The following is a 247,598-nucleotide window of genomic DNA, read 5'->3' on the forward strand; positions in this document are numbered from 1 at the left end:
TGTTTATATTTTTATATTTTTATATTTTTATATTTTTATATTTTTATATTTTTATATTTTTATATTTTTATATTTTTATATTTTTATATTTTTATATTTTTATATTTTTATATTTTTATATTTTAATATTTTTATATTTTTATATTTCTATATTTTTATATTTTTATTTTTTTTTATTTTCATATTTTTATATTTTTATATTTTCATATTTTTATATTTTTATATTCTTATATTTTCATATTTTTATATTTTAAATATTTTATATTTTCTAATTTTTATGTCTTCATAATTTTTTATCTTCTTAGGTTTTTAAGTTTTCACATTGCTAAATCTCAAATATTTTTAATAAATAAAAATATAAGATTTTTAAAGTTTGGAGCTTTTAAAATCTCAATTTTTGAACTATTTGGTTGGGGAAGGTTACGGAAAATTTAATGAAAAGATTTTTTTTTCATCTGTTGATACGATAGTAATGGTTTGTCTGGAATATTCGCGCTGTATGAACTTTGACAGATGACTTACCAGTTTTTCTAATAAATTACACGGGATTTAGTATAGACATTTTGTAGTACTCGAATAACGACCACATTAAATATTTTTTGAATTTTAACCTTTGGTTTCATTTGACCTTTAGTAACACTCGACCTTTTACCAAAAAACATTTCGTAGTACCTTTTAAAATTCAACCTATTGCTAGATTTACATCGCTTGAGGCTTTTTGTCTAATTTTGATCAGTAGACTTAAAATAATAAACTAGGATTGCCGCTGCCCGGACATTTGGTATATAACCACCGACGAACCAAGGTGCCATATGGAACAAAAAAATCATCAGATGTTGTTCTAATTCATAAAATTAAAATACGTTGTTACACTAGCGACATCTGTATAATGGTTCGGGTGGCAGTCCGTCGATAAAACAACAGTACGCAAAATCCAAAGGGTATCGACGTTGTACCAGGTATGCTAGAACAAACAAACTTTCTTTTATTCATGTTAAAGATCGTTTTTCCGGCATTTTATTGCCTTATGTATGCATCATTTCACAAAACTGCCCGTTAGAAACAAAATAAAGGAACCGAATATATCCATTTTCAATGAATTCTGAATACCATTTTGATGCATATTACCACTACATATACGCAGCTGATGGAATTGCACACCTTCTGTAATATCAATATACTTATCGAGAAGCCTGTCCTGATCCAAACATCTTTCGTAATTTGATAGTAGCGATCGCTTCATTTCAAAACAATCGGTATTTTGTATGGGACACTTTTTGAATGCCTCTGTCACGTCGGTTTGTCGGTGATATAACTACCAAACTGTATCACTAGCGGGAGCAAAGCGCTACCAACCAATTTGAAGTGCTTTCCCTGCATTTATTCAGTTCAGTTTATTGGTCCGGTGGACTCTTTCAATTGTTTTATAAAAATCTTTTATAAGTATCTCTGAAAAGTTGTCTTGATTTTATTTTCTTTCAGACATTTTATTCTGATTATTTCATTAAGTTCCAGGTCGTGTCGTTGATGCTACTGCCCCCTTGTAAGAAAATCGGGCAGCCAGCAGAAATCGGTTGCTACTGAACTAGCTCTTTATCTTCGTTAATCATTCTGCTAGGATCAATAATCGGCGCATCCATCGGCACAATAGGCCCTATCCATCTCAATTCCTTCCATCGCACCATAATCCTCATCTTCTACAGGAACCCTTCAGGATTCACTTCATCCGCAGCTTCTTCCCCAGTCAATCCAACACTGTTTTGTTGTTCGTATTGTTCGCCGTCAATATTGGAACCCAGATCTTTTTTGTTCGTTTGTAAGTCTCGATCTCTAATCATCATATTTTGGAATAGCTCTTCGGCTGCCGAGTCCGGTCGGTATTTGTCCTCTTTATCGTCTTCACTTGCCTTCTTATTGAACACTAATGGATCAGATGTATTGATCGGTGGTTCTATTGATTGCAGTTGTTCCATTCGTTCCGCTCCGTCCATCGTCTACCTTCGAGTGGATCCACCACACTCGAGCTTGACACTGACTTGCACATTGCAAATCTGTGGATTCTCCTTCAGAACTGAATTAATTTATACATTTATAATTCGCAACTATTGTTTATGTTAATTTTGCTCTATTATTGTTAAAAATTCAACAAGAACGCAATAATTAAAACCAAAATAGGTCCACTTATTGGATTCTAATTGTTAGAATCCGATGTTCACTTATCTTGGCTTCATTCTTTGTATCGCTTTTTGTTTACCTTTTCAATACTCAAGTCGGAACAATAATTGCGGTACAGTTTGTATAAACCGTACAAAGTTGGTGTTTTCGCTGCCCAAAATGCTTCAAAGCTAGGTTAACTCAGGTTTAATCTAATTTATTTAATTTTCGGTCACAGATTTAACCTTCCGGTCACACAGAGCTGAACTATATGGCTGAAAACTTGTTGGGCGAACCCTGCAAGAGAAAATAATATATTCAATAAGAATATTGACGCGACCGCTTCAATTCCATTCGATTTCAAATGCATCAATATTTGAACGATGCGATTCTATTTATTGTCAATATTTTTGCACCCACACATAAACACGAAGAACCGGTAAGGCGAAATTGGTATTTCAGAGATGCCAGATACTTTTTTCAAATGTCTGCAAATAATAATTTTTAACCCATTCATGCCCATGTTGTTTGTGGACAACAACGTTTTTAAACAGCTATAACTTTTGATTAAGGCAAAATTTGCTCACAAAAACAAGTAAGGCTAATAAATGTGACTATTGCCTTTCATTTGAGTATTAATAGTTTCAAGGACCAGCTCTAGAACTGAAGTTATGGCAATTAGTCTGATTAGATTCCGATGGAGCAGTGCTGCCAGGAACAGTTTACGTTGACGCCGGAAAATTAATTTTTCATGCATCTTCGTTATGTGGCATTATTACTGAAAATTGATAAAACTTATCAATTTAGACTATCTTTGGCTATATTTTCCACGCAATAAGACTATTCTAAATATTCTAGCAGAATTGTATTGAGCATTGGAAGGTAAAAATTAAGCAGCTTCTAGCACTGCGAGGGTAGCACCTATCTTTATGAAAAAAGGCTTTTCGTGTTTCTTGACCCCACCGTTTTCAAGGAAAAATAGGTTTGAAACCCTACATCCACGAGAAAAAAAGTTGGGCATGAGAGGGTTAAAGTATGGGAAGTACCAAAAATGCCTAAACCCGGTCAAACCATTCGGATTTTGATTCGGAATCCTGAATGGAGTCAGTATGGATTCCAAATCAAATGCAACAACCGATTGAGTCGGAATCGGTTGTTGAATTTGATTTGGAATCCATACTGACTCCATTCAGAAATCCGAACCGGTAACTGTAACCAAAAGCCTTTATTTTCAAAAATCTGTAAATATCTGCAACCAAACTAAAAAAACTGTAAATATCTGCAACCAAATTAAAAAAATCTGCAAATATCTGCGTCATCAAAAAATCTGCAGCTGAAATTAAAAGTCTGAGAGTTTGCAGACATGTCGGCAAATCTGACATCTCTGTAAACAATTATTTTATCTGCAACAGATCCCAGTCATCAAATTTTCTGGCAGAGACCGTGCTGCTAGATTTCTGTCAGTCAGCCCTGTCGAATTTCTGCACGCATCTTGTTGGGTTAGCTGAACTAGGGCGAACTCGGTTTCGCTCACGTTTTCTGGCAAATTCTTATAGGAACTGAGCAAAACCCTGACACAACTCGGAAATCAACCGTGCAAAGATCCTGGTAGTTCCTACCTGGTAAGATTTTAGCACGAATCGAGCAAAACAAGCGTACAGCAATGCTGGCCGTACATTCCTGGCTGTATTCTGGCTAAAAGTGAGCAGCATCGGTTAGTTTAACCGCTTGTGTCAGAAAAGGTTGTTGCATTTGAGCGATTTTTTTGCCAGAGTTCTCGCACAAATCGCGCAACATGCTGGCAGAAACTCTGTCAGAATGAATTGGTCACTGCACAGTGACGTCATGCATTAAATGTGACAGGTGGTGGTCCTGTTGATTACATTTTGAACTTAGAAATTATTCGTATTGACTACCCAAGCCATCCAAACTTCGTATAAAGGAGCTGCATAAGCTTCTCGTTTTAAGTAATTTTTCAGTACGTTTTATGTTCTAATAGCGGTTTAAGCAACTTTCAAGTTCCACTAAAGCTTAAGCAGCTTGATAGTCCACTAAGAACTTTATGTGAACTTTAAAGTAAGCTTTTTAAGTATTATCCGAACTTCTGGTTGGTTGGGTAATCCATGTGCAGTTGTGTTAGTGCGAGATTGAGGTTAAATCGGGTGGAATTTTTGCCAAAGGAGGTTAAATCAGATGGCGAATTGAAAACATAGCGTTAAATGTATGTTGTCTATACACATTACAACTGTGTTGGTGTCCTAGACGTCAAATAAGTCAATTCTCAAAATAATATATTGGGAAGCATTTGAAATATACTGAAAATCATGTTTTTGGAAGTATAAATGTTCTCTAGAACACCTTACAATTAAATTGTGCTATTCCCTACTGCGGGAACATATGTATAAAAGATCTAATAAGTGAACTAATTATTTGTTTATCAATTACTTCTAATGGTCTCTGATTCGGTAAATAGTTTTGCGGTAAAATTTATTGGGAATTAATTTTTAGCACTAAGCTTATTTTAATGGAATTCAAGTTTATCAAGTCCAAACTGCAAACAAAAGGACCAGCACTTGTCAAATTTGTGAGGTTAAGGCATTTCATACAATGGTCAATTTCGCTTTGATCAACTTTCTGCTTGCCACTGTGACTGTGATATGGTGCGCACAAAAATCTGGCAGGGCTATCTGTAGATATCCCGTATGGATTACACCAGTGCTGAACATTTCCTCTTTTTCTGAGCCAATCTTAAAAGATTTTTCATAGTCAGTTTTTTCATTATAAATGCATGTCACACATATTTCAAAATTTACTACAACAATGCCACACATTTTGCCGACAAAATGGCATAAAAATCATTGATTCCATTCAATACTACAGAAGGTATAAACGTTCGAATGAATACGATCGAATGTACACCTTTTCTTCTGAAATTGCAGCGTGGGTTCTGCGATGGACTGTTATGCGTCTACCCGGATAGAATTTTACAATAGCATTTACCCTACAAACAATCATAAAACAATAAATATTATAGTTATTACTGTTTCAACATTTTACGATGCCAAGTTCTCACAGTAGAATTACAATAAAATTTAATGTAACAATAAATTTCACTGTTCGGCAAAAAACTGATACAGTGCGTTCACATTAAATATTACTGTTCTCGAGAAAAAAAATGTATGGAGAAAAATTTATTTTTTTAATGTTAAGATACATAACCACCCCCCTTCTTCACTGTTAAAGTCTATTTTGCATTGAAATTTACTGTAAAAACATTAAAGTTTGTTTTTGTATTGTAGCATAACACTAAAACTTACTATAAATTATTGTAAAATTACTGTACTGTCACAGTGAAAATCATGGTTTTGTTACTGTACATTTCTATTCGGGTAGTTATCAGTAGAATTCTCTGAATAAAAGTTTTAATGAACAATTTTCGTGAAAAACTGCATAAATTGAATTTACAATTGAAAGAATTTTGAGCATTATTTGTCAAACAATTTCTCTCCCGAATGCATTAATTCGATTCAATTTCATTGCTTTTTGCTCATTTGTCTGTTTTGAATACTTCCCGATAAAACCACGTCTAAAATCCTCCGATTACCATCCAAGTAACTTCGTTGAATACCGCCACCTAGCGAAGCGTAGCCCAACATTACACTTATTTTATCGTTTTCGCTTCTCTTTCCAACGCAAACGGCATATTGATCGTTTTGCACTCACAAAGTCACAACGTCGCTTCCGTTAAACGTGCCCGCTGCTCTACTGACACGACTGCGTTGTTTGTTTGTGTTGCGTTTCTCGTTGCCAGCCATATTTATTGTGATGGCGCTTGCGCATTATTTTGGGCTTGTTGGAGTTGCCGTTTCCGTTTATTTTGAACATACACCATCGCAAATCGAGCAAGAGTGCCGCCGCGGGCGAATAACGAAAAACTATTTTCGTCTGTGAATCTCCGTTTAAATGTGACGTGTGGAATTTAGCTTTGGGGATAGTCTTTTTAACGGAATGTTGCATATTTAAATTCATTTAAGTAAAATGTATGATGAACCATTTTTTTGAGAAAGTATAGGAACAAAATATCTCGCGAAATCTTCTCTTCGTCAATGACTTAGGAACTGTTATAATTTGAAGTCGGCTTGTGGTTCTTACACTATACTCTTCATGGTCCGGGCATCCAATTATTATTATTTAATTAAGGATAATATAACTTTCTCTCTAGATTTTAAATCGTCATGCTAAGTGGCAATCCTAAAATAACTTTTTGTATGATGGTAAATTTTCGTCTAGTTTTTCATAATGGCAACCCTGTCGAACTGGCACAAAGCAACGGAAACGGCGTTTTTCGCGGCGAAGCAAACGAACGCGTGTTCGTTATAACAGCGCACACACATCTACAGCGCGTTAAAGGTGTTTGTCCGTGATCGACGACAAAGAAACGGCGATGGACAGGACAGCCGTTACCAGCTGGACCAGCCCGTCAGTCAGTTGCTCGCTCGCAGTCGTTGGGTTCGCAGTGAGAAAACAAAAGTTAGTTCGTGGTTTCGCACTGTTAGCGATATTGCTCCAAACAGAATCAGAACAAAGTGTTATAGCAAAAAGTTGTTCTTGAAGTTTTGTTGGTAATCACTCGCACACAACGGGAAACCTTGTCCTTTCTTTCGCGGTAGAAAAAAGGATCAAGAACTAATACCTCGCGATTCGGAGGAAACAAAGAGCAATAAGAACGTGTACACACAAAAGGATAACGCGTAATACTCGCCCGAAAGAGTACTTCCGGGAGTGTTGAGGCTTATTACCGAAGAACTTGACCCGAATATCGACTCATATTTCGGCGAATTGTCGGAACAAAGCTTTCATTCTGTCGCTAAAATTGTTTTCGATCCCCGATCGAAAAGCATTGTCGAAGTTCAAAGTGCAAACAAAGGATACGGTGGAGTGGGAAAATTGAAGCGCAAGAATCGATTCTACCTTCACTTTTGCGAAACCATCTGTTTGATCCCTTTTTCCTTCTTTCGGGTGTTCTGTGTCGATGTGTTGGAAGCGCATAATAACGTCCAGGTTCACGGGAATAATAGCCTGCTCTGCGGCGGGAATTTGTACATAATCCGAAATTTGGTGAATTTTGTGTTGTTTCTGGCTTCTGCCACGCCTGCACACGACGGTGTCAGTGGCCCTGCGATCGATCCCACGGAGTGGTTCCATACCGCCGAGCTCGGAAGATGTCGTAGAACGGAAAATTGTGTTTCAAAGTGTGTGAACCTCAGTGCTACAGCGAGAAGAAGATTATAGGTGGCAAAAGTGGTAAAAATCGAGATACAACAAAATCAAAAAGGTTGATTAGAGAAGAAGCTAAGCAAGAACGGGGTAGGAAAGAAAAAAGCTAAAAAGTTCGATTAGTGCCCGAAGCACTGTGAAAGGAAATAAGAAGTACGTACACGTACGTTGTGCGAAAGAGAAAGATCCAGAATTACTTTGCTGCTGCCTTCGGGAGTGTGTAGATGCTAGCAACAGCGATGGATAACAAAGAGAACGTTTTCAACGCGTCTCAGGACGGTAATCTGGTTGTCCTAAAGGTAGGGTCCCGGAACCGGGAATAATATTACTTAATTGGGACCATGATTAGAAGTGGCATATTATCGTCCAAATCAAGATATGCCTGTGGGTTTATTTTTGGGTGAGCGCACACATTTCGCCTGTTATGTAAGGTCCGTCAGTCGGTCTCTTTTCGGTTCGCACACCAGCCAGGAAGAGCATGACGTACGAAGCATAAATTTGAGACGTAAAAAAATAAGATTAGATTTGCGGGGTGCAAAAATATACACGGTTAAATAAAACAACCTGCAGAATAAGTTCTTTTAACTTACTTTTGAGTTGTGCGTCGCTTTCGCACTTATTAGTGTTGTCAAAAACAAAAAGAGAGATTCGACTCAGTCGAGGTCTTCCGTGGAGGAAGGTATTTTTGAGTTGTTTGGGTTGAACTCAAAATTAGGTAAATTCAACTTAAATTTGAGTATAAAAAACCTATCAATGAGTTGTAATTTTTGCCGTGGTTAAATGGAAACTACCTTCAACACGGTTTACCTAATTTCAAGTTCCCCCACGATACCACGAGATTGAGTCAAAGGAACTCAATTTTAGGTAGTTTTTCGTTTCCGTGTAGAATACCAGAATAGAAATGTACAATAACAAAACCATGATCTTCATTGTGACGGTACAGTAATTTTACAATAATTTGCAACAGTAAGATCTAGTGTTATGCTACAATACCAAAACAAAAAACTTTAACGTTTCTACAGTAAATTTCAATGTAAAATCGACTTTTACAGTAAAAAAGGGAGGTGGTTATGTACCTTAACATTGAAAAAATCGCTTTTTCTCCATATATTTTTTTCTCGAAAGCAGTAAAATTTAATGTGGACTTACTGCATCAGTTTTTTGCTGAACAGTAGAATTGATTGATACATGAAATTTTATTGTAAATGTACTGTGAGAACTCCAAACAATGTCGAAACAGTAATAATTATAATATTTATTGTTTGTAGTTGTAAAATTTTATTCGGGTAAGCTGAGGAAGCTCCGGAATAGAAAATGTTATAATTAAAAATTTTGCTACAAATGTTTAAATTGTCAAACTGGAAAATTGTGTTGACTAGACTAAATTTGTGCATATAGAAGTTTGATTTTTTAGTTTTTCTGATTTTCCTTGTCAGTACCTAACGCCAACTTAGTGCTAGTAAGATAAGTCCAAACCTGCATCAAATGCATAGTGTCAGGTGTTTGGTTCTCATACCAAAAGATGATTTTGGTTCAAGTACCTCATCAGAAAACTATGTCGTGTGCGCTTACTACCGGGACATCACTCCATACCAACCAGCAGTTTGTTTATACGTTCACGCAAGACTGTGACGAATGAAGAACTTTTAAATTTACGTAAATAAAAATAAAATTCATGTAAAACCTGTAAATTGTTGAATTTTAATGTTGAATTGTTGAATATTCACTACGGAAAAATTGGGTGAAATCGCTTTTGCGCGTGAAGGGCGCAAATTACAATTTTGAATTTCGCGTTGATTTTGAAGATTTCTTCAAATAGATAAATTGATCAGAACTCCGACAATTTTTGTTTATTTAACTTACATAATTTTTTGTCTGAAAGAAGACGCTTACATTTACAAATACAGCTATTGTTGATCAAAATCTTTTGAGAAATTTTGAAATGACAGAATTTTAAATTTCGCAGGATGTCAAATTTTCGTAAAATGTGGCTTTCTTTTGTTCCCACGTGGTTTTTTCAAATTTGACAGTGTTGAATATGCCGTTCCAGATTTTTAAATACTTGTCAGATGTTTGTAGCAACTTTTATAATAGGCTTGATATAGTTTTTAAATCCCAAAAAAACGCATTAACGAAAAAAATATCAAAAACACACCTTATTTACCCTAAAAATCACTATCACTTTTTCTTTATTTTATGCTTGGTTTGGCTTAACTTTATAAATGGTTTTTTTTTATATTGTAACGACATATAATTAGCAAGGGACTGGAAGAGGAAGTATTTTTCAAATATTAAGAGCCATAGTACTCAAGGGAGAGCAAGGATTTGAAGTAAGAAAGTTTAGAAAAGCGTATTGGTATTTGTAAAATTAAGCCAATCCATCCACTAGTTGTCATCAGCTTAACAGAGCTCATTTTCTTGCGCGACGTTACGCTCGACTAAAAATTTCTTCAGGAACACAAAATGTTTCTCCGTATTTTGGAGTCGGTGTCAAACTGGTGCTGGCTCTTTGTGTCAGATTCTGATGAGACGAAGTCGAAAAGTTAACTAATTCAAATAAATCCATCAAACTTCAATGAATAAATCTATGTTACGAGTGTGTTTTGTCGTGGCTCACGACTTATCATTTAAAAAAGAGAGCCGTTTTGAAAATTCTGGAAAGTCGTGCAAGCTTTGGAACGTTTATATCAGTTGTTGTACTCATGGAATTGACCAATTCCAAAAAACATACTGCCACCGAAGAATTCCGGCTGACATGAAACACAGCAGCTGCTACGACGTCAGGACGCAAGCTGCCGAATATTTCTTACGTTTCATTTTTTATACGTGTATCGCAGTTAATTGGATGGCAAACGGGCAGTCCTAGCAGGGCACGCTCGCTCAGTCCAATATTGCGGACCAATCAAGGCGCAGATAATCTATCCTTTAAAAAAATCCATTATTTCAGGTCAATATAGTAGTCTTACATTTTATAAAATTGAATACAACGTAGATGCACATATTTCCGATCCGATAGCGCAAACACTAGTTATTCCACTCAGTACAACGAAAGTTATATGCATTTAAAGACTGGTAAATTACCCCAGCAGAAATGCTTAAACGGAGCCCCTGTATTGAATCGTTAGAAGTATTCTACTTCAAAATAAAACATGAGACAGTAGTTAAAAGCAAACGTATTTGGCATTTAACATTAGTTTATTGTACCTTTTCGGAAGTGAGTTTTTTCAAGTGCCTTTAAGCGATGAATATGCGGTACATAATTAGGGTTTATTATTTATTTTTGGGAAATTTTAGTAGCAGGACAAGCAACCTTGATATATATTTAGGAAAACTTTGAAAAAACTGTATGGTTTGGATGCGTTTTCGAAAATTATACGTGAAATTGACTCTAATGAGAAAAAGTGAAAATACTCATAAAGTAACATGGGACAGTTATGCGTAAAACGACAGCAAAGAGTTGTAAATTCGTCTACATTTTTTTGCTAAGGTCGCTTATTTTCTACCTCGCATGGTCTTTAAAAATTCCATTTCGTGATAGCTCCCAAATAACATTTTTTTTCACCTACGGAAGGATTTTCCGTATCAAATATCTCGTCACATTATTGATAGAGCAGTGAACATACGGTATAGTTCTTCCTGGCGTTGCCAAAACGATAAGCTACACTACAAACTATATATTTGTTATGATTACTTTGATAAATTAGAAACTAATACCTGGGTAGTTCAGCATGCAGCAAAACTGGTTCAGTCTCAGCAGGATGAATGCTGAGGTTCCTTATTAACAAACGAACTCTGGTTAAATGAAGCTTTCAAAGACCTAGGTATGTGGCCTTCGACTGGCATGGTCTATGCTCGTTGGTACGGATGTCTTCGTGACTGGTTGGTAGATGTATGTTCCTACTTACAAGTGAATGGATCAGTTTACTTGGATGACATAAGAGACGAAAAAAGAGCAGGAACAAAACCAAAGCGAATTCAATTCAGGAGATCTGGCTTTAAAGGAGTCGATAAACTAGGGGACATGACGTCACACACTTTGAAACCGGTGATTAGAAATAGTCGTTACTTCGTCCGATTTCGCAAAATTTGTCTTGGCTAATGGCAGACAACCCCCCCCCCCCTCCCAAAGAAAAAGCTTTAGTAACATGTTTCTAGCAATTTGATATGAACTACAGAGTCCGGCATTCGAAGTATAACCAACTACAGTTCGTTCGCGCAGCTCTCGCACTGGCATCAGCTACCTATAAATTGACTGGATGACAAGTATTGTATTGCATTTTGAGAAAAATAAGCTCAAAAAATTATCAGCGATGGAATTAAAACGTGATTGTGATTGCTTCATACTTAGCTGGAAAATCACAACTAGCGATTGTTCGTGAGCTCAAACACCTTAATGTAACTAAAGCTTTTGTCTATCGTACTGATACTCGGTATAATAATATTGGTAGCATTGCAAAACGCCATAGTGGTGGTCATTAGAAGACTGCAACGTCTTGTGAGATTAGTCGAAAAGTGAAGAAGTGATTTTAGCGAAATCCTCAGCAAAGTACCAATCAAATTACTAAAGAACTGAAAATATCCAACCACTGCATCCGACGCATATTGAAAAATGAGCTCAAAGTCAAGCCTTACAAGTTCTAAAAGGCTCATGATTTCACACCGAAGCAGTAACAAGTGAGACGAGAAAGCGAAGAAGTTGCCGAATTTGCCAAAATTAGTCAAATTCCGAACATCGTGCATTCTGAAGAATTTTTTGCTTAAAATTGAGCAACTCTCAAAAGGATAGGAAAGCGTGTGGTGTCCGGCGGACTCATTTTTTTGCACTATTTCAGTCAATAATAAAACCACTGGGAACCTGCTCCCATGTCGTAAGAGGCGACTAACAACATGCTAGGAGTTCCTAGGTCAAGGTATTGATCCGTACCGAAGACTTAACTTGGACGGACCTTAAGTTTTTGCATCATAGCCTTTATCCATTCTATATTGAGCAAATCACTAACATATAGTCATTTTTTTCTGATTCGCTATTCCCGATTATGTACCAACGTTTTAAGTTTCTTCTGGCGGCTGTACAATAGACGTAAAGATGAAGTCTAATTCTACACTAAGCAACTGCATGTATTAATATACCGGCTCTTCCATGTCAAGGTATAACTTCCGAAGCTTTTGCTAAAAAACCGTATTTAAATAAATCAAATATTCAAGCAGGAAATTTTTTGAATTGGCCTAACATGAATTGAATTACACAAAAAGTTTTTGTGTGGCAAGCGATCTGTAGATGTGTCAAAATAAGCCAGTTTTTTTTTATTTAATCTGGAACCGTCTACATTGACGAATACCTCCAAAAGACTTATTCAGGTCTCATAAAGACCTGACACTTGCTTTGTACTATTACTTTTGCTTTCCTAGACAGTGGTAAACATTTGAACACTCAAGAATTTCACAATTTCAGAAAATGTAGGGCCATCGGAAGCTAAAACTTCGTAAAATCGAACTGCGGGCCCTTTCTTCAAAATTATCCAGTGCAGTACTCTGGGTCACTCTTTCGAGTTTGAACCGATCATATGGTAGTCGGTCTTTGCCAGTATTGCTCATATCTCAACCATTCTTCTTCTTGACAGCCGGTGGATCAAAAGCCCTTGGCGTAGAGGTGTGCGCCGCGCCGCCGATTACAGATAAAGGTCGGCGGCGCGCCGGCGTCACGCCGATGTGCTTACTATTTGTACATGCAATCGCCGGCGCGGCGGCGGCGGCGTGGCGCACACCTCTACCTTGGCGTTGTGTTTATTATATTATTTACGCATGTCGTTTGCAATTTGGCATTTAACCCAATTATGAAAACGTGTCTGATAGGGAGAGTGAAGATGGCAACTTGTCAATAACATTTCGCAGTGAATTTTCATATTCATTTGAGATATATTTTATACTTTTTGTACGCTTGCTTTGTACTGCAAACTTTGGAAATAATCAGTGTTAATAAGAAGCAATACTTCCAATGGCCCGCTTATTCGGCGCTCAAATTGCTCGTTTTGAATTATTGGAAATTGATCGCGAGCATCTTTCGTACATAAGATCATATCATTACCTTTATTTTATTCCACGCGGCTTTATCCTGTAACGTAACGCCCCGCGGATTAATAATTCCTAAAATTCTTATTCAACATTCATATTTCTACTGGAGGTTGCGCTCCTAAAAACTTTCATCTAAAATGAAAAGACGAAGCGCATGAGTACTTAGCTAAATCACAATATCTACCAAGATATATCCTGAATCTTTTCCCTACCTACTAACACCAATCCTCTCCTGCGACACTTGTGGATGATGCAGAGAATTCCTCGGTCATCATAGTCACAAGTGTAGAACTAACATTCCTTCCCATCCCAGAATTGACCTGCATGAACGTGGCCTTCTACGTTATTGATCCTAGTATAATCTTAGTATCTTTAGGTTGCACGCTGAGTATGATGTACTACTCCCAATTATCATACAGTTCGTTCAATTTCAACAGGCTTTGATCAATCACGGGAAACTTACGGGCGCACTATGGGATGGCTAGAACAAAAAGTTGGACAAAATAGGGAAAAAACTTTAATCAAACTATATTTTTTAAAAATTCTTCAATATTTTCTACATCGTCTACCATTGAAATGATAACTAAAAACTTTGGTTTAAATTTGTGACACACGGTCAAACATTATTAAAATAAACACGTTTTTTTCTACTAAATCAGGCAATAGGAAACAGTTTCTACTGAAATTGAACAATACAATCTATGTAGTATTATTATTCTACTAGAAAACGTTGCTAATGTCCTATTCTAACTACTCTAATGCTGGATATATCGAAATAAAAATGTCAAACTATTTCGTTTCGACAAAAAAGGTAATTGTTTATTTTGTAATTTTGGCACTATTTCGCAATTGAAAAAATTATCAAATTAAGTGAAATTAAGATAAAAGGTTAAAAGCATTCGAAACTATCGGTTATTGTCAGTCCATCGCAGGTGGATACTCATCCGACCGCGTCCGACCGTTGGTTTGAGAGCAATTTGAAAATTGCAGTTTTTACATAATTTTGGTGCTTTTTATCAAACATTATAAGCAACTATAAGTCTTATTTAACTGAATCGCCTGCTAAGATTTCTTATCAGTTTCGTAAATTGTTTACCGTTCACAATGGTCATAAATTTTCGATGACAAACCCTCACCTCCCTCCCTCCTCATCTTTTGAAACCAGCGGTAGAATTTGTAGATGCGGAACAAAGAGCCATCGAGGAGTGTTAACGTTACGCACTTTTCTTCAGTATACAATAGCACTTCCGAAAAAAGTTTTTTATTGCTTTTGTTCATAGTTGATAAACTGAAAGTGTTTTTTTTTTCTTGAATTTACTATTTACCAAGAGAATAAGATTCTCCTAATAATTTTTCATCTATGTCGACACAAATATTTTCTTTGGGCGGTCATTTACATCCACACCTCAATCTTTGAACAAAACATACATACACAATAACGAATAGCATTATTATGACTGTAATATTGAATGCATGCATAGAAAGCAGCAGTTTCTGTAATAATCAGTTGAATATCGTCTCCTTTAAAAATATTACTTTTTGCTTCGAGAAAAATAACATAACAAGTTTTGGAATGATCACCAATAAAACAAGGTAATTTATGTATTGTCTCCAATGAACAAATATAATCTAGAAAATTATATTTGTTAGAAAATCGTCCTTCGAATGTTACTATAGCCACCATTCACAATGGTTTTATTTAGATTGCGTTTTTGAAGAAATATTAGAAGAAAACAAATTTCACACTGTTAGGTGGATTTTTTCTGAAAAATGTGCTCAAGATCAAATATTTAAGCTTCTCTTGAAATATAATTGCAAAATAATATATAGAACAGCTGAAAATAATTTTGTCCAGGTTTTCGGCCTAGTTACCCCATAGTGGGGCGGTCAACTAAGCTAAACTTGAGCAACTCTCAAAAAGATAAGGGTTTACTTAACCGACCGTTCATACGAGAATTTGAGCCTTCTGTTGGCTACCAGGAGGCAGCACTTGCCACAAATAATGGTTTGAGCCGCTGTAACCGCAGATGGGCAATCTTAAATCGTTTTAATAGAGTTTGGCATCAAAGCTAGTGCGATATATTATCAGGAAAGTGTACTGTAGGTTGCTTTGTAGCTGTGGGTAGACATACATTTCAGTCGCATACCGTGGACGTTTCAACAAAACTCGGCACCGTTTCACAAAGCGCGAGAATACCAAAAATGGCTAAAAACTAACGTTCCGAACTTGAAAACGACCACACAATGGCTCTCGAATTCGCGAAACGCAAACTCATTGGATTATTCTTCTTGGACCATTTCGGAGAACAAGGCCCATAGTAAAAAAATACACCAACCTCGAGACGCTGAAGAAAACCAAAAAGTGCAAAAGTGAATTGATTCTGAATTTTTGATTATTTTCACACATTCTGTACTTTGAAGTAAATAAAAATAACTTGCCGAACCGAATTTATGTCCTTTTTAGTTTTGGTTACACTTCGAGTGCCGGACCATGTACAACATAATAAAACACATATTATCACCAAGTGGGAGTAAAGTCATTCGAATTGTCAATGCAAGAAAACTCATACTTTGATCCATATAAAATTTCAAAACCGCTCTTTTTTTAAGTCTTTGCTTATTTTCGAGGAATAATTTTTCTTAATTGTGATTGTGAATTATTCCTCGAAAATGTTTTCCATCGATAATATGTCAAAGTGTATTATAGCAATTTTGTTTTTACCAGACTTAGTGCAAAGAAAGAAATAGACTGATTACTCCCAAATTTGTTTGAATGTAGTACCTTTTACACCGGTGTAGTGTACTGTCAGAAACGAAAATGCGATTAATTAATGAAAACATACAGATCTATTTTTTTTTAAATTCAGGTAAAAATTAGATTAGATTAAATAGGATTAAAATAGCATAAGATACCCTACATTGAATTAAATACTACTTGAAGATTGTAGGTCTGAATTTTTAGAATAAAAATTTCAATTTACGGGAGGTTGATGAAATCGGGTAAAGAAATCGATCGTGAACCGACAAATGGGCCTAAATAACAAATATGAACAAACGGAGATTTGAATAATATCATAAAGAAGAGTAAAAATACCGGTTCACGATCGAAATTATAAAATCATAAAATTTATTAAGGCAAACTGCATTGCCTTACTGCCCCGATCTCATCAAGGCAAATCCATACCATTCCCATCTAGCGGTTCTCCGATCCTGCCTTCGGTAACGAGACCCGATCTGCCAGCACCCGCATTGTCAACGGCGGAGACGGGTGGTGACACAAGGGTACACACGACCGGCAGTGAGAACGAGACCAACCGAGCCGACATCCATCGTCAGTTGCCGTGCCATGTCGTAACTGATTCCGTACAATTTCCATTCCATGCATATCATTCGGCTCCGTTTGTTGGTTTTGTCCTGCTCTCTCTCTCTGTATCACCGCAGCATTGCATTTCCTCGCCTGCGGACGACTGTGTTCCGTGTGTTGTGCAGTGAACCCGCTGAACCCGTATTATCGTACATACCAACACAACCGAAGTGGACGGAGTGTCGTTTGTTGTTTTGTTTGTTACTTGTTTTTGTTTTTGTAGTTGTTGTTGCCGCTGCACGGTGCGAAGATAGATGCAACCATTTTTCTATTTCGCGATTGCATTGCTTGCTTGTTTGTCGTAGCGAAGGTGGTGGTGGTAGTAGTAGTGAGTAGCCTCTCTATCCACTCCAGCCGGCTTGTCTGCTACCGCCTAGGAGGAGTACTGGGACCGGAGTTCTAGGAACGGTGGTTAGCTCGGTTGAACATCGAAGAGTGTTGAGGATTGTTGAGCTAAAGTCAACAGCAATTTGCTGAATCATTAGAGTCTATTTCCGTGCTGGTATTATGTGTTTCTGCATCTTTTTATCTTCATTGTATTTTTTACAAGATTTAATTGAGTGTCGTGTATTGGTTTTGCTTTAAACAGAGCTGAACCAATCATTGCGAATAATAAATTACACATTGGCTAAGACAGAATTTTTATCCGGAACGTGTATTGTTCGAACAGATTCGTGTAATGTTCGACTCTTACTATTGATATTTTTACATTTTTTTTCTCAGAGAATCCTATATGAAATTGAGAGCCTCTCTTGGTTTACTTTCTATTATTACTGCTCCATTATGAATATTTTCAAAAATATTATCCAACTCCTGGAAAGACCATGATTTTATTTAGCAAATTTGAATTAACGAGCAAACGTAAAAGTGACTGCCGGCAGAGAATGTAAAACAAGAGAGGCTCTCATTAGCACGGGTTCTATTGTTTACTCTAGCAAAAATTCAAAATTTGACTATTTAATAGTCTAATGGAACATTGAGAACCTCTATTTGTTTACTTTCTTTTCTCCTCCGTTAATATATCAGCCGCTTAGCGTGTACTCTTAATTTCCTAGGCTGGCAGCATCAGAGACGCTAGTCTTATAAGCCTCTAAATTCAGACAATCTTGATCGCTTTGACGTGTCTTCTACATATTTAATAAGACAATAAAATCCATCGTATGTCGATCTGTTCTAAAAATTTATTAGAAAGAATTATAATTTCGCCATAATCAAAAGAGAAAGTAAACAAAGCTAGACTCTTGTTACTTACATTCTGTTGAAAAGATTTACCTCCACTTTTTTAATTTTATATTCCCACTAAGCACGATCGTTTCCACGTCCTCCTGAATGACGAATCGATATTCGTTTCCATCACCTCCTCAGTATTTGCGCCGGTCGAGTATTTAGTTTTTCAACCGTTTAACTCGAAAAGCGAGTGCAAAGAATAACAAACTTACGACTTCTCTGTTTGCGCTCTTTGTCTTCTAATTATATCGGCGTGTGAGTGAAGGTTGCCATCGTACTGCAAGACTCTACCAACTCAACCTAACTCCAGCTATAGTTTCACTGCACGGCACCTATCTGTAAAGTTATAGCGACGTGAGTGATTCTGGTTCTGGTTCGATCTGTCGTTGACTGATGGAGCCTGTTAGGATTCATGGGTGGGGAGGGGGGAGGTGGTATGAATGTACTGAGAGCTGCGCCTTGTTCTTTCTTTCCACGCCATTGCGAATGGTAGATTTGTAGAGGTACCACTACCTCTACTACCACCGCTAGGAAGCCGAGTATTCTTTGTTGTTTATGCGTACTTGAATCTTGAACTTGCTCTCAACTGAACACGGCTGCAATGGCGCGCGGCGCCTTAGTTGAACGACTGGAAAAGTAAATAGGATGCACGAGTAGATTTCACGGTTCGGATATCGCTTCTGGGTGGCGAGTTTGTGATGGCGTAAACTTGTTTTTGATCATTAAATTCTTTTGCGATAATAATAATAGCTGGGAAGTGTCTCGGAAATTATTGGATTCTTGACCATAATATTTCAATCATAGAGAAGCCTAAATAGTAAAACTTGCATGGACTATTCGCTCGAAATAATTATAAGAAACAAAAATTCAATATTTTTTCTACAAAAGGGTTGAAGAGATTTTTAAACTTTAGCTTGAACACTGGTTGCTACTCCGTTATTGATCGATGAGGTTGCAAAAAGCGTCAATGGATGATAATATTTCGGAGTAACAAATCATCTTTCAATGTACAATTTCTGGTAGTCCCAACTTGTTTATTGATCATTGCCCGAACGTAGATCGCAGCAGAAAGGGAGAGGAATGTTAGTCCGCTATTGATAGTGCTAGAGGCCATATAGTAGTATATAGATAGCTCGTGGGGATAGATATTAGATACAAAATTGTGGTGGGATTCGCGGCTAATTTAAAATTTTATGAGTCTGGGAGCCTGGCCACCAGTAAAGTTAATAAGAGCCTAAAAATATATTCTAGTATTATTAAAAAAACATCGATTGTTCTCGAGACGAAAGTATGAAATAATTTTGAGCGGCCCAAAATAAGTTTCAAACCTGCAAACCTTACTATGTATGAAGGAGTATTAGAAACAGACGTAAGCTGATTTATCACGAATAGATAAGAAGAATTTACCAGTTTAGTACAAACATTTAGAAAGTGTAATAGATACAGGAAATGGAAAAGAGATTGTTGTAAAAACCTATTTTCTCACGTAATACGCAGTCCGTACCGACAGCATGAAGTAACAAGTTACTTTACGCCTGTTCGGACATGCCGTAGACTCAGGTGATTCGCATTTCTAATGCCAAAAGACCCTGACCCCTACGGTAGCAGACAAAAGGTTAAGTCGCCGGTGAGCTCTAAGCTTGCATATATGATCCTTCCACGCTTTTCTAAACTTTCTCCTTTCAACACCTTGCTCTCCCTTGAGTACTATGGCTCTAAATATTGAAAAATATACTTCACCTTCCAGTCCCTTGCTAATTAAATGCCGAAAAAACTGTTGACTAATACTGATGAAGTATTTTTGTTTTTACAACGTCATGACAACACGAACGAAAACGCATTTCTGGAACAGGAAGCTCCTAGGAATATAATCTCCGCGTAAACTGGGAACTGCTTGCATGTTTTAGCACCTATAAATTTACAAACGAGCAGGGCTTCAAAATTTAAAAATCAGTTACCTTTTTCTGCTTGCTTTTACCGAAACCAACATTCAGATTCACCGTCTCCCTCATTCATTAACTTTCCGACTGACTGAAATTTCATGCAGAATCGAATGCTTGAGTGCAGAGGAAATATAAATTCTTTCACCAACCAAAACATTAATTTATTATTACGTGGACAGTTTGAAGGCAGAAGTTGTCATCTTTTACATTCTCGAGCATCAGCTAACTGCGTAATCTGTATCTGTTGCACTTTTGCTCAATAATCCCTCTCAGATCAGGCATACAATCAAAATTCAGTTTGCTTCTGAAACCGAACATGTCCTAACCTTACTGTGCTGTGTTGGGAGAACGAATGACGAGGGAAACGAACCAAACATTTTATTCATCGCGCTGCGCATGAATTGAATTTTGTTTTCTTTCAAGTTCACGCGGGGATGTCAATTTTTTTAAGCTCTACAAACGAGGTCTCAAACATTAACCCACCGCTCGTCCGACCATGAATCAGTCACGTCTGAAAGTCTCTCCTCTCGGTCATAGCAGCCCAGCCTCTTGTTTTCAGTTGGACCAATAAAAAAATAACACTAAACAACGCACTCCATGGCGACATGACCGAAAACCCTAGTGATACGGGGAATCTCACTGTCTTCTAGCATTCAGCACGTTAACATACAAACGCTTTAAACCTTTGCGATCATCCACGCACACCAAAGCCCGCGGTATCGCAAAAATGGAAGCAAGCGATGATGAAGTGAATGTTTCAGCACTAATAAACTTATAAACTCGGTTTGAACCGGGAATCTACAATCACCCATATTTGCGCGATACGTGCGAACTCACTCTCTTCTAGCGTCTGAACTACACACCGAAAATTAAGTATCAGATTCGCGGTCCGCGCGCGATCAATTGAAAAATATAGGCTAATATGGGATTGAACACACTATAAACTCGAATTTGTACACGCAAAGTTACCTACACGCTAGCACGCGTCACATATGCCCACGCGATCAAACACGTTAACGTACAAACACTCGAGCCCTTCGTGATGATACACGCGATCGTGAAGTTCATACGCCCGCACATATCTGAACCGTACACTGACTATCACATTCAAAATCACAGCTCGCTGCAAATGGGCCAAAGCAGTATTTTAACGGGTGACATTTCCTGTCCCATCTACAATTGTAGTGAGTGATTCTGACAGAGAGTCCTTCCGAGACGATAACTCTACAGCTCCAGTAGGACAACTCTCGAAAAAAAAGCATGACAACACGAACGAAAACGACACTTCTAGAACAAGTGAAATCGAGACATCCAATCCAGTAAACAATAGGTAACAATAATCTCTGCGTGCCCTGAGAACTGCATGCACAGTATCCAACAGCTCCACAATAGTTCACGATAGTCCTCCAGCGAGACGAAGTTGATGCGATTTGAGGTCCTAGCAATGCAGAAACTTTGCTTGGCGGGAAAGTATGTTGTGAAAAGCGGGAATCAAGCGACTACATTTGACCAAATCATTGGCATATGAAACAAACTGAATAGTGCTCGACAAGATGCGTCAACGCGCGTTCAGGTGGCAGTCGATTATCGGGATGTATTTAGTAAGGATCAAAGGTCATTTCTTGAACTACAGCGTAATTAACGTGCACAGTCTACATGCAGCGAGTACGAGAAACAGGCACAAGACGAAACTCAACAACGAGCAGCTGAAGACAGAACTACCACCGGAAGAGCACCTAGTGCGGTTACTTTTGACGGTGGGTAGAGCTACATACGATCCGTCAGGGTCGTACTGGGTACAAGATCCCCAAGTCGAGGAAATGACTGGTTTAACCATTAGTTTACTGAAGAAAAAGAATGTGGCAAGGGCGATGGCAAACGAGGAGCGATACAAATAAGCGCTGAATAATCAACACTCGGTATTCCGATGAAAACAGAAAGATGGAGCATCTATACGTAAGTTCTATGAGAAGGTTCAGGGCTCGTGCGAAAGCTATGCCAGAATCCTGTATGTACAGAGACACTAGTATAAAGTAATCGGCAGGTGGAGGCAGTATTATGACGAATATCTAAATGTCGAAGCAGTCGATGACAGCTCTATCCGAAGTTCAGAAAGAGATCGCACTGTTAAGGAATAATAACCAAATTTTCGCAAATCAGCCAGCCCTACAAAAGTGTGGCGAATTGGCACCAAAACAGTGCTAGAATAAGGATTCTGAAAGATTATTTTATGGCCTACAAACGCTGGCTCTAGGACACGAGCATCAACGATGGTATAGATGAAGTAACCCTGGAATAAGTCAACACGGTAGACCACCCGTTGCTGTTAAGTAGTGCTACAGACAATTCTAGTAGAGATTTTATGGTAATCGTAGAGAATAATCATGGTTTTCAAAATGGTGCTTAAAATCATTTTTATTCATGTACGGACCATTCCATTTCAAATGACACCACAGTAATGATTTACAGTATCAAAATGGCTTCAATCCTCAATTTTCATCACCTACTGACTACCACCTTTCCAATGGCATCTATTGATATTGATTTGTACTGTTTTGTGGTTACCGAGAGCTGTTATGTGTTAACTGGAAGCCGTCATCTTGATTTTTAAAATAGCGTCAAGTTTCATCACCTACTGACTATCACCTTTAAAAAAACCCATAATAATGAAAATCTCATAGTTGTGTGGTACCCGGAAGCCGCCATTTTGGTTTTCGAAAGATCTTCATCGCCCATTGACCACCATCTTCCAAATGATACCCATATCATTCTACGTTTCACTGGAAACGAGCCATTCAATCATTTTGATGCGACGAATTGGCGCTTTTGATAATAAATGCTCAAAAACGTCGAAAATTATGTATTACTCAAGTTTAATTTGTGCCACTTATTTACTTCAACTGAATTTGTCAATAAAACTGACTGAAAACTGTTCTAAGTTTCAGGTTTTCATATGTTCTTTTTAATTGTTTTGTATTACTCAAAAGCCGCCATACTGGTTCCAAAAATGGCGTCGATCATCATCATTTTAATCACCTACTGACACTTACCTTTCAGATGACATCTATTGATTAAGGTTTGCGCTGTTTTGTGGTAACCAGGAGCCATCACCTACCGACCACCACCTTTCAAATAATGCCCATATTGATAGTGATTGTCATTGTGTTGTGTTAACCGGAAGCCTCCATCTTGATTTTCATAATATCGTCAATTTTCATCACTTAATGACTATCACCTTTCCAATAATACCCATAGCGATGATGATTTTCATTGTTGTGTGGTACCCGGAAGCCGCCATTTTGGGTTTCGAAATGGCGTCAATCGTCAACCTTCATCACCCATTGACCACCGTCTTTCAAATGATACCCATATTAATGACAGTTTTCACTATTTAATGGTTACCGGAAGTTGCCATGTTGGTGTTCAAAACAGTGTCAATCATCAACTTTCATCACCTAGTGACCACCACCTTTCGAATAATTCTCATTAATGCTGATTTTAATTCTTTGTGTTGCTCAAAAGCCGCCATTCTGGTTTCAAAAATGGCGTCGATCATCATCATTTTAATCACCTACTGACACTTACCTTTCAGATGACATCTATTGATTAAGGTTTGCGCTGTTTTGTGGTAACCAGGAGCCATCACCTACCGACCACCACCTTTCAAATAATGCCCATATTGATAGTGATTGTCATTGTGTTGTGTTAACCGGAAGCCTCCATCTTGATTTTCATAATATCGTCAATTTTCATCACTTAATGACTATCACCTTTCCAATAATACCCATAGCGATGATGATTTTCATTGTTGTGTGGTACCCGGAAGCCGCCATTTTGGGTTTCGAAATGGCGTCAATCGTCAACCTTCATCACCCATTGACCACCGTCTTTCAAATGATACCCATATTAATGACAGTTTTCACTATTTAATGGTTACCGGAAGTTGCCATGTTGGTGTTCAAAACAGTGTCAATCATCAACTTTCATCACCTAGTGACCACCACCTTTCGAATAATTCTCATTAATGCTGATTTTAATTCTTTGTGTTGCTCAAAAGCCGCCATTCTGGTTTCAAAAATGGCGTCGATCATCAATTTTAATCACCTCCTGACTACTATGACATCTATCTCCCATTACCTACTGATATTACCCATATTGATAGTGATTTTCATTGTGTTGTGTTAATCGGAAGCCGCCATCTTGATTTTCAAAATAACGTCAATTTTCATCACTTAGTGACTACCACCTTTTAAATAATACCCATATTGATGATGATTTGTACTGTTTTTGGTACCCGGAAGCCGCCATTTTGGTTTTCAAATTGGCGTCAATCGTCATTCTTCATCACCTACTGACCACCATCTTTCAAATGACATCCTAATAATGACAGTTTTCACTGTTTTAGTGTTGCTGGAAGTTGCGATTTTTGTTTTTAAAATGGTCTAACAATTATTTTTTTTTTTTGGTTTTTGACTTAAGTTCCAATACCTTATTTAGGACTGGTGGTATCCAACGGGGAAAAACGATCGAAAATGGTGAGTGAAGCTAAGCAATCATGTGAAAAAAATGGTAATGAACTAAAAATTATACATCAGACGACAATAAAAACGCGGGCCTTGGTATCTTGCGGGGAAATTAAATAGATCAAATGTGTTGGGGTGGTCAGCAGCAGTTGCGTGTGATTCTCGCTGTGAAGGCAGGGTACGATCACCGTCACCAGTGGGATAATCAGATGTTCTTTCTGGGATGTCATCATACCCAGGGATAGCATAAGGGTTAGTGTATTGGGCCGGAGTCTCAAAGGTTGCGAGTTCGAATCTCGCCTCTGGGGGATATTTTTTACATGATTCCTTAGCTTCGATCGTTTTTCCCCGTTGGATACCACCAGCTTTAAAATGGTGTTAATTATCAATTTCCGTCACCATCACTTGTCAAATGAAACCCATATTGATATTTTTCACTTTTTATAATAACCAGAAACCACCATCTTGGACATCCACTTAAGGCGAAAAATATGATTTGACAGCTATTTGTAGCCCTTCGTTTCAACTGCTTTGGCCAACAGCATAATTTACATCAAGGAATGCTTCCAAAAAATTGTGTATCGTGTCAAAATTTATTGCCGTGAAGTCTGTGCTGCATCAAATGATAAACATTTGCAAGAAGAGGCTCCAGTTAGCATGCAATCGCTAGAGAGCGAACATTGATAATACTGACCTGTTGTACCACACGGCAAAAAAAAAATGTTCCCAGAATCGAATCTGGAACTATCCCGTTTTAACGTTACGAAAACAGGACCATGAACAAAAATCGTGTGTTTTATAATTATGTTCCACTTTCTTTCAGTAACGCCTGCATAACGCATAGCAATAAAAATAGTGAAGATATTTGTTTTTGTTTTGTGAACTTCAATCACAATTTTCACCATGTCCTTACTGAATCGATTCTCTGTACGTGAACTTGTTTACAATTTTATGATCATTATTCATAGAACCAAAAGTTGACTCGTGAACTTATTCATATATTTAGATATATTATTCAGAGTCCGACTATACCACGTGAACTGATTCATGTTTGATTACATCGTTAACATTATCCGTTCTTAGTTCTTTAGTTCACAAAATCAAAGCATATTTTCTCGTAATCTATTTCATGGAACTCGGAATATTATTCATGAATCTTCTCGATCATATTTTGTCGTATGTAATTTTAAATGTTCTTTGATTTGAAGGCATTGTAAGGGAACATGTATCCGCCAGTTGATGCTAACCGAGCTAACATTTCTTTGGACTGATCAAACTAATTTCTTTGTTTGTTTAGTGTTTATTTGACCAACCAGGAAACTAATCCACGGAGTATTCCATGTGCATGGGGAATACGCATGGTCTTGTCTGAGTGAAATAATTACTGATGATTCATATATTAGGGGTTGAGAATTGGCAGTTCGGGTGAAGAATCAGAAGCTATTTACCAATTTGCAGCAGTTATATCAGCACGAAGAATTTATGGTCAGACCGGACTAAGTCGCAAAACCCTAAAAAATGAGATAATCATAGCATTGGAATAAGAATTTCTTCAGCTACATTCGACTTTTAGCTGATTTGAAATATGTTACAATAAGCAAAAATTAATTTCAAATTATCTAAAGGATGCTGCTGTTCAAGCTTTAAACTCGTTTTACTCGAAATCAATACAATGTCACTTAGTCCGGTCTGACTTGACACCGACCATATGTTTTATTGTCATATTCATTGACCTATTTTTAGTCTCATTAATTAATTTAATGAAATCAAATTAATTGTTCTCATTCTATCGAATACTTTCAACTTGTCATGTTAACTATATTTCTTCAGTATAAAAATATTCTAGCTTGATTATTCATGTAAAAGGCGACAGGTTACTTTCTTTTCGTTCTTATTGTCTCGAATCTTGTTCTAGTAATTAGTGTAAAAATTAGCGTCATCAGTTGCATATTCGATATGCAAAGCAAGTCGTTTCGGGTATTTCGGTAGTGCTTATTTTATACCGTTTAAAATGCGTATCAGTTAGCTTAACAACGCGATAATTTCCAAATTAATTCAACAAACGATAAATCTATCATAAATTCTCGGCAGTCGGCTGCCCAGAGCAATAAACACATGATAACACTTCTGAGAGTTGCATAGATTGTACCACTTATCAAGGCGAATCCAGATTTGTGTGACTCTTTCCCCCATCCTACTAACAAAGCAATCCACGGAATCGACTCACCTTGATGATAGTAGCTTTTACCTGGGCATATGGAAAGAATAATATTCAACTGATTGAAGAATCTCCCTGTTTCTTCCATTCTTCCGTAGAACACTGTTTCGCGTAACTGAAGACGAGTGACAGTGAGTTTGTACTAGCCTCCGACCACAATTCGTATCGCCCGAATGCAATACTTTGCCTGTATCCGGAAATTGATGGAGAAAATAATGTTTGCTTTGCATTCCGAAACTCCGTTTGGCTTTCGTACAAGCCCAATTGGGCTATAAAGCTGGGTATCTATTTCTGCACGTGTAAAACCGAGCTAGCCGTTCTGGAACTTTCATTTTAGGCTTCTCATCGCCAAACCAGGGTTTCTGTGCTTGCTTGCCCAGAAATCACCCGGCACCAGTCAGTTCTTTTGAGTGTTCACGCAAGTTGTGCGACTGTTTGGTTTTAGTGTCTAATTGGTAAAAAATTTGTGTTATTTTGCATTTATCGTCTAACTGGCCCCAAGTTGGTGCTAATTACTGATGAGGCAAGATTGAAACACAAAAATCCATTTTTTTTCTAAGTTAGGTGCTGTGCCCTTAAGCGCATATTGTCTTAATTTTTTTCTTTGGAGGGTAAATTTTGCAGAGTTTTAATTTTGCCAAAGGCCCCTTCTTAGTATTCATTAGTTAACAGGACAGAATTCTTGCAACGCAATATACCGGCTTGTTATTGATAATTAAGTCTTTTTCCTAAAATTACCATACGCTCGCTACAGGTTCACCTGAAAACAATTCTAAACAAATTGTAACTCTTGTTATGATAACTATCATTAACACAAATTATCGCCACCGAAAGCCATTAGCTTCTCCGGCACACCAAAACGACCCTGTACTGTACTCAGCTTCAATTACAAACATGTGCAAATATCCGCAAATAAATCCGTCCATTTAATCGATCTCACGCGCGCTCTCCGATGCATCCCACCACCATAAACCCCTTCGCTTCATCCTGCCACAGTGTCCCGCTACCTGTAGGTAGTGCTCAGGTGTGTCACGCAGGTCCACCCTCAATCTCGATATCTAAACACGGTGCGGTGCTTCCAAATCGTTCCTCTGTTCGCTGACCAACCTGGTCGGCTAGCTCGGAGTGCATGTCCTTAGCCGGCCGTCCGGATTCATGGTCGATGGGGTTTCCATACCAATAGGTACACCGGTCGAGCTTCTAATCCGATTAGATTTCATTGCATTGTGTCACCTGTTCCGGTCATAAATTCGCGCGCACGACGACACGGTCGCTCGGTTTCCCTTGGACCACGATTTCAACTTTCATCACGTGCGACATTGCATTATTGGTTTTGTCGTGAATATGGGAATGTTTTTTTATTTGAATTTCTCTCGGCTGGAAGAACCAATTATTTTTCACCCAACTCACCCCGCGCTTATATCAACCAGTTTGAACAGTGGCATCCACCCGTTACGGGTGAAGAAAAATCTAATTAACCCGAAACAGAGTTCTTATCACTACATAGTTGCTCGAGCTGGTCACAACTGCCGACTGGTTGTTCCAGTCCAGTGAAAACTTTAAAAAATTCACATCACACATCCAATAGCGCTAATAACAATTACGAAGTGGATCCCGTGGGCTTGCTCAGACGACGACCGAGACGTGATGGAGCTCGTTATCAAACTTTGAACTGCTGCAGTTGATTTTCGGTTTGCTCGCTCCACTTACGGTCGCTTTTCGTTATTGGAGGTATGTAGTTTCCTAACCACTTATTGAATGCGTAAACAAATCCGGCCAGGGCGAGACTGATCGGCGGTTGCATGACGCGCGTGTTGATTAGAAGTTGGCGTGGAAAATTTTGACCACCGGTTTAGAAAGTGATTCGGACTGTTATCAACTCGGTATTAATTGTTGTTTGTTTCGGGGGGTAAAAACAGAATGAGATAATCGTGCGAACGCTTGGAAAATGTGCGAATTTTCGCTACGGCCCAGTTTTGCTGTGAGATTTCGTGCAGTTTTTATAGATAGGGGAACCCGGGGCTATTCGGGCCTACCTAAGCAAATCGCCTTTTTGGGTGGGGCAATTGAGACGTCATTTCTTTTTTAATTTTTTTTTTTTACAATGGAATTATGTTTACCCATGAAATATTTATTAGAGAATCTCCTTAACCTTCCGGCAGTTGCGCGAGTGCACTGAGTGCACGCGGCTCTGAACATTTAGCGAAATCGTCTTAGTGCACCAGTGGCTGCTCGTTCAGTGGACCATAAGCGCGTTACAAAAACTTAATCTGGTTAGTCACAGCTATCTATTGGCGCATCGTGTATTTTCTTTGCTGTGGCGTGTGCAATCGCGTGCGACGGCTCAAGCCGCTGGACGGTGGTTGATGGAATAGGGGGTCCGCATAGCCCCGTACGCTCATTTCACACAAAAGTGATGAGCGTCTTGAAAATATCTGTGTTTTCACCCAAACAAAAATTATTCCATAAAATAGGAGCCTGAAGCATTCCCAAACTCTAACCTGTTATTTTTTTCAATTTTATTTATTGCTTTAATCACGGTTCTACCATTATAATGATTTTTGTTTTGAGGATGGCAAAAAAAACGAAACACGCTCTATCTCCTTTCTAAAAAGAAATAGATTCAACTGTCAAAACTAATGTTTTAGAATAGCGTTCCCACGAATATGTACGACAGTCAGAAAGTCTCACGATTTTTTAGAAATCGAGGGGTCCGAATTACCCCCACTGTCTTAATAGCCCCGGGTCTCCCTACACATAAAACAAAAAATAACTGCTCTAGGGATGTCGTTGTCTTCGCCCATGCTGTCGTCGCTGCTGGTGACTTGATGCTTACGGTCGGTTGTCTTTTGATGTCTCGTGAAAAGTAACGACTGAGTTCCTCTTCTAGGTTATTCGTTATATAATTGACATTGTCAAGTGTTACTGTTACTTTCTTTCTTTTTATTATAGAGGTTTTAACCTATGGGTCATTGCCTCTTTTTCGAATTAGAAATATCTCTAACCATATGTGCGGGGTTGGGGATTGAAGCAAGGTGAGCTGCGTGCAAGGCAATCAATTTACTAACTACGTTATGCCCGCCCCTATCACTGTTACTATTAAGTACACGGGATGGAGAAATCGATCACTTCGTCCTTTGGATTAGGCAATATTAAGATTTCCGTTAAAGTAATGTTCCCAACGAATACTTATATCTTGCGTGAAAATTTCTCTCTACTCTCTCCAGGATTTGGGAATCTTACCAAAAATATACCTATGTATTTGTAGTTTCCTTTACTTGATTGTATTGCCTTCCGACAGCCTTTCTTAATTTGAACAAATGTGTTTTTTTTTGTTCAGAAACCAGTATACTCTCGGTAGCCGGCTACCCAGAGTTTAAAAAGAACCAATTATTAAACAAGATCTTTTCTTTTTCGAGTAACCGTGTACTCGAAGTTTAACTAAACACCTACCTAATAAACAATGCTTTACAGGCCGTATCGCTTGCTTGGAGCGAATCCTAAACCTTATACCCTTTTAAATCTCCAACTCCTATGGAAGAGTCTAACGAAACATCGTCCTTCCTTTAAGTAAGTGGAGCATCAACACCTCCCGTCTATCATATCCATTATCCTTTCCCGTGAAAGATCGAGATGGGGGCGGCCGGCAATGATGGCTATCATGCTGTTAAGGTTTTAATATGGGTAGGATTGGTACCAATTCCTACTTACCATTTCCTAAGCAACTCTTATTAGATAATCAGCAGTCAAACGTGATGAAATCAGTGTGCAATAATCGTCACAACACAACGCACAGTGTTTCCAAATAGGCAAAAACGTGATCAAAATTGTTTCGACCACGAAAAAAACCGTTTTAAAGCTATAGTGTCTTCAGTAAAGTTTGTCTATAAAATATTCCCCATGTTATTAAAGTATTTGTTTGGTGGTTAAGACCCCTAAATCTCAGAAGCAAATTTTTGTTTGGTCATTCATGTAAATAATAAAAAAATGTTTTTAAAAAAATTGTAGGGAATATAATAAGAAAAAAACTTTGCTAAAGTGACTATGTATCTATCTTTTGTTTTTAAAAGACATTTGTGGAATTTTCTGTGATACACCCCTGAAAATCCCTGTTTTCAAAATAACTTTTCTAGGTGATTTTTTAGAATTTCAAAATGTTCCAATATTTTATCCGGCATAAGAAAATACACAATAGCAAAGCCATATTCATTCGAATCTATAAAGCAAACGGTATCAAATCCAGCGATAACCATTTGTTGCATGCTGTTTCTTGCATACACAAACTATTTCCCAGAAAAGCTATTTTGAAAAAATGGATTTTCAGGGGTGTATCATAGAAAACTCCATAAATGTCTTTTAAAACCAAAAGATGGATACATAGTCTCTTCAGCAAAGTTGTTTCTTATTATATTCCCTTCAATTATGCTGAATACAGTTTTTTATTATTTTCATAAATGACAAAAATTAGCTTCTCAGCTTTAGAGGCCTCAATCACCAAACTAATACTTTAATAAGATGGGGAATATTTTATAGACAAACTTACTGAATACACTATAGCTCGAAAAAAGTTTTATCGTGGGCAAAGCAATTTCGATCACGGTTTTGCCCATTTGGAAACACTTTCAAAGTTTTAAAATTTGGAGATTCAAAAATTTTGGAATTTAAAAATTTTAAATATTGAAAAATTAAGGATTTAAAAAATTTTAGATCCAAAAATTTTAAAATTTATGAATTAGAGAATTTTAAATTATAAGCCATTTAAAATTTTCAAATTTTAAGATCAGAAAAGCTAGAAATTTGGAACCTTAAATATTTAAAAACCCAAGAATGTAAGCATTTAAAACTAATACAACCTTATAATTTTAAATTTTAAAAATTTAAATGTTTGAAGATTTAGTTTTTTTAGTGTTTTAAAATATTCAAATTTCAATATTCAAAAATTTTTAAATTTTGGCGGCTTAAAATTTTTAAATCTTTAAGTTTTAAAATTTTAAATATTGAAAAATCAAGGATTTAAAAATTTTTAGATCCAAAAATTTGAAAATTTATGAATTAGAGAATTTTAAATTATAAGCCATTTAAAATTTTCAAATTTTAAGATCAGAAAAGCTAGAAATTTAGAACCTTGAATATTTAAAAACCCAAGAATGTAAGGATTTAAAACTAATACAACCTTATAATTTTAAATTTTAAAAATTTAAATGTTTGAAGATTTAAATTTTTTTAGTGTTTTAAAATATTCAAATTTCAATATTCAAACATTTTAAAATTTTTATATTTTGGCGGCTTCAAATTTTAAAATCTTAAAATCCTAAAATTTTAATATCTTAAAATCCTAAAATTTTAAAATTCTAAATTTTCAAACTCTGAATTTTAAAATTGAAGGATTGAAAAAATGTAAACTTAATAATTTAAAGGAGTGCAGAATTTAAAAAATAAAGAATTGAGTAACTAAAAAAATGAAAATTATAAAATTAAAAGAATTGAAACTTAGGAGAAAAAAATCCATAATTTAGAAATTTACATTTTAAGACATTAAAAATTGATAAACTGAAAAAAAAATAAAAATTAGTTGTCTTATAAAAATTAAAAAAGTTGCCAAATTCAAACAATTTAATTCTTTTTAAATATTTACCAAATTTAAGAAATCTACAAAGTTTTCAAAAAAAAGCTGAATTTTCTAAATTTACAATAGAAGATCCCAAAAGAGAAAAATTAGATTAAACTAATTTTCTCATTAAGAATCTTAAAATAAGTTTAAAGTCTCGATCTCCTTTCGTCAGTAACTAGCACCAACTTGGGGGCAAGTTAGACAATGCATCTAAACTAGTTCCTAGTTTAGCAGGAGTTAGGCGCAGTAATTCTTTCATTTATTGTTAAATCCATGAAGCAAAATTAGAGTAAACCTAAAAATCCAAAAATTTAAAAATTCTAAAATTTAACAAAAAAATAAAAATTTATGAATTCAAAGGTTTAAAAATTTATGAATTTAAGCATTTAAAAATTAAATGCTTTAAATATTTAAAAATTCAAGAATCGAAAAATTTGAAATTTTAATATCAAAAAATTTAAAAAATTAGAGATTTACAATATTAAAAATTCAAAAATTAGAATTTAAAACTCTCTTGAACTTCAAACGCGTTTTTTTCCCGAAAGTTGCACTGTTCTCAATGTTGCACAAGATTTAAAAAAACAGTACTCAAGGTATCGCAACAAAATTTTATGGTAACTTATTCGGTGGATATTTGGTAATGTCCCGATCGTTCACTTTGGACAAATCACATTTAATGATTTTTGAAAGTGACACCATAAATGTCCGTTTTTTTCTAATTTAATGCAATGATTTAAAAATTTTAAATTTTAGTGTTCAAAAATTAGAAAAATCTAAAAATTTAGAATTCATTGATTTAAAAATTTCAAATTTAAAGATTTAAAGACTTAAATATTTTAAAATACAGCGAAGACCCGATTTAATCTATCATCCGATTTTATCAGCTTTTTGACCCGATTTTATCAGCCTCGTGAAAATTGATAGTTGGTAGTTTAATGGGTTCTAGCAGACGAACCATGTTGAATTCGAGTAAATCCTTTCTTGAGCATAATTTTCTTATCTTAGAGATATACAAAAAAATTTTTTTCAAATTTGCATTGTTACACCCCCTTAAGGGTAATTTAAACTAAATAATCAACAGGGTATGAGGCTATATCTAGGGACTTAGAATGTTTTAAAAGCTTCGATTTCTTAAAAAGAAAGAAAAATATATGTCCCGATTTTGTCAATGTCACTGTTTTATCAGCCTAAAATTCACCAAGGGGCCGATAAAAACGGGTCTTCACTGTTCACAGATTCCTCCCCAAAGTTGAGGGGTTTCAGGGTATTGCAAACATTATCAAGTATATTGCGTGAATCAGTGCTACAGAACCTCTGACAGACAATTGCTTTCAGATGGTTATTGCATTACGCGTCGATAGTGGTGCATCGAAGAGACCGAGAGGGCTTATGCGCCTTTTTTATGTTTTATGTGATTTTTTCATACTCTGCACCTGCGCTTACTAATGCTCAATCCCGACTGGCGGGTTATTGTAATTGCAATAATCCACACATACTTACGCCCGCGATGTCGGCAACATGAAAATACTCCGGTAGTTAAGTAAACGTAGCATCTTTAAACTTCCAAACGCGGTCTTAAGCATTAACCCGCCACTCGCACGATCATGAAACGGTAACTTTCGGAAGTCTAACGTCGGTCCTAGTAGTCTAGACTAATGCCTTCAGTTGAATCAATCAAAAAAATTACGCTCATATTCACTAGACAACACGTTCCATGGTGACATGGCTTGGAACTTTAGTGATATGACTGACTTCCTTCTACCGTCTGTATCATACATTAAAAATTAAGCATCAGATTCACGGTCCTCGCGCGATCATTCAAGAATACACGCTACATGATTATAAAATCGAAACTATACACGCTAAGTTTCATACACGTGACAAACACGTCAATATACAAATGCATGAGCCCTTCGCGAATATCCACGGCACCTACACCCGCGATCTCATAAACATGATAACATCCCAGTGATAAAGTGAATGTCTCAGCTCCTATAAATTTTCAAACGGATTCTCAAGCGTGAACCTAAAAACTCCCGCGCTCGCACGATCATGAATCGGTCACTTCCGGATGTTTCTATCCTTGCTATCAACAAACTAGGTCCATGCCTTCAATTGGATCAATTAAAAAAAGAAAACTCATATCCACTGGACAACATGGCGACATGACCGGGGACTCTAGTGATATGGGATAACCTACTCCCTGTCAGAATGTGAGTTGTACACCAAAAACTGTCAGAATGGAGGTGACCATCCAAGAACGCACGCGTATATAGGAATGGCCACACGGTTACAAAATCCAGTTTTGTACACGCGAAGTCAGATGAACGCGAGCACACGTGATAAATGCGTTAACATACGAACGCTTAAGCTCTTCGCGATTAACAACGCACACCTACGTTAGCGATTGCGCAAACTTAGTAACACCCCGGTAATAAGCAGAACGTTTTATCACTTACGAAGCTTCAAACGCGAGCCTACAAACGTACGTTTTCGCGCGCTCATAAATCGGTCACGTCCGGAAACCATTACTCCCTGTCCTAGTAACTTAGGTCCATAACTTCAATAGGACCAATCCAAAAATGAGCTCATATTCACTGGACAACACATGGCGACATGACCGGGAACTCTAGTGATATGGAAAATCTCACTTTCTTCTGTCATCTGAGCCGTACACCAAAAATAAAGTATTAGATTCACGGTCCGCGCACACGATCATCCAAGAACACACGCGAATATGCGAAAGGCACACGGTCATAAAATAGAATTTATACAGGCAAAGTTACATACACATTAGCACACGCGACATACAAACGCACACGCGATTGGACACGTTAACACACAAATGCTCGAGCCCTTTGCGATGATACACGCGATCGCGAAGTCTCTTCCCCCACACATATCTGAACCGCGTACAATGAATATCACATTCAGAATCACGGCCCACTGCAATTTGCCTAACGCAGTGTTTTAGTGGGCGCCATTGCCTTTCTCGTCTGCAATTGTAGTGTGTGATTCTGACAGGGAGCCTTTCCGTGAACCTAGCTCTACAGCTCCAGTGGGACAACTGTCGAAAAAAAGGGTTTAAAATTTAAAAATTTAATGCTCTAAGATTATAAGATTAAAATCCTTAAATTACTAAATTTTAAAATCCTAAAATTTAAAATGTTTCAAATTTGAAAATTTTGAAATTTAAAAATTAAGAATTCGTGAACAGGAAAATTGTAAAATTTGAACATTTAAAAATTTAATAACTTGAATGCTTAAAAATGTTAATGTTTTGAAATTTTTAAATTTAAGAATTAAAACATTGAACGTAAAAAATTCAAAATTTGATGATTTAAATATTTAAAAATTTGAAAATCTTGAGGTTTAAAAATTTTAGGTTTCGGGAATTTAAAATTAAGAACATTAAAATTATAAGAAATGTAAAATTTTAAAATATAAATATAAAAAAGTCCAGAGATTCAATTTTTTTCAGTTTAAAGATTTGAGGATTGAAAAATTTTAGAATCTGAAAATTTTAAGATTTAATATCCTAATTTATTCTAAAATTTAAAAATTTAAGTCTTTAAATATTTGAAGATTAAAATTTTTTATTATGTATATATTTGAATTTAAAATTTTAAAAGCTTGAAAATCTTAAAAATTCAGAATCAAAAATTTTAAATTATTAAAATTTGAATTGAAAAATTTTGATTTAAAAATATAAAAATTTGAATGCCCAAAAATTTAACACCTCCTAAATTTAAAAATCAGAGATTTGAAAATTTTGGCATTTAACAATTTAAGTCATTCGTAACCCAACTTTGTACCGGGAAACAAGTGCTTTTTGTTCTCTCCGGTGTGGTTTAGTTTTTTCGGTGGTACGAAGGTGCTTGCTGTGGCAGAGGCTGCAGTAAAGCATTACTAATAAACAGTCCCGCGAGTGATAATTGTTACCTGCGATATCAGTTAAAGTAGTGCAGTGAAGTGCGTTATTAAACATTTTTCTTGCCTGAAAGACGGCTTTGTTTAGACGAGCTATATCAGCTCTACTGTGTGAAGGTCACGCGGGTGACGGATAAAAGAAACGAAGGATCAATTCACCTACCAGCTCGTCAGGAACCAACTGGTGAAGTTTTTCGTTTTTTACTTTTCTTATCGATTTTTTTCTTTTTATTGCTTTTGATTTTTTATTTTGATTTAAGTTAAACAGTGCGGTCGAGCGTGTTGCTCCCGCAACAAAATGGAACAAACAGAAGGATCACCCTCCGAAGAGGAATATTATGAAGAAGAACGTATATCTGATACTGAGACAGATAATGTTATGGTCGATCCACTTCCCCCACTTTCCCCCAATGTCTCACAGCCCCCCCGAGTCAAGGTTTACCAGGATGGATCCGCTGGTCCTTGGGTGGTATACTTTCGGCCCAAAAATAAACCGTTAAACAGCATAACTGTTGCACGGGAGCTGACAAAACGTTACTCGGCCGTAACCGAGATTAAAAAGGTTCAGTCAGATAAACTGCGCGTAGTCGTTACTGACTTGAAACAGGCCAATGATATCGTTAGCAATAGCCTCTTTACGCTGGAGTATCGCGTCTACATCCCTTCTCGTGATGTGGAGATCGACGGTGTGGTAAGTGATGCGGGTCTAACTGTCGATGATCTGATGAATGATGGGGCTGGCCGCTTTAAGGACCCTAACCTTCAATCAGTTAAGATTTTGGAGTGCAAGCAATTGCACTCAAAGTCCATCGAAGATGGTAATTACTATCCATCAGACTCGTTTCGCGTAACCTTCGCCGGATCTGCACTTCCGAGCTACGTTGAAGTGGGAGGAGCTCGTCTACCTGTACGCCTGTTTGTACCGCGGGTCATGAATTGTTCCAATTGCAAGCAGCTAGGTCACACGGCCACCTACTGTAGCAACAAGCAACGGTGCGGTAAATGTGGGGAACGCCATGCGGATGATACTTGCAGTAGGCCCGCTGAGAAGTGTGTTTACTGTGGGGAGAATCCGCATGCACTTTTGACATGCCCAACGTACAAACTTCGCGCGGATAAACTGAAGCGATCCGCCAAAGATCGCTCCAGACGCTCTTACGCAGAAATGCTTAAAAGAGCTGTTCCACTTATCTCCGAAAACCCATTCGCTCTCTTGCCAACTGACGATAACGCCTCTAACGACCCTTGCGAGGGGCATTCTTTGGCTCCGCTTGGAAACTCTAGGAAAAGACCTAATCAAAACTCACCTGAACTTCCTCGTAAGGGTCCTAGGTTGTCCCAAACAAGGGTACAAAATAAAAATAATTCATCAACTGGAAGTGCTGGTACAAATCCGAAGATAATACCTCCTGGTTTTGGGAAATTGAGATACAACCAGGAGTTCCCAGCACTCCCCGGGGCACCAAAAATCCCAAGTGCTCCAATTTTACAGTCAGAAACTCAACCTAAAACGGGATTCCTTAAATTTTCTGACATTGTGGACTGGATATTCACAGCTTTCAACATTACCGATCCTATGAAAAGCTTGCTGGTTGCTATTCTACCAACAGTAAGAACATTTTTAAAACAGTTGACTGAACAATGGCCCCTCCTTACAGCGATCGTATCCTTCGATGGCTAACTTATTAGACGGAATCAGGGATCTGATCACTGTTTTACAGTGGAACTGCAGAAGTATTATCCCCAAAATTGATTCATTAAAACACTTGCTAAATTACAATCATTGTGATGCATTTTCCCTATGTGAAACATGGCTAACTTCTAATATAAACCTCAACTTCCACGATTTTAACATTATCCGCTTGGATCGAGAAGACTCATATGGGGGGGTACTTTTAGGGATCAAAAAGTGCTACTCCTTCAATCGAATCAACCTCCCTTCGACGCCAGGCATTGAAGTTGTCGCTTGTCAAACAACAATCAAAGGCAAAGATCTTTGCATTGCTTCTATTTACATTCCTCCTCGGGCCATGATGGGATATCGAAGATTCTCCAACGTGATTGAACACCTTCCCTCGCCCCGCCTGCTTCTTGGAGACTTTAACTCTCACGGTACGGGGTGGGGCTGTCTATACGACGATAATCGATCTTCGACAATTCAAGACCTTTGTGACAACTTCAATATGACAATTCTGAACACAGGGGAAATGACACGAATTCCTAGACCACCTGCGCAAGCAAGTGCACTGGACATATCTTTATGCTCGACATCACTACGGTTAGATTGCAAGTGGAAGGTAATATCTGATCCCCACGGTAGTGACCACTTACCAATTGTAATTGCAATCACCACTGGTTCAAGACCATCGACACCAATCAATGTTCCCTATGACCTCACACGAAACATTGATTGGAAGAGCTACGCTGCTGAGATATCCAAAACTATCGATTCAACACAGATACTTCCCCCGGAGGAAGAATATAAGTTTTTGTCCAACTCGATTCTCGATAGCGCGATTCAAACTCAGACGAAACGAGTACCCGACGTGAACACCCAAAAACGTTCTCCCAACCCGTGGTGGGACAAAGAGTGCTCAGACGTGTACGCGGAGAAAGCTGCCGCGTATAAAACCTTCCGGAACGACGGGTTAGTTGCTAGTTATCGAGTGTACGCGATATTAGAAAAGCGAATGAAAAATTTAATGAAAGCTAAGAAACGCAGTTACTGGCGCCGGTTTGTCGACGGGTTAACAAGAGAAACATCGATGAGCACTCTTTGGGGCACGGCCCGACGTATGCGAAACCGAAACAGTACTAACGAGAGCGTGGAATATTCAAACCGTTGGATATTCGATTTCGCCAAGAAGGTTTGTCCGGATTCCGCCCCGGCACAGAAAATCTACCGCGCCGCGTCGCCTTACAATACCGCGAACGAAACACCGTTTACGATGGTGGAGTTCTCACTTGCTCTCTTATCATGTAACAATAAAGCCCCGGGGCCAGATAGAATTAAATTCAACTTATTGAAGAATCTGCCAGACTCTGCCAAAAGACGCTTGTTGAATTTATTTAATAGGTTTCTTGAGGGTAACATTGTCCCACATGACTGGAGACAGGTGAGGGTCATCGCCATCCAAAAACCAGGAAAACCAGCCTCCAACCACAATTCGTATCGTCCGATTGCAATGCTGTCCTGTATCCGGAAGTTGTTCGAGAAAATGATCCTGTTTCGGCTCGACAATTGGGTCGAAACAAATGGCTTACTGTCAGATACACAATTTGGCTTCCGCAAAGGCAAAGGGACGAACGATTGCCTTGCGTTGCTCTCAACAGAAATTCAAATGGCATATGCTAACAAAGAGCAGATGGCATCAGTATTCTTGGATATTAAGGGGGCTTTCGATTCAGTTTCGATCAACATACTTTATGAGAAGTTGCACCAGCATGGTCTTTCGCCAATTTTAAATAACTTTTTGCTAAACCTGTTGTCTGAAAAACAAATGCATTTCTCGCATGGCGATTTATCGACATCACGATTTAGCTACATGGGCCTTCCCCAGGGCTCATGTCTAAGCCCTCTCCTCTACAATTTTTACGTGAATGACATTGACGAATGTCTTGTCAATTCCTGCACGCTAAGGCAGCTTGCAGATGACGGTGTGGTCTCTATTACAGGTCCTAAAGCCGTCGACTTGCAAGGACCACTGCAAGATACCTTGGACAATTTGTCTGCATGGGCTCTCCAACTGGGTATCGAGTTCTCCACGGAGAAAACTGAGCTAGTCGTATTTTCTAGAAAGCGTGAACCAGCGCAACTACAGCTTCAATTAATGGATCAAACTATTGCTCAGGCTTCAACATTCAAATATCTCGGGGTATGGTTCGACTCTAAAGGTACCTGGGGATGTCACATTAGGTATCTGAAACAGAAGTGCCAACAAAGGATCAACTTTTTCCGTACAATAACTGGAACATGGTGGGGTGCCCATCCAGGAGACCTAATCAGGTTGTACCAAACAACGATATTATCAGTGTTGGAGTACGGATGTTTCTGCTTTCGCTCCGCTGCGAACATACACTTCATCAAACTGGAGCGAATCCAGTATCGTTGCTTGCGTATTGCCTTGGGTTGCATGCACTCGACCCATACGATGAGTCTCGAAGTGCTGGCGGGCGTTCTTCCGCTGAAAAATCGATTCTGGGACCTCTCATATCGATTGCTCATTCGATGCGATATTCTGAACCCATTGGTGATTGCAAATTGCGAAAGGCTTGTCGAGCTTAATTCTCAGACCCGATTCATGTCCTTGTACTTCGATTACATGGCACAGAACATCAATTCATCTACATATAACGTCAACCGTGCTCATCTCTTAGATACTTCTGATCCAACTGTATTTTTCGATACATCCATGAAGGAAGAGATTTGTGGAATTCCGGATCATATTCGCCCACAAGTGGTCCCAAATATTTTCTATAACAAATACCATCAAGTCGACTGCGCCAAAATGTTCTACACTGACGGATCAATTCTCGACGGGTCCACAGGCTTCGGTATCTTCAACGAAAATCTTGCTGCCTCATTCAAACTCAATGATCCTGCTTCAATTTACGTCGCAGAATTAGCTGCCATTCAGTATACTCTCGGGATCATTGACACCCTGCCCTCAGACCATTACTTCATCGTTTCGGATAGTCTCAGCTCCATTGAGGCCATCCGTGCGGCGAAGCCTGGAAAGCACTCACCGTATTTCCTGGGGAAAATACGGGAATATCTGAGTGCTTTATCTGAAAAATCTTACCAGATTACCTTGGTTTGGGTCCCGTCACATTGTTCTATTGCGGGCAATGAGAAGGCGGACTCTTTAGCCAAGGTGGGCGCATTAGAAGGCGACACTTACGAAAGACCAATTTGCTTCAACGAATTTTTCAGTATCTCTCGTCAGAGGACGCTCGATAGTTGGCAAACCTCATGGAGCAATGGGCATCTGGGACGGTGGCTACATTCCATTATCCCGAAGGTATCAACGAATGCTTGGTTTAAGGGGTTGGATGTGAACCGGGACTTTATTCGTACGATGTCAAGGATCATGTCCAACCATTACTCGTTTGACGCGCATCTCCGTCGTATAGGGCTTGCTGAAAATAATCATTGTGTTTGTGAGAACGGCTATCACGACATCGAGCATGTTGTTTGGCTGTGCTCAGAGTACTGTGTTGCCAGGTCCCAACTAATAGATTCCCTTCGGGCCCGAGGTAGATCACCCTATGTGCCAGTCCGGGACGTCCTGGCAAGCCGTGACCACCCCTATATTTTTCTTATCTATATCTTTTTGAAAACCATTGATGTCCAAGTTTAATACATTTTACCCTCTCTCATTCACAGTAGAATCGCACCAACCTATCCCTGTATCTACAATATGGCATTGCTTCACGAGTCTTCGGTGCACACTCTTCTTGATAACCGTCTATCCAGAACATCATGACATACCGCACATGCAGATGATATAGAGTGCCAATAATTATCCGAAATATCGACCCTCCCCTCGCCCCTGCGATTACAGGCTGGAAACTACAACACTACAACAAAGTGTGCATATCCGCCACAATGATCAATCAGCAAACGACGATGTCAATTACACAATATGTATCCCACTTCCTACCTTTTTCCTTTACTAACATAAGAGGGGAGCAAGCCGCCCCTAAATACGGCTTTCCCTTCCCCCACTAACATGTGACATGTAATATAAAAAAAAAAATGAATTATCGGCCTCGTTAAGCTACAGCATTTGGGCCTAAATAAACGTATTTTAAGATAAAAAAAAACAATTTAAGAATTCGAGGACAGAAAAATCTTAAAATTTAAACGTTTAATGATTCAATATCTTGAATGTTTAAAAAATGAGAACTCAAATAATTCAAAAAAATCTGAAGATTAGAAAAATTTAAAATTGAACTTAAATTTTAATGCGCCAAAATTTTGGAATTTAAAAATTTTAAAATTCAGATTTGGAAAATTTCCAAACAACAAACATTAAAAATTTTAAAAAATTTCAAAGCTTCGAAACATAAAAAATCAAGAATAAAAAAAATTGGAATATTTAGAGTTATGTAATTAAAAATTAAAATTTGGTTACAAATGTATTAAAATTTTAATGCACAATAATTTCAAAATTTATAAAATCAAAAATTTAGACATTTTAAAATTAGGAATACTAGTATAGATTTTTTTTGAAATTTTAGCATTTGAAAATTAAAAAAACAAATGTTAAAAAATTCAAGAATTTGCGATTTAAAAAGTTTTGAATTCTAAAAGTTTAAGTAATTAATCATTTTAAAATTTAAAAAGCGTCAAAATTCTGATTTAAAAACTTTAATAACTTTAAAAACTTAATAATTTAAGGACTTTAAAATTTAGATATTTTGAAAATTTTGAAATCATTTCGTAATCTCAACATAATCATACAATATTTCTAAATAATTTTTATTTCATTTTAATTACGATTTTTTCATGATTTAAAGCTTGAATGCCTGATCTTTTCTAGTTTAGAATAACGAACAGCATCTATCAAATGTAGCAAAATGCTACATACGGTATAAAAATTACATGACCATAGCGTCATCAGAAAAAAAATAGTAACCGGCAATATCTGGACTCAAACAGGCAATCAGTTGCTCTTTGGCTACACCTCTTTATTAACAAAGCCATACTGACACACATGTTTGTCGATAAATCGCATACACCAACTTCACTTGAGCGGTATCTATTGAGGGATTCCATGAGAAACCGGCCGACCGCAAAATATGACCATCGTCGATTCGAACGAAACTTTGCAGGTAGCAACCAAAATATATTTCAACCATAGGGTCTGTTGATTAAACTATATAGCGGAATCATATGTTGGTTGTTATCATGTAACTTTAAAATGTTTCACAATATCGCCTTGATGTCAAAGAGAAAGTTGCAGGAAAGTTTACGGGCCTTTTGAAAAACCTATTATTGTTAATGGAGAAACGCGACTAACTTATGAAAAGGTCGTAATAAAACAAAATAATTGTGTTGTTAAAACAAAAGTTAATATATCTCGAGAACTACTACATTTTAGAAAATTTTTGTTAAGAGCATTTCGATTTAAAATGGCGTTTAGAATCATATTCAAAAAGGAAATTGTATTTTTGACTGCAAATAGTAAGAATTATAAAAAAATGTCAAAAGTTTTTGTTAGGAAAACTTTTTTATTGAAAGCTTCTCCAAGATCCAAATACACTAAAAAAGTTGCTTTTACGTCTTTAAAACGATAAACATTAAATTTTTGACATTTTTGATGGGGTACCGCGAATAACTTTTAAAAAGAGCATGATTACACGAATTAATTGTTTTTGAAGGAGCAAAATTTCTAATATCTCGAAAACTATCGCATTTTGGAAGATTTTTGTTAAATGCATTTTGGTTTTAAATGGTGCTTAGAATTATATTCTGTAATAGAATTACAATTTTGTATGTTTATTAGTATGAAATTTAAAAACATGTACGAAGTTATTGTTAGGAAAACTTTTTTACCGATTTTTTCTCCATCATGCAATCACATTCAAAATGTTTCTTTTCTCTTTAGGTTTTTGGTAACAAAATATAAAAAAATTAAAAAATGGCTTTTTTCGCAATTTAAATTTTTATCATAAATTTTTGTTTTTTTTTTTGAAAAATGACAACATTTTTTTCAGTGTACATTTCTTTCAGACAGAAGTATTCATTCCCTGTAACTCGTTCTCAGATAGTTTTGCTGTAAAAAAACAACAAACAAAAAAAATTTGAAATTCATACACGTAGAAACGTTTACGCCCTTTTGAAAAGTTGCTCTTGAGTCAAAATAATCTTATTACCTGTGGAAAACATTTAGTCTTGCATGACGGTGAAACGTGTAAAGTTTCATTGGAATCTAAGATGGTCGGTCACGATTTTAAAGATTTTCGGACGGATCTTCGTGGAATTCCTCTATTGTAAGCTCCCGAGTTGCGGCTCATAATTGTACAGGTTAAATCATGATCAATTTTGAAGGTCAAACAAAAAACTACACTGCTATTTTGTTTACACCAATAGTTATGTTGATATTTTTAGTGTGTAGATTAGCAATAGTGCGACAATAAGATTTTTTAGAAATCAAAACGAAATAGTTTTATACTATGCGGAGTACCAGATCAAATGCTGATTAGGTGAAACGGGAGAATAAAATCCGTGAAAGGAATCGCTCAGTGGCAGGACTATTAGCTGTAATTTCATCGTTTCTATCGATAAACACTTGTAAATTCCTGAAACCGTTAACCCTTGCAGAATCTTTGGGTTTTCTGATTTTGCTCAGAATTGCACAAGGAAGCAGTCTTGTACCTTTCTGGTTAGTCATTTTTCTCAATGACCGCGCATCATCACTTTTTGAATCAAGAGCGAGGGCTCCAAATTGTAAGACGAAATGCTCCGACAAATTTAAAATGATTTCAGTGTTCAACATCAATAACCTGCCAGTTAAATTTGATAAATTACCATATCCCTCCCAAGCAATACCCGAGAAGACAATGATTGACTGCTCCTTTCGTTCAGTCCGGGGTCACAAATCGCGACTTATCGAGTCACAAAAACTGCAAACAATGCAATGCCTGGCCCGCGAGAAGCGGCTCTACCATCAAAAAGAGCACAAATGCATGACAGGTAATTGTGCAATACAATTTAGTTCATTATCATGTAACTGCAGTCAATCTATCTGGTTTTAGTTAGTAACTTTTTGAAACGAAAAAAAAAACGATTCAACCACAGCTTCGCAATCGCGCTACTGGTGCGCCATGCCTTACCAACCACCCACCCACCAGTCACGCCAAATTAGTCACGAACGCGAGAGCGTGTAATATCAGGTCGAGACGAAAAAAAGTGCCGGGCATGTACTGCGGTATGCAGTTTGCACTCACTGTCTGGATGGATAAATTGGTAAATGGTCGGTCGCAATTGTAAGCGCGAACTTACCTATCTATCTACCCCCGTCGCGGTGATGACTGTGGGTGTGCTGGGGATGAGTCGCATTACGAACGGGTGATTTGTTCAGTACGACGAAACTGTCGTGAGTTGAGTTCGCTCGGTAGATTGTTTTGCCCGGCGGGGAAACAGAACTGTCGTTCCAGTTTTCCGATTAGGAAAAAGTATCTCCCACCGGCAACGGTGCGCACGTGTGATTGGCTCCCTTGATCGCACGATTCTGTCACATACTGCAGCAAAAATACGCAGCTGTCAGGTATGTTATGCGACCGAGGATGGAAATGAATAGTAGAACTTTAGCACGTTTCAGGAATCCAGCATCGTAATCCAACCAACTTTGATTGGATTTTTTGTTTTGTGCGTAAATAACAATATTCTGTATTTTTTTGCTTGTCCTTCGCACTCTTTTTTAGCGAGTGTTATAATACTGAATGTTTGTATTTCGTTTGATAAGTATTATTTTACTAATTAATGTAAAGGTTTAATTACGTGTGTGATAACCTTGCACTGGTAATATGAAATATATCGAGAAAGTCTCTTCGAGAGTCTTCTCAGAATTCGTCAGTTTCGTAGCCCTAGCTTAATGAAAAAAATTCTGCATGTGATCTAGTCACCCCATGCAAACAATGTAGTCTCGGGACGTAGTAGATGTTAGCTCTACTGATTTTGCAACGATCTATTTCAAAATGATATAGACCTAGTGGTACATTCCGAGCCTGGTTTCGCTTCGGCAAACCCCGCTCAATTACAATAAAAAGAAAAGCGACTATCAACTTAATACCAGTATAATAATCGAACTTTCAATTCCTTGTCAATAAAAAGTGCGCATATTATTAAAGCTTATTTAGCCTATCGTGCAAATTAGTTTGGATTAAACCCTCTGGAAGTCGCGTAGCACATTGATTGCACAACGTTCTGCATTTTTTGCGCAATCGTCTTAGAGCTTCAGGCGTCCGCCCAAATGTAGATAATAGTACGACTGGTAGAAGGTTAAGGCATATTTTTGCCTTATACATACACTTAGCATGGTTGCATCCTCCATGAACTCTTACAAAAATAATTCTCGTTCAATCTCGAATTTACTGTTTAGTTTATCGATCAGTGCTCAGTTATTCATTCGAAAACCACAATTCAATAGAATTGTTTTTCTCGTTTGTTGACACCTTCTTGGAACGTATCAATTTCCTATCGGACACCGAATTATTCCCACAGCCGTGTGTTAGTTGACACGTTTCCCTCCATACGGTACTGTTGTTCAGGAAAATGTTCAACATACCACGTGTTATCGATCAAATACCTGTGCACCCGTCAGTCTCTCCGGCACCCATCTAAAAAGTATAATCTTACTACACCGAAGAGGTTCCTTTTGTCGCATTTCCTACCCACACACACACACACACGACTGTGATGACCGTTTTATCGTTTCCCAAAGCTGCTGGCGGAGCTCGCGACACAGATGCGACCCAGAAAAACAGTCGTGTTTTTCAAAAAGTTTTCGGACAGGAGTGACATAATTGTTTTTGCTGAATTTCTAGGAATTTACTTTTCTTAGTTTGCCAGTTGATGTGTGATCATAAATTTCAATCGTATTGGACGTTTGCTTTTACCTGCATGTCCTGTCGGAGTAATTTTCAGTAAGAAACAAATACAATTCGCCACAGCAATGGTAATCCAGGTTTGTGATTCAAATATCATCCATTCTATAGGTATCGATTTTAATTTTTGGGCTGTTTAGTGGAATGCTACTCATACGTAATATCAATCGCTTGGTCAAAAAATCCTAAAACTTACGAGCCAAACAAAAATGTTTTGTTTGTCGCGTGCTTTAAAATGTAGATTTTTTAAAAAAATATCTTATTTGGCAAGCTATTTTGTAGCTGCGGAAAAAGTTTTGTCATTTTTGGAACCATCTTTCAGGCTATTTGAAGAATATCATGGAGAAAGATTGTTGTCTTTCCAATATCAGTAGGGGATCTACCTAAGCGAATCGCCCTGTTAGGTGGATAGATGAGAAAGAATTTATCGGTCAAAGGTTCTAATTGTTAGTTTGAAACCTCAGCCTCAATTTGGAGCCATAAAATTCATTCGAGCTACTCCATGGCAGCGCTAGGCGACTATTTGCAAAAGTACGTTTTTCCATCATTTTACAATTTTGGGACAATTCAGACCGTCCATTTTTTTAAACTTTTTTTACGATGGAACTATGTTTACCTATGAAATCTCTATTGGAGAAACTCCATAAAAAGAAAAAAAAATGTGTTAAAAAAAATTAATCTGGGTAATCACAGCTGTCGTTTGGCGCATCAGGTATTTGCTGTAGCGTCGCAATCGTGTGCGACGACGCAAGCCGCTGGACGGTGGTAGATGGAATAGGGGGTCCGCATAGCTCCGTACGCTCATTTCGCACAAAAGTGGTAAGCATCTTGAGAATATCTGTGTTTTCGCCCAAAACAAAAATCATTCCATAAAATAGGAGCCTGTTATTTTTTTCACTTTTATTTGTTACCTTAATCACGATTTTGTCATTATAATCATCTCAGAACCCAATTTACCAACTGCTAGTTTTCTGATACAGTAATGAATTTGGTATTCGTTTGGCATATTAAAGGAGTCTAGTAACAACAGTTGTGAAGAGCAGTTCTAGTAAAATTATCATTATGGATCAATTGTATAAATCAAAGTTAAACAGTATAAAGTGCTGTGCCAAGATAAACAATTCGAAGTGTAATCGTAATAATTTCGTCCGGAAGTCGCCATCTTGGATTTCAACTCGGCGTCAGGCATAAATTTCTGGAACCTACTCGTCAAGACCATTCCGAAAATACTCAGTCAGTCCAGATTCTTGACTGTGAACTCTGTACTCTTCACGCTGGATTTTGGACGCCGGGTTCTGGCCTCGATATTCTGTGCTATGGACTCTGGACTCTGAACTATGGTCTCTGGAGTATTGATTCTGGACTCTACAATCCGAACTCTAGACTCTGAAGTCTGGACTCTGGAATCTTCACGCGGGACTCTGGATTCTGGACTCTTGGCTCTCCTCTCGGGACTCTGGGTTCTGGTTTCTGGACACAGAACTTTAGATTCTGGATTCCTCACTCTCATCGGTGGATGATGGACTCTTGGCGCTAGCCTCGAATTTCTGTACTATGTACTCTGGATTTTGAACCATGGGCTCTGGTATCTGGGGTCTTGATCCTTCAGTCTGGAATCTAAACCGTAGACTCGGGACTCTGAATTTTAGGCTCTGCACTCGGGTCTCTGGATTCTGGACTATGGGTTCTCTCCTCGGGACTCTGGATTCTGGTGTTTGGGCTCTGTGCTCTGGACTCTGGGCTCTGAACTCGGGACACTGGGCTGAGTATTTTGGGTTGTGAACTCTGGACTCTGGATTCTGGTCCTTGGGCTCTGTGCTCTAGACTCTGGGCTCGATTCTAGGTTCTGAACTCGGGACATTGGGATCAGTATTTTGGGTTTAGGACTTTGGTCTCTGAACTCTGGTCTCAGGATTCTCGTCTCTGGACACTGAGTTCTAGATTCTGGACATTGAACTCTGGATGATGTACTCTTTACTCTGGGTTCTGGACTCTAGCCTCGAGATTCTGTGCTCTCTTGGACTCTGGGTTCTGGAGTCTGAACTCTTGCCTCAGTATTTTGGGTTAAGTACTTCGGGATCTGGATTCTGGTCTAAGAGCTCTGGACTCTGGCCACAGTAATTTGGGTTGAGGACTCTGGGCCCTCTGGACTCTGGACCCAGGATTCTCGACTCTGTTCTCTGCACTCTGAACTCTGCACTCTTAACTCTGGATTCTGAGCTCTCGCCTCGAGATTCAGTGCTATGGACTCTGGACTGTAGACTGTGGTATTTGGGCTATGGGCTCTGGGTCTTTATTCTGGACTTTGGACTCTGAACTGTGGACTCTGGACTCTAAACTCTGGACTATGCACTTTGCACTCGGGATTCTCAATTCTGGACTCCGGATTCTCGGCCCTCTCCTCGGGATTCTGGGTTTTGGTCGCTGGACTATGGAATCTAAACTATGGATTATTGAATCTGAACTCTGGATTCTGAGCTCTAGAATCTGGACTCTAAATTCTGGTCTCATTATTTTGGATTAGGGGCTCTTGACTTTGGGCTCTGGATTATGTGCAGAGGACTCTGGGCTCAGTATTTTGGGATAAGAACACTGGCTCTGGGCTCTGACATCTGAACTCTGGGCTCTGAACTCTGCATTCCGGACTCTGAACTCTGCATTCGGAACTCTAGATTCTAGACTCTGATCTCTGTCTTCGGAACTCTGAGCTCTGATCACTATGGACTCTGGACTCTGCAATCTCGACACTGAACTCTGGATTCTGGACTCTAGACTCGCCTCAATATTTTGGGTTAAGGACTCGCGACTCTGGATTCTGGTCTCTCTCCTCGGGACTCTGGGCTATGGAAACTAGTGTCTGGATTCTCTCCTCGGGATTCTGGGTTCAGGTCTCTGGGCTATGAACCTTGAATAAAAATACACTGAAAAAAAGCAGTTTGGGCAAGGAAAAGTTTTTTTCAAATAGCTTTTTTTTCTTGAAAGTATCCAACTTAAATTTTTTACGGTAGGTAGGGAACATAAATACCTATCTTGGAACAAAATTTTATTTAAATCAAAGATGTTTTTTTTAATTTTTAAGATCGATTTTTTTCAGTGTAGGAGTCGATGAAGAATTTTTTCAATATTTTTATTCAAAAATTTGACTAATTTTGAGAAAATCACTCGTACAACATTTTTTGTAGGATTTGTCATTTTTAGACTATAATTTGAAAAAAAAATTGGTAAAAAAAAGTAAAAAAAAACCCTTTTCAAAAGACAGTCTAGATCATTTTTGGAAAACAAAATATGCAAAGTGGCTTTTTGTGATAAAGTCTTCATGTACAGAAACTTTCATTAAAATCTGAGAGGGTGCTGCCAACTCTGAATATGATTTAGCACGAAATTCGTCAAATATAAATATTCTCCAGTGGAATCACAAGCAAGCTTCGGTTGCATGTTTTAAAATCGGGTTTTTACCGTATTTATGCTATTTTCCACCCATCGCTAATAAAAATGATAGTTGGCGAAGGAAAACATTTTTGAATTTTATTTCTTTCGACTGGTTTGATCGGGCTGATGAGGGTTATTTTGTTTACTGTCCGGGTGAGAAATATATATTCCAATTGGCTCCGGTTACTAGCACGGAGTTACACAAACTAAATAATGCAGTCAGTCTACGGAGACCGCCGCATACTATCAATCGTCGTCAGTTGCCCAAAAAAGGTAACAGCCGACAAGGTTGAATAGCAAAATTCGACTAAAATCACAATTCTTTCTGTTCAAGAATTGCGGCTCGATGCTAGAAATTAGAGGGGTGTCAATTACAAACGAACTTCGGTAGGGTGTTTTAAAATCCGATTTTTCATTGTGTGGGCTGTTTTCCAACTATCGGAAATATTGTGCGGGCCTTTGCTCTGTTCGCTCCAAACAGATCAATTCGAATGATCACAGAAATAAATATTTGAAAATTTTCAGCACTTTAGTGTTCGGTTGGTGCACCATATTGACGACTCGGACCGAAATGGGTTGAAAACTTTCACTTTTCCAGATGGTTTCCGAAAGTTTTTTTAAAAGAGCTGAATTATATACATTCAAAGTTTAAAAAAAAACTTCTCAAACCGTGATGAACGTCAGCAAACTGTAGCCGACACCGTGCGCTAGGAAGCTGTACACGGCGATGTTGAGCACGACCATTGAGATGTTGATATATGATGGATACGAACATACGTCGATACTGGCTTCTAAAAAAATGTTAGGACAGTCGTTTTACACCCGAAATGTGGGCGATAGCTTTAACCATAAGAAAATGTCGAAATTCACATCGAAACATCTTATTTGGCATGTAATCTGCACCTATGGAATTTCGAAGAAAAATTTTGTGAACAAAGGCACCATCCAACGGTGATGTTTACAAAACAGAATGCCAACAAAAACAGTTTTTGCAATTTTCAGTTACAGCACAATGAAAAACTACTGTTTTGGCCGGATTCAGCTTCTTATCGTTATTCCAAGCGCGAGTTGGAATAGCATCATGTTAATCCGGGGCATTTTTTGCCCAAAAGAAATGAATCCACTGGTGAGCTGATTGATCTGAAGATGGTGAATACGATAGGTTATTCAAAGCTCGCTGTAATATTTCTACTTGAGGTTTTTATATGAAAATAAAATAGAGAAACTAATTTTCTTAAACATGTCATATTCATACTGAGAGAAAAAAAACCCTTTCGGGTGATTTCTAACTGTGCCAAAATGTTCGTTCAAATGTGATGCAGGGTGTAAATTTAAGTAATGTACAATTTTAATTGCATGAATTTTTGTGGATAAATAATTAACACAATTCTTTAATCTGTTTCTTTCCAGGTATGTGCCATTTCTAAATTTACGCAAACTAAATATGTAAGTAACTACTTTCGCCTGAATTTCACACATGAAATCATATTCGAATTCTTTTATGTGTAGACAAAGCTCATTTCAGGCAGCAATTCAATTTTCTGATTAGATAGAAATAGTGAAAATGAAAGGAAAATCTTTTTGTTGTGATTAGTTTCTGATCACAAAGTAGTCCTCAATACAAAATTTTTACTTTGTTTAATGTCTAATTTTGAATTCCAACATTTACAAGTTTCATTATTAGTTTTAAATCAACTTACTTAAAAATTGTGTGTTTTTAAGTTGTGGTATTTCGTGCATCAGTTTTAAAGAACCTCTGATAGACAATTGCTTTAAGATGGTTATTGCATTACGCCTCGATAGCGGTACATTGAGGAGACCGAGTAGGCTTACGGGACTTTTTTATGTTTTGTGTTTCCTCATACTCTGGAACAGCTTTAACTAACGCTCAACCATTAGCCTGAGTGCGCTGGCGTGGCTGGCAGGCAGGTCGACGTGGATTGACTTTTGATGACATTGTTCCACAGTTTAATGGCAGTGTTGGTGGACAGGACCCACGTGAATCATCCATTCCTGGTCAGCATAGCATGAACAAATTCTAACAGAATGCAAATATCGTTAATGGTGAATAAAAATCATTTGCTGGAATTTAGAATTCTTCTACTTCATTAGTCTGTTTTTGTACTTCTATTAGTTTGCTTTCCCATTACTTATGTATATCAAAATAGTATCGGTCAATTTATGTACTTCTAAACATTCTCTTTGCTTCTTTTTTCTGTATTCGGCATGTTATGATCCCTTTTATTACTATATCTCTACACTATACTCTATCTATAATCATATAGGTACAAACGTACAAACGCTCGTGGCCTTCGCGATACCACAAACCTGGTAACAAACGTAACCAGGTAATTGCAGTCATCTACACATACTTACGCCCACGATTTGGCCAAAATTTAAAACATCCCGGTAGTTAAAAAAACGTTGTAGCACCTATAAACTTACAAACGCAGTCTCAAGCATTAAACCACCAATCGCGCGATCATGAAACGGTCACGTCCAGAAGTCTAACCTCGGTCCTAGCAGCCTAGACTCATGCCTTTAGTTGGACCAATCAAAAAAATTGAAACTCATATTAACTAGATAACACGTTCCATGGCAACATAACCGGGAACTCTGGTGATAAGGGAAAACTGCTTCTCTTCTAGCATCTGTACCATACGCTAAAAATAAAGCATCCGATTCATGGTCCGCACGCGATCACTCAAGAATACACGCCACATGATTATAAAATCGAAATTATACACGCGATGTCACATACACATTACAAACCCGTTAACATACAAATGCTCGAGCCATTCGCGAGCATGCACGGTACCTACACTCGTGATCTCGTAAACATGGTAATATCCCGGTGATAAGGTGAACGTCCCAGGGCTTATAAATGTTCTAATGTGGTCTCAAGCGTGAACCCAACAACTCCCGCGCTCGCACGATCATGAATCGATAACTTCCGGAAGTTTCTATCCTTGGCATCAGCAGACTAGGTCTACGCCTTCAATTAGGTCAATTGAAAAAAGAAAGCTTTCATATCCACTGGACAAAACGTTTCATGGCGACATGACCAGGAACTCTAGTGATATGGGGTAAATCACTCCCTGTCAGAATGTGAATTGTAAGCCGAAAAATGAATGTTAGAATGACGGTCCGCGTGACCATGCAAGAACGAACGCGAATATGTTAATGGCAACACGGTTACAAAATCGAGTTTTGTGCACGCGAAGTCACATGCACGCTAGCACACGCGACAATCACGTTAACATACGAACGCTTAAGCCCTTCGCGATCAACAACGCACACCAACGCTCGCGATCGCGCAAACTTGATAACACCCCGGTAATAAGATGAACGTTTTAGCATTTACGAAGTTACAAACGCGGTCTCAAGTGCGAACCTACAAACGTCTGTGTTCGCGCGATCATGAATTGGTCACGTCCGGAAATCATTACTCTTCATCCTAGCAACTTAGATTCATACATTCAGTTGGACCAATCAAAAAATAAGGCTCATATCCACTAGACCATACCTTCCCTGGCGACACGATCGGGAACTCCAGTGATGTGGAATATCTCACTTTCTTCTAGCATCTGAACCGTACATCGAAAATTAAGTATCGGATTCACGGTTCGCGCGCGATCGTCCAAAAATCACGCCAATATGCGAAAGGCAAGCGGTTATAAAATAGAATGTATACACGCGAAGTTACATACCCGTTAACACACGCGACATACCAACGCACACGCGGGTGAACACTTTAACGTACAAATGCTTGAGCCCTTCGCGGTGTCATATATCATGGCCCGCTTCGATTAAACTTAAGCAGTGTTTTAGTGGGCGACGTTGTCTGTCTCGTCTGCAATTGTGGGACTCTGACGGGGAGCCCTTCCTAGAACCTAGCTCTACAGCTCCAGTAGGACAAATTTCCAAAAAAAAGGCAAGAAGTGGAAGTCCATAGTGAAATTGACGTTCAAAATCATCAATGTATTCATCAGAATTTTTGTTCCTAACAGGCATTTTGATCAACAAAATATGTTTCATGTGTCACTTACTTTGGAACAGCATCTCACATTTCAACAGAAAATTTTGTATGCAACCTTTATTTTTTCCTAAAGAAAAAAAAATGGATTTATCAATCGCACAAGACCTAACTTTGAAAAGTTAAATTTTATTGTGTTCCATTCGTGAATAACTGACACCATCTTACTGCCAGTTAGACGGCATATCCAAACTAACACCAAATTGGCTTTTATCCCACCATCTCTTCTTTTTGGATGCCAACTACTGGAAATAGCGTTATTCCAATGGCTGGATCATATCGTTGGAAGGAGATTCTCTACCCCTTCGGATTGCGCATAAATGACTCTGTTTATGAATCCACTCCTTTTTGTCCCTTCATACAGCGATAATGAGAATGTCATTTGATTACATAATTTTATCCTTGTTGTTAACAGCATATGTACCCACCGGAGTATTCCATGCACTTATTGTAGGTTCCTATATCACCACCACCCCTGCTTTTTGGATACTGTCCGCTCGTCAGCAAATCACAATTCTCGCCATTCGAAGCGATTCCTGTGCCTACGAAATCCAAAATAATTATGTGCTAAATCGATGTAAGTTCGTTTATAAGTAAATATTGAACAGCAAACCGGTAACAGACGTGATTTAGGTCACAAAGTAATTATGTCGGCACACGGTGAAAAATGAGAACTTGTTAGAACTTTGCTTTTGAAACAATCCCAAAAAACAACATATATTAACCCATTCATGCCCATGTAGTTTGTGGATAACAACGTTTTTAAACAGCTATAACTTTTGATTAAGGCAAATTTTGCTCACAAAAACAAGTAAGGCTGATAAATGTGACTATTGCCTTTCATTTGAGTATTAATAGTTTCAAGGACCAGTTCTATAACCGAAGTTATTGCAATTAATCTGATTGGATTTCGATGGAGCAGTGCTGCCAGGAACAGTTTACGTTGACGACGGAAAATGAATTTTTCATAGACTGTCTTTGGCTACATTTTCCACGCAATTGGACTATTGTAAATATTATAGGAGAATTGTATTGTGCATTGGAAAATAAAAATTGAGCAGCTTCTAGCACTGCGAGGAAAGCACCTATCTTATTAAAAAAGACTTTTCGTGTTTCTTGACCCTAACGTTTTCAAGGAAAAATAGTTTTAAAACCCTACATGCACGAGAAAAAAGTTGGGCATGAAAGGGTTAATGACACGTTCTTTTTATTTGAATAAAAATAAGGCAACTTGTTAATTTTTTTGAGGAATTACCAAAAGGCGTAGAAACTTCCGGTTTTGATGGTTAAATGCATTTATTATTCAAGGCATCGTAAAAATCAGTACCTGGATGAAATTCAAAATAGCGCCTTCGCATTGGCGATCCCCCATCTTGTAGTACATTAAAAAATCATTGTAATGTAATGAAATTCTGTTCGACTTATACCTAATTGGAATGAATTTTAACGATTCATTGATTGCAGAAGTCTTGAATAATAAACGTATTTAACCATCAAAACCGAAAGTTTTCACCCCTTTTAATTTTCCCACAATTTTTTAAAACTTATTTTCGTTCAAAAGAAAAAGAATCTCCCCTGAAAAGGTGAATTATCAAAATTATATTTTATTTTCCATTCTTGTTTTCACATTATTTTTTCAGTTAGTAAAAGTCTCCCTTACTACGAAACCATTAAACATATACAATTCAGGCTATCTATAAGAATAGTACCTGACACAAGGGAAAAACAAATATCACACAAATACTTGTTGTATAAGATTGCGCATTTCATTCAATCTATCGCCGGGTAAAATTAACACAGACCCGACAGAAACCACAAAAAATTCGTCACATGATAGGAAAGTGAATGATACCGATTAAAATATAAACAATCCTCCTCATAGTTGGCTATCTAAGTTTCTTATTTAGCCAATCGTATTATTACAACATAAGATAAATTTTCCAAATTCTCGGCAGCCGGCTGCCTAGAGCAATTATTACACGATAAACGCTATTGGTACATTTACTAACAAATCTCCCCTACCCGTGATACATGTGGAGATGCAGAGGATTGCTCGGTTTCTAGCAGTGACATATATCTTATCAACATTCCTTCCCTCACCAGAAGATCTGCATTCTGTCGTAGTCGGCGTCGGCATTGATCAGCATGCAGGGCTTAATGTGGATTGCACAATGTGGCGGTATAGAGCGTCTGATAGCACACATAACTGAACAAACAGTTTTGATTGTGCTGAAATTTAGGAAGCAATCATTATGTTAGCCATATGTGAGTTTGTTATCTTTTCAAATTTGCGCTACTGTCTCAATTTATCCCATCAAACTGCATGTCGCTTCCGCTTAGCTTGTCTACAAACACTTCTGGATAGTGGATAACAGATTCGTAGACAAATTTGCTGTTGCGATTTGGGTTAATTTATACTGTGTTATTCTACAGAGGAGTGTATTATTCGGCTACCATTGTTACCAGTTAGATTTATTGCCTGTCTGTTAGATTATGTCCATATATTTTTTTAAATTCATTATTTGCTCCAAAGAAAATTTTGCGTTAATGCTTTGCTAATACAATGAATTCCAAAATAAAAATATTTCGTCAAGTTTTCCGTTCCACGTAATTTTTAAGCGGAGAAGAGTTAAAAGTTCCCAAAATCATCTGATCTGGCAAGCAATATGCACATGTGGCAAAAATAAGACTTTCTTCGCCACATCCGATGGACTATCAATGAGAAGTTATATATCTCCAAAATCAATTTCCATAGGCTCTCCTAATCCAATTTACATGGTTGTCTAATTCGTTTTGTTGTAGTAATGGGAAGCATGTTGTTAATTTCATGCCAAGAGATTGGAATTTCGCCAACTCACTGGAACATCGTTCCATTAAAAATTTATGGACTATCATAACAGAAGTATTTAATAAGAATTCAAAAATATACGAAACACTGCTACAGTTTCTTAAAGAAGGTCGCAAGTGACAAATGTCAACTTCTACTTTTCAACAACGATCTAACTATTTTTTAATGCAAAAGAACCTCCCGAATCATTTTTGCTGGCATATTCTCGGGCACAAATCACACGTTGCATGCCTCTATTGTATTAGAAAACTTCATTAGTGTATAGTTCCGGTACTTTCTACCACAAAGCACATTTCAACGACATCGAGTCCAATCCATTCCTCGTCACGGCGCTGCCGTTGGTTCGTGCTGTGTCTGGCTTCCTCCTGCTGACAAGGTCGGTTTTCTACGTGCACCCGATAGCGACCCTGGCAGCAATCCTCCACGCATCCCTCTTCTAACCAGCACTTTCCATTCTTCCATTTATCGTTTCCTCTATCGATTGGTTTGTGCACCGCGCCGTGCCAGAGTCTCCTCTGCGACCGGACCGGATAGTACCTACTATTGATTAATTTCGTTGGATTATAACAATAAAGGAAAAACAACATCTCAACAACCGCGCCACAATACCTATACTTGGTTGGATCTGAGCCCATCCGAACCGGCGGGGGGAACAATGGCTGAAAGGTCAAGCCCGGAACATGAACTCTCAGCAGCTTTCCAAATATGGCAAAGTTGCAATCGACATCGCGAAAAAGAACGGGGTAAGATTTGTTTTCCGCATTCGCTCGGCTCGTTGCCCGGTCAGGTCACGATGTGTTTGGTTCGGAGCCTACTGCTGGTGCTAGTGCCGGATAACTGTATCTCGCTTAACTGCTGACTGAATCGGAATCAACAATGACCGAGCAAGTTCTGAGTCCGGTCGAATGGCCTTCGAAGTGGATCGGGGTATTTCGAAACGTAGATCATCTCCGGAAAAAAAATCAAAATTCATTTTCGCAGTCTTATTTGGCTAGTTCCACCACCGATCCTATAATGCCTATGTAATATGTGTGATTTGGAGTGTTCAAATAACACTTATAGAGGAGATCTCAGTTTGTTTACGGATAATGATTATACCGTCCGGCAACGCCTTGCTAACGTAGGAAATTGTCCACGCCGCTTTGTGTGGCGATTTGGCTGGATGTGGCGTGAATCAAATCGAGAAGAAATATGTGCGGTCATGATCTTTGTGAGTCATTTTTCGTCGAGCATATTCCATGTGCATGTGCGCGCGGCAACGCACGCTACCCAGGAGGAAGTGCTGCCGTTTTCTGAACCATTGGTGATTGATTGTCGTGTTTTGTTCCGGCTTACTGCTAATGATTTGTACGATCAAATTGGAGGTGCCGTACTGCTCTCATTGACACTGCGAAGAAATGTTAAAGTTAGTACAATTTAGCGGCTGGGTAGCTTCTATTAAAATTTCTGTAATTCTATTATTTAGAGTGTGAAGAAGGTCAGCTAAAAACGTCAAGCTTAAAACTCGGAACAGATGTCCTGTAAAAATCGGCTAAAGATAGATGATTCCAACTCAGAAGAATTCGCATAACATTACATTGCTTTGGGATGTCACGCCTTCGCGAAAATTTATGGATACTACAAGTCCCTTTCCTATGAAGTGATTTAGTTGATTAATCCTTCTAAGATTGAAACATATATATTAACTTTTTATAAGCAAGTGGCCAATTCTGTAGACAACAAATTTTTGCAAACAACTTTGCTGAAGACGCCAAATCTTTATCAATAATTTTAACTTATTATTTTTGAATGTTATTTTAATTGTTTAAAAAATATTTCTTTAACAAAAAGTGTTTAAATATTAGACACTCAAAAAAACGTTTGGAATTTTGACACACGTAAATTTCGGACTCATATAACCAAGTGTTCCTGACTGTTTAGTACAAGAAAAAATAAAATTAGACAAAACATAATTATTTTATTATATCTTCGTAGACCAAAAATACAGAATTTCTTCGACGACGTTCGTAGTCGCGCATTTTCTTCGGGATTCCCGTCACCATCTGTTGCACATTGAACTTCAGCTGCCAATTTTTTCCGCCTTCTCTGTGGGTGTCCTAAATCGTCTTTTCAGATCCCTTAAACTTGCACTTAATAATTGTCCAAAACATTTTAATTGGACAGTTTGGGGGTAAATTTATAACCTTGTTGACGTAATCCAACTTGTTGTGGCGACATCTCTGTAACACTATTCAGTTTTACTGGGTGTTTGACAAATCTAGCTTGAACCTAAGGTAGTATATATTTTTTTAAATCACTATTATTTATACAGTTTCGAGACCACCCTTTTATTTGTGTTTAAAAGATTGGTTTTGAGTCCGCAACTACAAGTTCCTTGCCATATCATCATTTTACGGGCGAATGAATCAGTGAAAACAAAATTTTATTTGCTGGGAACATCACCCCGGTCTGTGACCAGGTAAAAATTTTGTCAGGGGATCTACCTGTAATCCATCTTGACCATAGTTTTCGTCGTTCATGCGAAGGCACTCTCTATGCTTCGTAAGAACCAGGTCGTACGACTTCCGAGTATGCGTTCTATCGTTCACTATATTCATCGTTTTGTGTGGTTGCTTGGAGGCACGGAATAAACGGTAGTCTTCACGAAAGCAGATCACCCGGACGGTACTGTGGCTAGCAGCGTATTTTGGGCGATATCCCGATTCAACAATTCTGGATTTCCCTTGATTGATCTAAACACCTTCCAGTTGAGCTGCCGATTCGAAGTTCCATAACGTTTGCTTTGAGTCTTCCTCTCTCTTCTTTTTTCGTCTTTCATCTAGAAAAACTTTCTTAATACTGCGCGTATCGAGACAAAACTTTTACCACCAAAAGCACGTACTTTCGTACATTTTAAATCTGATCTCGAGCAAGGCTTGTCTGGCTTATTTCGTCGACGGAGTCGTTTCATCGTTAGCTATTTTCCCAACTAAGTCGTTTCACCAAATTTAGATTGAATCAAAGGTTTGTAAACCGTAACTTGCTTCAATAGTGATAAAGTAATATTAAGGGTTATTCGATATTTTAATTTTACACAAAATCATGATCTAAGATTTTATAATATAGGATCAACATCGCAAATCTAACGAAATGCTCATGTTCAAAAGAAGGAAAAACTACATCGAAGTAATTATTATTATTCATAAGTTATATTACATTTGGAATAGCATCTATGTTCTCCGAAAATGCCTTCGGATTGGATGGATGGTCTTATATGCAACGAACTCGAGTGTCATCACTAATAAGCCATAAAATAGATTCTCAATGCCGCCTATAAAGTACTAGTTCGTATTTTGTTAAACAGATTGCGCCCGTTGGCTGAATCTTTAATCAGCAGATACCAAAGAGTATTTCGACTAAGAGAATCTACGACGTACCAGGTTTTTACTTTGCAACAAATCCTGGATAATTTTTAAGAATACACCTTGCGGGCACACCTTCTGTTTACGGATTTCAATGCGGCGTACGATTTATTCAAACGAAACGAACTGTGGATAGTAATACTTCAACGTGGTTTTCTGACAAAATTCATAAAGTTGATTCATATGACGCTGGATAGGTCAAAATCAAGCGTCGAAATAGTCGGAGAGACATCTAAGTCGTATGTGACGTTAGAGGTATTGATGCACTCTCTAATCTATTGTTCAACATAGCGCTGGATGATGCGACCAGGAGATTTGATATATAAAGAAACAGAGCCATCATCACAAGATCTCACATGCTTTTTGGCTTCGCGGATAACATCGACATCATTGGCGTTGATCGCAAATCGCAGTGGAAGAGGTATTTGTGTTTCTTAAAAGAGAGGCAGCAAAAATCGGACTGACCATAAACTCTGACAAGACAAAGTACATGGTAACTGATAGAGAGCGTGGCAGTCCGAACGGTGTTTATTCCGTGGTGGAAATCGTACCGAGGTTGTCGATGCTAGTGAAATACTAGTGACATATAATAACGATGTTAGCCGCGAGGTAAAAAGATATGTTGCGACTTCGAAATGCAGATGCGCACAAATCTTGCTCGATGCAAATTGCCGATACTCCCTGGTGCTCCGTATGTCAATGAGGCATAAGCGATAAAGGAAACAGACTTTCTAGCGCTCGGAGGGTTTGATGAAACTCAATACTCGGCGGTACAATAAAAAAGGAAGAATGGCACGAACCACGAGCTGTATTAGTTATGGAATTCGCGTTTCGACTTCGTCTCACCAGAATCCGAGACTAACTTAGTGACATGAATAAGCTAGCGCCAGATTGACGGTTAGCTTCAAAAACTGAAACACTAATTATGTTCCTTAGCAAACCCGAAGCCTGGTGTCCGGCAAGAAAAGGAGTTCACTTGAAGCTAGTGAAAGCGAAACATTTGGTTCGGCTTAGTAATGTCACTAAGTTAGTGTCGGATTCTGATGAGACGAAGTCGAAACGCTAATACCTTATCTGATTTAGCTGTAGGTTTTGCGTTCTTTACACGCGAGTGTTATATCCAATTTTCTCCTTAGTGGAGGAAAATGGGTTTTTAACTATAATTTTCCTCCTTAGGAAGGAATAGAGCATGAATGGATCACATTATAGAGAGAAAGCATAGTCTTAATACTACAATCTCTTCGCTATATTTCGCCTTTCCAACAGCCTTCAAAACATATTATACATGCGCAGAATGATTCATTTTTGAATTAGTTTATTTGACAAGGCTCAATGCGTTAGCTTGACTGAGCCGTTTCTCTAAGTGTTCTTCGTAACGAATTCCTCGATATTTTTTTGACATAGCTGTAGTCCAATATAGTGCACGGTGCTAGGTCGTGTAGACGTACTTCTATTTTATCGTCATCGATATATTCATGGATCTTAGTTTTAACATGGTCATATTGGACACCGAGTTGCATGTTGTTTGAAATTTTCTTCCTTCGTTTAGCTTCTGAACGTTATCGGTACAAAATTATGGTAATTTCTATGAGATTGAGCTCCATTTTCTTTTTACAGCTTTTATGAATCCCTTGGTGATTTTTAGGCGGCCAAATGTGTACAATGAAAAAATCGGTATTTTTTCTTCCTTTCGAGGCTTTTAAAATATTCCCTACACATAGCCTCATAACCCTCTCGGATTTAGTATAAATTTCCCGTGCAGTGCAAAATTAAGAAAAAATAATATTTTTTTTGCATATCTCTAAGATAAGAAAAATATGCTAAAAATAAATTTTCTCGAATTTGACTTTGCTTGTCTGCTAGAGACCATCAAACGGATTTTCATATGAGCTCGACCAAAATCGAAGGGAAGGCAAAATCGAGGGGATGACAAAATCGGGTCTTCACTGTAGTAACTGTTCCACCTCCTATACTGTAGGTCTGAAACGCGATTGCTTGAAGGTAATTCAAATTGTTTTCTCTCGTTGTACCAGTACTTTTATTTTCTTTGGCTTACTTATTTGACTGTTCAGCCATATTACGATTATTATACTGTTTGTGCAGTGGAAAGCAACAAAGTGGTAGGTAAAATTGATTACTTTCTTTAGTGATAGCTATAGCAAACCGATTTTCACTTTCTGCTTAGTACAAACTAGACTGTGCAGAATAAATGTAGCTTTAGTGTTACGATTCTGAATCTGAGAAACCTTCTTCGAACAAGAGGGGGAAAGAGCGGTGAATTTGGGATTGGAGGATTTCCGCATTCAGCTGAATTATAATTATCACAAACAAATCAATTGATTATGTCTTTTGGTGGTATCCAACGGGGGGAAAATGATCGGAATGGTGAGTTAAACGAAAGCAATTATATAGAAAAAAAAATCCTCCAGAGGCAGGATTCGAATCTGCAACCCTTGGGACTCCGGCCCAATGCACAAACTGTTATGCTATTTCTGTATTATGATGACGTCCCAGGAAGAACACATGATTATCGCATTACCGTCAGCGATCATTTCATCTATTCAATTTCCCTTCCGGCCCTGATACCGGGCCGGGGTTTCTATTATCGTCTGATGGCTGATTTTAGTTCATTACCAATCGTACTTCGGTGAGTGATGCAACTAATAGAGACTATTGGTTTCTTTTTTTTAAGTTCGCCTCTTCGGGTTAGAGAAATGTCTTATGAAAAATTTCTAACCCTATGTGTGGGGTCGGGACTCAAACCCAGGTGCGCTGCGTACAAGGCAATCGATTTACCAACTACGCTGCGCCCACTCCCCTATATTGGTTTCTGATTAACAGAGGTATGACGGGCAGGGTGGCCAGACCTACCGATTTATCGGTAGTCCTACCGATTTTGGTCTTCCCTGCCGATTCACAGACGACCAAGGCAAAACTATCGATATTTTGTTATTCCTACCGAAAACTACCGATTTTTGTTGATTTTGGACACATCCTACTCAACATTCATTTTTTGGGTTGGATTTGGTCTGAGATCTGTGTTGCCAGTATTTTACAATTCTATGTCAATACTACGTTTTTGGGACAACAACCCGGCCTATCGATAACTACCGATAAACTTTTAGTGACCCTACCGATATTAAGGAATTCTATCTGGCTACTCTGATGACGGGAGCGAACCTGCAGTTTGTATTGAACAATTAATTTTTTTTGAGTTTTGATAAAAAAGGGTAAGAAAAAAAAAGTTCGAATCATTAACTTTAACTTACACGAATTTTTGGGAAGTCATATGCTTAACCCATTCATACCCAACTTTTTTCGAGTGCAATGAGGGTTTCAAAACCATTTTTCCTTGAAAACGTTGGAGTCAAGAAACAAAAACAGCCTTTTTTCATAAAGATAGGTGCTCCCCTCGCAGTACTAGAAGTTGCTCTATTTTTACCTTCCAATACTCAATACAATTCTCTTAGAATATTTTCAATAGGGCAATTGCATGGAAAACGTAGCCAAAGACAGTCGAAATTGATAAGTTTTATTAGTTTTCAATAATATTGCAATATAACGAAGATATATGAAAAAATCATTTTCTTCAACGTAAACTGTCCCTTACAGCGCTGCTCCATCGGAATTCAATCAAACTAATTGCAATAAAATTCAGTTCTAGAGCTCATCCTTGTAACTGTTAATTCTCAAATGAAAGGCAATAGTCACATTTATTAATCTTACTTGGTTTTGCCTCAATCCAAAGTTAAACAGGAGATTTCAAAGTTTCAGAGAGGTTCTTAGAACAACAGGCCGTACATATCGGAACGCAGGTAAATCATACAACTTTCAGAGAAGTCCAACAAATTTGGTGGTGTTTGTTGTTGGAACCCTACAAACTTCAGCGAAGGTACTACAGAGGATCGGTTGAAGTTGTGGAAAATCTATTTCACTGCCGGTAATTTCTATAAGTTCAGAGAATTTCTTTGAACTGCAGATTGTTGTTGACATAAGGAATATAATGCGAAATCCGTGAGAAATCTTAAGAACCTTTGGGAAGGACTGAAAGTTATCCGGTGAATATCTTGTGAAGTCATAAGTATTTTTTCAAATTATAGGAAGTTTTGCGAAATTCATTCGAACTTTAAGGCGGGTACAAGAGAATTAAATAGTCGCTTGTCAATTCTGTGAACCTTCCAAACGAAAAGCTAGTTTTGAACAATCCTGGTGTTCCCAATCATAACAGAATCTACGGCAGATCTCTAGGTTGAGCCGTAACTCTCAAATTTCCTTGTGCGTACACGCATCTTCCATCGTTGTAAGTGTGAAATCTGCTTAGAAATCGCCGGGGCTTCTTCCAGGTTCTCAGCTGGACATTTCTTTAGCTGGTCTTTTTATCAGCATTCGCGCTACATGCCCAACATAAGGTACATAGTGAAACGATCCAAATTTGGCTAAAGTAAATTGTGAATTGATGTAAATTGATGTAACTGTTAACCCTTAAAGGTGCAAAGCAATTTTTTTCAAATTTTCTTAAAATTGTCTAACAGTTTTAATACGTTGCAATGATAATTTTGAGATGGTTTTCGCAACATTGCGCATTTAAGGGTTAAAAAGAATGATTTCCTTTTTTTGAAGTTCAATTAGTATAAAATACTGAAAAAAGTAGCTTTCACTTAGACTGAATCTAAATTACCGGGCCTTTCGCGACCATATCGCGACCTAAATTTGTTAATAGCGGCCTCGAGTTTTTCCGGAGACAAATCGTGCATTCGACTCAATTATCTTCAACGTTCAGGGAGTTTTTGACTGTAACATTGTAGCAACATTTCACAATGGCACGTAGAACAAAGGTTTCTGCTGCGTCTGTAAATATCTATCAGTTCAATATTTTGTGTATGGTGGAATTGAACATTTTATCTTTCTATAGGTGCTTCGCTTTTCTATCTGGTCTAATTTCGCATCTCCAAAAATCAATAATCAACGTTCAGATACTCTGCGAAAACAAAACTCCTCGCAGTCCCACAAGATCGATACAATCTCTATTGTCAGATAGAACATAATACTTACTTTTCGTTGATTGCTACCTGTACCAACAGCGGTTGGTTAACTATATATTTTTCCCGTCTGTTTTGGGCTTTTCATTACTGTTATTTTAGCTGGATGGAAACAGACTGAACGTCGATGAAAGGTTGGTTTAACAAAAAAAAGAGCGGGTAAGGACTGAAACCTAACCGGAGTGAAGTGAAACTCACTTTAGGCTGATAATTCAAATGCTGCAATATATTGACTCTATAAGGCTCTAAAAATATTTAGATATAAGAAATTCTCGTCAATCACTACAAGAATCACATTTTTTACTAGGGGTTTAACAGGGACGACGGCATCCATCATGTTCAATTTTGTTTTGTTCATTATATGACAATATGTAGCAATGCAGGATTTTCTTTCGATGCCGATTGATTTTTTTTACTGCCATCAAAAGTGTTTTTCAGATCTATGATGCACGAATCTAAAGAAAACAGCAAAATCTCGAACTACACCGCTGACGAGCCACATTTCAGTAGACTCAGTCCCGGTCAAGTCTGCCCATGCTTTAGAAATCCCTATAGGAGCAGGTTTATCATAAGACATTTTGACAAAACAGGGATAACGTAAATCAGGAATAATAATCCTTACTGAAACATATCACAAAAACTCCTCCATCAAGAAATTCAACAATTTCGATTGGTCAATAACATGCGCACGTACCATGTATAAACATTGAAAGTTGAATGCAATCCAATGTGTGTATATCACATGCTCGATTCCTCAATATTTGATTTTGAATCAGTAATCACCTATATGAGAAACAATTTTTAACTTGAATGCGCCTAAACAAAGTTAATAATTTCATTTTCTTATCATATATATGTAAGCTGTGAAATAGCAGTATTTGCACCAATAATGTTAAAGGAAGTTTGAAGTCAATAACTTCACTGGTGAACGTGTATACAACGTATATCCTACCGACCGGAGTATTTTTTTGGAAGAAAATTGTCTGCATCAGTTTATACATATATTTATTACATCCATACAAGCAAACATTAGCCCTGGAGATGGAAGGTGATAGCTCTAACGACCGTCGAACGACCCAATTCAAGAATACAGCGATGTTTTTTTTTCTATGTTTGCCTTCATAAAAAAAGTATTAGTCGCATACAACGGCTATAGCTGGAACTTGCGCAAAATTTTTGGTTCAATTTTATACAGTAACTCAAGCAGCTGCGTTCAGTATATCCTTCCGGAAGTCGGGCTAGTCACTGAGTGCATTCTGCTCTGAAAATCTAGCGAAATCGTCTTACCGCACCAGCGGCTGCTCGTTCAGTGCGCCATTTGCGCGACTTCTGGAGGGATATCGATACAATCGCAATTGTGATTACCTCAATTTGGGCTATACATCCAAGAATCATCCACAACAAATTGACGTTGTATAAACTGAGTGACAAGTTTTTTTTCTTTTTTGATTATAGAGGTTTATACCTTAAGGTCATTAGCCTCTTTTCGGGTTAGAGAAATGTCTTTCGGAAAGAATTTTTCACCATGAACAATAGATGTTTCAAAGATTAAGGCTTCTATAGTCGAAACTAAAAAAGTTCTTGATTTATACTTTGGGTATGTAGGATGTTTGAGAATTTTCTTACCATACACAGACAATTCCAGACATTTTTAATAAATATTCATGATTTTTTACGGAAACCGGCATCACTGCTCGAAGCTACATTGGTGAAATGTACGGGCATGATTAAAATAAATTTTTAACATATTTACATGATTCAACGTTTATTTTGTAGCGTATTAAGTCTCATTTTATATGATCAACGTTGTATGGTACGTGAATGATCTAAATATTTACTTTTTCCGCTTATTTTTCTACTCTGGCAGCACATAAAGCTCGTGGAAAAAATAAATCCCTGCGTCACATAGACTACGCGAAGCAAGAATCTCACCTCATAGCATGCCGCAGTAAGTGGTTCTCGATCTCGACCTGACTTTAAATCATGGTGATCTTAGGGGAACGGAAACACACAGCGATGGCGCAGCGGTGGCGACGGCGACAGACAACAATTTGCATGTTTCTATACTACGCCATAGATCGACACCACGGATCACCTGGGCAAGCGCAAGCACACGATCCTGCAGACAGCGAATCTTCTGCGCAACATTGAATGAAATTGATATTGCAATGGGTTCATTTGCCCCGTTCGTCCCGCCCCGGTTCAGTTATCTACGCGTATTATATCGCAGACAAGCTCCTTAATGGGCGCGTGTTCTCCACTGACATCCGTGCGTGATGCTACAAACAACCAGTATTAATCACTTTTATATCCGGAAATTGAACCTTGCACAGTGGTTTCTTGAATTGAGCATTTTTCCCTCGAATCATCAACAAGCCCCTTTATTTTTATTTTGGTAAAGTCATTCAAATCTACTGTGGTATTGTATATCGGGTTAGGGAACCAAAAATTCAATTTTCTGTTTAGCACTAAAATTCAAGTAGTAGACTTATTTACTGTACTGCAAATTGCAAATTTAAGATAAATTTTGACCACACACCAACCCGTAACCGATACCACTGTTCCCTCATGCCTGATGTACATTGTGCCGTGAAGGTCAACTACGGTTCCTGATTCGGTTCGCTGCTGGTCAGCGCCGAGTGCCGGTTTATAAAGCGCACAATCCCTGCAATGAGAATTGATTCTCATTCGTGTTCCTCTTCATGTTTCGACACTAGAAGAGGTGGAAACGAGTAAGAGCCCCAGGATCAGTGCTTGTAGTACGTCATTAGGACCGTGGCGACGGACGGTACTACCCGTGGATTCATAATAACTTTAGTTATAGCTATGTGACGCTATATTGCATTGCATTGTCGATACCCACCGATCGATCGATAATAGCGCAGTTTTGGTCGTTAAGCACTGGTCGATTAATCTGATGGGAATCGGGCGGTTATGGTAAGTGTAATTAGTATTGGGTACTTCCACATATGGAAAGAGATTAACGACCGGTATGGTATCGTCGCTCTGAGAATAACTTGTTTTGTTCTGTCATAGAACGAGGAAACGGAAAACTGAAAGTGATATAGATTTTTTTTGTGGAATTGGTACTGGCTAAATTACGTTCTTAGAGATGGGCCAAAATCTCACGTCTTTGTAATTGTTATATGATATGCGTACGCTCTTGTGTAACTTAGACCAATTATGCATTGATTTTAAAAAAGGCTTTAGGCGTTCACACACGTTGTGTGAACTGTTTAGATTTAGTGTCTGACCGGCGCCAATTTGGTGTTAGTTTTGATACATCTTCTATCCGACAGCAAGTTGGTATCAGTTACTGACGAGTGGAACATGAAACATTAAAATCCAACCTTCCAAAATTAGGTCTTATGCCCTTATGCGCAAATTGGTTAAACAAACTTTTTTTAGATCTGTCGAATAAATATCAAAAATAACTATTTTACTACTCAAGTAACAATTGAAGTTTTATAGCTCGCTACAAATGCAATCTATGTTTTGAAAACTGCCATAGAACCATTATTGTTACTAGAGTAGTCAAGTCCTTTAGTTAAGCCGCTAAAAAAATTGTTTTAGCAGCAAGAAAGATGTCAAAAAAATCTTATTAAAGCATCAAAAGTGAGTCCGAACATTTTAAATTAATGTTAATTTACCTTCGGAAAATTTCTAATTACACGTGTATCGTTTGGTAAGCGCCAAGAGAAACACATGTACCGGATCAGCCGTAAAAAAAAAACCCTGTACTCATGTACACTCTGGCCGTCAGCGCCATCCTACCTCTCAACCCGAAACGCTAAATCAAACATACAGCAACTAAGTGATTGGTCTAGGTAAACATTCTACCAGCTTCCAATCAGGAAAGAAAATCAGTTATCACTTCAGAAGCTCCCTGTAAATCGATCGGCGACTATCCCACGCATTTGATAGAAGACAAAAAAAAAGATCGAGTCCGAGAGAAAGGTGAGTGAACTGAAACAGCTGTAAAGCGTACAGCCCTGCGGACGCCGAGCCGAGCCGAGACGCAAGCGTAATTTTTATTCGCTTTCGACCTTGAACGGATTTTGCTTCCTCAACGGGGTGCTGCTGCTGCTGGTGTGGAATAAAAGCTAATAATAGCACGCGCGGCTGATCGGCGGCGAGTGTGTGTGCACGGTCCGGCACCTGCCGGCTTCGGTGGTTGGCTCGATTGCGCTGGCCAGAGCCAGGGTGTTTGTGATATTTTGTGAAACTACTCGTTCTAAGATGTGATAACAAATACGGCTGATTTCGATTAGTGATAATCGATTATTATTATTAAATATCAATATTATTGTTATCAATGTTAAGTACCTACAAAAATTTCCGGAATCTTTCAAAACATAAAAAGCTAAATAGAGCAAGCCCGCGATAAGAGGAGATAGGGGCGTTTCGAGGGACGAGACCCTGACCGACTTTCTAAATGTCGGGAGTGAACTTTTGTTCGAATCAATCAACTGCATGATTTGTTCGATGTGGGAAGAAGAAACTATGCCTTTGGACTGGTTTGATGGGCTCATATACACTATCTACAAGAAGGGTCATAAACTTGAGTGTACTAAATATCAAGGCATAACGACCCTCAATATCGCTTTTAAGTTACTCTCCTGTGTTCTGTTTAGCAAACTACGTCCGCTGGCTGAATCTTCTATCAGCGAATATTAAAGCGAATTTTTAGAAAACGATCAATAACGAATCAGATCTTTATTTTGTGACAAACTCTTTAGGTATTTCTTAAATACAACTTGCGGACTCATCATCTGTTTGTGGATTTCAATGTAGCGTACGATTCAGTAAAATGAATCGAACTGTGGCAGATAATATTTGAATATAAAGTATGGTTTTTTAAGTGTTTCGGATTCTCCTCGTCAGCAACTAACACCAACTTAATACTAGTTAGATAAGTCCAACCCAGCACCAAATAGGCGCTAGGTAGACACCAAAATCCAAAAAGTCACACGGTTTGCGTGAACACTATACAACTAGCTTATACCGAGTGATGTCTCGATAGTAAGCACAGAGGTTCTGTTTGCCGACGAGGATTTAAGGTCTTGTGCCCTCATGCACAATAATTAGGACTTATCCAAAAATTTGCCCATTTGGGAAATTTGCTTATTTGAATATAAGTTTCCACAAAGAACTGATTGAGCGTGTACGTATGGCAATTGATGGCTCAAAATCAGGGCCAGCCACGTGAGTTTTTAGTGATGTTTAACTGATTGAAGCAGGATGATGCGCTCTTTAATTTATTGTTCAACATAAAACACGAAGGTACGACTAATTCAGGCGTGTTAAGAATCGAAACTATCATCACGGGATCCCACACACTTCTCGCCTTCACAGAATACATCGATATTATTGGCGTCGATCGCGGAGCAGTTGAAGAGGCGTTTTTTTATACATATGAGGATGCGAATCAAAATTTGGTGAACATCATACAGCGTATCTTTGAAAGATCAACGCCTCGAATATAGAAGTGTCCCACTTCAAATCACGGTAAAAACGCTGTAGAAAATTATCTAGTGGACCGATCCTTTTCAAACAATAACCCATTTGTAAGGTTTTGGCATATTTATTTCATTCAACTTCAATACCATAATCGTTCGCTCGCACCTTAGGCTAAACTCCACCCATTAGGTTCCGTGCAACATCTGGCTGCAGCTTCTTCTGCACGGAAACCCACCTTTTCTTCATTTTTTCCTCAAATTTGACCTCCTTGGGATGCTCCCTTAGTGCCTGCTTCATAATTGCCCAGTCTTTTCCGATGGGCCTTTGTTCCGGTGCGTTGGGGAGGGGCTCGTATCCTTGGGTACGAAAGTGATCCCGTTGGCTTCGTACCACTCTAGGATATAATTTGAATAGTGGCCGAAGCTAAATCCGGTTAGAAGATTGTAGGGCCCTCGCGTTGCTTCAACAGAGGAAGCAAACGCTTCTGTGGACACTCCTTGAGATAGATCTCGTCGTTTGCGGTCCCGGTAGTCACAAATGGCGCACTCCGCCTTCCACCTGAGCAGATCGCTTGCCAATTCAAGTATTTATTGGCAAATTTTGAAAGTTTCTGCTTCCTTACTTCCTCGCAACATCAAACTTGTGCTGGGCGGTGAAGAACAGTAGCCGCGGAAGCTGCCTGACAATCAGGCTTCGTCAATATCTGGGTGCACAGTTTCTGGGCCCGTGACTTGCACGCCGTGTTTTGTCGTTCGTCACGATTTGGAGCTTTCTGCACTGTGTACGTATGCAGTTCCTCCCGGTCGTTGGCTCCCTGAACGAATGATTTGGACAGATTCAACTTTTTGGTCACATTCCTGACCGAAGCATTGGGATTCCACTTAAAGGCTTTCATTACTCGCTTATAATCCTCATCACTAATAGAATATCCATTCTGACTGCATTTCTCCTTCCTTTCGATGCTCAGAGTTTGATAGTAACGTTTAATCACACGACTCACCGTTGACTGCAAGATTCCGAGTTGTTGAGAAGGTTGAGAATTTTTCAGGTGCTTGTGCAAAATCAATTCGCGACGTTGCTTTTCGGGAGACGCCACTTTTTCTAATTTTGCAAAAACTGACAGCGATAAAAACACAGTATAGACAATACACTCTAAACTACTTCTACCCAAATTTTCAAGAGAAAACACCCAATGGGTTATTTTCTACAGCGTTTTTCTGCGATGCAATTTGGATGTGGGACACCCTTTAATAGAGAATCAATGCTTCAATAACATCATTTAGAAGCGTTATGTCTTCAGTAAAGTTGTTGAGAATGATATTGGAAACATATTTGTGTTTCTGTTTCCATAAAACCAATATGGGGTCTCAACACACTCAAGTCGGCTTTTACGAAGAGTAATTATTAAATGTGGTCAACTATTTAAAATCTGCCTAAGATATGAAATATACAATGAAATCGCTGAATCAAGGTCTGGTGACAGATTTCATTTAATTAATTTCCTTATGTCAGTATCCTCAGACCAGCTTTGCGATCTGGTGGTAATTGACCATAAGATTCAGTACCCAACGATATTGTCGTCCCCCGAATACTTTTATAACGTTTGTCGCAGTCGATTTGACAACTTTCATCGGTTTTGTAAAATCGTCTGTGATAAACGCTATAACAGTATTCGGGGAACGTCTGACGACTGCTTGGAAACCAGGGTCAGTAGGAAGCCGAAATCGTAACCGGAAGAAAAGTGGATAGCCCTTCCCTATTTTTTCAGTAATTTTCAAGTAACTTTCTTTCGTTTTGGTAAGTCCTGGACTTACGTTACCACTTCGTCCCATCAGTATTTGGCAGACCGAATTGAACACCAGATAGACACTACTTATGCTTACAATCAAACAAATGGTCACGCATGATGTCCCGCAAGTACAGCAGTTATGATTGCTGATAAGATAGAATCGAAAGATGGTTCACTTAACAAGCCATTGTATTTGCATTTTTCTATTTTATTTCCCAAGGAAAAATGATTTGTAACAATTTTGGGCATGAAAAGCAGAAAGTCTGTAATTTGGAAAAAGTCATCGATTTGCGTTTTAACTTTGTCTCAGCAGTGTCTGACAGACCAATTTGGCCACCTTAGACTCAGGGTTTATCTGGTGGTTAAGTCGGTCTGCCAGATACCGAATGAGATTAAGTCGAAACACAAATCCATGACATACTACAGTTGTGCTCTTAAGCGGATCCTCTTATATAATTGTGGCAAAAAGTACCTAATCTTTAATAATTTTTTTTGAAGCAGTAAAATTACTTGGACGTGTGCGCTATTCTGCAAAATGTGTATTAAGGTTTCATCTATAAAATAAAAAATTTCGAGTGTAAGGTGTCAAAAATGGCGTCCAAAATGGCGACTTTCTCGGAACAAGATTTTTCGAATCTGCGGCCATTTTCGTTTTTGAACCACTCAACCAATCAACTTCGGGCTTTGCCCGCCTAAAAGAAGACACCATTCTCGGGCGCTGTAACCTAGAAAATCGCAATATTTTGATCATTAACGATTTTTTTACAGGCGGCCGAAGTGGGAAAATAATGCGAAAAAACGATACTTTATTCTCAAGTGGCCGCCATTTTGTTTCTATATCGAATTTTTTCATGTCTTTTAGGTTCGAATTTTTCATGTCTTTTAGGCGCCTCTAAGGAATGTAATCTTTCAGATCGTTTGTTTTGCTGCTTGTAGACGACGAATTGCGACCTGTATCGTGCCCGCAGATGAGATCGGTTTTCAAAACACCTTTTGCTGGAGCCGCCATTTTGGACGCCATTTTTGACACCGCACACTCGAAAATTTTTATTTTATAGATGAAACCTTAATCGACATTTTGCAGAATAGCGCACTTGTCTAAGTAATTTTTTTTCTTCAAAAAAAAAATATCGTTAGGTACTTTTTGCACAATTATATAAGAGGACCACCTTAATGTACGAAACGAAAATGGTAATTATCTCTTTGGAGTATAAGATTTTTTTGTTTTTGTTACTTTTATGGAACTGATTTGAAACTCTTCAGTAACATCCTTCAACTTCTCTGTACCCAAGAAACAATTGAAGTTTTATAGCGCGCTAAAAGTGCAATCTAAGTTTTTTCTTGTCTTATTTTTGTAATTATTTCCTGTCACATTTTTGCGTTCTTTCTGTGACTTCTGCGATTTTCGCGTGTTTGATTGCTGTAACTTGTCTGTATTTTTTCTTCAACTTCTTGGGAATTCGCACGACTTTCTGGAGCTTTGTTATTTTTGTTGTAATTCTATAGTTTTGCTTTAAATTGACTTTGAACGCCTTTTTTGTCCAGTGTAGGATGTCAATTTGTTTTGGGCAATATTCCTGCGGTGACGAACATTCTTATCTTTCTAAGCTTGGAATCACATTCATTACATGTTAAAACTAGATGCAGATAACTTCTCAAATAAAAAGCACGCTTTTCTCCGAATAAATATTTTAATCGAAATCAAAAGCTTTAGTGATGAATTTTCTTCGGGATTTGGGACTTTTCCGTAACTTTCTAGTGATTGCTGTTAATTTACTGCGACCTTTATGTAATGTTCTTTAATTATGCTGCCAATCAAAAGAATCATATCCACTAAACAACGCGTCTCATGGCGATATGTCCGGGTACCTGATGAACCTCGCACTCTGCTAGCGTTCAGCACGTTAACATACAAACGCTTGAGACCTTCGCGATCATCCACTTACACCAAAGTCCGCAGTCTCGCATACATGAAAACACCCCGATGATTAAGTGAATGCGTTAGCACTAATAAACACATAACAAAAAGATTTCAAAACAACTGTATCTCGCGCTGTACTTTGTTATAATTTGCTCTTATTTTAACTTATTTTAACTTGCATTCTGTTATAATAATTGTATTCAGATCGGGTACAATGCCACCTAGCGGTAGAAATGCAAATTAGTGGATTTTCTCCATTTAAATTCTAAAAATCACATGCAAACTTGGAACACATTGGTCCGGTAGCTTGTTCGATTTGATTCAAATTGGAAGCAGACACTCCTGGTGGAACAACGAATGGACTCAGGGGTGGCCCGACGGGGTTTATTTTTTGCCACTAATCGACTTTCATCACTACTTCACACAACGGGTAGGGGCAACGATGAGTAGTTATTATATGTACTGGTAGATTTGATTGCTTCTCTGGTATCGTGAGCGAAACGATTGTTAGCTGCTGCTCTGGATAAGATGAGAAGATAGACTGATTTAGGTGTTGATTTTTACAACAGTTAGCTGTGATTAGACAGTGTCACTAGAGATCGTTAAGTGAATTTTTGTTGTGTTCTAGACCTTTCCGCCATTTTCCTGTGATTTTACTGTATTTTCCAGTAAACTTTCCTAGCAATACTAGTATCTTCTTTGTATTGACGTGACTGCGACCTGATTATGATTTTATGAGATTTTTTTACTTCCGCACTTTCTGCCGCTTTTCTTATTAATTTGAACATTAATTATTTTTTTCATAATTTCCTATACTCTTTCTGTAGTTTTTGTATTTTTCCTGTGATATTTTCGCAATTGCTTGTTTCTTTTTTGTTGCTTCTGTCTCTTTTTTGTTCCATTTTATTTCACCTGTCTCTTTTATCTGACTTTTCTATAACTGTACTCTGCATCTAATGCACTTATATGAGTTATTTTCTGTAATAGCACTATTCCAGTGTTTGTATATGATTTCTGCCTGTTTTCTTTGTCTTTTATATGATTTTTTATTCCTGGCTGACTACTAATATTCTCTGACTGACTACTGATATTCTCTGATAGTTTTGGTTTCTTTACCATAACTTTTATGTGATAGTGTCGTGACTACTGTGACTGTCAATTACCAATGATTTTTACGATTTATCTTACACTTCAGAAAATTTTAGTGATTTTTCTGTGCAGAGCTCTTTTTCGATACATTTTTATGTTATTATCTACTATTTCTTGTTTTTTTTTCTTAACTTGTAACTTTTCCGTAATTTTTGGGTTCGCTCTGCTTAGCATCTACAGCGCCCTCTGAGCTTGACACTAATTGATGTTATAATTTCACTTATTGTGGGTCGGAGTCTCAAGGGTTGCAAGTTGGAATTTTGCCTCTGGGGTGAATTTTTTTTTCACATTGTTTTTGCTTAACTCACCATTTCGATCTGTTTTCCCCGTTGGATACCACCAAAAAAGTCTCAAATAAAGTATTGGCACTTCGTCAAAAACCAAATAATGACTTATTTGTTTAATACGAACGGCGAGTTTGCTCTCGTCATACCTCTGTTAACTGAGCAAGGGACCAGAAATCTCCATTAGCTCTGTCACCCACCGAAGTCTGATGGAAAATGACCTAAAATTTGACAGTAGACGATAATGAAAACCCCAGGCCTTGGTATCCAGCGGGGAAATCAAATAGATCAAATGTGTTGGGTGGCAGCTGCGGTTGTGTATGATCTCGCTTTAGAGGCAGGGTACAATCACGGTCAGCAATGCGATAATCATGTGTTCTTCCTGGGACGTCATCAAAGCCCAGGGATAGCATCAGGGTTTGTACGTTGGGCCGGAGTCCCAAGGGTTGCAGGTTCGAATCATGCCTCTAAGGAGAAATTTTTTCACATGATTGCTTCCCTTAACTCACAATTTCTATCTGTTTTCCCCTTTGGAAACCACCAAAATAAAGAATCCTTGTCACGAATTAATGAATTAAGCGCAACACGTTGGTGATATCGTTTAATATTATTTTCAATACTCATATATTTTTCCCAAATATTTTCCTTATTGTATAGACGTGCCAAAATTAAAAATATTGTTTTCTTTCTGACAGTGCGAATGCGTTGCAAATATTCAATTGATACGTGGATGTATTTCGCGCTAGGCTTATCGTGTATGAAGGCGGCCTTAGAATGTTCATGTATGAACAGGTATTTTTGAATTTGGGTCGTTGCATGTACAGTAGCGGAATTCCACGAAGATCCGTCCGAAAATCTTTAAAATCGTGACCGACCTTAGATTCCAATGAAAATTTACACGTTTCACCGTCATGCAACTCTAAATATTTTCCACAGGTAATAAGATTATTTTGACTCAAGAGCAACTTTTCAAAAGGGCGTAAACGTTTCTACGTGTATGAATTTCAATTTTTTTTGTTCGATTGCTGTATTTTATACAGCAAAACTATCTGAGAACGAGTTACAGGGAATGAATACTTCTGTCTGAAAAAATATACACTGAAAAAAATGTTGTGTAATTTTTTAAAAAAACAAAAATTTATGATAAAAATTTAAATTGCGAAAAAACCCATTTAAAAAAAAAATTATTTTGTTACCAAAAACCTAAAGAGAAAAGAAACATTTTGAATGTGATTGCATGATGGAGAAAAAATCGGTAAAAAAGTTTTCCTAACAATAACTTCGTACATGTTTTTAAATTTCATACTAATAGACATACAAAATTGTAATTCTATTACAGAATATAATTCTAAGCACCATTTAAAATCAAAATGCATTTAACAAAAATCTTCCAAAATGCGATAGTTTTCGAGATATTTGAAATTTTGCTCCTTCAAAAACAATTAATTCGTGTAATTATGCTCTTTTTGAAAGTTATTCGCGTTACCCCATCAAAAAATGTCAAAAATTTACTGTTTATCGTTTTAAAGACGTAAAAGCAACTTTTCTAGTGTATTTGGATCCTGGAGAAGCTTTCAATAAAAAAGTTTTCCTAACAACAACTTGTGACATTTTTTTATAATTCTTACTATTTGCAGTCAAAAATACAATTTTCTTTTTGAATATGATTCTAAACGCAATTTTAAATCGAAACGCTCTTAGCAAAAATTTTCTAAAATGTAGTAGTTCTCGAGCTATTTTAACTTTTGTTTTAACAACACAATTATTTTGTTTTATTACGACCTTTTCATAAGTTAGTCGCGTTTCTCCATCAACAATAATAGGTTTTTCAAAAGGCCCGTAAACTTTCCTGCAACTTTCTCTTCGACATCAAGGCGGTATTGTGAAACATTTTAAAGTTACATGAAAACAACCAACATATCATTCAGCTATATAGTTTAATCAACAGACCCTATGGTTGAAATATATTTTGGTTGCTTTCATGTAACTTTCAAATGGTTTACAATATCGCCTTGATGTCAAAGAGAAAGTTGCACGAAAGTCGGGAAGTACGGGCCTTTTGAAAAACCTATTATTGTTGATGGAGAAACGCGACTAACTTATGAAAAGGTCGTAATAAAACAAAATAGTTGTGTTGTTAAAACAAAAGTTAAAATATCTCGAGAACTACTACATTTTAGAAATTTTTTGTTAAGAGCGTTTCGATTTAAAATGGCGTTTAGAATCATATTCAAAAAGAAAATTGTATTTTTGACTGCAAATAGTAAGAATTATAAAAAAATGTCAAAAGTTGTTGTTGGGAAAACTTTTTTATTAAAAGCTTCTCCATGATCCAAATACACTAAAAAGGTTGCTTTTACGTCTTTAAAACGATAAACATTAAATTTTTGACATTTTTTTATGGGGGTAACGCGAATAACTTTTAAAAAGAGCATATTTACACGAATTGATTGTTTGAAGTAGCAAAATTTCCAATATCTCGAAAACTATCGCATTTTGGAAGATTTTTGTTAAATGCATTTTGATTTTAAATGGTGCTTAGAATTATATTCTGTAATAAAATTACTATTTTGTATGTCAATTAGTATGAAATTTAAAAACATGTACGAAGTTATTGTTAGAAAAACTTTTTTACCGATTTTTTCTCCATCATGCAATAACAATCAAAATGTTTCTTTTCTCTTTAGGTTTTTGGTAACAAAATATAAAAAAATTTAAAAAAATGGGTTTTTTCGCAATTTAAATTTTTATCATAAATTTTTGTTTTTTTTTGAAAAATGACATTTTTTTCAGTGTATATTTTTTTCGGACGGAAGTATTCATTCCCTGTAACATGTTCTCGGATAGTTTTGCTGTATAAAATACAGTAATCGAACAAAATTTTTTTGAAATTCATACACGTAGAAACGTTTACGCCCTTTTGAAAAATTACTCTTGTATCAAAATATTCCAAGTGCCAGAGAATATCATGGAGATTCATACAGCGAACACACCTGCAAAGTTTCGTTCGAATCGGCGATGGTCATATTTTGCGGTCGGCCAGTTTCTCATGGAATCCCTCAGTAGAGCTATCACCTTTCATCTCCAGGGCGAAACATGTGCACCTATATGGATTAGGGTTTTGCAAAAACAAGTTTTTTTTTGAATTTTCAAAGGCCCCCCTCTCATATTGTGACAAATGTGAAAGTAAGCTCAGTTGCCAAATTTCACATCATTTGGACAATTTTAGACCCCCGACCACTTCGCTTGAAATATTTTGAAATTGGTACTATAGGAAAATATGGAGGAAAAATACATTAAATGCTATAACTTTTGAAGTAGCAATCAGAAAATTACAATTTATACCTCTTCTGAAAGGAAATAATCCTAGTATTTGAATTGAAATATCTTGGTTTCCAGGAAAATACGGGAAAGTAGGATACTGGGTCATTATGGACCCAAAATCGTGCATATTTTGTAGTTTTTCTAATGTGAAAAAATCTCAGAAATCGAACGGAACCCTTTTGACCTTAGTCCGAATACGAGAAGTTGGGGTTATAGGGTTTTTTGTCATTCATATTAAATTTTATTATTTTCTCATGCATATATCTATTATTCTTCAACCAATGTTCATAAAATGTAACTTATTGAACGTGTAAAATTCTGAGGAATAGAACAAAAATAAAAACGTTAGAGGTAAAATTCAGAAACTTTAAACTTTTTGATATTTACTTTAGAAATCTCATTTTTTTCATTACTTGTCCTAATACCTCAACTTACCCTATTTTTCCAGAAATGAAACTTCTCATGTGATCCCTAAGCATATTTTACACTAAAAGTAGTAAATTAAATAAGAATTTTGTTGTTAAATGGAGTTACTATGTACGATTTTATGATAAAAATGTGGAATCGACGCTATATGTCAGATAATTTGATGTTTCTAAATTTTACCGGTAACGAATCTATTTTTGTTATAATCCTAAAGATTTTCCACGTTCAACAAGATATAGCTTATTAAAATTGAGTGAAGAATAATAGAAACGAACGAAATCAGCTTGATTCCATCACCGACTCCCATCTGTTTGCCATGGAACTTGGATGTTATGGCGGAGACCTTTCCCGGTCAGGTAAAGCTAGAGAGGGTATATGTCCTCCCGAAGCTACTCGAGATACTGTGCACCCTGAGTTTGATCCACCATTGCAGCCTGCCAACATACGTAATCAGGTCAACTCCGTCACCGACACCCACCCGTCTACCACAGAACTTGAAGGACACGACATCAACCTTTTCCGGTCAGATAACAACGCTCTAAACAAGTCAGACCAACTCGAAGGACATGGAATTCCTGTATCCGTTTCCTCAGGTAAATACAATGAATGTATATGTCCTTCCGAAATAGAACATACAGATGCTGCCCCCGTTGAAAGCCCACCCCATTTACAGGCATTTGCTTCCACAATCACTCGATCTACCACCGTTCAACCGTCAGGACAAAACTTGCAGGGACATCTTAAAATCTACTATCAGAACGTGAGAGGGCTACGCACAAAAATTGATGAGCTGTTCGTCGCTGCTTCGGATGTTGATCATGATGTTATTGTTCTGACCGAAACGTGGCTGAATGATCAAATCAACTCGCTCCAATTATTTGGCTCAAGGTACTCTGTATATCGTAACGATCGCGATCCTAATAGTGCAGGGAAGAAACGTGGTGGTGGTGTGCTCATTGCAGTTTCCAACCGACTCTCATCCAAACACAAAAATGACACTCACAATCTCGAACAACTCTGGGTAAATATCCGTGGCCCCTATACTAATCTCTGTGTGGGTGTTGTATATATTCCCCCCGATCCCACAAGTGATGTAGAAATTATTCAGAAGCACATAGACTCCGCACTTGACATTGCAACTTCCATTGAACCCAACACGGCACATCTACTATTTGGTGATTACAACCAGCCTGGACTTCTTTGGAAGAGCACTCCTTCCGGGTATGCTTTCCGAGACCCTTCTGAATCAACCTTTTCGAGGGCGAGTACTATCTTACTGGACGGAATGTCTGTACTGAACATGCGACAAATGTCTACAGTGAATAATAGGCGAAATCGAATCCTGGACCTCCTGTTTATAAATGAAGAAGCTTCAATGAACTGTACCGTATCAGAGGCACTTGAGCCTTTAGTTGCTGTAGACGCACATCATCCTCCACTTCTGATAACGCAGATTTGTCCGCAGCTGGTTCTCTATGACGAGATGGAGGATGTCAGGGAGTTCAACTTTTCGAAGACTGACTTCTCTAGGCTTCATAATTCACTACAAACAATCGACTGGGAGACTTTCTTGAATTTCGCGATCGATGTAGATGCTACCGTAGAAAAACTCTCACTGGTGTTAAAACAGCTTTTCAGTATACATGTGCCTGCACCTCGTCCCCGAACAAAACCACCATGGTCCAACAACCGGCTACGTAAACTGAAAAGATTGCGAGCTGCTGCGCTTCGACATTACACTATTCGAAGAAACCCAATCACAAAAAGGGAGTTCACTATAGTCAGTAACAGCTACAAAACATATAACCGCTTTCTCTACTCAAGACACGTAGCACAAACCCAATCGAACCTAAAACGAAACCCAAAACAGTTTTGGTCTTTTGTGAATGGGAAACGTAAAGAAAATGGGCTTCCTTCCAGTATGTTCCTCGCAGGTGGAACGTCCAATACTCCCAGCGGTATCTGTAATTTGTTCGCAAAACATTTCTCGAGTGTGTTTAAAAATGAATCGGCTAGCTCAACTCAGGTGGACTGTGGCCTTTAAGATGTCCCTCGCGATGTAATCAATTTTGGAAACATTCAATTTACTGACGAAGACATTATGGCTGCCATAAGCAAGTTAAAGTCCTCTACATCGGTGGGGCCAGATGGGATTCCTTCCATTATACTGAAAAAATGCGCAAGCGCATTGTGTACACCTTTTCGACTAATCTTCAACCAATCACTGTCGCAATCAGTGTTTCCCGTGTGTTGGAAAATATCAGTAATGTTTCCCGTTTTTAAAAAAGGTGATAAGCAAAATGTTGCGAACTATCGTGGTATAACCTCGCTCTGCGCTGGATCAAAGTTGTTTGAGATCCTAGTAGGAAATATGCTCTTTCGTGAGACCAAAGCATACATATCGAAGGACCAACATGGTTTTTTTGCGGGCAGGTCAACAACCACCAATCTAGCCCAATTTACATCGTACTGTATTAAAAACATCGAAGATGGATCACAAGTAGACACTATATACACTGATCTTAAAGCTGCCTTCGATCGTGTAGACCACTCTCTTCTTCTGGCAAAGATCGAGCGACTGGGTGCTCCATCAAATTTTACAGGATGGCTTAAATCATATCTCGTAGATCGTTCTCTGTCTGTGAAATTAGGAAGTAACGTGTCATATAGCTTCATCAACTTGTCGGGTGTACCTCAAGGGAGCAATCTCGGACCGTTGCTTTTTTCTTTATTCTTCAACGACGTCTGCTATGTTATACCCCCAGGGTGCAAACTCATATATGCTGATGATCTCAAACTATTTCTCATTGTGCGGTCAATAGAGGACTGCATCGAACTTCAGCGACATCTAGATGCTTTCTGTAACTGGTGTAATCGCAACTTGTTGGCTCTCAGTGTGTCCAAATGCTCTATAATATCTTTCACGCGCAGAAAAAATCCAATTCTCTGGAGCTACAACATCGCCGGCCAATTGCTAGAGAGAGTGTCAGTTATCAGAGACCTTGGTGTACTCCTGGACTCGCACTTGACATTCAGAAACCATTACTCTCACGTTATAGCACAGGGAAATAGAAACCTTGGCTTCATAATAAGAATCGCCAACGAGTTTACTGATCCATATTGTCTGCGGGCATTGTATTTTTCACTTGTTCGGTCTGTCCTGGAAGCTTCCGCAGCCATTTGGTGTCCTTATATGAGCATTTGGACTAACAGAATTGAAACAGGACAAGCAAGATTCCTCCGCTTTGCTCTTAGAAATTTGCCGTGGCGTAACCCAACAGAGCTACCACCATACATTGATCGCTGTCGTCTGCTCGATATGGAAACTCTGGCAAAAAGGCGAAATACATCCAGAGCGATATTTGTTGGGAAAATATTGACTGGCCAAATGGATGCCCCAGATATTCTCTCACAAATCAACATTAACGTACCCCCCAGAAACCTTAGATCACGTAACTTTTTAAGACTAGACTTTCAGCGCACCGAGTACGGTCAGAACGAACCCATAAGGGCGATGTGTAATGTTTTCAATAGTGTGTATGACCATTTCGATTTTTATATTTCTAGTGATGTTTTCAAGAATAGACTTAGGAGATTGACTTAGCTTATAAGATTATGTGAAAATATTTCTGTAATGTTATTGAAATGCTGTATACCTTGTATGTAATTTTGTTAATTTGTAGTGTCAGTTCATTGTTATTGTAGGAAAAACATGCGAAAACATTATGGGTTTTTACGCGCATTCCAGGTCTGCTTCTGAAGTGAACCTTGAAATGGGCTTTTCCCATACAACAACATTAAATTTCATGTAGACCAACATGGGTCAGATGAAAAATGAAAATAAATAAATAAATAAATATATTCACGAGAAAATGATGAAGTTTAATATGAATGACAAAAGACCATTTAACCCCAACTTCTCGTATTCGGACAAAGGTCAAAAAGGCTCCGATCGATTTTTGAGATTTTTTACATTAGAAAAACTACAAAATATGTATGATTTGCATAACGGAGCAGAAAAATCATTTAAAATATGGGATTTTGGGGACAAAATGACCCAGTACCTCACTTTGCTGTATTTTCTTAGGAACAAAAATATCTCCATTCAAATACTGAGATTATTTCCTTTCGAAAGAGGTATAAATTGTAATTTTCTGATTGCTACTTCAAAAGTTATAATGTATTTTTCCTCCATATTTTCCCATAGTACCAATTTCAAAACATTTCAAGCGAAGTGGGCGGGGGTCTAAAATTGTCCAAATTATGTGCATTTGTCACAATATGAGAGGGGGGGCCTTCGAGAATTCAAAAAAAAATTTTTTTTGCAATGCCCTAATGGATAATACCGTTGTATCATCGCACGTCTGAGTTGATCTAATATCTTTCCTGTAGCTTTTCTACGACATTCTTGTATTTTTTTGTATCCTATTGTTTAATTTCTGGAATCCTAGTGTGGTAGTCCAAAATTGGTTCTGTAATTTTTCCATGAATTTTCTTTGACTTTCCAGTGACTTTTCGGCAATTCTTGCGCGATTTTTTGCGACCTATATATGGGTTATACTTTTTTTTGATTATGGAGGTTTTGACCTCGTCGGGTTAGAAAAATCTCTTAAGAAAATCTCTAAACCTATGTGCGGGGTTGGGACTTGAAACCCAGGTGAGCTGCCTATAAGGCAATTGATTTACCAACTACGCTATGCCTGCCCCGTGGGGTTTACTTCTTTTCTGTATTTTTTGCACCATTTAATATTTAATTTTTCTTTTACTTCCAAGAATTTCCTGAGACTACCATAGTTATGCACTAATACAATCACCGGTTAATTACATTACTAACTTATCTCCCAATCATTTTTAGAATACGCCCATTCTGTAATCTAATTATTTAGCTAACCAACCTTCGTCGCTGCACCTGCCCTCCGCATCGAAACGAAGCCAACTGTTAACAAATTAACCTAAATGGCAGATTATGTCACCCCAGCCGTTTCAAGCTCTAAAAACCTCCGGCTGGAGTTGCATTATTTCGCTTGTGTTTTTTGTTACTTTTTATTTTGTTTAACCTTCGTCGGTCCAACTATTTCATCGTTTATTTATACTGAGGCGCGCGACTATTGAAAAAATGTGCCTGACACACCAAACACAATCGGTTTATGACATAAGTTTAGCAGCTAAACAGCGAAGAGTTAACTGAACCAATCTCTGATTGATCTCCTAAACTAATTACTTATCTTCCTCTCTCTATCTTTTCATGTATCACGTTCCATGGCTCCACTTAAATACGGGCATCTAGGTAAGTTCGGTTTTGCTTGGCAATATTGGATCGATAAAAAACATTGACATCATCAATCATTGTTGCGACGAGATTTAGCAGCCATTTTCATCGGGTTTCGGGTCTATAATCAGTTGGCTAGCGTACCAAAAAAAGAACAATGCTGAAACCCGGGAAAATTGTACGTCAAAGCGCTTGCTTGCGCAAAAACAACGACGACGTCTCCACCGGCAGCGCGACACCAAATGGAACCCATTATCGTCGCCATAATCGTATCAAAGATGCAGTGTGCAAAAAACCGTCGCGGTAATGTTTATGAAAATTGTGGAATTTAAATTAACGATACTTTAGATAGCCGATTTTGATCGTCGAAAATTTATTTGGAAACCCCCTCGGTACGGTTCTACAAGTGCATCTAATACTCATTCCAGCGTATAGTTACTACGTACCTACTTGCTAAATGGCATGTAAACACGATGTTCGAGCGGGGTGACCTAACGCAGCGAAAGGGAGTGAGCTGTGTTACGCATCAATGCTGGGAAAAACGTTGCACCGACCGGGCGTGTGTTATTTGGCGCGAAAATTGCAATTTCGCATAATGCAGCCTGCCAGTCGTCGTGGTCGTCGTCGTCATCGTCGCCGTTGTACACCGTGCGAAATCAAACTGAATTCTATGCCCGGTTTCAAAACCCACAACAGACATACCGAACCGTTGTTGCTTTTGTATTTTCACGGTTGTCGGCTTCGGTCCGTGCGATCTGCCATCAACTGTTGCGTTTCGAAAATTTCGGTTTTATCTGTCATAATTAAATTATCTACGATGTGTCTGCTCTATTAGACATGTTTTGTTAGTAACTAACGGTCACGAAATCGGTTACGGACGTCTGATTTGCAAAGCTGGCGAAACTTTTTCTCAAACCTTACGATTACGTTCAATATTTTGCACCGAAATTATTTATATCCGATGTCCAGGAAAAAGAAAAAACCATTGCGTTCGTTCCAAGAATTTCACCGAAAACAACTACAGCACCCGGCTCAAGCTCCAAATCCAGCTCGGTATCTCTAACGATTCATGCCGAGACACGCGCGCACATTTATGTTTGTGTGTGTGCGCGCGCGTAATTTGTTTGCACTACTGCCCTGTGTTTTTCAGTCTGTACGACGTACAGTGCATGTTATGACTGCCGGTTTTTCCACACCAGTGTGGAAAAGTGTGAAAAATAAAAACAAACCGGTGTGTCGGCTCGACCGGCTGTACGGTAGCGTACCGGAGACTTCAAGACATGGCCCAGTTTTCGTTTGGTACTGAGTTGCTAATTTTTCCTGTGCGACCCGCCCTTAAGTGGGACGGAAAAGGAAGCACTATGGTTCACCAGCCTAGATAGAGGTCACTCCGGTCCGCTGTGGATGGCAAGCGGTCGGACATGGTCGTAGACTTGATGGTAGACTCTCATACACAGCCACACATACGCTCGTGGCATGGTCTAATTTTAGCAACCGTATGAGTTCCGTTCCGTTGCTGGTTCGAACAAATTGATACTGACAACGAGAAGACGATGATGATGTGCTTTGATAAGATGGGAAACTGTGAGTTTGGTTTGCTTTGAAGTTATTTTCAATTGCTCAGCTTGGAGTATTTCCATTGGTTTGTACTTGATTGAAATGTAACACGTGATAGCATGTAAGAATATTTTACGAAAAAATCGAAAATGTTTGATAGTTTGCGGCAGCTAACCGAAAGATTGACGCTATTCAAGTATAACACGAAGACATACGGGCCTAGATGCCTTCCTTCTGGAAGTGCTGATGATACAATCATAGCGACAGATATTTTTCACTGATTGGGGCCCGCCCAGTACTACATACCCGATGCTAGGATAAAACAAAACGTATCTTAATATACCTGATTGGTTCACATGCGCAAAACCAATTTTTTGCAATGTGCTATTACAAGTCTGATTATATTTAATATAAATTTGAAAAATTCATCTTAATTACTTATGGTGTAGCTTGACTGTTTCTAGTTTGTAATTCAGACAAGTACGGGTATTCGTGGTCAACACTGATATGCTGCATACATAGAGCTTTCATGGCTTCATCAAAGTTGTTTCTAATAGCAGTCTCAGTAACTTTGTTGAAGACACCAAGACTCTAAATAATAGATTTGACGAGTTGGTTTTCCATAATTATATTTTTGCGAAAAATGTACTGTAATATGTTAAAAGATTTCTTCGAAGATATTAAGCCTCCAAGATTAACGGTTTCGAAATTTGTGCATTTTTGAGCATTTATTTCAGTATTCGTGGCTCGAAAGTGCATAGCTTGAGAATTCTACCTTGTATACAAAATCTAATTAGGCCATTAAATTCAGCACTCAAAAATATAGCATAAATATTCCCATTTGTTTTTATTTTGCCTAATTTTCAATCTCACTAGGAGCTATTTTTATAACTGATACAATGATAACCCGATTTTAGCAGTACCCGATTTTATCAGCTTTTTGACCCGATTTTATCAGCTTCCTATGAAAATTGATAGTTGGTAGTTTGATGGGCTCTAGCAGACGAACCAAGTTGAATTCGAGTAAATCCATTCTTGAGCATATTTTTTATCTTAGAGATCCGACATATGCAATAAATTTTTTTTTGATTTGGCGCTGTCAGACCCCCTTAACTCTTCCGTCCCCAACCTCCATCATATTGATAATGTTTAATTTCAAAAATCATTATTTTGAGCCACGTTCCAACCAAATTTGATGCGGGTTTTTGGAAACGATCACAAAATTTGTCCAGTTTTAGAAATCGAGGCCATCTTTCCAGGACTGACCGTAGTTCCGGATATATTGTTAAGAGTACTGGGGTTACCCCCCTTTCCCAAAAACAAAAAAACTTTCATAGCAGTCTTCAAACCAGTCTTGCGACGCACAAAACGTTACGATTATGTAAAACAAACGCATTAACCAACATTCTGAGGGTTCTTGGTCGAATTGGTCACAACGCGGGGTATTCCGGGAACCTGGTTTCTCCGGCAAAGAGGACACTTTTCGATTGATTATAAAACCCGTCTTGCGGGGTGTCAAACTTTCTAATTTTGCACTGGAGACCATTTTGAGGGTTTTTGGTCAAATTGGACACACCCCGGGATCTTCCGGGTCTTGCGGAACTTCAAACCTCACGATTTTATAACACAAACACATTGACAGACATTTTGAGAGCATTTGGACGAAATAGTCACACTCCGGGGTATTCCGGGAACTTGGTTCCTCCGGCAAAGAGGACGCTTTTGGACCTTTGTGGAACCCTGTCTTGCGATTCGTCAAACTGCATGAACGTCCCTCTGCGTAATGCAGCATACTCGCGAGTTCGCCCGGTTCTTCCCTGGCTTCGTTCGCCATTGAGAATATTTAAAAAACCCTAAACAATTTTAATCATGACACGAGTCGCATGATACTATGGAATTGGGGTACCCGTAGTGCAATTCTTAGCCAGTTGAAACAGACACTACCGACGGCTTATCTAGGCTGCTCCAAGAAAGAAGCTGAAGGACAGGATCCATAGATGGCCGAGTAGCTAAGCTTTTCTACCTAAATTATTGGGTCTAACAATTTCGTCATTTCATCAAAAGCACGCATAAATCGAAGGTGGTATGCTGCTACTATGATTGAGTTTGTTTCATCCACGGCCACATTCAAGTCACTTGGAGATTCAATCATTGGAAAATACCTATATAGCTTAGTTACCAATCCTTCTTCCTAGAGGTCGCCGTTTGCAGATTTGGGATTACGATATGTCACGATATCTACCGATTGTTTGTGTGTAATACTGTCGGAGCAAAGAGTTACATCTAACAATCTTTCCTGCCAAATCGAGCAAATGTTGGGCGCTTTCCTGCATTGAGTATATGTAGGATCGTGCTGCTTGAGGCAAAGCAAATTTCGTTTTTAGTGGTCATACTGAGAAAAGATGCCCTCGAGCAGGAATCGAATCTGCGATCTGCCAGTCTCTAATTGGGTACGCTAACAATTGTAATGACGTCATCACATAGTACCAACAGTTTCGTGATCACCACTACAGCCTCATTACCTACTAATAGAACTCATCGACTCACCCAACGTCTTCTATAAACGATTGCGGCTCGAAGGTATATATTTTCTCAGCGTGTGCCGAAAAAAAATTAAAAAACCTATTTTAATCCACCTAGCGGTGCAATTGTGCCTTTCTCAATCATGAATCACGAGAATGTGTGCGTTGTTTATATTCATTAAAAACTTTTAAATGCATATATTACATTTTATTATTATACATCACATGACAACCATATACAGGAAAATAAATCATTATTCGAGTTCTAAAATTTTGTAAAAGAAAAAACAGCCACGGTAATATTCAACTGAAAAAAGGTGCGAAATCGGCAAGGTCCCAAAAAGTCGTTTTTCATAAATAAATTTTTTTCGAGATAACATAAACTCTCGACGTTTCATGCATTTTAAAGATGTTTGGCATCAAAAATACGAATTCGATTTCTGAAATTTTTTGAAAAAAATTAGAGTTCCGACTTATATGGGAATTTCATATGTGACCGAACGATTTAGTCTATATTTCCGGACCCATATAAGCGATCCGTGCGAAATTTTATATACATCTATGGGGATGTTATAGCTATCATTTGGGACTAAGTTTGTGAAAATCGGCCCAACCATTTCGGGAAACTGATGTGAGTTCGTAAATTTTGAAAGATGGCCGCTTTTCCCGGGCACTTCCGGAACCGTCTATGGTGGTCAATGTAGTCAACGAAAGTTTGTTTGGCCGGCGGTGACCTAGAACTGCAAAGTTAAGTTATTTGAGAGACATTTTAGCGAAATATTTACCTTTTTTGCTTCCATCGGAGTATCGGTTTGAATCACAATTTGCTATGTGATCGCACGCCACAACCCGTAACTCCGGAACCGGAAGTCGGTTGGGGATAAAATTTAATAGCCATTTACGGGGACGCAACATCTTTCATTTGAAACTAAGTTTGGTTGATTCGGTCTAGCCATCTCCGAGAAACCGATGTGATTGTTAGTCTGAATTTGGATACTTCCGCCGGGGCTTCCGAAACCGATGATGGTGGCCAATGTGACCAAAGAGACTTTGAATGGCTGTTAATGACCTAGTACTACAAATCGAAGCAGTTGTGGTCACATTTTGGAAAAATTTTCACCATTATACATTCATTGCAGAATTTCTTAAAATCGACATTTTCTGCGTGATCGTACTCATCACCCTGTAATTCCGGAACCGGAAGTCGGATCCATTAGAAATTCAATAGCAGCCTATGGGAACGTTGCACCTTTCATTTGGGACTAAGTTTGTAAAAATCGGTTCATCCATCTCTGAGAAAAGTGAGTGAGATTGTGTTCGCGTACACACACACAGACGCACATACACACACACACATACATACACACACACATACATACACACACACAGACATTTGCCGAACTCGACGAACTGAATCGAATGGTATATGTCACTCGGCCCTCCGGGCCTCCGTTAAAAAGTCGGGTTTCAGAGCAATTGCAATACCTTTCTATTGAGAAAGGCAAAAAGGTGCAAAATCGGCAAAGTCCTAAAAAGTCGATTTCTAAAAAAAAAAAAAATTTCGTGATAACATAAAATCTCGACGTTTCATGCATTTTAAAGATGTTTGGCATCAAAAATACGAATTCGATTTCTGAAATTTCATGGGGTCCCCCCTTTGAAAAAAATTTTGAGTTCCGGCTTATATGGGAATTTCATGTGTGACCGGACCGTTCAGTCTATATTTCCAGAACCATACAAGCGGTCCGTGCGAAATGTTACAGACATCTGTGGGGATAATAGAGCTATCATTTGGGACTAAGTTTGTGAAAATCGGCCCAACCATTTCCGAGAAACTGATATGAGTTTGCTAGTTATGAAAGATGGCCGCTTTTCCCGGGCACTTCCGGAACCGTCTATGGTAGTCAATGTAGTCAACGAAAGTTTGTTTGGCCGTCGGTGACCTAGAACTGCAAAGTTAAGTTATTTGAGAGACATTTTAGCGAAATTTTTACCTTTTTTGCTTCCATCGGGGTATCGGTTTGAATCGCAATTTGCTATGTGATCGCACGCCACAACCCGTAACTCCGGAACCGGAAGTCGGTTGGGGATAAAATTTAATAGCCATTTACGGGGACGCAACATCTTTCATTTGAAACTAAGTTTGGTTGATTCGGTCTAGCCATCTCCGAGAAACCGATGTGACTGTTACTCTGAATTTGGATACTTCCGCCGGGGCTTCCGGAACCGATGATGGTGGCCAATGTGACCAAAGAGACTTTGAATGGCTGTTAATGACCTAGTACTACAAATCGAAGCAGTTGTGGTCACATTTTGGAAAAATTTTCACCATTATACATTCATTGCAGAATTTCTTAAAATCGACGTTTTCTGCGTGATCGTACTCATCACCCTGTAATTCCGGAACCGGAAGTCGGATCCATTAGAAATTCAATAGCAGCCTATGGGAACGTTGCACCTTTCATTTGGGACTAAGTTTGTAAAAATCGGTTCATCCATCTCTGAGAAAAGTGAGTGAGATTGTGTTCGCGTACACACACAGACGCACATACACACACACATACATACACACACACATACATACACACACACAGACATTTGCCGAACTCGACGAACTGAATCGAATGGTATATGTCACTCGGCCCTCCGGGCCTCCGTTAAAAAGTCGGTTTTCAGAGCAATTGCAATACCTTTCTATTGAGAAAGGCAAAAAGGTACAAAAAGGTACAAATAAAAAAAAGGTACAAAATCGGTTAGGCGCAAAAATTCGATATTTTTTCCTTTTGAGGTTGCATAAAATCTCGACGTTTCATGCATTTTAAGGACATTTGACATCATAAATACGAATTCGATTTCTGAAATTTTATGGCGTCTCCCCTTTGAAAAAAAAGTTTAGTTCCGGCTTATACTGGAATTTCGTATATGACGGGACAGTTCATTCTGTATTTCCGGAACCATATAAGCAAACCGTACAAAGTTTTACAGACGTCCATGGGGATAGTACACCTATCGTTTTGGACTAAGTTTGTAAAATTCAGTCCAACAATCCCTAATAAGATGATGTAAGTTTGTCAATTTTAATAGGTGGCCACTTTTCCGGGGCACTTCCGGAACCGTCTATGGTGGTCAATGTAGTCAACGAAACTTTAGTTAGCCGTCAGCGACTTAGAACTACAAATTTAAGTTGTTTGGCAGACATTTAGCGAAATTTTTACCTTTTTGGATTCAACAGAGTATCAATTTGAATCGGAAACGGCTATGTGACCGCACATCACAACCAGTAACTCTGGAACCGGAAATCGGATCGGGATGAAATTTAATAGCTATTTACGGGGATAAAACACCTTTCATTTGAGATTAAGCTTTGTCGAATCGATAAAGTCATTTTCGAGAAACCGATGTGACTGCTATTCTGAATTTGGATGCACCCGCCGGGACTTTCGGAACCGATGATGGTGGCCAATGTGGCCAAAGAGACTTTGAATGGCTGTTAGTGACCTGGTACTACAATTCCAACCAGTTGCGGTCACATTTTGGAAAAATTTCACCTTTATACATTCATTGCAGAATTTCATCATAGTGAGATATTTGTTAGTCTGATATTACATTGAAAAAAGTGCAAAAACGGCAAAGTCCCAAAAAGTCGATTTCCAAAAAAAAAAAATTTCGTGATAACATAAAATCTCGACGTTTCATGCATTTTAAAGATGTTTGGCATCAAAAATACGAATTCGATTTTTGAAATTTCATGGGGTCCCCCCTTTGAAAAAAATTTTGAGTTCCGGCTTATATGGGAATTTCATGTGTGACCGGACCGTTCAGTCTATATTTCCGGAACCATACAAGCGATCCGTGCGAAATTTTACAGACATCTGTGGGGATAATAGAGCTATCATTTGGGACTAAGTTTGTGAAAATCGGCCCAACCATTTCCGAGAAACTGATATGAGTTTGCTAGTTATGAAAGATGGCCGCTTTTCCCGGGCACTTCCGGAACCGTCTATGGTGGTCAATGTAGTCAACGAAAGTTTGTTTGGCCGTCGGTGACCTAGAACTGCAAAGTTAAGTTATTTGAGAGACATTTTAGCGAAATTTTTACCTTTTTTGCTTCCATCGGGGTATCGGTTTGAATCACAATTTGCTATGTGATCGCACGCCACAACCCGTAACTCCAGAACCGGAAGTCGGTTGGGGATAAAATTTAATAGCCATTTACGGGGACGCAACATCTTTCATTTGAGACTAAGTTTGGTTGATTCGGTCTAGCCACCTCCGAGAAACCGATGTGATTGTTAGTCTGAATTTGGATACTTCCGCCGGGGCTTCCGGAACCGATGATGGTGGCCAATGTGACCAAAGAGACTTTGAATGGCTGTTAATGACCTAGTACTACAAATCGAAGCAGTTGTGGTCACATTTTGGAAAATTTTTCACCATTATACATTCATTGCAGAATTTCTTAAAATCGACGTTTTCTGCGTGATCGTACTCATCACCCTGTAATTCCGGAACCGGAAGTCGGATCCATTAGAAATTCAATAGCAGCCTATGGGAACGTTGCACCTTTCATTTGGGACTAAGTTTGTAAAAATCGGTTCATCCATCTCTGAGAAAAGTGAGTGAGATTGTGTTCGCGTACACACACACAGCGCACATACACACACACATACATACACACACATACATACACACACACAGACATTTGCCGAACTCGACGAACTGAATCGAATGGTATATGTCACTCGGCCCTCCGGGCCTCCGTTAAAAAGTCGGTTTTCAGAGCAATTGCAATACCTTTCTATTGAGAAAGGCAAAAAGCTAGGATTGGTCTACTTTTAAAAAAATTTGTTTTATGTTATATAGCCGTCAAAATTATGAATCTATAATTGATCCACTTCAGAACGTGTCCTTAGATCGTTACTTGACTTGAAATTATTTTACCAAATCTCTCGAACGATCGAGTATATGTACTGTATACTCTTTACACATTTCAGCTCCAAACGTATTTCAAACGAAGCAACAAAGAGAAATGCAGCGTATACCAGTATAAAGTTCGAAACAAAATTGTTCCAAATAATAATTAAAAGCTTGGCTGGGAATGTGTTTGTTTCCGTTCCACTTTGAAACTGCCATATAAAGTATGCCCTAAAAAATTCGATGGATATAAAATAATATTGCAAACCTGTGATAAAAAACCAATCAGGACGTTCTCTTAATCAGATGGAATTACTCTTGGGTTGACTACCAAGAGTCGCTATAGATTACCTTGCAATTTTTTGAAAGTAAAACTGCTCTAACATAACTCAGTGTCTTCGCCCAGCAAAATATCCACCAAACCCCTACCTTTCTGCAGACGCAAATTCAGTTGAGTCCACCCGTGCTTTAGAAATAACTACAGAAGCATGTCATCAGATGAAACACGTATCACATATATCCGAAATGTTGACGCAACGTACACACAAGCATAAAAATAAATTAAACCCAAACTGTCAAGCAGCACATAAACGTCGCACCCTACAGTCGTGACCTCAATTTTAAACCACCCCACCCACCCACTTTGTAAATCATTCTGTGTCACCGTACGGGTACCCGAAAAAATCGTACGCGGTTTAACTGTGTGCGATGCCACCGTTGCCGCAAATCCATAGCGTCTACCGTTTATTGTAACGTCCAGAAACTATAGCCATAATGTTACGCGATTGGCATGAGAGCAAAACACTTATAACTTCGCGTGTTTGATTGAGCCATTTAGGTGCTTCCTATTGACGACTTTGCCTCGTTGATGGAGATTTTCCCTTTTCTAAAGTACTTTTCAATTTTACCGATATTCAATAGACCGCTTTTATTGCATAGATATCACATTATTACCCATATTCAAGTTAGGTGTCGTTTCGGAATCGGATGGTGTATGAATGATTTAAATTCATTAAGTAATTGCGGAGTTATAAGCGAGAAAACCTTAAATAGTTTCGTTACATAGGAGATATTTTAGATTTTTAAATGACACCTAGGCTCAGATGGTGAAGTAACACATTTTCAATGTCATAAAAAATCACGCTCATATTAACTAGACAACACGCTTTATGGCGACATATCCGGGGACTCTAGTGGCATGGGAAAACTTACACACTTCTAGCATCTTTACCATACACTAAAAATTAAGTATCAGATTCACGGTCCGCGCACGATCATTCAAAAATACACGCGAATATGCGAATGGCCACACAGTTATAAAAATGTAATTATGCACGCAAAGTTATCCACACTAGCGCGACAAACACGTTAATATACAAACGCTCGACCCCTCGCGATCATCCACGCACACCTGCGCCCGCGATCTCACAAACAGGATAACGCCCCAATGAATTTAGCCCCTCTCTCTTTTTTCTCGCTTCCAGAAGCTCCCTGTCCTTTCTTGTAGACCCGACCAGTGCCACTATGCGACCGCCATCGCCCTGCATAGAAGGAAGCTGAAGCGAAAGCAACTCGATGGTCTGATAACTTCCCCGCGTCTGAAGAATACCATCCGCCAACCCGGTACTCGACGACCTACTGACAAGGCACTGTGTCGCTGATCTTCCGTTTGCCCGAAAGTTACAAGCTCTGCTCTTCTCTCCATGTCGTCTTATACGACTTCTCTCCCCTGTCCTTGATACAACTGCTGCTACACCGATGATGGAAATAAGTCCCCCTTTGAATATCTTAACCAAGCATAAGTCTCCTTCAAAAAATCAAATTTGTATTCTGTAGGAATGTTTTAAGATATCTGTTAATTTTATTCTTCATTAAAACTATTGTCCCTCATCTAATGTAAATAAAATTGTACCCCTAGTTTTAAGATATCTGAGTTATTTGTTCCCCCTTTCATATACCAAACTATATGTTTAGTTTTAAGATAACTACAAAATATTTCGTAAAAAAATATTCGTCCCCTTTTGAATATCAAACTGGATTCCTTGTTTTAAAATTTTTCTAAAAAAAAATCTTTTGTCCCCACTCTTGTATATAGAACTGTATTTCTAGTCTTAAGATAGCTGTAGAATTCTTCCTCTCAATATGAAAAATTATCTGAACATTGTAACCTCCTAGTTTTAAGTATTTAAAATATAAAAAACAAAAGAATTTGGCACCGCCAAGCTATCGCATTTGTGCCTATAAAATAAACGAACTGAATAGAAAAAAATGGCCCGATGACTAAGTGGACGTTTTAGCACTTGTCAATTTACAAACGTGGTCTCAAGAATGAATCTACAAAGGCCTGTGTTCGCGCGATCATGAATCTGTTACGTCCGGAAGTCCCTACTCTGAGCCCTAGCAGCCTAGGTCCATGCCTTCAATTGGACAAAAAAGAAGCTCATATACACTAGACAACACGTTCCATGATGACATGTGGAAGAACTCACTCTCTTCTAGCATTTGAACCGTACACTGAAAGTTAAATATCAATTTCACGGTCCACGCGCGATCATCCAAGAACACAGGCAAATATACGAATGAACACACGGTCATAAAATCGAATTTATACACGTGAAATGACATACACGTTAGCACACGCGACATACAAACGCCCACGCGATCAAACACGTTTATCACCGCGAAGGGATAGAGCGTTTGTACGTTTACGTACAAACGCTCTATCCCTTGGCTATGATACACGCGATCGTGAAATCGCTATGCCCGCACATATCTGAACCGTACAATGAATATCGCATTCAGAGTCACGGCCCGTTGCAATTGGCCTTAAGCAGTGTTTTAGTGGGTGACATTTCCCGTCTCGTCTGCAATTGTAGTGAGTCCTGCCGAGACCCTAGCTCTACAGTAGGACAACTCTCGAAAAAAAATATCACGCCCCAGCGAAGGTCAACTAATAGACAGTTCAAAAATAAAATACCTCCCACGATACGAATTAATTTTATTTTATTTTATTTTAATTTTAGTTAATTTTATTTTAATCGAATGGGAATAGCGATAGTTACAGAATAGTACGATGTCGTGTCTCGCTCCATAAAACTCTCGTTTCGTATCGCGCTTAGCAACAACAGCAACACAATAATGACTGCATTTTATTTATTTCAGTTTACTTTAGATTGCATGCTTTATTGCACTGTTTTGTAATAGTTACTCCCCCCTAATTTGACCTGCTACCCTTCTTATTGTAGTAACTTGTTTGTGCCTTTTCGATGCTTTGTTATTATTTTTGCTCTGCTGTCTATTCCTCCAAATAACCGGGTTACGACGTCGGTAGCAGCAGCAGTACAAAAGCAGCAGGCACAGGCACAGCTAATGATGCATTATTCGAACCGCAAGCTGTTGTTACCTTTGGCCTCGGCGCACAGTACCCTTTGCAGCAGCAGGAGTCCACGGGAAAACTCGCAATCGACGAAGACCTTCACTTTTGGTAAATGTGCTGTATTTTTTGCAATACGCAATTGTTTAATTATATATATTTTTTCCGACAATTTGGCAATATTTGAAAAAGGTTAGTTCGTTTTCAAGAGCCGGATTGAACTGGTTTCTTGCGGTTGCTGAGCGAAACAAGTTCACTCAAACTGGCCCGTCGATCCTATAAGTTCATGTCTAAACCAATTTGCTATCAATTCGACATCAGTTTATCCCCTTATTACCTCATTAGTAGGAGATCTTGGCGCAATGAAACTTATAAGTTCTCGTAACGTTGCTCTATAATGGCTGTAAAAATACTCCACATTCATCGAATAGCTGGGCCTAAAAAGACTTGTACCAAAAGTGGTTGAGTGATTGAAGCTTGCGCACGAGTCAATCAACTCGCGAAATGCCTTACAGACCTACATCTGCCTGCCTGCCTGCCAATGAACGAGTATCAAGCAGTGATTGCAGAGCTGTTACATTATTACATATGTTTCATTTATGCCGAATTATGCCAACAGAGCAGAGCGCACACAGCACAACGACGGCAACGCAAGCCAAGCCAAGCCGGTCGATCGAGTGGAGTGTAACCTGTTGTTGGCGTAGCCACTGCGAGAAGGTGCACTCTCGCTTTCGCTCTCCCACCGTGTACACGGTGGGAGGGAAAAAAGTAGAAAATAGATGTTTCGTTTCTGAATTATTATTGTAATATTTCAGATTTCTTTTGGGCGCAATCGATTCTCAATCCCAAAAACTCCCAACCAATTCGATTTTCTCTCCGTGTCCCAATCGACCAAACGCCGGCTTTCCGATAGACCATCAAGCGGCGCTTTGCTGAAATAAATAGGCTAATAAATAAAATGGTTGTTTTGACGACACGATGTTCAAAAGCCGGGCTCCCCAGTAGTGCGCGGTGGGTCTATTATGGGTGCAGCCAATCGCCGAGATTGAGTTTCACTCAACTACCCACCAGGTGTGTAAATGGTGTAAGTTTATGTGCGCGGCGGCTGCAGTTATTGTATTATGCAATCGCCGATCACCGGCAATCTCCGGCAACAGACACCCCCTCGCCCCCGCCCGCTACCCGCACTTCAAGCATTGAAAAAAAAGTAATAGCAACTATCTGTTCGCTTCAATGCCACTTGCTTCGATCTATTGGGGGAACCCAGCAGTCGTCCGCAACAACACAGTCAACGGGCGTTGCAAAAATCTTGCGTTGCAGTGTGCAAAGTATAAATTTTCTTTTTTTGACGGCACAAACACCAGCGTAAGTTTGAGTAATTTTCGACAGAGTAAAAAATCTATTGCTATATCGAACCGAACTAGGTGAAAAGGAAAAGACACTTTTTCTATGCTAGTCGGAGTTGTGGAAAATTACGTCGGACTAGCAATAATTCGCCGAGGGCAGTTTAAGTGGGTTAGCACATTCGCGATGTGCAGTCGTCAGTGAGAAATTGGGTTACCACCTAGTAGTCTGACAGACAGGCGTGAAGATTTTGTTTCGATATTGTTTTTAGACCTCAAGCTGCGGAACTGATTGGGTTGTGAATTGGCATTGGGTGCATTTAATACTGATTTCAAATGACGGTTTAATTGTGCTAATTAACTGAAAAGGAAAAAGTGATATTGCAAAGTGCTCATAAGTTCCTATCTCTTAATTAGTTATGGAATTTGCATTTCGACTTCGTCTCACCAGAATCCGACACTAACTTAATTAATGGACTAAGCTAGCGCCGGATTGACGCTAGCTCCAAAAAACGGAGACACAATTTGTGTTCCTGAGCAAACCCCTAGTCCTACATGATGTCCCGTAAGAAAGGAAGTTCAGCAGACCAATGCAAGATGTACTATGCTGTATTTCTCCTTAGTGGAGAACAATTTGGTAAAAACTATTTTTTCTATTAAATTGCTTAAAACCATCTTTGCCAGAAACCTAAAAAAACGATCAGAACTTTTTTTCATACGGGACATAACGTAGGACTAGGGGTTTGCTCAGGAACACAAATTGTGTCTCCGTTTTTTGGAGCTAGAGTCAATCCGGCGCTAGCTTATTCCGTTAATTAAGTTAGTGTCGGATTCTGATGAGACGAAGTCGAAACGCAAATTCCATAACAAATTTAGTTATAGGTTTTGTACTCTTCACACGCAAAGATGGTTTTAAACAATTTTCTTCTTAATAGAAAAAATAGTTTTTACCAAATTGTTCCTATCTGTGTATCCTATTGGTAACATTTAATCTAGAGTTAATAATTGACCGAAGATCAGTCCCAATTTACAAGACAGGAGATCAAAGAAATTTGTCTTAACACGTAATATAGGAATTTTTGTATAAGAGCGCCTAGATCGCTCGATTTTATCCCTGTGCAGTTTGAATGCGAGACGTGTCGATAAATCAGACTCCACAATAGAGACACTTACCAGTACCGTATCTTAAGGCCGTATGACCCAACTGATGGGGAATATGTTTTTATTCCATCTACGAACTCACTTGTTCCCATTCAAATATCTAACTGGTTGAAGCAAGGTGTTCTGGAAACGACTAATTCCGTACTTCAGCAAGTCTTTGATAATCAGACTCGGTTCGGTAACCGCACCGTCAATCTCTACGTCTCGTATAGGTACATATACCTGATACACTGCTTCAGGTTAGACAAAACAACGCAGGGTGCGTTTACGCAGTTTCGCAGTTGGGGAATTCCGACACGAGAAGGACAAATAATGAGAGGTAAACGAGAGTGTTAGGGGAAAATTCGCCGGAACATCAAAGGGAGAAACATGACGCAAATCTAAGATGGATGTGTTCTTACTTTCATCCATCTACATGTCCGGCAAACGAATTATCACAAAAACAAAAACGAAAAAATTAAAATTATGCTGAAAGTTGTATACCTTTCGTTGTACGAAACCGATGGAGTGACTTTCAAACAGATTATCTCTAACTAGTAAAGGTCCTCAGTCGGACGTGCTGTCCGCACTCATACCGACGCACAGTAGGACGAACCCGGACTTAAGTCCAGTTATAATTGTCACGCGATATGTTCATCAATATTTTTCTTGTAGTGGCTTGTGCGTCGGAGATAATTTCGTAAGATGTTAGGCTATTTTAATGAAACATGATTTTTTCACAGCTTTTAGAAGTACGTAACTCCAGTGTTTTTCGCATAATTTGAACACAGGAACTTTATCCGGTTATTTTTGTTTTTCGAAGAAACAGTTGTTTTTATAGCATAGGTTACCTCAGCATAATTATTCGTTTGATTTAATTACATTATAAAATTGTCAACAAGGAGTTACTAGTTTGTTTATTCATTGTTTAAATAGCTGTTTGTTATAATTAATAAAGCACGAACTTCTACATCCATAACAACTTCGACGTCCTCGAATGCCCGCTATCGCACTATACTAATTGGAAAGCTTTTAATTTTCTCTTCCACATGAGCCCATGATAATTTTGCGAAAACTTGCGATAAGCAATAAAAATAAATAAAAAAAACGGAAAATGGAGACGCGTGGCAGTTTTTTTTATATAAAATTTTAATATTTATTTTATAGCTAGAATAATGACATGAAGACATGCAAATCTTTCAATTAATAGTGAGAGGATGATCCACGATGTTTATACAAGTGCACAAACGAGGGGAGCCGAGTGGAAAGAGTAGTTACTTAGGTGTTGATAGTATTCATTCAGTTTGTTTAAAATTCAGTAAATGTTTCAACATGTTGAAATATGTCATTAAATGTGTCTGAAATTATTTCATGGTATCCTTCGCAGTAACTGTCAAATTTAGTAAACCCAGCTGAGTTCACGTTTGCTTCGTTATAGTCATTTAGTAACGCTGTTTTGATCAGAATTTGTGTTATATTGTTCCATCTTACGAGTAAACGAGTGAAGCAGTGCTTCTATTACATCAATAATTCAAAATGGTTCAATTTAGAATTTCTCTTTTTGTGTATCTGCGTATCAAACATATTTTAGGGAATGTAGGTATGCTGACATACTTTAACAGAAATATGTCCAAAAAGAAACTCGATTTGCGAAGTTACACGAAACCTTCCTACCCTGTGCGAGCGCAAAAATACTCCTCGTGAACTGTGGTTCGCTCATTGGAATCGCACTTCTGAAAAGGGTAACAGGAATTTGAATTTTTCCGGAAATCTCCGCTTAAAAAAATGTACAGGCATCGAGGAAAGCGAACTATTTTGAGGCAAGATTCAAAGACTGACTAGAAAGCCACTAAATTGCTCCTGAATCGAGGCAACCGTTGCAATTGGGTCGTCCACAGAAGAATTTTCCCATGAACTGTGATGGAGTAAAACGACGAAAGATCGAAGCATGGTGCGCTGTTCACGCACGCTGCTGCAAAATAATTATTTTTGAGCCACCTTAATGAGAGGGGTTTTTCTCTAATATGTTTTAATATTAAAAACGAATTCAGCGCACGAACATTACAATGAAATTTTATGAGCGATTATAACCAAAATAATTATTTTTGAGCCACCCTAATGAGTGAAACAAAATTTTCTGACATGTTTTAATATCAAAAACGCATCTAGTGCACAAAAGTTACTATTAAAATATTTTATGAACCGTGAAACGACGAAAGACAAGCATTGCGCGCTGCTCACGCACGCTTCGACAAAATAATTATTTTTGAGCCACCCTAATGAGATCGGATTTTTTTCTAATATGTTTTAATATTGAAAACAAATTCAGCGCAAGAACATTACAATGAAATAATTTTATGAACGATTAGAACCAAAATAATTATTTTTGAGCCACCCTAATGAGTGAAACAAAATTTTCTGACATGTGCACAAAAGTTACTTTTAAAATATGTCATGAACCGATTCACCAGAATTCTAACTAAATGGTAAATAAGTATCATTTGCATTTAGACGTTAGAGTGCATGTTACATGTGCTCTTTTCTTCTACTTCATTAGTCTATTTTTGTTGTACTTCTATTAGTTTACTTTCCCTCTACTCATGTATTCCAAAAATACTATCGGTCAATTTATATACTTCTAATTAATCTTTTTGCATCATTTTTTTTTAATCGGTATATTGTGATCCCTATTATTACTATATCCTAAATTAGATTCATACTAACACCCACTAACACAATTAATTGCATATTCGCTCATATACGTACAAACGCTCATAGCCTTCGCCGTTACACAAACCTAGTCACAAACACGAATATTCAATTACAATCAGCTACACATACCTACGCCCGCGATCACGCCAACATTAAAATACCCCGGTAATTAAGTTAACGTTGTAACACCTATAATCTTACAAACGTGGTCTAAAGCATTAACCCACCGCTTGCGCGATCATGAATCGCTCACGTCCGGAAGTCTCTACCATCGGTCCTAGCAGTTTAGCCTCATGGCTTCAGTTAGACCAATCAAAAAAAATGACGCTCATATTCACTAAACAACACGTTTCATGACGACATGACTGGGAACTCTAGTGATATGAGAGAACTCACTCTTTTCTAGCATCTGTATTAAAAATTAAGTATCAGATTCACGGTCCGCCCGCGATTGTTCAAGAACATGCGAATGGCCACGCAGTTATAAAAAACAATTTACACACGCAAAGTTGCATACACGCTAGTACACGCGACAAAATCGTCAACATACAAACGCTCGAGTCTTTCGCGATCATCCATTCATACCTAAACCCGCGATCTTGCAAACAGGATAACATACTGGTGACTATGTGAACGTTTTAGCACTTATGAATTCACAAACGCGGTCTCAGGAGTGAACCTACAAACGCCCGTGTTCGCGCGATCATGAACCGTTTACCTCCGGAAGTCCCTATCCTCGGCCCAAGTAGCATAGGTCCATGGACTTTAGATCGATCAAAGAAAAAATGACGCTCATATCAACTAAAAAACACGTTCCATGGTGACATGACCGGGAACTCTAGTGGTATGGGTGAACTCAGTCTCTTCTAGCATCTGAACCGTACACCGAAAATTAACTATCCGATTCACGGCCGGGCGGGATCGCGAATATGCGAATGGACACACGGTTATAAAATTGAATTTATATACGATGTTACATATACGTTAGCACACGCGCCAGCCCGAGTCTTGTGCCAGGCATGGAATGGAGGGTAGACGAAGGCTACACCCATAGCGATCATTTAGCAATCCGCTTTAGGATCAACTACTGTGTGCAGCATCCGAGGGCGGGAGATCCCTGTCAGGTACGCGGGTCGAAGTCCAATCACTTCGACAGCGAAGCTTTCACCGCGGCCCTGGGACTGGCGGCCAACACCGACAGTCTAAGCGGGGATGCGCTGGTAGCCGTTCTATCACGCGCGTGCGACGCCACTATGCCGAGAAAATCCCTGCCAAGAAACGGCAGATGCCCGGTATACTGGTGGAGTGCCGAGATTGCAGCTCTACGATCAGCCAGCCTCAGAGCTAGACGTAGGTTGCAAAGAGCCCGCACCGAGGATGCAAGAGAGAACCGCCGTGAAGTGTTTCGAGCTGCGAAATTGGCCCTTAACAAGGCCATTAAAAGCAGCAAGAGAGCGTGTTTCGACAACCTGTGTGAGAGTGCCAACGCGAATCCGTGGGGTGACGCCTACAGAATCGTGATGGCCAAAACCAAAGGGGCTCTTCACCCCCAGAACGGTCTCCGGACCGGTTGGTGACGATTATCGAAGTACTCTTCCCGTCTCGAGCCACAAGCCTCTGGCCACCTGTACTACGAGACAGTGCGGTCACGGTCTAAATGGTGGCTCCGGTGACGAATGAAGAACTACTCGCAGTGGCTAATTCCCTGGCAATGAACAAAGCTCCAGGGCCGGATGGAGTTCCAAACAACGCTCTCAAGGCAGCGATCATAGCGAACCCGAACATGTTCAGGCTAGCTATGCAGAGATGCCTTGACGAGTGCCGTTTCCCCGATAGATGAAAAAGGCAGAAATTGGTGTTGTTGCCGAAGCCCGGGAAGCCGCCAGGCGACCCATCGGCGTACAGACCAATCTGTCTGATCAACACGACTGGCAAATTGCTTGAGAGGATCATCCTCAACAGGCTAACCCTGTACGCAGAAGGTACGGACGGCCTGTCAAGCAACCAGTTTGGCTTTCGGAAGGGTAGCACAGTGGATGCTATCAACTCAGTGATAAAGACTACCAAGATAGCGATCCAACGAAAAAGGCGAGGCATTCGATACTGTGCGTTAGTGACACTTGACGTGAAGAACGCATTCAACAGCGCAAGCTGGGATGCCATCGCGCTCTCATTACACCGGCTTAGCCTACCGGTGGGTCTGTACCGGATCCTGGAAAGCTACTTCCAGAACCGCGTATTGCTATACGAGACCGATGCCGGTCAGAAAAGGGTTTCGATTACCGCCGGAGTCCCGCAGGGCTCGATCCTAGGCTCGGTGCTATGGAACCTCATGTATGACGGGGTTCTGAGACTGAAGTTCCCTCCTGGGGTCAAAATCGTCGGCTTTGCCGACGACGTAACCTTGGAAATCTACGAGGAGTCAATCCCTGAGGTAGAACTAACTGCAGAACACGCGATCAACACGGTGGAGGAATGGATGAGCGCGAGAGGCCTGGAGCTCGCTCAGCATAAGACGGAGGTAGTTATCGTCAACAACCGCAAGTCGGCACAACATGCAGTTATCCATGTGGGAGAAGTCGTGATCACCTCACAGCGGAGTCTGAAGTCTCTCGGCGTCATTATAGACGACTAGCTGACCTTCGGCAGCCACGTCGACAAGAGAGCGTCGACTGCTGTTGCGGCACTATCGAGGATGATACCCAACAGCTCAAAGGTGTGCGCCAGTAGACGTAGGTAACTGGCAGGCGTTGCCGTATCTATCCTCAGGTACGGCGGCCCGTCATGGTCAAGAGCACTGAGGGTAACCAGTTACCTACAGAAACTGGAGAACACCTACTGCGTGATGTGCCTCAGAGTGATATCTGCCTACCGCACGGTATCACACGATGCATCCTGCGTGATAGCGAGCATGATGCCTGTCGGGCTGGTCATTCGGGAAGATGAGGAGTGCTTCGAGCTACGTGGAAATAGAGGAGCCCGCGAGCGCACCAGGGTGACCTCGGTCGCCAGATGGTAGCGTGAGTGGGACAACTCCTCGAAAGGTAGGTGGACTCACCGGCTGATACCTAGCATATCGAGCTGGGTGGGCAGACCCCATGGGGAAGATCACTTCCATCTGACACAATTGCTGTCAGGCCATGGCTGTTTCCGACAGTACCTCCACAGGTTCGGGTACGCGGAGGTCCCTGCCTGCCCAGGTGTAGACGAAACTGCTGAACCCATACTGTTCGTATGTCCCCGTTTCGACGTCGAAAGAAGAGCAATGTTTGACGTCTGTGGCTGGGACACAACCCTTGATACTCTTATTCAGCGGATGTGTCAATCGGTGGAGAAGTGCAAAGCAGTCTAGACTGCAACCACCCAGATTGCCTGTAGGCTACAGGTTATTTGGCGCACCGAGCAACAGACGACGGGCACGACTAACTAGTGATTGGTTAGTTGGAGCGAAAAAGGCCGAGCGCAGAAAAGTGAGTGAATGGTCTGTTCATGGTGAGGCAGGTTTGGCGCAGCGTCTGGCAACCGTGTAAAGGGTAAACCCAGCCAAGCCCAAAGCAAGGCAGAAGAGCGAGTGTATAGGCGTATATGTGGACTGCCTCATGCCAAGATGGGAGGGTCGTAGCGTAGTATGTTGGGACTTAGCTAACACTCCGTATGGTAGCTTGGCATCTACTAATAGCACGTGTACTGGGTTAGTACGTAAATGTATTCTCCATTGTAAAAAAAAACACGCGACATACCAACGCCCACGCGATCGAGCACGTTAACATACACACGCTCGAGGCGTTCGCGATGATACACGTACTCGCGAAATCCGTACGCCCGCACATAACTGAACCACTCAATGAATATCACATTCAGACTCACTGCCCGCTGCATTTGGCCTTATGCAGTGTTTAGTGGGTAACATTACCCGTCTCGTCTGCAATTGTAGTAAGTGATTCTGACGGGGTCCCATCCGAGCTCCAGTAGGACAACTCTCAAAAAATACATCACAATACTATATACATTCAACTATCGTGTAGTTAAGGGTACGTTGGTCCTCGGTCCAGGTTTCGAAGTAATAGAACAAAACCGACCTAATGAGCGATTGGTAGATGGTTATTTTCGTGCAGTAGCCTACTTTGTTTAGCGGAAGAGATTTTCGGTGCTTGAAGTATGGTAAATTTCTCTGTTGGTTTCATTATCGTCGGTCTCCAGTGAGCCGAACTGCACGAACTCAATATCGTCGCCAACACTCGATATTTTCGGTGGAAGTACATTTTTTTCATCGAACTTTTTGTTCTTATGTAAATATGACAAGTTCAATTCGCTTTGCTGTGACTAAAGTAGCGACTGTAACTTTTTAAAGAAGAGTGATTTGCTCACCTCCCATTTGACTGTTCTCACTGTAGCCGGTGCGTGTGGGTGAGATCGGGGTAATTTGTTCTAAAATAAACCCTTTTCCTGGACTAGATATAGTGTAGTTGGTAACTCGATTGCTTTATACGTAGCTCACCTGGGTTCGATTCCCAACCCCGCACATAAAGTTAGAGATTTGTCTAAACGGATAAAAAGAGTCAAATATCTTTAGATTTGATGGATAACCTCGAATTACGAAAAAGAAGGAATTTCTGGTCCAGTGTTATGTACGTAAATGGAGAACATCAGTGGTCTCAGATGGATACCCTGATAGTGTGACCAAACATTGTTCTAATCATTGAGCATATCAGTTTCCATCAATTTTCTTCCATAGTAAAGAGAAAACACAAAACTCAATTTTTACAAAATTTCCTCTTTTGCACCCCATCCCCGAACGACCCGGACAAGCATCAACCAAATGAATTTTTCGCTTTACCAAGGTTCAATTCTTTAAACCGAGATTCAAAGATCACACCGGCAATCACTTTACCGACGTAGGAGTGTACAGCAGTAGGAAAAGAAGTGGCAAAATAGTCTGCGGAAAACTGGGTCACTTCCTTGTACCCGGTTACCACAGCAAACAATCGTGTTTCGGTTGAAATCTGATTTTGCATATTTCAGTTGATTTTCCGACACTTTTTTCCACACTCACATTCTCTATCTTGACAGAGAGCGCACAACTGCAGCTTGTCTGCTGATGGATTTGTTTGGTGGGTGGATACGGTAGCCGAGACTGTTTGAAGGGGGTGGCGTCGATTTTCGTAATAGACTGTGCGAACCAAATGTGGTTGCCAAATGGTGAAGCGCAGCACACGAAAAAGAAGACCGACGCAATATCTGTGCGTTTGGATCGTCGCGTTTGTTTTTGTTTTTATTTTTCACTCATATATAGGCTTTTCTAGCCTCTAATAACACCTATCTACCCCCTGTCGGGGGTACCACATGCAATCCACGCGCTAATGATACTCTGCGTGACTGGATTGATGGGGGTGAGGGCGGGTGGTAGATCTCTGTTCGCCGGGGGAAAAACAATTCTTCATTGCCGACGGTCAAAATTGGTTTGTTTGTTTGTTCGATATCAATTCGGTCATATTTTACAACAATACTTTGCCCGCAGATTATGCTCGGTTTTATGAAATAAGGTGCGTTACGTGTGGCATGCGTAATGTTTGCTGGCTGAATTAAATTTAGATATAATCTGCAGGAATAAAACAAACGAGAACATGCAACCGCGATCATTCACGAAAACACGTTTGCGATCTCGAAAACATAAAAAATACTCCGGTTACGTGTTAGTGCTTAAAACCAATCACGCCTTTCAAGGCGAATATATTTGGAAGAATCTTAATACGTGACATAATCTACAAAGCTCATTTTTCGCCATAGCTAACGGCTTATGTTTAGAGATCTCAAATGCTGTAGATTGGATAATCACAATACATCGCCATCGATTAGTCCCAATCGTAGTCAGTACCACGATTAACCTTAGTCCGCCAGCGAATCTTTCAAAGTTCGCCAACAATTCCGTTCCATGAGGTACCTCACAGTCTGCAAGAGTTGCAGTCAAAAAGGTCACTCCATCTACAACAGTCTGTACAGGTCAGGCAATCCTCTACCGATAAAATTACCGGCCGTTTCATATACCAAGGACCAGACCGGACCCGGGGGAAGGTAACCGTTAATTACCGTTTTGTTTACATATTCGACTCCACAACAACCGATGAATTGCAGCTTCATCGCTACCGCCCTGCCTTCGTGTGCCGTGTAACTCTTCGCCGTCATACCGCAGCATGCCCACACCATATCCAAGTCCGGTCCCCTTTCCTTTCCCCGCACACGCGGTTACGTCCGATTTTTTTTTGTTTGTGGTCCGGTGGCTGACTGACTGGTTGAAAGTGAAAATCGGGGCCAAGGTCTCCGGTTACTGTTGACTGACAGAGTGACTGACTGGCTGCCGCCAGGTAAGGAGGCACCGATAGCGCACACGAAAGTTACGTTAGCCAAAAAGTGTGTAGCCCGGCGGTTCGAAATGTGGGTGGTGGCTTACGTGCTGCGTCTTCAATGGTGAAATATAGGCCGAAAGACGGCGAAGATTCCATTGAGTGTTATGGATATGCGATATTTTGAATGAAGTTTACGACCAGTTTGGCTTCTTTCACCTTAATTTGCATGTACCGTTGGGAGGGTGAATGTCATCGTCAGTAAACCCGTTTTTTCGTCTGTCGAGTCGAAAAAAAGCGTTCGGTGACCTTGATAGCTGGAGGGTACCTGCCGACATTGAACAACGATAATGATTCATTTGAGTGTATCCACCATCAAGTCGCGAGGAGATGCAGGTTGGGTGTTTTCAAGGGCTCAACTTAATTACGAATTGTAGTGACATCGACTTTACATTTTTTGAGTTCGATCAGTGTCGGCTATTGAACTAGAGATTGTCAATTTTTCAACATCTCTAAGCATCTCGGTGGATGATTGGGGCTTTAAGCTTCCCAATTCACTTATTTGCCAAATTGAATCTATGACAACCATTTCCGCTATTGATTATTATTCGATTTCACTGATGAAGTTATTTTTGTTGTTATTCTCTGATGGACAGTCCTTGATGCGAACAAGTTAAGTGGATTTGCGGCAGGTCGACAAGCAATTTCCGATGGAAATTTTCCAGACAGGTCCGTTGCGTCGTCTCGGTTCTACTATTCGTGCAACGCGACTATTTAACCCTCAACCAGCCACAAGGGATCTCAAAGGCTTCAGAGAAAATTGGTTGAACGTTATTTATTTTTCTTCAATTTTCTTCCTGCTAAAAGGAGCCATTTAAATTTTACCGGGCGTGCTATTCAAACGACACGATTTCAGTTTGCCAGTTACAAGAGTTGAAACGCAACCAATGACGCGATTACTGCTTCGTCGTATGAAAAATAACCAGCAACTGCTGGCACCGAACGTACGATAATGTAGTTAAAGTCGCTGGTGAATTACATTTGTCATGTTGCAGTACTTTTGCACCAATCTGTCTGTCATCCGGCAGTTGCCGGTAAATCGAGTTTTGATGATATTTTTCATGACGCTTTTCACCTACCGAATGACATAAGCAAGTTTCATCAATTGTGGAGAATGACGACGGCAAAACTTTAACGATTCTTGCAACCATCCGTTTCAACTGGTACCCGCCGGTATTATCGAAATTAGTATACTGCTACTAAGAAATCTAAATCATTAGAAAGATAAAGAAAACAAATATGTTTTGGTGGCCAAGTCGGTCTGCCAGATACTGATGAGAAGAAATCGAAATGAAAATCCATGACTTACACAAAATTTAGATTTGTCTATTGTCAGCAAGCAACTGATTTGGCACCGTAAATGTTATTTCCCTCCCCAAGGCTGGATTGGATTGACGTGTTTTCTTACAAAAATTTTCAACCAATATTACATGTATTTGTTTGTATAAACTTAGTGTATCAATTATCAACAATTAATACTTCATTATGCTATATTTATCCCTGAGGAGAAAAAAATAGGCTAAAATATTTTTTTCTCCATTGAGGAGAAAATTGGGCTAAAACACTTTTGCGTATCAAGGGCTCAGAAAAACAATTTTTTCGTTGACTACACGGTATTATAAACAAAACCAAACGCGCGAAATTATTCACACGTTAGCACCCGTGACATAAAAATGCCCACGCAATCAAACACGTTAACCGAAAACCGCTTGTGCCATTCACGATAATACACATTCAGTCTTGCATGCGATAATGTAATGGCTGTCATCCGTACGCACCTACGCCTCACGATCTCGCATACATAATCTCAAGTGCTCAATTATAGAAACGCAAGTTCCCACGCTATCATGAATCCATCTCGTCCGAAATCCGCCAGCGTCGATCCTAGCAGCCTCGGTCCATGCATTCATTGGGATCATTCTCAATAAAAATTGCTCATATACACTAGACAATATGTTTCAGAGTGATATGACCGGGAATTCTACTTTCTTCTGTCATCTGAACCGGACACTCAAAACTACGCATCACACTCAGGGTCCGCACGATCCTTCAATCACCCACACGAATATGCAATTGGCCAAATTGGTTATACAATCGAATTTATACGCACGAAGGTACTTATGCGCTATTGCACGTGACATATAATTGCCAATGCGATCAAATGCGTTAACATACAAACGCTCGAGTCCTTCGTGATCATCCAGGCTTACCTACGCTCTCGAAAACGCATCGGTAATTAAGTGAACATTTTAACACTTGTAAATATATGAACGTGGTACAAAGCGTGAACATATAAACGCTCCTTTTCACGCTCCCATATCTTTACCGTACATTCAATATCACAATCAGAGCCACAATCTGCTGCAATTGGCCTTATGTAGTGTTTTATGGGGTGACATTTTCCGTCTTGTCTTCAATTGTAGTGAGTGATTCTGACAAGGGTGGCGATTCCTGGAAAAAACCTGGAAAATCAGGGAATTCTATTTGACCTGGAAAAACCTGGAATTTTCAGGGAATTTGTATTCAAATCAGGGAGAAATTTCGACCTGGTGTTAATATTTTTTTTGCTGCGTCTGGAAAATATTGGCTCAATATTCGGTTGAACGCACTTACTCCCCTCAACACATTTTATACTAGGGAGAATAACAATATTCGATCCATCTCATAAACTTCTCACAACAATGGTTATATGGGTCATCCCCCGTTAGATTTACAACCAAAATTTGAATTCCTTTTCAAATTTTTTTTCTTGCATTCTCGAAAATTATTTGATGCATGGAAAAAAAATAGTATTTACAAAAAGTTGTTTTTGCATGAGCTTACCGAAAAAAAACATAAAAAAATATTTTTTGCTATGTAACTTATGAAATCTGCAATTATTATAAACAAATTGATTTTTTTTAAAGTTTGGCCAATTTTAAATATTAATAATCATGTTTAATATTTCTTTGTGAAAAAATATGGAGTGGATATCAAAATACTATGCGAGATATTACAGTTATAAATTGAAAACAAGCCAAATTTACACTAAAGACCAGTGACAGACATGTTACAATTGTATTATCTCGTGAAGTAGTTGGAGATCCATTCCGAAACTTTTACCTAATCTTCGCAATATAATTATAAATGATTTCAAAAAATAACAAAATTTGTTTCTAGTATTTGCAGAATACATAAGTTACATAGCAAAAACAAATATGTATAGCAAAAACAATTTCGGTGAGCTCGTGCGAAAAGTCAACTTTTATTATTTAATATTTTTTCTACAAATTGAATAGTTTCTGAGTAGAAGATTCTTTGATTCCAGCGGATACTGAGTGCCTATAATGGGTCAATAATGTTAGAGATACAGAGTGGTAGAGTAATTATGCCTATTAAATCGAACATATTGTTGATAATGTAGTTGCATTTCCAAAATAATAAAGCAATAAATTCTTTAAAAACTACAAGGGGCAGCCCTATGAGTTTGCACGAACTGTAGACGTAGGACTATGCTTTTTATGTACTTTTAGAGTAATAATAAATCAAATCTATTTCTTACGAATAGCTTAAGCACAATCAATCAACATCGAATGTTACATATTGAACCCAAACCTTCTTGGTTATCAAGTTATTTCATTTCTAGTAGGCGATAGAATCCAATTAAACTTATCTGAGAAGATCTGAAGAAAGAAGACAGAAAACCGTGACCGAACTAATACCTGAAACTAAATCTTTATAGCACAAGATCAGCTTTTAAAAATTGTAAAAACTTTTCGATTGTGTGTGGTAAAAAACCTGGACCGGTGAAGAAAAATCAAATTTTAGACAATATAATCACATTTCATGTATAGACCAAGCTTTCTAGTTTTATTTTGTCATCATTTTAACTTTCCTAAAGTACGTATACAAATGTAGCGAATGCAGTGGTCTTAATCTTATATCTGTGCTTTCCATCGATCCGCGTAAATTTGTTGCTAAGAAAGTTTTCGTCTTTGCGCAATGAAAGCAGAGATTGCTATCATGCAGGTTACGCATGCATCCATTAACGAACAGGGATGCCACATTGAAATCTGTGTTTCGGTCAAAAATATCATTTTACCATCTGTGATAACTGAAACAGGAAAAAATCTGTGATAAATTTCCGAAAAATCTGTGAAAAATCACAATATTTCCAAAAATTATCAAATTTTCATCAAAATGTCAAAAATCTACCATTTGTAAAGAGGAATCTGTGATCAAAAATTGTGAAAAAAAATCTCTGACATTAGAGAAAAATCTGTAAATATAGTAACCCTGCCAACAAATTAGATATACCTACATTCGCCTCAAACATTGAACCCAAGCGAACAAAGCAAAATGAGTCAACGCTGATAATGATGGGTAGAGCGAAAGAGACAACTAGTATCACGACACTATGTTAACCGTGTTTGCAAATGGGGCTCAAATGTACAAGCGATTTTGTGTAGGAATAACTGTGTTCGAGATTGTACATAAAAGTTTGCTGGAAACGAGCACAACACAAAAGAAAGCATAGCACTGGATAGCGTACCTCCACAAGCAGTGTAACGGACTTCTCACTCAGCTACACTAGCTGTGAAAACACACAGCGCAGTGATCTGCTCCGCCTGCCGTTCAACAGGCAACTGAGCTTGTCCGGCCAATCCGTTCTTTAAGCTTGGACAGAGAATGCGCAAAATTCGTAAACGAAAAAAACAGTTTTTTTTCCACACCGTATGTCAGATCTTCATAAAAATCAATCAGCGTATGTAGAATGTTGTTACAGTGCAGCTGATTGATTTTTATGAAGATCTGATTATGCTGTGGAAAAAACTGCTTTTTTCATTTGCGAATTTTACTCTTTCTCTGTCCAACCTTAAATAGTCGATGATAACGTCATTCATAGAAGCGTAGCGCGCTAGGTACACAAATCTGTCGTACCGGACTTAGGAAGCGTTATCTTCTGTGTGTAATTGCGCGATATCTTGACAAGGTTGTATATTATTTAAATTTTTAATGCCATGATATCAAAAATCTTTGGGTTTATCTATTGGAATCTATTCTTAAAAGTATTTCGGGGCGATTCGTGCAAAAAAATTGAAAATTTATCGTGAGATAGCTGAATTATTTGCGTTTAAAATTGGACCACTTTTCGTTATGTACCATTTTTGTAGAATTTGCAAAGTGCACCCCCATATCGAAAACAAAGACGTAGTCCTACGTCAAAAAATTGCCGATTCTTGAAATAAATCTTCATGACCGTATAACAGTATATCGCATTGTAGCTGATCTCTTGTTTTGCGGCAGCTTATTTTTTGCTTATATGACCAATTTTGGGGTTTGTAATCAACTAATTCTCAACGGCGTAAACTTGTTTTATTCAATTTCTTTCATGTACTAGTCATCGAGTTAATTCTAAGCGCAACTCAATTCCACTCGTGTTCAGTACTAGTCCATAGCGGCATTAGGTAACGCACAACTTTCATACTTCTTATTCGCGCACGGTGGCTGCCCCTATTTTTTTGTCTGCAGCTGAAGTCATATGTCTGCTCCGCTCACTGACAGACAGAATTATTAAGAAACTAAATAAAGTTGTGACGACCTATCCGGGGTCAAATTATCAAATAGTCCCATGACGATTGTCAACAATCTCTGTGGCAAACCCAAGAATTTTGACATCCATATTGCTAGTATTCTTTGAAATTTACAAATAGTATTTCAAAGCTGGGACACACCTCCAGGACCGGGTGTCCGGAAACAAGATCTCATACGATTCCTTATAGCAGGTTTAAAAAAGAAGATGTCTTCCTGATTCCAAACCACCTACAAATATTTGAATAAGTTTAAAATTATAATAGTAATGACCATTACCCTGTCAGTCTGCTATGCGGTAGAAACGACCAAAACGTTCGCTCAGGTCTACATCTACAATTTTATCTCACTAAAATTTGTGCCTAGTGATGTACAATGATGTCACCAAGTTTCAGGTTCTAGTTATGGAAAGCACATAGTAATTTTAATTGAAATCTGGAAAGGTACTCGCGTACTATGTCGTTACCTAACAGTTAAACACTCAACTCCGCTTAAAAATTCAACGTTTTCAATATGGGTTTCCGTGTATAATAGAACTGTATGAAGATGACTTTCGCAATCTTCAAAATCAACAAATAGTGTATTTAACCGAAGTTTGCCTCCCTTTTGCTGCGAAGTTTCACTCATCTCACAACAAACAGACAAACGATCATTGCAAAAATAAAATCAGCAGTGTATTATCACTCACCATAGATCGTGGTGACTGTTACGATTGCTTAACTTATAGCACTAGCTTGAGCAGAGATAGAATATACACTAGTGACCTTTTTTGTGTGCTGCTATTGCCATATTGCATTAAAAATCGCTTTATTTATTTATTTGTTTGTATTTATTATATTCAAAGATGGAATTTCCAACCTTTTCACTGCCGTTCAACGCATAATTGTCTTATGTATAGAGGAAATCTCATAGAACATGGGACGAATATGATCTTAACGGCAGTTTAGAGAGTACTTAATTTCTGAAATGACGAATTGGTGGGGAAAATCATAAGTAGGCAAATGAGAGACTAAAAAACTGTTTGTCTCAAATCACAAGTAAACTTACCAAAAACCGGTTTCTATAATTTGTTCGCAGACCTGTCTGTTTTTTCTTGTGATTATTCGACATTTTCTTGAATTATGTCCCTATTTTAAAGTTGTGAAAAAGTGCTGGATGATTTTGTATCAACAACGCAATCCTTATTAACCCTCCGGAAGTCGCGCAAATGGCCCACTGAACGAGCAACCGCTGGTGCGCTCAGACGATTTCGCTAGATTTTCAGATCAGCGTGCACTCAGTGCACTAGCGTGACTTCCGGAAGGTTAAAAAGAAGAATCCAAATCTAACCAGAACATAAAAAGTGGATTATTACTGCACATAAGTGGTTAAAAACGTTTCTGTAAACAACCTACTTAGTACATATTCTGGGATACCTTCCTTTTGGTATGAAGTTTTTACTGGTTCACCCTCTGTTGCAGAAGACCTGCTTAACCAAATATTTCTTGATAAACTTAGACTTCTCTATCGCTCAGAATTACTTCAATACTTCATTTCGTTACATATCATGAAGCATGGTTGAAGTCTTCTACGTCCAAGTTTTGTAATCCATTGCCACACAGGAAAAATTGGTAGAATATCCACGTTACAATTTTCGAAGAAGTGTTCAGCCCTCATATTCTGCCTATCACTATAATTCGGAATAATCAATACCTTCAATGACTTCGTTCCTTAATGATGCTTCGAATTATACACAAACATATTTGACGTTTTTATTTTATTATTATTTTATTAGTGTACGAACAGAATGTTTGTCTCACTATCGAATCCTCCGGAAGTCGCGCATGACACTGAATGAACAGCCGCAGTTGCCCAAAGAATTCGCTAGCTTTTCAGAGCAGCGTGCACTCAGTGCACCACTGCGACTGCCAGAAGGTTAACGGAAGATCCCAGACCCATCACCATTTCCACACAGACTAAAATACATAACACTGTGAGGAAATTCATCCCCAAAATGTCAATCCGCTTAGTTTTCCAGAACACTAGCTCCTCCTTTTATACACGGTCCCATACACTCATTTGCTTGTCATCCTTCGGGCCTGGTAACAATTTTTTAGATTTAAATTACATGGCAGTTAAAAGACCAAAAGTGGTTTAATTGAAATGGAAGATATAAAAAGTTTAAAACTAACTAAAAATGAAAAAATTGTGTAAGCTCAAACGATAGACATTGAAAAATGTTAATTTAATTTGATTTGTTTGAGCACTCTGGAAAATTTATAAAAAGGTCTGGAAAAACCTGGAAAATCAGGCAATTTCATTTTCAGAAATGAGTCGACACCCTAGGGGCCTTTCCGAGAGCCAAGCTCCATTTAGATCACAAAAACAAATTGTCACCATGTAACCGATCTGGTTCCGCAAGCAATATTTTCTTATTATCCTGAGAAATGTGCACCCAACTACACCATAAGCCAATTCGCAACGTATTTCCCTCGCATGTTAGATACGTTATTGAAGAGTTTATTTGATAGTAACTACAGAGAAAATTCAAACCAAAATAATTTAATCAGTTTGAAAATACTGTACATCTCCGTAAACGGTTGCCGGTTAACGTTTACAGGTATGGTACCTGCGCTTCGTTTAGCGCATGTACTATTGAAATTTGATTTTCGAGTGTTACTTTGTCTCCTTAAAAATGAGTAAAAGTAAACTTTCGAAATTTCCCAACGAACTGGGTTTGAGAGCAGAACACATAAAAATATGGCAGGGATTTTGGGTACCAACTAAATCATCGCGAAGAAATTTTTGGAAAAATTGGAACGGGACTTCACAGTTCAAAACCAAAATTTTGCGAAATTTTAACAAAATTACTAAATTTAAAATTTGTTTTTGTTTATTTAACCTCAAAAATGTTTTTTTTTTAATTTCACAAAACTTTGGATTTAAATTGATAAGTCTCGTTTCAATTTTTTTCAATAATTTCTTTGTAATGATATAGTTGGAACCCTAAATCCCCGCCATCTTTTTATTTGTTCTGCTCCCAAGCCTAACTCGCTTAGATTTTTTTTTTGAAATCATAAGGCATTACTCGAATTTTTTGCCGAAAAAAATCATTGGAACTAAAAAAAATTAAATTTGTTTTAAGCGGTTTTCGTTTGTTTTGACACTAGATGTTTCATGCTACTTTTAGACATATTCCGACAAAAACAAATTCGATTTTCAACATTTCATGATGGATTTTTTCGAATAATATGAAATCAATATTCAAACTCCGTACCCCGTAATTATGTCCGATTGAGCTAAAAAATTGCATAGATTCTTTTTTCGATGTAATAAGCATATTATGTAAGACTTTATGCGAAAATTTAAGATGACCATTTTTATTGATATCTGCCCTGTAGAACTACCCTAGTTCTTGATACAAAGTATGGTTTTGAACTGTGAAGCCCCGTTCTATTTTTTTTTTTTCAAAAATTTCTTCACCAGGAATTTTCTGGAACACCAAACTTTCACCATTTTTTCGTTTTGCTCCCCGATTGCACGCTGACGGGTGGACGTAGATTGACTTTGGTGTGGGACGTGTTTGGAAACATTGTTCCACAGTTTGATGACAACGTTGTGTGTTTATTTATCGGTCGACTTTGTAATCGTGCACAGGTTAGTTAATGAAATGTTAAAGTAGAAGCCTGTTAGTGTGATATAATTATAGTTTTAGTACTGATATCCAATTGTTATGTGCTAGTCGTATGTCTATCTGTGTATGTGTTCGTCTGAGTGAAAGCTGTTTCAGGGAATCGATGGAGAACTGGCGCATATGATAGAATAGCGAATAATCTTTCCTAGTAATCGTTGGTAATTTTTTTCTGGTTTTCAAATCGTGCATTCGATTCGACTCATTTGGTGCGATTAATTTACCGACGTACGTAAACCATCCCTTTCCAGCAGCATAGCATGGTAAAGTGTTAATAGAATACAATTGTCGTTAATGGTAAAAAGATATTATTTGCTGGAATTTAGATGAGTTCAAACAGTTTGATTGCATGTTACATGTCTTCTTTTCTTTTACTTCTTCAATCTGTTTTTGTTGTGCTTCTAGAAGTTTTCTTTTCAACTACTCATGTATACCAAAAGTAATAGCGGTCTATTTATTCGCTTCTACTTTATCTCTTTGCATATTTTTCCTTTATTCGGCATGTTATCTTTCCTTTTATTGCTATATCATAAATTATATTCATAATCACTCTCACTAGCACAAGCCCTCCCCAAGGTTGAGGGGTTTGACGGTATTGCAAACATCATCAAGCATATTGCGTCTATCAGTGGTACAGTACCTCTGACAGACAATTGCTTTAAGATGGTTATTGCATTACGCCTCGATAGTGGTGCATCGAGGAGACCGAGAGGGCTTATGCGCCTTTTTATGCATGTTATGATTCCCTTTATTAGCATATCTCTACTATACGCTAGCTACACTCATATAGGTAGAAAGGCACGTGGCTTTCGCAATAGCATAAACCTGGTCACAAACGCGACCATGCAATTGCAATAATCCACACATACTTAAGCCCGCGATTTCGCTAGCGTTAAAACACTCCGGTAGTTAAGTAAATGTAGCATTTATAAACTTCCAAACGCGGTCTCAAGCATTAACCCACCACTCGCGCGATCATGAAACGGTCACGTCCAGAAGTGTAACCGCAGTCCTAGCAGTCTAGACTAATGTTTTTAGTTGAACCAATAAAAAAGGACGATCATTTTCACTAGACAACACGTTCCATGGTCACATAACGTGGAACTCTAGTGATATGGGGAAACTGACTCCCTTCTACAATCTGTACCGTACTTTAAAAATTAAGCATCAGATTCACGGTCCACGCGCGATCATTCAGGAATACACGCTACATGATTACAAAATCGAAATTATACACGCGTAATCACATACACGTGACAAACACGTTAACATACGAACGTTTAAGCCTTTCGCGATTAACAACGCACACCTACGCTCAAGATCGCGCAAACTTGTTGACACCCCGGTAATAAGGTATGCACTTACGAAGTTTCAAACGCTGTCTCACACGTGAACCTACAAACGTCCGTTTACGCGCGATCATGAATCGTCCGGAAACCATTACCCTCTGTCCTAATAACTTAGGTCCATACATTCAGTAGGACCAATCAAAAAATAAAGCTCATATCCACTAGACAACACGTTCCATGGCGATATGACCGGGAACTCTAGTGATATGGAAGATCTCACTTTCTTCTAGCATCTGAGCCGTACACCAAAAATCAAGTACACTCAAGTTTTTTTTTACGCGGTTTTTTTTTGCGCGGTATTTTTTTACGCGGTTTTTTTTACGCGGATTTTGAAATTTACGCGGTTTTCATTTACGCGGATTTTGAAATTTACGCGGTTTTCATTTACGCGGATTTTGAAATTTACGCGGTTTTCATTTACGCGGTTTTTGAAATTTGCGCGGTTTTCATTTACGCGGATTTTGCAATTTACGCGGTATCTATCAATGAGGTTCCCTTTATCGCGGATTCTTAAATTTAAGTGGTCTTCATTTACGCGGATTTTGAAATTTACGCGGTTTTCATTTACGCGGATTTTGAAATTTACGCGGTTTTCATTTACGCGGATTTTGAAATTTACGCGGTTTTCATTTACGCGGATTTTGAAATTTACGCGGTTTTCATTTACGCGGATTTTGAAATTTACGCGGTTTTCATTTACGCGGTTTTCATTTACGCGGCTCGTATCCCCCGCGTAAAAAAAAACCTGAGTGTATTAGATTCGCGGTCCGCGCGCGATCATTCTAAAACACACGCGAATATGCGAAAGGCACAAGATATTAATATAGAATTTATACACGCGAACTTACATACACGTTAGCTACACGCGACATACAAATGCACACGCGATCGAACACGTTAACGTACAAATGCTCGAGTCATTCGTGATGATACACGCGATCGCGAAGTCCCGCACATACCTGAGCTGTACATAATGAATATCACATTCAAAATCACGGCACGCTACAATTGGCCTAAAGCAGTGTTTTACTGGGCGCAATTGCAGTGTGATTCTGACGGGAAGCCCGTACAGAATCCACTGTACTTAATTCAATTTTATATAAAAAACCTAAAGTTTATTATTACTACCTTGAAATTCGAACATGAGTTTGCTGGAATATGCTTGAAGCTCCTACACGCTCTTCTGCGATTCGTTGAAATTGCCAGAAGATGCCCTGGATTTCGCAGAAATTTTCTGTAATTTGAAGTATTTCCCGCAATTGGCACCACCTTATTGAGTGCGTGAAATACTTTCCCTGGAAGCGATTGAGGTTTTATGGTAGGTTTTGAGCCAGCCAATTGTTATTTAGAGTTACCTGGTGCTTCCTGAATGATGCAAGATTTGCCAGAGTCTCGTTTTGTATTTTTGGGATTTTTAAAAGTTTCTTATTGGATCTGAAGTTCGTAGTGAAGCATAACTATTAGACTGGCAACAATTTTGACTTTTTTTCGGAACACTGCTAATTCAATTGGTAATTGGATGCACAAATCATATGCAAAATATGAGCTGTTTCCGCTAGGTCTAGTTTATTCACAAGAGGTTTCAAGTTTCTATAGTATTATATATATGGAAACTCGAAAATAAAAACTTAAAATCCAATAAAAAATCCACAGTAACTCTACCTACCTCAAAATGTATGGTCGCGTAGCTTATTTTATAACGAACAGCTTTGTAGAAGATTGCATATTGATTGAAGGATCCCCGATAAAGTTATTTAACTTTGAAGACCAATGGATTTTTTTGAAATTTCCTGTTCTATGCATGTGCGAGAAAGAGAGGCAACACATTACTTTATATGAGAATATCTTTTTACTCCAAAAATTGGATCAATTTGCAGTCTTCGGCAATGTTGATTCTTACACTTTAAGCTATATATCTGCAGATTTTGGGATTCACAAGATGATACTGGCATTTTTATTAAATTTATTGTTTCTTTTGCTTATTTTTCATATACAAACTTGAAGCTAGAGTTTTCGGAAAAAGCTCATATTTGACAAATGTTATGTGAAGCTAATTACCGTTCGATTTTAGAGTGTTACAAAAAAAAGTCAAAATTGTTGCCTGTCTAATAACTATTCAATAACATTTTTATAAATAACATTTTTATAAAGAATCATCTTTGCTTCGATAAAAATTGGGAGGTAATATTCAAATTCATCAAAATCGCTCGAAAAATGCCTAGGTTATTGATTTTTTCCTGAATTAAAATCTTGCTTGCATGATTTTTTTATGTCTCATATAAAATTTCCAAGGAATCGATTTATTTCTGCGTAATTACGTATATATTCAAAAGTATGTGTATACACTTTGAAGTTAAAACTGGAACAAAAATTCCAAACAACAACAGATATAGTTATAGAATCCCACCGTACGCGACAATGCCTCACTAAACCCTTAAGAGTGCATGCGATCAAATTCATTATTCGGAAAAAAATAGTGACTGTCATTTTAAAATCGATGACAAAGGAACCATTGTCTTTATTCTTGCTGACATGAGTGCAATTGACGAATACCCTCTGCTCCAGTCCAATACCGCAGTCGTTGACTTCAAATTTTGTGCTACAGATTCCCGTGTATATAGCAGGCAACTAAAACAAGGTACGATTACGCAATCTGACATCGCGTAATTGTCCAAAGTTGTTAAAAAATGCATGTCACGGTACGATTAAGGAGATCTCTAACACCTGATACTTGGAATAGCTACCACTCAGATATTCCTAACGGTGTTTCTGTGGTGGAGATGTGAGTCGAAAGACGCATTCCTTGCTACCTGATAATACTATTCAAAACACAGGATTCAAAGTTTACACAAACTACACTACACACCTATCAAGGACAGATTAGTATGTGACAATACTGTAATCCAACGGCATACCGTATTCGGAAGATATTGAGGAGAATAAGTCCAAACCGATTATACAACATCTACGGCTCTCAAATCCAAAACACAGTTTATCCTCGGCTTCCGTAAGTATAAGAGGCATTTGAACATCTGATCGCGAACGCCGAGACAGCTTTAATGCTGATGGTTTTTGACGAAAACGTCATCATGAACAAAGTGGACCACACCTAAAATGCAAATAAATGTTTGTCGCCGCGAAATACAGCTTCCACACGCAATAGCATGCTACGTGTACGAGATCCTATGAACGCTGAATAGTATATTTTTCACATATTGCAAATATGTGTCTAAAACATCCCTTAAGCCCCACAATGAGCCGCATTGGTTTTCACAGCGGCTTCTCGATGTATTCATTAACGCATTGCATCATTATTTAGTAAAATATCGTAGATTTCAGTAAATAAGTCATGGCATTTTCGTTTTGACTTCGTCTCATCAGAATCCGACAATAACTTAGTGACAGGACTTAAATAGCGCCTACCTACCAACCTGTGATTTTACATTTAATTCAAACCATTGGATTTTGAAAAGCTATAAAAAATTTCAGAAACTGAACTATTCATATGCATCATTTATAGGTTGCCTTCTTCAGGTAAATCTGGTGTCTCTAGAAACGAAAATACAAAAAAGCATGTTTTCCCATACACATTCCCATACAAACTTCAAATGCTCTACGCCGGGTTATAACCAATCAACCCCAAAGTTTTTGTGGCTCTGAATGAAATCAAAAAAGCTTTGTGCTGACTTGATTTGACCAAGCTTACGTTTTTCCATACAACAGTGCCTCCCTAATGTATATCTTATGTTACTTGTGAAATAAATGTAACTTCAAAACCTTCAGAAAATGACGAGAGAAAGTGAAAATACTGCGACTGAGCTATACTGAATATTCAAAAAAAAACTATTACTTTGTTGTTTACATGCACACACACATACTATTAAACCTGAAAAGTAAACATTCTCAATCAATCAAACCGGATCGAATGGTATATCACCGGTGCACTAGGGGATTGATTGATGTAAGTGTTCACCTCCCGGTATCGATGAAGGGTTCAACAAAATACGAACACCATCGGTGGCATCTGGTGCCCGCCTTTGTCACGTTGCCAATATCTAGGTAGAGATAGCGTGAAATTCAAACCAAGTTTTGTTTGGCAAAGGTGACATGTTCCGAGCAGTGCAACACTGAATTGCATAATACTTTCGCTGACTTTGAACTGTAGTTGAACGATGAAACATTTGCATTCGTCTACAGATAAGTGAATAGTATGTGAGAACGAGGGAGTGAGATGTCTGTCTGGCTTTTTACGAGATTGAAAGGGTGTGTGTTTCATTTATCAAATTGGATATAAAGTAACCTAACCTACAGAATTTACACTTTGAATCTATTTAATGCAGTGAATGTTAGTGGGATTCTATTATTCTTCATTGTTCATAGAAAAATCCAACTAACGGCTTTACTTTCCTTCCGAAGGAAGACGTGACCACAGCTTTTTCACTTCAAAAATTCTTAAAAAACCTAGGCTAAGATTGAACCCTGACCCATTGGGGTGAGTGGCGGTCACGCTTACCACTCTACCACCGGCTCAACTATATAAATATATTAATTCCACGAAACAAAGCTTTATGATATCTTAGAATTTCGTTAGATTTGATAGGTTCGTTCGTTATCAAAAATATTTAGCGCGTATTAATTTTTGTTACGTCGTTAGACTAGTCAAAAAATTCGCAATTTTTCCAATGTTATATCCGTGCCGCTGAACCGATTTTTATTGTCGATCCCGTAAATAAAAGATTAATCACTTTCTTTATCCATATTAAAATATCATCTTACTAATATTGTTATTTCTTCTTCTCCCATTTCCAGGTGAGTTTCTCAAACATCTTCAATCGCGTCCTAACCCGCGCGGCTAAGACTTTTGTTTGCGGATGAAAGTGTCAACAAATTGCTGCAATCGGCGATGTAGGAAAGTGCACCAATAGTAAGTTTTCCGCTACACAGCCGCTTTTACAACCAATTGAATCGCCACACCGCCGCACAAAGACTCCAAGAAAAAGGGTTCGGACATTGCATTGTTTGAACTCGAGGTGGAGACTTTTGTGTACCTTTTACAAACAAGAAATCACAACTCTGTGTGAGAAAGGGTGTCTTGCTGTTTAGCTACTCCCCGGTAGTGTCAGCTGTTTGTTTACACATATCAGTTAGTCTCAGACGGCACAGTTGTCATAGCAAATCTGGCGACTGGCAACCTGTACGATGCCAATACGATAGTTTAAAAAGAGAAAGACGTTCGGTGATAGCAATCTGCATACGGTTGGTCATCGTGCCGTACAGAATAAGGGCGGGTGGAAAAACCCATAACTTTTCCTTACCTGATATGGGGAGAGATGAGTTAAATAGAAACGTATTCTTAGAATCAGCCCATCAACTGTTCCGCTGCTAGCGGAAGGGACTGTTGTATTGTACCGCCGCGATTAGTCATTAGCTATTCAACGAAGAGCTGGTATGGAAATTAAACATAATCAGCAGCACACAACTATTTCACTAGCAATCTTTGCATCAGGGAATAGAGATTACCAGTTTTGTAGGCAGCTTGCCTGTTCCGGTGAGCGGCACGTAACTTCGCAAGTACCTACCGAGTGCTCGGATCTCGAGAACTGGATAATTATAATAGCTTTGGAAGGTACAGTTTTTATAGGCTTGAAGCCAACGTACGGATTAGTTCTGAGGTATAAAGTCGTAATATGCTTAAATTTTTACCGGTTAGGCTGGTCAGACAGGCGGTAGTGCAAACAAATTCTTAATGTTAGTTCCTGTATTAGGTAGAGCTATAATAGATTTCGCGTACCTTGAGCGACGTGCTGAAGGTGTATAATTTAGCTACCGATGATTGCTACTGTTCGCAAATAAACAAACAAGCAAACAAATTGGGCAATCTGACATTTCTGGTATGGATCTCCGCTAACAAAAACCTTACGCCTACGGTTGACACTTAGCGCGATTCTAATGAGGGTGCGTACGACTGATTTCGTAGAACTCGCTCAATTAGATTCACCACTCCTACACGAGCGGCCCCAATCGCTGTTCGGTCGGTGGTGTCAGTCTTGTCAAGTTGTTCTTAAAAAGTGGTATTTGCATTCAGACTGATTGAACTGCCAAAATAATTTGCAGATTTTTTGATTTGTATAATCTCAAAGTCACGGTGAACTGTTGTTTTTTGCGGTCGAATGGTTCCGTAAAGTATTACAAAAGCGTCATTGAATTAGTTATTCTTTTTGTCGAAAGTTTCGCATTTATTCGCTTAGTTGGCAGTGAAAAAAGAATGGAACTTCTAATTTTTTAGGTTTCTTTTCAAATGTAGTTCTGTGTGCACCAAGTTGTTCTGTTCACTACCTCAAATATATCAAATCTACATATCAAATGTTTCGATAAGTCTCTTTCCTTCTATCAAATTCAACAAAATACGAATAACAGACGAAAAACAACAATGCGAACAACAAAACAAAAAAACAGTTTAACTCTTTCATGTCCAATTTTTTAATGCATATAAACGTAGCCGAAGAGAGTCTAAATTAATAGGTTTTATCAGTTTACTATAATAATAAAAATAACTAAGATATATCACAATTTTATGTTTGGTCGGTTAACGTAAAATTTTCCTGGCAGCACTGCTCCAGCGGAATCTAATAAGACGAATTGTAATAAATTCAGTTCAATGGATAATATTTATAACAGCTAGTACTCAAATAAAATGTAATAGTCACATTGAATAGCTTTACTAGTTTTGGTGAGCATATCTTATCTAAACCAAATGTTATAGTTGTTGAAAAAACGCAGGAAGAAAGAAGGCAGGAAGGGGTTGACAAGAAATTAATACTTATATCGATTTGATACCCCAAGTTGAAATATTTCTGCAAATCAACAATGTTCATTCACAACATTCTGCAGAATTCGCGTAAGTATTTCTGCTTACGAGTTCGCACAACTTTGCTCCCCTTTCAATAGCAGTAAAAGTGTGAATGATTTGATGAGCGATTTTAGATCTACTATAAACCCACTCTGTATAGCCATGAACTGATGCTTATTAATCCAATACTTGGTTTTACAACTTTGTCGAAGACTGCAAATTGAATTTTATAATTTTTCTTTACAATAGTTAGATTTGGCAAAATAGTAAGGAAGAATTTTAGTACATAATATAAGTCATACATCGATTACAAAATGTTAGTTCCACATTTCGCCACATGGAGTGCGTCAACATTAACTTTTCAAAGAGAGATTCATATTCGCTGTCTTCTATAAAGTTTTAATACAGGTGTTCTTCTATCATGTCCATATGCTATCTCTTCTTTGCAAAGCTTCAATGTGTAACTAAAATTTTGTAGAAGACTCATATTATGTACTAAAATTCTTCCAAACATACTATTTTGCTAAATCCTACCATTTTTTGACAAATAATAAAGTTTGTAGGAATCGATTATCGACTCGCAACCATATGCTGTTAGGCTACATTCAAAACCGACTCAGATATTGCACTTCCTTAACAAGGCTGGATTGATGGGCAGTCTTCAACAAAGTTATAGTTATAAAACTATTTTTGCGAGCTAGTCGTTTTTTTCATGTAAATTGACGAAAATTCTCATATAAATTTCAAGCCCTATTGGTTCTGTAGCTAGACTTGTCCAGGTTATACACTTCTAGTGGGTCTAGAAACCGACTCAAAGGTGAGCCGATTAGGTTTCTCAAAAAATCCTTTTTTTGACTGACTAGTAGAGTGACAGGAAAAAATGACCCCCATCGGCCCATTCCTGAGTCGATTCCTTGTCGCACCAGGAGTATTTCCTCCAAATTTTAAGCAAATCGGACAAGTCTAGCAACCGGAGCAACATGCCTGAAGTTTGTATGGGATTTTTCGACAATTTACATGAAGAAAACCCACTAACTCGCATTTTTACCGCTAGGTGGCACGGTATGCATCGTATTATCACTGTAAGTGAAAATAAGAAATATAATTTAATAGCCTGCAACTTTGTCGAAGACTGCTAGTCAATCCGGCTTTGTTAAAAGAAGTTATTAAACTTTTAACGAAGTGATGGCTGAGTCAGTTTTGCATGGGGCCTAGCAGTGCATGGTTGTGTATCAGTATTCGATTCACGCGAACTAAACATTTTTGTGAAATAATCGTTAGGTTTAGATCAATAATATGTTCAGAAGAATTAAAGTAAGTAATACGAGTCATGTTTTGATTCGAAAATTTTAGTTCCACATTTTATCGCGCAGAGGGCGCTAACACTAACTTTTCAACGGAAAGAGATAGAGATTAGGTGTTTTTCACAAAGTTGTAGAACAGGCATTTTGCAATAATTCTTCTCAACATCTCGATATTCTATCTCACTTCTATGAAAAGATAGTTATGGCGCCATCTATGCGGTAACAGATGGAACTAAAATTTTCTATCCAAAACATGACTCGTGTTACTTACTATAGTTCTTCTGCACATACTATTGAGCTAAACCTAACGAGTATTTCACAAATATATATAGTTGGTGGGAGTCGAGTACTGATACACAACCATGCACTGCTAGGCCCCATGCAAAACTGACTCAGCCATCACTTCGTTAAAAGTTTAATAACTTCTTTTAACACAGCCGGATTGACTAGCAGTCTTCGACAAAGTTGTAGACAATTAAATTATCTTTCTTATTTTTATTTACAGTGTTAATACGATGCATACAGTGCCACCTAGCGGTGAAAATGCGAGTTAGTGGGCTTTCTCCATGTAAATTGGCGAAAAATCTCATACAAACTTTAGGCGCGTTGGTCCGGTAGCTAAACATGTCCGATTTGCTTCAAATTTGGAGCAAGTACTCCTGATGGGACTAGGAATCGACTCGGGGGTGGGCCGATTGAGTTTTCAAAAATTTATTATTTTTCTGGGCACTCTACTGACTAGTCTAGGGAGCCTTCATGCGGAAGAATTGTTCCAGAGGCACAACGCGAACCTGTAACCTTTGACGCATGAGAAACGGACGCGTATCAATGTCGGCAAAGGGATAGGTACGTGTTCCTCCAGTAAAATCATAGCCCAGAGATAGCATAAGAGCTAGAGCATCGAACCAAAGAAACTACACAACATTGACTTTCTCTGCCCATCCTTTTTAATTTTGATAGGATCCTCCAATCAAGCGAAAGCAACAAAGAGGAAGTTTAAACATGCCGTAATAGATAGTTGCTGCTTTTTGAACGGTAAATCTATAACAATTCGTAATAAAATTCGATTTGTCATGATTGTCTCTGACAAAGTATTCGCTAATTTTTTTCACTAATCGAATGATTCATACTCGATCACTGTTGCTATTTTATTGTGCGCGTAAAACTTTTTAAAACTATTCGAAAATGCACTGGAATTACTCGAGTCTATAAATATGAGTAAGCACAACTCTTTTAACAGTAATCATGCTCGATGGATGAATATTGCCTGTCCTTTGTGCTTTATTTATTTATTTATTCATTTAATTTATTTTATTTGTGTATTCAACCATTCCGTAGTTTTTTTTTGCATGTCAGCTTGAAACACCTTTCTCAGAAATAGCTACCCACACCGACACCTTCGCCTCGAATTTCCGGCATATTTAACCTTATCTAGTGTTGCTTCAATATTGACAGTGTAATAGTCATTATTTTATAGCGTGAAAATGTAGAAAATGTTTTTGTCATCCAAAATGATGAATTTTTCATTCGCAAAGTGTTCACGGTGCAGTGTACGGTAGCAAATTAGTATAACAGTAATTTATTGAACAAAGGCGCTATTTAAGGTGAACAATGCTGTACAGTTAAGTATGATAGGTGCATTTTTGGGCTTGTTTATGCAGTAGAATAAACGCCCGAATTGTTTTCCGATGTGAATAGCGAAATGGCGAGCAGTTGGGTGGATTGATATCTATGTCCGAGAAATCCACCGTATAGTGGTGGTAGCACTATATCACCTCTCGGCTGTAGTGTCAGGTTGCCAAATCTTGCCAGATATTTATCAACCTTAATGAAAGGTAGTATATGTTTTCCCTTGCACTCTTGCTTATCACAAACAGCACTTGCAACAAGTAACGTCCACGATTGCTTAACTATAAACTTTTGCTGGTACGCTTTTTGTTGCTAAATCAGTTGAAGTGTATGCTTATTTCCAACGAATTATGTTAAAGAAGCTGCAAGTCAACAAATAGTACTTCTCGGGACACAGCTTCCACTCCATCCATTGGTGTTAAATTGCTGGGTTTTGAGTTCGAAGCTACAGATTCCTTGCCAGATCGTCCATTTCCATGCCAATTCATAGGCAAAAATAATCTTGAAGTTGCTGGGGGCATTACCCAATGCTGTGGCCAACTAAACTTTTTGTGGGGAAACCTGTTTGAATCTTGGCATTAAAGGTTACGTCATACAGAAAAAGGGATTCTTTGTACTTCGACAGAACCCTTCGTACAACTTCCAAGCGCTTGTTTTAGCCAATATATTGTTCTTCGTGGCCCTGTTCGGCTGTTTACTAACACACAACGCAACCCTATTTTCGGTAACATCATGGTCTTCAGCAACGTTGTCCTGAATTTCTCTTAATCGATCTTAACACCAATCAGTTTCAGCAGGACGTTTGGTTTGAACCTTCCGAGAAATGCTTTAGTGATCACGGAACCACTTGATGTCAAACCCCCATGGCAGACACGGCATTTTTTCCGCGATATTTCGAATTTATCACATCGAGTCTGGTCAGAAAAATCAGTTTTTGGAAGCCTAATCGGTCCACCCTGAGTCAATTCCTAGTCCTACCAGGAGTACTTGCACAAAATTTGAAACAAATCGGACAAGTCTAGCTACCGGACCAACGAGCCTAAAATTTATATGGGTTTTTTCGACAATTTACATGGAGAAAACCCACTAGCTTGCTTTTCCGACGCTAGGTGGCACTGTATGCATCGTATTACCAATGTAAGTGAAAATAAGAAAGATAATTTAATTGTCTACAACTTTGTCGAAGACTGCTAGTATATCCGGCTGTGTTAAAAGAAGATATTAAACTTTTAGCAAAGGGATTCTGAGTAAGTTTTGCATAGGGCCTAGCAGTGCATGGTTGTCGAAAAATCCCATACAAACTTCAGGCAGGTAGGGTTGGGAAAACCGTGGCATTTTAAAAAACCGGTATTTTCGGTAGTGGAAAAATAAATACCGGTAAAACCGATAAAAACCGGTATTTTAAAAAAATGAGAACAAAGAATTTGTGTAGGTAAGTAGGTTGATTCAACTACATTTAGTACCATTTACAGAATTTACAAAATAATCTTTAAGCACACACAGAGTATTAAGTGTTTCGTCATTCAACCGGTATCTAATTTTGTTTCCAAAACGCCCGAATATTGAAAAAGCTCGTTCGGAATCAACGGACGTTGGTTTTATTACTCCCATGTTATCATATAGTAAGCTAAGATATTTTCCTTTTTCTCCTTTGGCCTCATAGTAAAATAATTCCGATTTGAATGCCTTGAGTAATGAACCACCAGTCCCTAACTATTTGATTTCGAATCTGTGGCAGATTGCGAAGATCTTGTTTCATTCAGCCGCTCTTCGAAGAGTTTCTTGATGGAAAACTCATTTAAGTTTGAGTGATGTAGCTCGTGTTCTCTTTCTGTTGAGTCAACGTCGGAAACAGGCTGTTTCCGTTCCAGTTCAGCAGCTTGTTTCTACATCGCAGCTTTTGACATTTGGAAAAATATTCCGAAAGTGTCCATGTCGTTAAGTTGTTGAACTCGCTTGTTTTAAAAATAAGCATTAAGGTCAGCTAAATGTAGTCGACGTTCAGAGATTCGAAACACAAGTGCATTGAAAATCTGACCTGAAATCGTTGTTTTCTGTTCATCCAAATGCTCCAGTATGAACTGAAGGGCAATATTTGCTTCATAGGGATTAATATCCTTACGACACAGATGCTCAATAGAAGTTTGAACAGTCTCCAGTGCATTAACAACATTCTTAATTTGCTGTATATCAGGTTGATCCAAATCAAATTTATCACCCTTGTCCAGAAGCGCGTTTTGAATAGCCCTATTCAGTTCATCAAATCGCTTGAGTATAGTAACCAACGAATTCCATCTTGTCGTACAGTTCAGCATTAGGTTGATTTCCTTTCCAAACTCAACCTTCACGTATCGTTGAAGAATTTTGTTCTTAGTTAGAGACCATCTGAAACAATTAACAATATTGTGAATCTTTTTAATTAAAACAGCGAAATCTATGATAAGATCGACTCCCATATGTTCACCATCTTCCACGAAATATCCACAATCGTGTTATTCGTCGGAATCGTTGTTTGATTCTAGAACTGAACAGAATATTATTTTTTGAGAAATATTCAATCACTGAAATATATTTTGACGTAAAATCAGTTTTGTAAATTTCAATCATAACATGAAGAAGCATTTATCTGTGTAAAGTTTAATTCTCTGTGAAAGAATTGATACTTCGCCGAAATAACATAAAACAACAGCAATATTTTTGTGTGATTAATAAGCCTGTGAGAAACAAGAGTAGCAGTCTTGAATGACCCGCTATTGTTCTGCAAGTATTTCAATATGCATTTAATTGTTTTGTTTCTTCTCAAACGAATTTTCGAACACTATTGAACAGTATTCTTTTTACCGAAAATACCGTTTTTTTGGGTATAAAAACCGGTAATTTCGGTATTGATTTTTGGGCGGTTTTACCGGTTTTCGGTAACGGTAAAACCGGTACTCCCAACCCTACAGGCAGGTTGGTCCGGTAGCTAGACTTGTCCGATGTGCTTCAGATTTGAACAAGTACTCATATTGGGACTAGGATTCGACTCAGGGGTGGTGGATATGGATAATTTTTTTTCTGTCACTCTAGTGGACAGTTTGAAGGCAAAGTTGGCATAGGCTACATTGTCGAGCATAAGTACCCTGCATAATCTATATCTGGTGCAGTTTTGCTCGTTAATCCCTCTCAGAGCTAGCATTGAAACGAAATTCAATTTGCGTCTGAAACCGAACATATGCGAACGTGAATGCGCTGTAGCGAAAGAACGAATGACGAGGGAAACTATCAAGCGCACGCAGGGATGTCAATTTTTTAAGCTCAGGTAATAGTGTCAATGTCATTCAATAAACAATCTCGGAGCTAACATAAGCCCACACGGTATTGAACTGGTGAGTCCGAATACAACATTTGGTTATCGATAATCTGAATAGATGCTATTTAGTCTTTTTTCGTTCAGGACATATTCAATCATTTAAATTATATAAGTGTACTCGAAATCGTTCATTTCTTGGTCTCAATATAGAAGGCGGCAAGATGCAGTTGAAACTAGATTTCAGTTTTGATTCTAATCAACCACAGCCAATCAGGGTTCATTTTTTTAATCATGTAAAATGTTTCAAATTTTGGATACTAGTTTACAAGGAAACATTGATTGATGGGAAAAGTCATAAAACGATAAATAGTAGCCGTACACTCATGTACCTTCACGCGGATTATCAAATTAATGTGATTTTTACGCGGATATTCCAATTACCGCGATTAAACTTTTGAACAAAATATTCCAAATGCTTTTGAATACAAACAACTTAGAAAATAGAAGTCCTTTTGAATGCAAGACTTGAAATGGAAAATACAGATCTTGAACAATTAAGCGAACAGAGGTCTTAGTGAAATGTACGTAATGTTTCAAAGGTTTTCTTCCATTTAATTCCACTATGTTTCATAGTGGAATTAAATGGAAGAAAACCTTTGAAACATTACAGATCTTGAACACCTTAACAATAATGGTCTTGACGGGTGGGTGTTCAAAATCGATGTTTGACGCCATTTTGAACTGCAAGATTAGCTATAACCCAATCAATATGGCTATTTTCGGAATGAGTCTGATGAGCGGGTGACGTAGATGGATTTTTTACTCAATTTCTAAATCCAAGTTGTCAATTTCAGATAACTAAAAAAACTAAAAAATATTCCTTTCGGAATGATGGTGACGAGAAGGTATCAGGGTTGTATGGGATTTTATGTGATTGATCCATAGATCGTGACAAATTAGGAAGATTATTAATGAGCTTTGTAAAAGTTTATTTTTTAAGTTGTCCTATAGGAGCTGAAGAGCTAGGATCTCGGTAGGGCTCCTCGTCAGAATAACTCACTACAATTGCAGACGAGACGGGAAATGTCAACCACCAAAACACTGTTTAAGGCCAATCGAAGCGGGTCGTGATTCCGAATGTGATATTCATTATATGGTTCAGTGTACGGACTTCGTCATCGCGTGTACCATCGCGAAAGGCTCGAGCGTTTGTACGTTAACGAGTTCGATCACGTGTGCGTTTGTATGTCGCGTGTGCTAACGTGTGTGTAGATTCGCGTGTATGAATTCGATTTTATAACCATGTGTCCTTTCGCATATTCACGTGTGTTTTTGGATGATCGCGCGCAGGCCGTGAATCTGATGCTAAATTTTCGGTGTACGGTTCAGATACTAAAAGAAAGTGAGTTCTTCCGTATCACTAGAGTTCCCGGTCATGTTGTCTAGTGGATATAAGCGTTATTTTTTAATTGATCCAACTGTATGTATGGACCAAAGTTGCTAGGACGAAGGGTGCCTGTGGGTTCACGTTTGAGACCGTGTTTGTAACTTCATCAGTACTAAAACGTTCACCTTATTGCAGGGGTGTTAATAAGTTTGCGTGATTACAGCTCTAGGTATGCGTTGATGATCGCGAATGGCTTAAGTGTTCGTATGTTGACGTGCTTGTCGCGTGTGCGTGCGTGTGTATGACTTTGCGTGTATTAATTCTATTTTATATTCGCGTGTGTTCTTGGATAGTCACGCGGACCGTCATTCTGATATTCAGTTTTCGTTGTATGCTTCACATTCTGACAGGGAGTGAGTTACCCCATATCACTAGAGTTCCTGGTCATCTCGCCACGGAACGTGTTATCCAGCGGATATCAAAGCTTTCTTTTATTTAATTTGTCCAATTGTAGGCATTGACCTAGACTTCTGGTATTGAGGATAGAGACATCCGAAAGCGACCTATTCATTATCGAGCGAGCGCGGGAGATAGTAGGTTCACGCTTGAGACCGTGTTTGAATGTTTATTAGTTCTGAGACGAACATGTTATCATGACAGCGAGAACGCGAGTGTAGGTCGCGTGGATGATCGCAAAAGGCTCAAGCATTTGTATGTTAACGTGTATGTGATTTTGCTTGTATGAATTCGATTTTATGTCGCCAAGGAACGTATTGTTTAGTGGATATGGGGGCCATCATTTTGTTTGGTCCACCTGAAGGCATTGGGCCTATGCTACTAAGGGCGAGGATAGGGATTTCTGGACGTGTGGCCACACGTTTTTAAAAAGTAATGTATGCACGTAAAGTTACATATACGCTACAAATTCGTCAACATGCAAACGCTCAAGTCTTTCGCGATCATTCATTCACACGTTCACGTGTTCTTGAACGATCGTGTGCGAACCGTACATATACTTAGTTTTTGGTATATAGTTCAGATACTAGAAGGGAGTGAGTTCTTTTATTTCACTAGAGTTCCTGGTCGTGTCGCCATGTTTTCTACTGAGTATTGTCTAGTGAGTACTGGCGTCATTCTTTAATTGATCCAACTGAAGGCATGAGTTTGGGCTGCTAGGATCGATCGCAGAGACTTCCAGACGTGAAAGCTTCATGACTACGCGAGCGGTGAGTTGATGCTTGAGACCGCGTTTGTAAGTTTGCTGAAACGTTCACTTAATTACCGGAGTGTTTTAATGTTGTTTAGATCACGGGCGAATAACAATGGTACACTAGTACTAAAATCTACAGTTATTACAACACAACACAACTACTAGGGTTCAACTTTTATATTTTTTTAAATTCGCTTGCACACGTTGACGAAGTCGACCGTTAAATCGACACACAATGACTCCCACTGCGAGCCATGCTCACAAACACCATTAGCTGTTGAAAAATGTTCGCAAACATAGCCCATAAAAGAAGTCAATCCACGGTGACCCATCAAACGACCACGCCAGCGTGCACAGGCTGTTGGATGACCGTTAATTTGGGCTAGGGCAGAATATGAGAAAAAAAAACAGAAAACATAAAAAAGGCCCATAAACACTCTCGGTCTCCTCGATGCACCTCTCGACAATGGTAATACAATAACCATCTTAAAGCAATTGTCTGTCAGAGGTACTTTGAAACATGCACAAATATGCTTGATGATGTTTGCAATACCGTCAACCAGGGGAGGTAGCAATGTTTAATATTTTCCATATTGAAATTAAAATCTTTAACTGAAAATTTTAATTAGGAGACTGCAAAAACATTGCACGTATCCATGTGAATGTATTCAATCAATGAGCTTATTGTATATGGAGGCGACTTTAGAATTGCGTTCTTGAAATGGGTAATTGGATTAACAGTGGGGCTATCACCTTCCGTCACCAGAGCTATCAATAAATGCGAACAGTTCACGTAACTGGTTACAATCGCGCTTTGTTTCTAACGATATCTCCATAACCACTCCAATGATCTGTTTTTTAGGACTATATTATAAATGCTAGTTCCTTATCGAAGAAAATTTAATTTGAATGAAAGTTAACTTTTTAATGCTCGAATATTTGTAAATATACTTAACAATATTCTTGAGGGTATCACTATCCCACACGATTGGAGGTAAGTGCGAGTCATCGCCTTCCAAAAACCAAAAAAACAGCCTCCGATCACAATTCGAATCGGCCTATTGAAATGCTTTCCTGTGTCCGGAAATCGTTTGAAAAAAGCATCTTGTTCCGCTTTGGCGATTGGCTCGTAACAATTGACTTTCTGTCAGATTCTCAATTTGGCTTCCGAAAAAAAAACAATGGCTCGAATGATTGCTACCTTCCATTGTTATCAATAGAATTTTAAATTGTAGATTCTTGTACGGAGCACATGGCATCAGTTTTCTAGGGAATTAAAGCTTTTGAATCCATTTTCTATAGACGTTCTTTCCGAGAAGCTGCACCACTCAAGAAATGCATTTCTTTGAATAAATCAGCACAATTTTCGTTTGCAAAATTCGGTTCATGAACAAATTTTCTTTTGGGAAAAAAAGAAGTCCAGGGAAAAATTTAACATAAATTCTCGGGTTCGAAAATCCCAGGAGAAGATAAATAAATAAATGAAGCAACGATCATTGAGTGGTGAGACTGCTACTGACAACCCATTCCATCGTTTGTAATCCTGCGATCTGGTTCTCTTTTCGTTCAAACTACGCTGTGTACTTATGACAATCAGGCTCCCACGTGTCACTCCTGTAAATAATCTGCCCACTACGGAAAACTTTGCGCATTAGAAGAACCTAAAACACTGATAAAAATGTACTACAATAACAGTTCCAAAAGTTTCTAGAATAAAGAAGTAGCGAGAAATTCATACAAAAAGATGACAAAAAACTCGTTTTTTCGTTACGCTCTTGTTTGTTCAATGTGTCACAACCTAGTGTCCGGTTTTGGCATCCTCTGAAAGCCATTCTTTGACAGTCTTTCTCTAGAAATCCTGCACAAAAATTAAGGTAACTTTTTCTCATTTGTCACCCGATGGAAGAAAACAGTAGGAAAATAATTCTGCGCAAAAGAAATGATACGAAATGGATACGAGGAGCGCAAAGGTGTTGAAAATGGCCAGAACCATCGTCTGTGCAGTGCTGGAACGTTTCAAGGGAGGTTTCTCCATTTCCTTGAAGTTGGCAGTTAGAGTGTCGAAGTGCGATACTGAATCAGTAACAGTGCCATGGAGGTTTACAAAGCAAATCCAGGAAGTACCAAGTTACTTTACGGTCGTCCGAACATACCGTAGACCCAGGTGATGCGCATTTCTAATGCCAAAAGATCCTGACCCCTGCGGTAGCAGACAAAGGGTTAAGTCGCCGGGAAACTCTAAGCTTGCTCATATGACCCTATTCCACGCTTTCCAAACTTTCTTCCTTCAACTTCTTGCTCTCCCTTGAGTACTATGGTTCTTAATATTGAAAAATATACGTCACCTTCCAGTCCCTTGCTAATTAAACGTCATTAAAACATGCAAATCCAGGAGTTTTGAGCGTGAATGTAGCCTACGAACGCGGAGATGTTTTGCCGCAGTTCGAAATAAACGTATTCGGAAAGGCTATTAGACAAAACGAAACGGTCCGCAAAGCACAGTATTACGACCAAACGCGATCGCGAAAGTTGTATTACCAGATTCTGACGAAATTCAACGCATTCGTCCTTATGGACGATGAAACGTATGTAAAAATTGACGTCAATTAACTTCCGGAACAGAAATGATGCGGAAATGTTCCCAAAAAATATTAATTTGTTGTTGCCGACAAGTTTGACGGTAATCTGATGATTTGGCAAGGAATCTGAAGCTGTGCCCGAAACACTCCGATTTTCATCACAACCAGTACTATAAACTCCAATAATTTCCTCCGCTTATTTTCTCGTGCTCTGCAGTGGTGTACCCTTTTAATGCATGTTCAAAATTTCTCTTCCAATTGAGTATCACTCGCTCAATACAGCAGATTTGGTAGTACATCTACTGTGTTGCAATAATTTCGTGTTCAGTGAAAGAAGTGCAGGTTCGGAGGAGGTGAGAAAAGGATGAAATATGAAACCAAAAGGATTTTTGGCTCAAACTTGCTACACGTCATTAAAATTATGTTGAGTTCTTATTTTTTTCAAATTTCGATTATAGAGGCTTTAACCTCACCATCTGTATTCGGGTTAGAAAATTCTCTTTGGAAAATTTCTAACCGCACATGTGGAGTGTGCTCGTCAGCCTGTTCACCTTTTTGTGCCTCAGGGCATGCCGTCATTACGAACGATTGGGCCATACAGCTGCCCAATATATAAACGTAGCACGACTAATTTCTCCCTTGTCCACTAAAGAGCGAGAGTCTGACAATCTCATTGAGGGAACATGTTCCAATGTGCCTATAAATTTTCGATAAAGGAATATCATTTCCTCGTAAAGGCCTGAGAGTGCCCTTTGATGGGTGCCAATACCGAAGTAAGTGGCTCCTCATCTTGGAAATCTTAGAAACTAACAGGGATTTCTTCATGGTACACCAAAAAGCCCAAGTGTCTATATTTCATTCCCATGATTTTCCTAGGTTTAACACGAAGCATTCGATTAACTTTCGACGTAGATCTTCCAAATTTTTTCCATTATTCGCCAGGGCCAAGTTAATCCTTGGTACCAGTCCGAATCAAAGACAGACATTGTACCCCTATACATCGCACCTCAGTTGGTTCAAGACGACTCCCACGGTATGCCGTAGGATTGTCTTCACGTTGATAACCGATCTATCTTACTGCATGATATTCGCGATAATTTCAATATGATCATGACTACTCCACCACCGCAGCCAAGCACGTTGAATTTATCATTGTATTCGACTTCAATTAGTGATTGGAACAGCTACGCGTCCACTATATCCAAAATAATCGCATCAAAACAAGAAATTCCTCCGGTGGAAGCATACAAGGTTTCAACTGATTTGATTATCGACACTGCGATTAAAGATCAGACGAAACGAGATCCGTGCAAACAGCAGTGGACGGTCTCTCGTTTCGCTCTCAGAATTGTACGTGAAAGGCTCCTATAAGGATTTTTTGAATGTCAGAACACCTGATTTTTTTTTCCGAATATACGCAATGTTGGAAACGCGGTTATTGGCACCGGTTTGTCGAAGGTTTAACGAGAGAAATAATGTTTCATCTGATGGCTAGGTCCTACGTTGTGTATTCTATTCAACCAGAATGCACGGAACCAAGAATCCTTTTTCGGCGACAACAGCATTCCATATAGATCCACACTCAAACAATTGATGTTTCGCGATGAAATGATAATACTTTATTTAAACGTAATGCTCTTTGAGCACACAAATTTATCTGACAGTAAAGATGCTCGCGCATCTGTAGTGCGCATACACTGTAGCGTTCGTTTGATGATGACATCTATGCATCGCTTCTATGCTAATTATTATTACAGTAGTGATGAGGGTGATCATAAAAGAGGCTGTGCTACATACATTCTCCCCACAAAACTGATGGTTTTATATTTACCCATCAACGATCACATTGTTAGCGTTCCAAGAATGCTCTCCATTCGATGTAGCGTGGAATGCACTCCTTGTATTTTCTGGGGAAGACATGGGAGTTTCTTAGTTCTTTATCTGATAAATCATATCAGATTACCTAAGTTTGATTTTTTTTGCATTGTTCCATTCCGGATAATGAGAAGGCGGACACTTAGATTAGAATGGTAATGAGAAAAGGCGTACAGTTAGGCATTAGAAGATGATATTCATGAAAGATCACGTAGCTTCAATGAGTTTTTCAGTACTTCTTGTCAGCGGACGATCGAAATTTTGTGGAACAATGGAAGGTTAGGAATCCCAAGGGCACAAACAAGCTTTGGTTCAAGGGGATGGATAAGGCTCGTGACTTCATTCGGATGATATCTCGGGTCATGTCCAGTCATTATACATTGGATGAGCATCTCTGGTGTAGTGGAGTCGTGGAGAGTGGTTTCTGCGCTTATGATGACGATTATCGCAACATTAAACATGTTGTCTGGTCGTGCGCCTAGTGCCCTAGCGCCAGATCTCTGTTAAACGAATCCCTTCGGCCTCGTTCCAGTCCGAGATGTGCTGACTATAATCGATCTCCCTATATGTCTCTCATATACAGATTTTTAACCACGATAGATAGCCAAATTTAGTTATCTTTTCTTATTTAGTTGATATGCTATCAGCTACAAAGTTCCCAGCGGATCCAAAGAGGACAGTCGGCGAGCCGGTTCATGATGTCCTGTAGTATTATTCCGGTTGCTAAAAAGCTGAAAATTTAATTTCTTCTTTTCCCTAATATTTTTGTCCGGACTCTCTTCACTTTCCCTGATACGGTTTCTTCTACTCTGATGCTGAAATCAATTCCTCTTTTGCCTTCTTTATAATAAGCCTAGTTGTGTTTCTCCTTGTTTCAATCGTTAATCAAATAATAGTTCGTGTTATTCTACATATAGATCTGAATTCCTTGTTTTAAGATGTAGATGTGTTAAAATATATTCCCCTTAGTCGAAGACTCCATATCAAGAAGACTGGCAACTCTGTCCAGAATCCGGAGACAGTAACAGCAACGCCACTTGCGGGTAAAGGTGGTACTTTCCATAGTGATGCACACACACATATACATTTTTACATAAAGCTTCCTCCCTTCTTCCAATAGAGGCGCTGTAACCTCTGTCGCTTCTCGTTTGTATGGGGGAAGGAAAGAGATATCAGTCTTCTTGATATGGAGTCTTCGCCTTAGTATTACTAAAAAAATAAGCTTAAATTTTAAACAAATCCTAATTATTGTACCATATTTAAATAAAAATTGTAATCCAAAAGACATATTGAAATTATTGTGAATCTGGAAATTTCAGACGCATGCATTTTGTGCGCAAGACAAATGTGGGGTTAATTTCAGGTTTTAGATTGTCCCAAACTTATTTTCGAGTGGGTAGTACTACCCATGCTACCCACGCTATTCGCCGGCCCTGTGTGGGTTTGCATGGAGATGTCAATAGAGAATATGTTGCCGGTTTTACTGGTAAGTTAACGTGGCTTTTTTTTCGGTTCCCACGGTAAAGAGGGACAAGTCTGTCTTTACCAGGAGGCATGTTGGTAGACTTAAGTGATTCGTAGTTATGCTGCCTAAGCTCGACCCCTGCCAACAGAAGGCAAAAGACTAGCCTTGCCACTTCTAATTTTCCGATTTGTATACTACACATCCTTGCTCTCACTTGAGTACTATGGCTCTAAATTTTCATAACTTTCCCTACCCAGTAATTTCTAGCTAATTGAACGCCGTTAAAATGTAAAAAAAGCTTTTATTAGTTCAATAGCATTGTTCTCAAATTTTGTCTAACTAGTAGAAGAAATAAGAAGTCTAAAACTGTCGTACCAGTAAGAAGAAACAAGGCGTCTTACCAAAGTCAAGCCAGCTATTGTTATTGCTAGTTATACGGCACATACTCATACCACAGTTGAAAAAAATTGAAAACATCCTAGCACAATCGTTACGGCTGGTTTGCGGCATATATATTTCTTTTTCTTTATTACATAATAGGTAGTTACTACTAGTGCCGAATGAAATGGTTTTGAAAAAAGCGTCCTCCCTAAAATAGCTTGGTCGCTGCCGCTGACGACCGGGACTCTAGGGGCGACAGTAACCCACAGCTGGTTGACACGACGATATGCCGCGATTTTTGGTTTGATTCAAGTTTCACCGCTGAAAATAGATTCGTTCTAAGTTTGTTGTTTTGTTGTGTGATGTCACAGCACGCGCCGCCGGTGCTGCCGTTGCTGCTTCCACCACCACCACCACCGGCAAGCTCTCCATGCTTTTACGATCGGAAGTTAATTCGATTTAAATAACTCATCCAAAAAAGTTCGGATCCGCCCAAAAAGTCCTGGCGAGGGGCCTTCTTCGGTTTTCTCAGTCGTGCTCGGAGGCCACCGTCCAATGTAAGGCACTCCGTCGATGATGCTGATAGTCAAATTGGAGAGGTTCCCCGGAGGCAGCCGAATGATTTGATTCCCAATCTGGATGATGGATTCGTTCGATGGCAACGCTCTTCGGCCACGATTGATGGTTAGGTTTTCGATCAGTGTTCCCATGTCATCCAGGGCGGTAGTGTTCATCCGGTTCCCAATCGAGATTGAAGCATTTATCGGGGCTTTCGTTGTTTGTGGTGATGACGAACTGGCACTGCTTCTGCTGGTGGTTGTACTCGTTGGGATCCAGCTGTTCCATGGGAGATACCAGAAGATTGGCACTCCAAGAATTGATGGGAGCTGTAAAATGAGACCGTTTTAAATAAGATGAACTACAACCGAAGAAGTTTGAATTTACCAGCGCCAAGCCGATGCCGAACAGGAGGTACAAGTTAGCTTTAGTCATCTCGGTTGGGGATTGTACGTTCCATCAGTGAGCCGTTCTCATTTATAGTTGAACAAGCGAAGCTTGTGATCTTCACTGAAAGGTTTAAATAATATTTGAACAACTGTAGTCAGTTTGCTAAAATTCTAATTCGAAGGAGGCACAACCGATGCACTTTTGCATCAACTAGATGCCATCTCTGAGTGAAAGTGACCATTCCGCATTGTTACCTCAACAACGTCTGAAAATGGTTACCATATTTCAAACTCAACCAACCACCTAATAGTTCCATAGATGCGATTTAAATCTCCAACTGATTCTCGGTTTACTATGTGTGGTTTATAGCCTATGCCGTAACATCATTCGTTAATTCTCTCCGTTTGCTTTCCGTGCCCGGTGGAACCGGGCTACCGACTTCGTGATTCGTTGGTAAAACAAAACCGCAGTGCTTCATTATTGTGTTAATAGAGTAGGAATTTAAACGCATCCACCACCACCACCAACCCACTCAAAGTCACGTCCCAACAGCCGGGTCTATGAGAAGAGTATAATTGAACAACACAGTCAAGTTGGACTCGGCAGATTGTAGAGCATGTGAAACAATTGAAAGTAAACTGCATTCAATTATGATGTATGCGGGGTTATTTGTTAAAAGCCTGCGTAACAGCGTGTACGGCTTATCGGTTGTGATTTTCGACGTGGGGTTGTTCGAGTAGAGCATCGTATTGCAGAGTGGTATACCATTAGGTATTAGGAATTGGAGATCGCCTTTGTACTGCAATTAAGCAGTCAAATATAAAAATGCGGCAGTGCAGTGCATGCATCATAACACCCGCTTCTTTATACAGCAATAAAAAATGAAAATCATAAAAAAAAGTTATACGATCTCGCAGAATTCTGTAATATTTGGTAGGATCGTTCCTTACCGAAAAATACTACATATTTTTTATCTCATCGTTAGAGTGTCTCTATCCACGTTAGACTGGCCCAAAAAATCGTGACTTTTCGAAAGTTGTTTTTTTTTAAATTCATGACTTCTGAACCGCTGAATCGATTTTCATTGGTAACATGGTGTTTAAGTGTAGTTTCAAATAAAAATAGTAAGTTTTAAAAATATTGAATTTTGTATGAAAAAATAGGCATTAAATAATTTTTCTTAATTTTTACTACTAGGGTCCTCAACTACTCCATGCTTTTATATTATTATTTGAAATATCATTTAATTCTATACAACATATCCAAAAATTAAGCTGCCATCCCCGAGGGTTTCGGAGATACAATTTTTTGAAAATTGAGAATCCGTACCGTACCTCTGGAGCTGGCAGCCTAATTTCTGGATATGTTGTGTAGAATTAAATGATATTTCAAGTAAAAATTTTAAAGTATGGAGTACACTGAAGTTTTTTTATGCGGGGATACGTACAGCATAAAAGAACCGCGTAACTTTGAAAATCCGCATAAAAAAAACTGCATAATTTTGAAAATCCGCATAAAAAACACAAGGTGTGAAATATTTTTCAATATTAAGAGCCATAGTAGTCAAGGAAGAGCAAGGATTTGGAGCAGGGATACCAGGAATATTTTTCAAATGTTCATTTCATGAAAAAATGTCGATGCTGTTCGGTTGGGTGCCGAGGTCAGTCTTGCGATTCCGGGGAGTCACGGTTCCGACAGCATAAGTCATTTAGTGACTTTACGCTTGTCTGGACATGCCGCAGACTCAGGTGATTCGCATTTAATGCCAAAAGACTCTGGCAGAATTCTGGCTCAAAAATGGTGAATTCTGCCAGAAATCGGTCAGACAACCGAAACAAATTTGTCTTCAAATTGTAAAAACCCCTCTTCACAGCCTTTCATATGTTTTCAAAATCGCTGATTTGGAGTAAGAAAGTTTAGAAAAGCGTGGAGTAGAGTCATATGAGCAAGCTTAGAATTTCCCGGCTACTTAACTCTTTTTCTTCTGCAACGCAAGAGTCAGGATCTTTTGGCATTAAATGCGAATCACCTGAGTCTGCGACATGTCCAGACAAGCATAAAGTCACTTAATGACTTATGCTGTCGGAACCGTGACTACCCGGAATCGCAAGACTGACCTCGGCACCTAACCGAACAGCATCGAGATAACGATTTCGGGAGAAATTTCAACGTCGGGAAATTTCTCCGTCGGAGTAGACTAGGCCCACCGCCGGGAACTAGTTCGAGTAGATCGGGAGGTAGCTCCGGCAGATGCTCGTTGGGGCGCCTGTCAACTGGACGTCACCCTCCACCCAGAATCGCAGGACCGACCTCGGCATCTGCCCGGGTAGCATCGGTTTCGGAAGATCGTCCACTGCCGGGGAACCCTTCGTCGGAGTAGGAAAGATCCACCGTCGGGGACTATTCCGAGTAGTCCGTAGTCGTAGTCGGGACACCAGTGAACCGGACGCAATCCTCCACCGGGAATCGCTGGACATTCTACCGGACTGCATCTAAGGAAGAATAACGTGTCCGTCAACGGTTACAGGAGACATTCTTTCGTCGGGGAACTCTCCGCCGAGGTAGGCTAGCTCCACCGTCGGGGACTACGCCGAGTAGCACCGAACGCGACAAACCACCAGCGTCGTTGGGGCACCAGTGAACCGGAAGCCACCCTCCAACCGGAATCGCCGGATCGACCACGGCATCCAACTGGTCAACGTAGAGAGGAAGGCATGTAGAATATCATGCCGTGCAGGAGGTGACGAGACAAGCGAAATCTAGCACGACCAGCTAGACCTGAGTGCATTAGAAGTAGTCATTTCAAATGGAATCCAGGGAATCAGGCAAATGTCGGAGTTCTTGGTGGAGTTTAGAGGAATAGGGTTCAGAGTTATCTTCTCTGTTCAGAGTCCCTTACTCTGGTACATGATGGACGAAATCGGATGTATGGTCTAACTACTGAACGTGTGCCGGGTCGGTGTAAAAGCTTTACCACCAAGTAAAAAAAATACACGCTCAGAGACTTTTTTCCGATCTCGCCGAACTGAGTCGAATGCTATAAGAGATTCGGCTCTGTGGGCCTCGGGTAAAAAATTCCGACCGATTGCATAAGTTTTATTATGAGAAAGGTAAAAAGATATTCAGTCATTTTCTGTTTTTATTTTCACTGCATCAAGAGTGCTTCTCATATCCTTAACCCAAAGACTAGTAATTAAAAAACTAAAATAATTTCCCTTGAAAAAGTCCACCAAAAACGGCCGAAACGTCGGGCAATCTAAAATCAAATCGTTTGCCTAGAGTATTAAGACTGACAAAGCCGTTAAATACCTCTAAAATAAAAATTTTAACATTTTATGTCTTTTGTTTAAGCATGTGCATTCACGTGGATCTATCTTTCGATAAAAGTCGCTTCAGGTGGTTCCCTAAAAATTAAAAGGAAGCTGCATAAAAAGAATCGCATAACTTTGAAAATCCGCACAAAAAAAACCGCATAACTTTGAAAATCCGCATAAAAAACCGTATAACTTTGAAAATCCGGATAAAAAAGTCGCATAAAAAAGACTTCAGTGCAGTTTAGGACCCTCGCAGTAAAAATCAAGAAAAACCAATTAATTCGTATTGTTTTCATGCAAAATGCAATATTTTTTAATGTTTACTATTTTTATTTCAAGCTACAATTACACACCTTTTATTTGACCTGTTACTAATGAAAATCGGTTCGGCGGTTAAGAAGCTATGAATTTTAAACAAAATTCAACTTTTGAAAAATCACGATTTTTTGGACCAGTCTAACGTGGAAAGAGACACCCTAACGACGAAATACAAAAATATGTGTATCTAATATTTTTCGGTAAGGAACGATCCTACCAAATATTACAGAATTCTGAGAGATCGTATAACTTTTTTCATAGAATTGCTGTATACTTATATGTGAAAGCCGCTCATAAGCGTCAACTTGATTTGATGCTCGTCTGCGTAAAATTCGCTAAAAAATTCTTCGAATAGTTGTATGCATGGATGCAGAAGTGGCGTATATGATGGAATAATGGGTAATCCTTCCTAGGATTCGTTGGTGTCTTTTTTCCGGTGTTTAATTCGTGCATTTGATTCGATTCATTCGGAAAGTTCGGATTGGATAAATTGAGGTACGATTAATTTACCGACGCACGTGAATCATCCATTCCCGCTCAGCATAGAATGATAAAGTTCTAGCAGAATGCAATTATCGTTAATGGTAAATAAACATAATATCCTGGCATTTAGACGAGTTCAAATAGTTTGATTGCATTTTACATGTGGTCTTTTCTTCTACTTCATTAGTCTGTTTTTGTTGTACTTCTATTAGTTTACTTTTCCACTACTTATGTTACCAAAAGTAATATCGGGCAATTTATACATTTTTGTTTGATCTCTTTGCATCTTTTGTTTCTTTATTTGGGGTGTTATTTTTACTTGTCTGTATTTTGAATTAGAATCATACAAACACTCACTAATACAATCAATTGCATATTCTTTCATATACATTCAAAATCTTTCATTCAAAACGTATAAACGCTCGTGGCCTTCGCGATAACACAAACCTGGTCACGAACATGCAATTGCCATCATCCACACATCCCGAGCAACACCGTTTGTTGACTAGCAGTTTCTGCAACATAATTTGTTGAAAAGAAGCATACATCAACCATTATTCAACTGATTCAGCAACCCAAAAAGCGCACCAGTGAATGGTTATGCAACAGACTACGGCCATTACATGTTGCAAGTGTTGCTTGGGATACTTATGCCCGCGATCTTGCCAACATTAAAACATCCCGGTAATTAAGTGAATGTTTTAGCACTTATAAATTTACAAACGCGGTCTTAAGCATAAACCCACCGCTCGTGCGATCATGAATTAGTCCCGTCCGGAAGTCTCTACCTTCGGTCCTAGCAGCCAATAAAATAAATGACGCTCATATTCACTAGACAACACGTTCCATGACGACATGGCCGGGAACTCTAGTGATATGGGATCTGATTTTTAAATATCTGAATCGTACATTTAAACATCAGAACACACGCGAATTTGCGAATGACCACAATGTTTATAGCGCGTTTGCATACAAACGCTTGAGCTCCATCCACGCTCAATTACGTCCGCGATCTCGCAAACATGAAAACAACCTTTCGATTAAGTAGGGTCTGGGTCATTTCGCCAAAGGTCATTTCACCGAAGATTATTTAGTCTAACGGGTTATTTCGCCGAAGGTTATCCCGCCGAATGGGTCGTTTCACCAAAGGTCATTTCGCCGAATTTAATTTTAATTGACAGATTGTTGACCAAAAACAATTTCAATGGAGTGATGTCATGTCGTGTCGCTGCAGCGTAGCCACATTAGGCGGCATCATTATATATCAGTTACACTTAATCTTTAAAAAATAATGAATTATCTGGTTTGCTAAAAAGTTAAAATATAAAATATAGTATTGTTATACTAAATTTCAGTTTTTTTTACATGCAGTTAATCCATTGACATGACTTGAATATTGCTTATATATTTTGCTAGTATAGATACTTGAATGAGACTAAATTCAAATACTGACTCACCCTTAGTATTATTTAATTATTGAAATTGTTTTTGGTACACAATCATTCAATCAAATTTGGCGAAACGTCGCAGTTGGCGAAATGACCTTCGACGAAAAAATATTCGGCAAATCGACCTATGGTGAAATGGCTTATATTCAGTGAACTTAATTGTTGTCTTTGTTTTACAGTATGTACCGTCAATCCTATAGTTGATAGGAGGAGAGATGCACAATAATTGATAGCGTTTATTTATTAATTTAATTACATCAGCTACACTAATTCTGAAATAATAATAAACTGGTCATGTTAAATTAAAGGCACGTTAAATTTAAAGTATACCAAAGTATACCAAAAGCGATTTCATTGGTTATTTTTTCACTACTGGCCTCTTATTTTTTTACCACCATTAGAGCAGAATTGGATCAAGTAGATCAGTTTTTAGCGAGCTCACGTCATTATGTTTTTGCACTGATTTTGACAAACAAACACTTCTTGGAAAAGTTATACATCTGGCAACGTTTCGGTAATAATGATTTTATGCCTGACTAAATATTTTTCAAGTTAAATCCAATAAGGGAATGTACTTTTTTTTCGCTGTTTTAAAAATCTGAGGGGTACGATACGTCACTATAGTCGAGGTTAATTTAAACAATGTACACTTCTAGAAAATCAGCGGTTCAACTATTATTTGAAGAGTATGAATACTGCAGACGTCATTCAGATAAGAAAAGGAGGAAGTGGCAAATGATGTGAAAAATAATGAAAGCCGTATCTTTCAGCAGCTGCGTCTGTTTTTGTACCTGTGAATGACTTCTTTGGTGTCCTCTTCGTCGCCAGAATGTGGAATGGAAGTTGTGCATTCCGGCTCATGTGGTTGCTTAGCTGTGGGACACGCACGTTTGCGCTTCGGAGCTTTTTTGGATTCCTTTTCCTTCTCTTTTCGATAATGTTTTTTTAACTATCTACTTCAACAGCATCTTAAATTATTATATTGTTAACACACGCGAAATATCTGACGCGATTTCATTGTTGACGAGCACTTTCCTTGCACACGAGCACGTAATGTTTCGAACGGAACCTTGAATTGTATAGAGACTGATCGAATGCTGGCGCCATCATGAACATAAGGAATTCCACGCGAAGTGATCAATAAAAGATGCAAACTTGAAATCGCCTTCACGGATTTGAACAAAATTTGGAGGAATTGTTCATCTAGGGCCAATATATGAAAATCCAAATTTTTGTGTCAATTGAACCACCCCTCGTGTCATGGGAGCACCCCCCGTTTTGGAAAATTGCTAAAACCCTTGATTTTCTTTTGATCATATCTCCGGTTGCATTTACTCTAGAATCAAACCTTAAGATGGCTTTTGAAGAAAATTGTTCATGGAGTCTATAAAAAATATGATTTTTTGCCGACAGTGTTGCCAACTATGCAATTTTTCCAGTTAAATATTAAAAGTTAATTTTTCTTTCAATACGTATATTTTAATTTTGAAAATTTTAATGCCATCGCGTTCCTCAGACATTTTTACATAAAAACACTTATCGTCCCAATATAATATGAGCGCATCCTGAGATATACCGTGATATACCTCCGATTTTCTCATATAAAAATCCATTTTTATTGGCCAAAATTGAGAAAATCTTCAAACTGTCATAAAAATCGACCCTGAACTGCTAGAAGCAAACCAAATACGTAGTTTTTCATCATTTCTCGTCTACTTCACGAAAAATTATGTTTGAACTCAGAATACTCAAGTTGGTTTTTTAGTGTTGTGCGCTTGCGATTTTATATGGGAAATTGCGGTTTTTTCTCTTCAAAACGGTGTATCTCAGGATGCGCCTATATTATATTGGGATGATAAGTGTTTTTATGTAAAAATGTCTGAGGAACGCGATGGCATTAAAATTTTCAAAATTAAAATATACGTATTGAGAGAAAAATTAACTTTTAATATTTAACTGAAAAAATTGCATAGTTGGCAACACTGTCGGCAAAAAATAATATTTTTTATAGACTCCTTGAACAATTTTCTTTAAAAGCCATCTGGTGGTTTTATTCTAGAGTAAATAGAACCGGAAATATGATTAAAAGAAAATTAAGGGTTTTGGCAATTTGCTAAAACGGGGGGTGCTCCCATGACCCGAGGGGTGGTTCAATTGTCACAAAAATTTGGGTTTTTATATATTGGCCCTAGATGAACAATTCCTCTAAATTTTGTTCAAATCCGTGGAGGTCGTTACACGTGCCTTGATCACTTCGCATGGAATGACCCATATACAATTGCAATTTGTCGTCGAAAAATTTGAATTTGCATTATAGTAGTGACCTACAGTGCTCATAAACCGTTGATCTATCGTGTCTTCAAGCGTATGTTTCATTTTGATGTTTGATTTTTTGTTCAAAGCCAGAAATTACGATAAACCAAGACAAACCACGTGTTCAGCATTAATTTTTACATAAGAAAAAACTCACTTGACATTTTTTTACATTAATTTAATATACTGTACTGAGGACAAGAGACAAAGCGTTTTCGCAGAGCAACACGCGAAAACATGAACAACGCCTTAACTAATACAGCTGAACCACGGTAACAACCGAAATGATATGCGTCAACGATGTTCTCTACCATGTATCTAACTCACGCAACATGAGCGACCACTACAACAACAGCAAAGATAATGCCCTATACCTATTGAACCCCCATACCTATACGACCTCATTCTACTCTACATATTTAGTAAAATATAATTCGGCGAAATGACCCATTCGGCGAAATAGCACATTCGACGAAATGGCATTCGGTCACGTCCGGAAATCTCTTCCTTCGGTCTTAACAGCCTAGATCCATGCCTTCAATTGGACCAAAAAAAGACGTTCATATTCACTAGACAACACACGGCGACATGACCGGGCCCTCTAGTGATATGAGGAAACGTAGTCCCTTATAGCATATGAACCATATACTAAAAATTAAGTATCAGATTTACGGTCGCGAATACGCGCGAATATACGAATGGCCACAGTTATAATATCGAAATCATGCACGCAAAGTTACATACACGACAGTACACGCGACAAACATGTTAACATACAAACACTCGAGCCCTTCGTGATAATCTACGCACACTTGCGCCCGCGATCTCACAAACAGAATAACGCCCCGATGACTAAGTGAACATTTTAGCATTTATAAATTTACAAACGCGGTCTCAAGAGTGTACCTACGAACACCTTGTTCGCGTATTCATGAATCGGTTACGTCCGATAGTCCAATAAAAACATCCGTCCGAATGACTAATAAAAAATGACGCTCATGTCCACTAGACAACACGGTCCATGGTGACATAATTGGGAACTATAGTGATATGAAAGGACTCACACTCTTCTATCATCTAAACCGTACATCGAAAATTAACCCTTTCATGTCCAACTTTTTGCTAGTGCATGTAGGGTTTCAAAACTATTTTTCCTTGAAAACGGTTGGGGCAAGAAACATCTAAAAGCTTATTTTCATAAAGCCTACATGGCAGTGCTAGAAGGTGGTCAATTTTTACCTTCTAATGCTCAATACAATTCTCCTAGAATAATTAAAACAGTCCAATTACGTGAAAAACGTAGCCAACGGCAGTCTAAATTGACCACCAGTTTTCAATAATATTGCACCATAACGAAGATATATGAAAAAATCATTTTCCGTCGTTAACGTAAACTGTCCCTGGCAGCACTGCTCCATCGGAATCCAATCAGACTAATTGCAATAACTTCAGTTCTAGAGCTGATCCTTGTAACTGTTAGTACTCAAATTAAAGGCAATAATCACATTAATGAGCCTTACTTGTTTTTGTGAGCAAATCTCGTCTCAATCAAAAGTTATAACTGTTTAAAAACGTTGTTGTCCACAAACAACATGGGCATGAATGGGTTAAGTACCGTAAACCGGGGTGACATTGATCATTTTTCGGAGAAATCATTCCTTATTTTTAAACGCAACACATTTTTTTTTCAAGTTTAATATTTTTAAACCATGTACCGATATATGAAGAACCAGATTGGATGGTTTTACCTGGAATTGTCCGCTAACTGCTATTTTTCCAAAAAAGATTACAATTTGAAGTCCGTTTTTTCGTATTCCAGGATGTCTTTGATCAGTTTTATGTTGTACCCACATTAAGTTCTTGATGTTAATGTTTTTCATTCAAATTTTTGCCTAAACTAATTCTGCAAAGATACTCATTGTTAAAAAGATGTTAATTGGTATAGCACAAAGTATTTAAATATACTGAAAAGTTCGAGGGACCAAAAGTCGTTTCATTCGAGTTCAACTCGAATAGAAGAATCTGTAAACTTTTTAAACTGGTAAATTTGTTTTATTTCAGCTGTTAATCAATTAATAAATAGTTTATTAATAGTTAATTAAAATAGTAAAATTGAGTTTATTAATAAAAGAGTTATTTATAGTTTATCCGCTTTAATACGTTGTAGTATTAGATATAAAGTAATATTGCGAATGTAAGCTTGAAGTAATTGCGAACTAGTTTCACAAAAGATTATTTTTAAAGTAAGCAAGCTCTTAAAAATAGATTTCACACATCGGACTTTAAATAAAAATAAAAACTTGCTTGGAAATTATTATTCTTGTTAGAATATAAGATTTAGTTGTTGTATAAAAAATGGACACAGCTTCGTAAACTTCTTAAAAATAAGATTAAGTAAAATTTGGGGTTTCTGTACATTTTGTACTCTAAAATCGAACAATATACTCAAAAAGTATTGCAAATCAGTATTTTATAAGTTTAGAGTAAAACTCATTTCAAATTTGAACGATTCGATAGACTATTCTAGCTAAAGAAGTAATCTACGAAAAAAGTTTCGAATGATCAAAATTACCCCGGTTTACGGTATCAGATCCACGGTCCACCCGCGATCGTCCAAGAGCACAATATGCGAATGGACACATGGTTATAAAATCGAATTTATACACGCGAAGTAACATACACGCTACCACACGCGACATACAAATACGCACGCGATCGAACACGTTAACGCACAAACGCTCGAGCCTCTCGCAATGATACACGTGATCGTGATTGTCCTAGGCCCGCGCATACCTGAACCGTACAATGAATATCACATTCAGAATCACGGTCCGCTGCAATTGACCTTAAGCAGTGTTTTAGTGGGTGACATTTCCGTCCTGTCTGCAATTGTAGTGTGTGATTCTGACGGGAAGCCCTTCCGAGAACCTAGATCTATTGCTCCAGTAGGACAACTTGCGTTGCGTTACGTTGCGTTGTGACGATGATTTTGGCGGATTGCACACTGACTTCATCATGTTTGACTGCTGAGAGTTGCTTAGGTAATGGTAAGTAGGAATTCATACCAAGAGTTGCTTAGGTAATGGTAAGTAGGAATTCATACCAATCCGACCCATATTGAAACCTCAACAGCATGATAGCCATCATGCCGGCCGCACCCATCTCCATCGTTCACGGGGAAGAATAAAGGATAAGGTAGACAGGAAGTGTTGATGATCCACTTACTTAACGGAAGGACGACGATTCATCAGACTCTTCCATAGGGGTCGCGGAGTTGGTAGTTTGGAAGGGTATCAGGTCTAGGATTCGCTCCAAGCAAGCGATGCGACCTGTAAAGCATATTTTATTAGGTTATTAGTTGTTTAGTTAGTCTTCGAGTGCACGATCACTCGAAAAAGAGAAGATCTTTTTTTAGTTTTTGGTTCTTTTTAAACTCTGGGCAGCCGGTTACCGAGAGTATACTATGTTCCCTAAACAAAAGCAATTTGAACTCCACACAGCCGACCGTGGGAGTATTGCCTAGAAAAGCTAATCTTATCTGCGTACTGGGCCGGATCACTATTCATTGCACCAGTATTTGGACAGAATTCGCTACTTCTTCTCTACGATATATTTATTGGCCTGAAAACTACCGTGTGATAACACATTATACAGGCAAAAATAGCGCGAGATGTTATAAATTAAGGAAAGTATTACTTATTTTCCATATCGGATTGTTTGTGGAATACAAGTATACAAGCGATAATAACGAACACTGAAGGGAAATATAAAGGACTGTTAACCTGATGCACGGGCTTGTTAGCAATAGCGTAGCTTGAAATTAGGTTCATAAAAACAGACGCGGCGAATTTTCAATACGTATTGACCCGTGATCATAGATACTAGTCAGATTAGTCGTATTGGGGCTAATTTCCGATCAACTATTCATTTTTACGGCAATGTTTTCTAGACTAGATCTGTTCGCACCCTCTCATTCTGCTACTATCGGAAGAAGGCTGATAGCACACAGTCGTCGCCGGTCTAAGGACCAAATGTCATCAATAGACTTAGACTCGCGTGGAGGCATGAGATAGGAAACTTGTGGAAATTTTGTTATCCCACCGTTTGACGACCATCTATTGCTCCAGTAGGACAACTCTCGAAAAACAAAGAAATCAATTAACGTACAACTTCCCAAAAACAGTTGGGAACTCATTTAGTAGTCGCCACTTTATTGCATATTGCCAGGTCAACTCGCATACCTGCACGAAGCGGAGTATAAGTGATACTAAATATACCAACTCAAACCGCCAAATAGAACTGTTGTCCGATCTTCCTGCTATTGTATTTACTTTCAATTACTTCGAACTTCCTCTCCCTTCTGTTCCGATGCAAGGAAACGAGTTCGTTAGAATAATTAATTTTTTAACGAGTTGTTCGGAATGGCGGAAAATCCACATTTCGCAAACCAATCCACGCTGACCCTGGATTAAAAAGTAACAAATATCTACCAAGCCAGCACACATATGAAGTAATCAGTCCTCATTTAATGGAACATGTTGCAGAGCGCGCCGCTGGTTCGTTCTATTTATTGGACTGCGATCAGCAACCGTTCGAAGCGGAACTAATATATTTTTTGCTGAAGGTCGTTAAATTGTAAGCGCCTTTACTCCTTTATTACTTGTTTATTATTGTTCTCGCTGTTTTTCTTGAGCTGAAATCGGAACCATCACACAATGTTGTTATACTTCAATGCAAAAAGAATCTAGTTTTACTGCTTAGTGTGTGTCTTATTCAAAGTAACTTGGCACGTTGTCAGAAAATAAAATCGACGATGCTAGGAAGAGTGAACTAATGGATACGACTCTTCGGATAGATTAAATTCCCTATTGTATAAAGGTTCCCACTAACAATTTGCATACATAACATTTACTACTTATTGAAGAGAAAGTACAAAATATGCTATTTCGTCAAATGGGGGGAAAATCATGGCTTATCCCAACGAACGACGTAGCATAAGTACCTTACGCAGATTGAATTGTTACCACCGCGGTACGCAATTGTCAAGCGGCGTTGTGCAAATTTGCATGCACCGCGCATAACAAATCACTCTTCGAATCAACCACAATCGACCATAACACATATCGGTAAGTGGTTCGCGGCAATATGTATGCATTCGGGGATCAACATTGGACATATGTATTAGATTGTTAGACATGCCCCCATCAGAGGCCCAGAGCGAAAGTAAAAAAAAACTCAATTACTGTTGACCATGCACCGGCTAGCGACCTCCCAATGTTGGTTGGTGGTGGATTGGATTCGGGCTATGGTACCTCCATTAACATGGGTCGGTTAGTTAGTTAGTTAGGAGGTACTCGTATGTGAATGAAGCACGTAATTCGCACTGTAATCGCCACAAAACGAAACACACCACTTTTATGCTATGCCATGGCGCTGATCCAAGCCGGCTCGCTGACTGACTGACTGACTGCTGGCTAGTTGCTGGTGATGGAGGTGACAGACACGGAGGTCGCCCGGTTGCAGTTGCAGAGAGCTAACGGCTTGTAAAATTACGTTTCGTTAGTAATGGATATGGACGGGGTGGTACTTTTCGGTGAGAATGTTAACCGCTGAGCTTTTTTCGATCGACTATTTTGGGTGGTGAAATGTGGGAAGAACAAAAATCAATAATTAAGTGCGCATGTTTATTGTGTAGAAACCGTTATTACTTTTCCTGCTGTGGAGGGTGTATATTGAAATGACAATATGGAGCTGTGAATGAAAGTATAATATTTGGCAAGGTATCTGTCGCTACGGTTGTAATATTAATAATTCCATTTGGGAATTCTTAACATACAATTTTTCGCGTCGAAAAATTTACTGAAGTAATATGTAGCCACTGCACTGACCTAATCTCACACGAATGATCGTTGAATCAGTTGAAATAACTTCTAATCTCTGTAAGCTTGTTCAAAACATCCTTCGCTATGAACGCATTTAGAGGGCGATGTCTAAAGTTTCGTGACATTCAGCAATTTCGGGACACCCTCACTTTTCCCGTGAAAGTAGACTGTCATTGAAGCTGGATCATTTTCCAAGAACCTACGGGAATATACGAAAGGACACATGGTTATAAAATGGAATTTATACACGCGAAGTTACATACACATTAGCACATGCGACATACAAACGCATACGCAATTGAACACGTTAACGTACAAATGCTCGAACCGTTCGCGATGATACACGCGATCGCAAAGCCCGTGTTTCAATAAATAAAAATGTAGATGCGGGTATAGCATTGTTGATAAATCGATTGTCTTGTACGCAGCTCACCTGGTTTCGATTCCTAACCTCGCACATAGGGTTAGAAATTTTTCCTGAAGAGATTTTGCTAACCTGAAAAAAGTGACGATTGACACTAAGATTACAACCTCTATAATCGAAATTTAAAAAAAACTGTCTGAAAAATGGAAAGATCTATTGAAATGTGACTAAGGAATGACTTTCAACAAATTACATGAATTTTTTATATAAAAAAAAATGCTCCAATTTCACACTGGCAAGAAGAGGGTCCTACTCAAATCCGAATGCTCGGCCATTACAGACTCCCAGCTGTTGCCCAACCATGACTATCCCATGATATACGTACTCGTATTTTCATTACTCTCATGTACTCACTAACAAAATCGGACGTTTCTCTCATTATAAGTATTGGACAATTTTCCAACACCGAAGACCCATGGCAGATTGGAATGAAAAAAGCTGCTATTTTTGAACTTGAACCTGTTGAACTTCCTCAGCATTGCTTACAGCGCAATGTCAACTGATCGGTTGTTACGTTGGTACGGGGACGGACCCAAACAAAGATTAACTTCCATCCTAATAAGCCAAGCAGCGGTTCCTTAACCAGAATCGGTCATGCCACCTGCTAAGTTGCTTTATGGGCAATGGAATGTGAAATAGTAATTCACATAGTACACACGGACCCTGTGTCGCCGCCGCACCGGTGAGTGGTTTTCGGACCTGATATTCCAATTCCAACACGAACGTAAATGAGCTAGCTGGCTGCCTTTGACACTGAGCCACTGTGTGAGCTACCTAGGTTGGTTGTTATTTCCTTATTTGGTCGATGGGATTATAGGAACTGGATCGTGACAAGGAAATAACAGTTTTAAACAGTTTTTTTTCTTTTGTGCAAATTTTGCGTGATACTCAGGGGGTCGAATACCGGTGGTATTTGGTTTGTGTCGAGGTTTGGCAATCCGCTTCTTTAATCAATTTTATTTTATTTGGTTTAACGCTACCAGCGACAGGAACGTAACGGAATCGGGTAAACAAAGCAGCAGGTGTTTGATATTACGAATATTGACTATTATAAGGTAATATTAAGCGAGCGTTAGATATGGCACTGACTATTTATTGCAGCCAGTGACATATATGATAATTCCTATCACGTTTCAGGCTCAGTATTTGCATTATTGTTTGTCTTGCTTTGGCGAGAAAACATTTACCAGTACACAGTAAAAAAAAAATCCGCGTTGAAAAAAAAACTTTTCGCGCAGAACCACGCAAAAACAAATTTTCCTCAAAAAGCTATGGAATTGATGAATAGCAGTATTAAACGATCTGCGTTTCATTATTTGTTTTTACTGTGCAGCTCATCTATCACTATGACTTATGGACGTTGCTTCATCGGACTGATTCAAATAAACACCAGTAGAAATTTATCTTTATGGCGATACGGAGGAGCGGAAATGCGAATAACGTAATCTCTTGGAAATTATCTCCGGCAAACAGTGGCGGTTCCCGAAGACCAGTATTTTTTTATATTGGATATTTGGATACAAACTGTGGCAATAACTTTCGAAAATGTTGTATTTTTGGGATATTTAGAATCAATTCAGTCATTGTATTAAGGTTTTAAGTTTTACTTCTAAAGGTTGCCTGATCTTAACTGCACAAAGTAGCTTCCAACAACTATGCTATGCTGCTCTGTTAATGCTGAATAATGTTTTCTGACACTAAAATTTAGTTGGGTTTTTCGTGTTTCGGATTCTTCTCGTTAGTATCTAACAGCTAACTTACCAGGTAATCGTAAGCATTAAACCATTGAATTATATTGGCTATACATTTGCACTAATGTTGCATTGAAACTACATTACAACATTAACAATGCAATAAAGCTCTATATTAGCATCAATAATGCATAAATGCACAGCCGAAATATATCATTATCGCTTGCTCTATATGCGTATATAAAGCTGATATAACGCGTACATGCTTCAAGGATCTTTAAAGCATGTAAGCTTTACATGTGCATCTAGTGCCATTTTAGAGCAAATATAAAGCCGATATAATGCTATTGTGGATTTATTCGTTATGCAACTCTTTTAAAATATTATATTCGGTATATTTCATTTCAATCGAATATATGCAATATAGTCCAGGCAGCAAACGCAGCGCATTTACCATGAAGGACGAGGTAAGGTACCTCAGTTCGAGACTTACTGAAGGTAATTTTCGTAAAACATTCATATTATGTGAGAACGAAAACCCATTAAGGATATTCATTACAATGCATTAGAAGAGAGTCAAACAGAACATTTTATTTTAAAATTTTTCCTTTTTGCTCATCATACCGAAAGGAAACATAAGAAATGGTTTTAAAATCATGGCAGACAATCACAGCCAACGGAAGTTTTTTAATAGCATTAGTAGTGCCAATATTAAGCTTTCAAATTTGACATTTGTACGCTGGTGCTATATAATAGCATTAGTACTGCAGAAACGATCTGTCAATCTCTGCACAGTAATAGCACTATATTTTGCCTTTTCTGGCATAATACCAGCATTATATCAGTATTTAGGGCTTCACGGCTCTTTAAAACTGCTTTGTATGTGGATCTAAAGCAGATATTAGGCAACGTTATAATGTTTATAACGGGGCCGCTAATTAGACACTAAATCCAAAATTACACACAAATTACGCGTACGGTTGAAACAACTGTTCGGAAATGATGTCCCGGTGGTGCAGAAGTTCTGATATTTTTCAAATGAGGACCATACTTTGATTTGCCATTCAAAAGCAAGATTGTCGGAATTTAGATTATCCAAATTTGAATCGCAATTCCAAAAAAACATTCAAATGTTAACTGAAATAACCCATAGAAGTGAAAATTCGGCAATTTGACTGAATAGAGCTTTTCTCAAGAGTCAGAGATCTGGGAGCGACCCACCAGCTCTTTCTCCCTCGTTTCTCGAAAGCAAGCGTTTATATAAGAGAATAGCGTTTCCCAAACCTTTCATAATTAGCCAAAACATCCTGATGTTTAGATTATGTTTTGATAGTTTACTTTTTGTATTCATATTCTTAAAAATGTCAATAACGCGAAACGAGTCAATATCATCGCATAATATCGTAGGCGCTACGAAAAAAAATCATTTTATCCAATTCGAAGAAGAGAACTTTGTCAGGATTTCGATTCTTCTTATGTGGTGAAATGTAATATAGCCCGGGCCATTCCTTCCTGCGCGTCCATTGCTCCACGTACACTCAATGCTCAAGCAACACTATCTGCGTACGAGTATGAAACCGCAACATGTCAAGTACTGCGCGGGCTGCACTCTATGGAAAACCCCGTGCTTAAGCTAAAAAGTACCAGTTGTAACTTCGGTAATTTAGGGGTTACACAACAGTAGAATTTGAAAAAAATGATTTTTATTTATTTATCTACTTTAGGATGTTGAAAACGATAACCCAAAACATGGAAGACGAAAACAATACATAAATGTTCAAATTTTCAATTCTGCCGCATCGCTTCTTATGTATACTTGAAGCTTCAACCGCGTTTTTCTCGAAATCACTTTTTTTTGAGCAGGCCGGAAATGTAACTCGAACAAATGATTTTTGATCGCTTTGAAATTTTCATGGCATATTTGAATATTTAAAAACCGACACAAAGCGCCACTTTGTGTCGATTTTTAACATTTTCTGCGATTTTCCACTCAAAAGTGATCCATTTCGTGAAACATCAAAATATCTAAAATAAAAAATCCTACGTACGTTGCTTGCTATTGTCATGAGAAATCAGAAAAAAATGTTGGCTCTCGGTCAAAAATTACGGGAGATAGTTTTCCCCTTCACGGAAAACGCATGGGGAAAATGCAGACGTGGAGAAATCACTCAAAAAAATTATTTTTTGTTATTCATTACTTATGTTAACAAGATCTCGATTCATCTCTTTATTGCGTCAAGAAAAATTCCCGAAATGAGCCTATTTGTTCCTGTAAGTGATTTTTTCTATTTTTTGAACGTATATAATAAACAATTTTGGTTCACAAACTAGCCAAGTACTGAATTGAAGTTAAACTGTTAAATGATTATCTGCAATCTGTTTGCGAATGGCCCAACTTCATTTGCAATTTGAATAGGTTACACATTTACAAATGTTAGTTGATTTGATGGGGCTATCTTGTTTCTTTTTTAACCTTATACCTAAAGTTGCGTATATCGTTAAATAGAAATATGCGCAAAATTTATATTTTTTTCCAAAACTTCCTCTTTTATGAATGAAGAACCGAACCATATGGAATATATTGCAACAGAAGTACAAATTGTAACTAGAAGAAGCAGTGATGTAGGCTACCTCCTTAAAACTAGCAAAAATTGGGGAGTAAGCAAGATCGATTAATATTATGAAGACAATTCCACGCCGTATTGTGAAGTTTTCTCGGTACGGATGTCCCCACAAGGGGATCATCAGAGTCCTATTCTTCCTGAACCAAGAGGGTATAGTGGTGTGATGAATGGCGCACCTCTCTTTAGTATTTCTACAAAAAGGCTGCATAGAGCGCCAATTGAATCACAATTCAAGAGTCATCCTAATGATTCTCTACGCACTTGCCCCGCTGGGCATTATTGCTACAATGACCCATTTACTTGTATTTAGTGCAATGCATGACGCACTATGAAAATAGCCGAATAGACAGATGAACCTTGTCGACCAAGACGTATAGGTACCAAAAATCACCCGAGACGAGTATGAAGAAATATACAGTTCTGCCCCGAGCAAGGGGCTTTTGAAACAGTCCACTCCATGCTTCAGTAAATCCGCGCATGAAACACTCGAATCGGTGACTACACTGTCAATCTCTACTTCGTCGGCGGGCATGTATATTAGGGCATCGCAAATTTTTTTTTTTTAATTCACATTGTGACAAATGTCAAAGTAAGCTCAGATGCCAAATTTCACATCATTTGGACAATTTTAGACCCCCGCCCACTTCGCTTGAATCTTTTTGAAATTGGTAGTATGGGAAAATATGGAGGAAGGATACATTAAATGCTATAACTTTTGAAGTAGCAATCAGAAAATTACAATTTATACTTCTTTTGAAAGGAAATAATCTTGGTATTTGAATGGTGTTATTTTCGTTTCTATGAAAATACGTGAAATTTGGGAACTGGGTCATTTTTGCCCCAAAATTCCATATTTTTAATGATTTTTCTGGTCCGTTACACAAATCATACATATTTTGTAGTTTTTCTAATGTGAAAAAATCTCAGAAATCGAACGGAACCCTTTTGACCTTAGTCCGAATACGAGAAGTTGGGGTTATGGGGCATGTTGTCATTCATATTAAATTTTATCAAAAAAAAAAATGTGTAAAATTCTGAGGAATAAAATAAAAATAAAAACGCTGGAGTTAAAATTCAGAAACATCAAACTTTTTGATAATTCCTCTACAAATCTCATTTTTTTCATTATTTGTCCTAATACCTCAACTTCCCCTATTTTTCCAGAAATGAAACTTCTCATGTGATTCCTAAGCATATTTTACACTAAAAGTAGTAAATCAAATAAGAATTTTGTTGGTTAATAGAGTTAATATGTGCAATTTATGACAAAAATGTGAAATCGACACTATATGTCCGATAATTTGATGTTCCTGAATTTTACCGGTAACGAATCTATTTTTGTTATAATCCTAAGGATTTTCCACGTTCAACAAGGTATAGTTTATGAAAATTGAGTGAAGAATATTAGAGATATATGCACGAGAAAATGATGAAATTTAATATGAATGACAAAAGACCCTATAACCCCAACTTCTCGTATTCGGACAATTGTCAAAAAGGTTCCGTTCGATTTCTGAGATTTTTTTTCTCCATTCAAATTCTAAGGTTATTTCCTTTCAAAAGAGGTATAAATTGTAATTTTCTGATTGCTACTTCAAAAGTTATAGCATTTAATGTATTTTTCCTCCATATTTTCCCATACCACCAATTTCAAAAAATTTCAAGCGAGGTGGGCGGGGGTCTAAAATTGTCCAAATGATGTGAAATTTGGCATCTGAGCTTACTTTGGCATTTGTCACAATATGAGAGGGGGGGGGCCTTTGAGAACTCAAAAAAAATTTTTTTTTTGCAATGCCCTAATGTATATGCGGTAGTCCTTCATAAAAAGCTTGCCATCAGTAATGTTATTTGCTTGCCTTAGATAGGATATCATAATACTAGGTTTATTTGGTTGATCTTTTGTGTTAACTGTCACGGGTGCATATTTCTGCGCTCTTTCAAAATCATTGGAATACTTAGTGGATTATCTTTGATCCGATAGAAAATTTGATGTGGTTGCACTCTGACTGTGTCCAGTGTGCATGATTTTATGGGGGAAGCCGGGGTCATCGATGACGAATCTTGTTCGACATCCTTGCTACCATCAGCTGGGTTTATCCTGGAAAACTCAAATATGCACGGACCGCAAAATTAAAAGTTTCACTACTCACTACTTCACTACTGTTTACTCGATAGATGACTGGATGCCATCGATTTTCTTATCGACTGGTGTCGAAAAATGTGTAGAATTCTGTAACAGCAACACGTCAAACAGCATCTTTGTTTCACTCACTTGTGCCTAATAGGGTGGGTAATATATTGAAGAATCCATAGGTTACTTCAATTTTATGTATATTTTGAATCTTTAAAGTGTAAATATAAGAGATCATAATGTCGTTCGTATTTTAGTTTCTCTTAAAAACGGCCACCAAAAATGGTCGAAACGTCGGGCAGTTTTCAAAACGATTCGTTTGCTAAAGCTACATTGACTGAGAAAGCTGTAAATATTCACAGAAATTCCCGTTCCAGTCGGTACATTACTCAAAGGCAATCTTAAATGTCGGTTTATTTGATGATATTTCAAACTATTTTCTGTGTTTGCTTATTGTTTACTTTACCAACCAGGGAACTAATCCACATGGGTTTAAATGTGCATGGGGAAATCGCATGGTCTTGTCTGAGTGGAATGATGACTTCAATCATATATTTGGCGTTGAGAATCGACATCTCACGAGAAGGATCAAAAACCAATTTCGTTCCGCCATATCAGTACGAAGAACGAATTTTGTAGTGTCATGTTTATTGGTTTGCTTTTAGTTCAATAAATCATGTTCATTATATATTATTCTCATTGCATTGATTAATTTCATGTACTTTTAAGTAGTACATACACTCTATTAATAATTGTCTTGTAAATCATATTTCATGAGCATAATAAAATAATAGCTTTTTTATGTTGAAAGAGGACAAAGCCAGGAGTTCCTATTTTATTACTTGCATCTTCTGTATTTTCTGGTTCTGGAACATTGTTGTTTTAAATTAGTAATTTAGTTCTTCCTGCTTCCATGTTGAAAGAAGCGACTAAAACAAGACTCTATGCTTTATCTTCTGCGCTTTTAGACTTTCTAGTTTTTTGTACTAAATTAGTAAATTAACTCTGTGCATTATTCTTATTGCTTCGCGATACTTGCTTCTCTTTTTAGTAGATGGGATAATAACGAAGTAAGGTTTTTAGTTCAGTTAATTTTTACTTCTCAAAAAAATGTCATATCCTTGCCGAGAAAATAATCGATATTTTCCAGTTTTAGCCACAGTTCGTTTTCCACTCTCATTCTTTCGATTCGAGATTTTTTTGGCACCAAAAGAAAAACGAATTTCGCGCTAAATCGTATTCAGAGTTGGCAGCACCCTCTCAGATTTTACTGAAACTTTCTGTACATGAATACTTTGTCACAAAAAAGCACTTTGCATACTTTGTTTTTCCAAAAATAATCTAGACTGTCTTTTGAAAAGGGTCAAACTTTTTTACCATTTTTTTCAAATGGATATAGTATAAAAATGACAAATCCCACAAAAAAATGTTGTAGGAGTGATTTTTACAAAATTAGTTAAATTTTTGAATAAAAATATTGAAAAAAATCTTCATCGACTCCTACGCTGAAAATAATCAATTTTAAAAATTTAAAGTCGATTTACAAAAAAATCCATCTTTGATTTGGATGAAATTTTGTTCCAAGATAGATAATTTCCTACCTACTGTCAAAAATTCAAGTTCAAGGAAAAAAAGTTATTTGAAAAAAACTTTTCCTTGTCCACACTGATTTTTTTCAGTGTATTTTTTTCGAAAACTAAACCAATGAAAATGCAATTTCCCAACTGCTAGTTGCCTGATACATGCAAAAAGTATCAGTAACGAATTTGACATATATTCATAACAAACTTGAATGAGGGCATAGAAAAGCCATTTAACATCATCGATAAATGCAAGATTTAACTAAATACCACTTGGCCGTGTACGAAGAAGTATCTTGTCTATGTACCTGCCCGGGAAGTAGAGATTGATGGTGTAGCCTCTAACAGGGGCGAAGTATGGAGTTCGTTTTTTCAAGAACCCTTTGCTTCGGCCAGTGAAAATGCTGGTTCGCAAGCAATTTCGTTCAGGAAAAACCAAGGAATATATGAAAACCTTTTTTTTCCATTAGCCTCACTTCGCACCTTTCGCCGAATCTGCTCTACCAAACTTTAATCTTTTGGACGGGGCTAGTCTACCTGTTCACCTTTTTGTGCCGCTAGGCATGAACAATTGTGCCTAGAATGACTTATAGTAGAAACAAGGCACGCTGTGGAAAATCCGGAGAAAAACATGAAAAGTTTCCCTACTGTGGAGAGACTCCGCATGATTTCTCGACTTATCCTTTAAGGAACGCTCCGATAAGAAATGCAAAAGAGCGCTACGCCACCGACAGCGACTAATTTCTACACTTCCTTGCACACCAAAGAGCGAGAGCTTGACCATCCCATTGTGTGAACATCTTCTAATGTGCCTATAAATTTCCGAAAGAGGAAAATCAGTTTTCTCTTCTAAGCTTCCTCGTAAAGGCCTGAGAATGTCCCTTGAAGGGTGCTGTTACAGAACCGAAGTAAGTGGTTTCTGGTCTTGGTAATCCTAGAAACTATCAGGTATTATTATCCACATAAAAAAACCCAAGTGTGTCTATATTTCAGTCCCTAAATTTTCCCCCAGATTTTACACAATGCATTTACACTATGATTAAAGGTCAGACTGAAAACGCAATCATTGGCACCGGTTCGTCGACGGATTAACGGACGGATCATCAGAGAAACAATGTTTCGTCTGGTGGCTTGGGCCTACGTTGTTTATTCGATTCAACCTGTGATTCGAATACGCGGAACGTTCGTCATATGATGACAGCTATGCATCGCTTTTATGCAAATTATTATGACAGTAGTGGTGAGTGCAATTATAAAAGAGGCTGTGCTGCCAACATTCTCCCCACCAAACTAATGATTTTATGTTTACCTATTAACGACCATGCTCACATCGTTTCAGGTACAGGAGGTTCTCCGTTTGATGGAGCATGAAAAGCACTCTTTGTATTTCCTAGAGAAAATATGGGAATTTCTGGGCACTTTATTTGAAGAATAATAGCAGATTACATTAGTTTGGGTTCTTTCGCAGTGCTTCACTCCCGGTAATGAGAAGGCGGACAGATGCATTAAAATGATAATGAGAAGGTTGACATTCAGGCATTAGAAGGTGTTTGCATGTATCAGGCAACTACCAGTTGGAAAATTGGATTCTGAGATGATTATGACTTTCATTGGTTTAGTTTTCGATAAAAATACACTGAAAAAGAAATTCAGCTTGGACAAGGAATAGTTTTTTCAAATAACTTTTTTTCCTGTCCAACTTGAATTTTTGACGGTAGGTAGGGAACATAATTACCTATCTTAGAACAAAATTTCATCCAAGTCAAAGATTTTTTTTTTGAAAATCGGCTTTAAATTTTTAAAATCGATTTTTTTCAGTGTAGGAGTCAAACAGTTTTTTCAATATTTTTATTCAAAAATTTAATTTTGTGCAAACCACTCCTCCAACATTTTTTTGTAGGATAAGTCATTTTTAGACTATAGCCATTTGAAAAAAATTGATTAAAAATGTTTGTCCCTTTTCAAAATACAGTTAAGATCATTTTTGGCAAAACAAAGTATGCAAAGTGGGTTTTTGTACAGAAAGTTTGATTAAAATCTGAGAGGCCGTTGCCAACTTTTGTTCGAGTTGGTGCGAATTTCGTCTTTTGCTAGTTTGTCTTCTTAAAAAGTAGTATTTGAATTAAGTATAATCTTGGGCATTATCTCGTTATTCGCCATTTCAGTTAGTCCCGAACAATAACGGAGTAGCAACCAAGGGTGGTCGTCCAAGCTCAAGTTCAAACTAACTGGCCCCAAGTTGACACTGACGAGTGGCACACGAAACATTAAATTCCATTTTTTCTAAGTTAGGTTTTGCGCTCCCTCGTGCACTAATTGGTTCATCCAATTTTATTTTTTCTCTTTTGTGTATTAACTTTTTTTTGCCGTTTTTTATAGCCTAGACCTTTATCAGCATTTTATTGGTTCTTTGTTGTTTATTTTGAAAATTTTCTTTGTTTTTTTGTGCCTGTTTAGGATGGTTTTTGTCCGTTTTCGTTATGAGTTCTTCTGAGTTCTTTTTATGCCTGTTTCTTCTTTTCTTTATCTTTTTGGTAATATTTCGATTGGTTTGCGTTTTTGCAGTTTTGGTGTCCTTGTTCTTTTTGTTATTTTTTGGTTAGTTGTTTTTTCACTGCTCTTTTTTCACTTCTTCATTCTTTAGTTTAGTTTAGTTTTACCATTTATCAGGTACATAACTGAAATTCAATCTTTCGTACATTCTAGTTAAATGCTCTGCTACTTCAGGTTTTTTCACATATGGAGAAAATTTTTGAGAGGAAACTAATTTTTTCCAGTCAGTAAAGTGGGTTAAACCCATTTTTGTGCTTGAAGGCCAAAAAATCTATTATGAAATTAGTTATGGAATATTTGTTTCGACTTTGTCTCATTACTAACTAACACTAACTTTCACTATCGCTATCATCAACTTTGGCAGAATATTAATTCTTGAGGGACATCACGCTTCACTAGGAACACATCGTGTCTCCGTCTGTAGTGCTAGCGTCAAACCGGCACTAGTTTAGTCCTGTCCTGTCCTGTCGGATTCGATACACAAATTCCATAGCTAATTAAGTCAAATACTTAAATGATAATTGATTAATAGACCCAAAACTGTGTTTTCAGCTCAAAATTTAGTAGAATAGTAGAAATACACAAAATTTCTATTCCACATTTCCCTATTCCATATTGTAAAGCCAAAAGAATTTTTCAACACCAATTTTACCGATATTTGTGCAACAATAAACACAAAAGAAAGGTTTGAGCCGTGTTTTAGTAGATGAAATTTCTCGTCTCGTCTGCAATTGTAGTGAGTGATTCTTCCAAGCAGCCCTTCCGAGCATCCAGCTCCAGTTGGACTACTTAAAAAAATTACCAAAGAATAGAATTCATCACATCCGTAAGTTTTAAAAACGTGGTTTCGAGGTAACTTCACTAACCTTGTCTCATCCTGCAAGCATTGCTGTTACTCTGATGCTGCTCATCGCGTTTGATTCGGATAACGTTCGTTTCGTTCAATACGCTTTATTCTCAATATTTAGACATCAGCGCGAAATTTTTCGCTTTTTTATAAACACACCGATTATAATATACTCATGTTTTTACGCGGATTGTGAAAATTACGCGGTTTTCATTTACGCGGATTGTGAAATTTACGCGGTTTTCATTTACGCGGCCTGTGTCCCCCGCGTAAAAAAACCTGAGTGTACTAACGCTTTAGTTAGTCAGCTTTCCTTAATTCTTTGTAGAGACATTCCTTACGTGTTGCTAGTAGGAACTTCCTACCCTCTATAAACAGTTCAGAATACAACAAAATTTAGGACTGGTGGTATCCAACGGGGAAAAACGATCGGAAATGGTGAGTGAAGCTAAGCAATCATGTGAAAAAAATTCCACCCCCAGAGGCGAGACTCGAACTCACAACCTTTGAGACTCCAGCCCAATGCACTAACCCTTATGCTATCCCTGGGTATGGTGACATCCCAGAAAGAACATATGATTATCCCATTGGCGACGGTGATCGTACCCTGCCTGCAAAGCGAGGAATCACACACAACGGCAGCTGATCACCCCAACACATTTGATCTATTTAATTTCCCCGCTAGATACCAAGGCCCGGGTTTTTATAATCGTCTGATGTCTAATTTTTAGTTCATTACCCATCGTACTTCGGTGGGTGACAGAGCTAATGAAGACTGTCGATTTCTGGTCTCTTGCCCAGTGAACAGAGGTATGACGGGAGCGAACCCACCAGTTCGAATTAAACTAATAATTCAATTTTTTGGTCTTTTGGCTTAAGTGCCAATACCTTATTTAGGACTGGTGGTATCCAAGCTCCCGTCATACCTCTGTTCACTGGGCAAGGGACCAGAAATCGACAGTCTTCATTAGCTCTGTCACCCACCGAAGTACGATGGGTAATGAACTAAAAATTAGACATCAGACGATTATAAAAACCCGGGCCTTGGTATCTAGCGGGGAAATTAAATAGATCAAATGTGTTGGGGTGATCAGCTGCCGTTGTGTGTGATTCCTCGCTTTGCAGGCAGGGTACGATCACCGTCGCCAATGGGATAATCATATGTTCTTTCTGGGATGTCACCATACCCAGGCATAGCATAAGGGTTAGTGCATTGGGCTGGAGTCTCAAAGGTTGCGAGTTCGAGTCTCGCCTCTGGGGGTGGAATTTTTTTCACATGATTGCTTAGCTTCACTCACCATTTCCGATCGTTTTTCCCCGTTGGATACCACCAGTCCTAAATAAGGTATTGGCACTTAAGCCAAAAGACCAAAAAATTGAATTATTAGTTTACAACAAAATTTGTTGACTAAAAGTTCAATAAATTCTGGCTGGAGTCACTTAACTTACCATTTTCTGTCCTTATTACACTAAGATCCTGAATTCTGTCGGTCACAGGTATTGCTAGTGTAAATCTTTACGTTAAACTATTGAATCAACAGAAAATCCTAATTGTATTTTTTTGTTTCTTTACTTTCAGGTAAAAATAGTAACTATTGGCGAAAGTGAGTAACATAACTCCTAGCAGCAGTGGAATTCGAAGCCCATCAGTAGTAATGAGTTTATGTCTCCATTGTCCCAATCGTTCCGATTGTGACGGGAATTTAATCTAGGTGCATTTTCCTGCTACCAAATTATGTTCTTGCTACAGTAAGATATAACCGCTCAGGCTCGGAGATGTTAGGTTCTAGTAGTTTATCCGTCCCGAAATCGGTTTTGTATGTTGAAAGCCTGAAGTCCGAAAGGAATTTTTTCTCCAACCACATTCTCACAATAGCTCACATCCTTGCGAAAAGGTAGATCGAAATTTCGATTAGTTGAAAATTAATAACGCCGTATCCGTCAGCAGAACTAAGTCAATTGCCAGCTGTCAGACTAAATTCGATTACTTACAACCTTCAAAAGCTACCCAAAAAACAGAAACGAAACTGTCGCTAGCCAAACTAAACAAATGAATCAAGACTGTGTCAAGGACGATCGACGGAAAATAACATCCAGTACGATAATGTGCGATGAAAAACTTTTTCCGTTATTCACCACATTTTCACTTTATACCTGGTACAGATTGCTGGTCCTTCGTTATCGGACGATAAACGCGGCATTGCCGCCGATGATGGGGTGGCGTCGGGTGGTCGGTTTTCACCGTGTTATAATTCGTGTTTAACCTACACCTACTTTTTTCCACGTCGGGTCCAGTCATCGTCGATGTCGTCATTGTTGCCTCTGTCGAAACAAAACGGAAAATCAGATCGGCATTATTTTCCATTTGTTAAACTCGCCTCCCCCCGCTTTCCGTCATAACCATACCCGATACTTTGACGAGTTCGCTTTCGCTCTCTGTCTCTCTCTCTGCATAGAGCTTTGTTTTGATACGGTTGATTTCGGTATTTTGTCGACCTTCTCCAATTTTTGGGTTATGGCTGTGCGTGATTGTCGTGAATATAGCGAACGTTGTTGGTTTTTCTTTTAGCAGCGTGTGTTGTGGAAACAGAAAGGGGTTTCTGAGGTGAAATGTGTCCTTGGCGAACTTTTACTGCTGCACTTCATTATTTTATTACTTATTTTATTTCGTGATCAAGGTCGACATTTCTTTTTATGAAGCTTAGGACCTCCTTGAATGAATTAATGTTTACTTCAACTTACACTTACCTAATATACACTCAACCTGGCAACTCAATTGTTTATAAAACTAGATTTTAGTAGGTTGATTTTGAAATTCTTCTAAGTTTCTGCTTTTACTCATCATTGAACCGCCCTTTACTACTACCTTGAACCCCACTCAAAAGACAATTGTCCTACATTTGAATCCTCAGATGCATCACGACGGCCCTTAATCTATTTGGTCCTGTTTCAAGAGCGACGTTGTTCCAACTAGCTGATGTAACTACTCATACTAGTAACATCATCATCATTCACCCGTCCCTTCGTTGAGTCACCGCACCATCTTCGATCGATTCGTGCGAAATCAATTTAAGCACTATTAACGGGTGCTATTTTTCTCTTGTACATGGTTCAGGGCGGATTTGGCTCAGCGGTCGCAACGATAACGGCGATAACCCTTGGGCTGGGTTTGAAATGAACGGTGAAAATTACGCAGCTGACAAAGTTGCAAACCGTGTTCTACTGATTCCTGAATCGAATGAACCGCGCAGAAAGCGACAAGTTCGATCCGATTACCAAAGGGTTCAAGAGTTCGCAAAGTGATGTCTGCCGCTTTCACGATACTCGATATTATCGCGTGGGTCACAGTCAGAATTAAAATTTGTCGGTCATATCATAAGAACCTAAAGAGAATTGAAATATCATCGCCTGCCTAAATCAATCTGGTAATAACGAGAGTCATCTTCAGTCGAATGGTGCAGTATAAGCAAACACAAGTCGCGACAGTAATGTTTTGTTATTTGTCTCCGACATTCTAATTTACACTGAACACTCGGAAGTGTTTGTAGACAGAGCACTCGATAATTGGATATAATGTGACAGGAGCGCAAATTTGAAGCGATGACACACTCACATACGGCAAATGTAACGATTGCTTCGCCTTAGGGAAACTGTTCGTCGTGTAAAATATGCGTGCTGACCGGTCTGTACTGTATGTGTGCTCTATATTCAAATTTTTTTGTTGCATGTAGTTGAAAGCTCGCCAGTTACAAACTGAAAACTATCTTTATTGTACAGCCAGACTTGTTGAACGGTACATACTGCAAACCTGGTTACATTATTCAGCGTATAGCAGATTAAATGATTCCATAGGTTTTATTATTATTTATATATTAAAGTTTTAACCTCAAGGAACATTCGCCTTACCACAGGTTTTTAATTTACCTGTGATTATCACGAGGCTCTTAAGATGGATTAGTATTATTTTGATACGATGTTTATCGAAGGTCCACGAGAACCCCGTGCAGCTCTGATGATATGATATTCATGGCAGGAAATCTTTTGATAATCGGGACAGATTTGTACTTTCTCTGCTACGTTTCGGCACTTCAATTTAATCTTTGTCATAGATAGCTACAATGCTCGTTTTAAGTAATTTGATACTATGATCTAGGATTATTATTTGTTTAATTATTAAAGTCCTTAGCCATATAGATTTTTCTCGTCTGCTGGATTTTCCGCCATGTCCCGTAGGACCGTCTATTCGGGAAGTAGAACAGTTGTTGAAAGAAACCTTGCAATTTGTCTGACTCGTCTTTCAATTTCTTATATCTCCTGTAATTTCTGTCTCTTCAACTTTTCCCTTTGTGCCGTGGTCTAGGCCCGCACATAAATGAACTCGCTTGAAAAAGACGCAGCTAATGGTAATATGGATGTCGAACAAAACTCGTCATCGAAGACACTGTTTTTCTCTTGAAAATCATACACAGTGAACTCAATCAGACAATATCTGATCTTCTTTCGGATCATAGATAATCCGCTAAATATTCTAACGAGTTCAAAAGAACTGACCCAGAAATATTCAGCCGTAGCAGATATTTCGAAAGTTCGCCCAGATAAGCTCAGCAATGTGATATCCTATCGAATGCAAGTAAAAGAAATTACTGGCCAGAAGTGTTTTATAAAACACTGCCGTGTTTACATGCCCGCCCGTAAAGTAGAGATCGACGGCGTGATCACCTGAGACCAATTTTTATAAAATATACGTCTACATTACTTCAGCCGTAGCGCTAGCCCTAGTGACAGAATTTCGATCTAATTGAATACGATCAAATAAAGCGCGAGGCGCTAAATAACAACTTTGCTAAGGATATCAAACTCTAAAACGAAAGATAAATAAAGGTTGCACGAGTGGGTTAGCCCCTTTTGGGCGCTAAGTACCCCTGCCCCATCTAGCAACTAACAATGAGACCGGGACTCAATACCGCGGTCGTTGACTTGAAAGATTGCAGTATACGACCAAATCTTCGTGTGGTGGAATATTTTCTGAAGGTTAAAAGTAAAACTTAGGCTTATAGAAGTTTTCTATATTCAGTATCAAACCTTGCGCAATTCAGTGCTGATATCATGACAACATTGAAATTAAGATTCCCGTGTATTTGAAAAATGGCAAGACTACATGACCTGGCAGCTCGTACCCACCCGTAAACCAATTGCCAAATGCATGTTGCAATACGGAGAAGTAAAATCTGTTACGCCTAATACTTGAAGAAAATTCTTTGAATGAACCTTGAGTGAAATGTGCTGAGGAGAATATTTCACAGCCGATTTCCAATTCAACTTCGGCAAATTAATCCAAAGCAATGTTTTCAATACCAAGACCTGAAGCACAAATGTCTGCCAAATATGTGGCATCTGTTCTTTCAGCTTACAATGACCACTGCAAAAGTAGCGTTCAACACCCCAACATCAACAACCAACTTCATCGGTGAGGAAGTTAATACCAGTGCAAGAGGTATGGAAGAACATCTGATCATCAATGAGGCGGGTATAGTGTAGTTGGTAAATCGACTGTTTTATGCGCAGTTCAGCTGGGTTCGATTCTCAACCCCGTACAAGGGATTCGAGATTTTTTTAACTCTAAAAAATAGCCGAATGACCTTAAGGTTAAAACCTGTATAATCGAAATAAAAAAACTGATCACTAGAGTTCTGCGTATATCATTCAGCAAACGAATCACAATCGTTCACTACGATCAAGCACACAGTCCGCATGGTGCACGGATTTTTTCGATAGAGTTGGTCAGCTCATTTATTCGTCTTGGTGATGGTTGTTTATTTGGAGGCACTAGGCGCAATCTTTATTGAGTGATTATTTCTTACTGCCTGATCCGCAATTATTGATTCAGCAACCGTTATTGGTATTGTAAAACGTGACTTGGTACAAGACTTCCCCTAATAGCTTCTGCGAAAAGTTTTCCGTATCGGCCGTTTACAGGTACGTTGAGATCAATCCTGAAAGTGCCTAACTAGTGTGATTTGACTATCTTTAATACCATTGATTTTGACTCGGAGGGGATCGGTTTTGTCAGATGGATTCTCACCATATAAACAACACATGGGAGTATATCCCGTAACGCTATTCATTAATTCCTTGCTTTGTTCTGGATCATTATCAGTACGCTATCAGTACATTGAGGAAATTGTAGGGTGTAAACCTCTGACATTTTAGGCTCCGTTTGTATTGTTGGTAGTTGTCCCACTTCCCGAATAGCTGGTCTTTAAATATATCTTGAAAAGTCTACCGCAACACTGTTTATCCATAATGGAGCCACTAGATCGTTTATAAATTTGGTGCTTTAAAATGGTTGTATTTTCCTAACCTTTCTTGCAGTTAAAATACTTTTCTAACGGTAAAGCCAAGGTAATAACATTCTATTACATAAAAATAACAAATCATTTATCGTTATTTCGAAGAAATTCCCGTACTTTACTATTGATACCACTCATCAACCATAGCAAACCTTTTCTTTTCTCGGTCTTTACTAGCTGATTCCACCGATTTTTCAAACGCTCAATGACGCTGGTGACTGCTTTCGTCTTCAGTTTCCGCTTAATTATCGCCCAATACTATTTAACGGAACTGGGAAAAATTTGCCGTATTCAGCGCTTTCGGGATCAACTAGACTGGTGACGTTTTACCAAATTAGCATGTACTTTATGTCATAGAAGTTGACTAGGTCTGGTCGAAGTGCAGTTGGCCACTCAGGGTAAAATCCGTTTGTTGGGACATTTTCTTTTGTATACTCCCGAATTCATAGTCCTACTCGATCAGAAATTCACATAAAAGTTATAACAAAATGAGATACCACGGCAAAATCTAAATCTCTGTTTGATTTTAAATATGCACACTGGATATTTGTTAAAATATCCAGTTTTCACTCCAAGAAAATGTATCGGATATATCGCGGTCCGCGCGCATATTCCACAATCGATGCAAATATGCCAATGTCAACACGGTTATACAATCGAATTTATACACTATCAAAAACACGTCATACAAACGCTCACGCGATCAAACACGTTAACATACAATCGCTGGAATCCATCGCGATCATTCACATAGGCGCACGATCTCGCAAGCTTGCAAACGCTTACCTGATTAAGTGAACGTTTCAGCACTCAGTAATAAACGCTGTCTTAAGCGCGAGCCTATAAACGCCCGTGTTCGTGCGATCAACTATCGGTTATGTCAGGAAATCCCTACCCTCGGTCCTAGGAGCCGAGGTACAGACCTTCAGTTGGCTCAATCTAACAAAAAGTAGTATAGTGACGCTCAATCAAACAAATTTAGTATTAGATTCACGGTCAGCGAATATGCAAATTGCCACGCGGTTATGAAATCTAATTTATACACGCGCAGTTACATACACACTAGCGCACACGACATATAATGTCCACGCAATCGAACATGTTGAAATACAAACGCTCGAGCTCTTCGCGATGATATACAAAGACGAACATGCAATCGCGATCGGCACACAACTACATCCAAGATTTCGCAAGCACAAAAACGCCCTGATGGTTGAGTGAACGCTATAACACTTATTATCTGATCAACGCGGTCCCAAATGCGAACAAATAAATGCTCATTCAAACGTGATAGTTAAGTCCCTACGCCAGCGTATCTGAACCGTACACTAGTTATGATAGTCAGTATCACGGCCCGCTGCAATTGGCCCTAAGTAGTACTTTAGTGAGTGCTATTTCCCGTCTCGTCTGCAATTGTCGCTCAGAGAACAGGCATATAAGCTGGAACAAACGTTTTGGAAAAACCTGTATAAGCATTTAAACGAAAATATGTTGAAAATCACCATAGCATACAAGTTCGTATGCGTGAATCACCATTGTATTCAAGTTTACACGAAAAATCCGCATAACGTTTCCTAGCCGATCGTAGCGCTGGCTAGTGGCAAGTTGCTACTTGCTGGTGATATTTCAAAACGACAGTTTTATTTTTTACACACATTGAAAACATCACTTGTATGTCAGTTCTCAGTGATTGTAGTAGGTAAGTCTTACAGGGAGCTTTTCGGAGAACCAAGCTCTACAGCACCAGTTGGACCACATTCAGAACATAAAGAATATCTTTTCAAGGTTATCGGTACAGAATTTCGACATATCTTGTTACATTTAGATTTGGATTTAGGTTCTTTTAATGGTCCAATTAATGTTCCTCATTGCGAGCAGAAGGATGGACACATCAATATTTAAAATCAACGACCACTGTAATTTCACAGAAAATGAAAATACAAAAAAGTCGGACAAAACCTCAAAAGTGACCTGAATTTGATAAAAACTTCACATTAGGGTAATTTTGTGACGCTGAATTCATATGTGATGTTTATTTTATTTTTTACCTAAAAATTTTGCAACTTAGGGTAGTTCGAAAAATCAACAATTACGAATATCTGGGGCCATATTCTCACAGTCACGTCACTTGGTGACTAGAAATAAATTTTCTTCTAGTCACTAGGCGACGTGACTGTGAGAATAGGGCCCTGAAAATTCAGTAATTTGAACTCCACACGGCCGACCGTGGGAGTATTACCTAGAAAAGCTAATCTTATCTGCGTAATGTGCCGGATCACTATTTATTGCAACAGTATTTAGACAGAATTCGCTACTTCTTCTCTACGATATATTTATTGGGTTGAAAACTACCGAGTGATAACACATTATACATGCAAAGAGTTATGATAGCGCGAGATGTTATAAATTAAGGAAAGTATTTATTATTTTCCATATCGGATTGTTTGTGGAATACAAGTATGCCAGCGATAATAACGAACGCTGAAGGGAGATATAAAGGATTGTTAACCTGATGCATGGGCTTGTTAGCAATAACGGAGCTTGAAATTAGGTTCATAAAAACAGACGCGGCGAATTTTCAATGCGTATAGACCCGTGATCATCGATACTAGTCAGATTATTGGGACTAATTTCCGATCAACTATTCATTTCTACGGCAATGTTTTCTCGACTAGATCTGTTCGCACCCACTCATTCTGCTACTATCGGCAGAAAGTTGATAGCATCCAATCGTCGCCGGTCTAAGGACCAAATTTCGCCAATGGACATAGACTCGCGTGGAGGCATCAGATAGGAAACTTGTGAGAATTTTGTTATCCCACCTTTTGACGACCTTTGTTCTTCATGACTGAGCGAGAAGAAAAACTTGTATCGACTAAATCGAATAGCAAGTATGAGTCATCTATTTCACTTTTTAAGTTCTGTAAAAAGTCGAACTTTCGTCCTCAAAACTTAATATTTTATAAAGACGCTATTCAACCTATTTACAAGCAGAAAAAATGGTAAATTATGAAAAGACCAAAATAAAATTTTGAGGTTTTGTCCAGCTAGGCAACGCTGTGCGACGTTACAAATTCTCTGCTAAAGTTTGAACTGTTCAGTCAAAATTAAACATTAAAATCACGGCCCACGCAACAAATTTCTACACGCGAAGTTACAGCCCACGTGAACATATAAACGCTCGAGCTCTTCACGAGAGACCAAACGGAAATATGTAATCGCGGTTAATGACATATATTCGTCCGCGATCTCGCACAAATAAAAACTCCCCTGATTCATTCACGAACGCACGTTCCCTCGCGATCATAAAGCGTCCACGTCTCAGCAGTACACTTAAAATTGAACACCAGAATCACGGCCCGCTGCAATTGGTCACATTTGGCTGACATTTCTTGTCTCGTCAGCAATTGTAGTGAGTTATGCTGACAGGGAGCCCATCGAAGAGTGTAGCTCTACGGCTCTAGTCGGGCCACCCACAAAAGCATAAACCTTTGCTAAAATGTTTAATAAAAATTAGAGTACTTATTGCAACAAAATACTTCAATTTTACTTCTAAAATTCAATCGCAATTTCTTCAAACCTTTTTTTTTTTGAAAAGATTTTCTAAGATAGTTTTTTTGAACATGAACGTATTTTTTTGAAAACTATATATGAGCCAACACATACCCTTTTTTGAAAAATACGCTCTCGTCGAAATAATCTATTTACCAATGGAAAATACATAGTCTGCATTACAGAAGAATCTTGAAAAAGTTTCATTTGAATCGAGGATGGCCAAGAACGAATTCATTTGTTTTAGGTTCATTCTGACTGCAATTGATCATCATGTTCCTTCCACAACCTTTAAACGTGAGTTATTTAAATTGAACTAAATTAAAGCATGAATCACACTCATGCTTCCAACCCATCCTCTATTACCTTTGGCTTTAAACTACAAAAGGTTGATAGCATACGTATTTCAAAATTCGAAATTTCAAAATTCGTCGGATTTTTTTGCAATTCATTAATCTCGTTTTATCACCAGTCCAATACCTTTCACCGACGCCATAGGGGTGACTCAAATATCTTTATCTTAGATATCAGCTCATCATATATGGACCGGAATCTAGGGCTTTGTTGCCCTTCTGGAAAAAAGATGCAATAGTACAAATAATTCATTTTGGTTTTTGACGTAAGTACCAAGACCTTATTTTATACATTTTTGGTGGTATTCAACGGGAAAAACAGATCCAAATGGTGAGTTAAAGCTACTTTGTGAAAAAATCACCCCAGAAGCAGAATTCGAACCTGCAACCCTTGGGACTCTGCCCAATGCACGAAACCTTATGCTGTCCCTGGGCGGTTGTCCATGTTGGATACCACTAAGAACGACGTAATAGTATCCAGACCCACTGGGGTAAGAAGCTGTCACGCTTATCACTCAACCAACAATTTCATATCCCATATCTATTAGCTCACTGCAATCAATTTCCCCGAATTTCACTTTCTACGAACACTGAACAACATTCGATATTTCTGGTGACAAATTCGACTAATCCCCGCCGATAGCAGCAGTAAGCGAACGATTCACCAAACCGTTCGCCAATGCGGATGTCACTCGCTGAGCCGACGGTCCCCCCACCGACTTCAGCGAAGGTCACTGCAATTTCGTTATCGTCGTCGGGCCCCGATTGCAAAACACTGCAACACGTTGACTGCATCGGCTGGAAATAGAACTTTTCTCCTGTCTGTAAGCTCGCAAGTCGGTCATTGTGAGCAGTATTCTCTGTGCTGTGTCACGGCAGCAGTAGCCGGCGGTTGGTGATAAGAACGCGCGTGGAATGTCTTTATGTTCGGCTCTGTGCTGCTGCTGCTGATGCTGACTGTCGTCCTATGGTTTATGTATAGAATTATTATCAGTAATATTTACGACCGTTTTGATGAGGTCAATAAATTGATTCGCTTGTTCTGTTTTTTTATTTATTGAACGGTTGAATGACCACCAGCAACACCGCCGCCGGAAGGACACGGCGTGTTGGTAGACATAGCGGGGCGATCATACGGTTTTGGATGAACTTAGTGTGTTATCGTGCGTGCTCATTCGATGTGCTACCAGTGGTAGTTTGTAAACATCGATGAGTAACACTATTTGTGAGGATTAGATGGTCGTCGTAAAACCAAATCGCGCATCCTTTTAATTAAATATATATATTACATATTACAAGTTACGGTGCACGGTTAGGCACATTGCTCTTTTCCCAGCCTTAACCGTATTTGCAACATCGTCATTGTTCTTCACAAAAAAGGTTTCCCTTAATGAAGAACAGCGCATATGATTGTGTTAAATTCATACATGTATGCGACTGGCCGAAATCCCGGAAAAGACTCTCGTCGCGCATATATAAAGATAGCTACATCAACTAAAAGAGCTATTCATGTATAAAGTACTACTTTAGCATCAAGGTTAAGACACACTTGATTACCATGTAGAACTATCAAAGGGGATCCCAAGTGCCACCCTTCTGCATGGCAACGCGGTTACATTACCTGCAGTAACTGAACTGTAATAGTTGAGTTGAATGAAACTAGTTTCTCAATCTCGTCCCGTTGCATCGAAACGGTCAGGTGATGGAAAACCTATAGCAGCTCATTTTTTCCTGCGCTGACTCGTATCATCGTCCGAACCGAGCCCTCCGGCCGGACGTTGAAGAACCGTTCTCCTTTGTGTCTGTTTCGGAGTAGAAACTGGGAAACATTGTATTTTCGCTTCGTGATTGTTGTTACTGTTGTTGTTGTTGCTGTTGTTGTTTTCGACTTATGTTTTCAACTATCTCGAGGCATTGTACATCCTTTGTGCTGTCAAGCAATTAGTTCTGTCGTTTCGCTCCCCCCCCATTTTCATCTCTATTATGTGTAATTGTATATACACAATCTCAAACAATTTAGTGGTCCTTCGGGGAGACGTTCTGCGTGAAGATTTGCTTGTTGTGCTTGGGCGGCACACTGCCTATTAGGGATGTCTGATTAATTTAACGAATTAGATGTTATTTTATTTCAATAAAAATTTGTTAGACTACTTATATAGTGGTGACGAGAAGCTTGGCTGGAGCTTGTACCGATCTTAGGATGCGAGATGTAAAAAACTTGCTTATAGAAAATCTAAGAAGAACATGTCATAATGAGCAATCCTGTAGTTACGTCACCTAGTGACTAGAAGAAAATTCGCCTCTAGTCACTAGGTGACGTTACTGTGGGAATAAGGCCGCTCGGTTTCTACTTTGACATCATCGCTTTGATTTGCTGTAAACAGGTTCCTCGCGAATCGTATTCTAATGTCAGTTTCAATCAGTCAGAAATCTTAGTTATTTGTTTTGACCTTTCCAAAAGTTGAATTCATATCTGAACTACAATTCATTGATGTTATAAAATTAAAGTTTTGATGCAATTCGACGTCAAAAATCCGACGACGGAATTCGTCGATAATCCGACAAAAAGTAACCAAGTCGAAAACCCGATGTCGAAATTCCGACTTCGGAAACTCGAAATCCGAGGTCGAAAATCCGACTTCGGAAACTTCGGACTTCGCGAATCCTACGTCGAAAATTCGACGTCGGAATTCTTTCGTCCAAAATCCGACGTAAAATAACCGAGTTAAAAATCCAACGATAGAATTTCGACGTCGTCGAAAATCCGCCGCCGGAATTCCAACGTTGAAAATCTGACTTTAAAAACTCAACGTAACCAATTCCGACGTTGAAAATCTGGCATCTGAAATCCTACGTAGGAAATCCGACGTCGAAAATCCGTCGTAGGAAATCCGACGTCGAAAATCCGTCGTAAGAAATCCGACGTCAAAAATCAGACTTGAAAAATCTGGCATCGAATATCCGACGTCAAAACCCGACGCCTAAATTCCGACGTCTAAAATTATGCTCTACGACATTACATCGCTTCAATGGTTGCGGCTGTGATTTTCAAACTAGCCGAACACTTCTGTTAAAACTTTGATGTTCCACAAGGCAGCCACTTGCATCGTTTAATCTTCCTACTGTGTCTAATGTCGTTTAACTTTCCAGCTCCGTAATCGTAGCTCTTGATCGTTCATTTTCAAATCATAGCTCTAAATTATTTAATTTGCACTAAACTGCAGAGCATAAACAATTGACATCCCTGCGTGAACTTGAAAGAGAAACGAAATTTAATTCATGCCCGCCGCAATGCACAGAGGAGTAACGCGTTTAATCCTGGCCAAAATTATTTACTGCTGCCATTTGTTGTTATGATGCCTTAATATGAACTAAAACTAGACAATAACTAGTTTTGGAACAATTTAGCATCTATCCACATACCAGTGTAGAGGTCACTTTTCTATATCTCCTCGAATTCTAGTAATCTCGAGGAGATCTTGGTGTATACAATTGTTTTTCTAGTTGCAGAAACAGATGATCAGTGGAAAAGGGAGAGGGTAAGGGACGTCTGTGCACGTGTTCAAAGAGATACATTTTTCCAAACATAGTATTACACTACATTACATACATTTTTTCAAACATAGTATTTGGCCCAGTCCAAAGAATTAGTTTTAGGCTTAGGTTATACAAATGGTTGTGTTCACTACGTTTGTAATAATATTGTCTTATTTAATACAGTATTCAATACTAGAAAAGCGATATTGCTGAATATATAATGAAAATGCTCAAAAAACCCCTTAAAATATCATCATTTTGCATCCATGCAAAAATTCTCTAAAAATATTTGACATACTCCTAATTTTGCCGCGTTATACAGTAGATTTTTAGGTACGTAAAAAATATAACGAAACAAAAAACCGAAAAAAATTGGTTATGAACCACGAATTTGTACTAGTTAATCCTCGGTGCGATGCATAATATGTTTGGTTCGTTTCCCACGTCATTCGTTCTCCCGACACAGCGCATTCAGGTTCGGACATGTTCGGTTTCAGAAGCAAACTGAATTTTGTTTCCATTCTAGCTCTGAGATGTATTATTGAGCAAAAGTGCACCAGATATAGATTGAGCAGTTCACGTATGCTAGAAAATGTGGAAGATGCCAACTTTTGCCTTCAAACTGTCCGCATAATAACAAATTAATGCTTTGGTTGGTGAAGAAATTTATATTTTCTCTGCACTCAAGCATTCGATTCTGCATGAAATTTCAGTTAGTTGGAAAGTCAATGATTGTGGGAGGCGGTGAATGTAAATGTTGGTTTCGGTAAATGTAAGCAAAAATAGGCAGCTTATTTTTTTGAAATTTCGCAGCACTGGTTATGAAGATATCTTACCCAATGGTAATGGATTATATCAGTCGAAGGCCGCAGGCACAGCGCTAACCCACGCTTACAACTAATAAAAGAAATGCCGGTCCCTGTATCTAATTTTATTGAAAGTTCCATCTAATCAAAGAATACTCCCTGGGTAATAAAAGAAAAATTCAGCAATCATCCTACTCAGACCAAACAATGCGTATTTCTGTTGCATAGTAATTTCTAGGTATTCGTTCCTAGCTACTCAAACTGAACAAAGCAAAAAATATAGTTTGTGCGGTGGCGCATAACTTTCGCACCACTCGGGGGGAACATATACCCACTACTCTATCACCGATATTGAGTGATATCACTGTTCGACCAAAAGAAAGCAACTTAAGTGTGCTGAAACCACATATTGTTTTTTTTCGAAAAGTAGAAGGGAAAAAATTAAAAATGGCGCTTTTCGTTTGGTTCTAAGTACGTGAAGATATATTTTCATGAGTATTTCCATTTTTGTGTTTTATCAATTACAAAAATAATAAAAAATAATACAAAAATAAACAACACACTCAAAAACATCAAATGTTCACACCTTTCTAATTTATCATCTTGGCTAAAATTATTTGATGAGCAGTCGTAATTTATTCAGATCCACTAAGGAACACATACCGTAGATGCTGATGAATTCCACAAAGATCCGTCCGAAAATCTTTACAACCGTGACCGAACAGCTTAGATTCGAATGAAGCTTTACGCGTTTCACCGGCATGTAAGACTAAACATTTTCCACAGTCAATAATTTTGACTCAAGAGCAATTTTTTAAAAAACTGTAAAAGTTTCTACATTTAGAATTTTTGAAAAATAAATAATATTCGATTACCATATTTTATACAACAAAACTATCTGAGAACGAGTTAGAGGGAATGAATACTTGGGTACGATAAAAATATACACTTAAAAAAATGTTTTGCCATTTTTCACAAAAATATAAATTAATGATAAAAATTTAAATTGCAAAAAAATCATTTCTTTTGAATTTTTATATTTTGTCAACAAAAATCCAAGGAGAAAGGAAATATTTTAAATGTGATTGCCTGATTGGAAAGTTATTAGTAAAAAAAAGTTTTTCTAACGATAACTTTATATATGCTTTTAAATTTCATTCTAATTGCATACAAAATTGTAGTTTTAAATAAGAATATGACTCTAAGTATCATTTTAAATCAAAATGCATTTAACAAAAATCTTCCAAAATGCGATAGTTGCTCCAACAAATACAATTAATTCATGTAATTATGCGCTTTTCAAAAGCTATTCGCGTTTCCCTATCATAAAATGTCAACAATCTAATGTTTATCGTTTTAAAGACGTATTTTGGAAGATTTTTGATAAATGCATTTTGATTTAAAATGACATTTAGAATCACATTCTGTAATAAAATTATAGTTTTGTATATCAATTAGCATAGAATTTAAAAGCTATTTTCGTCCGCGTCCCTTATCACCTATTTTATAAAGTGATTCATCAACAGTGCTAGCTTTGAAAATGAACTACCTTGGTTATACAACTAATTTGTTCGATCTTATTTGATTGCAAATATTATGTAGTCTTCGTTTTATTATATTCAGAATTGCACATATTTTGTCGTATGTAATTTAAGTGTTATTTGATTTGATGGCATTGTAAGGGAACACGGTTGATGCCAATCGAGCTGACATTTCTTTGGAAACTAATTTCATTGGTTGTTTAGTGTTTATTTGACCAACTAGGAAACGAATCCACTGGGCATTTAGTATGCGTGGGGAATACGCATGGTCTTGTCTGAGTGAAATGATGACTGTTGATTCATGTATGAGGATTGAAAATTGACAGTTCGCAAGAAGAATCGCAAGCCAGCTACCAATTTTTGGCAGCCATATCAAAACGAAGAACATGTTTTATTGTCGTATTCATTGGCTTACTATTAGTCCATTAAATCAATTAAATTAATTGTTCTCATTTTATTGAGTACTTTTATATGGTTTGAAATAGTACATGCACTATATTATTGATTGTCATGTTAATCATATTTCTTCCTGAGTATAAAAGTATTATAGCTTGATTATTAATGTAAAAAGTGACAGGTTAGTTCCTTTTCGTTTCCAACCTTGTTCTAGTAATTAGCGTAAAAAATAGCGTCATCGGTTGTATATTCGATATGCAAAACTAGTCGTTTCAGTTATTTCGGCAGTGCTTCTTTTATACCGTATAAAATGCGCTTCAATTAGCTTAACAATGCACTCGAATAATGATAACATAACAATCGGCACCTTATTCAACAACTAATATAAATTTGTCATTCTTTTTGCTATATAATTAAACATAAGCAACACTCCCGACTATCGGCAGTCCGGAGCTGAAGTTGCTTTTTTTACAAATCGATCATTTCCAAATTAATTCCACAAACGATAAATCTATCATAAATTAATAATTCAATTTTTTTGGTCTTTTGGCTTAAGTGCCAATACCTTATTTAGGACTGGTGGTATCCAACGGGGAAAAACGATCGGAAATGGTGAGTGAAGCTAAGCAATCATGTGAAAAAAAAATTCACCACCCAGAGGCGAGACTCGAACCCGCAACCTTTGAGACTCCGGCCCAATGCACTAACCCTTATGCTATCCCTGGGTATGGTGACATCCCAGAAAGAACATATGATTATCCCACTGGCGACGGTGATCGTACCCCGCCTGCAAAGCGAGGAATCACACACAACGGCAGCTGATCACCCCAACACATTTGATCTATTTAATTTCCCCGCTAGATACCAAGGCCCGGGTTTTTATAATCGTCTGATGTCTAATTTTTACTAATAATTCAATTTTTTTTTTGGTCTTTTGGCTTAAGTGCCAATACCTTATTTAGGACTGGTGGTATCCAACGGGCTTCACTCACCATTTCCGATCGTTTTTCCCCGTTGGATACCACCAGTCCTATCATAAATTGTCGGCAGCCGGCTGCCCAGAGCAATAAACACATGATAAGACTTCTGAGAGTGGCACAAATCGTATCACTGTAACTCTTTACCCCATCCTACTAACAAAAACTCCCTCCCGTGGCAAACGTGGAGATGCAGAGGTATACACGGTCTCCATAACAACGTTTGTTACACTAACATTCCTTTCCTTCCCCGATGACTGTAAGGACGTGGCCGGCGCCGTTATTGGCATTTCGAACTATTGAACTCTCGAAACGTGCACATTGAGAATGGATAGCTACTCCCAGGCCCCATTCGTTGATTCTCTGTGCAATTTCGCCTGCTCTGGTCAATCACGAAGCAACAACTACGAATTCTATGGTCATCATGCTCATGCTTAATTAGCATGAAATGTAAAAATATGTGTATAGTTATCGCTAGAAAAACGTTTTACCGATAAGTTCTCCATCATGCAATCACATTCAAAATGTTTCCTCTCTTTTTAAGCTTTTGTTGACCAAATATATGTTTTTTCAAATGTTTTTTTGTATTTTAAATTTTTAACATAAATTTTTGATTTTGTGAAAAACGACACAACATTTTTTTCAATGTATTTTTTGTCATACAGAAGTGTTCATTTCCTCTAACTCGTTCTTAGATAATTTAACTGTTTAAAATACAGTAATCGAATTTTTTTAAGATTACGTACGCAGACACTTCTGAGCCCTTTTGAAAAATGACTTGTATCAAAATATCGCAATTGCCAGAGAAAATCATAGAGATTCATAAACCGAAAATAACGGCAAAGTTTCGTTCGAATCGGCGATGGTCGTATTGTGCGGTCGGCCGGCTTCACATTGAATTCCTCAGCTATGGTAGTGCTATCGTTGGATTCTTTGTCCCCAGGAATGCGCATAAATACCTCTGTTTACGGGTTCGCTCAACCCTGCTGTTGAGGTTCTTCGTTAGCTGCAATAATGTGAAAGTTGCCTTATAAACAAAATCGATTTACTGTAAGTCTATCCGCATCGTCTGGTAATGCCTTGAGGTGGTAGCGGATTCCTACCACTTTTTTCTGTTATGGGAAGCTGTGCCACTTCGACCACTATTCAGGTTATCTTCTGTGGCTGCCCCTGTTTGCTATACATATTACAAATTGCCCGAAACCATTGTCGCGAGATGTTTGTTTGTCCACATGTATCGTCCATGACGGGTGGAACATTATTAATGCATTAGTGATAATTCCTACTACACAACTCCCGTAGTTTGACAGGTTTGGCATATTTATGCATCAGTTTTAAAGAACTTCTGATAGACAACTGCTTTAAGATGGTTATTGTATTACGCCACGATAGTGGTGCATCGGAGGAGACCGAGAAGTCATATGTGGGCCTTTTTAATGTTTTGTGTTTTTTCATACTCTACATCAGCCTAAATTAATATTCAACCATTAGCTTGTGCGCGCTGGCGTGATCACCGTGGATTGCTTTTTTGCGGGCTGTGTTTGCAAACACTGTTCGACAGTATTTCGGCAGTATTTGTGGACACGGCTCGCAGTGGGGGTCATTGTGTGTCGATCGAACACGTTAACGTACAAACGCTCGAGCCCTTCGCGATGGTACACGATATATGAACCGTACAATGAATATCATATTCAGAATCACGGCCCGCTGCAATTTGTCTTAAGCAGTGTTTTAGTGGGTGACATTTCCCGTTTCGTTTGCAATTGTGGTGAACCTAGCGCTACAGCTCCAGTAGGACAACTCTCGAAAAAAAATTAGTAATAATTCCTACTACATACCTACATACATTTTTATAGCTTAGAGTAATTTTGAAGTCGAGACTGTTACTTAATATTGGCAGAGTCAATTTAGGATTTCAGAATTGATGCTTCGCAATAATCTTTATTTGAGAATTTGAACAGAATCTACGGATTGTTAAAACAAACTAGCAGTTGAAGTTACATGTTTTACAAACCGAAAATTTTCATTAATTCCATTTATAAAAGTCACTCCAAACTGTATTATTAATGATCATAGCAGCTGAATACATCTATCGCAATCTATCATCATTTAATTACGAATGAAGGCACAAAGACTCATACATCAGGAGCAATTAATTATTAAGAAGCAAACAGTCTCAAATCTTTGTTACGCGGAACAAAAATTGTCACGCCAACGCCAAGTACACTGTAACTAGATACAACTCGGACGTCCGTGGGAAAAATATGCCATCCCTGACTGAGTTGGATGCACCATGCCTCCTCTCTTAACACACGAACGCATATCATTACGAACAGAGAAAATTGCATTGACATCTTCTTTCTCCTGACAGTTTGCTCTGCCGATGCCAGCAGCGCAGTTCTATGAACCATCATCCATCCGACGACTGACGACACAGCTCGGGCGGGCTATCTCGGCTGTGGCGGCATACTTGAAGGGATTGGTGGGGATTTTTCGCTACGTTGTTCGTCGGCCCATCCTGCAAAAAGGTCGTCGTGGAGGCGTGATTGGATTTATAGTTGGCCGTCGTCATCGTCGTCGTGATGGTTTTCCAACTCTGTGAGTGAAAGGTTGATGACCGATCGGGATGCGATTGACTAGGAAGTAGAGGCAGCTTTCCAATGTTACAATTGTGCGGCCGAACACTCATCGGAAAGTCAACAAACAATAAGCAAACGAAAAACAGAAACACGCCACCACCTCCACCAATCAGTTGGCACAATGTCGCCGCACCAGCAGAGCTTGTGTCGGTCGATCCAGGAAACGCAATTTTTACTTTCAAGGCTACAAGGGCAAGTTCAACGGCGCATCGGAACGCGATGGACGAACGTGTGTGTGCCTCACAAACGGACCCGCGTGGTGTACCCTTTTGACAAACTTCGTTGAATATGTATTCGAATTGGAAACTTGTTTTTGTTTCCTTTTTTTAATGGTGTTGCTAAAAGGTTACCGTTACGTGGGGGTTCTCACGAATTAATTAATGACTGGGTTCCAAAATATTCTTCTATAAAGATGTGTACTCTGATCGAAAATACATCCTCGGACGGTAAGTTGTAATACAACCATACACGCACCGGCTACCGTTCTGTTTTATCGGGTGAACCTCCCTATCGCGTTGCCGTATAAAGATATCGTACATACGTACGTAACTGCTCAAGTTTCCTTTTTCGTAGCGGAATCGAATCACATGGAGCTAAATTATGGCAAATGTTTTGGCTTTTGGTTGACCCCGAGCCGCCAAGCCGAGTATGATTCAGCCGGGTTGTTTTAAATTTTCGAGGTCAAGATTCGCTTTGATTCCCTAGGCTGGCACGAGGCAGATTATGCAAAATTTGTTCTACAGATGAGACGGTTTTTATGTAAATTCTGTTTACAATTTGTTTTGTTTTTTGTAATACAAAGAGATTTTGAAGTTCTCGAAACATTCCTAATCTTTGATATCCTTCTTCATGCAAAACAGAAGCAACAATATCAAATCGAGTTTCGTTTAAAAATACCTTCCGATTCCACCAGCCATGCAGTTGAAATTTAACAAACGACAAAACCGGTGAAAAGTCGACCGGTCCGACAATCAATCATCTCCGTGAGTACAGCACGTGACAAGAGCAAGGCCTCACTAAATAGGAAGGACAAATGAATATTCGTTAACGCACCACACCACTCGACGTTGATGTTGAGAGATTGAACGCATTTTTTTGGGAATCACTGCTTCAGGCAAATTTTGTTTTGAAAAATTATTACCCAACCGTTCCCAAAAGCATTTCAAATCAGGTTTCCGAAAGCTACTTCCGATCTTGACACTCATTTATTTTGTTATAACTTACATACAGACGTAATAATGAGCTGCGCGAGTTACAGCAAGCTGTAAGTTGAGCGTCCTCATGCGGTCAAGATCAAGTTCGTACGACAAATTTTCATCGTGGGCTTATTTTGTAAACACTGCCAGCCGTCGTCGTCAGTACTGCTTGGCAGTGTACATAGTTTTGTTGTTTTTGATTAGTTTACTAAACTAACAAGAACTTGTTGGAATTATTTGGGAGTTGTGTCTGGTTGACGACGTCGGTGCCTGCATGACGACATACGACGACTACTAAATAAAGACGAGAGCAATAAACTCCCAGCCGAAAGGTGAAGCACGTGTCTGCCGCTCTGATTGTCCTCAATATAAGATGGCACATGGAGGAAGACAGTCTTTCCAATTAAGCGAATATCGAGCTACATACTGCGTTGTTATGGTGATGCGACGAATGGTGGAAAGTTGTGTAAATTGGAGGAATTCTAGATTTTCACTTCAGTAACGATCGGTTGTCAACGGGTGAACATAGCGGTATGTTTACTGGCTAAATTAAAAAAAAACTGTTGGTATTATACCAATACTTTTATGAAACATCGTACAGTTTCAACATCTTAAAACTTAAAAGTCAAAACATGTAGCTTCAAAAACAGTAATTTAAGATTAAATATCTATTCAGTAGATACTTTGCAGTATGGTGTTTAGTCCTCGTCAGTAACTAACACCATCTTAATGCTAGTGAGATAAGTCCTTAGCAGCACCAAATTGGCGCTAGTTCAACACTAAAATCCAAAAAGTCACCTGTCTTGTTTGAACGCCAAACAACTGGCTGGTGCCGAGTGATATCTCGAAAGTAAGCACAGAAGTTCTGTTTGCCGACGCAGAATGTGGACCGAAACCGTCTTTTGATATAAGAACCAAACGTCTGGTACCATGCAAAATTTCCAAACGGCAAAAAATGTCGAACGGGACCAAATTATTATGCATGAGGACACAAGATTTAATATAAAATATGTTTTTTTAGTGTTTCGGATTCGTCTCGTTAGTAACTAACACCAACTTAATGCTAGATAGATAAGTCCATACCGGCACTAGGTCTTGTCCAAATTTTTTTCCACGTCAAATTTACAACCAAAATTTTAATTCTTTCCAATAATTTTTCTTGCATTTTTTAGCTAAAAACAATTGACATGTATTTTTTGTTTTGGCTGAATATGATTTTTTTTTCAAGTTATGAGATTTTGAATTTGTTTGTTTTGTATATAATTATGTACTCTGTGATTTTTATAAATAGATTTTTTTAAATTGAACCTATTTTTTAAATATTAAGAATTATGCTAAATAGATTGTGTAAAAATTTTGTAGTGGATTTCAAAACACTGCGAGATATTTCAATTATAAAATTAAAAAAACGCAATTTTATACTAAGCGCCCATTATTAGGCCTATTATAAATGAAATATCTCGTAAAGTACTTCCACATTTATTCTGAAATTTTTCACACAATCTTCTATATAATTATAAATATTTTAGAAAGGCAAAAAGAATTTAAAGCCCTGCTTTTAAAAAAAAAAATGTTTCTAACATTTGCAGAACACCCCGAGCAAAGCCGAACATGAAAATTACTCCAAGTAGAAATCATATTTTGATAATAGCATCAAATTCAAGTCTTATTTTGCTATCAGATTTAGATTTTTTTTAAATGTGACATCAAATTTTGATCTCATTTTGCTATCCTTGTTTCTTAGAAGAATTTTCTATATTCATATTTCTTTGTCGAAACATCAAAGTGAATACATATTTTGTTATAAAAAAAATATACATCCCAATGAGCTTTCAATATACTCTCACTGATAGCAGAATTAGTTTTCTGTTTGATGTCATAGGACAATTTTGCTGCTCTCCATTTTGATCTTTTCACCGTTAAAACGACCAAAACGACAACAACCTGAGAAATCATTTGCCGAACATCACAACATCAAGTTTTCAATTTGTTGTCAGACTCTGCTCGGGACGGGTGCCATTCCACATCAGATTTATAACAAAAATTTTAATTCCTTCCAAAAAATGTTCTAGCTTTGACACGTTATTTTTGTTTTGGTTAAATATGATATATTTTACGTTATGAGTTATGAGTTTTTGAACTATTGAATTCAATAAAATTGAACATTTTTCAATCACTGATAACTCGGAAAATATTCGATGCATGAGAAAAAATATTAGCCTAAGTTCACCGAAAAAATAGTAATAGTTGTTTTTGTTATTTATATTATGTATTCTGTAAATGTGTGAAACAAAGTATTTCTTTAACCATTCGTAACCGAACGCTCTTTCGATACAGTCGAGTGTGTTGTTGTAACATTACCTTGAATTAGGCGATATCGGTGAAGGTGTTTATCCCAGCAAGGGCTGGAGTATAAACATTATAAACGTTAAATTGTGTCAGACAGTGCAGTGTAGTGCGGTTCTAAACAGTTTTCTTACCTGAAAGACGGCTTTGTTTAGACGAGCTATACCAGCTCTTTACTGTGAAGGTCACGCGGGTGACGGATAAAAAAAACGAAGGATCAATTCACCTACCAGCTCGTCAGGAACCAACTGGTGAAGTGTTTCGTTTTTTTACTTTTCGTATCGATATTTTTGTCATTTTTCAGTCTTTTTATCGCTTTTGATTTTTTTTAATTTTAATTTAATTTAAATTTTAATTTAAATTGAAATAGTGCGGTCGAGCGTGTTGCTCCCGCAACAAAATGAAACAAACAGAAGGATCACCCTCCGAAGACGAATCTTATGGGAAAGAGGAACGTGTATCTGATTCGGAGACAGATGATGTTATAGTCGATCCACTTCCCCCACTTTCCTCCAATGTCTCACAACCCCCTCGAGTCAAGGTTTACCAGGATGGATCCGCTGGTCCTTGGGTGGTATACTTTCGGCCCAAAAATAAACCGTTAAACAGCATAACTATTGCACGGGAGCTGACAAAACGTTACTCGGCCGTAACCGAGATTAAAAAGGTTCAGTCAGATAAACTGCGCGTAGTCGTTACTGACTTGAAACAGGTCAATGGTATCGTTAGCAATAGCCTCTTTACGCTGGAGTATCGCGCCTACATTCCTTCTCGTGATGTGGCGATCGACGGTGTGGTAAGTGATGTGGGTCGAACTGTGGATAATCTGATGAATGATGGGGTTGGCCGCATTAAGGACCCTAACCTTCAATCAGTTAAGATTTTGGAGTGCAAGCAATTGCACTCAAAGTCTATCGAAGATGGGAATTACTATCCATCAGACTCGTTTCGCGTAACCTTCGCCGGATCGGCACTTCCGAGCTACGTTGAAGTGGGAGGAGCTCATCTACCTGTACGTCTGTTTGTACCGCGGGTCATGAATTGTGCCAATTGCAAGCAGCTAGGTCACACGGCCACCTACTGTAGCAACAAGCAACGGTGCGGTAAATGTGGGGAACGCCATGCGGATGATACTTGCAGTAGGCCCTCTGAGAAGTGTGTTTACTGTGGGGAGAATCCGCATGAACTTTTGACATTCCCAACGTACAAACTTCGCGCGGATAAACTGAAGCGATCCGCCAAAGATCGCTCCAGACGCTCTTACGCAGAAATGCTTAAAATATCTGTTCCACTTATCTCCGAAAACCCATTCGCTCTCTTGCCAACTGACGATAACGCCTCTAACGACCCTTGCGAGGGACATTCTTTGGCTCTGCTTGGAAACTCTAGAAAAAGACTTAATCAAAACTCACCTGAGCTTCCTCGTAACGGTCCTAGGTTGTCCCAAACAAGGGTACAAAAAAAAATCATCAACTGGAAGTGCTGCCACAAATGGGAAATTGAGATACAACCAGGAGTTCCCAGCACTCCCCGGGGCACCAAAAATCCCAAGTGCTCCCGTTTTACAGTCAGAAACTCAACCTAAAACGGGATTCCTTAAATGATCTCACATTGTGGACTGGATATTCACAGCTTTCAAAAGCTTGCTGGTTGGTATTCTACCAACAGTAAGAACATTTTTAAAACAGTTGACTGAACAATGGCCCCTCCTTGCAGCTCCTCCTCCTTCGATGGCTAACTTATGAAACGGAATCACGGATCTGATCACTGTTTTACAGTTAAACCGCAGAAGTATTATCTCCAAAATTGATTCATTAAAACACTTGCTAGATTACAATAATGGTGATGCCTTTTCCCTATGTGAAACATGGCTTACTTCTAATATAAACCTCAACTTCCACGATTTCAACATTATCCGCTTGAATCGAGAAGACTCCTATGGAATGGTACTTTTAGGAATCAAAAAGTGCTGCTCTTTCAATCGAATCAATCTCCCTTCGATGCTAGGCATTGAAGTTGTCGCTTGTCAAGCAACAATCAAAGGTAAAGATCGTTGCATTGCATTCTTCTATTTACATTCCTCCTAGGGTGGGATATCGAAGATTCTCCAACGTGATTGAACATCTCGCCCCGCCTGCTTCTTGGAGACTTTAACTCTCACGGTACAGAGTGGGGATGTCTATACGACGATAATCGATCCTCGACAATTCAAGACCTTTGTGACAACTTCAATATGACAATTCTGAACACAGGGGAAATGACACGATTCCTAGACCACCAGCGCAAGCAAGTGCACTGGACATATCCCTACGCTCGACATCACTACGGTTAGATTGCAAGTGGAAGGTAATATCTGATCCCCACGGTAGTGACCACCTGCCGATTGTAATTGCAATCACCACTCGTTCAAGACCTACGGAACCAATCAATGTCCCTATGACCGCACAAGAAACATCGATTGGAAGAGCTACGCTGCTGAGATATCCAAAACTATCGATTCAACACAGGTACTTCCCCTGGAGGAAGAGTATAAGTTTTTGTCTAACTCGATTCTCGATATCGCAATTCAAACTCAGACGAAACGAGTAGCAGACGTGAACACCTAAAAACGTTCTCCCAACCCGTGGTGGGACAAAGAGTGCTCAGACGTGTACGCGGAGAAGGCTGCCGCGTATAAAGCCTTCCGGAACGACGGGTTAGTCGCTAGTTATCGACTGTACGCGATATTAGAAAAGCGAATGAAAAATTTAATAAAAGCCAAGAAACGCAGTTACTGGCGCCGGTTTGTCGACGGGTTGACAAGAGAAACATCAATGAGCACTCTTTGGGGCACGGCCCGACGTATGCGAAACCGAAACAGTTACAGTACTAACGAGAGCGTGGAATATTCAACCCGTTGGATATTCGATTTCGCCAAGAAGGTTTGTCCGGATTCCGCCCCGGCACAGAAAATCTACCGCGCCGCGTCGCCTTACAATACCGCGAACGGAACACCGTTTTCGATAGTGGAGTTCTCACTTGCTCTCTTATCATGTAACAATTGAGCTCCAGGGCCAGACAGAATCAAATTCAACTTGTTGAAGAATCTACCAGACTGTGCCAAGAGACGCTTGTTGAATTTATTTGATAAGTTTCTTGTGGGTAACATTGTCCCACATGATTGGAGACAAGTGAGTGTCATCGCCATCCAAAAACCAGGAAAACCAGCCTCCGACCACAACTCGTATCGACCTTCCGCAAAGGCAAAGGGACGAACGATTGCCTTGCGTAGCTCTCAACAGAAATTCAAATAGAATATGCTAACAAAGAGCAGATGGCATCAGTATTCTTGGATATTAAAAGGGCTTTTGATTCAGTTTCTCTCAACATTCTTTATGAGAAGTTGCACCAGCATGGTCTTTCACCAATTTTAAATAACTTTTTGCTTAACCTGTTGTCTGAGAAACAAATGCATTTCTCGCATGGTGATTTAGCTACATGGGCCTTCCCCAGGGCTCATGTCTAAGCCCTCTTCTCTACAACTTTTACGTGAATGACATTGACGAATGTCTTGTCAATTCCTGCACGCTAAGGCAGCTTGCAGATGACGGTGTGGTCTCTATTACAAGTCCCAAGGCCGTCGTCTTGCAAGGACCACTGCAAAAATACCTTGGACAATTTGTCTGCTTGGGCTCTCCAGCTGGGTATCGAGTTCTCTACGGAGAAAACTGAGCTAGTCGTATTTTCTAGGAAGCGTGAACCAGCGAAACTACAGCTTCAGTTAATGGATAAAACTATTGCTCAGGTTTCAACATTCAAATATCTCGGGGTCTGGTTCGACTCTAAAGGTACCTGGGGATGTCACATTAGGTATCTGAAACAGATGTGCCAACAAAGGATCAGCTTTCTCTGTATAATAAATGGAACATGGAATTTTGGTTGTAAATCTGACGTGGAGTGACCCGTACATATTTTGCAAGAACAGCTCAATTTCGAGCCTCGAGAGTAGAGGACCCCCTTAAGATGATTGGTGCAATACATCTCGATAGTGGTACATCGAGGATACCGGGATTGCTTATTGGCTTTTTACTACTCTCACCTGTCCAAACCAAAGTTGTGCCGTGAGTTAGTGTTTGTACTATTCCCATAATGTTCGTAATAGGGGAGGCCGGGGCTAGTTGGCGGTTGGGGTAAGTTGGCGGAATCCCTTTTTCTCCGCTTCTATTAGACATATAGCGCTGCCTCTCGTTGTGTACCTCAAATTATGTGAAACCCGTTATCCAATGTGTTTTAGTTACAAAACATTTTGTTTTGTAGAAGTTGTGGGCGATATTGTGTTAAGTAAAGTAAATTTTCTAAATTTTAAACATTTTGTGTTATTTAATGTAATTTTCAATCTATTTCCTGAATGATTATATTTTTCGATAGTGCGTGAAAAGAGCTTTCAGTATCCGTATATATATCACATCTATCCACGAACAAAAGTAATTTTTAAATAGTTTTTTAGAAAATACGCGGTTGGGGTAAGTTGGCGGTGCTGCACGCGGGGTAAGTTGGCGGTACTATTCACGGTGCAAAAATAGTCATCAACAATTTTTATTTCTGGAATTCACTCCAAAGTAAGAAAATCTTTTTTTGTGTATTTCGACAATGCAGGAGACATTTACTTCGACCAATCGCGTGAAGAATTTCACAAATTTGCTTTTGAATATGGAGTGCGCGTCAAAGTCAAAATGGCGGGGTATTGAGACTGAAATATAATAGCAAATTTCGATTAATATACAGTTTTCTTGAAAAGACATTCAGCACGTTCCAAAAGGACCCCCGAAGCAGGCTTGTTATTTGCTCACACAATGAGCCACAAAGAGCGAAATACACCGATGAAAAATAGAGCAGCACAAAAACATTGCGATGTGCAGAACGACCGCACAAAGAGAAACTTGAGAAAAAAGAGTAAGATCTGTGCACTAAGAGCTGCACAATTTCGTTCAAAGAGTCACCTTGAAGAGCCACTTTTTTGTGCCTCCCCTCACTGGAAAGCAGGTAAGAAGGCGAATCAAATTACAATTCAGATAAAGTTTGATCGGAAGAACGTTTTAAAAATGTTTTTTGGTTGCCTTCTCTACTTACGTGTGCGTGGGACCAGGATACACACTAAAGAGCCTCTTTATTTCTACTCTTTGTGGCGTGCAGCCATGGAGTAGAATACACGTGTGGGAGCAACACGCATCGGAGTGAAGAGGTTTATTGTGAAAGAGAAGAGCGGTGGTTCGCATGAAAAGTGCAAAGAGCGTTTGTTATTCTTCTCTTTATTTGCTCTGAGGTGCATAACATCCCTGCCCCGAAGTAATTGAATCTCTAATTGATCGCTTATTTTCTGGCGTTTTCATACATACCGCCAACTTACCCCGGGGCCGGGGTAAGTTGACGGGTTTTCCGCGTCACATATTTTTGTCTGTAAAAATGGAGATAATCAAACATTTTAATAAAATTCAGAGATCTTGCCAACAGTCTGCCCTTTCATACCACGCGTTCTATTTTGCAAGATTTACCTACACCTAAGCGGCAGAAATTAAAACTGAAAACACCGCCAACTAGCCCCGGTCTCCCATACTAATGTTGCTGTATGTTTTTGCCTGTCTCATCATTCATTTTAATTATTTTTTGCCTGCTTGATTGTCACAATATATAAAACGACATATCAACGCTCACACTATACGAAGAACGCGCATAATAAGATAAAAACGCTTGAGTCTTACACGATAATACAAATATGTTTTAAACCGCGATCATTCACGCATTCCGACTTCCCGTTTAAAATTATACACATTGTACGCACAAATATTCAGCCGTGACAGATATCTCGAAAGTTCACCCGGATAAGCTCAGAATAGTGATATTCTGTCTAAAGCAAGCAATTTACGTTACCGGCGGCAAGCCTTTTCTGCAGGACTACCGCGTCTATATTCCCCTGCTCACAAAGTTAAGATCGACGGCGTAGTCACCGATTGGAATTCATTTTGCGTGGATATCCTGAAGCACGGGGCCAGTTGTTTCAAGAACCTCTTGCTCCGGTGAGCAAAGATTTTGAATGGTAATCGCACTGAACGTAATCAAATAGTGTGTCCTTTGAAACTTGTGTCGGGTAACCTTTAGCAGGATAGTTAGAAAACTGAATGAGACTGACAGAACCGTAGCATACCTAATTTTTTAGCGCCTTTGGTGAAATCCCAGTTGTGCGCTTCTTTGCTGTTTACATTGGCTTTCTTTTTAAATTCGATTTTCGGACAATTTAGTGTGTACCTGGTAATGGCACTTCTATCATGATTTTTTGTATTATTTATCCTCACTTATTTAATACAACAGATCAAGACTTCAGCGCCACTCTAAGGTTAGCGCCCTTGGCGGGTCCAACCACATGCTACGGGCCTGCGTCCGGAAGCCCCTAGCATAGATCCTAGTGGCCATAAAAAAAATCGCTCGTATACACTAGATAACAAGTTTCAGAGCGACATGACCGGGAACTCTAGTAATATGAGGGAACTCGCTCTCTTCTAGCATCTGAACCGTGCACTCAAAATTAACCATCAGATTCACGGTTCGCCCGATCATTCAAGAATCCACGCGAATATTGGAATGGGCAGACTGTTATACAATCGCATTGATACATACAAAGTTATGTACACGACACCCATGTGATCAAACGCGTTAGCATACAAACGTTCGAACCCGTCGCGATCATCCATACAGACCTATGCCCTCGATCTTGAAAACGCCCCGATGAATAAGCGAACGTGTTGGTACTTGTGAATTTATAAACTCTATCTCAAGAGCGAACGCTCGTTCCTACGCAATCATGAAGTCTCCACGTCTGAACCGTACACTCACTATCACAATCAGAATCACGACCCGCTGCGATTGGCCTTAGGTAGTGTTTTAGTGTGTGACATTTCTCGTTTCGTCTGCAATTGTAGTTTGGATCCATCTAGTGGGGCGATTGTGTCTTTCTCATTTATCCAAACTATGATTCAAGAGCTGGTTATATTCAGCATAATTGGAAGTATCTATTGTATTCTTATTATGCTTGGCACGTATATACAAGCGCATGACAGCCACGAACCTGTAAAGCAACACGTCGACACTGACACACTTCAAGCAAAAAAAAAATATAATTAGTTTAATCAGCACGAGTTCAATATGGTCTTCATGTTAGCATATGATAAATGCTGGATAGTGGGTGGGGGATTATTAGTGTGAGGAGGAGGATGAGTTGGGAACCACCTATCTTAATTTGATATGGTGGTGGTAGAAGGGGATGCGGGTGTAAATTGGAGTAATTTGATGTCCATTTCAATAGAGTTGAGTGTATCGATTTTGTTGGCTATTTTCGGCAAATTTGAGACTAAGAGAAACGAAAGCAATGAAATTGAAAGACGGATAGGTATTCTAGAGCGAATCAGTTATAAACTTAGAACGGAAAACTAGAACTAGGCAGGCTCATATGGGCATGATCGAAAGGAAATGTGAAGAATTTTTTGCCTTCTGCAGAGTAGGAGTTGGGCGTTTCACCCAAGTCTACCGCATGGTCTATGGTAGAACATAACTCATCATCATGTTTTACCGCCGACGCCGGCAAAAAATTCTTCACAAATCCTCACCTAGAACGACCATGCGATCATTCTTCTCCCTTTCTGCTAGCATCAAGCCGTGACGTATGCATTCAATCGACACCAAGCTATCGGTGTCGCACCGATCCTATTGTGATTGAACTACTTATTTATTTTTTTGTTCCGCACACACGGATGGCTGATAGCAATTAATGACACAGCTCAGCTAGCAGAAATCGAATTTTTATCTACTTTTTTACCAACTAGTTTATATGTTACTATGTTTTAATTGCCGCAAGGTTCTACTGTATCGATTTTGTTGGCTATTTTCGGCAAATTTGAGACTAAGAGAAACGAAAGCAATGAAATTGAAAGACGGATAGGTATTCTAGAGCGAATCTGTTACTATGTTATATAAACGTTTCTCTTAGTCTCAAATTTGCCGAAAATAGCCAACAAAATCGATACAGTAGAACCTTGCGGCAATTAAAACATAGTAACAATATTGCATTTTGTTGTATTACTTCATGGCGGAACCAACTTAGTCATTGTAGAGGCGTTTCGAGATCCTCTCATCAGAATCCGACACTAGCTTGGTGACAGAACTAAGCCAAAATTAAAGTACACACACCCATCAATTACCCGTGACTAGGCCGGGTATATATCTAGCGCAGAAATTGTTCTTTCGACGAAGGTCCTGTGCTGTCACTGTTCTTCGAAATAGTCTAGCCCGTCTGGTATGGAACGCATGTAACCCAGAAGTCCCACCTATTGGCCACAGCAAATGAGTTGAATAAAATAAAATAAAAACAATCAGATGTTCCCTACGAATTTAAGGATTGTGATTGGTTGCATGTCTGGAGGACCAATAATTAAAGAAAGGGAGAAAAAAGGGAACCTATTCCAAAGGCGTTCGTTAACCCCCCGGAAGTCGCGCAAATGGCTCACTGAACGAGCAGCCGCAGCTGCTCTAAGACGATTTCGCTAGATTTTCAGAGCAGCGTGCACTAGAGCAGTGCATTTTTTTTAATTCTCAAAGCGTCCCCCTCTCATATTGTGACAAATGTCACAGTAAGCTCAGATGCCAAATTTCACATCATTTGGACATCATTTGAAATTTTTGAAATTGATACTATGGGAAAATAAAGAGGATAAATATATTAAATGCTATAGCTTTTGAAGTAGCGATCAGAAAATTACAATTCCTACCTCATTTTAAAGGAAATATCCTTAGTATTTGAATGGAGATATTTCTGTTTCTATAAAAATACGGGAAAGTTGGGTACTGGGGCATTTTGGCTCAAAAACCCCTATTGTTAATAATTTACCTGCCCCGTGATGCAAATCATACATATTTTGCAATTTTTCTAATGTGAAAAAATCTCAGAAATCGAACGGATCCTTTTTGACCTTTTTTCCGAATACGACAAGTTATAAAGAAAATGATAAAATTCAATATGAATGACAAGGCTATAGGGCCTTTTGTCATTCATATTGAATTTTATCATTTTCTCGTGCATATATCTCTATTATTCTTCACTCAATTTTAATAAACTGTACCTTGTTGAACGTGGAAAGTCCTTAGGAACAAAATAAAAATAGATTCGTTACCGGTAAAATTTAGAAACATCAATTTATCTGACATATAGTCTCGATTTCACATTTTTATCATAAAATCGCACATATTAACTCCATTTAACAACAAAATTCTTATTCTTTATTTCTACTTTTCGTGTAATTTATGCTTAGGGATCATATGAGCAAAGTTTCATTCCTGAAAAAATAAGGGAAGTCGAGGTATTAGGACATTTAATGAAAAAAATGTGATTTGTAGAGTAAATGTAAAAAAATTGATGTTTCTGAATTTTACCGAAATCGAATCTATTTTTGTTTTATTTCTAATAATTTTATACGTCCAATAAGTTACTTTTTATGAAAATTGATTGAAGAATAATAGAGATATATGGTCGAGAAAATGATAGTTTTTTTTTATTTCAATTATAGAGGTTTTAACCTTAAGGTCATTCGCCTCTTCGGGTTAGAAAAATCTCTTAGGAAAAATTTCTAACCCTATGTGCGGGGTCGGGACTCGAACCCAGGTGCGCTGCGTACAAGGCAATCGATTTATTAACTACGCTACGCCCACTCCCTGTGATAAAGTTTAATGTGAATGACAAAAGGCCCTATGGCCCCAACTTCTCGTATTCGGACAAAAGTCAAAAATGTTCTGTTCGATATCTGAATTTTTTCACATTATAAAAATTGCAAAATATGTATGATTTGCATCACGGAGCAGAAAATTATCAAAAATAAGGGAATTTTGGGGCCAAAATGACCCAGTACACCAGTATTTTATAGAAACAGAAATATCTCCATTCAAATACTAAGGATATTTCTTTCAAAATGAGGTATAAATTGTAATTTTCTGATTGCTACTTCAAAAGTTATTGCATTTAATATATTTTTCCTCCTTATTTTCCTATAGTATCGATTTCAAAAATTTCAAGCGAAGTGGGCGGGAGTCTAGAATTGTCCAAATGATGTGAAATTTGGCATCTGGGCTTACTTTGATATTTGTCACAATATGAGAGGGAGGGGGGGGGGTCTTTGAGAAATAAAAAAAATAGATTTTTACAGTTTTTTTGGACCAAAAATAAACAGGCCATGTTTTTGTTTTTTTTTTTAGTTACATATATGGTCTCATGAAAAATTAAATTTTGTTAAAAAAATCCATAATGGGGAACGTGGGTGTTAATTATTTTTTTGGGTTTTGTCGTAAATGGCAATGTATTACTTAAGACAGACTTTTCGCGATGTCCAATGAAAAAAGGATAAAAAATGTTCAGATAAAGGGAAGTGATTTTGCGAAAAAATCGCCGTAGAGGTAAGATTCGAACCTGCAACCTTCGGGTCTCCGGTTGGTCTTCGAGAAAATAAGTTTTGAAAATGAGTCAGAAAACGTGGTAAACTTCTATGCCAAAGGAGATTCTGATTAGTTTTTAAGATCCTAAACGGAGTTCGATGATATATGTATCTAACTTTCAAGAGGCCTTAGATTTTTTGATATAAAAACTTTAGATATAAAAATCCTGAAGGCGTATTTCAGCAATTTTTTCACAAAGTACAATACCCGATCAGATGGTCTCTGTCAAAAGTATATCTTCCGTTGATCCTTGTTACAATTTTCTGGTATTTTAACTACTAACGAGACCAAATTTACAATACAGTTTGTTATGAAAATTGTATTGTTATATTTTTGTAATTTGATTCTGGTCGGACAAATTACCTTCATATCGACTTAGCTACATTTTTATGTCAATTCTATAGAAGCACCTGATTTAATGTACAATCAGATAAAAACAGTGGTTCTATGGTGACAACTTTATAAAATTTTTGAGCGAATTTAGTACCGAAGTCTATCTAATACTAACCAGACGCAAACGTACTACTAATGAAATCAATAAAGCAGCATCTACCCTACAGTGTTGCTAAATATATTCTGCGATATAATAGATAAAGTCGAATATATTTTATAAAATGGGCAAATTTAAAACTTTTTGTATAACAGAATGGTCTTATCACTATTTGGTTGGTTGAAAGGTTTTTTTTTGTCAAACTATATCAATGATCATCAACTCATAAACAGGTTTAGAAAGTGGCATGCAAAGCTTAGTAACGATCACTTATACCGTCTTTTAGGCAACCTTTAATTTAACAATTATATAACAATTTATATAATTACAACGGTTTGAACATTTGCAGAATTACTCTGTAATCCATCGGGAGAAACACAATGGATTCTTATTTATTCACAATGTTATACAGCTCCTATTTCCATGTTGTTTTATTCTATCGTCCTTCTCTAATAACTAATAATAAATCCCTTGAGAAGGCCACTATCGAAGACCGAAACGTCAAACAGTGAGCAACTCTTGTTTCGATTTCACAGATTAACGCAGCCAACTTTTGCTCTACCTACAAAACTTGCAAATTTATTGCTTCCACCTGCGATTTACATTGTTCCATACAAACTTGCACACTCTCGTAAAAAGATTCGGTTCATCTAAATAAGCTCGGCATAAGGTTTGTGAATGAACTCAAACAATGTATATGGCGATCGTTCCAAAAATAGGGAAAGTTCTGTTTTTTTTTTTTTTCAATTTGTTTATTTGATAAGGCACGTATGCGTTAGCTTAAAGGTTTCAATATTATTTTGTTTTATATAATGAAACTAAAAAAAAAAAAACTTTACAGCTAACTTATACACATAAAAGAGGGTATAATATAATATTCGTAAGATTTGGGGGACGGGTCATTTTGTGTGTTCTTTGTATGGTAATTCACTTTATGATTTTTAGAAGGGAGATTGTAGGAGAAATTAATTATTAACTAAGCGGAACATTTTACAAGCTTATTAACTAGAAATAACTAGAAAGAGTGGTTCAAGATTAAGGGGAATTAATTAGGGCTATTTTAAAGTAGTGGTACTGTTGGTCATTTCTTAACGAGATTAAATATTGATCAACTAAAACTAAGCACTTAAGTTTTGGGAATATATTCAAGGGGAGAAGGGGATGAAGTCATACATCTGTGTATCAGAGACATGGGAGGGAGAGCGGACAAGGCTGAAGGGGGGGGGGGGGGGAGGGGGTGAGATATAAACTTTCAGTTTCCGGCATCAGGAATTAACGGCCAGGATTACAGATTCGAACGGATTGATCAACTAACACTAGAAGATAGGGGGGCACATAAGTTTTGGGAAGATATTCAAGGGGAGAAGGGGTGAAGTCATACATCTGTGTATCAGAGACATGGGAGAGAGGGTGGACAAGGCTGAATAGGGGGGGGGGGGGATATAAACTTTCAGTTTCCGGCATCAGGAATCAACGACCAGGATTACAGATTCGAACGGATGTATCAAGTATTGGGACGCCGGGCGGTTTTCCTCGAGCCGGCAGGGGTTCCTCCAGACGATTTCGTAGTACGGCTCAGATACGGATCGGGAACACACCGCGCTGCGTGTGTGATGTTGTACTGTAGATCTCGTGTTGTTGGTTCATTCGACAGATGTTTTGTCTCGTCTTGGAGTCGTATCAAACCATCGTTGGGGTACGGTAGGCGGAAGAGGGCACTTCTGGGAATAATAAGAGAAAAGATAGGGGCATTTAAATTTGGATATTATTATGGATAAATATTGATGGTTTTGAGGAACGTGTATATAAGGGACATGTAGAGAATATCGCGGCTTGCTAGTACATCTCGAACCGGGACATTGGGTGATCTTCCTCGGGCCCGAAGGGAATCGAATAGTTGAGATCTGGCAGAACAGTACTCGGCGCATGCCCAGACAACATGTTCGATTTCGTGATAACCGTTGCCACAAGCGCAGATACCGCTATCCACGAGCCCAATACGCCGGAGATGTGCGTCCAGCGTGTAGTGATTGGACATGAGCCGAGACATCACGCGAATGAAATCCCGACCCACATCCATCCCTCTGAACCAAGGTTTCGTCGATACCTTAGGGATTATCGAATGTAGCCACCTTCCCAGTTCACCATTGCTCCATGAAGTTTGCCAACTTTCGAGGGTTCTCTGATGAGTGATACTGAAAAATTCGCTGAAGCTAATTGGTCTTTCATATATGTCACCTTGTAAAGCGCCCGCCTTAGCTAAAGAGTCCGCTTCTTCATTACCTGGATACGATCTTACAGACAAAGCACGCAGGCGCTCCCAGATTTTCCCCAGAAAATATGGAATGTGCTTTCTAGGTTTCATTGAACGGAGAGCCTCGATTGAGCTGAGGCTATCCGAGACAATAAAGTAATGATCGGTGGGCAAAGTATCAATGATCCCAAGGGTATACTGAATAGCAGCAAGTTCTGCGACGTAAACTGAAGCAGGATCATTGAGTTTGAATGAGGCGGTGAGGTTTTGATTGAATATACCGAAGCCAGTGGAGCCGTCGAGGCTTGACCCGTCGGTGTAAAACATCTTGTTGCAGTCGACTTCTCGAAATTTACTATGAAAGATGCTTGGGATCACTTGCGGACGTATGTGATCCGGGATTCCACGAATCTCGTCTTTCATGGATGTGTCGAAGAATACAGTTGAATCAGAAGCATGAAAGAGATTGACACGGTTGGGATAGTATGAAGAAGGATTGATATTTTGTGCCATGTAATCGAAGTACAAGGACATAAATCGGGTTTGAGAATTGAGCTCGACAAGCCTTTCGAAATTTGCAATTACTAACGGGTTCAAGATATCGCATCGGATGAGCAATCGATATGAGAGTTCCCAAAATCGATTTTTCAGCGGAAGGACGCCCGCCAGCACTTCGAGACTCATCGTATGGGTCGAGTGCATGCAACCCAAAGCAATGCGCAAACAACAATATTGGATTCGCTCTAGTTTGATGAAATGTATGTTCGCAGCGGAGCGGAAACAGAAACTCCCGTACTCCATCACCGACAATATTGTTGTTTGGTACAGCCTGATCAGGTCTCCTGGGTGGGCACCCCACCATGTTCCGGTTATTGTACGGAGAAAGTTGATCCTTTGCTGGCACTTCTGTTTCAGATACCTAATGTGACATCCCCAGGTTCCTTTAGAGTCGAACCAGACCCCGAGATATTTGAAAGTTGAAACCTGAGCAATAGTTTGACCCATTAATTGAAGCTGTAGTTGCGCTGGTTCACGCTTCCTTGAAAATACGACTAGCTCAGTTTTCTCCGTGGAGAACTCGATACCTAGCTGGAGGGCCCAAGCAGACAAATTGTCCAAGGTATCTTGCAATGGTCCTTGCAGATCGACGGCTTTGGGACCTGTAATAGAGACCACACCGTCATCTGCAAGCTGCCTTAGCGTGCAGGAATTGACAAGACATTCGTCAATGTCATTCACGTAAAAGTTATAGAGAAGGGGGCTTAGACATGAGCCCTGGGGAAGACCCATGTAGCTAATTCGTGATGTCAATAAATCACCATGCGAAAAATGCATATGTTTTTCAGACAGCAAGTTTAGCAAAAAGTTGTTTAGAGTCGGTGAAAGACCATGCTGGTGCAGCTTCTCAGAAAGAATTTTGATAGAAACTGAATCAAAAGCCCCCTTTATATCTAGGAAAACTGATGCCATCTGCTCTTTGCTAGCATAAGCCATTTGAATTTCTGTTGAGAGCAACGCAAGACAATCGTTCGTCCCTTTGCCTTTGCGGAAACCAAATTGTGTATCTGACAGTAAGCCATTTGCTTCAACCCAATTATCGAGGCGAAACAAGATCATTTTCTCGAACAACTTTCGGATACAGGACAGCATCGCAATCGGTCGATACGAGTTGTGGTCGGAGGCTGGTTTTCCTGGTTTTTGAATGGCGATGACCTTCACTTGCCTCCAGTCATGAGGGACAATATTACCCTCAAGAAACTTATTAAATAAATTCAACAAGCGTCTCTTGGCAGAGTCTGGCAGATTCTTTAACAAGTTAAATTTGATTCTGTCTGGCCCTGGGGCTTTATTGTTACATGATAAGAGAGCAAGTGAGAACTCCACCATCGAAAACGGTGTTTCGTTCGCGTTATTGTGAGGGGACGCGGCGCGGTAGATCTTCTGTGCCGGGGCGGAATCCGGACAAACCTTCTTGGCAAAATCGAATATCCAACGGTTTGAATATTCCACGCTCTCATTAGTACTGTTTCGGTTTCGTAAGCGTCGGGCCGTACTCCAAAGAGTGCTCATCGATGTTTCTCTCGTTAGTCCGTCGACGAACCGGCGCCAGTAGCTACGTTTTTTGGCTTTTATCAAACTCTTCATGCGCGTTTCCGCCATCGCGTACTGTCGGTAGCTAGCTGGCAGCCCGTCGTCCCGGAAGGTCTTATACGCAGCGGCCTTCTCCGCGTACACGTCTGAGCACTTTTTGTCCCACCATAGATTGGGAGGACGCCCGCGTGAATTCGCGTCTGGTACGCGTTTAGTCTGAGCTTGAATCGCGGTATCGAGAATCAAGCCAGCCAGGAACCCGTACTCTTCCTCCGGAGGAAGCTCTTGTGTCGATTCTACTTTTTCGGATATCACGGACGCGTAGCTCTTCCAATCAATATTTCGTGTGAGGTCATACGAAACATTGATTGTATTCGGTGGCCCTGAACCGTTAGCAATATTAATTACGATTGGCAGATGGTCGCTGCCGTGGGGATCAGAGACTACCTTCCACATGCAATCTAACCGCAGCGATGTCGAGCAGAGGGACAGGTCTAAGGCGCTCGGACGCGCTGGAGGGGCAGGAATCCGTGTCATTTCACCCGTATTCAAAATGGTCATATTGAAGTTGTCGCAAAGCTCATGGAGTAGGGTAGATCGATTATCGTCATGAAGGCAACCCCATGCCGTGCCGTGGGAGTTGAAGTCACCTAAAACTAGCCTCGGTGCGGGGAGGAGTTCCGCAATATCGCAAAGCCGTCGGTGGCTAACTGAGGCTCTAGGGGGGATGTAGGTGGAAGCAATGCAAAGTTCTTTGCCTTTAATTCTGGTTTGGCAAGCGACAACTTCAATGCCTGGTGTCGAGGGGAGGTCGATCCGATTGAAAGAATAGCACTTTTTGATCCCCAAAAGTACTCCTCCGTAAGAGTCTTCTCGATCCAAGCGAATAATATTAAAATCGTGGAAGTGTAGGGTTATTTCTGAAGTGAGCCATGTCTCGCATAGGGCAAATGCATCGCATTTCAAATTATTTAGTAAGATTTTAAACGAATCGATTTTCGGGATAATGCTTCTGCAATTCCACTGTAGAACAGTGATTAAATCCTTGACCTCGTTCGATGAATTAGCCATCGAAGGATACAATCGCTGAAAGAAGGGGCCATTTCGCAGTGAACTGCATCAAAAATGTTTTTACTGCGGGGAGAAAGCTTATCAAGATACTTTTAAGGGGGTCAGAAATGTTTAACGCTGTAAGAATACGGTCCACAATGTCAGAGAAATTTATTAAGCCAGCACTGTTTTCTTTCTCTGGCTGAGATATGGGAACACTTGGGGTTTTTGATGTTCCTGGAAGTGCTGGGAACTCCTTTTCTGAGCTCAGGTTACTGAGACCGGGAGCGACTTGCTTCGGTTTTGCACCAGTACTTCCTTGAGTAGTTATTTTAGGGGGACCATGAAGAGACACCTTCTGGCCTTTACGACGAAGCTTGGAAGAAGAAATGTTCTTCCTTTTTCTACTACTTCTAGGCACAGCAGAAGATGTTCCCTCCTGGGGTTCATCACAGTCGCCTTCGTCAGTAGACAAGTTGGTAAAGATGTTCGTAGAGACAGGTGGCGTAGCTATCTTAAGCATTTCTGCAAAAGATCGCTTAGAGCGTCCCTGAAGGGAACGCTTAAGATTTTCCTCGCGCTGTTTGTACGCGGGACATGAAGGGAGATCATGTGGGTTTCCCCCACAGTAGAGACACTTTTCGACATCTCTACCACAGGAATCATCCGCATGATTCCCACCGCATTTCCCACAGCGGGCTTTATTGCTACAATGGGAGGCTGTGTGTCCCAATTGTTTGCAATTAGTACAGTTCATGACCCGCGGCACAAAGAGGCGAACAGGTAGACGAACCTTGTCAAAGAGGAGGTAATTGGGCAGGGCAGAGCCGGCGAAGGTCACCCGATAAGAGTCTGAGTTGACGTATATTTTCTTGCCGTCAGCTGCGACTGATGCTGAATGCAAACGTTTGCATTCCAGTATCTTCACTGGCTTAAGCATGGGGTCTTTGAAACAGCCAGTCCCATATTTTAGCAGGTCCTCGCAATTCAGACTCGAATCGGAAACGACCCCACTGACTTCAACCCTGCTAGCTGGAATATACACCCTGTACTCCTTCGTAAAGGGCTCGTAGCCAGCAATATCGTTTGCCTGAGTAGAACTGTTAACCACCACCCGAAGCTTATCAGGGCGAATTTTCGATATTTCTGTCACGGCCGAATACCGATCCGTCAGAACTCGAGAAATCTGCAACAGATTCAAACACTTTTTTTCTTTGGTCCGGAAGAAGATCACAAATGGCCCGGTGGCCGAGCTCGGATATACCTTGAGCCGGGGAGCCGATTTTATTTCGACGTCCATCTCACCTTGAGATGAACCGCCGTCAGGGGAAGTCATTTTTGCACGGGCCTATTGCCCAGTGCACGTTATTAAGACAACCAAGAAGGGGAAACGAAAACTAATACTTAGCTTGTGTATGTAACGGTATCCAGACGGCTTACTAAAAGAACACTGCTTCACTTCACTGACCGGCTAACGGTACTCAGAAACAGAAACACAAAAGAAGGGAAAAATAATGAAACCTCAACTAGGCGTGTGCCAATAACCTTGAACGCGGATTAACACTATTTGTCGCTATAGAGTGTACGGACCGATGACAAAAGACTTCTATCTCGACTGAGTGCTCGATAACGAATGAGGGAAAGTTCTGTTGATGGTGCACCATGACTAAATTGATTCCAATTTTGAAAACTGTTTGGTCAATACTACTGTTTGTAAAGTGATAACTGATCCCTTATTAGTGTTATTCTTTGACCAGAACCGCAAACTCATAAGTAACCGAAGACCCCGCTACTAATTACCGAAAACCTAATTCCATTATCCCTACCGCTTTACCTTGAATTAATTAGCTACCGCATAGGTCTTTTATGTTTAATCCATTCCGTGCCGTAGTTTGAGCTTCAGTTCATTTTTGCTATAGAAGAGTGAATGTTTGTTAGGCACATATTGGTTATTTAATAAACGTCAAGTGGGCCACACCACTTGCTATATTCGAATGTGTTAATTCAGCGCATTTTTCAGAAAACATCACCAAAGCTATGTCGTCGACTATAACTAGTAGAAAGATTTTTAGGTTAGTATTTACCAAAAATCGACAACCTTTCCAGAGCCAGGTGAGGACAGAAAACGAGGTAGTAAATATTAACCTTACAGTTCCACAATCTGCTCATCGAATTCATCCCGATCTCCGTGTTCGGTACATGGATCGCAAATCTAACGACCACACAGCCGGGGTGATATTTGATCAGAATTTTGTCCCAAGTGTTGAATTAGCAAACATTGGAGAAGAAGAAGAAAAAAAGTTCTATCATTTCTGGCCGAACAGTTGAAAAACAAAAACTTGTTTTTGGCCGATTGTTTAACTAACAAAACAGTTGCTTTTCAACTAAATAGAATGAACAAGAACTGGCGGTTCTAGCCGACCGGGGGAGAAACTGTAGAATTCCCTGATCAGTTGATGTCTGACCGCGGAACTGGATGGATATAGTCACTCTAACCTATCGTATAATAACATTTAAATTAGTATATATTATCGTGTTGTACCCGGTGAATCATGCTGCTCCTGTACGTCAGTGCCGTGTACAAACTGTTTAAATGGCGTAGTATGAAGAGTTGGGCGGTTTACAAAGTGATGTTTCTGAGAACTCTACTGATGGCAACCATTGTCCTACGATCGTGGTTGGGACCGAAGCGATCGCAGTATAACCGCTCGATGCGGAAGGTAATACTTGTTGCGAAACAAATATTGATCAAGTTTATTCAATTCATTGCTTATCTCAGCAAAGTGCGCGTCTGTGTGTGAATGTTGTGATAATTATGTTTAAGCTTGCTGAATAACTTCCTCTGTTTCGACGGAGATCGGATTCGACGCAAGTAACAAAATTATCGTAAAACTTCGCAAATCGCTTCAACACGAACAACAACATTGTTCGCGTGGCCTTGAGCGGCTATCATCGCGCGGTTGTGTAACCGAAGAGCACAAAATCGAAGTTTCACTGTCAACTGCCTAATTAAAAACCACTCTAACCGATCTACGGCTGTTCAAAAACAACCGTTACCGCAAAAGCTTGCGGGGTGAACTGCTAAGGCGACGACGAGCCTCTTGACCGCATCTCAACTCGATTTGTTGTGGCGGTAAAGTGGCGTGGTAATGAAAAGTAAAAAAATATATTCAAATTAGAAGTGGAAGGCCAAGCTTTATGGTTGTAACCTATGCTGAATCGTTTGTACGGTATTTCTAAGGTAGTCAGAGATTTTTCATCGTCCGGAAGCTTGGGAGTTAATTTCAGCCTTTTTGGTTTTGGTTTGGTGGAAATGGGAGTTTCTACTGGCATTGTACAGTCAAGTTGCTTCCTGTTATCGGGTATACGTACGGTTTAAATTTAAAACTTGTCTTACTTGGCAATATTTTTGACACATCATGAGCGATTCGATTTTATTAGTTGTCATCAGGTTAAAATGAGCTTCATTTATTGCAGGACATCGCGCTTGACTAGGGGTTTGCTCAGGAACACAATCAGCGTTGCCAATGTTCCAGATTTATTTGGAATCTTCCAGATTTTTACCAACTGAATAAGACATTCGTTCAAGCCAGTCATTTCGCCAGATTTTTAAAATTTTGTCAGATTTTTCCAGATATTCTGAATTTTACGTTACACCCTAGCGAGACTACCATTATGTCAGATTTATCTGGAACAGCAAAGTTTTTTTAGCTTCCAGCCAACAGTGAAATCTCTTAATCTATCAGATTTTTAAATTATAGAAGTTGTAACAAACAAATTTTTGGAAATCCTGGCCGTATTCCATCCATTGAACTGCCAGATTTTCTTCAAAAAATAGTGACACTTAACTGATTTGTTTGATGTTTTTGATTCAGGAACTCATCTACTGTTAAACCTAAATGAACCAAATAAATTCATTTGGCTTCTGGCTTCTTTTTGTGAATTTCAATGGAATGCTAGCTAATTTTTTTCTGTTGATTTTTATATGGAAAAATAAAAAAAATGAGAAAGTGAGTTTACCCTATTAATTCTAGAGTGTCATGGATCAATCCTTCTTTCCTTTATTATGCTTAGTCTAGACCTTGAAAAAAATGCCAGCTCGTGCATTTTGGCTTGCAACTTCCTTTCTTGTAGTTAAAGATGGCGTAAAAAACTAAAAATGGGCGGTGGTCGGCTATTTTCGTTCGCGTCCCTCCCTATTTTTACTATGTGATTCATCAACAGTGCTATCTTTGAAAGTGAGCCACTTTGGTTATGCAACTATTTTCCTGTTCTTATTTTATTGGAAATAAATACTAATCTTGATTCTATTATTTTCAAAATTGCACATATTTTGTCGCATATAATTTTGAGTGTTCGTTGATTCGATATAATTGTAGGGAACACGTATCCGCCGGGAGATGCCAATAGAGCTGACATTTCTTTGAACTGAGAAAAATAATATTTATGTTTGTTTAGTGTTTATTTGACCAAGTTGGGAACTAATCTACATGGCATTCAATGTGCGTAGGGAAAACGCATGGTCTTGTCTGAGTAAAATGATGACTTCAATCATGTATAAGGTTTTAGAAGTGACAATTCGCAAAAGAATAAACACCAGTTTCCAATTTTCTTCAGTCATATCAGTACGAAGAATAATCTTGTTCATTGGTTTGCTTTCAGTTCTTTAAATCATGTTCATTACATTATTTTCTCATTATATTGAGTAATTTCATATAGTTTTAAGTAGTACAGTATTAATCGTCATGTGAACCATATTTCATGAGTAACTTTATAGCTTGATTTTTCTGTTAAAAGGCGACAAAACTGGGAAACTCTAGAGTCTGTATATAATACAGAGTCCCGTACAGAGGAATGCGCAACACTGCGTGGAATACAGACTATTTATTTTTTTCTGGCAACCGGAGTATTTGCTATAACTTGGAATGACTTTAATCAAATCACAAAATAAATTCATACTGAATGAAAAATTAAGCAACTTTATCGTGGCAAACGGAACATCCCAGCGAAAACCATCTCAAGCATTATTTCATCTGATTTATTGAATGCTATTTAATCTATGAATAACGTGTTTAAATTTATTCCAAGAATTTTAGTCAACGCAGGACTAAGGTTATTTTTTCAGTTTATTGCAAGAATAACGTCCAACTGCTCTTCAATTTAAAGACATTCAGTTTCCAATCTCTACTTGTCCCAACGATGAGCAGGGATGTCGGTTGTTAAGCATTGCGTGTATCCTGTGCGTGATATATGAACGTACTCCATGACCTCGTGTTGCTTTCAAAATGGATTTAAAAGACTCGTTGTCATGAGCAACTTCATTATCAAGAACTCCTAAACATGATTGCTTTTGCGTTTTTTCAATGTTGTAGACAGAATTATGTAGCAGGGTGGTAGTAGACTTCCTACGCTGATATGTGTGTTGCATTGCATGTAGCGGGTGTTCGCCTAAGCTAACATCCCGAACATTTCACTGTTTTGAGAAGGAAGGAGATCAACTTGAAAAACGGTATCGAGAAAACGTTAATCCGATTGAGAGAAAAGCACATTTTGATTCCCCAAAAACGCTCCTCCGTCCTAGCGAAAAACTTTAAAATTGTGAAAGATCTACGATGGAAGATAACAAGGTTTTACACAATGCATATGCAATGTGTAAAACCTGGCAAAATATAGGAACACTTGCGGTTTGTGATGCCCCATGTAAAAATATTTCTAGTTTCTAAGATTTCCGAGACCAGGAGCCACTTACTTCGGTTTTGCAACAGCACCCTACAAGGGACACTAGCCTGCCCAGCAAAATTTTGAATTTTTGAAAACTCAATCGGCCCACCCCTGATTCGATTACTAGTCCCACCAGGAGTACTTGCACCAAATTTGAAGCAAATCGGACAAGTCTAGCTACCAGACCAACGTGCCTGAAGTTTGTATGAGATTTTTCCACAATTTACATGGAGAAATCCCACTAACTCGCCTTTTTGCCGCTAGGTGGCACTGTATGCATCGTATTATCACTGTAAGTAAAAATAAGAAAGATAATTTAATTGTTTACAACTTTGTCGAAGACTGTTAGTCAATCTGGCTTTGTTAAAAGAATTTATTAAACTTTTAACGAAGTGATGTCTGAGTCAGTTTTCCATGGGGCCTAGCAGTGCATGGTTGTGTATCAGTACTCGATTCCCACGAACTGAACATTTTTGTGAAATAATCGTTAAATTTAGCTCAATAGTATGTCCAGAAAAGTTGTAGTAAATAATACGAGTCATGTTTTGATTAGAAAATTTTAGTTCCAACTGTGACCGCATAGAGGGCGCCAGCACTAACTTTTCAGAGAAGAGAGATAGAATATCGAAATGTTCGGAAGAATTATTGAAAAATACCTGCTCTACAACTTTGTAGAAGACACCTAATATCTATCTCTTTCTGTTGAAAAGTTAGTGTTGGCGCCCTCTATGCGGTACAATGTGGAACTAAAATTTTCTAACCAAAGCATGACCAGTATTATTTACAACTCTTCTGAACATACTATTCAGCTAAATCTAACGATTATTTCACAAAAATGTTTAGTTCGTGGGAATCGAGTACTGATACACAACCATGCACTGCTAGGCCCCATGGAAAACTGACTCAGACATCACTTCGTTAAAAGTTTAAGAACTTCTTTTAACAACCGGCTTTGACTAGCATTCTTCGACAAAGTTGTAGACAATTAAATTATCTTTCTTATTTTCACTTATAGTGATAATACGATGCATATAGTGCCACCTAGCGGCAAAAAGGCGAGTTAGGGGGTTTTCTCCATGTAAATTGTCGAAAAACATACAAACTTCAGGCATGTTGGTCCGGTAGCTAGACTTGTCCGATTCGCTTCAAATTTGGAGCAAGTACTCCTGGTGGGACTAGGAATCGACTCAGGGGTGGGCCGATAGAGGTCATTTTTTCCTGTCACTAGGCTTTATATTTGTCTTCAACACTATTTGCACGAAAATTTACAACGGAAGAAGTTACATTAAAAAACTAAATTTAAGGGCGTTTTCATAGAAAACGCTTTATAAATCGCTTTACACCCTTAGGTCGACAAGTTCAAGTTCTTCGACAAATTTTTCTATTACAAGTATTTCTAAAACTTTGTCGAAGACAGCCACTTTTTATCTTCGTCGATATCAAAAGTTAATTTTTTAGTCCATAGTAAGTTTCATCATAGTAAGCTACGCCTAAATTTAATTGTTATCAGTTTGTGAGGAATATTCATATGAACAATTCCTCCAAAGAATGTATTCGATGGGCCTCTAGTGAATTAAGTTCACGTTTTTGGTGTTTCCAACCACTGTGTATTGGTGTCATATTTCTTGGAAACGCCCCAGAAGTTTCTTTCTTATCGTTACGGAATTATTCGCAGAATTAATCTTGGAACGTTCAAGAATGGTCCCATGGAAACCTGTTCCGGAGATAAATTATCAAATAGGCTGTGTTAGTTCAAAGAGAATCAAATGACGTTAGGAGATCTATGAACCACTAGCGCTGTTACATTAAATTTTGCACTAGAAACATATTTTAAAGAATTAGAGTAGTAATAAAAAGCAAATTAGTTGCCCTTGACTCTCTACGTTGATGTTAAAGAAGCGAAAAATTAATTGCAACATGAGAAGTACAATTTTGGCACTCAGTTCAGTATAAATAATTATATATGATAATCGAGGACAAATAAGAATAAAATGAAGTCTTCTGAAGTAATTTAAAAAAATTTGGTACCCATATTGTTGGGATTCTATTGAAATTCACAACAAGTATCCCAGTACTGAATCATGCATCATGGAAATCCGAATTCTCGGAAATCAGCTAGCGAAATCGTTTAATGCATGCTCTAAGAATCCAAAATATGTAGAAGCGTCCTAATAGGTTAGAAGATATCATAGATCAGGCCAAAGTAAATTTTAACCATTGTGCTTCTCGTGGCTAACGAAAGTCGATTCAGAAGATTACGTTTATTATTTCAGATACGATATATAGTGCGCAAATTTCACCATATTCGCTGACTGCCTGCCAAATCAGAATTTTTTTAAATTTGACATTCTCCTCTCTGGCGTACTTTGTAACGGTCGACTTGGTAACTAAATATTAATGACAGGAAAACCCGGATCTTCCAATCCGAAACTGGACCAGTAAGTAGTATCTGTAATTAGGAAGAATAATTCAATATCGATTAGTTGATTAGGACTATAAAACGGGAATGTGCACCGGAATGACCCAACATATCAATAAACGGAACAACCTAAAGACCTATAAAAAACCGAAAATCGCCAAACAAGTTGCAGAACAAAAGCAAAGTAGCGCAACAAGAGCACGGAAATTTTATTCGGGAGTTTTACAGCAACCGGTAGCATGATTTTTTGATGAACGATGAGGCCTATGTGAAAGAGGACTCTAAAACCCTTCCAGGTCCACAGTATAATACTGTCGACGTAGGGGAGGATGGAAGTGAAGCGGACAGATCGATTCAAGTGAAAAAATTTGGCCGAAAAGTTCTGGTATAGCAAGCAATTTGATCCTGCGGATTAAAATCTACCTACCTACTGGAATTTCTGAGTATCTGCAGAAGATTTTGCTACCTTTATATGACAAGCATAGTACCCGTCCACGGATTCAGCGTCCGCGTACTACGCCATCTCTCAGTTGGCAAAAGAGTATAGATTACGTTGAGAAAGACATCAATCCACCAAATTGCGCTCTGCTTCGGCCTTTCGAACGTTGCTGGGTCTTCAAAAAGACTGCTAAAGCTGCTGGGAATAGACAGGAGTTAAAAAAATTGGGCTAAAGTTAAGTTCATCTGGTCTTCACAATGTTTAAATTGATATGGATAATTTATTTTCGATTCAGTCCTTATTTTCGTCTTCGTTGGCCGGTTGAAGCGATAAGCCCCATGTTCACAGCAAATTAAAGCGAAAATGTCAGAAAAGCCGAGCGAAAAACTGGCATTCTCGATATTCTTGATTTACTGTAAAATCACCCTCGTATCTATTACGCATCTTACACTAAATTGGATAAATTTTTATCTTATTTGTTAGAGAGACAAATATTCTACGAAGATTAAAAAATGCTTTGTTCTCATTGATTCGTTGAAGTGGCGATTTTTGGAAAATGTATTTTCAATCTGACTCGGTTTTCTACACTAATTTCTATATATACTTTAAAAAATTTGGACAGTCTGTGGACACAACCTATCGCTACCAAATTTTGCACAGTTAGGGTCTTTAAAGGAGTGAGCAGAGACTGATGGAGTGAATTGCCAATCTTGAAAAGTAAAAAGTATGTTTTTTTTTGTTAGGGGAAACTTTGCCACTGTGGCCGCTATTCAGGTTATCTTTTGTAACTGCCCCTGTTTGCTCTATATTTCAAAAACTGCCCGAAAAAGTATGTTTTATAAAGAGTCGTTCTTGAGCACGGAATTGATACTACTTGACATCGTAGAATTGTTGCTCCGACGGTCAGCGAGTTATGTGCACCAAAAAGCCAACTGCGCCCACCATGGGAAAACACTTTCGTGATCGACTTGCCCCAAACTCGAAGAAGACCAACAGTGTATACGAGACGGAACAGTAGTTTAAGGGGAAACGAATCTTGATCTCACGGTAGTGACCCACCTCTAACTACATCATACAAAAATGTGATACTGATAACGTTCAACATGCTATCAAATGCAGAAATCTTTGTAGTGTTGAACAACTTGCAACACAACGGGGAATACGACAATATTAAAACCTACATCCCCGTGTACATCGACCAGGATTCAACTGAAATTCGCCTACATGATCTGGGACCGCGAACAAGCTTCGAATGTATTAAAAAAAATCAAACCAAAATACGGAGAAGTGGAGAAATGTTTTTTCCTGGCCTTCTGAACGGGATTCCTGTGGTTTGAATGCAGCTGTACCTACCTATTCCTTTCTACTTTACCTTCGAATGCAAATCTGCTCGAGATTCCGCCCTACATTCAAAGAACACTCTGCACGTACCCTGAGCAAACGTGCACGTGCCAGTTCTGCATCCAGACGGCACACTACGGCAAACCATACACCAGAACTGCTAAGGAAACTGTATTAACTACAATACACACCGACAAACAGCCTTCCACGGTTAAACCACAGACAGCCGGTCAAACAATAATGCTCGATAACCCTATGCCAACGTCCAGTACACAGATACCCCTAAGTTACTAAAAAACATAAGAAGCATCTAGAAACAACCATCAGTGAAAATCAAAACTGCTCTAGCGCGAACGACATAGCCATACACGAGAGCGAGGAGGAGGGCAGACTGAACAACCAACAATCAGCAGACGGTAAAGAGAATTCTCCCCCGAGAAATATCGCGTGCACCTACAAGCTGTCCGCCCAGGATAGACGACAGCAATATTTTTTGATTTATTCTTTGAATAGTATCAATCTGAAATGTATACTATTTCCGAAAAAGGCGAATGACTCTTGAGGTTAATGCTCTTTTAAATCAATGAGAAATCATAATGGATAACCATGTAGTTCTTTACATCAAATGCTCGAGAGTCCTACGAATGAGCTTGACCAGTTTTGCCGGAAAGCCATGTTCAAGCATAACCTACATTGAAATCTACCCGTGATGAGTTCGCAGGTTTGTATTCCCGAAATTTATCCAGTATTTGTCTTAGGGCTAATGCCGGATCGTCATTTTTGAAATTCAATTTTGTAAGCGCCGATGAATGATTGAGCCAATTGTCTGTTAAATAAACACGGAAGGATGATATTGAAAATCGTTGTACCTCGATAGTTATTACGTTCGAGTTTGTGACCAGTCTTGTAGATAGGAGATTTGAGGGCGGTGGTCAGCTATTTTCGTCCGCGTCCCTTATCACCTATTTTGTAAGGTGATTCATCAACAGTGCTATCTTTGAAAATGATCTACCTTGGTTATTCAACTAATTTTTCCGATCTTATTTTATTGCAAATAATTATATTATTATTATTCATTATATTCAGAATTGCACATAGTGTGTATGTAATTTTAAATGTACTTTGATTTGATGGCATTGCAAGGGAACACGTATCCGCCGGTTGATGCCAATCTAATTGACATCTCTTTGGACAAAGCAAACTAATTTATTTGTTTGCTTAGTGTTTATTTGACCAAATAGGGAACTAATCAACTGGGAATTTAATGTGCGTGAGGAATACGCATGGTATTGTCTGAGTGAAAAAATGGGAATTGATAGTTTCTCGAGAAGAATCAGAAGCCAGCTACCAATTCGCAGCAGTCATACCAGCACGAAGAACATACGTTTTATTGTCATATTCATTAGCTCACTTTTAGGCCAATAAATCAATTAAATTAAATCAATAATTTATGGTCCATTTTATATTGTCGGCAACACTCCCGACAGCCGGCTGTCCGGAGCTCAAGTTGTTTTCGATGAAACAAAATCTCTCGATAAACGCTTATCCATAGGTTAAACACCTTCGCATCGCGAACATTTACGTATCCTAGTCAATAAACTATTCAAACTTCTTATGCACGAAAATAAATTCTCAGTCGCATCGCTTGCTTGAGGCGAATCCTGACTAACACCTCACCCACTACCCAATCCGTGGTACTAATGGGAGCGTCACTGAGTCGGGGCCTTCCGTTAAGTAAGTACCACATCAACACTTCCTTTCTCATATCCCAAGCTACGATAAAGATGGTCGTGGCCAGCAATGGTGGTTCTCAGACGAAATTCTCGCTTGGACTGGAACAATTGTTATTCCCAAACAATGCTCCTCAAGTAGTCTAACTGGAAATGAGAGTCATCAGTCTGCAATCTACGAAGTATACCGTGCTTACGCAACGCAACGCAAGTCTAGTAGATAGGAGATTTGAGACAATTCAACCAGTTCTAAAACATTTCTTCTTCCATTCATCCTGATCACAAAGTGGATTGCTTCGCACAGAAGGTCATTTTTGACTTTGAGAAGATCGGCCGAAATTCTATCTTTCCAGGCGGCCGTCTTGTTCTTTAGTTTTTGAATAGCTTCGCAAACAAAAAAACTAAAAGAGGTCGTGAACTTCCTGGCAAACCACGCACTTGCGGGTGATGTGCGACGGGCGTTTAAGGAGACTAGTGGCCCAAGATCGGGTAACCAGGAAATCTAATCTACATTCGGTCATGATTCGGAATACTCGACCACGATGATGATGAGAACTCACACAGTTTGTCGTTTGTTGGCGCGTAAGCGCGGATTAAGACATTTCAAGTTCAGAATATCGAATCAGTTCCCGTTAAGCATGCATTGTCGTATTCTTTTCCGATAGTTCCAACCTGAAAATTTATTAACATTTTTCGGAGTTTTTTGTAAACGATTGGGTGTGCCTTCTTACAAATGATGCGAGGTCTAGGTTCTGGATGGGGCTCCTAGCTCTGGTATAGTTGATGCCGCACAACTCCTTCAGCCACCCACTCCGGAACAGGCGCTGTTTCGAGCCGCTCTTGGCGTGAAAAAAAAAACGAACGTTTTTCAATTCGCTTCACCGGGTTTGGTTACCTGGGCTTCACTACTGTTGCACCTTCCCAAGCTTGCGTCAGATAGGAGTTCCAGATAAGAGGTTTATGGCTGTATAGAGGAATCTCATGTAGCCAACGATACAACTTTGCTAACAGTTATTTCTCCTAGGTAAAAGTTATGAAACACCTAATTCCAACTAGAATTGCCTTTTAGATCCCACTATCTCTTGTTTTTACGACTTATGGGAATTATCATGTTTTTTTCACACTATGAATGAAAACGTTCGAAAAACGAAACAAGATTCATTTTATGAATTATTTTAAAATTTTAAAACATTACTCTTTTTTAAATTTACCCTGTGTGATAGTTAAGAATGCCTTCAAAAATGTTCAAATTTTGAGCGATGGAAGCGCTGCCGTTATATGCATATTTGTCCCATGTTCTATAGGATTCCCTATATACATGGGACAATTATGCTTATAACGGCAGAGCGTACCTTGCATAAATTAGTTATGAAATTTGTGCTACGACTTCGTCTCATTAGAATCCGATACTACATGACTAAAGTTAGTGTTCGATTGACGATAGCTCCAAATACGGACACTATTTGTGTTCCTGAATAAACCTACTCCTAGTCAATCGTGATGTCCCGCGAGAAAAGAAGTTCATCAACAATCGATGCAAGCTAGTGAAATCGAAACAAAGTATCACTCATTATCAGCGCTTACATATATTTGCCGTTTCTTCTGCTAACAGGAGCAACCCATTTACATAAAATTAGAAAAAAAAAACATGAAAATTTTAATTTTTGAAAGGAAAGACATTCATCAACAGTATCAGGAACGAACAGAGAAGAGAAAGCGGACAACGATGACAAGGAAAAGTGCATTTAGTGCAAACGGTAGATCAGCAACATTATACCATTTATTTATTTAATTGTTGTCAATCATTCGTAGATCGTTTTACAATAATAGTTTCATTAATTACGCTAGATATAAAATTATAAGAGTCTTATCTAAATTATATCTGGTACGCAAAATTTTAGTTGTGTTTCTAGCTATATAAAAATGTCGTTTTAAATTGATTATTTACATTGTCAAACCAACTATGTTGAAGTGTTCAATATAGTTTGCCATCATCTGATATAGTGGTCAAAATTTTGCACAATTTGTATGATGGTGGTTGGTGATAAATATGTTTCGGGTTCTTAGTGGGCGGTTAAAAGTTCAACGGAATCAACACGATACGATATTGTTTACAAGCGAAACCATAGTAAAGTCTCGACGCTCTTTTTGTGTTTGAGTGCTGATGAGCGTCCAGCGTGCTTTATACGATGGAATCGGTAATTTATTCCAACCTAGCATACGAAGCGCAAATAATAAAAATTATTTTTGTGCTGATTACATGGGCAATGTACAATGTTTTTATTGCGTATGGATCGTGAAAGTTTCGGCTGAAACATTTTACAAACCCAAGCATGTTATTTTTTCAATTCGTTTTTTTGACACGGCTCAATGTGTTAGCTTAGAGGAGCCGTGGGTCATCCCGTAAGCGCGACTGCTTATTACTAGTGGAGACCTGTTTTTGCACGGCGGGGAAATATTCGTAATTTGCTGTTTGTTCACAGAACTGCCATGCATTAGTTTGTCCTTGATGTGCAAAAGAGTTCGCTGTGTAATTGTATCACCCCCTACTGTTTTGTACTGTAGGGTAAGGTAGAAGGGAATAAGTTGGTCTACCCGCAATCTCACCACAAAAATGCCATGTGTACTTAATTGCTATTTTGCATGTAAGTGGAGCCAGATCATGCAAATTGACTTCAACCTTTCCATTATCCATTTATATAGGGATTTTGATTTTAGTGTTATCACAAACAAGCACGTGTGTTAATTTGTTCTACGAAATGAATCTTTTCGTCTGGGCGAACTTGTTGAAGGTTATCAGTACCACGTGTCTGACATGCTCAAGCTGGATGAAAGTGTCTTCCGAAAACCGAAGCTTCATTTTCAGCTTCAGCAGATGTTCCACATCACAAATACTCGGTCGTATGCGAAAAGATCTGAAGTCAATGGCCACCGTGCTATGTCAATGGTCACGTTTTGTTGATGAGACTCAGTCATCTAGATAGTAAACGTTACAATCATTACATTTCTTTGTTGGCACCAAATGTAGAAATTCAGTATTTCTATTTTGGAACGTTTGGATGTATTGGTTGTTATTAATTTAAAAAAAAGCTTCATGTCGTCGGCATAAATTGACGCCTTTATCTCTTTAAGAATGAGTTAAATGTCATGTACGTATGAGATGAATAAAAGAGGGCCCAAGTGACCACCCTTTTTTACTACGCCTCTAGCAATGATCTAATTGTTTTAAATTTGGACCTGCAATAACCTGCACAGATCGCCCCTGCTAAATTCTAAATCCGCTTCAAAAGAACATACTCTTTCCAAACTACGTTTGATCATTTTATACGCAGTACCTACCCATCATCGATCATCCACCCTGCACTACAACAGCTAAATCGCAATCATCTCAAGCAGAGAAAACAAATCAAAACACTTACACGTGACAAAAACTATTTCCGGCAAACCCTATATACACAATTTTTGCCACACCAGACAGGCTAGCAAGTTCGCAGTTCGATGATCGATCGAATTAGAAAACAGAATCTTGACGTCGTCGATCTGGTCAAACTAACTAAGGGTATCAAAACCAAAGGTTAGCATCACTTTCATGTTCAACGTGCAGGTACGTCGTTCGCCCGGGTTTAACTATTTATAGAAACCGAAGACGAAATGCTTTGAAATAGTCATGTCATCACACCTCTCACACCGCACGATCGTGGTTCATTACCGGTTCCACACGATCACTTTGTAGCACCCCGCTGCTGTGGTTACAGGGTATTTATTTTGTACTGTTTGTCAACATGGCTAGCGTGGTTTCCTGAGTGCACTTAGAGATGATACACATCAATCAAGTTGAAGTGGTGTCATTTGGTAGCAATTTGTTGAATCGTTATGTGCTCTGATTCCGAAAAGGTAAGCGATAACATTTTGTGCAAAAATCTCTATCATCTCCCACTACCGGTCGTGTTGTTACGGAAGAAATTTGTCCACACCTATGCTATATTTCTCATTAGTGGAGAAAAATTTGGGTAAAAATGATTTTTGAATCACTAAGAAGAAAATTGTTTAAAATCACCTTTGCGCATTTGTGCCCTATAACTAAATTAATTTTGGATTATGCGTTTCGACTTCGTCTCATCAGAATCCGACACTAACTTAGTGACAGAACAAAGCTAGCACCGTTTCGACTTCGTCCCATCAGAATCCGACACTAACTTAGTGACAAAACTAAGCTAGCGCCGAATTGACGCTAGCTCCGTTTCACTTGTATTGTATTCACTTGTAGTAAATGTAAGTTTCGTGGAACCGACGATTGTAATAAATGTTACACTGTTTCTACAGAAAATCTTTGACTATTGTAACAAATCTGTTCTATTTGACCCGGTCTCTACGGCTCTGTTTTGCTGGAACGTTGATTCATGTCAAATAAACGAATGACAAAATATTTCAAATTCAAATTTGGACCAGTCTGTTCTCATGAGCCCAATCGTCACATATTCGAACCCCGACCATGAAATTTTCTCAGTGTCAGTTGAACCTTACTCTAAAACGAAAGGTTAAAAATCGGCAGAAATCGATTACGCAACTAAACCTTTTCTTGTTATAATCATATTACAATTTCAAACCTGGTTTTATCAAGCCATTAAATTCCAGTTTCCATTATTTTTGATATATACGAAAATGCAAAGCCGATGAGGCATAATAAACTTATTAATTTTTCAGTCCTTAGACTAGTTCATCTCCGACCCTATTACTTCTACCAGCATAATCTAACCCCTGTTTATCTTTATTCAATTACAGCGATACATCAGCGGCCGGCCACAGAACGAAATCGAGATGCTAGTGACAGCAAAGACGGGCGGTGCCACACCATTGCTAATAGCCTGCCGGAATGGTCACTTCGATGTAGCCCAGTATCTAATCAAACGATGCCATGCCGATGTGGAACAGCCGGGATCAGGTAAGTTACCGTCCAAAATACATATCTCTACCTTATGAGACTGACGTTAATTGTTTATATTTTCCCGCTTCTAATTTTAGTGATATTCGATGGCGAAACGATAGAGGGCGCTCCGCCCCTGTGGTGCGCTTCGGCCGCCGGTCACATCAGCATAGTGAAACTCCTAGTCCAGCAAGGTGCCAAAGTGAACAGTACAACCAAGACGAACAGCACACCGCTGCGGGCGGCCTGCTTCGATGGACACTACGAAATCGTCAAATACCTAGTGTCGCACAATGCCGGTAGGTGGATGGGTTGGTTTGGTTGTTTTTTAGATCGTGCCGTGTCAGTCTATGGCTTTAGAAAGAAGTATTTTTTGATGGAAAACGTGGTGTGGTCTGTCCCGGTACATAGAAGCTTCAACAAGAATTTGTAAAGTAGTAGTCAAATATTTCCGTAGGATTTCTGTCGAGTTGTTTTTAAGCATCCTGAATTGCTCTTGATATTTAAGATAGCATTTAAATTTAAAATAGTAAAGACTCGTTGATGCGACTATTACCGCATCAACTGATACGCATTTCGCAATTGCATTCGGCATTTACTTGCAATCTTCCCCAGTGCCGTAAAACAGGGTATCTTTGATCACCGAGGTAACTGTGATTATATGAAACTCGTTTCAGTAACTATACGATGAAATGATTCCTACTACATAACAAAATCATCGAACAAGTCCCTTCTGAACTTGTTGACCATCTGTCGGTACCGATTATTTAACTTCATTTAATATTCTTTTTATGAATACACATTAAAAATCAGTTTAAACAATCTTTTAACTGAACTGATCAATTCTTCAGAAACTGTAAATATGTATGTTGAATAATACACAAAAAGGGTTTTTGTTGTCAACAATTTAAATTCATGTATTTTTCTGGATTCTTCCAGGCAATTTTGTCTTCTTTTGAGACTTAACAATATCGCCGAATCGCCTAACGGCATGCAATTTGCTAAACATTTCGAACGTTATTTCTCTTTTCGATCTAATGATTCTGATGATTATAGATACTCTGACAGCAAAGATTGGAAATTTACGACATGTAAAATCATTTTAATTGTTTTTTTAATAGTAAGTGAGTGCCAAGAATTGGAACATTTTCAATCTATGGGTACCTGTACCTGCTTTAAAAGTAAAAAACAATTACATCTACTTGATACCAATTTTTTTTTTTCGAAAGATTTTTTTTCGAAAAAATTATCAATTTTCCCCCGTTGTACGGTGGTAGTAGTGTCTTCTAAAACGATTCCCAGCTGATGTTCGAGCCACAAAACGCTAACCCCATATTAACATTGTTGTAATAGGTATTTCAATTTTTAGAAAATTCCACATATAAAAAAAAAATGCAAATATTCCGATATTTCACACAGATGTTCGCGGATCTATATTAGTTATGGCATTTGCGTCTTTTCTATGTTAGTCATCACAGATTGTATATTTTTTGGACAGATGCGCAAATTTCAATGTGGCATCCCTGCTTGCTGGGAGTGTATCGCGGTCAGCCCAACCGATAATATTTTTTTAATGTTCAAACGAGACATTCTGCCATCAGTCATTCTAAAATGGAGAAATAGCATTATTTTTCCTTGAACTTGAGCATTAATGTACATTTGTGTACTCTATCCTTGGCGCACGCTAGCGGTAACAGCGGATCTTGTGCTGCCATTAAATGTATGAAATCACGCCAATGTTGTCGCTGCAAAGTTAATCTACGGCTTAATGATTTTTTTATCAACAGTGTTTGATTATGTCGTTCTGAGTGAGACACCCGAGCCCTTCATCTTGCCGCGTAACCTTCTGCGAGATCGGAGAGTCCAATTTACTGTTTATCTGTACAGTTTCTCAACCATCATGTGTCATCAAATGAGAATACCATACCAGAGGTATCGGACGACGTGCCGTAATCGACTCGACCCATGCTCGAAAACAATTAAGAATTGTTTTTAATGGTTAGTTTCAAGTGTGTGTTTTTGAAATTGAAAATTAATGGCGGTTTTCCCATGACTGGATAATTATCGAGAAATGTTAATTGAGTTAGTAAAACCGAATTACAAAATATATTAGTAAGGTCACTTTGTCGCTGGTACTCATGCTGTGCTCTTTAATCTATCTGTCAGGTAATTTATGATACCTTCAAACATTTGATTTATGTGCTTCTGAAGTTGTTTGATTTATTTTTTTTTTTTTGCGTATTTTTTCATTGAGGCGATATTTTTCTCCAAAACAAGACTTAAACCAAACACGACGTACCTGGGTAGGTGCCTAATAAAACATAAAAACAACTCTTTTAAAATATATTTTTCTTGATTTCTCATAGATGGAATAAAATTGTCCCCAAATTTTGCGTTCATTAGATTATAGTTTCACTGGCTTTTAAACGTAGCTAGGCTTGATCGAGTTACTTGAATAATTTTATGCTCGATATGCATACTGGACATTAGTCATTAATTCTGCACAGTTTCGAAACCGTTTGTTATCATTTTTGGTTAATTATTTGTAGTTTAGTTCATTAAGACACAATGTCAGTTTGACTTAAATTGTTAAATACATAAATACTATCCCTTTTTTACACTACACCAGTGTTGCACCGCGTAAAAACGAAAACGCTAAGCAAGCGAGCCGTGATTCTGAATGTGATATTTATTGTACGGGCATAGGGACTTCACGATCGCGTGTATCATCGCGAACGACTCGAGCGTTTGTATGTTAACGTGTTCGATCACGTGGGCGTATGTGTATGTAACTCAGCGTGCATAAATTCGATTTTATAACTATGTGTGTCCATTCGCATATTCGCGTGTGTTCTTGGATGATCACGCGCGGACAGTGAATCTGATATTTAATTTTCGATGTAGGGTTCAGATGCAAGAAGAGAGTGAGTTCTTTCATATTATTACAGTTCCCGGCCATGTCTCCATGGAGCGTGTTGTTTAGTGGATATGAGCGTAATTGTTTATTGGTCCAACGAAATGCGCGGACCTAGGTTGCTAGAACAAGAGTAGGGGCTTCCTGACGTAACCGATTCGTGATGGCGCGAACACTGGCGGTTGTCGATTCACTCTTGAGACCGCATTTGTAAAGTTATAAGTGCTTAAACGTTCACTTAGTCATCGGGGCGTTATCATGTTTTTGAAATCACGGGCGCAGGTATGCGCTAATGATCGCGAATGGCTCGAGCGTTTGTGTGTTAACGTTTTTGTTGTGTGTTCTAGCGTGTATAGAACTTTGCGTGCATTTTTTAACCGTGTGGCCATTCGCATATTCGTGTGTATTGTTGAATGATCGCGCGTGGACCGTTAATCTATTAGTGTTTTTTTTATAATTAATTAATTTATTTAGGCCCAAATGCGGTAGCTCGACGAGGCCGATTGTTTGTTTTTTTACAATAAATAAAAAAAAACAGCTACGTTAAATTTTTGGTCTCGTTCAGGCGCAGCTTTCTGCTGCGTGTTGAGATCCTTTTTCTAGAGGGCGAAATATTGCCAGTGTTGTCCACTGCAAGTTGAGGTTCATTTCGTTTGTCTTTCGCGTTATCGTTCACGTCCATGTCCTCATCCGTACTACTTTCCTGCTGCTCGCAGTCGGATGTTCCAGTTTGTGTTTTACTCTTAAGGGTCGTTTTAGTATGTTCGTTATCGGCATTCGTTTCGTTGTTGTTGTTGCTGGTTGTTGGTGCTTGATCCATAGATGTTGGTTTTGCAGCTGTTAGTGGTTTAGCGTAAGATGGTTGTGTGCTGATTTCAGTTGGATTTGAGTTTTCCTTAACAGTTTCTACGCAAGGTTTTCCGAGGTGCAGCTTCTTCGTGCAGAACTGGCACGTAGGAATTTGCCCTGGGTACGTGACTAGTGATGTTTGATGAATGAGAACATCGTCACTTCCTAACGCTGTGACGGTTATGTATGAGGGAATTGGCTTGGTCACACGCATTCTCACCACACGAACACCGTTAGGGATGCCCGGGAAAAAATTCCTCCAAGTCTCATGTGTAACGGAGTCTACTTCTCCGTATTTTTGCAAGCATTTTTTAATCGCGCCGTCAGGGGTACGCGTAGCCAAATCATGGACACGAACTTCTACAGCGCCGTTCTCGATGTATACGGGAAGGCTATATTTAACATTGCCGCATTCGGCGGTGTGCTGCATGTTGTTTCGCGAGGCAAATGACTCAGCTTGGTTAATGTTGTTGAACGAAATCAGCACGCAATGTTTGATATGATGCATTTGTAGGGTTTTCATTTCAGCCAGATTGAGTTTCATCTGCACTTTTAATAACTGTTCCACTTCCCGAATGGCTGGTCTTGCGGGGCATTTTGAAAAATCAACAGCAACACAGTTCGGCCGTATCTGGGTTGCTTTTTGCTGGGCACCGTCACTCATCACTAAATCGCACAGTAGGTATAGGCTATTGTTATATGGACTGCTTGTGTGATAGGCACCGATTGATTTTTAGGTAGAATTGACTGTTTCACTTGCGCGGGACGATTTTTTGCTTCTGCTCAGGGCGATATGTGAAGACAAACTGAATCTAATAGTGTTAATTTTTAGTGTAGGCTAGAAGAGAGTAAGCTTCTCCATATCACTAGACTTCTCGGTAATGTTGCCATGAAACGTGTTGTCTATTGAATATGAGCGTCATTTTTTGATTGGTCCAATTGAAGACATGCGTCTAGGCTGCTAGGACCGAGGGTAGAAACTTCCGGACGTGACCGATTCATGATCGCGCGAGCGGTGGGTTAATGCTTTAGAACGCGTTTGTAAATTTATAGGTGCTACAACGTTCGTCTTATTACTGGGGTGTTTCAATGTTGGCGAAATCGCGGTCGTAAGTATGTGCAGATGATTGAAATTGCATGTTTGAGTTTTTGACTAGATTTATGTTATCGTGAAAGTTACGAACGTTTGTACGTATATGCGCGGATATGCAATCAATTGCGTTAGTGAGTGTTAGACAAATCTAATTTAGGGTATAGTAATAAAAAAAATCATAACATGCCGAATAAAATTTGCCTGAGTTACGTAGGGGGCAAACAGTGATAATAAATATCTCAAGCCTTAAGCGCAGTCCACTGGACCTAAAAATAGATAACGAGAGAGATTTAGCCTGATCGATGAGAGGGAGAGGTGACGATCTGCTTGTAGAAGAGACATTGGGAGTCGATTGGGAGGAATTGGAAGCTGCAGCGGTGATCACGATACCATTGGGAATATGTGATGACATCAGCACAGTTCCTCGATGGAGGAGTGGTTAACGCACCCAACTATAGGCTGGGAGATCGCAGGTTCGATTCCTGCTAGAGGACATATCTTTTCTCGGTGTTTCCGATAAAAAGGTGAATTTTCACCACCGTTTCTCCATTCTCACCGTTCCGGTCATTCTTTCTCTGCCTGTTTTCCAGTGGACACGTTTATAAAAAAGCTTATCCACGTCCAGAAGAAACCCACATGAGTCCTGGTTGGTTGAAATCACCAATAACTATTATTGTTTGCATCTGATGTCTGAGAAGAAGCGCGTTCTATAGAGTCTAGATGGAGCTGCGTAATAGTGCAGTCAAGTCGCTTTTCTGGAGGAATGTAAACAGCTTCAATAAAGTAGTTCTTCGTCTGCGTAGTAATTTTCGTCCAAACAACTTCAATGCTTGATGAACTATCCACACCAAATTCACAGGAGGCTAGTGTGGAAGAAACAGCGATCAAAACTTCCCCGCCGCGACCATGAACACTGTTATGCGCTTCGATCCGCACGATAAACCGTATAACCGCCGTCAAGGGCAGCCAAGTACAAGTCCTCAATTTTCGTCATTAGCCCTCTGACGTTTTGGTAGTACATATTGCAAGGATGTAATGTATCGGATGGCATGCTGGAAACCAAAAGGTTTTCAGGGAGCGGATCGTCATTTAAAGTAAAATACTCGCCTGAGAAGGGAGTTCGGAAGACCCCCTCACGACATCCGAACGCAGGGTCGGGGCGAATGAGCTGGTCACTGGCTGGTCGGAGTGCTCGGGGGCTCCGTAACACTGTATAACGGGCGTCCCGGTGATGGCAGCGCTGCGTGAGTTTGTAGATCTAGTCTTGACGATAGCATGGAAATTATGCTTCGTTCAAGAAACGGCAGATTGTGGAAATGTATTGTAATCGATTGATTAGTAGTGTTTAAATTGGCCCAAATCTATTTTGGTATACATGAGTAATGGAAAAGCAAACAAATAGAAGTACAACAAAAACAGACTCATGAAGTAGACGAAAACCACACATGTAACATGCAATCAAAGTACTTCAATTCATCTAGATGGCAGCAAATTATATTTATTTACCATTAACTATAATTGTATTTTGTTAGGATTTTATTATGCTATCCTGAATGAACATTCCCGGTCAGGATAGCATAATAAAATCCTAACAAAATACAATTATAGTTAATGGTAAATAAATATAATTTGCTGCCATCTAGATGAATTGAAGTACTTTGAATCAATTTGTTCACGTGCGTCGGTAAACTAATCGGCACAAATCTCCGATCAACATGGGGAACGTGCAATTTGAACCAGACGCTACTGAAACTAATCGTACCTCCCAAGTAGCACTTGCAACATGTTCTAGAAAAACAACAAAAGTTATTTGTTGCATTACAATGACAACAAAATTGCAAAAAAACACTACTGTTGCATGTGTGAAACACAGCTGTTGCACGTTACATCTTAGTTATTTATTTGTATTTCTAATGTTTTCTGAAACAATCAACTTTGACACATATTATGGATGTTTTTTGCAACGTGTTTGTGACTCTACTGCACAGCTAAAACAATTTTGTTGCAAGCATCATCGCGAAAACTGGAGATGACATTATTACTCAACTTGTCAGCAAACAAACTTCTGGATACACTTATAAAACTTTTACTCAACTTGAGTTTGTAGCATGGTAGAATTGATAGAATGAATTATTTCTCTAAAAAATTTGCTGACGAAAAGTTAATATGTTTAGATTTTTGGATTAGAACCCAAAATTTTCATCAATAATATGCTTCAAATTTTCAATTACTCTCGAAAAAATCATATTTGAACACAGTGCTTTGCGTACGATAAATAATTCACAAAATAAGTATAAAATTTGTTGAGTTTATATCAACGTTGTTTGAAGGCCCTTTAAAAATATCAAAGTATTTTCTAAAATTACTCGATTCATTTTTATTGGTTATACATTTTCACCCATATTAATAATATTGTCATATTTGACTGTGGATGTAATATTTATGCTTTGTTTGCATAACAATTTCATAAAACACATTAAGTTTCTTTTCATTTCGACAAAGTTGTTTTCAAAGCAATCGCTAGCATTATTGCAACAATCTTTGTTGTTATTATGATTCTTGCTACATCATTCGGAATAAATGAACATGTTGCCTATAAGCTCCACCTGCTGTGCTTTTTTAATTGCATAACAGTTGAATAACGCTTGCTGCACGAATATTTTCACAATTTAATGTTTGACATTGGTGTTGTAAAAACAGCTTATCAACATACCGTGTTGCTTGGGCTTAACTTATCCAATCCGATCTTCCCGAATGTGTCACATCGAATGCTCGAATTGAACACCAATGAATCCTAGGAAGGAAATGCGCGCGAGGCAGTAATTTACAGTAATTCCATTTCCTTACTCAGCCGTCACATTTGCTTAGACGAACACATACACAGATAAACACACGACTAGCACATAACAATTCTGCACAAGTACTAAAAACTACAGTTATTACTACATTAATAGGCTTCTTTTACATTTCTTTAATTTATTAGCCTGTGAACGATGACAAAATCGATCGATAAATCGAAACACATTGACCCCCGCTGCGAACCTTGCCCACTAACACTGCCACTAGGCTGTGGAACAATGTTTGCAAACACGGCCCACAGCAAAAGTCAATTCACGTCGACCTGCCAGTCGATCACGCCAGCGCCCATAAGCCAGTGGTCGATCTTTAGTTTGGGCTGGTGCAGAGTATTAAAAAACGCCTTCTCATTCTCCTCGATGCACCACTATCGAGGCGTAATGCAATAACCATCTTAAAGCAATTGTCTGTCAGAGGTTCTTTAGCACTGATGCACGAAATATGCTTGATGATGTTTGCAATACCGTCAAACTCATCAACCTAGGGGAGGGGCTATAAGACAATCGCATATTTGTTTGAAAAGTCCATTGAAAATTAAATGTACTATATTTTTACTTTATTCTAGCTCCGGTTGCAGCCAATTGAAGACAGATTATATTTTTACTAAAGACTAATACACGAGCTAGCTGTCTAAAACATGAGTTAAAGCAGAACAAATTGATGTGCTTTAAGGAGCTGTGCCTAAACGCTGACTCCAACTTCTGAGACGATACATGTCGTGCGACGATAGCTTGGATCAGTGGTCGTCGTTGAGACCAATTTGCTTGTTGGATACTCTCGCGAAACTCTTGGAGAAAACTATACATAACAGACTGAAAAGATGTGCGGAGTGCGACCAGGTTCTGCCGAAGAACTGGTTTGGATTCCGGAAATGAAGCTATTCGTACGTTATTCGAGAGATCTGACACGGCACTCAAACAAAAAATAGGAAGCATCGAAGTCAGGAAGTCATTCAATAGCGCGAGCTGGTGAAAAGCTGCTGATTCACTACATAAAATGGATGTCTCCAGCTACCTACATGTGTGGAATTATTTCAATCAGGGCAGGAGAATTACAAAGTTCAATCTAACTTAACTGTATTAGGAGAAACGCCAGAAAAGCTGAAAATGTATGCGATAGAGTTGATCGACATGATTGGGAACTGAATGCGAGAAGCCGATAACCCACCAAAAATAGGGGTACTACTAATCATGAACTGCGGGTAGAAAGCGCTATCGGAGAGCATGTCATAATCTCGGGAGCGGGCCATTTGGCTTAGTGGACGTTTAGCACAACGGACATTTGGCTATTTTTAAATTCTAGAATACAGTCATTTGGAATAACGGTCATGTGGCATTTTTAAATTCTAGAATACAGTCATTTGGAATAACGGTCATGTGGCATTTTTAACTGTTGGAAAACGATCATTTGGAATAACAGACATTTGGCATAATTTTGCTAAGTGATCTCACTGAAGGTCATTTGGCATAACAGACGAATGTGTAGTTTATCAACGAGTGAGCCATAAGATTAAAGCTGCACTAAGCGATATTAATGTGTTAGCTCTGTCACTAAATTTGTGTCGGATTCTGATGACAGGAACTCGAAACGCCACTCCAATAACTAATTGAATAGAAATGTGTTGTTTTCCATTACTTGGTATTGATTATATTTCGAGTAAATACATTTTATAACTGATTGTGTCTTTTTAAAAAATATGAGCAGTTCTTTTGAGTTTCGTTTTGAAATTCCCTTGCTTGCTCACTTTCATAATTATGGATTGCGTGTTTCTGATCTACGTTGTAGTATAGTGTATATTTTACAGGTTTTTGTTGATAAAGTGCACTAGAGTAGCGATCCACTAGACGTATGTTTTGTTTTGATTATCATCACGGTTGGACAGAGAATGCGCAAAATTCGCAAACGAAAAAAGCAGTTTTTTTCCACACCGTATGTCAGATCTTCATAAAAATCAATGACGTACGGTGCGGAAGAAAACTGCTTTTGTCGTTTGCGAATTTTACCCTTTCTCTGTCCAACCTTAATATGATCGCCAGCGAGTTTTCGTTTTTCAAACAGCGTTTCAATAATTAAAGTTGCCCTTATTACCCTTCTTTATATGATGAGCTGTTCTTTCGAATTGTATATCGTTCGATTCAGACGATAGATAACGTTATTATTTCTCGATTTTGTCAAGTTTTTAAAACGATGATTTGTTAAATGAATTTACACTGCTCTACTGCCCATAATCGCAAGTCAGTCCCATGTTTTATGGGATTCCCTATCAGTGGGGCAGGAACGAAAATTAGCAAGACAAAACATCTAGCGCTTGGGGAGTACATTTTTTCTAGTTGCTATGTTCAGCAAAGTATTTGGGTTTTACCCTGCACCTTATTTTGATGATGTAAATTAGTTTGGAACGCATAGGTGGCGCTGCGATGTTAACTTTTTTTTATTTCGCATCCTAGAGGTTTGGTGTTTTCAGTTAAGTTTTAGAACGTTCAAAACTACGACAACTTGTTTAAGATAGTTAAGCTCTATGCCTTCAAGCAACAAAGTTTATAGCGATTATTAATTTACTAAAATTCACGTTTTTATGTAATATTTTCATCGTTTTTGTTAAATTTAGCGCTCACGACATTACGATTCCATCAGAACTGATGTTTTGGGTCTATTATAGAAGACTTTGTGAATTTTCGATACGTTTTAAGTAAAATATGAACAAAAATATTGAAAATTTTCCTGATTTAAAAAAATAGTTTTCTCAAAAAGTTGCAAGTTTCAGCAAACAATCATTAACAATCGATTAACCGTTTCTTAGTCTACAACATATGTCCTACCGTATGTAAAAATACGCCTGATGCATATTTTGATATATTTGTGATATTTTGTTTTGAAATTTTGATGATTTACCGCCAGGAAGCCGTGGTAATTCCTCCCTAAACGACCAGCCGCTGCTGCTCGAAGATGGTTTCACTGGAGTATCTGAACGTGGTACGCTCAGTGAATTCGCGTGACTGTCGAAAGGCTAAACATCTAACTCAATGGAATATATTCATAGCGGCTACATAAGCGTTATCCTACTGGGTCGAAACTAGTAAGACAATACTTCTAATGCATTGGGAAACATGTTTTAGTCAATGTGTTCAACAGGGTATTACGATTTTACCTGTGCCACCTTACTTTTCGCACGGTCCTAAACTATTTCTGTTTCGCTGCACATAAAAAAGTGGTAAATGACCTCCAGTGTGATCACTTCTCAAAATCATGCAAAATGTCCGTTATGCCAAATGACCCTCACTTTACGCAAAATGAGAGTTTATGCCAAATGACCGTTATCCTGGAGATAAAATAAATTATGCCAAATCTCCGTTATTCCAAATGAACTTCAATATGATCAATTCTCAAAATTATGCCAAATGACCTTATATCAAATGACCTAGACCCCGCAATCGCAAACGTACGCTGAACCTTTTGGGTTTGATGATCGTTGATCAATATGAACTTTAATCCTCACGGCGACGACGGCCAAAACTCCAAACGCTTTAATTATAATTGCCAAACAACGCTTGGACAAGCGCTAGCAAGAGGCGGGTTTTGACTTGTCGATACTAAGGTACGGAAGTTGTGTCTGAAGCTGAGCAGTGCGTTCGGGCTCATGACTACGCTAGTCACGAGCACGTATAGAACTATCTCGTAGGAGGCAGTCTTGTTTACCGCTAGAATGATCCCTATCGGGATACGGAAAACACTGAGAGCTTTCTCGACGGCCAAATAGTCTGCCTTATTCTGCGCGGCGTGTGACGTGAGACGACTAAACTCACCTCACTTCACGTGACTTTTCTCACCCGATTCTGAGAGTCGACTCGGGTGAGGTGAGATTCCCCATTACGGTTAAATGGGCGTCTCACGTCACCCGAAGTGACTCTTCAGAATCGGGTGAGAAAAGTCACGTAGAGTGAGGTGAGATTAGTCATCTCACGTCACACGGCGCGCAGAATAGGGCCGAGTATCAGGATTGGATTTTGCCTTAAAATGGTAGATGAATTGAACGACATTATTAGCGTAACAGATTGTTAAATAGATTGTCAAAGCCTATTAGACATGAGATTTTGACGTTCAGATACTTTTTAGTTGGACAATGGTCCAACTAGCGGAGGTCCAACTAAAAAGCGGTCCAGTTAAAAAGTGTCCAATCAGCGAATCACTACTGTACATTGGTTTAGCGTGGAGAATATCATTGCTGAGATAAGTCGAGACGAGGGTACATTGAAGACCGTCAGCAAAGTAGTTACACTCATATTGTTGAAGCTCGGAGCTTCAGTGAAAGTGGAGAAACATATGACCGAATAGTGCCACGTCATTACAGAATCACTGCGAGGAAGGCTGTGAAGGGATGTATGTCATGTTGGTCGGCAACTCCGGATCGGTTTATGTCTCGATAAGTGTCGATATTTCCCTAGAATAACGACAGTCACAACAAAAAGAACAACGCAAAGTCAGAGAAAACCGGAATAGCATTATCTGGAGACAATTCTCCGCCGATGATCTTTTTCTCGGAGTCGGATGGATCCGTCATGGGGAACTATCCGAGTAAGATGCAACATTTACTGATAAACTCTCAGTCAGATTAGGGTCGATTAACTGCCAGACACTATCGGAGTAGATCGCGACAAGACGGGAATCTAAATGGTTCACGATAGAAAGTATCGATTCGAGAGAAAATCCGAAGCAGGACAACTATAGTAACACAGTGAAAATAGGACAGCGAGCTAGTAAAACTAGCTAGATGACAAAAAAAGGAACGAATAGCACGAAGGCGGAGAAGAAGCCCTGGAGACGTGATTGTGAAGGAATGTTAGAGCAGAATTCCTTCTGAAATGGTTGGTGGCTCCCAGTAAACGAGAATATGGAGAAGTAGGTTTAGGTTTGGTCGGAAGACTTACTGCAAAATACCGCAGTAAAAATCTGTCAGGCGCGCAGGCAGTGGTGTCTTTTGAAGACTCCCTCTGTATCAAAAATATTTGTAGATACATTGTCCCAGTTTGACGAGCTGACTCGATTGATACACGGATAGCCGGTATTACTTAATTTTAGTCAGTATTGATACCAACAATAAGTCACAGGACTGTCAGTACCAGTAATTACCAGTACCACATTCCTATTCGTATTTCGTTTATATCTTTCAAAACCTGTTTTTATAGACACTCTTTGCTGAAAAACATTTTCACGGTTCTTCTTTACTACCTATAATCTCAAGTCAGTCCCATGTAGATAGGTAATCCCGTAGAACATGGGACTGTCTTGCGGTTATGAGTTACTGGTTTAAGTTTCCGCCTCAGCTTACTCCGTATTTCAACTAGCTCCGGGATTGATTTGCCGAAATATAAAGCTGATTACAAAAAACTTGTTCGACAGCTTGTTACGATCAATCTGGATCTTAGTTCGCATCTCAAGGGCATATCCGTCTATTTTTGGAAGGTACGAATTTTCACAGTAAGAAAGAATTCTTCGGAAGCTTTTCGCATACGACTTCCACTCAAATAATTTTAATCGAAACCCCGAGGTTCTGTCCTTTTTGTCTTTGTACCTGGGCAAGATATTGTACGGTGTGTTTTGTCGGCAGAGTTGAAAAATCACGCGTTCAAAAATGTATCGACGATAAATGACACGACACCCATTTCGACCCCTTTGAACAACATTTTCACAAATTAATTAATTAATCAGTATTCTGAAATTCAAATTAATCTCATCGTCATTGTTCCCCCTACAGATATCGAGGTAGCGAACCGCCATGGGCACACCTGTTTGATGATCGCCTGCTACAAGGGCCACTACAAGATCGCACAATACCTGCTCTCGCTCAAAGCGGACGTGAACCGGCGCAGCGTGAAAGGCAACACCGCACTGCACGATTGCGCCGAGTCCGGTTCGCTCGAAATCCTCCAACTGCTGCTTCAACACGGTGCTACAATGGACGTGGACGCCTATGGTAACTATCCTTCGTACCCGTTTTCGGTAACTAATTCCCCACTGATTCTGACTGGGTTGGTTCCGTAGGTATGACACCCCTCCTGGCAGCCAGCGTAACCGGACACCTACCGATCGTGGAACACCTCATCAGTTTGCCATGTGTGAAACGGGAAGACAAAGTCGCAGCCCTCGAGCTGCTCGGTGCAACCTACGTGGATAAGAAACGTGATATGTTGGGGGCACTCTCGTTTTGGAAGCGTGCCATGGAAGACAGGTTAATACTCATACTTGTTTTAATAATTGATATTCTAACGTAATTCCTTCGACAGATACAACCGTAGCACAGTCCTGCCGAAACCAGTGCGAGAACCAGTCCCTGCCTACGACTACGCCCAGGAAGTAAGCGATCTCACCGCACTGGAAGAACTGGTGATGGACCCGGACGAGATGCGTATGCAGGCGTTGCTCATACGCGAACGGATACTCGGCCCGGTCCACCCGGATACCAGTTACTACATTCGATTCCGAGGTGCTGTATACGCTGACTCAGGTCGTTTCGATCGGTGCATAGAACTGTGGACGTACGCACTGTCGATGCAGCAGAACATACTGGAACCGCTGAATCCGATGACCCAATCGTCACTGCTATCGTTCGCGGAACTGTTCAGCTTTATGCTGGGTGAAGCGGGTCGACCCATTACCCGCGGTCGGATTGTGCCTCCGATCGAAACATCGGACATGTTGATAATTTTCCGAAAATCGATTCGCGAAGTTCAGCTCGGTCAGAAGATGCTGGAACAGTTGGCAAGTCACGAGCGGGATAGTACGGCGTTGAACCGAGCGCTCGTGATTTCGTTACATTTGGCTTGTCTGCTGGCCCGGCTGCTCGATGAGGACGAGGATATTTGTTGTGATAACATGAAGCACCAGATTCTGCGGGCGTTCTATGAATTAGTCAGTTTGAAGGTAAGTTTCATGTAGGATGTTGGATGATTAGTTTGTTCGATCGCGTATACTGTATTGTCTATTGCAGATTGTGGCGAAATCGGGCCGGACGGCGCTGCATCTCGCGTGTTACAAGGAGGCAGCCCTCGTCGGTCGTTACCCTGCCTGCCAACTGCCATCGCCTCGCCTCGCCAAGGCCCTGCTGGAGGTCGGTGCGGATCCGAACGCACAGGACGAAGCGGGTAACACCCCACTGCATTTAGCGGCACTGACGCGGCCCTGTCCGGCTAACTTGGCGCAGACACTGCTCGAACATGGGGCACATTTGGTGAGATTTTTTTGGACGCTTTGCGATCAAACTAGATAACAAAATCGTGTATTTTTTAGGACACCAAAAACCTGGACGGCGACACGTTCGAAACGCTGCTTCAGAGCCAGCGACTGCACGAGCTGGTCAACCCAATCAAGTTCACTCGTCTCACCTGCCTCGCCGCCCGCGTCATTCAACGCCATGCCATCGATTACCACAGTCAGGTGCCCAAGTGTTTGTACGAGTTTATCGATTCCCACTAAAGAAAACTGATAACCTGGACTGGTCCAGTAGCAGCAACGCAGTAGCGGGTTTAGGTTAGACAAATTGAGACATCAACAGTGCTGGTGGCTCATCGTTCAAACTTCTCTCCGATACCGTACGCAGAACAAATAGTTGTATAGTTTGAAATATGGGCGAAAATGGTGCCACGAGCTGCGTAGAAGGTCAGTTCCCTTCGAGTGCGCATCGTAGTTTTTTATTAACTATCCATCCACCATCAGCTACCGATTTGAGCGAGCAATTCAAAACGATCTAGAATGATGCGGTTTGGGTGAATATTGGAATATTAGAGCATCCAGGATCCCCTGCTAACTTCTCAACACCACATTTAAATTTTTAAAGGTATTCTTTGACCAGCAGTAGATCAACTTTGCTTCAGGAAGGTTCCATTTTTTTTAAATCAGTTGGACAGTTTCTTCGTTTGCGCTTTGGTCTGCTACTTCCAGTCACTGGAAATGCTTAGCATTGCTGTCTTAAATAAGGCATAAAACTCAAAACCTTCTACGAGTCTTCACACGCGGAAAAGTATATTAAATTTCAGTAGTGTTCGGAGTAAAGTTTTCTATTAGCGCTTAAGAGGACATAACCTGTTTTTTGGCAAGGTGGTAAATGTTTGTTAGCGATGAGAGCGACCGGAGACAATTTGAGCGTTGACAATTTGAGATATTTTCAATTTACTCTAACTTTATTGAACTGTTCACTAGTTTAGAGCTAGAAAGTATTGAAGTGGTTGCGCCCTAGATTATTTCCCTGGAATATTGTAAATATTGTTGTACCATTGGACACAATCGCTGATTAAGCGTTGCGTTGCTTTGACAGCTGCAGCCGAATTGCCTGTGAAATAAAAACAAATTCAAAAAATAAAGATTTTGAACGGAAGAATTTAGATAAGTAAAACAGCTCATTTTTAGTATGCAGTTTTAGTGCGCCAACGAACATGTATTAAATAGCAATCGTCATTTATAGCGTTTCCTAATCAGAACAGAACTGGCGCGAAAAGGTAATTTGTTCGAATTTGCTAACTTTAGCCACACATATACACATACATACTTTCATACAAACACAAAGCTACATGTAATGTCGTGATATCACTTGCGTAAGTGAACAAAACATAGATTATCATTCATCCTAGTTTTATCTACTTTCCTTTATCATCTATACAACCGCGCATAACTCAATCTATAAGCAAAATATTCGAGAGTGAAAAATGCTAACAAAAAAAAGTCATTCAATCGACGGTGGATACTTTTAAACCCGCTTATATAATCAGCCTACAGTAGAGAGCATCCTGATCAATTCGAAGAATAAACCGCATAAACCGATTGCGAATATAATTGGAGTAGATATGAGCACCGCACCAACGGTTCTTAGTAGACGTATAAAAGTAGAAACAGACATCCCCCGTCGATGGGTAGGTTCAGTTGATTGATACCTTTGATGTTGAAACGGTAAAAAACGTACCAACCCAGAACAACAAAACAGGAACAAAAACGATTATTATAGCGAAAAATTATACATACAAGAAAAATAAAAAATATAATATAATTGCTTGTGTTTATTGTAGATAAAAGAAAAAACTCAATTTTGTATTCGTTCACTGTTTCATTCAGACACCTAAAACAAGCAAAACTCTAATTTTCTTTCGAACAGAAGTGCCAACTATTTCAGAAAAAAACAGAATCCATTCTTTTATATACAAACATTTTATTGAAACCTTTTGAGCTAGCCTAAATACAATTCATCTAGCCCTCCCACTATCTGTTTCTATTTGGTATAAAAAATCTATAAACCCGCACCGTATGCCTTTTGAGATAACTACCCCACCCTTCACCGGCCGTGCTCTTCTTCTGCTGCTTCTCATTCGCCTTCAGTGCTGCGAAGCGAATCTTCTCATCTTCGAGCTTTCGTGCACTTACATACTCTTTTATGTAATCTAGGTTCTCCCCCAGGGTAGATAACTTCTTGTCCACCCCCTCCAACATGGACACACTTTCGCGGCCAGTTTTCTTGATTGTCTCAAACTGAGTATTCCGGTAATAGTAGTTGATAGAGGTAGCAATAATTCCAAGCAATGCCCCCACACATGAACCGATGATGGACCAATACTTAACATTATTCGCCTGCGTTCGTTCCTTCTCGTGGGATGTCTTTACCGCTGAGGTCAGGTGCGAGAACAATTCACGCTCTTCCTGATCAACAATTTGAAAAATTTGATTTTTCTCCTTTTCCCGGGCTATCACCTAAAACGATACGCGTGAATGTTACAATCATCTAAACAACCAAACAATTCAACTCACATCAAACTCCTCCTTAATCAACTCCACGTACCGATGCTCGCCCCGAACCGTTTTCTGCAGTTCCACATGAATATCCTGCATCTGCTTGCGGATCAGTGTAAGCTCCAGCAGAATATGCCGCCTACGTTCCTGAACCAGCTGCAGCTGGTTCTGTATTTCAATCACCTTATTTTGGGCAGTCTTTACCTCACTCATCCCACTAAAGTCGTCATAGAATGTTTGAGCATCGTACAGTTTGCTTTTGGCTAAATCCATCAGGCCAACTCGGCGTACGGCAATATTGCTGCCGGAAAGGGGAGAGCGCGTTGCCTGGTGTTGACTGGATACCGGTTGCTGTAGGGTGATGTACTCGTACTCATTCTGCTGCTTGTCCGGTGACGAATGGTCATTCCGCTGGGATGAGTAGTAGTGCTTGTGGATGATGTAATGATAGCTGGTTCCGTGCAGCGGTCTCCAGCACTGGGAACCGATCAACTTATTTGAAAGCATTCCGAAAAAGAAAACTCAAGTGCGGTTACACATAGGTCGATAACATATCTAACGAGGTGAGGATATAACTTCTTAAACTAGTAAAATGCACAGTTTTCACAGCAATTGTGGAGAAAAATGCTAAAATAATCTGAAAATATGACAATTCAAACGATGTGGTACTTTTGTAACATTAACTGTCAAAATCAGCTGAAATTATAATGTATACAAACCCAGTAAAAAAAGACACAGGAAGTCTTCGTACATGCTTCGCTCATTCTGTGGAAGTCGGGGTAAAATTCGTCTTTAGTTTTGAGTATAATAAATATCTCACCAGGGATTCCAGGCACATCCCGGACAGAAATTTACAATAACATTTACCCTACAAACATTTATAAAAAAATCTATATTATAATTAACACTGTTTCAACATTGTTCGACCCGGAATTCTCGCAGTAGATTTACAATAAAATTTCATGTAACAATAAATTCTACTGTCCAGTGAGAAATGGTATAGTACTAAGGGCAGATCACTCTAAGAATGTATATCAAATTGCAACAAATTAGAAAAAAAAAGAATATAATTTCCATTTTTGCATCAACTTTGCACTTGTTTAACAAAAACATTGTTTAACAGACTGAAAAAAAATTGTTTAACAGACATCCTAGGCTGATCCGTGTGAGGCTAGCTCTTTTGTGTACAAATAGGGTTTTGACGTTTTACACGCAATGCAAAACACATTGTGAATTTCAATTTTCATGGAAAGAAATGCATTTAATTTCGTTGGTTTTTGAAAATGCATCACAAGTGATCTAGTAACTACTCCCCCCCCCCTTTTTCACTGTAAAAGTCGATTTTACAGTGAAATTTCCTGTAGACACATTAAAGGTTATTGGTTTTGTATTGTAGCATAACTGTTCACGATTGCGGATGATTCGGGGAGATTGAAACGTCCGTGTAGCAGTCTTCAGTGTAGACAGCTTTTAGAGCATGTTCAGGAGTGTTTCAGTTCTAGATTCATAATTTTGACAGTTCTATAATATAAAACAGAACATTTTAAAATTGGAACTTGTTGTCCCCAGCAGCCATTTTAGCGGGTGTTCTATTCAGTTTAAAATTCATGTCTCGCCATGCCTTCAGCGTTACTGCATTCAAATTTATTTTTCCTCAGTCTATCGGGTCTAAGTGTCTATGCTGAAAACTTTGCATGTAGTTAAAACACAGTTCTAAACGTATTTTAAAATTAGCAACAAATAGGACGGCGTCGCATAACAGTTTTAAACAAAACTGTTCGAAATTATAAAATAAAACGCTCTGCTGGGGATGTGAATGTTTCAGTACCAGTTCTACTTTGAAACTCCTATACAACATAAAACGCTCCTGAACATGCCCTTAGGGCTCGAAAACTGCTGCTGGGGATAGCAAGTTCTAGTTTTAAACTTTTCAGTTGTATATTATAGAACTGTCAAAATTATGAATCTAGAACCGAAACACTCCTGAACATGCTCTCACCAAGGATTCCACATCTCAGACCGAAATTTACAATAACATTTACCCTACAAACATTTATGAAACAATCGATATTATAATTAACACTATTTCAACATTGTTCGACGCGGAGTTCTCGCAGTAGATTTACATTAAAATTTCATGGAACAATAAATTTTACTGTCCAGTGAAAAATGGTGCTAAGGGAAGATCACTCTAGGAATGTATAACAAATTTCTAACAAATAAGAAAAAAAATTATTCCCTTTTTTGCATTAACTTTGCACTCCCTCGCAGAAAAATTTGTTTAACAAATATCCTAGGCTGATTCGCTTTGTTCGACGTTTGTGGGGCTAGCTCTTTTGTAGGGTTTTGACGTTTTACACACAACGCAAAATACATTGCACGCAACGCAACATACCTTGTGAATTTCTTTTTTATGAAAAGAAATGCATTTAATTTCGTTGATTTTTGAAAATGTATCATAAGTGATCTGCCCCTAGTAACCACTCCCCTTTTTCACTGAAAAATCTATTTTACACTGAAATGTCCTGTAGAAACAGTAATGCTTACTGTTTTTTGTATTGTAGCTTAACATTATAATTATACCCAGCAAACCAGTAAGCACTAAAGTAAGCAGCATATTGACTATATAAGAGCTGTCCGATGTTTATAAGCTTTATATGGGCTTTACAAATGTTTATAAGCTGCATAGCAGCTTTACACATGTTTATAAGTTTTATACAAGCTTTTCGAATGTTTATAAGCATTACAAGCATTAAGCATTAAAATAGACCGTATATGGGTATATGAAGCTATACTTTAGAGCCTAAAAACCCTGTAGTTGTAAGCCGTAAGCGGTAGTCAGTGATGCCTTTATAATGCCGTTTATGCTTGACATTTCTATTAAACTAAAGCAATGAAGTCCAAATCAAAACAAATATGATATGGTGCACTTTGTAAGCTCAAGAAAAAGCTTGTCGGCTTCGGAGATTTGGCACAAACAAATTAAAGTTAACTAAATCTTTGAGCCATAAAATGATACGAAACTGCGATGAATTACTTTTAAGTTTAGTGTAGGAAGGGAAGTAATTTCAAAAATAAAATATTCCCAAAACCATGCTTCTGTTCGTCGGTGAGTGAAATCAACTTCCAATCGAACCAAAAACCGTTCGATTAAAGAACGGCAAATATCATTTACATGACCAAATGCTCAAATGGATCAAACAGCAAGCGCACTGGAACAACTTATCCCCCATATCTTCCAGAAGCAGAAGTTCGAGCCTGGATCAAACGCTGTATAGAAAAAAGTCAAACACATGTGGCAGATAGACCATGAAAGATAGAAAGAGAGAAAAACAGTCTTTCCTCCATTTTCGTTTTGTTTTTTTTCCAACCAGTGGGTTCTACCCATTACACAAATGGTTTTGACATTCCTCCATAGGCGCGGTGGAAAAGTGGGAGTAGGCTGCATATCAGCCGAATATTTCGCCAAAAGTGGCTTTTGAACAGCACTCATGTACAATATGATGCCTATAAGCTCAGTTACCCTTGTTCTATACGCGACTATAGAACCGAATTGATGCCATTTTTACGGCTTAGTGGTTACTTGGGTAGACTTTACTGTAAATTATTGTAAAATTTCTGTACATCACAGGTACTATTATGCGAATGAAGAGTTTGATAAAAGCTTAAAAACGGAGGTACTGGCGCCGGTTCACCGACGTGTTAACCAAAGAACGCCGAGCTTTCTTTGAGGGTACGGTATGATATGTGCGAAACCGAAACAGTAATAACGAGAGCGAGGAATATTACAATCGATGGATATTCGATTTCGCCAAGAAGGTTTGTACGGAATCCACCCCGACACAGAAGATCTACCGCGAGCGAAACACCGTTTTCGATGATGGAGATCTCACTTGCTCGGTTGCCTTCAACAATAAAACCCCGGGGTCAGACAGAATTAAATTCAACATATTGAAAAATCTACCTGACATAGCGAAAAGGGTGCTTGTGGAATTTATTCAAAAAGTTTCTTGGAGGTTGTCCCTCATGATTGGAGGCAAGTGAGATTCAGTGCCATATCACAACTCGTATCGGCCGATTGCATTGCAGTCCTGTGTTCGGAAGCTGTTCAAGAAAATAATCTCATTTCGCCTCGACAAATGGGTCGAAGCATATGGCTTGCTGTCATATACACAATCTGGTTTCCGCAAAGGCAAAGTGACAAACGATTGCCTTGCGCTTCTTTCTATATGAATGCAAATGAAATATGCCAATAAAGAGCAAATGGCATTAGTTTTCTTAGATATTAAGGAGGCATTTGACTCAGTTTCTTTAGACGTTCTTTCAAAGAAGTTGCACCAACATGGTCTTTCACCAGTTTTAAACAACTTTTTGCCAAATTTTTTGTCTGAAAAGCAAGGTTAATCTATTCAGCTTTTTACGTGCCATAATGGCGGTCTAAATTTTCCAGCTCGTAATACGTTTAATGGCCCTTTTTTGACAATAATCGTTTACGTCAACCGCCCAGTGAGATTAAGTCATCCTACGTTAGCCCAATGAACGCCCGACATCTCCAACTAGGCGTTGCTGTCAAGCTGGCGTAAACGATTATTGTCAAATAAGGGCCATTAAACGTATTACGAACTGAACAATTTAGACCGCCATTATGGTACGTAAAAAGCTGGATAAGCCCACTTCTCTACAATTTTACAACTTGCAGAGAACGGTGTGAGATTTGGCACAGGTCCCAAAGCTGTCGATTTGCAAGGACCTTTGCAAAATATCGTGGACAATTTGTCTGCTTGGGCTCTTCAGCTAGGTATGTGTCTGCAGACAAAAATCAGAAGCGACTTGTCGCTCGTCAGCATACGTTACCCCAGCGAATTTCATAGTTTCTTGATGTAATGTAGACTTTGTTAAATGTGTTGATTATAAACAAATAATTCAAAACCAATCTTTTTGTGATTCTTAAAGAAAAAAAATTGAAATTAGAGCCATACAATCGCATTTAAAAGTTTTTTATTATGATATTCATTTGTCATGATCTCACATGATTCAAATAAATAAGAAAGTGATTGATTTTTAGCAGC

At 38.8% G+C, this 247,598-nt stretch overlaps 3 protein-coding genes across 5 annotated transcripts; 1 reads left to right on the forward strand and 2 right to left on the reverse strand.

Annotated features, from left to right (window-relative positions):
- Positions 1-6,640: 6,640 nt before the first annotated feature.
- Positions 6,641-241,795, forward strand: LOC131685025 (protein fem-1 homolog CG6966). Of its 3 annotated transcripts, XR_009304724.1 has the most exons (9): positions 6,641-7,730; positions 224,908-225,067; positions 225,148-225,348; positions 238,514-238,732; positions 238,801-238,987; positions 239,043-239,679; positions 239,747-239,986; positions 240,046-240,414; positions 240,472-241,795. XR_009304724.1 is itself a non-coding variant. In XM_058968370.1 (8 exons), the coding sequence occupies exons 1-8, from the start codon at positions 7,656-7,658 to the stop codon at positions 240,229-240,231; spliced, it is 1,905 nt and encodes a 634-aa protein (XP_058824353.1). In that variant the 5' UTR covers positions 6,641-7,655; the 3' UTR covers positions 240,232-241,795. The 3 variants fall into 3 exon arrangements, 2 of the variants coding, with proteins under 2 accessions (XP_058824353.1, XP_058824354.1); XM_058968370.1 differs by having other exon boundaries at positions 240,046-241,795; XM_058968371.1 differs by lacking the exon at positions 6,641-7,730 and adding an exon at positions 223,984-224,019 and having other exon boundaries at positions 240,046-241,795.
- Positions 141,796-142,827, reverse strand: LOC131685027 (uncharacterized). The gene is made up of 2 exons (XM_058968373.1): positions 142,778-142,827; positions 141,796-142,719 (listed from the first exon to the last, which is right to left on the reverse strand). The coding sequence occupies exons 1-2, from the start codon at positions 142,823-142,825 to the stop codon at positions 142,282-142,284; spliced, it is 486 nt and encodes a 161-aa protein (XP_058824356.1). The 5' UTR covers positions 142,826-142,827; the 3' UTR covers positions 141,796-142,281.
- Positions 241,796-241,934: 139 nt separating the features above from the next.
- On the reverse strand, positions 241,935-243,202 carry LOC131685026 (mitochondrial potassium channel-like). The gene is made up of 2 exons (XM_058968372.1): positions 242,548-243,202; positions 241,935-242,490 (listed from the first exon to the last, which is right to left on the reverse strand). Exons 1-2 carry the CDS (start codon positions 243,034-243,036, stop codon positions 242,005-242,007), a joined length of 975 nt encoding a protein of 324 aa, XP_058824355.1. The 5' UTR covers positions 243,037-243,202; the 3' UTR covers positions 241,935-242,004.
- Positions 243,203-247,598: the final 4,396 nt, after the last annotated feature.

Source organism: Topomyia yanbarensis, chromosome 2 (genome assembly GCF_030247195.1).
Source record: "Topomyia yanbarensis strain Yona2022 chromosome 2, ASM3024719v1, whole genome shotgun sequence".
NCBI lineage: Eukaryota > Metazoa > Arthropoda > Insecta > Diptera > Culicidae > Topomyia > Topomyia yanbarensis.

What these genes read in the sequence shown, in the direction of transcription:
- LOC131685027 (XM_058968373.1), bottom strand. Translation starts at nt 142,825, where the DNA reads ATGACTAAAGCTAACTTGTACCTCCTGTTCGGCATCGGCTTGGCGCTG. An exon ending in TCGGCATCGGCTTGGCGCTG is followed by an intron (nt 142,720 to 142,777) that starts GTAAATTCAAAC and finishes CTCATTTTACAG; the next exon opens with CTCCCATCAATTCTTGGAGT.
- LOC131685026 (XM_058968372.1), bottom strand. Translation starts at nt 243,036, where the DNA reads ATGCTTTCAAATAAGTTGATCGGTTCCCAGTGCTGGAGACCGCTGCAC. An exon ending in TGATTAAGGAGGAGTTTGAT is followed by an intron (nt 242,491 to 242,547) that starts GTGAGTTGAATT and finishes GTATCGTTTTAG; the next exon opens with GTGATAGCCCGGGAAAAGGA.
- LOC131685025 (XM_058968370.1), top strand. Translation starts at nt 7,656, where the DNA reads ATGCTAGCAACAGCGATGGATAACAAAGAGAACGTTTTCAACGCGTCT. An exon ending in AATGGACGTGGACGCCTATG is followed by an intron (nt 238,733 to 238,800) that starts GTAACTATCCTT and finishes TTGGTTCCGTAG; the next exon opens with GTATGACACCCCTCCTGGCA. An exon ending in ATGAATTAGTCAGTTTGAAG is followed by an intron (nt 239,680 to 239,746) that starts GTAAGTTTCATG and finishes TGTCTATTGCAG; the next exon opens with ATTGTGGCGAAATCGGGCCG.